This window comes from Leucopleurus acutus (genome assembly GCF_964270905.1).
Source record: "Leucopleurus acutus genome assembly, chromosome: 5".
Taxonomy (NCBI): domain Eukaryota; kingdom Metazoa; phylum Chordata; class Mammalia; order Artiodactyla; family Delphinidae; genus Leucopleurus; species Leucopleurus acutus.
Genome location: NC_139147.1, coordinates 72,286,103 through 72,530,288, shown reverse-complemented (window position 1 = coordinate 72,530,288; position 244,186 = coordinate 72,286,103). Strand labels below are relative to the sequence as shown.

Here is a 244,186-nt window from a genome sequence, read left to right as displayed (position 1 = left end):
TTGCAATATAATTTCCTTAAGATATATTATGCATACATTTTTTGAAAGATGAGGTAGGGGAAAGGGCAAATAGCTCTGTGCAGCATTCTCAGTTCATTAGCCCCCCTATCTGCTACTGCATTGTCATAAAAGGCTGTCCAATGAATATGGTTAAAAAAAGTGATAGGTGGGGACTCTCCTGGCAGTTCAGTGGTTAAGGCTCCATACTTCCAATGCAGGGGGTGCTCAGGTTCAATCCCTGGTCAGGGAACTAAGATTCTGCATGCCACACAGCGTGGCCAAAAAAAAAAAAAGTGATAGATCACACTCATCGAGTGCTAAGTATGTGTTAGGCACATTCCAAGCATTTTATGTGAAATTAACTCATCTGACCCTAAAAAAAAAATCCCTATAATGTAGGCACTTTTATTATCACCCAAAACAAACAGAAAACCACCAATTCACAGCAACAATTTTCAGTGCACAGTGTACTAGAGTAATACTGTTACTAACTAAAAGCATAACTGGTTCTCCCATTGGCAGCAAAATTTAAAATTATACACTCCAATTTTATTTCTATTTAGAAGAAACTCCTAAGCACAAATAACTATATGATGAAACCAAGTTACAAAAAAAAAAAGCTTTAATAAAGCTCTGCTTTACAATGCTTAGTGATGAAGAAATGTGCAGCGAGAAATACTCAAGTACTTAGACTTCTTGTGTCAAGACCATGGTCACCTGTGCACAGTCATTAAAATAAATACTGAAACAGGACACACAGTGGCACACAGTGGAGAGTATCAGCAGTAAAACATGCATAGATGAAAGGAAGTGGAAAAGTATTTGCTTGGCTGACAATGCAAGTTATATGAAAGTGGCTGATCCATGTATTGAACAGCCTATGGCCTAAACTTATTTTTCAGTGAATCCTTGGTCTTAGAACATACTCCAAAAGATCTACAGATGAACAAAAGAAAAGGCAAAACATTTAAATACTTCTTGTATCACCAAGAAGAGTGTGATCAAAATAGTGGCAATGTCTGTAGTAAAACGTCAAATGGTTAAAGTTTTTTTTTTTTTTTTTAGTTTATTGAAAAACAAAGCTCTTCAACAAAGTTACTAGAAGCAAAACTTATAGTATCCTGAAGTGTAAGGAATACTGAATGTGATTAAGAGGTCTCCTAGCTTCAACCACAAAACTCTTTAAATATTTTAAAGACAATATATTAAAGTAATCAGAATCAGATTGTACTGTTAGACATTCCTTAATCTTATGGCCCAGATCAAATAGTTTTTGAAAATGGTGCATTTCTGTTTTTAAATATAGGAGAAGTCAAGGTAAAGTAATTCATTAAGAAATAGAGAAAAACATTTTTTGGCAGTGCATTCATGGCAATACTGTATATACCTACAGATCTAAAAATGAAAGACAAGAATGTATGTGGGGGGGCTTCCATGGTGGCGCAGTGGTTGAGAGTCCGCCTGCCGATGCAGGGGACACGGGTTCGTGCCCCGGTCCGGGAGGATCCCACATGCCGCGGAGCGGCTGGGCCCGTGAGCCATGGCCGCTGAGCCTGCGCGTCCGGAGCCTGTACTCCGCAACGGGAGAGGCCACAACGGTGAGAAGCCCGCGTACCGCAAAAAAAAAAAAAAAAAAAAAAAAAGAAAAAAGAATGTATGTGGCACTGTTACTCCATTTTGATTGCTTAAAAAGAAAAAGGGCAGCACAACTAGGATGAATGTTTTCATCTGCTACAGAACACAAACTGGTATCTGTTGATAAAAAGTAATGAGTATACCAGAAGTTATATATCCACATGAGTGTTGTTCATTTCAAAATAATCAACCTTATGGGTTACAAATTTATACAAAGGCTGTCATTATATACTGAACATATTTTGTTTTCTAGAAAGGCAATATTTTTAGTCTTTTCCCCTAAACAAAACTAAGATGCCTAGGTTAAAAAGTTATAATCAGGACTACACAGGCTATAAAAATCTCTTTATACTCATCAACTCTTAATTTCTGACCAAGAATCTATGACTGGTTTTTAAGGCTGGGCTGGCTTTCCTCCATCACTCTGCACGTTCTTAGGTAAGCCTTTCTCCTTTGGGTGCCCACATTAATATGCTCAAAGAACACACGTTTTAAGACTACTCAAATAATGTACAGTACAAATTACGTTCTGAAGAGATTTTTAAGAATTTGCTCTTTTTTTATCCTTACCACTCTTCCTTCCCGATTGCTAAGTTTACCAAGAGCTACTTGTATATTTTATATTCAGTGGTGAAAACAGAACCCTACTGATTAAAAGCTTACCAAATCCATACCTGCATCACATTCTGGACCTTAGCCCCAAATAAATATCTGGTCACAGCACTTTTAAAAAGCTAGGAATAAAAGTCCTCTATTTTGCATAAAGGAAGACTGATAACGAGTAGAATCTTAGAAATTCTCAAATACACCGGTGAGCACGCTAGTTAACAGTCAAGGGAAGTCACTTTTTTGTTTTTTTGCTTTATTTATTTATTTATTTGGATGCACTGGGTCTTAGTTGCGGGCATGCGGAACCTTAGTTGCAGCATGCTTGTGGGATCTAGTTTCCTGAGCAGGGATCGAACCCAGGCCCCCTGCATTGGGAGCACAGTGTTAACCACTGGACAACCAGGGAAGTCCCTAGGGAAGTCATCTTTTTGATGTTTTGAGAATCTCTTGGAAATTCAGTGATTTGGAGATGTTTGTAGGGATAGTTTCAAAGACATGTTGACAGTAGATGCAATATGATGAGAAAAACAGCAAGTATGGTCTCCTCTTTCCACAAGTTTACCTGAGGAAAGTCAAAGGAAACTGTTTTAAAAGGAAGATAGGTGAGCATGCTTGTTTTGCTGAGGGCTGGAAAGAACAGAGGCATAGGTAAAAGGAGAGTTAGGATCAGTCAAAGTGGCCTGGAGACCTAGGAGGTGGTGGAATACTGAGAACGGGTCCCCGCTGAGTCTGGCCACTGAGAGGAAGAACATCTTTCACTGAGACCAAAAGGAAGAAGGCAAAGTCAAAAACCCAGAGAATTCTGGCAGTAGGGGAGAAGAAAGTGTTGAGATGGTGGGATAAAGGGGTTGGAAGTCATGAGATAGTTTGGAAAAAATGAGAAAGGAAAAAAAAGACCTAGGAGCGAAATGAATGAGCAGTGGGCCCCGCTGAGAACTGAGAAAAAACAATGTGAAACGTTTAGTGCAGTTGCAGACAGTGTTATACTTTTAAAAAGAACCCAGAAAAAATAAACAAACCTGGAGATAACTAAAAAACTCTTTTAAAAAAATGACCTATTATGGCTTGAATGTCTGTGCCTGCCCCCGATTCATATATCGAAGCCCTACCCCTCACTGTATTAGAATCTGGAGATGGGGTCTTTGGGAGGTAACTAAAGTTAGATGAGGTCATGAGGGTGGGATCTTTTGATGGGATTAGTGTCCTTGTAAGAAGAGACTCCAGAGAGATTGCTCTTTCCAAGTGTACATATACAGAAGAGGGTCCAGTGAGCACACAGCTAGATGGTGACCACCCACAAGCCAAAAGGCCTCAGAATGAAACCTACTTTGCCGGCATCTTGATCTTGGACTTTTAAGACTCTGCAGCTGTGAGAAATAAATTTCTGTTGTTGAAACCACTCAGTGTATGGTATTTTGTTATGGCAACTTGAGCTAAGGAAAAACTTTAATACACCAGGGAAGATATTGAATTTATGAAATAAGAACAGAAGGCTGTAAAAAGATCAGAAAACGAGAATGATCTTAAAAACGTGAGGGAGTTCCCTGGTGGTCCAGTGGTTAGGACTTGGCACTTTCACTGCCGCGGCCCCGGGTTCAATCCCTGGTTGGGTAACTAAGATCCCACAAGCTGCACGGCGAGGCCAAAAAAAAAAAAAAAAAAATAATAATAATAAGTAAATAAGTAAAACAACAAAAAAAGTGATAGTTGATATATGTTCAAAAAAGGGTCAGAGATAAAATCAAGGAAATTCTCCCAGAAAGTTAAAAACAAAAGGCAAAGAGATGGAAAGCAGGGAAGATAAGAAAAACAGGAGATTAATGCTGGAATTCCAGAAAGAAATAACAGGGGAAAAAAGTGGCAATTATTAAAGAAATAATACAAGAATTTACCAGAACTGAAGGAAATTAGTCTGTTATCATGAAGGCCTGCCGAAAGCTAAACATATAGACCCTCTCCAAGGCATTTCATGGTAAATTTTCAGAACAGAAGCTCCAGAGAGGCAGAAAAATGGGTTACATATAAAGATGTTACCAGAAATGGCAGGTTTTTAAGATAATGAAGCAGGGACTTCAAAATTCTCAAGGAAGATTATTTCCAGTTTAAATCCTGTACTATCAATTAAATGTTGAGACATTTTCAGACATGCAAGCTCTTAAAAATCTTAACCTATATGCACCCTTCTTCAGGACACTAATGAAAGATGTACTTCTCCAAAATGAGGAATAAACCAAGCAAAAGGAAACAAAGGATCTAAAGTCAGAAGAAAAGTGAAACTGAGTTTCAGATGCCTGAGGGCAGAAGGCATGTAGAGAAAGAGCCCAAACTGGAGCCCTAATCAAGTTCCCGGAAAGAAAAAGGAACTGTCCTTATCCAAGACATTTAATTCTACAGAAAATTGTCTTCAGAGGGCTTTTGCGGTGAGTTTGGAAAAACTTAGCGATAGGAACATAGAAACTTTCAAAGGAAACAAAAAGACAAAATTAACAATAAGAAAAGCAAAGAGTTGCACAAGAAATGACATGTGATAATAAATTACTCAACTCAAGTGAGCAACAGTCCTACATAGTCATAAGGTAAAAACTGACTGCTAATCAAATAAAACTTTGCCACCTTTCTTAATTGGGAGACTAGAGGGAGTAGAAATGGGAAAATGGGATGGTATAATAGTAACTAAATTCTCAACTGTCATAACAGGAAGTTTCCAGAAAAAGAAAAATACAGAAATGTCAAGAAATACCTGTAGGACTTCACTGGTGGCGCAGTGGTTAAGAATCCGCCTGCCAATGCAGGGGACACAGGTTTGAGCCCCGGTCCGGGAAGATCCCACATGCTGTGTGTGCCACAACTACTGAGCCCGTGTGCTGCAACTACTGAAGCCTGCACGCCTAGAGCCCGTGCTCCGCAACAAGAGAAGCCACCGCAATGAGAAGCCCACGTACTGCAACAAAGAGTAGCCCCCGCTCGCCGCAACTAGAGAAAGCCCGTGTTGCAACAACTAAGACCAAACACAGCCAAAATAAATAAAATTAATTAAAAATAAAAAAAGTAAAAAAAAAAAAAGAAATACCTGTATAAGTATATAATATAGAAATCTGAAAACTAATGCATGCTAAAACCAGCTCAAAGTCAAAAGCAGATGCCTCTGTGGAGGACTCTGCAGTGAGAAAGTCTGCAGCTGGGGACTGGCACTATTTATAATGACTCCTTTAAGATTATCTGACTTTTTAATCTGTGCATATTACTTTATTAAAAACCTAAAATAAAGGTCAAAAAAGACCTTTCCCTTCATTGTTCTACTCTTCCTCCTCTTCAAAAGATAAAAACTTGTTAAATGATTTGAATAAAAAATAATTCCCTAATTTAAAAAAAGTCACAAATGTCAAAGTAGTAGTAAAGCATGTGTTAAGCTCCTACAAACAGTGCTTTTCAATAAAATCAATCATCTAGGCATTTTTGAACTTTTCTTAGGCAAATGTTTTGGGCATTTGCTATAGTTTAAGAAATACAAATGTCAGAATAGCAAAAAGCAGTTTTATAGTGTAACAAATATATTTTATGCAGTCATTGCCTACACTCCCCACTCCAGGCTAAAAAATGTATAATTTTGTTTTTTCATAGTGAACTCTCTATAATGCACCCGTTCTCCATGTCAGCATATCCAACATTCAAATTAAATGCGTATAATGAAGTGAAGCCTCAATGTATGGCACTTTTTAAAGATTTCTTGGTGCATTTAACACAAAAATTCTAGTAAGATTCTTATTACTTCACCTAGGTAAGCATTAGAATTTCAGGCCAAATTATTGAAGGTATTTCAACAGATCAGAAGTGCTTCCCTGGGTCTGATAGCCAAAACATTTTGAACAAATTTATTCTGAAACTGATTTAGAAGAGCGAAGGCTCACGCTTATTACTCATTAATTTTTGAAAACCTTTCTAATTTGGAGCTCTGTAATACATTCATGGTGCCATGACATGCTTAAAAAATATTCATCCTTAAAAATACTAGAACATTCTTTGAAAACCTATTACACTTATTCTTTTAAGCTATTCTGATCTAAAGAAAGAATTAAAGTTTAGGAAAAGGGAAAATGAACATTTAAAAAAGTTTATTTCTAGCCCTGAAAGAACAAAATTATTGAACAAGGTCATCAAATACAGCAGTTAATGTCAATGTAACAATTAAATAATTGAATGGGATTAAATTAAAAATAAAAGTCAATATAAAATTTGAAGACAAAACAGAAAAGACAAGTTACTTTCACTTAGTTCCATTTCTATCTAACAAAAACAAAAAAATCCAAAACAAACAAACAAAAAACACACAAGACATTCCTACCAAAGATGTTTGACAGAATTATCATACATTTCTTTCTCTCTCATTTGGCAACATTCTAGAATGGTGAATGAGAAAGACTTCAGTTCTCTCAAGGCCAGGCCAGTGCTTGGTTCTCCTTTGTAATTCCCACAATATCTACCACAGTGTCTTTGTCAAAGTGGTCAATAAATGTGTTAGTGAGAAATAAAATCTGTGTGTGTGTGTGTGTGTGTGTGTATTTTTTCCCCTTCTTACACATACTCATATACACACACTGTGGAAAAACTGATTTTAGTTGTTTATTGTGGGAGCAGTTGAGACAAGGAAGACAATCTGCTTTTTATATTACTATAATTTCACTAAAAAAAACCCCAAAAGAATCTTAATCTGGATTTTAGCTATATTCCATAATGATTTTTTGACATTTCACTGGATATGGATCTCAGTATATTTTAAAACTTTTAGATTAAAAAACTGATGCAAATTTAAGCACCCATTTTTTTTTTTCTAACTATAGCTACTGCCTGATCAGATCTAAAATTATTCTGGCTAGAATACAGTATACATAAACAAACATGTATTTATGTGAGCCCTACAAAGAAATCCTCATAGGTAGTTTTAAATTGCTTATTAAAGGCACAGGTCATTTAGGACTGGTGGTAACTAGATACATTTTAAGCAGCTTAATATTTATATGTTGAGGAGAAGAGAATTTGTACTGTGTGCCAGGCATTCAACACATGAAAACAGAGTTGTGTTAGCCTTAGTTTCTTATGCTAGCACAATCACTCTACTTGTTTACTATTCTATGTAGGATGAAATATTCAATATTTTCATGGTTTCTCAGTTTTAACTGTCCCTTTCAAAGCAGCAAAAGGAACAAGAGGAGAAGGAAACTTTTAGACTGCCAGAGAGTCTGAAATATAATAAATACTACAGTAATATTGTCTTAATAACAAAAGAGGACTACTAAAGTAATTTTTAGATTTAAATGGGAATTTTCATTCTAAAGTAATGACAAAAAGGTAAATACAAAAGGCAGTTATAAAAAAAAAAACCATGAATCTTGATTCAGATATAATTTTTCTTGCAACAACGTGTGAACATTTTAATTTAAAATTAATAAATCACAATTCTGTATTGCTTTTAAGATTAAGATTATTCAAAAATTGACACATTTCAGAATTAACCAAAGTACATTTCTATTACAAGTTAGTTTATCCAAGTAAGTAAAGAATAAACCACAGCGTAGCTCCCGTAACCTAGGAGTCAGGTTTTAATGACAAAGTCCGTTGCCAGCAATGGACATGCAGGTAACCATCAAGGAAGTTGTAAATACAAACCCCAAACTGCTTCTATAAACTGAAAAGACCTTTGTTGAGTCACAGGCATAAAAATGGGGCATTGGCACTGCATTCAGTGAATATGGCCTTTATGACTTACGTATGGAAGTGCCTTCTAGAGTGGTCATGAGGATCACAGTCTTATACCATCTAGTTGGTTTTCTATTTCATTGGTAGCATCTTCTTTATCATAACCCATCCAGACAACTATTTACAAAGAATGTTCAAATCTGGAACTCTGAACAGACGCTGTAGCTTTCCACCAGAAATAAACCAGCTTATTTCTGTAAAGTAATTTAGTAATAGCTGTAGAAGGCCAATATAATCCAGAGAAAAAGGAAATCAAGAATCAAATTGAAAACAGAGACTATTAAGTGCTCTAGATACAAGTTTCACTAATTATCTTACTTATTTTTGTGAAAACCTTCCTGTATTACCAATTTAAAAAAAAAAAACCCCACCAGCCATTTCTATCCTTATACCTGTATCTTAACAGAGATATGATGGGAATGATAGGCAATAAAACTCATATTAAGTTCTCCTAATGTACTCCAAAACGTCAGAATTATTTTTATTCATGATTTGTACTATTGCAGGATGGCAAGTAGGTGCGAAGTCAATTAGGAGCGAATGGTGGGAACAAAAAGCCAGAACCAAAGCACGTATTTTTCCCTTTCATGTGGCTCTTGGCATGTCAGAAGGGACAGCACTGCCTCCAAAAGCCAAACAATTAAAATGAGGAGAGGAGAAGGGAGGAGGGGAAGGGAGAAGAGAGGGCACTCTAATAATTAATGTTACAGGTCACAGACCTTTTTTAAATCTTTAAAATAAAAAATGTATTGCTATCAACAAGCACATTTCATTACTCTTTCTTTCTCCAGTTTTTTACAAGAATATTATTTACTTATTTGAAAAAAATCTAAAGTAACTCAACATCTCAAATGACCCATGAATTTACCAAGAAGTACTTTGTCACCTAAGTTCTCACAGACAGTAAAAATGTTGGTAGTGGGCTGGGAACAATGTTTATAACAAATCTCTACAGTTTACTGGTCAGAAGCTGCATCTCTAAGTAACTGACATTTCTCTTTCATGAATATAATCTTATCTATTTTAGAGCTCACCAAGGTTCAAGCCTCTCACTTTGTCTCTGCTAGCTCCAAATATTTTTTACCTTTAAATGGAAAAAAAAAAGGTTAACTTTTAAATTCTGAAAATTCAATGGTTATTATATTATTTACCATGGGAAGGGGGGGAGGAGTAGGGTGAGAAAGGGTTAATTAAAAAACGAACTAGCTAAAATTACAACATATACAGAAACTTATTTCCAAAATGAAGGGAAAAAAAGAGGGAAGGGGAAACTAGCGGCACAAACCAAAGTCCTGAAGCCAAATCTGAAGAGGACATAGAAAGAAAAACAAAGTGTAAGAAAGTAGAGTCAATGGGATTCTTTTTCTGTTTCAATGATTTAGTTATAAATATAGATTATTAGTCTTCTCTCTATACATGTTAACAAATGCCAAACAACTCACTATTATGAAACTTTTAAAACTGATTCTTTCACATTTGTTTAAAAAGGTAAAAATCACATTCTTTTCTTCCCTTCCTTCAGTTCAAACTCTGAACTGAAATATTACATGTAACAATAGCTGGTTCTAACTTCTATACAAAGTTAAATGATATTGAACTCCTTTGCCAATATAAGGGGCTACATAATTTCTATCACACTTGCCTCCAATTTAGGCATAAGAAACATTTCTCAAAGCAACTCAAAAGGAGCAAGTCAAGGAAAAGAAAGTTATGGAGAGAAAAGAAGACTAGCAGATAAAACACATACTCTGAAAAACCCAAATCTGCCATTCAAGTACTGAAACTACCTCAAAAGGGACAATGAATGGGATCTATTATAATGAAGTCAGCAAAATAAAATGCAAATCTCAAGCATGATAAATGGCCCTGATGGGCTTTCTGCTGAAAGATGTAAGGCTAGTGATTCAGTCCACAATTCCTTTTGGACCCTAAAGAAGGGATTCAATAAGAAAGTTGTCATTCAGTTCTGCAATTTTTTCTTGGTTGTCTTCAGGAAATAGTAGCTTGTTTTTTTCCTCCTTGTTATGTAGACCATTTCTTTAAACCCCAAAAGAATAATAATTTTCATATATTAAAAGACTTCTTTTAGAAAATGGAGAAAAGAATATGAGGCCACGGCAATGATGTTAACGGTTACTCTTCATTGCTTCTTTAGCTGCCATGATCAGTGGTGTCAAGCTGGATAATGGTTTGGCCAGTTTCAGGAAGGGATGCTGTCAGAAAGAGTGGGGGAAAATAAATGTAAATGTCACCAGTTTAGAAGCCAAATATTTCAATTAAGCCCCTAAGACTACTTTATGGATCATAATTTATTTAACAAACACATATTTCAGTACTTATATAAAATCAACATAATCACTACATCACTTTTATGGTTGAAAGTGTAGTCTTTTTAGTTTTTCTCATATTATAAAATCTCAGTTAAATGACCCAGATACCCATGCCTGCAATGAACTGGTGTAAGAACTGGTAATATGAAAAACTTATACATTTATCCCAGTATTATGGGTATTTTATTCTCAGCAGATAAAATCCTGAACTGCAGCAGCTGCCATGCTGCTGGTAATGAATGAATAGTGAAATGTAATTATGAACTCTATGTAAACTTTCTGCCGGTTACTCAAAAAAGTCAACTTTTTCCCAAAATAGAATTATTTCCAAATTCACCTGTAACAGTTCTCTGGCTGAACCCCTTTTCTCCACATCCATCTCCAAACATCGATTTAAGAAATCCCGAAATATGGGGGAAAGTTTCTCTGGGTTTTGAAGTTCTGGAGTTCCATTAGTCGCTATCAGGTACAAGGCCTAAGAATAGAAGAACAACTCTGACATACTTAAGACAGCTCAACAAGTTAGAGAGTACTTTAAACTTTATGGATCTCTTACGTATTTAAAGACAATTGTCATACACACTAAAGTGTGGTTATTATTTCTACCCATTTCGATTAGATATTTTTCACTTTATTTTTAGATGTTACATTTCCCTGACTTCTTTTTCAAAATTATCTTCACCTTTTTCTTTTTTTGGATTATAAATACATACTGACAAATAAAACTACCACTATAATAAAATGGTATAAAGAAAAATGACCACAATCCCACCATCCACATATAGTATCCCATTTATCTTTCTTAAGATTTTTTTTCCAAGTCATACCACATTTCAAAACAATGGGATTTGTTGAAACTGCTTTAAGAAATTTTAAATTAGCTATATCTATATAGCTATAGATGAACAGGTGGAACACGTAGGATTTTTAAGGCAATGAAGATACTCTTTAAGATACTTTTATAATGGACACGTTATTCAGTATACATTTGTCCAAACCCACGACATATGACATCAAGAGTGAACCCTAATGTAAACTATAGACTCTGGATGATAATGATGTGTCAGTGTAGGTTCAATGATGGTAAGAAATGTACCCTCTGTGAGGGATGGTGATAATGGGGGAGGTTATGCATGTGTAGGGGGAGAGGGCATATGGGAAATCTCTGTACTTTTCTCTCAATATTGCTGTGAACATGAAACTGCTCTAAAAAAACAAAGTCTTAAAAAAAAAAAAAGAAACAAAACTAGCTATACCCCACCCTCATCATCACTATCAATAATAACAGATTAGATCTACAAAATTATTTTAATGGCTGAATTGAATAGTGTCTTATTATATGGGTGCTTCATAATTTAGTCAATCCCCTTTGGAAAATCCTTGTATTCTTTATGTAATTCTCTGACTATTTTCTTTGAATTCCTAGAAATGGAATTTAAAAAAAAAAACGCTCAATAGACTTTTTAAAAGAAGTTTTAGATGTACAGAAAATTGAGCAGATAGTACACAGCTCCCATATACCACCCCTACACACATACACACACACACACACACACACACACACACACACACACACACAGAATTCCCCCATTATTAAAATCATACATTAGTACGGTACACTTTGTTACAAGTGATGAACCAATACTGACACACTTTCACTAAACAGAAGTCTGTAGTTTACACTGGGGTTCACTCTTTGTATTGCACAGTTCTATGGGTTTTGACACACGTACACTGTCATGCAACTACCATTATAGTATCACACAGAATACTTTCACTGCCCTAAAAATTCCCTGTGTTCCACCTATTGGTTATTATGAATAATGCTGCCATGAACATTTGTGTACAAGTTCTTGGGTGGATGAATGCTTTTAATTCTCTTTGTTATTTACCTAGCAGTGGAACTGCCAAGTCACATGGTAACTCAAAGTTAATTTTTACAGGAACTGTCAAACTGTTTTCCAAAGTGCTGTACCATTTTACATTTCCACTAGCAGTGTATGAGAGTTCCAATTTCTTCACATTCTCACCAACACTTATCATTGTCTGCCTTTTTGATTACAGTCATTCTAGTAAGGGTGAAGTGATCTTGTTGAGGCTTTGATTTGCATTTCCTTATTAACTACTGATATTGAGTCATATATGATAATTTAAAAGAAGTAAAAGATAAAAGAGAAAGAAAGAAAGATGGAACTCTCCACCTCAGCTGCTGGAATATGTACATAACTGTTTAAAATCTACTGACTTCATCTGTTTCTCAGAACCCTCACTCTTTTGTTTGAATATGGGCTTTAACATTGCCATCTACACAGGCTTCTCATAGATGTGATCCTGCTTTCCTCTTTGTACCTGGGGGTACAGAGGCCAAGGTTCAAAGTCAAAAACCTGAAGGATATATCTAGAGCCCCTTAATTCTGCAGAAAAGTGACCGAATTCTTACTTATGTGCAAATTTAGAAACCACACAGCTTACCAAAAATTTACAAACTCTTTACCTAACACAGTCAACTCAATAAGCCAGAAGCAAATCATTTTTAGACGTAGAGTGAGGGCAGAGACTAGGTTTTATCAACTTCGTATCCTAAATTCTTGGCCAGTGCCTGGCAAAAGCAAGGTCTAAATAAATGATTTAAAGAAAATTATTTTTCTTAAAACAAGGCTGATGCTTAATTGGTCTTACCCTCAAAGGATTTTCATTGAGATATGGAGGCTCTCCTTCTACCATCTCAATAGCCATAATACCCAGAGACCAGATGTCAACCTTAGGGCCATAAGCTTTCCGTGTAACCACCTCTGGTGCCATCCAGTATGGCGTTCCAACCATAGTACTTCGCTTGCTCTGCTCAGGGGTGATCTGGGCACAGAAACCAAAGTCAGCTATAAAACAAAACAAAACACCTTGAGTTAATGGTGTCCGTGGGTTGTTTAAGAGTTTACTTAATATGATTTAACTAATTACATTTGAGTATTCAGACTCTTAATTTTTAAGAAAGTATTAATAAAGAAAACCAGAATGGGCTTACAAATATTTTGATGATGTTATATACTCTCACTTTTTAACTTTTACTTCCCACAAGTAGAGGGTAAATTATCAGGAAGCCTTTTTTTTTTTTGGCGGTACGCAGGCCTCTCACTGTTGTGGCCTCTCCCGTTGTGGAGCACATGCTCCGGACGTGCAGGCTCAGCCGCCATGGCTCACGGGCCTAGCCGCTCCGCGGCATGTGGGATCTTCCTGGACCGGGGCACAAAGCCGTGTCCCCTGCATCAGCAGGCGGACTCTCAACCACTGCGCCACCAGGGAAGCCCTATCAGGAAGCCTTTTATTCTAAATAATTCTATCCTAAAAATTTTAATAAAGTTGAAAAAGGTCTAAAAGAAAAAGTCACCAAAGCTGGACACCAAAACTATGTCCACTGTGAATCAGGCAAAGGTCAGGAAGTGGAAATTACTTTTGAAGAAAATAAAAAGAAGCTAGAATTAATAATAATAAGCATCCGACTCAGCAGAGAGCCTAGGAAAAGAACATGTTTAACTGCAACTGTACCTACAAGGTCTTCACCAGCATTACTCTATTCCAAGCACCTCATTTTATAACTGAAGAGCAGAATGCCTAATTTAGTACCCAGTATTAATTTAGTGGAAAAGTCAAGATGAGAATCCAGAATTTTTTCCTTCCTTCTACTGTTAAACCCATTCTACTCCATTTGTAAACACTGTTAACATTTAGGTTTGTAAGCTTTAGACTCTTCGTTATGCATTTCCAAATGTACAAATAATACCCGTGAACTAACTGATTTATTTTACCTAGTTAGGATATTTTGTAAACTGCTTTTTAAAACCTAATTTTTTAGATATCTTTCCATATTAGTACATTAACCCACCTCACTATTATAACTACACAACTTCACGGAACATAAAAATACCATAATGTATTTAACCATTTCTGTACTACGAGACATTTAAGATATTGTTGGACTTTATTTACAAGGTTGCAGAGAACATTTTTGTACTTATTGCTGTACATATGTTCAGTAATTCTATAGGAGAGAATCCTAAAAGAGCAATTGTTAGGTCAAATCATAACATTTACAGCTAAAATGAGTGCTTGTAACTGTTCCAAGTATAATACCTCATAAGAATTAACATACCTCATGATAATTTTATGAGACAGGCATATTTACTACTGTTATGATTTCCATTTTACAAATGGAGAAACTGAGGCATACATATTTTTAGATAACTTATCCAAGATCATTCATCTAGTAAGTGGCAGAGCCATGGTAACATATTAACCAAAAAAGTCAAATTTAGTTACCTGTGTATCCACCAAAAGTGTATGAGAATGTCAATTTCTAGTTTTCCCACTAAAATTACAATTATTAACTATATATTCTGACTATCTGACAGAACCTGGGTCCCCTTTTCTTGTGGTTGAATAACCTTTGGAGTATCTATCTTAAAAAAGGAGATGTTGAAAAAGGAGCCAAACTCTCTAGGCAAACAGAAGAAAAAGTTTTTGGTCTCCTGATCTAAGAAATGCCTTGAATTTTGCATAGTTGGAGAAACCTCAGTAGAAGGTCTTCTTGAATCCTCCAGAGGACATGGTTGGAACTGAGATTATAGCCAGCAGAGGAAAGGAGTTTTTGGGTTTTTTTTCCATGACTCTACCATGTCTGATACAGAAGTTAATTAGGGAAAGAGGTTTACACATGGTTTTTTTCAGACCTTGTCATCTCTGACATAACGGTCATACAGCCCTCCCCCAATTAGGCCACCATCTACCAAATCCAGAGAAAGATGAACAGCATAATGACAAAAACCTACCCCAACAGGTAGCAGAGATAAATCCAAGTTTATGTTTGGAAGACAGCACCAACATTATAATAGTCCCAGACACTGTTCCTCAATGCTTTACATTTTTACTACTCAGAAGAATTCTCTGAGATAGGTACTGTTATTTTCCTTATCATACAAATGAGAAAATGGACACAAAAAGAGATTACGTAACTCACCCAAAATTATTCAGCAAGTAGTAGCAGATCCGCTATTTAAACTCAAGCTGTCCAGCTGACAGTCCATATCTTTTTACTACTATTCTCCCCCACTGCATGTATTGTCATAAAAATGTTAATAGCAGAAGAGGGTTTTTACTTAAACAAAAGGCAGAAAATTATAAGTAACATATAAATGTTATTTATTCACTTGTTACTCACTAAGTTTAACAGATCCTTCCATGCCCAAAAGCACATTGTCACTTTTGATGTCTCTGTGGATCACTTGATTAGCATGTAAAAACTCCAATGCCTGTAAACACTGAACAGGAGAAAAACACCTATCAATGAAACAGTCCCTGAAAAGTCTAAGGGAAGTTCACATACACTATTTATGACCTGAGCACCACCTCTAGTAACCAGCAGAAGATACTCTAATAATACATTTATGAAGAAAAAAATCCTGTCACATGCAGTTGTGAAAATAAGACACCTAAAATAATTAGATCCCCCTCTTCCCACTCTCTGCTCTTATCCAGAGACAATTATTATATAATGTCTTATCTAGGCCTATTTCTGCCACAGATTATTTAATACCATAGAATATCACTTAGTCTTCAATATTCTCATTTATGAAATGGTGGGTGGGTCTACATGATTTCTAGGCCTGCTCAGGTTTAAATGCCTAAAGGTATGCAGCACTTGGTAAATATGCACAAGGCTTTTTAGAAATCATTTCAACAGTAAAGGATAAACTTATCATTTCCATTTGAATCTGAAATATGCCAAAGTCTAATCAATGTAAGCCACTGCGGGTCTGGTTCTCTCCAGCCGTTCAATGCTATGTAAAATGTTTTCTTCATTTCTTCTATGGTAGGTTTTACATAAAGCTATACCCACACCCTAGACACCAGTGATGATCCTGGACACCACTTCCGTCTTATGCCATATTTCAGAAAGCACTGAGTCAAAAGAGCAGAAGAACTACTCTTACTTCCTTAAAAACAAGAATGAAATTCAATTTAAAAAATCTGCTTGCTGTGTTTTTTTAATGTAAACTGAGTATAAATTGTAACTTGGAAAAAGTTGTTTTTATTTCTTAACCCCACTAAAGTAGAACAACAAGTAAAGTCTGTACATCATTAATAACAAAAATCTCACTCAAAATAATCTACTATTCAAAGAAAAAAACCAGATTAACTGTGTATTACTGCAATACATTTACCAAGCATTTAAGCAGATTCCTGAAAAGAACAAATCCCCAGAAAAATACTTGTGTAAACAAATAGAAACAAATGTTATCACAATTAGAGGAACTACTAAAATAATCTTATATTGATTATGAAAAAATTATTAGAAAAACAAGTATAAATAGATAAATCCTTAAGTTTTTATCAGCTTTTAAGTGATCAAACATTCTTTGTTAAGGGATATATTATTGTTTCCCTCCTGAAAGAGTCAAGAGGGCTCCCCTTAGGTGAAGCATAATTACATTAGAATTAAAAGTTTCAAAGAATAGTTTTTAAAAAACACCTAATAAAAGCTGAAAAAGGAAAAACATCACATATACTGTTCTTACATGAACAAAGTTTATAATTTACTTATAATTCACTGTAAAAATGCTGAAAGCCAAACCACAGGAAACGTAATAGTCGTAAGAACTTTTACAATTTTGTCCTTTGTGACAATGATTCCTAGGGTACTCGAAGAAAGTACTGTTGCAGTTTTAATGACAATAAGCAAATCATTAACCTAAGTCTCATCTGTAGGAAAAGATTACATGGAAGAAAGAAAGGCTCATTTTTGGCTTAGGTCTAGGCAATGTGGCAGAATTCTACTAGCCTAAGCAAACAGTATGTCTCAAATTCATTAATGAATATCATCTCATTGGTCACCTTTAAAGAGATCGATAAGGCCACAAGTAAACTTATTAATTAATACTTAGGGTGAAGATGTGTACCACTTTGTCCTTGTTTCCACTGTTGAGTGGTGTATTTTTAATGGCACTCCCTCTCACCCTTAAAAGTATCCTGCTTGGATAATAACTAAAAATTTGCTTCTTTTCACATCCTGTTAACCACATTGTTACTGTAACTTTTCAAAAAGGGAGCAAACTCACCTCTCTGCATACAGCAGCAATCTGTGCTTCATCCATGCAGGTCTCTGTTACAACATCAGTAAGTGATCCCCCAGCGAGGTACTCCATTACCACAAACAATTCGTCTCCCACCAGGTAACTAAAAAAAAGAACATACAAAATACATTCACACTTTCACTTTTTCTAAACACGTGGCACTCTATATTGAAGAATTCAAATGTTAGGAATCCTAATTAAAAAAACTAGAAAGCTGGTAGCTTTGATAGCTGGGAAGAAAACTGAAGAGTTGCTATGGAACAGCACACAAAAAAAAATACCTGAGGGTCATTATGATTTTCCCAAATCACTTTAAAATTTTGCCTACAATTCTAACTTGAGTGTTTATTCCAATTCAAATAACCTTGTATGGCAGGAATGATTTGTCCTTTTTTACAGATGAAGAGATGGAGGCTTGGAAAGGCTAAGTAACTCATCCAAGGTCACACAGCCAGTAAGTGCCAGAACAAGAACCTGAAGCCAAGCACAACTGATTCCAAAGCTTATGACTTATTTTAACCACCATGCTTTACTGACTTGAAATACTATTTTAAAAAGCAGAGAAATGTACCTGGAAAGTTTTTTTCTATGAACATGGTCCCCAGAGCTAGCCCTAAAGTCTAAAAATGTGTTTTCTTTTAACCCATTCAAAACAAATTTAAATATGGAAATTAAAAAAAAATCACCTATGATTCCCTATCTCCAATATAATCACTACTATAATTTTCATTTGTTTTTCTACAATTCTTCTTTCATTCACATATATGTAACTGCTTTAAAAAAAAAACAGATGTAAGGTAATTCCCTGGCGGTCCACTGGTTAGGACTCTGAGCTCTCACTGCCTAGGGCTCGGGTTCAAGCCCTGGTTGGGGAACTAAAATCCCATATGCCACATGGTGCGGCCAAATATAAAAAAATTTAAAAATTAAAAAAATAAAAAATGTAAGATACATAATTTTCTCTTCTACTTTTTGTTCTCCTATTTAACATCAATTCCTAAATTAAGTGAGGTTTTGATAAACATGCTATTTGCCCATGAAAGACAAAATTTGAAATCAAAATTGACTTGAAAGTTTAAAAACTGTGTGGCTGGTCACCTCTGTCAGTCAAGACATGAATCATAGCCAACGTTTCCTTAATGTTTCTGCTTCTGATCATTTGTAATTCATATGAGCACCAGCAGCAATGTCCTTCATTTAACTGCCTTCTCTCACTTGCCAAGTGACAGCTATGTAGAAAAAGGACCTTCTAAACTGTAATATGCTATTTTTACCTCTCCTCCTCCTTCAAGTTTATTTTTCAGTGTTGACACTCAACCTTAGTCTAACTAAACTGGCTAGCCCCCAAAACCATGAGACTTAAAATTTCAACATTTTTCTCCCAATGTTTAAGAAATATTTATATTTACCTGTCTAAGAAGTTAACTATGTTGGGATTCTTTAATTCTTTCATCACCAGAATCTCATTAATGATCAATTCCTTCTTTGGCTGTTTCTGTAAGTTAATCTGCTTAATAGCAACCTATGATGGAAACAGGAAAAAAAAAAGTCAGAACAAGTTTCCTAATACTCTTAGAAAATTACAAACACAGATCAGTTAATAATCTAATTTATTACATACATACTATACGATGAGATTATAATTTACTCATAGGCAGTACTTTAACTTCCACACTGCCTATGCACAATTCTTTGTAATACACAGAGCTTAAATATTTTTAGATTTCTCTTGAAATCTAAATGCAAGGTCAGCCCAGTGCCAGGAATTAATCCTTTTTTCATCCCAAGCTGGGAAAATAATTTTTAAAATATTTATTTATGAAACCAAACACATAATTACTTCTTTTTTCCCCTCAATAAGGAAAGTGCTATAAAATTACCTAGAGTAATTCTTTCAACATATTCAACTGCAAGAAATTCCTTACTGATTATTCACAGGCAGATCTAGTTTCTTCCCATATTAAAAGCTAATGGTAACACCCAGAAGTATGAAAAAGTAGCTACCTCTTGTCCCAATGCCACATCAGTAGCAGTGAAAACTGTGCCAGAAGCCCTAGGGAAAAAAAGACATAACCAGATTTAAGGTTTCGAAATCATTCTCATTTATAACATCCAAAGACTTTATACTCAGAACAACTAAAAAGAGGTTAAAGAACGTTTAAGACTAAACATCTTTAAAAGAAGTAAAAGCAAAAACAAAGGGGGAAAAAATAAGAAAAAGAGGCAATTCTTGAGGCCAAAACTTATGTTAGAAATTTGTCATAAATTTCAGATCTACAAAAATACAGAAAAAAGATAAAGAAAAGAAAGAAAAAAGTCACATATACTCATGGATCCACTGCCCTGTTTAAGAAACAAAGAACTACAAATAAATTTGAAGGTTCTTATGTGCCCTTTCCAAAGGCATCCTACCTCCTCCCTAAAGTAATCTATATTGGGTATTTATTCTGTATTTGATGTGCATCATTTACATGTATTTCTCTATACTTTATACTCTATACTTTCAATAGCGGTGTGTACCGCTATAGAAAATGTTTCACATAATTTTTTTTTTTTTTTTTTTTTGTGGCACGCGGGCCTCTCACTGTTGTGGCCTCTCCCGTTGCGGAGCACAGGCTCTGGACGCGCAGGCTCAGCCACTCCGCAGCATGTGGGATGTTCCCAGACCAGGGCACGAACCCGTGTCCCCTGTATCGGCAAGCGGACTCTCAACCACTGCGCCACCAGGGAAGCCCCAATTTTTTAACTTCATATAAATGATTTCATTTTATGTATTTTCCTATAATTTGCTTTTTTAATTCAACACTGGATTGGGGATGGTCATCCATATGGATAGGTGTTATCCTTGTTCACTTGTAATTATTACATATATTATCCAGTATACTATTTACAATTTATCCATTCTCAGGCAGAAGAATATTAACATGATTTTCAATTTCTTGTTATTAAAACCAGTGCCGTAAGTGAATTTGGTTTTTAAAAAGAAATTCATAAGGAAGTTTTCAAAAAGACTCAAGCTCACTTTCTAAACTGACAGAACACTTTCCAGAGATTAATAACATTAAAAATTCAAGATGTTCATTTGCTCCCAAGCAACAGAAAAAAAGATTTCAGTTAGCATAGTTTAAAAATACAAATTATTGGGAATTCCCTGGAGGTGCAGTGGTTAGGACTCCACGTTTCCACTGCAGGAGGCCTGGGTTCAGTCTCTGCTCAGGGAACTAAGATCCCATGAGCCATGTGGCACAGCCAAAAAATAATAATAATAATTTTTTAAAAAATACAAATGATTGAACACAATCAGAAGATCAGTAGAATTAAATATCCATACTTAATGATGTGATTAAAATGCAGGTTTTTAAAACTATAATCCTGTAGTAAATTTTCTTACTGTCTTTTAAATATTTGCCAGGCAATTTTCCCACCCATCTAATTTCTTATCACCAACGCAAAATAACACTTAAGAAGAAACAATGCACAATCACTGCTAAGTAGTACAGTATTTTAATAGCATCTAGAAATAAACGCATTACTTATTTACACAAATCCAAGGATACTACTCATAGAATACCAGAAGTGCTCAATGTCAGCAGGCAAAAGAGATATCATGCTGGGCACCCAGGAAATAATGAATATTCTGGTAATACAGTCACAAATACTTACCCTTGCCCAATTTTTTCATATCTTGTGTATTTTTTCTTAGGGTCACCTATGCTTACAATAGTTCCTATTTTAAACAAAAACAACAAGAAGTTGGAAACTCAGTCAAGCATTTAAAAATTGTAAACTAATTCTGGTAACATTATTTCTTTTAATAACCTCCACTGATTTTAGAAGTTTTCAAACATAACACTAAGTTTCAAAAATAATGTCTGTTTCAAACACTGAAGAAACAATTAACAAAAATAAAAAAGTATCAGAAGCAAGAAGACACATTATTTCCACTAGGTTAGACCTCCTAACTAATGTCTTGATTATCCCACCTCCTCAAAATGACCACGTTTTAGAATGACCAACCGTACTAGTTTTCTTGAGACTAAGGGGGTTTTAGGATTGTGGCATGTTCAGTCTTAAAACTGGTAAATTCCCGGGGAAAGGAAAAGTTGGTCATCCTACTTATCATACTCCACTGAAATGTACTAAACTAATGATAAGTTATAAAACTACTTACTATGAGAAAAAATATTTATATATATATATAAAATACCCAAATGAAAAACCCTAAATGGCTTTTCTGACTCTTCTCGTATATCTTATATCTTTCAATATATTTAGGAAATCACTTATTACTATAAACATTACTCTAATGTGAACTAATCATACATCTGTTTTAGGAAAGTTCACTATGTCACAACTAAGAAACAGGTTTTATTTTACTTTATTTAACTTTTAATTTTACATTGGAGTATAGCTGATTAACAATGTTGTGATAGTTTCAGGTGCACAGCAAAGGGACTCAGCCATACATATACATGTATCCACTCTCCCCCAAACTCCCCTTCCATCCAGGCTGCCACGTAACATTGGGCAGAGTTCCCTGTGCTATACAGTAGGTCTTTGTTGGTTATACTTTTTTTTTTTTAATTAAAAAAAATTTTTTTAATTTTGCTTGTGTTGGGTCTTCGTTGCTACGCGAGGGCTTTCTCTAGTTGTGGTGAGCGGGGGCTACTCTTTGTTGCGGTGCACAGACTTCTCATTGCTGTGGCTTCTCTTGTTGTGGAGCACGGGCTCTAGGAGTGCAGGCTTCAGTAGTTGTGGCACGCAGGCTCAGTAGTTGTGGCACATGGGCTTAGTTGCTCCGTGGCATGTGGGATCTTCCCGGACAACTGATCGAATCCATGTCCCCTGAATTGGCAGGCGGATTCTAAACCACTGTACTACCAGGGAAGTCCCTGGTTATCCATTTTAAATATAGCAATGCCTACATGACAATTCCAAACTCCCTAACTATCCTTTCCCCCATTCTTCCCCCCTGGTAACCGAAAGTTCATTCTCTAAGTCTGTGAGTCTGTTTCTGTTTTGTAAATAAGTTCATTTGTATCATTTCTTTTTAGATTGCCCATATAAGGGATATCATATGATATTTCTCTTACTTACTTCACTCAATATAACAATCTCTAGGTCCATCCGTGGTGCTGCAAATGGCATTATTTCATTCTTTTTAATGGCTGAGTAATATTCCATTGTATGTACGTACCACATCTTCTTTATCCATTCCTCTGTCGATGGACATTTAGGTTGCTTCCATGTCTTGGCTATCATAAACAGTGTTCCAATGAACACTGGGGTGAATGCACCCTTTCGGACCATGTTTTTCTCCAGGTATACGCCCAGGAGTGGGACTGTAGTGTCATGTGGTAGCTCTACTTCCAGGTTTTTAAGGAACTTCTATACTGTTCTCCATAGTGTTGTTCCAATTCACATTCCCACCAACAGTGTAGGAGGGTTCCCATCTCTCCGCACCCTCTCCAGCATTTATTGTTTGTGGATTTTTTGATGAAAGCCATTTTTGACTGGTGTGAGGTGATATCTCATTGTAGTTTTAACTTGCATTTCTCTAATAATTAGTGATGTTGAACATCTTTTCATGTGTCTCTCGGCCACCTGTGTCTTCTTGGAGAAATACCTATTTAGGTCTTCTGCCCATTTTTTGATTGGGTTGTTTGTTCTAATATTAAGCCTCACGAACTGTTTGTAAATTTTGGAGACTAATCCCTTGTTAGTCACATCATTTGCAAATATTTTCTCCCAATCTGTGGGTTGTCTTTTCGTTTTGTTTATGGTTTCCTTTGCTGGGCAAAAGCTTTTGAGTTTAATTAGGTCCCGTTTATTTTTGTTTTTATTTACATTATTCTGGGAGACAGATCGAAAAAGATATTGTTGCAATTTATGTCAGAGAGTGTTCTGCTTATGTTTTCCTCTAGGAATTTTAGAGTGTCCAGTCTCACATTTAGGTCTTTAATCCATTTTTGAGCTTATTTTTGTATATGGCGCTAAAGAATGATCTAATTTCATTTTTTTACACGTAGCTGTCCAGTTTTCCTGCAACCATTTGTTTAAGAGACTGTCTTTCCACCATTGTGTAGTCTTGCCTCCTTTGTTGTAGATTAATTGATCACAGGTGCATGGGTTTATTTCTGGGCTTTCTATCCTGTTCCACTGATCTATATTTCTATTTGTGTGCCAGTACCATACTGTTTTGATGACTGTAGCTTTGTAGTATAGTCTGAAGTCAGGGAGCCTGATTCCTCCAGTTCCGTTTTTCCTTCTCCAGATTGCCTTGGCTATTTGGGGTCTTTTGTGTCTCCATACAAATTTTATGATTTTCTTGTTCTAGTTCTGTGAAAAATGCCATTGGTAATCTGATAGGGATTGCAATGAATCTGTAGATTGCCTTGGGTAGTATAGTCATTTTGACAATATTGATTCTTCCAATCCACGAACATGGTGTATCTTTCCATCTGTTTGTCTTCTTTGATTTCTTTCATCAGCGTTGTATAGTTTTCGGAGTACAGGTCTTTTGTCTCCTTAGGTAGGTTTACTCCTAGGTATTTTATTCTTTTGATGCAATGGTATATGGGATTGTTTCTTGAACTTCTCTTTCTGATCTTTCGTTGTCAGTGTATAGAAATGCAACAGATTTCTGTGTATTAATTTTGTAACCTGCAACTTTACCAAATTCATTGATTAGCTCTAGTAGTTTTCTGGTAGCATCTTTAGGATCTACTATGCATACTATCATGTCATCTGCAAACAGTGACAGTTTAACTTCTTGTTTTCCAGTCTGAATACCTTTTATTTCTTTTTCTTCTCTGACTGCTGTAGCTAGGACTTCCAAAACTATGCTGAATAATAGTGGTGAGAGTGGACATCCTTGTCTTGTTCCTGATCTTAGAGGAAATGCTTTCAGCTTTTCACCATTGAGTGTGATATTAGCTCTAGGTTTGTAGTATATGCCCTTTATTATGTTGAGCTATGTTCCCTCTATGCCCACTTTCTGGAGAGTTTTTTATCATATATGTGTGCCGAATTTTGTCAAAAGCTTTTTCTGCATCTGTTGAGATGATCATATGGTTTTTATTCTTCAATTTGTGGGTGTGGTGTATCACACTGCTTGATTTGTGGATATTGAAAAATCCTTGCATCCCTGGGATAAATACCAATTGATCATGGTGTATGATACTTTTACAGTATTATTGGATCTGGACTGCTACTATTTTGTTGATTATTTTTGCATCAGTGATATGTTCATCAGTGATACTGGCTGTAATTTTCTTCTTTTGTGGTATCTTTCTCTGGTTTTGGTGTCAGGGTGATGGTGGCCTCACAGAATGAGTTTAAGAGTTTTCCTTCCTCTGCAATTTTTTGGAACAGTTTCAGAAGGACAGGAGTTAGCTCTTCTGTAAATGTCTGATGGAATTCGCCTGTGAAGCCATCAGGTCTTGGACTTTTGTTTGTTGGGAGTTTTTAAATCACAGTTTCAATTTCAGTGCTTGTGATTGGTCTGTTCATATTTTCTATTTCTTCCTGGTTTAGCCTTGGAAGGTTGTATTTTTCTAAGAATTTGTCCATTTCTTCCAGGTTGTCCATTTTATTGGCATACAGTTGCTTGTAGTAGTCTCTTATGATCCTTTGTATTTCTGTGGTGTCCGTTGTAACTTCCCCTTTTTCTTTTCTAATTTTATTGATTTGAGTCCAGTCCCTTTTTTTCTTGATGAGTCTGGCTAAAGTTTATCAATTTTGTTTATCTTTTCAAAGAACCAGCCTTTAGTTTTATTGATCTTTGCTACTGTCTTCTTTGTCTCTATTTCATTTATTTCTGCTCTGATCTTTATGATTTCTTTCCTTCTACTAACTTTAGGTTTTGTTTGTTCTTCTTTCTCTAGTTGCTTTAGGTGTAAGGTTAGGTTGTTTGTTTGAGATTTTTCTTGAGAAACAGATTTTAAAATTAGGATATCGTACATAAAACTCTAACTTATATTCGTATTAACAGTAAGTCAAAACATGAGAAAACCACACTAAATTTTCACTTAAACTTTCACTAGGTAAAAAGAGAGAGGGGCATATCAAAGAAATTCACAGATATAATCCAGTTTTACATAGGTACCCAACCTCAAGCCTACTGCCAATACATAATATTTTTCCTTGATCCCTCTAGGTCAGTATCCTTTATTACTAAAGTTGCTATAGACTTGTAGTGAGAATGTTATTGCTACCCTCTCTGGCACTGTGTGTATTATTTCCAGTGCTTGATCCAGGCCAATGATAGCTGATGGATGAAAAAGGAGAAGAGAAAAAAATATATTTTATGCTTACACATATTAACTATATAGGCCATTTTGTTTAGTTATTTAGGGGCATATTTTATTCTACAGGTGTGCATAAATATATACAAACTTCCTTTGATAAAGTTTCCAACTAGGACCCATAGATTTGGCCCTTTGAGAAGTATTGCTCCCCAAGGTACTGACTATTTTGCAAAGATGCTGCTCACTAGCCAGCACATAATAATAAGAAAGCAAAGAACAGTATTATTTTGGCTTTACTACATTAATTGAAGCTGTTGTTCCTAAAAGAAAACAATTTATTTTTTATGTCTTAAGCCAACATATAAGACATAAATCAAGATCCACCTGGGCCAAATGTTTCAGGGGCTGTTAACAATTTAAGAATAATGTAAAATGTAGTTAACATACTTAATTTCTCCATAATCTCTTCATCTGTCATTTTGGCCTTCTTTTTCTGTTTGTCTGAAGTCTTGGCACCACTATCAACATTAGAATCACCAACTGGTGCAGGAATAGGATCAATTACAGACCGTGTATAAATCTGCAGAGAAACAGTTAATTACCGAGACTTGAGGAAAAATATTTTTAGGTATTCTTACTGGCACACTGTTCAGTTCTTTGATTTTTGACAAAAACTAAGTTGTCCTCAGTGTTCTAAAGAATGAGAATAGTATTTTCAGACTTGTCTTATGAAAGACTGGTAACTAAGATGCAATGTGAAACATTTTTCTTTGGCACGTCATGTATATATTTTAAAAGTCTGTCTAGCAAAACAGCAGATCTGTGTATGAAATTTAAGTGTAACCAGATTGAAAATAATATGCCAGAAATGAAGCAAAAAGAAGTACAAGTTAAAAGTCATATTTTTTCTACAAGAGAGAAATAAGGAGCAAAGAAACCCTGATGTTGAAATAACTATTATTAATTTCCACAAAATTTTTTTATACAAATATAATATCTACCATTTCATTTCAAACAGCCAGTTCTAAGTGGTAAAGAAAATAGAGCTCTCTACCATTAGATGAGGATCCATTGGCAGTCCTTGGAGCCTTACCCGCCTATTGTGCCAACACTTCATCATGCTCCCTGGACTTTATTTGTATTAGTACAGGGAGAGGGACAGGACTCTTTCTGTCTCTATCTAAGGTTTTTATTATTAAAATTCTCCCATATCTGTTAGAAACTTCACTCTCGGCAGCCTCTTGAATGATACCAAGGCTTTAAGAGAAATGTTAAATGGGAGTTAAATACGTACTTTGGATAAAAGGTAAGATCCAAGTTTTAGATACAGTACTTTTCTGCACTGAGATAAACAGAAAGAGGCAGAGAAACAGATGAGTTCTCTGGAACAGATGGTGTAATACAGAAAGAAAACAAAATGAGAAAAGTATTTTAACTTTTAAAGAATCCATTCGGTTTTAATTTTCAAAAAACTAGTTTTTTGATGAGTGGTGTTTAGGTAAAGATCTCCTAGTCAAATATCTGATATTAAAACATTTTAAGCCTGAGGACTTTTAAAAAATTAATCACTGGAAGTTAAATACAGACTGCTTTTTAAAACACACAGACACACACAACCCAATTCACTAATCAGAAACTCACTGATTTTGTATGATCTGGTCGTGGGGCAATAACAGGAGGAGGAGTCTCTTCATCATCATCGTCTTCTTCTGTTACTACTGCTGTTTCCGAACCCTTGGTATTCAGCTGCATTTATCACAGGAGCGAAGTGAGGAAGACAAGTCAAATATGGCTATCTCTCTTTTTCACCATACTTGAAAAAATATTTAATAGCTCATTTCAAAGCAATAAAACCTCACTGGTTCTAATCTAATCATTTAAAAAGTAAAGGTAGGGGCTTCCCTGGTAGCGCAGTGGTTTAGAGTCCACCTGCCAATGCAGGGGACACAGGTTCGTGCCCCGGTCCGGGAAGATCCCACATGCCGCAGAGCGGCTAGGACCATGAGCCATGGCCGCTGAGCCTGCACGTCTGGAGCCTGTGCTCCACAATGGGAGAGGCCACAACAGTGAGAGGCCCACATACCACAAAAAAAAAAAAAAAAAGTAAAGGTAATTCTATATGTTACAGAAAAGTTTATGAAACAAATGTATACAGTAAATACCAAGTATTCTTAAGAGGGAATTCATACCTTTTATAGAGAATTTTATACCGTTTTAACAAGCCCAAAAAGTAAACAATCATTTCATTTGTTACGACCAAAAACAAAAATCCTCTGGACTTTGTATAAGTCAGAGATTTCTGGCTATTTAAAACAGCTAGATTCACCAGAAGTTGTGACTAACAAAGCAAAAGAGGAAGGCATTATCCTTTATACAGAGCTTATTATATGCTAGGTGTATGCTAAGTAGGTACTTTACATGTTATTACATATAGTCTTCAAATAACTCCAGGAGACTGTGTCCTCCTAACTGAGGAATTGAAAATAAAATAGCTACTGTTTGCAAGAGGTATTTGTGCTTACATGATAACTTAGATAAAGTTTCAGACAACTCTGAAGAGTCTGACAGGCTTCTATTGTTCAGTATATTTCCATAGTCTATATTCAGTAGGATGATGCCAGAGGAAAATGCTGGCAAGTTCTTTGTGTTCATGTTTATATATGGAAACATTAACAAAAGTAGCTAAACTGCTCTAAAGATCATAAGCTTTAGTTACTTTAAGCATCACCTGAGGAAATTCTATTTGCTTAATATGGCTTCCTCAAATAATCAAGTGGCTAGCTAAAAACATATGTCAATATTAAGTAGCTATTTCTGGAGGCTGTAATTGATTTCAGAAAGTAAAATAAAAACTGAGACTTGTTTGGGGTAACTTAAATTAGAACAAGAGCTATAAGAAATAACATATTAACTTACTGCTGGTGTTCCAGACGGGAAGCCATCTTTCTCTGAACACAAAACAGAAAATAATGCTAAGTTAACAATTCAAAAAATAAAACAATTTTATACAATACAAGGAAAAAAAGATAAAGCAGAGCAAGTAAAAAGTTCTTAGACTGATTTCATTTTAAGTTGAATTAAGTCTTGAGAAAAACAATATCAGTATTCAAACAAGAATTTACACATTATAAACCTCAAATTTAATGGAACTCTGTAAATTTGCTAAAAATCATTGAATTGTATACTTCAAGTGGGTGATTTTTGCAGCATGAAATTATACCTTAATAAAAAAATTTTATTTGAAACTATACCTGCATTTCTTAAAATAAGACAGAAGTCTATTCATAATGATATTTTTCTCCAGCAAACTGCCTATCAAGGAACTTAAAGAAACCAACAGTAACTCTGCAAAGGAAAATTACTGACATAAATTTTGATCAGTATGAAAGCAAATCCCTGAAGACAAAACACAGTTCATGAAGACTAAATACCACAATATTCATTCTGGAGTTTAGAAGAGCAAGTTTTGTTTTACCTTTTAAAATGACCAGACACACACACACATGAATATACCATCTCTGTTCAAACACTGATTAAAAAAAAGGTTATTCATTTACACAGACTTAGAAGTTGACAAGAAGACGCAACAGGGAAGACATATGGGAACATATGTTTATGTATGACTGATTCACTTTGTTATAAAGCAGAAACTAATACACCATTGTAAAGCAATTATACCCCAATAAAGATGTTAAAAAAAAAAATAAATTAAAAAAAAAAAAAAAAAGAAGTTGACAAGAAAGTTGGGGACAAATCTGACCTTTTGCTAACGTTGTACTAGACTATGTAAAAAAGGTCAAGATTTACCAAGTGGGCTCTATTTCTTCCTTCAACACAGCCCTTATTTCTATGAGAATGCAATCAAATAAGTACAATTAATTAAAACTAAATGTATGATTTTTAGCTCAATCATATTGTTTTTTACAACTACATGTATGACTTGAGAGGACAGAGAAACATATTAAATAATAACCTGTGATGTAATTAGCAAAATCTACACTGAGGTAAACAGGACAAATGATTCTGTTTCTTTAACAAATAAACTGCAAGAAAAGGAGAGCACGAGAGCAACCAACGTGAGGGAGGGGAAGCCTAAATAATAAGAGATGCAAGAGATACCACAATCAACTGTAATGTATGGGTTTTATTCTAATCCTTATTTGAACAAATAAACTTAAAAAAAACCCCACTATTCTCCAATTCTTACCTGATGATACTCCAATTCTGAGAAAAAATACTTTTAGTTCTAACGCTCATTTTATGTTTATATATGTGATGAGTTTCAATTTTTGAGCAAGCATTTTTTACTTCAAAGTCTGTGCGTTTATATATAGTAAAACCACCTGTCCCACTGACAATAAATATATTTCTAGTACAAACATGCCTATAACTCAGCCTCTTTCCCTTCTATTGCTGAACTCATTCAAAAACAGTAAAGAGAAAAAAACAAACAAAAGGCCCAAACACCCACTTTTGGCAAAACTAAGAGATTAATATAATCCCCAGACTCCAAATTATACATAAGAACTGCCACAATGAGTTTACAAAAGGCAGGATGTATGCAGGGAAAAAAGTAGTTTAGCTTTTTAATTTTTTCAGAAGCAATCTTTTTATCCAGAAGTGCTCCACAACTCTACAATCCCATTTAAGTCAGCCTTTTACCATGGTCTGATGTCTTACCAGGAGGAGTAAAGCTCAGATATTTCTGCTTCACTGTGTTGGAGTCATAGAACTTTAAGACATCCAGCACAGCCTGAGGATTCTTCTTTTGCTCTAGTTTGGTGATATTGGAGGTCTGTAATAATCGAGCCCACTGTTCTGGCATGCCCTAACAAAAAGATATTCAGAAATTAGTTGTTTTGAATTGCTCTAATTAGATCAATTTCCAGAGGAAAGTTAGAAAATATATAAAACAAATCAATCTACATAATTGTAGGTATGACTAAATTCTAAAAAATGTCTGGTTTTCTAAATCTATTTTGCAAATTATAATCAATAGGCTCAGCTCCCTAGGAAAAGAACACATCTAAACACAAACACTTTTGTAAGAAGAGAAAAGCACTAAGAATTCACAGTTAACGTGTGGATGGAAAAGTTAATTTCAAATTTAATACTGAAAGGAAAGGTTTGAGTACTGCTTTATAAATGAGTCTCAACTTGGTAAACTTACAGTGAATTCTCCAGTAACAGCATCAAAGCCAACATGGATGGTGTGCTCAAAATCCGATGGAGGAGAAATTTCTGGCCTTTCCTTCTCTTTCTTCTTACTTCCTAGAGGGCATTAAAAAAAGAACCTCTTTAAATTAAACAAGATTAATAAAGGTACTTATAATCATGTTTATAGTTTTCCCAAAACAGACTAGGAATAAAATTATTCTAAAAAAGAAATTTTCCCTAAAAACATTGGCTGATAGGAAATTGATAAATCAAGTACAGAAACCTATTCTGTCATCAAGGGCCAGGGTTGGGGGAGGGGGGAGGAGGGGGAGGGTGTCAACCTGTGTTCTGCTTAAAGAGGCGCACAGACTGACCCAGCACCAGGCCTGAATAAAAGCCCTCAGGGCAGAAGAGAGAGAGCCCCTTAGATTATCAGTTCTCTCATAAATAAAGAACTACACCTCAGATGCCGAACAATCTGGAAAACAAAGTCTATCAAGTCCTATTTCCAGTGAGCTATACTCATCTAGAAAGAGCAATTTACATTACTATGACTATGGATAATATACACCATATAAACAGTTTACAAGGACCACATCACCTTTCTTGTGCAGCAACTCTTAACTCTTCCTTTTTATTGACATTAATAACTGTTACATTTTAAGATTTCCCAGTTCTTCTGTGGTTCTGCCAATTATTTTTACAACATTGCTGCCACACACCTATCAATAATATTCTCTGTAAATTCAAACACATCAGTTCCTTTTTTTTCCCCACCTAGACACCTTGCTCTCAGATCCTCTTGCTCTAATCTGCAGTAGTTTATCATGCGGAGGCTTCTGGCACAGCTATTGGTCCTAGGTCATTCCTTCACTTCTATGCTGTGCTAGAATCTATTTTCTGTATCCTGTGTTCTCCTCTTCTGGTATACACCTTTGTTTTAATTTATAGTTCTTGACTAACTGTATATGATAGTTCTTGACTAACTATATATGTATTTAGGTTGAAAATACCATCCCCCTTTGAATTTCTTCTAATTTCCAGTGTTGCTATTTAGAAGGCCAAAGCCATTTTCTCATTCTGAACCACTGTTGAAAATCAGCTGACCATATATATATGCACAGGTCTATTTCTGGATGTTCAACTCTCTTGCAATAATCTCTTTATCTTATGCCAATAGTATAAGACTGCCTGGATTACTGTAGTTTTATAATAAGCATTGAAACTACACAGTATAAGCCTTGTGACCTTTTCTTTCTTTTTTTTATTTATTTTTTAAAAAGAATTCAGAAGTTTTTCTTGTTTTATACATATATTTTTTATTTTTATTTATTTCTTAAAATTTATTTTCTTTATTTTTTTCAGCTGCATCGGGTCTTAGTTGCAGCATGCGGGATCTTTCGATGCGGTGTACAGGCTTCTCCCCAGCTGTGGCACTCGGGCTTCTCTATAGTTGTGGTGTGCGGGTTTTTTCTCTCTAGTTGTGGCGTGCAGGCTCCAGGGCATGCGGGCTCCAGAGTGCGTGGGCTCTGTAGTTTGCAGCACGTGGGCTCTCTGGTTGAGGTGCACGAGCTCAGCAGTTGTGGTGCACAGGCTTAGTTGCCCTGTGGCATGTGGGATCTTAGTTCCCCAACCAGGGATCAAACCCACGTCCCTGCATCGGAAGGCAGATTCTTTACCACTGGACCACCAGGGAAGTCCCCGACCTTTTCTTTTTTAAAAAATTGTTTGGCTGTATTCTAGGTCTTTTGCATTTCCATGTGAATTTTAGAATAATCTTGATAATTTTCAAAAAAAATCCTGCTGGGGTTTTGATTTAGACTGCACTGAATCGATAGATCATTTTAGGGAGAACTGATTTATTAACAATATTGTGCCTTCTAATCCATGAAAATAATGACTCTCTCCACTTATTTAGGTCTTCTTTCATTTCTCTCAGCAATGTTTTATAAGTTATCATTGTACAGATCTGTTACTGCTTTTGTCTGATTTCTGCCACAGTATTTCAAAAGGTCTGATGCTACTGCAAACGGTACATATAGCTTTTTAAATTTCAATTGTTCATTGATGGCATAGAGAAACACAATTGATTCTTAAATACTGATCTTATATCCTGAAACCTTACTATTAATATTAAGCCTTACTTTTTCTTCCAGTAGCATTTTGTAGCTATCACAGAATTTCCTATAAAATTTCGGGCTTCCCTGGTGGCGCAGTGGTTGAGAGTCCACCTGCCGATGCAGGGGACACAGTTCATGTCCCGGTCCAGGAAGATCCCACATGCCGTGGAGTGGCTGGGCCCGTGAGCCATGGCCGCTGAGCCTGCGTATCCGGAGCCTGTGCTCCGCAACGGTAGAGGCCACAACAGTGAGAGGCCCGCGTACCACAAAAAAAAAAAAAAAATTTCAATTATGTTGCTGGTGAATAAAGACAGCTTTACTTCTTCCTTCCCGCTCTGGATTCCTTTCATTTATTTTTCTTGCCTTGTTGCACTGGCTAGAACCTCTAGCACACTGTTGAATAAAAGTGGTGAAAGGGAAATCTTTGTACTTTTCCTAATCTAAGTAGCAAAAGCCATTTTTTTCTCCACCAAGTTTGATACCAGAGGTAAGTTTTTCAAAGAAGTTAAAGGTATTTCCTTCTATTTCAAATTTGCTGAATGCTTTGATCAGAAATGAATATTGGATTTCGTCAAATGCTTTTTCTACATCTATTGAGATGAATGTGTGGTTCACCTTTTAAATTTTGTTAATATAGTAAATTACACTGATTGATTTCCAAATGTTACACCAACCCTGCATTACTGAAATGAAATCCACTTGGTCATGATGTATTACTCTTTTTGTATACTGTTGGGTTGTAATTACTAAAATCTTGCTAAGATTTTGCATCTATGTTAATGAAGGATATTGGTGTGTAGCTTTCTTCTCTTGTAATGTCTTTGGTTGGGGTATGAGTAATGCTGGTCTCATAAAATGATTTCGGAAGTATTCCTTCCTATTCAATTTTCTAGAAGTTTGTGTAGAATTGGTAATGTTTCTACCTCAAATGCTTGGTAAAATTCACCAATGGAGCCATTTGAGTCTTTGTGGGAAGGCTAGTAACTATAAACTAAATTTTCCTAAGAAATATAGGGTTTTCAGGTTATGTATTTTTTTTTTGAGTGAGCTTTGAAAAACTTGTGTCTTTCAAGAAATTTTTTCACTTTAATGTGTTGAATTTATCTGTATATTTGTTCATAATACTACCTTCTTTTTAATATCTGTAAAATGTATAGAGATACCATCTCTGTCATTCTAAATATTGATAATTTGTGTCTTTTCTGCCTCCCGACTACCCTGTCAGTCTTGCTAAAGGTTCACCTATTTTATTGGTATTTTCAACGAATTAACTTTTTATTTCATTGATTTTTCTGTATTTTTTTTTATTTCACTGATTTCTGCTTTGACGTTTATTATTTCTTTTCATCTACTTACTCTGGATCTCACCTGTTCTTCCCTTCTAGTTTATTAAAATGGCTTAGCTGAAATCACTGATTTGAAATCTTTCTTTTCTTTTCTAATATGGATGTTTTAAATACTATAAATGTCCTCTAAGTACTGCTTTAGCAGCATCATGCAGATATAGATGTCTTGAATTTTCATTTTCATTCAGTTTAATGTATTTCCTAAATATTCTTTTAATTTCTTCATTTATTTGGAAGTGCTTTTATTTACTTTCCAAATATTTCCAGGGATCTTTCTGCTACTGATTTCTAACTTAATTACACTGTGGTCACAGAATATACTTTGTGATCTGAATCTTCCTAAATTTATAAAGACTTTAAAAAATGGCCACAGAATACATCTTTGTAAATGTTCCACGTTCACTTATAAAGAATGGAATATTCTATAAAGGTCAATTGGTCAAGTTGGCTGATAGTTTTAGCAATTTTCTGTCTACTTGTTCTACCAATTATTGTGAAAGTGTACTGGAATTTCCAACTATAACTGTACTTGTCTATTTCTTCTTGAAATCTGTTTTTTGTTTCATGTATTTTGAAGCTCTGCTATTAAGTGCATAAATGTTTAGCTCTATTACACCATATTGATGAATAGACCCTATTATCATTATAAAATGAATTATTCCTTATCCCTTAACTAGAGGACTATTTCTTGCTCTAAAATCTACTTTGTCTGATACTAACAAAGCCCATCCAGCTTTTTTTCATTGTTAGCATACTTTATTTTTTTTTAAAAAGCACCAGTGCTCTTTTTTTTTTTTTGAAGCTGTTCACAGTCTTTAAAAAAATTATTTATTTATTTGGTTGCACCGGGTCTTAGTTGCGGCTTAGTTGCCGGCTCCTTAGATGCGGCATGTGGCCTCCTTAGTTGTGGCATGTGAACTCTTAGTTGCAGCATGCATGTGGGATCTAGTTCCCTGACCAGGGATCAAACCCTGGCCCCCTGCATTGGGAGTGTGGAGTCTTATCCACTGCGCCACCAGGGAAGTCCCATTGTTAGCATACTTTTAAAAAAATTTTTTTTTTTTTTTTTTACGGTACGCGGGCCTCTCACTGCTGTGGCCTCTCCCGTTGCGGGGCACAGGCTCCGGACGTGCAGGCTCAGCGGCCATGGCTCACGGGCCCAGCCGCTCCGCAGCATGTGGGATCCTCCCGGATGGGGGCACAATCCCATGTCCCCTGCATCGGCAGGTGGACTCTCAACCACTGCGCCACCAGGGAAGCCCTAAAAAATTATTTTATTTTAACCTATTTTGGTGGCTTTATATTTTTAAAGTGGGTTTCTTATAGGTTGCATATAAATTTAGGTCTGCTTTAGCAATCTGTTAATCTCTGTCTTTTAAACAGGGTGTCTAGATCAGTAACATTTAATGGGATTGCTATAATTAGGTTTAAACCCACCATTCTTTCATTTGTTTTATAATCATCTCTATCTATCCTTTGTTCCCACTTCCTTTTTTTCTTCTTTTGGATTAACTACGTATTTTTTTTATAATTACCTTTTTTCCCCCTTCTATATGTGTCTTTTCTTTCTGACAGCGTTGTTTTTTAAACAGACTTTTTTAGAGCAGTTTTAGGTTCACAGAAAATTGAGCCTATGGACTTCCCTGATGGCGCAATGGTTAAGAATCCACCTGCCAATGTAGGGGACATGGGTTCGATCCCTGGTACGGGAAGATCCCACATGCTGCAGAGCAACTAAACCTGTGCGCCACAACTACTGACCCTGGGCTCTAGAGCCCACAAGCCACAACTACTGAGCCTGCATGCTGCAACTACTTAATACTGAAGCTCATGGGCCTAGCCCATGCTCCACAAGAGAAGCCACCGCAATGAGAAGCCCGCACACCACAACGAGTAGCTCTTGCTCGCAACTATAGAAAGCCCGTGCACAGCAGCAAAGACCCAACACAGACAAAAATAAATAAATAAAATAAAATAAAAATAAAATTATTTAAAAAAAAAGAAAATTGAGCCTAAGGTCTGGATGCTTTTAAGATTTTTCTATCACTGGTTTTAAACAATGATTATGTGCTTTTGTGCAGTTTTCATCATGTTTCCTGTGCTCAGAATCTACTGAACTTCTTGAATCTGTGGGTTTATAGTGTCCAATAAATTTTGGGGGAAAAAAATCAGCCATTGTTTAAAGTTTTCTTTTTAAGTTTTTTTTAAAATAATTTTTATTGGAGTATAGCTGATTTACAATGTTATGTTAGTTACAGGTGTACAGCAAAGTGAATCAGTTATACATATACATGTATCCGCTCTTTTTTAGATTCTTTTCCCATATAGGTCATTACAGAGTACTGAGTAGAGTTCCCTGTGCTATACAGTAGGTCCTTATTGTAAGTATTGTTTTCTAAATGTCTCTCCTTCCCTCCTTTAGAGACTTCAGTTATACTTACATTAGTCTGCATGAAGTTGTCCCATGGTTGTTCACTTTTTCAGTCTCTTTTCTCCAAGTTTTATTTTGATGGTTTCTATTGCCATGGTCTTCAAATTCACTAATCTTTTAAATCCGCGATGTCTAGTCTACTGTTAGTTTTGTCCAGTGTATTTTCCAACTCTAGAATTTTGATTTGTTCTTTTTTCTCTCTTCCTTTGCTTTCCCTTAATATGCTGAATCCTTCCTTTGGGTTCTTCAACATATAGGATACAGTTATTTAAATATTTTAATGTACATGCCTACTAATTCTATCACCTGTGTTACTCTGGTATTGATTCCAATTGATGGATTTTACTTATTTACTCATATTTATTTACAAATATTGACTGGATTTTACTCATATTTATTTACAAATATTGATTGGATACCAAGCTGACATTTTTTCCTTGTTAGGTGCAGATATTTTTGCATTCCTATAAATATTTGTGAACTTTGTTCTGGGACATAGATAGGTGATTCTTAGCTGTCTACTCATATAGGAAAGAAACAAATTTAGAAGCAGTTGATCCTTTTAGATATTATTTTTAAAGTTTTGTTAGGCAGGGCTAGAGCAGCATTTTATCTAGGGCTAATTCTGTCCTGCTACTGAGGCAAGACCTCTATCCAATATTTTGTACTCTGAATAGCGGGAACAGGAAATATTCTGGGCCCTGTGTGAGCTTTAAAGGCTGTTCCCTTTTATAATTTCTAGTGGTTTTTTCCCTCCAGTTTTGGGTAGTTTCCTCACATGCATGTGCTACTGAAGACTCAAAGGGAACCCTCTGCAGATCTCTTTTTCTCTCTCTCTGTTCAGCTGTTTACTCTCTGATACTCTGACTACAAACTAGCAGCCTTGGCACCCACAAATTCCCAGTTCTGTTTTTCAACTTTTTGAGACCACTTAATTGTCCCTCCCTATTGCTGTAAACTCTTCAGGCAATAAGCTGCATCAATTATAGGACTCAACTCATTTGTTTCCCATCTCTTTGGGATCACTTTCCTTTACTATTTGATGTCCAATGTCTTGAAAACTGTTGTTTTGTACATTTTTTCCCAGTGTTTTAGTTTTTTTAGATGGGGAGATAAATCTGGTCCCTGTTACTCCATCTTGAGTGGAAGTATAACAGGTTTTGCCGTCTTATCTGTGGTATAATGAAACTTCAGGATGATGTGATTTGATATGGTCTTCATTCTTTCACTGTGTTGAGCACTCAGTGAGCTGCCTCCACCTAGAAATCATATTCTTTGGATCTGGACATTTTTTTCTATTATTTAATTATTTTCTTCTATTTTCTTTGTCATTATTAGTTAGATAAGTCCATCCTGGTCTGACCTTATAACTGTTACCTTTTCTCTCATATTTTCCATCTTTGTACTTTCAACAATCTGGGAAAATTTTCTTGACTATCTTCCAATGCTTTGCCTATTGATATCTTTTGTTTGTGTTGATAATCTTAACTGTTGGTATTCCAATAATTATTTCTCATTGTTCTCTGATCATTTTTTCTCTGAGAATACTTTTCCTGTTTCATGGATGCACTTTATCTTCTCTCTTTGAAGATTATATAGTTTATGTGTGTGTATATACTGGGGTTTTTTCCCTCCCTGTTTCTTCTACATTCACATTTTGCCCCCTGTTGTTTTGGACTCTCTTATGTTAAGGGTTTTACTCAAATGTCTGGTGATGCTTTGCTGTCTACTCATACAGAAAAGTATTAAAAAGTTAACTGGGAGATAAGTCAGGCTTTTCATTATAGGTAAGGATGGTATGGAGTATCTGAAATATTTCTCCCCAGGACATTCTGTTTATCCAGAAAAAAATCGTTCATTCTCTTGTCTGAGGGCTTTGACTCAAGGTACAAGTGCTCTAAAAGCAGGGCAGAAGAAAGAAGTTCAGTATGTTAACTTTCCTGAATCTGCCTTTTTCATTTTGGTTCTATACCTTTTTCTGACTCCTCTACAAGAATAAGGAGACTCTCAGACTTAATTCTCCTCAAATAAATATAAATATCTTTTTGTTCTTTTGTTCTCCCAGAGGATGGAGTTATATTTGCATGCCTACGGGATAAAGGAGGGGCCCTGAGGGCCTTCAACACATCCTATACAGATATTCAACTAATTCCCCCTTTTCAGCCTATGTATTACACACACACACACACACACACACACACACACACACAAAATTGTGTACCTCTAAATCCTGAGCCTCTGAGGTTTTTACAAGGGAAACTGGTCACTTCTCATAAACATTCCCCTCTGCAAACACTTAGGATATGTCTTCCTCTGTTCTGCTTAGTCAGTTACCATTCTCCACCACTTCACTCTTCCAAATATGTATTGAAATCTCTTGTATACTACTGTCTCCTCTCCCATTCTCTTTGTCCTTGTGATAGAAAAAATAATTCTTTTTTTACTGTTATTTTAGTTGTGTCTGGGGAGGGAGAGTAAATAGAGGCATGTTTAACCATTAGATTCTCCTAATAGGCTATGGTAGGAGGGCAGCACACATTGGTCATGGAAAGGAGCAGAGGGAAATGCAACTGTTAAGCCTAATATAAACTTTGCTACTTTTACTGAAATGCACATTTACATCTCTCATAAACAATCTTTCATATTCCATTAGACCGTGAATAACCTGAAGTCATGCGTTCTACTTTCTCTATTATGTCCCTTGACTTCTAACTTGGTATCCTGCATACAGGAGGAAATATTTATTAACCAACTATAAACTAATAGTTGACAACTCTTTATACGGCTCTGAACTGCTGACAGAAAAATATACAATTTCATGCACTATATAAAAGTATTTGTTTCTTCTTTTTATAAAATCTGCTCAGTATCCACTTCTGATATGTACATAGTTGGGAAAGATGCCATTTTCTTTCTTTTTTTTTTTTTTTTTTTTGCGGTACGCAGGCCTCTCACTGTTGTGGCCTCTCCCGTTGTGGAGCACAGGCTCCGGACGCGCAGGCTCAGCGACCATGGCTCACGGGCCCAGCCGCTCCACGGCATGTGGGATCTTCCCGGACCGGGGCACGAACCCATGTCCCCTGCATCGGCAGGCGGACTCTCAACCACTGCGCCACCAGGGAAGCCCGCCATTTTCTTATATGACCCTGATTACAGATGACTGGTCCAAGGTAGGCATCTAATTCAAGCCATGTCAGCCACAGTTGCCCACACACTCCCAGACAGTTTGATTGGTTCAGGGGTGAATACATAAACTAAGCCAGACTTAGGACCCTTAGAATCAGTCTCTCACCAGTGAATGTAAGAAATAAAGCCCAGGAACTGTTGAGGGCTGTATTTCCCAACACACAGAGAAAAAAAATCAGTCTGATATAGGAAAGAAATATGACCAGATACACAGAAAGCAGAAAAACTAGACATATAGCAGGAGAATTCCCGGTTCCTGTTGTATCTAAGGCCCAGCCATATTTTTCAACTTGGGAATTTTGAAAAATTTACAGATATTTAATAGAAAGTTTCATATATGTTAGGAGTATAGAATAAAGAGTTAAAGAAAAGAAGTGAAAATGATTAAGCAGAACTTGAAGCACAATACCCTAAAAATCTGTTTAATTTCACTTGTTTTTATATAACACACACACAAATACTCCTTGCATTTTAGTAGTCCTAGTAGGAGGGGAAAGGGATATTAAAAACAGTATCTAAAACAAAAAGATACTGAGACATGTCTCAAATCAAACAATGTGCTGGAAGGATATTGCTATGTAAACAGAATCACTGCTTTGTAACTCTGGAATCCAAGAGCTATATGGACAAACAACAACAAAAAAACCCCACAATCATCTACCTACAGGATGTCCACCCAGCAACTGGATCACCTGATGGGAAGTAATGGAACAGGGAAAGAAACTTCTTTTAATAAAAATGCACAATTTTTTAGTGGACTGGGGGAAAAAAGGATTCTTAGCATCATTTTTCAACTTCATGAGACAACAAAACAAGCAGTCAGGCAGCAACCTTCAGCTAAGAGGTGGGTACCCTGAGTGATGTGCTGCACAAAAGGTACTTGAAAGAATCCTAAATATGCCACTACCATATCCTTAAAAGCCACCACTACTTAGGCTACATTTGAGCTAGAGTCTAAGGCTAAAAAAGCCCCCATTTCTTTAAAAGGAAGACTTTTCTGTTCAACAGCATCAGTGATTACTGATTACTTTGTTCTTTTGATCCAAAACAGCTTCAAACTGGTGACCTAAACTTGTTGCATCACACAGAAGGGTATTCTCTAGGAAATAGTGGAATATGGACTACTATTATTAATCTTAGAACTAGATTTTTAGACCAGAAAGAATATTTACAGTTCTTAGTCATCTTCATAACCAACTAGAGGTGAAGGTACATATAGGTTGAATAATTAGATACAAAAATTGCTTTAGTTTATAAATACACACCATTCAACACTAGCTAACTGAATAGAGCTTTTAAAAATAAGCCAAGACAATGGCTCACGGACATTTTCGTTATCAAAACTACTATACTTGTTAAGCCCATTTCTCACCTGGACTACTGCAAAATCCTCCTAACTAGTTTCCGACTTCAGTCTTAGATCTCCAACAAAACCTATTTTCTAGACAGCTACTAGTCTCGCCTCTTTAAGACAGAAATGTGACCAGGTCTTCCCACTGTTTAAAATCCTGTAATGGTTCCCCAGGAAACAGGATAAAATCTGAGTTCTGTAGCAGGAATACAAGGGCCCTTTGTGAACTACTCCCTGCCTACCTCTTTAGCCTCTTCTGCTACCTGTAGTTTCCTACATACATCATGCTATTATTCTCTCTTCTTCTCCGCTTTCACACCACACTTGACCATACTCAGCTCCACGAATGTGCTATGATCCGCCCCCTGTACCTGGGCCACTGAAACTCTTTTCTAGGCACAGAACATAGTTTTTAACTGTCAAAATCCTCCTATTTTCACTTACTCATCCTTCAGTCTTCAGCTCTAATATCCCTTCTTTAGGAAGCCTTCCCAGATATTAAGGACATCTTACTCTATCCCTATTATCACTTTTCACAGTTTGTAATTATATGTTGCAGTCTTTTACTAGTGCATGAGGGCAGGGATATCATCTGCCTTGCTGATCATGGAATCTCTGATGACTCAGAGTGCAAAAGATACATAATTAGCAAGGATATTAAAAAGATTTATTCAGGCAAGTTGTTATAAAAGGTACAATTTCTAATTTTCTTAATTTTTACAGTGACATGAAAACCAATAATGAATAACTGAAGATAACTCTAGAGTCTTTTTTTTAAATGAAAATATTAGCTGTCTGTTTAGTAATAAGGACAGCAATAAGGGATGTAAATTTGAGAACAAAATTAATATCTCTAGATGAGGCTTTACATTAGAGTTGGCAAAGATCTTAGGGTCACTGTAATTTTTTAAAATAAAAATACAATTTTTCCCCTTTTATCCTTCTGTTTAAAGGTGATAGACCAAGCACATATTGTGGCTTTCCCCTTCTACACCAAACCTCTTTATTCACCGTGGAACAAAATCTGTGAGGAATGCCCAAAGATGAAAAGCAATTAGGATAAAACTAGAGAGAGAAACAGCAGCTCAGGATGTAGAAAGGAAAAAGAAATTGCAGATGGATTTCTGTATTCATACAAGCATGAACGTGCATACATATTCACATTCCTAACCCTGATTCCTAACCCTCAAGGTTCAGGCCCTGTCAGAGGTGTTAGCTCCCAGAAAGGAACTGTAAGTGTGGGAGGTTGGGTTGGAAAGGGAGAAGAGCCCCAGGAATAGGAGGAATCAAAGAGCACCCCACCCTCCAAACATCTTTTTCTCTCTCAGTCTAAGTGAAAATTATGCAGTCCTAAATATCTCCCTCCAAGTAGACGACACAGAGACTCTGCAGATGTTCTGCTCTCAACTACAAAGCTGAATGCAATTCTCCCCAACTTGCCCTACAAATTCAAGGCAATTCTAATCAAAGCATCAACAGGTTTTTTAAAAAAGTACATGATAAGCAAAGTCCAAAATTTATACAAAAGAGCAAAGGGTCAAAAGATCCTGAAGAACCACATGGTACCAGATTTGCTCTATCAATATTAAGAATTATAAGCTATAACAATTAAGGCAGTCCGGTATTAGTGTAGGTACAGAGAAATGAGCCAATGCAATAAAACAGAAAACACAGAAACAGATTCTGGCATACATGGAAACCTGACAGATAATGGCTAATACTGTAGGTTAGTGGAGAAATGATAAAAGTTTCAATAAATGGTCTGGGACACTGGCTTAAAAAAAAAAAGTGAAAATGAATCTCTCTTTACAAATACACAGAAACCAAATCCAGATAGTTTAAAGGTTTAAATTGTAAAAGCCAAATTATAAAACTTTTAGAAAAACCTAAGAAAATATCACCTCTAGTTTGGCAAAAATTTCTTAAAACACAAAAAGCTCAAACTTTACATAAAGGAAAGGAACTGATCAATTCAACTACACCAAAATTAATAACTTCTATTCATCAAAAGATACCACTGAAAGGGTGAAAAGGCACACTGCAACCTGGAAATCTATATTTAATAACACATAGCTGACAAAGGATTAGTATATAGACTATAAGGAATGTTTAAGGAAAAAGAACTCAACAGAAAACTGGACTAAAAAACAGGTATGTCACAGAAAACACAAATGAATAGTAAATTAATATATGGAAAGACACTCAATTTCCCAAGTCATCAGGGAAATCCAAATTAAAACCACAATGAGATACCATTTCACACCTCCCAAATTGGCAAAAATTAAAATCCCATAATACAAGAATTGGCAAGGATGTTCAGCAATAGAACATTTGTGTTCTGTGGGTGAGAATGAACATTAAAAAAAAAGAACTTTAGAAAGTAATTTGATAAACCTAGTCAAGTCAAACATGGGAATACCTTGTAACTCCAGCAATTTTACGACTAAGTATATACCTGAGAGCAACCTTTTAATCTTTGGCCAGGACCCACATCAATACATTTTACATCCTGACACACACACAACTGAAACAAAAGTTTCATGAAACTTTTGCAATAACTCTACTTATACTGTGTGCAATAACTCTATACTCCATTTCATTTAGTGTCATCCACTATATAGATTTCATAACTCACTATTGCAGTGGTTCTTAATATCAGATGCACATTAGAATCCCCTGAGGTATTAAAAAAATTAAAAGCAAAACCAAAACTGATGCCCAGGTAAGCTCCTGAAGACTGATTCAATTGGCCTGCGATGGAGCTTGGACACAGGTTTATTTAATTAAGCTTCCCAAGAGATTCTAATAAGCAATTCGAATCAAAACGACCTGATGTCTGAAAAGCACTGCCCTAGAAAAATATTTCCACATGTCCACCGAGAGATATGTTCAAGATTACCCATAGCAGCGTTGTTCATGAAAATAATCCAAAGGTCTATAGATAGGAGACCAGGTAAATAAACTGCCATCTATTTATACAGTGTACAGCAATAAAAATGTACTACAGCTTCATATATCAACATTAGCGGTAAAAAAGAACTACAGCTATATACATCAACATAAATCTCAAAAACATGAGGTTGAGTGAAAATATACATCCTGAAAATATGCATATACTGTAGTATGATTCCATTTATAAAATGTTCCCAAATAGGCAAACCCAAACCATATATTATTTGGGGATATTATGTCATAAGATCATAATAAAAAGCAAGAAATAAAAAATTGTTGGGGGAGGAGAAGGAGGAAGAGGAGGGGTAGGATGGGGTGTGGCCGATGGGGACTTCAGGGCATACTGGTAAAATTCTATGTTGGGTGGTGCGTACAAGGGTGTTGATTAAAATATATACATTATGTATATTATACTCTTTTGTGGATGATGTCACCACAAAACTAAAAACTTAAAGCAAAATTCTATTTATGGAAAGTTCTAAAACAGGCTGAACTGATCAAAGGTGAAAAATCAGACAGAAGGTTCCCAAAGGTGGGGGAGGAGTAGACTGTTTGGGACACAATGTGAAAGAGTCTTCCAGGGAGATGGAAGTGGTGCATAATGTGATAGGGGGATAATGATTATGGCTTAAACAGGTCTGTCTATTTGTCAAAACCGTAGTTAATTTTCATGCATTTCAATATATGTAATTTTAACCAAAAAAGTAAGTGGAGAAAGAATGATAATTGTTGAAGCTGGGTTACAAGGTTCATTACACTGTTACACTTTGTATAGTTTGACATTTTCTATTTTTTAGAGAAAGAAAAAAAGGAATTGGATAAGAAAGGCAAAGCTTTTTTTTTTTAAAGAGCTTGTAAAGTTTTAAGATTAGCACTAAAAAGTTATTAAATCTTGAATATAATAAGCACAAGAAAACAAAAGACTTCAGAAATCACCAAAAAAAATTTAATGGATGTTAATTACAGACCTCAAAAGCTGATAAACCTGAAGGCAATCAGAGCCTTCCCTGGGACCCCCCAGGTACCCTCACCCTCCCTTTGTTAGCAGGGGACCTTGAATTAGTTACCACTGGTAAGTATTAATATTTCTAGGAGAAAAGAAAAGAAAGGGGAGTTAATGAAGGAGGGTAAAACTGGAAGATTCTCAGTATGATCAGAGAGACAGGCATGCTCTGCTACATTTATGTAAATGCGTGTTCAATTTGCTCACAAACCCGACCACCCTACCATTTACCCAAAGTGCGGGACTGTCCACACTTCTCCTTCAGTTAGTGCTCTTCTCTTCCCCTTTCCAAGGCTGTCCCCAAGTATATGCTGTTATCCTATCTTGAGCATTCTCCTACCCCAGTTTTGCATTCTGCTCTCCAACAGGCAAGTAACATCAACCCTTTCATCAACTTCTTCTGGTACTAACCACCATAAATTTTTTTCTAACCTCCGCAATTATAAATACTGTGTTTACACTGCGATTTTTAGGTTTTCTTACTTTAAATACACTGATTTACAACTATGGAAGATTACAATTTAGTGCTCTCCAACACATCCACTTTTTCTGCCTTCTTCCCACGCATACTTTTTGGTTCATTTCCTGATTTCCCCCCTTTATCTTTTATTTAATCCAGTCTAAGTAGATACACTTTTCATTCTCAAACATGTCAAATACACATGCTACCACTTCTGTTAAATAAACTTAAAAAACATATGTTCATGAGGCTTTTCAGTTACAACCTCATATGAAATCTTAAAAATAAGAGGAAAATTAGAAATAAGAGATATACACTAAAATGAACAGTTTTTCAACTGCTCAATGATTATATCCTGCTGGCATATCTAAATTCTCTAAGACTTGATTCTCTATTAACTATATTACCTCATTCAAATTTTCATTGATTATGTATTTTCAACTCTCAAATTAAATGTGTATTTATTATTATATACAAAGCACTGTTTTCTTCCACTAGGGTTTACCTCTCCATGTAAACTTAGACATGTACAAGTGGAAAAATATCTTTACCTCTACTTATATCTATTACTAGCTGTCAGAGCCATACTGTCATGTTTAATATAATAGAACAAACTAATCCCTAACTTTTATTCTAAAATCCATTACAGTCCATAATCCCTTATCCAATTCTAAAATCCATAAAGCTCTGAAAACCAAAAGTTCTTTCTTTAGGTTTGGCACCAAAACAAATTTAGTGAATTCAACTTACGTGAGACTATTTATAGTCTTTATTCTACTTTGTGTGACTAGACCAGTGGTTCTTAACTGGAGGCAATTTTGCCCCACAGGGGAATCTGGCAATGTCTGGAGACATTTTTAGTTGTCACAACTGGGTAGGAGGTGCTACTTACTAACATCTAGCAGGTAAAAGCTAGAAATGATGCTTAACATCCTACAGTGCACAAGACAGATCCCTGCAACAAGGCATTATTTGGCCCCCAAACGTCTATCTTACTGAGGATGAGAAACACTGGACTAGACTCTTGTTTATGGAAGATCCATTTATGTGTTGACTACTGAGTGTTGCCTCAGATGAATCTGAGGGTATTACAGAATACATGACAAAAAGACAGCATTACTACTACTCAAAAGTCAGAAAAACTCTTAATTCCAAGCCACAGTTGGTTCCTGAGATTTCAGACAGGAGATTGTAGACTTTATATTTCCATTCTTCTAATGGCAAGTCTTTCTCAAATATCACAAATCTCATTAATGTTAGGAAGCCATGAACTGTGGCCCAAGCCTTAGAAAATGAAGGAGGGGAGTACAGAAATTCACTGGACGTAACAAATAGAATGACCAACAGCTTTTGTTTTATTCTTTTCCATTACAGTTTAAAATAAACTAGCCTTCCTATTTTTTTCTTTTTTTGGCTGCACCGCGCGGCTTGCAGGATCTTAGTTCCCGCCAGGGATTGAATCCGCACCCTCAGCAGTGAAAGCACAGAGTCCTAACCACTGGACCACAGGGAATTTCCAAACTAGCCTTTCTAATAGTGCCTATATACCACCATCAATTGTATGTTTACTGTTCTCACCATAAAAGATATCAGCTTATTATACTTTAATTAAAAAGATATCAAAACCAATAACATAAAATAATAACTGTGACTCTTGAAATCACAGTAGCTATTTACCTTTCTCTGTGCTTGAGAATATAGAGATGATTTTGTTCCTGGGCTTTTTTTCCTCTGGAACAGAGGGCAAAGGTTTTAAACTGTGATTGGCTGACAAAGGGTCTTTGCCTCCAGTGCTAAAAATGGTACTGCTCATTCGCACAGGGGGTGCTGGAGGCTTGTCTTCCAGTTCTCCGTTATCAGACATGATTCAGAATTATGATATGGCCTGAAACAGAAAGGCAAAAACATACAGTTAACAACAAGGTAAAAAATAGTATGGTCAGGCACAAAACAGTATTAATTACCTCCCCAACTTCAAATTAGAAAATGTTACCCATTTAAAGCTGTAAAACTTAAGAGATGAAATTAGTTGCAATATAGGCAATCTCCCCTAACAAAGTTGGTAAATGGCTAGCTGAGGGAACCTTTGAAAAGTCATATCCCATTAAGAGGACTATGACAATTTGGGGGAAGCAAGATGACACTAACATATCAGAGTATATCACCTATTCAACTGGTTCTAAGAGTAAATGTTCCAATGAACAGACAACATAGAGTCTTAAAAAAATAATAATTTGAAGAGGAAGACTATGTCCTGACCAGCCAATAATAGGATATATGTCTCTGATAGGTCTACTTCTAGAGCAGAGATAGGATGCTTGCTACTAAAAATATCAACCAATAGCCTCCAAACTGATTCCATGCTTGCTAGCTTTGTCATTACAACTTAACCTCAATATAAACTTTCGTAAAGGATAGGAACGTGCCACTGATACAATATTTGGTTTCTCTGAAAATCTGACCATCTAACTACATATGTTAGTCCCTTCAAGTCTGGGAACACTGACAAAAGTAAATCCAGAATTTGGCCAAATCCCAAGGTTCTGTCATCCTGTGATGCCCTGTCCAGGCCATCAAGTTACCCTCCTTATCCACATGGCTAATTCAGCAGAAATGTCAACCTTGTTTACATATATGTATACACATCTATTTTATGTCTTTAAAACAAAGTAGATTACACACATTTAAAATCAGCAGTGAAGGAGAGGGGATGCCTAACTTATAGATGAGCTCTGATACAAAAGTATATATGTTAGGAAATAATACCTCACTAAACAAGATTTTGATTGATAATTAGATCCTGATTTGATTTTAACATTATTTAATACATGTAAGTGAACAAAATTTTGTATATGTAAAATGAAAAGAATGCAACTGTTTTTAGATAAAATTAATAATAATTTAAAAGATTTTTATTTAGTCTGAATGCTAGTACCTGAAGAACAGTAGGTATAATTTGAAAAAAACTGAGGGATGAAGAATTATACCTAATTCCATGTCAAATCTTACAGCTTTTGTTTCCCTTGATAGAGGTATGTCAAAGCACTACTGTATAATTTATATGTCATATGACAGTTATTTTTCAGCCTACAGGAGGAAGCATGAAAGAAGGTAAAGAGAAAAATAAACATTTCTGGAGGTAACGAGCTGGAGAAGAGAGAAAGAAAAGATCTATAACTGTGTATGAGAAAGACTGCCTGAAGTGAAATTAAACTACTGGTGCTCAAAAAAGAAATGGGGGTGGGATCTAAGAAGGTGGTGTGAACAACATACAGTCAGATGATTCTTCCAAACCAGCTGGTCACATCATGTGGATTACTTGATGAACTGATAAAATCAAGACAGATATTTAGCTTTTATGTGACCAAACATTAAGGCAAAACAGATTAACCCTAGAGTAGCTTTTATCTTTTTTTTTTAATTTTTATTTTTTGCTCACTTTTATCTTAATCACCAGTTACAATATAGAAACTACACGTTTAGATTTTGATTATACTGCGAATTGCTCCTATTTAAAAATCAGGGTAACAAAATTCCAAAATACATTTGCATGCATTTATAGAAGGAAATGCACCAAAACATTAACAGTGGTTATCTGTGATTAATAAGTAATTTTTAAACTTGATTATAATCAGCATAGCTGTGGTTAAAAAAAGATCAATATAAAACAGGGCACAATAATTATTTAGTGTCAACTGACTACAAATTCTATCCTTAAGGCTGGCTCATAAATGGAACATAACTAGAAATTGGCAATGCACCTTCAGCTGCATGTTGTCCAGTACTGGGTTGTGGAATCAGATGGCTTTGGTTGGAATCCTAGTTCCATCATTTACTTAAGTGTGTGACCTCAGGACTAAACTGTGCCTCAGAGTTTCTTAGAGAAATGGCTGGTTCTAGGCCTGGACAGGGAAAATACAAGATGAGTCTATAGTGTCTTATAGTGTCAGAAGATAAGGAAGTACTTATAAAGGATAAGAGCATGTCAAAAGGACACAAGAAAGAGTTCCCAAAAGCCAATACTGGAATGATTTGAACAATAAAATTAATAAAGTAGTATATAATCCAAAGTATAAAATAAATATACATAATTCATATCGATACAAAAAAACTGAATAAATAAAATGGGGCGGGGGGACTAATCTTCCTTACAAAAGAATTCCAAATAATATATATGTAGATACATTCCCTTCTAGGAGCTGGAACTTAACTTCCCTCCCCATTTGATTGTAGGCTAGACTTCGTGACTCATTTCCAAAGAAAAGAGTATGGAAAGGGGAAAATAACACCACAATGGAAAAATCTGGCATTAACCAAGTGATCAAGGTTAACATCACTAGTGATAAGTCACAATGACATCATTAATCCTGACGTAATGTGTTGAGGAGCACAGTCCACCTCTGTGGTATTCTTCCCCAAACCCATATCTAGTCATGGGGGGAAAAATCAGATAAACCCAAACTGAGGGACATCCTACAAAATTCCTGACCAAAACTTCTCAAAACCGTCAAGGACATGAAAAACAAAGACAGATTGAGAAATTATTATAGAACAGAGGAGGCTAAGGAGACCTGACAATGTGGTATCCTGGAATTGAAAAAAAGACATTAGTGGAAAAACAGGTGAAATCCAAATAAAATCTAGAATTTAGTTAATAATAATGTACTAGTGTTGGCGTCTTTGCCTTGAGATACATTTTATGGTTTATGTAATGTTAATATTAGGGGAAGATGGGTGATAGTTATACAGGAAATCTACTATCTTTGTAACTTCTCTGTAAGTCTAAAATTATTCAAAAATAAGAACTCTAGGGGCTTCCCTGGTGGCGCAGTGGTTGAGAGTCCGCCTGCCGATGCTGGGGACACGGGTTCGTGCCCCGGTCCAGGAAGATCCCACATGCCATGGAGCGGCTGGGCCCATGAGCCATGGCCGCTGAGCCTGTGAGTCCGGAGCCTGTGCTCCGCAACGGGAGAGGCCACAACAGTGAGAGGCCCGCGTACCGAAAAAAAAAAAAAAAAAGAACTCTATTAAAAAAGGAATAAATTCCTCAAAAAGTTAAATATAGAGTAACCTACCATATGACCTAGCAACTTCACTTCCAGTATATGCCTAAGAGAGTTGAAAACACATGTCCGCACAAAAAACTTGCATATGAATGTTCACAGCAGCATTATTCGTGATAGCCGAAAGAGGAAAACAACCAAAATATCAACGGATGGACAAAATGTGTCATATCTATACAATGGAATACTGTTTGGCCACAAAAAGGAGTCAAGTACTGATACATGCTACAACATGAAATAAACCTTGAAAACATAAGTGAAAAAAGCCTGACACAAAAAGACCACAAATTATAAGATGCCATTTACATGAAATGTCTAGAACAGGCAAATCCACAGAGACAGAGAGTAGATGAGTGGTTGCTAGACAGTGAGGGGAATGGGACGTGACTTTGGGGGAATGAAAATATTCTGGTATTAGACATTGGTAACAGTTGCACAACCTTGTGAATATATTAAAACCACTGAACTGTACACTTTAAAATGGTAAATTTCAGCTATGTGAATTACATCTCAATTTAAAATAGGAATTAATAATATTTACCTCATAAAGATTAAATGAGTTAATAACTGAAGGCTGCTACTGTTACTATCATGATATTATTATTTATAAGATTCTATGCTAGAAGTTGGAGAAAGAAAAGAGGACTTAATTCTTCTCCAAGAGTTCATAATCTACTGGGAAAGACCAGCACATACATATTTAAGTTAGGTTATGCCCTTTATCAACATTTGTTCTCAACACATGCATATTAAAAGCCACTTTTGTTTCTTCAAAGCAGCAGTTCTCAAAACATTTTGGCCTCAAGACCACTTCACACTCTTAAAAATTACTGAGCATCTCAATTTTTGTTTATGTGCGTTCTATCTATATTCACTGTAAGAAATTAAAATGAGCTACTTAAAGTATTTACTTCATTAAACCCATTACATTACAATGTTATTCATAAATAACATTTTTATGAAAAATAAAATTTTCCAAAACAGAATATAGTGACAAGAGTGGCATTAGTTTACTTTTCTGCAAATCTTTTAAATGTCTGGCTTAGTAGAAGACAGTTGGATTCTCATATCTGCTTCTGCATTCAATTTATTGTGTTATGTTTTGGTTGAAGTATATGAAGAAAATCTGGTCTTACACAGATATGTAGCTGAAAAAGGGAGTATTTTAATAGCTTTCAGATAATTGTGGATATTCTTCTTTGATACTACAGCAAACTCAACCTTCATAAGGTTAGCTATGGACTCTGAAACCACAGCAATAAATTTTTTGTACTCTGTTACATTAAAGCCATTGAATTCTCTTGCACTTTGAATGGATCTTTTACCCATGAATGAATTTTGTAATGTCATGAATTGATTATCTGGAAAGTACTGGCTCACTCAATTATTAAGATATTCCAATGTTGACACTTCATTATACAATAAAAATAAAATCACATTCATTAATATCACCACTGATCTCATCAGAAAAGTCCAGGTATTGGGAACCTGTCAAACTCAAGAAAGTGAATACAAGTTTTCTAAAACTCTGATTTTCATTTGAAAATTTAAATTTTATCAATTAACAACAAATTCTGTCACTTCATTCATTTTCGAGAAAATGTCTGCCAAATACCTAAGTCTGAACAACCAGAGTTGTTCAGTGGGCCAGTCGTTCTTTCAAATAAAAATGGTGTTCCAGGAAATGGGGCCTTTTTAAGCTCAATCATATAAGTGGTTTTCTGTAAGACAACCATTTCGTACTTGATAAGTACCTTATGAGTACTTCCCATTTTGCTATACAAAATATTTTAAAAGTAAACTCAAAAGTAGAGATATAATAAGATTAGTAATTTCATTGTTTCAAGTACATTCTTTTTTTTTTTTTTTTTTTTTTTTTTGGCAGTACGCGGGCCTCTCACTGCTGTGGCCTCTCCCGTCGCGGAGCACAGGCCCCGGACGCGCAGGCTCAGCGGCCATGGCCCACGGGCCCAGCCGCTCCGCGGCACGTGGGATCCTCCCGGACCGGGGTACGAACCCGCGTCCCCCGCATTCGCAGGCGGACCCCCAACCACTGCGCCACCAGGGAAGCCCTCAAGTACATTCTTAAGTGAAACTGACTTTTAAAAAAAAAATTACAAGCACATAGCTATTGCCTTGAATGAGTTGTATTAAAGTACAGTCAGTTTTACCCACCACTGCTTTTGCATCATCAATGCAAATGTCAACACAGTGTAAAAAGGCAAAGAACACCTTAGTATTATTATGAAAAATAGGTTTTGACTCACAGACACCAAGGGTACCACAGATCACTCTTTGAGAACTGCTGCTTTAGAGTTTACCCCAGTTCCATACTTCACCCTCATAGTCCCAATTCTTTCTGATGTGCTACTAGGCAGCAGAAGACCCATATTTATTTCCTCCTATACTCTACAGAACACATTTTTGACATAGGAAAAGGTAAAAGGTAATCAATGGCTAGATTTCCAAGCTGGGGCACAAAAACCTAATCAAATCTTGAAAATGGTTCAAAATCTATACATATGTCATAATAATTACTACAGTGTTTTTTGCAACAAAACCCAGAAAGATGTCAGCCAGAGAGACTGTCATTTATATGAAAAATACCACCACCAAATTCTAAAGCAAACAACACTAACAAGGCAACTTTCAGAACACAGCCTTTCCTTATACTCTGGTTATTCAAAAAATTTTCTTTACTGCTTTATTTTAATATACTGTGCAGTAATTTTTAAAGTTTTCTGCACAAATTCAGTCCAATAAAACTAAAGAGGAGCTAATACGTTATTTGTTTCAGAACTTTCTTCTTTATCTACATTATAAAGCTAAACCAGCTATGTCTCAAGGAAATCCCAATTAACACGACGTACCCTATTAGGCAACACATGTCTAAACAAAATCTAAATTTTATAGGTCACAGATGTCCCTAATGAAATTACTCAAAATGACAAATATGACGGCAATAATTCTAAGTAATATGCCTCATAAGTGATTAGATGGTAGTAAATAAAAGCATGACCCTTGATAAAACATTGATGACTCTGCCACTAGCTAAGCTGAGGACTTGATCCCTTCATCTCATGATTTCTCTAATGAATCCGTCTTCAGCTGCTATTCAGAGGAAGAGGTTAGAAGAAGCCCTAACTAGCTTCCCAAAGAGTTTCTATACATTCAGCTTTTGTTTAGAGAAAGAAGTTAAAATTGGTTGACTAAAAATAACACGTGATAACACTCTCCCTGGCTATACGTTCCTCAGCAGCTACTGCCATTTAGGGCCATTTACTACCAAATCAATCTGATCTCACATGAGTGCACATAAATACTATACTTCATGTTCCCCAATATACCAAAGACTTTCCTGGCCTAAATCATCTTTGGGTATACATTTCTCCATTCTTAAATTTTCTTTATCCTTTTCTCTACCCAACCAAATGCTCAGTAAAAATTGTTTCCTATGTAAGGTCATACCTGTCTGTCCCTGTTCAAAAAGACCCCTCACATCCTCTGAATGCAAGTTACACAGGAATATAAATCCAGAGAGTATTGAAGATGGAATGGAATTCATTTGGTCCATCTTCCTTATTTTATTTGTGAAGAATCTGACTCACCAAAATGTAAGCAGTTTGCCTGAAGTCACACAAATCTAATTATTAACAGAACTAAGACCAGAATCCAAGTTTACTAACAACCCTTCATCTCATATTTTTCTAATTATATTAACATATCAGACCATTCTTTGGCAATGAATTACAACTGTGTATCATTAATTATTATTTTAAGTGTGTTCCTGCCCAAGACTTCAAGCAATTCAAAAGCAGGGATTATACAGTCTCTTCAATAAGTGGTGCTGGGAAAACTGGACAGCTACATGTAAAAGAATGAAATTAGAACATTCTCAAACACAATACACAAAAATACACTCAAAATGGATTAAGACCTAAATGTAAGACCAGGTACTATAGAACTCTTAGAGGAAAACATAGGCAGAACACTCTTTCACATAAATTGCAGTAGTATCTTTTGGATCCACCTCCTAGAGTAATGAAAATAAAAGCAAAAATAAACAAATGGGACCTAATTAAATTTAAAAGCTTTTGCACAGCAAAGGAAACCATAAACAAAACACAAAGACAACCTACAGATGGGAGAAAATATTTGCAAATGACGCAACTGACAAGGGTTTCATCTCCTAAATGTATAAACAGCCCATGCAGCTCAATATCTAAAAAAACAAACAACCCAATCAAAAAATGGGCAGAGGAATTCCCTGGCAGTCCTGTGGTTAGGACTCTGCACTTCCATTGCAGGGGGCACAGGTTTGATCCCTGGCTGGGGAACTAAGATCCTGCAAGCCGCATGGCACTGCCAAAAGAAAAAGAAAAAAAAAAGGCAGATCTAAATAGACAGTTCTCCAAAGAAGATGTACAGATGACCAAGAGGCACATGAAAAGATGCTCAAGGGACTTCCCTGGTGGTCCAGTGGCTAAGACTCCAAGCTCCCAATGCAGGGGGCCCGGTTCTATCCCAGTTTGGGGAACTAGATCCCACATGCCTCAACTAAAGATCCCAGAAGTGGCAACGAAGATCCCATGTGCCTCAAATAAGACCCAATGCAGTCAAATAAATAAATAAATATTAAAAAAGAAAAAAAGATGCTCAACATGGCTAATTATTAGAAAAATGCAAATCAAAATTACAATGAAGTATCACCTCACACCAGTCAGAATGGCCATGATCAAAAAGCCTACAAGCAATAAGTGCTGGAGACGGTGTGGAGAAAAGGGAATCCTCATACTCTGTTAGTGGGAATGTAAATGGTACAGCCAGTATGGAGAACAGTATGGAGGTCCCTTAAACAACTAAAAATAGAACTACCATATGATCCAGCAATCCCACTCCTGGGCATATATCTGGAGAAAACCATGGTTCAAAAGGATACATATACCCCAATGTTCACTGCAGCACTGTTTACTGTAGCCAAGAAAGGGAAGCAACCGGGCTTCCCTGGTGGCGCAGTGGTTGAGAGTCCACCTGCTGATGCAGGGGACATGGGTTTGTGCCCCGGTCCGGGAAGATCCCACATGCTGCGGAGCGGCTGGGCCCGTGAGCCATGGCCGCTGGGCCTGCACGTCCAGAGACTGTGCTCCACAACTGGAGAGGCCACAACAGTGAGAGGCCCGCGTACCGCAAAAAAAAAAAAAAAAAGAAAGGGAAGCAACCTAAATGTCCATCAACAGGTAAATAAAGAAAATGTGGTGTATGTATACAATGGAATATTACTCAGCCATTGAAAGGAATGAAATAATGCCATTTGCAGCAACATGGGTGGACCTGGAGATTATCATTACTAAGTGAAGTAAGTCAGACAGAGAAAGACAAATATCATATGATATCACTTATATTTGAATCTAAAAAATAATACAAATGAACTTTTTTACAAAACAGAAACAGACTCACAGAAATAGAAAACAAACTTATGGTTACCAATGGGGAAAGGTGAGGAAGAGGGATAAATTAAGAGTTTAGGATTAACATATACACACTATATAAAAATAGATAATGAACGAAGATCTAATGTATAGCACAGGGAACTTTACTCAATAGTCTGTAATAACTCATATGGTTAAAGAATCTGAAAAAGAATGGATACACGTATACATATAACTGTATCACTTTGCTATACACCTGAAATTAACACAACACTGTAAATCAACTATACTCCAATATAAAATAAAAATTTTTTTAAAAAGCAGGGATTATACTACTACTGCTGCTGCTACTACTACTATTATACCAATTACTATTTCCTTTAACACAAATCCTTCCATGTATCAGACAATAATGTGTACTGACTTACAGTAGTACACTCTGTACTGTTTTTCCTCAACTTTCTTGTATCAAACAGCATTTCACTAGACAACATATAAACTACCCTATATTAACAAAAATATCTTTGGAAAGATTTATACTTTTCCCCTAATAGCCAATTCATAGCCTTAGTCTTCAACTTTTCCATAAGGCAGTGTATTTTTTTCTTTATTGCTTCTACTGACAGTGTCAAATGGCTAAGAAGCACCAAGTGAAGATGTGATAAGGTTCTTTACATCTTATATTTTAGCAGAAACAACAAAGAATATAAAAACAATTCATTATAAAATACTGATTTACCAATGTTTTGCTCCACCATTACACAAAAATGTTTTATAAAAAAGGGCAAAATGATAAGGAATGCCTCTCTCCAAATCCTTTCACTTTTTGCTACTTTTCAGTGAAAAACAAGTAGGCGAAACAAAAAGCATGCCCAAAACACACTGTACTCTTCTAACAGGACCATTGTTTAATTGTGACACAACTCAAAAACAAACAATTCCTCAATTGTCTACTGAAGAAGATGAGGGGAAGCTAAATACACAACAGAAATGAAAAAAGGAGTGGTGTCTGGAACCAGTCAGTCCAACTAGGAAAAATTACTAAATTTATTATAATTCACTCATATCATCTATGGTACTCCAAGTACAAACCACATACTACTGAAAAACATGATTTTAAAAGCACAATTTTGCTTTATATTTTTTACTTACATTTTATATAAATACCAAACAAACCTTAATTTTTTAGTACCTTATGAATATAGTAATACAACACTATAAGACATCAAACAATCTCTCAATAAGCTCTAAGATTCCCAACATCACTGACCCTGAGTCTCTCCAAAAAAGCCTCAAATGCCTTTGAGAGCAAAAGCATTAATGAAAATATCCCAAATCACCCTAAGTGGATGGACAACACACACTATGAAAGGGAAGTTCACAAATCAGTAAGAAAGGAGTGTTTTCATTTGGTGGCAATGGCCGTAACATCAGGTCTATCAGTAGCAAAGCCTATCAGTAGCAAAGTCTATCAACAGCAAAGTAGAAAACAACTGGGGCACTGGTAAAGAATAAAGGAAAATAAAAAGAAACTCTGCTTCAAACTCAAATAAATAAAGGATTGGATAATGGAACAAATCTTTAAATATGCATGGATAAGCTAGTTAAGATGAAAGGGATGTTTCCATATGGTGCAAAGCAAAGTGAAATCAGGAACAAGAGAGTAAGCAATTTACTAATCCAGGTATTCTCAAGGGACTTCTGACTAAAGTTCTACTATGATGGCTGCCACAGGGGACAGGTGATAAAACCCAGAGTCTGCCAAAATTGGAGTCCCTCCCACAGAAGGCTAGCTATAATCTATATAAGAGTAAATCAGGAATAAATCCCTTTGCACAGAAGGGAATGAGAAAACCTTAAGCATTTTGAGCCCAGTAATAACAACAGAAGTGCAGGCAATGGGGAATCCCTGAGAAATCCTAACAACAAAATGCACGCTTGTGGTCTGAATTCATGCCACCCATGAGGTCCCCCCACATCCCAAACAGGTTTAATTGAATGTGGCTGTGTTGGTAGCACTCCCTAGTGAATGACAGAATCAAACATAAAGCCTCCTTGGGAGAAAACAACTTCAACACAGGTCTCAAAAAATACCCAAAGATCAAATTCTAACGAAAAGGAGCAGCTCATGGGGAAAATTCAAAAAACAAACAACACACTGTGACTGAGAACTAACCAAAACAGACTGGTGAAACAGATGTGAAATAATCTGACACAGAACATGTACAAGAAGCTCAAATATAAAAGCAGAAAAAAAGCAAATGTGAAAAACAACCATACAGAACTTTCAGTAAGAAAAAACATAATACCTGAAAATTAAAAATTGACATTTGAAGTAAAGAGCAGCATGGACTCAGTAGAAGAGAGAGTTAGTGAACTGGAAGATATATAGGAAGAAAGTACCTAGAATGCAGCACAAAAGACAAAGAGATAGAAAATATAAAAGAAAAGTAAAATGAGTAGGCTAGATGATCTAAGATACATCTATTTGGAGTTCCAGAAGGAGATGACAGAATGAATGAGGGACTCACTCACCAGATAAATTCGGGCTGAGAAATTTCTAAGGCCGATGAAGGACACAAATCTGTAAGTTGAAGAAACCTAATGAATCAAAAGCAGGATAAAATGTAATCTATGCACATCAAAGTGAAGACAAAACATAGTGAAATTAAGATAAAGTTCTTAATATCAGTCAAAGGAGAAAAAAGGATGAACCTCACAGAAGTGGCAGTTGGACTGTCAGCTTACTTTTTGATAATAGCAATGAAAGCAGCAAGACATTGGAATATCCTCAATGTATTGAGAGAAAAAGCGGCCAACACAAATTGCAGATTTAATAAAACTATCTTTCAAGAATACGGTTAAAATAAATACATTTTGAGAGAAAGAAAATTCCCAAAAGATTGGAATCACTATATACTTTTAACCAAAATCAATTAAGTTGGAAATCAATAACAAAAAGGTAACTAGGAAAAAACTCTATGAGTTTGTAAATATAAAACACCTCTTAAAAACTTATGGTTAAAAAAAAGGATATCATAATGGAAATGAGAAAATACTTAGAATTGAATGAGAATGAAAAACTATGTATCAAAATTTGCAGGATTAGGATAAACAAAATGTGGTGTATATATACTGCAGAGTATTATTTACCTTTAAAAGGAGATGAAATTTGATACATGCTCTAACAAGGATGAACTATGAAAACATTAAGTAAAATAAGCCAAACAAAAGGACAAATACTGTATAATTTCACGTATATGAGGTATCCAGAGTGGTCAAATTCAACAGAGACATAAAGTAGAATAGAGGTCACCAGGGCCTGGGGTGGGGGGTTTGTGAAATAGGGAGTTATTGTTTAATTGGTAGAGTTTGTATTCGGGATGATGAAAAAGTGTTGGAAATGGATAATGGTAGGAGTTGCTCAACACTGTGAGTGCACTTAATGCCAATGAACTACACACCTAAAAGAATGGTAAATTTTATGTTATGTATATTTTACCGCACACACAAAACAACCTTGCAAGATGTGATTAAAGCACTTAATGACACCTACAGTTCTGAATTTTACTTTAAAAAAGAACCAAAAATTAATGACTTAAGCATCCAACCTAAGAAGCAAAACAAAAAAAACCAAAAATAGCAAAATAAACCCAAAGAAAGTAGGAAGAAAAATAATAATTTAAGATAAAAGCAGAAACTGCTGAATGTAAGGCTATCATACAATAAAGAAGATCAATAAAGCTAAAAAGTTGAGTCTTAGACAAAACTAATGATACCTCTGGCAAAATTAACCAAGGAACAAAGAAATCACAAATAAACACTAACAGGAATGAAAAGGGGTTTTATCAGTAGTGAGCAGAGGTCACTAATACCAATATTCTGCAATGTGCCAACAAGTCTTCACAACTCTTGAACGTTCCACCATGCTCTGATTTATAATTAAAAAGACATATATATATAAAATTACCCGAACCTAGAGCACAGTTCTATTTTATACATAAAAGATACTTTTTACACAGTTTTAACACACACTGAGTTTTCCAGGTATGTAAACCACTATGAAATCAAGAAGAGCTTACACTTTGTTTTGCTCAGTTCTACCAAGAAGTTTATTCATCATTTGGAATATCATGTCACTGAAAGCAATGCACTCATGCTTGTTGAATCATCAAAGCAGTACACCTGCATGAGATTGCACTGTGACTGAACCTATGAGTATTAGATACAGGCCTATGATCACTTCATACTTTTGAAGTTGCTGTGATCAAGTATTTACAAATGGAAATATTATTTTATTAAAGTTTTCATGTTAGTTCTATTTTTTCCATTATATATTAATTTTCCTCCCAAAATTGATTTAGGGAAGTAGAGTAAGGCATTATATTGATTTTTCCCTGAAAAAAGGATAAAGTAAATAATCTGTGACTTTTAGTTTCATAGGAGAGCAGTAAAACATAGTGTCTAAAAAGAACAGACCCATGGCAGGGGGCGGGTGTTTCCCTGGTGGCCCAGTGGTTAGGATTCTGGGCTTCACTGCCGTGGCCTGGGTTCACCCCCTGGTTGGGGAACTAAGATCCTGCAAGCTGTGTAGCGGGAAAAAAAAAAAAAAAAAGTACAGACCCAGACACCCCATTGCTAGCAACCTATCCCAAAGACACACCAACAAAAATACAATACAAATAAACATATACACTAGACTGTTATTGTTGTATTATCTATAACAGCAAAAGACAGGAAGCATCTCAAATGGCCAAAAATAGGGGACTGCTTGAATTAACTATGGTGTATCACACACTAAAGTATTATGAAGCTGTAAAAATGAAGGAGGAAACCACTGTATGCATTGCCATGGAGTAATCTCAGGATATACTACTGATGAAAATGCAAGATGAGGGAAAAATGTATGTCTGGTATGCTACCACTTACCTAAGGGGAGAAAAAAAGGTGTATCAATACAAACACACACACACACACACACACACACGGTTATTATTACTTTTTTTAATGGAAGGATAAACCATAATTTTTTTTATGGTTGCTTTGGGGGGAGGGAAGAATAAAATGGAAGGGACTGAGTTAAAAGTTAGACTTCTCTGAACATATCTTGTTTTGTACATTTGTAAATTAACAATTTATTACCCTTTATTCCTTTTCCTGCAGCATTTTGCTAAACAAGAAGAAACAAGTGTCATTAATTGCAAATAATAAGACTGTCTACAAAATGCAAACAAAACTATGATGAATTATTAGGATAAACACAAATTTAGCAAAGTTGCAGGATAAAGAGGAATACACAAAATTCAACTGCATTTGTGCACACTAAACAGAAAATGAAATGGGGGGAGGGGGAAGATACCACTTATAATACCATTAAAAAGTCTGAAGTTCCTAGGACAGAAATTTCCAAACCTGCTTAGTTCATGGTGCCCATACTATTCTCAGTAATCATTTCATAGCACCTCTAAGCCAAAAGACATTCCTAACAGTTTCATTTAGTATTTAGTAGTTAGGTCCAAACAACTTCATTAGTATTTATCATTCACTCATCCTAAAAACGTAGTAACTACTGGAAAAAGCAATTGAATTTAAAAAAAAAACAACTTTTCTTTCTTTCTCTTCCAGGTACATTAGGTAAGCATGCACAACCTCTGAAACCTCGGACCCCACACACCCTCATTTCCTGTTCCACATTGATTTTCATACTTCTAATCTCAGCAACCATTTCACAAAGATAGACTTTACCAAATGTATCACAATCTAATGTTGAAACGTGGAACTTCCTAGAGCTAGAAGTTCACATTGTGTCCAATGGACATCCATCCATTCCCTGGTGGCGCAGTGGTTAAGAATCCACCTGCCAGTGCAGGGGACACAGGTTCGATCCCTGGTCCAGGAAGATCCCACTTGCCACAGAGCAACTAAGCCCGTGCGCCACAACTACTGAGCCTGCACTCTAGAGCCCATGAGCCACAACTACTGAGTCCGCATGCCACAACTAGTGAAGTCTGCATGCCTAGAGTCCGTGCACCACAAGAGAAGCCACCGCCATGAGAAGACCGCGCATCGCAACGAACAGTGGCCCCCACTCGCTGCAACTAGAGAAAGGCCATGGCAAGAAGACCCAACACAGCCAAATAAATAAAGTTCAAAAATAAATAAATAAATGAACATCCCATGGTGCTTTTAAGCTCAGTGGGGGTACTCCAGGACACCATGGCACAGTTTGGGAACTGTGGACCTAGAATCTTTATAGAGAGGAAAAATGAACTGAAAGACATTAAGACCTAAATAAACGGTGAGATACTAATGGTCACTAATTTAAAAACTCAATAATGTACAAATGCCACATTTCCTCAAACTAATCTATAGATTCAAAGCAATCCTAATCAAAGATCCAAGAGAGTTTTGTGAAAAATTGGACAGTTAATTCTAAAATCTATATGGAAGAGCAAGAGCATAGCAAAGATATTCCTGAAGAATAATGAAGAAATACTGTGAAATGAAAAGTCTTTATTAAAAAAAAAACTGGATCCTATACCAGATACCATGCCACTTATGCAACTTTTCCAATCTTTTTATTTCGCTTTACCTGTCTTTTCAAGCTACTATCCCAACAACCTGCTCTATACTGGGTGTGACCAACTTTTTCATTCAGGCACAACATGACAACACCCCTCTTCATTCTGAGCTGCACAATGCCATGGGATAGTGTGGCACCCACACACATGCAACCTGGTAGTGCAGGGGAGTTAACTGTGGAGTGAACCTATAACGAATGGTGATGAAACAGATAGAGCCCATCTCCTTAGATCATTTTTCTCATCCTGTTGGATGATCCCGTGAATGACTTTATAGTGTAACTTCCTGGGGGACAATACACTGGGATTGAGCAATCAGTTGCACTGCCATTCTGGCTACCACTTCACTCCCCTTTTCCTACACTGGGGAAATACTTTCTAATAATGTAAAGATATGTAAGCCTTCAGCCTCAAGCTCTGTTTTCTGGGGAATCCAGGTGAAGAAAGATTCCTACCTTGCCTCATACCAAAAAAATTTTAGATGAATTAAAGATTTAATGTGAAAGGCAAAATTCTAACTTTTAGAAGATTATATACGAGAATATCTGTATACAGAAGAATATCTTTATACAACACATGACTCTAAAGGAAAAGATTGATAAATATGACTACATTGTACACCACAGAATAAAAAGACAAGCCACAAACCAGGGTATAACTGCAACAAAAGTAACTGACAAAAACTGTATCAACAATAAATAAAGAATTCCTACAAAGAAATATGCAAAAGGCAAACAATCCAGTAAAAAAATGAGCAAATGACAAGAACAGGCATTTCATAGAAGACAACAAACAGTGAATAAACACATGAGAACAAGCCCAGTCTCATATGGAAATGTAAATTAAGGCCATTTGTAGATACCATCTAACACCTAGATTGGCAAAAATTAAGATACTTGACTGAAAACAAGGATGCAGAGCAAAGATAATTCTTATACACTGCTAGCAGGAGTATAAACCAGTAAAACTACTTCAGAAACAACTTGGTATTAGCTTATACAGTTGACTGACTGTACATTGTGCAACTCAGCAATTTTACTCCTGGATATAAATCCAAGAAACTCTTGCACATGTACAAATTATAAGAATATTCATAATAGCACTGTCATAACAGCAAAAGACTAAAAACAACCCTGTATTAGCCTGGGCTAGGCTATGCACTGGTAACAAACATATTCCCAAATCTCAATTGTTTAACACAACAAAAATTTCTAATGAACACTAAGCTTGAGGAAGTTTGTTCTTCTTAAGGTGATTTATGGATCTAGGTTGCTGCCATATTAAAGTTCCACTCCCTCAGCAAGCCACCACCAAAATGAGAGACTGAGGGTGCATATGGGCTCATAACTGTCTCAGTCCACGAGTGACATGCCTCACTTCCCCACTCATGGTTCAACAGAACCCAGCACATGCAATGCAATGCAATCGATAAATACCTGTTGAACAAATGCATGAGTACAGAGGGGTAAGAAATTATTTCTACCATTTCAAAATGATCTGTGAAAGAGCGTGACTGTGACTTGATAAATGACATAGGACAGATAGTTTCCATACATAAAAAGTGGGTGAATGATACTCCAGGTACTATCTATAGGTCACAAACGGCAAGCAGGCTTTACCTCACAGAGCTACTCTGAATGACCCAGAGCGGCTGCCTGTCATGTCATCCGTATGCTGTGACAGGAAGAATTCTGAGGCTGCATTCCACTTATGGGAGGATATGAAATAAAATAATCCAGTGAAGACAGGGAGACAAAAACCTCTCTCTTTGATTTAAAAAAAAATGGTTTTTAAAAGGAGAGGCAAGTTTTTAAAGAAAGAATATTCTTAAGCAGTATCAAACTGCATACAGGGCTTCCCTGGTGGCACAGTGGTTGAGAGTCCGCCTGCCGATGCAGGGGACATGGGTTCGTGTCCCGGTCCGGGAAGATCCCACATGCCGCGGAGCAGCTGGGCCCGTGAGCCACGGCCGCTGACCCTGCGCGTCCAGAGCCTGTGCTCCGCAACGGGAGAGGCCACAACAATGAGAGGCCCGCGTACCGCAAAAAAAAAACAAAAACAAAACCAAAAACTGCATACAGAGATTTTTTTTTTAAAAAAGGGAACACTTAAAAGTTTCCCTTTACCCCTACCTCCCTCTCCCTTAATCCCAACTTGACTAAACTGCTAATGACAGCAATTATGCCTTATTAGCTTTTATACTCCCAGCACATAGTACAGAGCTTGGCACATAGTATGTGCTCAACAAATGCTTACTATAACGAGCTGAGAGTAGTTGAATAAGTTATAGAAACAGATGTCGCCAAGGGATATGCATTTTAAAAAATGCCTTAAAAGAAGAAATGGATCTTGACCCAATTTTAGTAATCACATGAGTGATTGTAAAAAATTCAGTGATGTAAAAAAATTCTTCAAAAAGTATCAAGTTAAGATAGTTTGAGAAAATGAAGTGCTAGAATGTAGACAGACCAACCCTGAATGGAAATTTTTTTCAATGAAATTTATATATTTTATTTTAAAATAAATCATCTCTATTAACCCATTTTTCTTATTTTGAGGCTCTTATAGATGGTTACCTAGGAGCTCATGTTTGTTTCTTCGCATCGATATACTCTTTAATACACTTGTTCTAGTTCATTAATCTAGCTGTATGAGAAGTTTTGTGGAGAAACAAAATGGAAGCCGGGATTACGGGGAAGCTTTGTTACCATTTCCTAGGGAACCAGGGAGCAGTAGCTTGGGTGGTCCAGAAGTGAGAACAGATTTTTCAGAGAGCTCCTTGAAAGATGAACAAGTATTTGACAGGTAGAGAAAAAAGAGTTCATTTATTTTACCCTCTAGGCTCCTATGGGATTTTTTTAAGTTGCACACTTTGGTCTACAAATTAAAGGATAATCCTCAGACTGAGGTCAGCATCCTGTCTAAAATTATGCCTTGCGAGGCTCTGCTAAGTTCTGCTGCTTCTTGCTTTCACCTGAATGGGAATTTGCTCTTAAAGTCATCTTCAAATTATTTATCTTTAAAACTTTTTTCCTTATGAACACACCATTCTGTAAGCTGTGCTATCCAACACGGGTAGGCCATACTAAGCCACATATGGCTATTGAAATATAAATGAATTTAAATAAAATAAAATTGTTTCTTCGTCACACTAGCCATATTGGATAGCACAGATATAGAACATTTCCATCACTGCAACAAGTTCAAATTGGACAGTTCTAAACTGTTCATATACGGTCAGAGGATGAGTGCTTACTGTATCTAAAAGGCATAAAAACTAAACTTACACTAAAGTTTTAATGTTTTCCTAATTTTATCAAAACCAGGAATGCAAACAATTCACCTTTGTACCAACTTGGTTAAAAGGCAACAAGTCAACAGGAACTAGTCTGAATTTAGCAGTATAGGATATTTCTCTGAAAACATGCCTAACATTATATGTCCTAATCATTCATGAGCCAGTTATTGGTTAATACACAAGAACTTTGTTTCATTCTCTACAATTACTGTCTAACTTTTAAAAAATAAATGCCAATAAACACTGATATGGTATTATAAAGTCTTTCTCTTTCAGAATGGATATACTATGTATAACTGAATCACTTTGCTGTACACCCAAAACTAACACAACATTGTGAATCAACTATACTCCAATATAAAATAGAAATTAAATTAAAAAAATAAAGTCTTCCTCTTTCATGAGAATCCTGCAGCCTTTGCTATCTGGGGGGAATTAATCCCCATATCTCAAAAAGGGCAAGATTCAGTTTTCAATTTGTTTTCTCAGATTAAGTCTGCTAGAACCCTATTCCTAAGAGGAGGATTCATATGGAAATCTTTGAGCAAAGAGGAGACAAGCACAATGGACTTCTACGATACAACATTCCATCAGTGTGATTACAACAGAAAATACCTTCCTAATGGTCACTTAAAGAGCACGAAAGTGATGTCTAGTAATTATCTATTTGACAAACTTGTCTCTTTCACAAACGTGAAGTTACATAAATAAATCTCATTAACGCCAAAGACAGAAAGTTCCTCAAAATGCTAGTTTATATAATTTAGCATTATTATATTTCAAAGCCAACTTTTTTTCCTGTTAACGAAGATACAAAAGCAGCAGCAAGCGCCATCATGAAAAGCTTTTCCTCCCTACTATACCCACTATCTAGCCAGATTCTGTCAAACAATTAACAATGGTGCTCTTCATGGGTAATAGAACTGACTGCTTTTCCCTTCTTTATCTAGAGACTATAGACAAAAATACTTGTCTAATTTTTATAAAATGAACATGTACTATTTTTCTAATGAGGAAAAACAGTTAAGTCATTTTCTTTTTTTTTAATTTATTTATTTATTTTTGGTTGCATTGGGTCTTTGTTGCTGTGCGTGGGCTTTCTCTAGTTGCAGCAAGGGGGGACTACTTAACTCTTCGTTGCACTGCGCAGGCTTCTCATTGCGGTGGCTTCTCTTGTTGCAGAGCACAGGCTCTAAGCGCGTGGGCTTCAATGGTTGTGGCGCTCAGGCCTTGTTGCTCCGTGGCATATGGGATCTTCCTGGACCAGGGCTCAAACCCATGTCCCCTGCATTGGCAGGTGGGTTCTTAACCACTGTGCCACCAGGGAAGCCCTAAGTCATTTTCAATTAAAAAAAAAAACCCTAGTCATGTTACAAGGGCTCTTTCAAATAGTACTTCTTCCTTAACTGTCATAACCTGATAGGATCTCTGAGCTCCTGCAGCACTATTACCATTACCGTGCGGATTTCTGATTTAGTGTCTTTCAATTCCAAATTCATCCTTTTTGTCTACTGTGAAAACAGATCTGGGATCTTCAAGTATTTTTCTTTGGCCAGTTGGCATGATGCTAAACTTAATCAGTAGAGGGCACAGGAGAGACATTGTAGTAGAAAAGTTTTGTTTTGCTTCGTGGTTCTGGAGCCCTTGCTCACAGGCTCCTCTAGCACCAGGCTTCTATAGGGCAAGGTGGCCAGCAGCATACCCAGCAGCTTCCTCACACTTTCTTCTTGGGAGGTTTCGTAGTGGAGTTAACACCTCCCTGTGAACAACTTTACGAGCACCCTAGGGAGCAGATGTCCAGCACCATATCAACTTCTCTGTCATTCAGTCACCCACAGCCATGCTCTGTCCAACAAGGTCTGGACCTTCCCCTTCTCGGGGAAGAAGGACTCTTCCCTAGGTGCTGAGATATGAGCCCCAGGGGTAGTAGTTGCTCCTTATTTCTGTTATTCTTATGTTCTTTGGAGTTCTATGTACTTTTTACTACTAGCTAATCCTTCACTATTCCATTCTCCTGCTATAGTCAATAATTCTTTCCATGTTCAAATTATTGTGTGGTCTCTCTCGTGGTTGGACCCAGAGTGATACAGTCCTATCTATTAATTTGACACTTACACACTTCCTTGAACTTCAGTCGACCAACTTCTAACTTTTCTTCTTTCTACAAGATTATAAACTCCTGGCTGCCAAGGAACACTTTTCATACTTCTCTGTATCAATCTGACACTGTGTAACATAATGCTCTTTAACACAGAAGCACCAACGAATGTTTAAAATCACACTTCAAATGATTCATAAATACTCTATTACACCTTCATTAGTTTAAGGCCACTAGAAACATGTTCTAATAACCCACTTTTTTTTCCAGAATTTTCACCACCAAAAGCATAAGTAATTTGAATACTATAAGAATGTATTCCTCAGTATTCCTAGACTATAAGGTTTCAAAGTCAGAACAGCCTGTGGACTTAGACCTTCTAGACCTTGTAAGATAGGAGATAATGAATGCTCATGCTCACAGACTGTTCATGGCTACAGAGTCAAAAAGGGGCTGAGAATGACTAATGCTTATTTTTGTATAAATGTGAACAATAAGGTAAAAAATTATGTTCAGAATAAGGATATAACAGCCAAGTGACTATTTATTTACAAACAAATAAGTATATTGGGATTTCAGGGTGACATGGTTGGAAGTATAAGAGGCTTTGTGGTAAGCTTCTACTCTGTGCTTCTGAACACCTAGCAGAAACCCCTTCAACAAGAACAATATCATCAACACTGAGGGTCCTATGAGAAAAACTGGGAGGACAGAGGGCTACCTTCACTGGCCCCAAATCCAATTTGCCTTGTTATCTTTTGCTAAAAATGTACCCTCTAGCTTATCCCAATAAAATATAACCAGCTTATATGAAATCTGTATGCAGTGCTTATTTTCATCAAGCCTCAAAACCAGCCCTCTGTGGGATTAATTCAATAGCAAATTAGAATTGGTAGCCATACCCGGAAGTGAGAAAATACAAGAATCAAGCAACTGCCTTGAGTTCAAACATGGAAAAAGGTGAACTACTTTTCAAATGCCTTTTAGTAACTTAAAGCAGTACCTCTGGAAGAGTGTTATGTGGACTGGCTATCTATTACCCGTACTGAATGAAATACAAAAATTGAGAATAAGTGTTTAGAAACTTTCAGAGCAATTTGACAGAGTGATTTGCCATTGACTCTAACAACGATTGGGGCTTGTATTTTTGCCTGATTTTTCTTTCATTTCCATTTTATGGTATTGTACAAAAGTTATTAGCCCATTACAGAAAATTTCTAAGAAGCATTCATCTAAAATACTCAATTCTGAACATAAAATGCTTTCCCAAAGGAGATGAAGTTAAACAAATGGCCAATAAGCACGTGAAAAGATACTCAACTTCATCAGTGATCAGAGAAATGCAAATCAAAACCACAATGAGATACCATCTCACACCCATTAGGATGGCTATAATCAAAAGACAGAAAATAGCAAGTATTAGTGAGGATGTAGAGAAACTGGAATCCTCATATACTGCTGGCAGGATTGCAAAACGATGCAGTTGCTCTGTAAAACAGTCTGGCAGCTTCTCAAAAGCTTAAACATGGAGTTACTATATGACTCAGCAATTCCACTCCTATGTATATAAATGAAATGGAATATTATTCAGCCATATAAAGGAATGAAGTACTCATACATGCTACAATATGGATGAACCTTGAAAACCTTGTGCTAAATGAAACCAATCATAAAAGACTACATATTGTATGAATCTGCTTATATGTCCAGAATAGACAAACTTATAGACAGAAAATAGATCTGTGAAAATAGATCTTGCCTGGGGCAAGGGGGTACAATTCGGGGTAAAATGAGTGACTGTTGTTGGGTGTAAGATTTCCCCTTGCAGTAATGTAAATATTCTGGTATTAGACAGTGGTGATGGTTGTACAACCTTGTGAATACGACAGAAACAACAACAAAAACCCACTTAATTGTACATCTTTGGAAGGGTGGATTTTATCATATACAAATTATATCTCATGTTTTTAAATTTAAGGGAAAAGAAAGAAACCACGGTGGGGCAGATGTAGTGGAGAAAGCAACGGGGACTGATGGAAACAGGCAGAGGCAAAGATGGAAGGTCTGCCTCTGTTGAGGAAGATAGGAAAAATGTGGAAGTAAAAAGGTTTGTTTTCCCATTTTTAAGAAATTAGCATTCTTGGAGGAAAACAATTTTTGAAAATCATTTGCTTCAGGATTTCATAATACTATCGAAATAACCTAATTCTCAAAACTATCTATGCTTCCCAAGACAGCTTCCTCAACTTCTAAGTTGCTATAGCCTAATAATTGTTATTTACTGTCCCCAAATCCACTCTCGGTCTCTCCCAGTCTATTCTTTACAGCACAGGGAGCCACTTTAAAATACATAAAACTTTATCATTTCAGTCCCCTTCTTAAAGCCTTTAAGTAGGATACTTAAGATGAAGCCCAGTAGTGCATGCATGATCAGGCCCCTCATTTTCCAGACTCATCTCTCTGTAGACCTTCCCTCAACAGGCTTTAAGTTTTGTCTATTCTTTCAGTTTCTCTAATAGCCATCTCAGGCCTTCACACACGACCTTTCCGGAAAACTTTCTGTTCAGTGACCAATCATCCAGTTTCCCTGGAACTGGGGGAGTTATACTGGGACACAAGATTTTCAGTGCTAAACCCAGGAAAGCCCGGGGCAAACTGGGATTGAATGGGTCTCCCTACTTTCTGTTCACCACCCCTACCTGTCAAACACCTACTTCAAGTATTACTGGCCTAAACGTCACTTTCTCAGGAAACCTTCTCTAATACCTCCTCACTCCCATCCCAGGCACATTATTTTATTGTCTTAACATTCATCACACTGTATTTGCTTTTAAAAGTCTGTCTACCCTAACTACGTTATAAACTCCACAGGCATGGATCCAGGGAGCATTCTGTTGACCATTACATCATTAATACCTAACACTGTGTCTAGTTCATGTGTCTCAGAGATGAGTATTGTTGAATGAATAAATCAATCAATGAAAGGTGTATCTGTGATGGCATCGGAGCCAAGTAAAGTTTGTTTCCTTTTTTTTTTAGATGTTGGGGGTAGGAGTTTATTAATTAATTAATTTATTTTTGCTGTGTTGGGTCTTCATTTCCGTGCGAGGGCTTTCTCTAGTTGTGGTAAGCGGGGGCCACTCTTCATCGCTGTGCGCGGGCCTCTCGCTATTGTGGCCTCTCTTGTTGCGGAGCACAGGCTCCAGACGCGCAGACTCAGTAGTTGTGGCTCACGGGCCTAGTTGCTCCATGGCATGTGGGATCCTCCCACACCAGGGCTCGAACCCGTGTCCCCTGCATTAGCAGGCAGATTCTCAACCACTGCACCACCAGGGAAGCCCTGTTTCCTTTTTTAGGCTAGGGTAGACCCAGGAAATTTTGAAGATATTTTCACTATTCTATCTTCTTTAAGATCACTATTCTAGAAAGCTAAGATAATTAAATGCTCCATTTATCTCGATCCTCACAACTGATAAAACTCATCCAAGCACCTCACCTTAACTACTGTATATTCAAAATAAGACCAGCAGGACATTAGTCTAAATTCTCACTACTCAACCCCTATTACAAGCATTTCTCCATTTACAACAGATCATACTCCTACCCAGGAGATGGGATTCTAGGCAACAGGAACAATAAGAATGATCTAGTTCATAAGACAAAAGGGCACATAGGAGCAAGTAGAGGGAAATAAGACTGTTAAGTGGGACCAGAAAGTTGCAGGTGCTGGGCAATGGGGAACACCTGGAAGTTCGAGAGGTTTGGTTTTAAGTGTCTTTTATTCTCATAATAAAAGTAGTACAAGGTCATTACAAAGAAACCCAAACCAGAATAAAATTTAAAGAAAAACAGAATATCCATAATACACTTCCCAGAAAGAACTGGTTTTTACATTTCACACTAGAAGCAGGAAAACAACATGGTTGAAGAATGAAAAAATTCTTAGTATGTCCTTCCTAAGTCACTGAAATATTTATTTTGTGAATACAATGTGTCGGATGTTAGAGATCAAAGATAACTGAGATGTAGTCTCAGTTTTGCGCTCACCATCATTGGGAAAAGAGTAACAAATGACTACTCCGAAATGAGATAAGAGCTGACAAGGATGAGTGGAATGCAGTGGAAAAGAGGACCCAGAGCTCCTATGCATATTAAAGTAATTAGGCAAAGAAATCAGAACTGGCCTTTGAAGGATGAGAAAGAACTTGCCAAGCAAAAAGAGAGGAAGGTCTCAGGTAAACAGAGGAAGCAGTGTGTTAAAGAAACTTTGTAATCGAAATGTGATCCTCCTTTTATTCTTCTTCCCCTTGGCCTTCACCCAATCACTACACTAAAAAAGTGAAACTATGACTAACCATGAAAGAAGTAAAGGGGTGAGACTCAGAAAATGCTACAAAAGTGCCTACAAGGTAGTGAATGGTGAAGCAACGAACAACAAATTAAAAAGTTAAAAAAGAAGTAAGAAGAAATGTGTTCAACAGTGAAGTCTAGCTTTCCTCAAGTTTGGTCGCAAAACCCAAATGGTGATTCAAAATGAAAAAAGAGGAGAGAGGCAACAAACACAGATCTTCCTTAAGATGGGGCTACATAACGATACGTATGTTGAAAATACCGTTAAGTCGAAAATGCATTTAATACACCTAAACCTATCAAGGAACATCATAGCCCAGCCTACCTTAAACATGCTCAAAACACATTAGCTGACAGTTGAGCAAAATCATCTAACACAAGGCCTATTTTATAACAAAGAGTTGAATATCTCTTGTAGTTTATTGAATGCTGTACTTAAATTAAAGTGAACGAGAGAATGGTAGTATGGGTATAGAACGGTTGTTAAGTGTATCACAAGTGTATACCTTTGTGATTGCATGGCTGACTGGGAGCTACAGCTCGCTGCCTCTGCCCAGCACCACCAGAGTACTGAACCTTGTATAGCTGGCCTAGAAAAAGATCAAAATTCAAAGTATGGTTTCTACTGAATGCATAGCACTTCTACACCATAGTAAAGTCAAAAAATAGTAAGTAGGGGGACTGTATGTATATAAAAAGTGTTCAACTAGACATCAAAAAGATGCAAATTGTAACAAGATGCCATTTTTCTACAATCAAAGTGAAAACTTATCAATCTAAGACCTTATACTGAAAAATGAAGGTCAACTGCAGACTGATTATTTGATTACTTAGGTGGTTATCTAAGTTAAACAAAAACTGAAACCAGTTTATTGTAGTAAAAAATAGTATTGTATCAGAAGTCACCATGGAGTCTATCCCACACTTCCAGGAAGACAATTTATATAAAATCTTTGAAGGCTTTTCATTAGCTATAAGGTCACACAATCTCAACTAAGAAAAGATTCATGACCCATCTATGCTCTGTTTCATAAAAGAAAGTTTGACCATTTGCCTAAAAGAAGGCAATACTTCTATTTGGAGACCCGAAGTCTGCCTCAAAGAAACAAGCTAGTCAGTCATCCTTGCTAAGCCATTTCTTGCTATATAGAAGTGGGTTCTGTGACAGCTGGAGCTCCTTATCATCTCTTCTGATCTTTCTACATACATTTAGGAGACTGCCATGCAAGTTCCAGAAAACAAGTATCTTTCTATGTGCCTGTGTGTATGTAAGGTTCAAGTGGAGCTGTAAATGGGCAGAAAAACCTGCATTGGTACATGGCTTCCTGGGAGGTGTAGTCACACAAGCAAAGTGCTGTGTTGTGGGTACTTGGTTAGAATCAGGAAGAGCCCTAATAGTAGCACATGCTAGAAACCAGAGTACCATAAGATCCCACCATCCTAGCCCAGAACTACCCTATAAGATGAATGCCAATTTATCACTGGAACTCAGGCTAGGTGCTGTGTGTGTTTATCCTTTAGCAATACACCTAAGAAGAGGTTTCAACCAGAATCCCAGTCAACTGTAGAGGCAAGGACAATCAATCCCACAAATGTTTCTGACAAATGCATACCAGGTAACAGATAACTGTTACCATTCAAGGATGAATAAGCAGGAAAAAATCCAACATTGACCCCAACAAAAAATAATGCAGCACAAGAAAGAGACAAAATTACCTTTCACAGAAGCAGAATCTAACTTAGAAGGTGAATTAAAATTACTTCAGGACAGGGACTTCCCTGGTGGCTCAGTGGTTAAGAATCCGCCTGCCAATGCAGGAGACATGGGTTCGAGCCCTGGTCAGGGAAGATCCCACATGCCATGGAGCAACTAAGCCTGTGCACCACAACCACTAAGCATGCGCTCTAGAGCCCACGAGCCACAACTACTGAGTCCATGTGCCACAACTACTGAAACCCGCCTGCCTAGAACCCATGCTCCACAACAGGGGAAACCACCGCAATGAGAAGCCCGCGCACTGCAACAAAGAGTAGCTCCACTCACCGCAACTAGAGAAAGCCTGCATGTAGCAAGGAAGACCCAACACAGCCAAAAATAAATAATAAATAAATTTTTTAAAAAATGACTTCAAGACACAGAATTAAGTTCCAAACACTGTTTGGTAAAATCCATGAAACAGGCATATATGAAGAGAAAAGACCAAGATGAAATGAGAGTAATTTAAGAAGAAAATGGAGTGGAGTAAATTTTTAAAGGATGTAAAGAAACTAAAAAAACCCTACATTGGAGGTAATAAAGGAAAATCAAATGAGTGCTAAAGACAAACATTCAAGAAGCTCACACAAAAGACAGAAATGATAAGCCAACCTAATTACTATAAGTGTTTTCAAGGAAGAAAAAAGAACTAAAAATAACCAAAAATATTTCTGGAAATGAAAAAAAAGTATGAAGACCGTAAGGAGTTAATGTATCAGGCAACATTAATAAACAGGTACAAGACACAATCAGTCAAAATATCTCAATAAAAAGAAAAAGGAAGATTCCTAGCACCATCAGATATAGGAAGCTCTGAAACAAAATTAATGCGAGACCACATGGCATGAAAGTTTCTGTGGACATTAGTGACCTAATAATTATTATATGTGCCTTCCAGTTACTCCTATATTAAATGAAAATTTATGTTAGCTGACATACATGATGACTCAATTTAAATGTAAGATTGAGAAACTGACAATGAACATTAAAGTGAGGGCTGGTTAAGAGAATAAGCCAGTCTTCAGTTATGGGGAGTCAAAGTATAATTTTCTTTTTCAGACTGACAAATCAGAAATTGTTATTTTTTTAAATTTTAGATTTACAGTTGAATTCACTTCAAGTATAGATTAGTTGGCTTTAAGACACTGACAGACAACAGGATAAACACACACACTATGGAATATTATTCAGCCTCAAAAAGGAATTAAGTACTAATAAATGCTATAACATGGATGAACCTTGAAAACATGCTACATGAAATAAGCCAGACACAAAAGGACAAACATTGTATGATTCCACTTATATGAATCATCTAGAAACGGCAAAATCATAAGAGAAAGTAGATTAGAGACAGTCACCAGGGGTTGTGGGTAGGGAGGAACAGGGAGTCAGTGTTTAATGAGTGTAGATTCTGTTAGGGAAGATGAAAAATTCTGGAGATGGATGGTGATGATGGTTGCACAACAATGTAAGTGTACTTAATGCCAAAGAACTGTATACAGTTGACCCTGAACAGCTTGGGGGTTGGGGCGCGACCCTCCACACAGTCAAAAATCTGAGTATAACTTATAGTCTGGCTCTCCATATACATGGTTCCTCCAAATCCAAAGTTCCTTTGTATCTGCAGTTCTGCATCCTAGGATTCAACCATCCTTGGATAGTGCAGTACTATAGTATTTACTACTGAAAAAAATCCACGTATAAGTGGACCTGCACAGTTCAAACTCGTGTTGTTCAAGGGTTAACTTTACTTTAAAATGGTTAAGATGATAACTTTACATTATGTATATTTTACAAAAATGTAGAAGCAGTAGCAATGAATCATTAAAAAACAGAAGCATTAAATAACAGAAACACACCCAACAGAATTAACTATCACAATACACATAAATGTTTTAAGTATTCACTTTGGATTAAAACAAAAATAAACTATATGTAATTTAAAAGAGATACAACTAAAAATGGCATGGAAAGACAAGGTTGGATAATAATTTATTTAACAAAGAATAACAGGACAGATGGAAATTTAAGATAAGTAAAATACGAGACTTAGAAAGATTAAATATGACAATTATTTTTATTGATTAGGTGTAATACAGATCTTTAGCAGTATAGAACTTAAACATGCATCAATAATATTACACCAAAAACATGATAAAAATCATTAGGATAGAGAGAACATGAAGACAAGCCACAGAGTGGAAGAAAATATTTGCAAAAGAAGTATCTGATATAAAGATGCTCAGTCTCATACATCATTAGGGAATTGCAAATTAAAACAGTGAGATAGCACTACACACCTATTAGAATGGCTAAAATCCAAAGCACTAACATCAAATGCTCATGAGGATTTGAGCAACAGGAACTCTCATTCACTGTTGGTAGGAAAGCAAAATGGTTCAGCCACTTTGAAAGACAGTTTTAGCAGATTCTTAACAAAACTAAATATATTCTTACCATACAATCCAGCAATCATTATTCCATGCTATTTACTCATATCAGCTGAAAACTTATGTCCATGAAAAACCCAAACTTGGATGTTTATAGCAGCTTTATTCATAACTGCCAAATGTGGAAGCAACCAAGAAGTCCTTTAGTGGGTAAATGGGTAAACAAACTGTGGTATATCCCAACAATGGAGTATTATTCAGCATAAAAAAGCAATGAGCTATTAAGCCATGAAAAGATATGAAGGAAACTCAAATGCACACTGCTAAGTGAAAGAAGCTGAAAAGGTTACATATTGTATAATTCCAACAATATGACATTCTGGAGAAGGCGAGACTATGGAGACAGTTAAAGCTTCAGTGGTTATCAGGGATTAGCAAGAAGGGAGGGGTAAATAAGTGGAGCACAGAGAATTTTGGGAGTGAAGAAACTATTCTGTATGATACTGTAATGGTGAATACATGTCATTATCCACCATTCGTCCATACCCATACAATGTGTAACATCAAGAGTGAACCCTAATATAAACTATGAACTTTGATGGGTAATGATGTGTCAACGCTGGTTCATCAATCATAACAAACATACCAAACATTGCAGAATGTTGATGAAGCTGAGGAAGGAGGGAGATCAAAGTATATGGGAACTCTGTACTTTTGGCTCAACTTTTCTGTGAACCTAAAATTGTATAAAGTCTATTAATTAAAAAAAAAAAGTCATTAGAAATAAAAAAGGACACTCTTTACTTAACAAACACATACTGCATACATACTTGTTCTAAGTTCTGAACAGAATAATAGCAAAGAGATAAGTGAATGAAAAAATAATTTCAGGGCTTCCCTGGTGTCGCAGTGATTGAGAGTCTGACTGCCAGCCAATGCAGGGGACACAGGCTCATGCCCCGGTCCGGGAAGATTCCACATGCCGCGGAGTGGCTAGGTCCATGAGCCATGGCCGCTGAGCCTGCGCGTAAAGAGCCTGTGCTCCGCAACGGGAGAGGCCACAACAGTGAGAGGCCCGCATACCGCAAAAAAATAAATAAATAAAATAATAATAATTTCAGGTGGAAGTGCTATAAAGAAAAACACAGAGGGGAAAGAAGTTAGATACTGAGCAGGAGCAGGTGGAGGCTATTTTAGACAGCTGATCAAGTAAGGCCTCTTTAAAACAGTGACATATGAAAGGAACACAGTATTTGGGGGAAGGAACAAAAATGTAAAGGCCCCAATGTAAGCACAAGCTTTTCAGAAACAATGCTAACTCTTAGTCTTTGACAGATTAAGATTAAAAACTTAATAAAGGATGTCTTATAATTAATAAAAACTATTAAGGAATAATAAGATAATGTGAATAAAGTTTAACTGACAGATATATGTGTGTATGTAAAACGGTATGTGCAAACAGAAAATGTTCTTAAGTTTTCAAAGAACATTTAGCAAATTGGATTATGCTTTAAGTCACAAAAAAACCCTGAATAAACTTAAAAGATATTTTAAAAGAACATAGTCACTGACAATGAAAGAAAATACAGTGAATAGAACTATACCAAATAGTTCCTGAGTCAAAGAGGTAATCAAACTAGAACTAGCAACTATTTGGAAAGCAATGAATATAAGAATATCATTCACAGACATTTTAGAGTGCAGCCAAAGCAGTACTCAGAGGCAAATTAAGAGCATTAAAAATGTTTTCATTTAAGAAAAAAAAGAAAGAACTAAGAATTTACTAAGTTAGAAAAAGTACAGTAAGTCCCCTACATATGAACCTCCAAGTTGTGAACTTTCAAAGATGCAAACATGTGTTCACAGGTCCAACCACGTAAGTTAATTCACATGTCTGGCATACACTGTCACATGCAGGCATCCTCTACAAGTGGTTGTGCTTTTGTGTACTTTACTGTACAGTACTGTAGAGTACAGTAGCACAGTATCTTTATTTCAAGCCCAGGATGTCCAGAAGCAAGTGTAGAAGCAAGCGTAAAAGCAGCAGTGATGTAGCTGGTAGTGAACGTCAGGTGTGAGTGAAACTGCAGCTTGCCCTCCATCTCCTATTGCTGACGATCCTTCAGCTCTACCATCTCCCACCTCCTCTCCTTCCTTCAGTCAGTAACTCTTCTTGCCTGTTCACTCAATGCTAGCCCAGGTATGCCAGCCGTTGCACTGTACTACCATACTTTTCAAGGTACTGTACTGTAAGATTAAAAATATTTTCTTTATTTTTTGCATTTCTTTTTTATGTATTATTTGTGTGAAAAGTATTATAAACCTATTACAGTACAGTACCATATAGCCGATTGTGTTAATTGGGTACCTAGGCTAACTTTGTTGGACTTAGGAACAAACTGGATTTACGAATGTGCTCTCAGAATGGAATGTGTTTGTATGTAGGGGACTTACTGTATAACCAAAAAAAAAAAAAAAAAAAAAAAAAAACAGAAAAACCAGAGCAAAATAAAAAGTAGAAATTAGAAAATCAGAGAGCAGAATAAATCTCAAAGCTTCTTATTAAAAACCACTAAGTAGATAAACATTTGGCAAATCAAATTAAGAAAAATAATGAAATCACTAATAAAAGGTGAAGATGAACACCACAGATTTTAATTATAAAAAATATTACATACACCCATATAATAATAAATTTGAAAATCTTAAAAAATATAATCTGGGGAAATACAAATTTCTCAAAACTGACTCATGAGTAAGTAAGGATTTCTCCAGACTACAGAAGTTACCATATGGACTGTGTATTCTTATTAAACTAAAGTTCTATGAGACTCTCTTCTTTCAATAAATTCTGTACACTTGACTAACAAGAATGGGGTTTTGATTCCTCATGATATATGCCTTAGGATATATAACCTTTGGGAATGTTATTAGCAAATTTATTTATATACTTTTATCAGTAGTTAAAAGAAAAATCTTATCATCACCTAAATAAGTTACAAAAACATTTGATAAAATTTGGAAGACACTCCTCTTTTTTACAAGAACAGAATAAATAATAAAAAATTTCTCTCTAAAACCAACAGCTGCATTCATCCTTAAATCGTAAAAATACCAGAGACATTCCAAGACAATTATCACCTCTCTTATATAACTGCCTTGGAGATTCTGATCAACGTAATAAAGAGCTAAAATACTAATAAATTTTATAACTATTGGAAAGGAAGCAAAGGTTACTATTATTTTCAGGTAAGACAATGAACCTGAAAAACAAAAGTAAATAAAATTTTACTGAAGTCCAGCAAGATAATAAAAATAACCATGACCACAAAAATCTAGTTAGTTACTTCTAGAGGTACAAACTATTGGGTGTAAGATAGGCTCGAGGATATATTATACAACATGAAAAATACAGCCAATGCTTTATAACTGTAAATGGAAAGTAACTTTAAAAACTGTACACAAAAAAATTTTTAAGGAACAAGTGAACTTACTACTAAAAAAAAACCTAGATACTTCTGTATACTTATCAGAAATAACAAAACTAAATCAAATTCACAAAAACAAAATTATAATTTAAACAGGAAATGCAAATTAAACTGTATTTTTTATTTGCCTAGCAATAAGCAAATTTAACAATTTCATTAAGAATGATGGCTGTTTCAATGAGGATAGCAACAAAATGAGACTCACAATGTTAGTGATGGTATACACCAAACCTTTCTGAAGGGTAATTTAACACTTGTAAATGCTTATACCCTTTCATTCAGTAATTCCACTTCTAAGAAAATATTCTAAAGTAATACTCAGGGATGAATAAAAAGATATTCATCATAGCATTATTTATATAAAATATTAGAAATAAGTTATACATTCTCCAATAGGAGAATAATGAAACTAAGGCATAGGTGTGCAATGGAATGTTAGGCAAACATTAAAAAATCATTTTTAAATAGAATTTTTAAGGAGAAAGAGGGAAACTTGCAAGCTTTGAGGGTAAGTTAAAAAAAAGCAAGATAGCAAATTATATAGAATATGATTCCAATTTTAGAAGAGTAAACTATGTACACACACAAATATAAAGAAACATCAAAATATTAACAGCAGTTAACCACAGGTAATGAATTAAGGGTTTTTTTAAAACTTTATTCTTTATCAAACATCTGGTTATATTTTTACCATTATATCTGCCAATGTAACTTTTTATTCTTTAATAATCTGTTCTTTAGAGCACCTGAAATTGTGTTTAAAAGTTTTACTCCAGGGGCTTCCCTGGTGGCACAGTGGTTGAGGGTCCGCCTGCCGATGCAGGGAACACGGGCTCATGCCCCGGTCCGGGAAGATCCCACATGCCGCGGAGCAGCTGGGCCTGTGAGCCATGGCCGCTGAGCCTGCGCATCCGGAGCCTGTGCTCCGCAACGGGAGAGGCCACGACAGTGAGAGGCCCACGTACCACAAAAAAAAAAAAAGTTTTTCTCCAACTTTTGTTGTTCATGTGTTTATTATATAACATTATTGCTTCATAAGCCTATAAACTACTAATCTCAAATTAAAAGGAATAGGATTTTTTTTTTCTGGCTGCACCACGTGGCATCCAGGATCTTAGTTCCGCGACCAGCGATCAAACCCATGCCTCCTGCAGTGGAAGCACAGAGTCCTAACCACTGGACCACCAGGGAATTCCCGGAATAGGAATTAATTTTTTAAAAGCTGAGATTGGGCTTCCCTGGTGGCGCAGTGGTTGAGAATCTGCCTGCTAATGTAGGGGACACGGGTTCGAGTCCTGGTCTGGGAGGATCCCACATACCGCGGAGCAACTAGGCCCGTGAGCCACAACTACTGAGCCTGCACGTCTGGAGCCTGTGCTCCGCAACAAGAGAGGCCGTGATAGTGAGAGGCCCGCGCACCGCGATGAAGAGTGGCCCCCACTTGCCACAACTAGAGAAAGCCCTCGCACAGAAACGAAGACCCAACACAGCAAAAATAAATAAATAAAATTAATAAACTCCTACCCCCAACATCTTCTTTAAAAAAAAAAAAGCTGAGATTAAAATACACCTTGTTCTTATGAAATAAATGCAAGATTAAAATAAAACCTTGTATTTTTCCAGAACCTATTAAACATTTACATGAAAAAATATTACCTACAAGGTAATAGCTTGATCAGAAAGATGTTAGAAAGAACTCAGTAATGCAGGTTAAAAGGACCCTGTATGCATACATGTGTATGTGCATCACTTTTAACCAACACTACTGAGTTCTTTGCACCTCCCTTTTGATTAATTTCAATTGACAACAATTGAGAAATAACTCTCATTTCCAGATGAATAACTCATTCTCTCAGCACACTGCAAATAAAGATTATGGACATGTTAAGAAAACATATAAAAGCAATAAGAATATCTAAGTCATACTGGAAATCAGGAAAGAGTCCCAAAGAAAGCTATACTCAAAAGCTGAAATTTGAAGGATGACATGAATTAGGTAGATGACAAGAAACAGGGGCCAAAGGGGGCATTTTCCCCCCTTTTTGGATGTGATGCTTACATAAAATGATTAAAATATTCCTTTCTGAATCCCTATAATGTGACTAAATTTTACACCAACCTCAAACTCCTGAAATATTGTTACACCTGTGTTTTATTTCAGTAGCCAAACTCTTACCCCACCAAGCACCCCCCCGAAAAAAATCTGGAAGTATTAAGATTCAAATACAAGCTATTAAAGTACCAGAAGAAAATATAGAAGACTGTTTTTTGATAAAGATAAAATGTAAAAGATCGTCTTAAACAGAAGGCAAAGTATTAACATCTACTATGTGTAAAGAGCTTCTACAATTCAATTAGTATAGTCTTTTAGAAAGGCAATTTGCCATCTATCAAAACTTAAAATGCACACTTAAGAATGCTTTTAATGGAGATACTTGTATACATGTGCATGTGCACAAAGGTATAAGGAAATTCATTAGAGCTCCAGTTTTGTTTTTTGGGTTTTTTTTGCGGTACACGGGCCTGTCTCACTGCCGCGGCCTCTCCCGTTGCGGAGCACAGGCTCCGGACGCGCAGGCTCAGCGGCCATGGCTCACAGGCCCAGCCGCTCCGCGGCATGTGGGATCTTCCTGGACCGGGGCACGAACCCATGTCCCCTGCATCGGCAGGCGGACTCTCAACCACTGCGCCACCAGGGAAGCCCAAAGCTCCAGTTTTAGTTGCCCAAAAGTGGAAATAACAAATAACCACAAATAATTAAGTAAAGTACAACCATACAATGGAATATCTCATGACTATTAAAAACATGAGGTTTGGCTTCCCTGGTGGCGCAGTGGTTGAGTCCGCCTGCCGATGCAGGGGACATGGGTTCGTGCCCCGGTCCAGGAAGATCCCACATGCCGCGGAGCGGCTGGGCCTGTGAGCCATGGCCGCTGAGCCTGCGCGTCCGGAGCCTGTGCTCCGCAACGGGAGAGGCCGCGGCAGTGAGACAGGCCCGTGTACCACGCACATAAAAAAAAACAAAAACAAAAAAACATGAAGTTTAACTACAAGTACTGAGATGGAAACGAGTTCATAATGATTAGATTCTTTTAATTAAGAAAGAAAATCGGGCTTCCCTGGTGGCGCAGTGGTTGGGAGTCCGCCTGCCGATGCGGGGGAGACGGGTTCGTGCCCCGGTCCGGGAACATCCCACGTGCCGCGGAGCGGCTGGGCCTGTGGGCCATGGCCGCTGGGCCTGCGCGTCCGGAGCCTGTGCTCCGCAACGGGAGAGGCCACAACGGTGAGAGGCCCACGTACCGCAAAAAAAAAAAAAAAAAAAGAAAAGAAAATCAAGGTAAAACTACATACACACTGTGCTTATAGAAAACAAAATTGTTTACAGTGGGTACCTGTAAGGAATGGGACTAAAAAGTAAGGAAAGTAATTTTCACTTTCTACTCTAAATAATTGACTTGCTTGAACCTTCTGTAATAAGCATGTACTGACTACCTTTGGAATTTAATTTAAAAATAAGGAAAAAAGGCACTATTCTCATCTGTTATGATGGTTATCTCTGGGGGCTAAGTGATTTTTGTATAGTAATTTTTGTCCCATTTCTTAATAGCTTTCACCACTTTCTAAGTTTTCTACGAGAAGTATGCCTATTTTAAAATCTGAGAAACATGTATTCAAAAAACCTGTATTTTATTTCAGTGATGGAACTATTTTTTTTCCTGAAAAGTAATTTTTAACAGTTATGGTCTCAGAAACTTGGCCCTGAGATTCCAACCACTTTCAGAAAGCAGTCTTAAATCTACATTTGGAAGTATAATATTTGCTGTAGAAGCAATTAAATATAAAACCTATTTCAGAATGGAATATTAACTATTAATATTATTAGCATTAATATTAATAACATTTATTAAACACTTCATTTGCTAAGTACTTTTCCCTGCATTATCTCATCTGCTCTAAATAGCCCTATGAAATGTGTATTATATTATTATTAATCCTCATTTTACAGATGAAAAAAACAAGACTGAAAAGAATGTGTATCTTGCCCAGGGTGAAGTGGAAGAGCCAGCATTCAAACCCAGGTCTCCAGCTCCTCACCACTTGTGATACATGGAATGACAAGTACTACTGTACCTCAAAGATAAGAGGCTAGACCTCTGAAATCCAGCATGAATGTTCAGACTGACTACTCTTATTCAGGTTAGTGATCCTAAAACGAAGAAGTAGTGAAACTCAATTCTGGTCACAGAAGAAAATAATCAGTATTTCTTCAAGGCAACAGGGGCTATTTTTTTCCATCTCTTTCTGCTTCTACCAAGGTACAAAAAGGATACCAGGGACAACTCAGATTCGCAAGTAACTTAACACCCTCTCTGATTAGTCTGGAATTACCCCTCTAACTAACTGGAAGGGCTTTTGAAAACAAATTGATCAGAACCCCAAAGCCTTAAAGACTTGAAAAAGGTGCAGTTTCACACTTTAATCATAAGTAGAAAATTCAGAAAGCCAAAAGAAATGTTATACTCAAATATTAGAATAATCAATATTGACAGATTAAACATAGGAAGAATTTAACAATACCTACCTATTTATTTCATCCCTAGCTATTTGAACAAGATCTCTCTCTCTTCTAAAAAGAAAAACTGAAAGTTTATCTTTAGCTACCTGAACAAGTTCTAAGTTTTCTCTTTAGAAAAGTACAATTGAAAAGATACACCACTGTTAACCATGTCTACTTGGAAATCGCCCTTTCATAAAGATCAGAGAATCATAGGAACCCCTATTCATTTGTTTAGTAGATAGACTCCAACCACAAACTTACTTTATGAATTTGGGTTTTCAAGGCTAGTATTTAATGTCACAAAGTCCAGAAGAATAACTCTCTCTCTGAATAACTGTAAACCAGAATCGAGGTCCTAAGAGAAGCAGAATACCCAGAACTCTTCCTCAGTAAAACTGTCTGTTTGTAGAAAGAACTGGCAGAGAAGCTGACATCAACAGACCTAGTTTCACACTCCAACATTTCTAGACCTTAACCCCTTAGGCCAAGAAGACCTCTCATTGAATTAAGGACAACTGACACTACCTAAATGACACTATTGAAGTGAAAACACAGAATTCACTGAATTTAGGTCAACCTCTTTCACCAAAACATGAAAGTGGGTTTAAGACCTACATACATTACAGGTCAGAAACATTTTAAGGTTCATTTTTCATAATGTAAATCACTGTTTCTGGTTAATTAATTACTAGAAAGATTTAAAAGCTAAGGATGAAAGAGTTAACTTAAATCAACACCCTTAATAGGATAACATGAACAAAGCTTTTCATTTATATATATATTTTTTCATACATATATACAAAATATATATAAGTGATTATGAGTGTGTTTTACAAATGCCACAGAGCTCCAAGCAAAGTTGACAAGTTCTAACCTGCTTTAAAAATTACCGTTCACTGCCTTCATCCCAATCTAACTTTATTTAATGTTACTGTTTTGAATAAACCTACAAAAACAAAACCCCCAGAGCAAATTCTTCTACATTTCAATATCCTGCCTACTTACAAGAGCGGAAGAGTCAAACAGAGCAGGGGAAAAAACGTGACGTGCACAACCTTGATCCAAAACACTGCTCGTCGTAGTCTAATTTTAGGCCTAACCATTTTGATTGTCTTTTTACAGAGGTTTAAAAAGAAAACAAAGAACTATAGATCACTTGTAAAATAAAACTGAGATAATTATACCAATGGGAGTTAGCATTATTTATCAAGGAGAAAGAAATCACGCTCGCACTGCCCAGAGAACTCCCATTAAAGATAAGATACAAGGACTGGCAGTACAACTCCACAACGTCTGACGACAATGGCAATTACTTTCTACTCTTCAGTTCTTGGATGACTCTATCTTTAAAGAATTAGTCAAAAGGTTGAGTCCACTGAGGAATATTCGGCAACATATTGTGTATGTTGTTTGAAAGAAAGCCGAACATGGGGAAAGCCAACCTTCACCTAAGTTACCTAAAGAAGCAAATATTCACCTCCTGGCTGAAGATCAAACAGGAATCACGAGAAGATCCGAAAGTTCTGTTCTTAAGCGGAGGCCCTCAAACCCTCGGAAAACTATTCGTTTCTACTAACGCGGAATATGGAAAGATCACAGATTGCAGTTTAGAAAACAGTAAAGGGACCCTAGACAATATGCCTAAGCAAAGAAACTGGGATGACCAAAGAGACAGCAAGGAGGAGCTAGGATTCTGTAAGAGACGAAAAAATCGAGGAATAAAACCCGCAACGTTTTGTACAACACAAAAGTAAATGAAGAAAAGGAGGGTGGAAACGCGATGGAAGGGAGATCAACAGAGGGCAGACTGTGGCGCGACAGGGTTCAGGGCAGGGCCGGGTCCAGGAAGAGTTAGACCTCACCAACCCAGCAAGCTTCCCATTTCAGACTACAGTCGGGGAAGAAAACAGCCGGAGGGCGCAGACAATGAGCCACCGCCCCAAGAGTTGCGGCTCTAGGCAGGCAGGTGGCGGCTTCCCAGCCCCGCGCGGGGCAGGTTAGCTGCCCCGGGCCGCTCGCGCCGGCCAGGCCGCGGAGAAAGAAGGAAGGAGAGCGACGGCCCGCGTCCCGGCCTGTCTGCACACTTACCCCAGGCGAGGAAAGATCCCCGCCCCAGCGAGGAGCCTCCGGCCGAGCTCCCAGCGGGCTCAGGAGCCGCCCCGAGCAAGCGCGCGACACGGGGCGGGGAGGGGAGGGAAAGGGAAGCGGGGCGGGAAGAGGAACCGCGCTGGAGCGCAGCTGCTGTTGTTGCTAGGCCGGGCGGCAGCCGAGCCCCGCGGGCACCGGGAAGGGAGTGTAGGGAGCCTTCGGCAATGGCGACGGCCCAGGCCAGAGGGGAAGCGGAACAACCGCCGCCGCTGCGCGTGGCCACAACCCTGGGGGAGGGCTACGGCGCGGAACGGGGAGGGGTGGGGCCGAAGCCAGGAGCTCCACGGGGTGGAGAGGGGCACCGCCTCCCAGTGGGCGTGTTCACGCGGGGCCTGCTGGGAGTTGTAGTTTGGAGATGTGTACCACTTATCTCCGCCACCCCCCACCCCCCCGCCTTTTTTGGGTATTCTTCATATTGAGAGACACCGCCACTTCCTCATGTAATTCAGCATTGCCTCCAGTCAGGTCTGTGGCCAACCAAAGATGCTGAAAGACGATTCCTGTTATATGAACCTGCTCTAGGATACGTGTTCCTGGGAATTCATCCTCTATCCATTTTGCTTTTTACCTACAGCTCTTAATATACTTTGGTGCTAAATTAAGCCCCACCTCCTTGCAAATTAAGGCCTCTATGTTTTATCCATGGAGGAGTACATTAATGTATTCACTAATTCTACAAGTATTTCAGTGTCTAACATGTACCAGACACTGCTGGGTATCAGGGATACAAGGGTGAATACAAGTCACTTTGTCTTTGTGGAACCTACAAATATGAAAACACAATAATTAAAATAGTGATATCTGGTATGAGGGAAAAACTAGGATGATTACTTTGGATAAGGTGGCCAGGGAAGGCATCTTTAATGAGGTGACATTTAAGCTGAGAACAGAAAGAGAGAGCCATGAGAAGCTCCCAGACAGAAGGAGGAAGAAAAGAACTTGCTAAGGTCAGTTAAGAAGGCCTGTGTAACTGCTGTTTAGTGCAAGAAGAGTAGCATAGTGGGAGAAAACAAGATTCAGGTCAGGAAGGATCTTAAATGACAGGTAAGGATGTTGGACTTTATTCCAAGAAGTTATTAAAGAGTTGTAAGTAAGGAAGTGATGTTACCTGGTTTACACTTTAAGATCACTAGAGGGCTTCCCTGGTGGCACAGTGGTTAAGAATCTGCCTGCCAATGCAAGGGACACAGGTTTGAGCCCTGGCCAGGGAAGATCCCACATGCCGTGGAGCAACTAAGCTCGTGCTCCACAACTACTGAGCCTGTGGTCTAGAGCCCACAAGCCACAACTACTGAGCCCACATGCCACAGCTACTGAAGCCTGCAAGCCTAGAGCCTGTGCTCTGCAACAAGAGAAGCCACGACAATGAAAAGCCCGCACACTGCAACAAAGAGTAGCCCCCACTCACCGCAACTAGAGAAAGCCCGCGCACAGCAACAAAGACCCAACACAGGCAAAAATAAATAAATAAATATATTAAAAAAATAAAAAAATAAAAAAAAATAAAAAAGATCTCTAGATTGCTACATGGAGAATGGAGTACTGAGATGCAAGAATAGAACGGAATGAACTAGGGAGGCATTAATCATGACTGATGCTAGAGCAATAGCTGTGGAAGTGGAGATAGGTAGTAGCCAGATTGTTCTTATTGATAGATGTAGAGCGAAAAACTCAATTGATATGGAGAGTACGAGAGAAGGGATTCAAGGAGCAATATGGCACACTATTAGATAAATTGAAAAACAGTCCCACTATTAAACACACAAAATGCTGGATAAAATAGAACATCCTTTCAAAGGCATAACTAAGCTTTCAAGGAAGAAAGAAGAATACATCTGATAGTCTTCCAAACTCCACATTCAACCCAAAGCGGGGAGCAAGAAACCAGAGTAGTAACCAGGTCAGTGAAGCCTATTGTGTTATGTTGAAAGAACCTACTTATCTCAGAAAAATCTATGGTTTTACTGGCTGCACAGGAGACAAGAGACCAAAGACAAGGCCTTGGGCCTGTAGAAGGTGTTGGGATTATAATCCTGCACAAGGCTGGAAAACTCAAAGGGCTATTCCCTCTAAGAATAGACTGGAAAAAAAAAAATCCCCTGGACCAACCCAGGGCGATATGCAGATACTTGTAAGTTTTAGCCTGGACTTTGGCATCGAGGGGATAAAAACTTTCCCTTTAGAATTCGTAACCACAAACTTTCCCTCACATGGGTTTGAAAGTTCAAATTTATAGTACCTACACTGCCCAGGAAACTTGAAGTCAAGAAAATGTCCCAGGCTGGTAATGCTTGGAGGCCTGGAAGAAACAAACACAAATCTTCACTGTACAGGTTCACTCTCAACACAGGACTGAAAGGATTTCCAAAAACAGGCTATCAAAAGTTAAACATGAACATCCAAAATATAATACATCTGAGAAAATAAGCCAGGAGTGAATCAACAGAAACCATAAACAGAATAATGAAGCCCATGAACTTTAGATACTGGAATTATTGATTACAGAATATAAAATAAGTTTATTATAATGATTAAGCAGAGTAAGACAGGATACTATTTTTAAACAAGAAACAAGATACTATTTTTAAAAAATGACCAAGAAGCTTTGAGAAGGAGCCACGTAGAACTTCTAGAAATAAAGAATATAATAATTGAAACCAAAGCCAATGTTTGGGTTAAATAGATTACACACAGTTGAGGAGAAAATTAATAAACTGGAAGACAGATCTAAAGAAATTACTGACAGCAGCCCAAAGACACAGGAAATATGAAAGAAAGACTGAGAGACATGGGGATAGATTATGAAGGTATACCATTTGCCTAATAAGAAGTTCAGGAGAGTAAAAAGAGAAAACAAAAGAGGCAGTATATGATGAGATAATGGCTAAGAATTTTCCAGAATTGATTAAAGACAACCTTCAGATTCAGGAAGCAAGTGAATCCCAAACAGGATAAGTAAAGGAAATCTTCTCAAACACATCAAAGTGAAACTGCAGAATACCAAAGATAAAGAAACCAGAAAAAAAAGACACCCCCTACAAAGAAACAACTATTAAATTTAGAATAGATTTCTCAACTGCAACAATGTGTGCCATCTGACAATGGAAAAATATTTTCAAACTACCAAGAGAAAATAACTAAACTTAGAAGCATATATCTTGCTAAATTATCAGTAAAAAGAGTGAGGGTGAAATAAAGATATCATCAGGCAAGAAACAGAGATGTTACCAACCACAGAGACCTACTAAAGGAACATCTTAAAAAGATATACTTCAGGAGGAAGGTAATCCCGGAAGTAAGGTCTGAGGTGCAAGAAATCAGATAGGCAGTTAAACCTACCATCCTATCACTGACTAGGACAATTCTCTATATTATTTCATTCTCTCACAGCCTACCAAACCCTATATTCAACTACCTAGATCTCCATGAGATCTAGCTAAATAATCTAAGTTCCTAGTAGAGTGGCTGAGATACACATACACACACACACACACACACACACACACACACACACACACACACACCAATCTCTACCCCACCACCACCCTTAGTTGAGTCTCTGTTATTTTCATCCAAAGAACATTACATGATACTTTTAAGAAAAATAAACCATAGAAGTGGAACAAATACTGGAATACAATGACCAGGAGAACAATACCCATTTTCTTGGCTATAAACAAAAAAGACCATACACAGAATTACAAAACTGATTTAAAAAATAAAGTGCTTATTCATTTCTTAAGTATCCAAAGAAGATAATACAAAGAGTTCAAAACCAGAAATGCTCTGTTATGTTAAAAGTGATGTCATCTGCAAGCATTTATCAGGCAAGAAAAGTCATATCAAAGTATCTTCACTCACATTCACATTTTTATTACATTTCTGAATACCTGTATAAATGAGAAAAATGGCTGAATCATGTTCCAAGCCACAATCTCAAATATTAACTTGAAAACATTTAAATACTGAGGAACTTGGCTTCGATGTGCAAAAGAAAATACACACACACACACACACACACACACACACACACACACTTAAGAGGTTAAATATAGTACTGTGTTCCCCCACCTGACTAACCATATTCCAAAATGTTGTTGATGTTACTGAATTTTTACTGATATATAATTCTATTTCAAGCCACTATATTAATCCCACTGTGAAAAAAAAATGCCTGGAAAACATGGAATTCTGTCTTATAAGAAAATACTAAACAGCTATGAAGCAAGACTGGGTTGAAATTTTCATCATTTTAAAGATCTCTAATATTTCTGCTTTATGGCATTGGGTTGCCTTTCTCAATACATAAGTTCTCAAACACATCTTAAAAAAGAACTGTTATTAGTAGGTCAAGCTATACGTGGCAAATTATAAAAGATTTATTCCAGAAAAACACCAGAATGTTTTAGGAAATTAACCAGTGATAGCATATATAAAGTACATCATATCCCATTATGCCACAGAAAATAAACAATGCCAACATACCCCAGTTTTTTGGCTTCTGTTTCGGAACATGCTTGCCCTTCTATTTTTTAATTAGCTTATGGCATTTACTTTATTTTCTAATTTTTACAAAGAAAAACAGTAAATCAAGACCTTTTGTTTTTTAAAAAATCACCCAAAGATTCAAAAAAGTTTTGTAACTGTACAACTTAATAAAATATACTTTAATCTTAATTTCATCAAGCCCTTTGCCAATTCATATATTCAAAAGCAGTATTATAAAATAGAAAAGGAGAATGGAAATGCTTTAAGGAAAAATCAATTTTGATATTAATAATTTCTTAGCTGTCCTAGTTTAATGATTTTCTTTGAAACACTAGATAAATTAATATTCTCATAAAATTAATATTCAAATAAACTCTGATACATCCAAATTAATTTTATTCATAACAATTTTCTCAATTTTTAGCGACAATTTGTCTCTAATACATAAAGTACTCATTTATAACACAAATGAAGATAAAGTCACTTCTCACAAGATAAATATTAATTTAACAGAATTAAGTTTCCTCTATTGGCACTTGATGCTTGAGGATTATGAGAGGTCGACACAACAGAGCACTGAATTTTGAAATTAGCGGAGAATCATCCAGAAATTCCTCTAGTAAACATAATATTAGCCATAAATGAAGATGAAAGAAAAAAGTAATGACAATTCTAGAACACTTCTAGTCACAAATGAATAGGTCTTAGTTAGGTTTATGGAAAGCGTTTAACTACATAATACTCATAGGGAAAAACGGCCATATTTGAAAACAGCCACAAGGATTAAAGTAGAACACAAGATGGTAATAAACAGAGTCACAGAACATACTAAAGAGGTATGTATGGTCAGTCCCACTGGAACCTGTAGATTCGCATTCTTATATACCTAGGGAGAGAGATGGATAGAGAAGTTAAAGACATTTAAGATCAATGTCCTAAGGTGAAACCACTGCTTCTTTGATTTTTAATTTTAACTTTTTCTTTTTTCTTTTAAATATCTTTCAGCCATTGCTATACTACATATAACATTATTATTTGAATGATTCTTTTAAATTCAACATTTCAGTTAATTTAACAGAATCAGACTCAATTCCCATAATAATTCTTAAATTCTCATTAGTTTTGACTTTTTCTGCTTTTTACATAGACTTGAGTATATTGTTAAAAAATACTAGCTATATCCTAATGTCACCTCTGTAATCAATATAAACATTTACTTCCTCTTACTATGTTTCATATTAGAATACAGAATAATCTAGAAGTTAAAGCCCTAAAGGAAAAACATTAAAACAACAATAAAACTAAAGGATCCATTCTTTCCTGTTTTGCTGTTTCTCTCCTCAAATAGCTTTTAAAAGTTTGTTAGGACTTCCCTCGTGGCTCAGTGATTAAGAATCCACCTGCCAATGCAGCGGACACGGGTTCTATCCCTGGTGCGGGAAGATCCCACGTGTCGCCGAGCAACTAAGCCCATGTGCCACAACTACAGAGCCTGCACTCTAGAGCCCGCACACCACGACTACTGAACCCATGCACCGCAATTACTGAAGTCCACGTGCTCTAGGGCCCATGTGCTGCAACTACCGAGCCCGCATGCTGCAACTACTGAAGCCCGCACATCTAGAGCCTTGCTCCGCAACAAAAGAAGACACTGCAATGAGAAGCCTGTGCACCGCAACGAAGAGTAGTCCCTGCTCGCCGCAACTAGAGAAAGCCCACGTGCAGCAACGAAGACCCAATGCAGCCAAAAAAAAAATTTTTAAGTTTGTTATTCACAAATTACACAATTGAATGTGTCCTTTACTGTTTTTAAAACATCCAAGTAGTTGCAATACTGACTAGCAATACAAAAGTTCTCCTATGTTCAACTTGGTTTCTATATTCTATTTGGTTTTGAAGATAAAGGGGTTCAATTAGAAACTCTGGTAAGTTTTATGGTTTAAAAATAGGTTTGGGGCTTCCCTGCTGGCGCAGTGGTTGAGAGTCCGGCTGCCGATGCAGGGGACACGGGTTCGTGCCCCGGTCCGGGAAGATCCCACATTGCCACGGAGCGGCTGGGTCCGTGAGCCATGGCCGCTGAGCCTGCGCGTCCGGAACCTGTTGCTCCGCAATGGGAGAGGCCACAACAGTGAGAGGTCCGCGTACCGCAAAAAAAAAAAAAAAAAAAAAAAGTTTTAAAAAACATTAAAATTTAGGTAACTTGGGAATTCTTTTATTTTTGGTTTCTTTTTATAAATGCATGGATTACACTTTCACATGCAAAAAAAAAGTTACCAACACAGTCTGTAGCAAAGTGCCATCTAAAAGCATCTTTCAAATAATGGCATTTTCAAACAAGCCTTAGTACAGTTCACCATCTTAGTAATGGTCACCTATTTTTCTGGTATATATAAACAAGAAATGTAACAAAGAAAAAAATCAAAGTACTTAATTATGACCTCCTATTTCAAGTTACATGGTCTTAAAGAGAACTGAATTCAAAATGTTTTAATAGAGTGATTTTTTATTGTGTAGCAATGCACACCACCTATTTTTTAAACCAATACATCATAAATAGTATAAATACTAACCATACTCTTCATTCACATAAGAAAATCAAATGTAATTCTCCAGATGTACTTTAGAGTTTGAAAAAAATCCAGGTACTCTATGGCAATAGAAATCTCAAAAGCAAATTTATGTTGCATAACATATTAGCACAATCATACATCTTTCCAACTGTCTGATCAAAGAAGGTTCTCCAATACAAAATAATAGGCTTTGCAGTAGGGCTTCACTGTCAGTAGTGGTTTTCTGAGTTAGCTGGTAAACATACTTCTAAGCAACTACAAGGAAAACACTTCAAATCCAAATATCCACACATATGAACAAATCTGCTTTATGTTTATCTGATTGACAGTTATGTTGTCTGCTAGTTTAAATTTTTAATTTTTTTTTATTTTTGTTGCAAACTCATTTGACTCTTTGTAAAAATAAATTGTAAAAATAATGACACAGATTGTGGCATTCAACCAAAGAAAACAGGCCTTAAAGAGAATTAGGAACAAAGAGAAATTCAGATACTGCAAGCATCAGTTAAAAGGCAGCTCTTAAAAGAGTAACAAAAGAACAGAAAAAAAGAGGGAAAGAAAAGAGATATGTTGTACAAAGACTTACCACTCTGAAGAGAGGAAAGTAGACTATGTTAGCTCAAGAGGGTAAGTAGAAAACTACAGACTCCTTAGACAAAGCCAGTGTTAATGAAGTACTAATACTTACCTAATTTAATAACTGAAAACAAGTTGGGAGGCTAAAACACCAAAAATGGCCTGAAACAGCCTAGATTTAGATTTATAATAACAATATAACTGTCTAGAAACTTAACCACAGTTGAAATGATACAACTTTAGAGTTTTACTTTCCTTTTTTCACTTGTTCTGTGTAATATAATAAAGTCAACTAATTCATTTTGTTGCTCAAAAATTAATAAAAAGTTCTAAATAAAGTGAAGTTTTATTGATTAAAATCAGAGGGACACACCACTGTTTTTCTTTACCATTCCACACTTTTAAAAAGCCCATCAGCTATACTTAAGCTCTGGATCAATGAGGCATTGGGACTAACTCTAAATCCCCATCCCCCAAATTAAATGATTCTATGACTGTTGCTATTAGTAACAAAGAAACAACATTAAAAACAAAAAACAGCTTTCTATGATAGAATATAAAATGTTAATCCCTTAAACGTGGCAGAAACATTATAGAAAGAGTTTTATATGAGGCCGCATGACCTAAAACAACATAAAATATTAACTTACTGATTTATATTTCATATTGTTCCATTGACAGTTATCCTTACTGTTCAAAGCACAAGGAGCTGTCACTTCTGACTGAGACCAGCATTTCAAAATTGGAAACTCTGAGAAAAAGTGGTAGAACACCGTATCAGAAAACTGATCTGGACTAGAGGCTAGGCCAGTCTTTCATGTTGGGATATGAGTATTCAAATATTTTAATACACAATGTACATGATTTGGACCCAACTATCATGTGCTGTTCTATTTTAATAGCCTGTTCTAAGTGGATGGCTAGGAAATTATAAAATTACAAAGACTGCATAGAAGTTGATCATGACTTCTTAACAAATCCCACTACACCAGGGGCCATTTTTTTTTAACTTAAACTTTTTTTGAAGTATAACATATCTCAGAAGAATAAACAGATCCTAAACCTACAACTTGATAAATTTCCGTAGAGAAAACACACTCATGTAAAGAACTCTCAGACCAAAAAAATGAACAATTCCAGAACCCCAGGTGCTCTCTTGGGAGGGAGCACTTTTCCAAAGTTTATTTAGGGTAGGTAAAATGTACCATGAAAAGAAACAGAAAACTAGGTTGGATAAACAAAGCTAACACAGTTGAATACTTTTTAAGTTTTCTCATCATGAAATATATGATGACAGCAAATGTATGATTAAAAACTTTCTATCTGCCAATCTTTAGTAACAGTGCTACTGACTTCTGTTTGGAGACACGAAGAACCAAAATCTGAAAGGGGCTTCTTAAAGTCTTGATTGTAGGAAGACTGAAAATGATGAAGCATAGCTTTTAAATTTACTAAAATCCACACATAGGGACTTCCCTGGTGGTGCAGTGGTTAAGAATCCACCTGCCAAAGCAGGGGACACAGGTTCGAGCCCTGGCCCAGGAAGATCCCACATGCCGCGGAGCAACTAAGCCCACGCACCACAACTACTGAGCCTGAGCTCTAGAGCCCGTGAGCCACAACTACTGAAGCCCTCGTGCCTAGAGCCCGTGCTCTGCAACAAAGAGAAGCCACCGCAATGAGAAGCTCACGCACTGCAATGAAGAGTAGCCCCTGCTCGCCACAACTAGAGAAAGCCCGCATGCAGCAACAAAGACCCAACACAGCCAAAAAAAAAAAAAAAAATCCACACATAAAAACAGAAAGAACAATCACACACAAAACCAATAACTCATAGACAACTTTTACAACAAAACTAGGTGATAAAGTATCCCCCTTAAACACCAAAATACATGTGAGTGGACACAAAGCACTAACAGCTACAAATCCTGCAGTATCAGTATGAAGAAACAGAAAGCAGCAAAGGAGTAATAAGGATCAATGGCTGAATAAAGAAACAACCAGACATTATATGCCCACTCATAAAAGATCACATCACCACCAATAGTCTGGCCAAAAGAATCAAACCTGAATCTCATCACACCTCTCGAGCCAGCTGCCAATTTCCAAGTAATAAAGAAGTCAGATGAACTAATGAGTATAATCACCCAAACCCCAACAGTGATAGGGCCTCAAATGACCCCGGTTCTTCAACAGATAAATTTTTTTTTAAAGGAGATAGAGGGGAAATCTGTAAATTAAGAGACTTAATGGAAATAACATTTTTTTTAAATGGCAAGGCTAATCTACAGTGTCTAAGAACGCCCACTTGAGTGATAAAAGTATAAAAAAACATAAGGAAGTGAATAAAAGTCAGGAGAGTGTGTTACTCTTACAGGAAAGGAGATTGGGACAGGACACCCGGGGCTGCTGCTCGGGCAGCTGGCAAAGTTCTGTTTCTTGACCTGGGTGGTAGTTACCTGGGTATCTGCCTTCTAATAAGTCACTAAACTATATATTTGTGAAGTTTTTCTATATCTGTGCTTTATTTTACAATCAAAAAGTTTAAAAGAAAGAAAAAAGAAACATGATTTTGTTATCACCGTCCTTGACTTCAGACTTACCATTATACCTTTAATTTTATTTTCAACTCTCCAAAAAGACTTGCAATCCTTACCTTGGTCACAATACATCAATAAATCTGGGTTATTGAGCACAATAAAGGTTTCTCCATCTTTACTATGTGGCCGATGATAGCGATAATGCACAGGCAAAAAAGCTTGGAAACAGTCGATGCACTGTGAATCCTGTCTGGCATAAATGAGAACTTCAGACTCCTTGGACAAATAGTTGGGAGCCTCTATATTAAAATTTTCTGAAACCATCACTGCCTGTCAAAAAGAAAACAAATATTAGTCCAGAAGAAATGAATGAGGAAGATTAAAAAATAAATAAAACCAGAAGATTGTTATATAGATGAGCAAAAATGTCAAAACACCCCCCTTATAAACAATTTCCATTCCCCTTCCATCCCCAATTTTAAGTAGAAAACACAAGATATGATGTGTGTTTAATAACATTTACTAAAAGTAAACTGAGGAAATTATACTCTGGGGTGTGAAATTTCCCCATAATAAAAATTTCTATGTAATTTCCTTATCAACCTTTGTTTAGGTAACTACACAGGTACCAAGAAAAGAAATTTCATGAATAAATATAGCATTATTCAATAAGTATGAAAACTATGACAAAAACAGTTAACCCAGTATTGGGTTAAAATGATTGGTGTCATTCTGCTAATTTCCTGTTCTTCACAGAAGTAAGATGGTAGTGAGTAAGATAGAGCACTGTGGTCAGGAAGTCTAAGCAAAGGTCAGCACTCTTTCCATACTGGGCATAAAAAGTTAATGGAAAAAATGGTAAATGATTCTTTTAAAAAATAATATGGTAAAAAACATTTTAAAATAAGTATTCTACACCAAAAGTAAAACTGCACATGTGGCAGAAATTAGCCCTAACTTACAAACGTATCCATATACACTTACATACATATTTATGTATGAAACCACACATATATACATATGCACACACATACACATGTATATCAACAATGTATACATAATCTGTGTTCGTGTGTGTGTGTATGCATACACACATGCAAGTTTTCTCTAGATTCTTTATGGAAAGAGAAAAAAATAGCATTAACTTCTACCCACCACAGCGAGCATTCTAATTCTTCTATTTGACAGTGATACCAAGTGCTATATTTTCACATGTTGTTTCTTCTCTGTTCATCACAGGAGTAACAGAACTTATTGGTAAAGGTCAAGGAATTATATAATCTTGAGCCATAAGGAACCTAGAGGTAATCAAGTTAAACCACTGTTCCAATGAGAGTATTTATCAAGTATCCAGCCACTATTTTAATGCTTTCAATGACTGGAAGGGAGTTCATTACTTTGAGTCATCTCACTTTATGTACTGTTAAAATTATTCCTTTTTTATTAGTAGAAACTTGATGCTCTGACCCATAATAATTCACCAATTGTCGATGCTTACAATATCTGCAATAAATATGTCCTCTGTTTTACTAAGGGTCCCTTATACATCAGAAGGTAACCACACTGCCCCCACTAAGTCTTCTCCTCCCCAAAGAAATATGCAGTTTTCTTGGTTTCTCATGACATGGTGTCTAAACCATGCATCGTATCAGTTGCCTTTCAAAATACTCAGAGGAACTAGTAGCAACACTACCTTCTTTAGCAAAAATTGCATTAGCTTTTTTTTTTTTCAGTTTCTAGGTGTAAAAATTGCATTAGCTTTTTAGCAGCCTCATTTCAGTGTGACACATATCTATATACTATCTCTCTCTCTTTTTTTTAATTAATAGGTTTCATTTTTTAGAGCAGTTTTAGGTTTACAGAAAAACTGAGCAGAAAATAACAGCATTCCCACATACTCCCCACAGCTCCCACACACACTCAGAGTTTTTTCTATTATTAACAACAGTTTGGTACATTTGTTACAACTGATGAACATTATTATTAACTAAAGTCCATAGTTTAAGTTAGGGTTCACTCTTTACATTGTATATTCTATGGATTTTTCACAAATGTAAAGTGACACGTATTCATCATTACAGTATCATACAGAATAGTTTCACAGACCCTGTGCTCTGCCTATTCATCCCTATATTTTTCATTTGAACTTTTTGCACAAAACTTTAAATAACTCCCATCCTATTTTATCGAGTAATTGATGTTTTACTAATTAAATGCAGGGCTTTATATCTCTCTCTATTAAATTTATCTTTCTGGCTACAGTTCATTTTTTCTAGGCTATTGAGATTTAATTGAAATCCCAATCTGTCAACCAGCATTAATGTAACATTTATGAACTTGATAACTGTGTCTTTTGTATTTTTATCTAAGGATAAAAATGTTGACCAGGAGGATCATAAGAGCAAACCCCTAAGGAATTTTACTAGAGACCTCCTGCTAGAAATTTATTAATAAACTCTCTTTGGGTACAACTAGTTACAAATCAAAATAACACATAAGCCCAAATGTTCTATCTTGTCAACACAGATGACAAGATAATAAAGATAACTTTCTTTGAGTACTTACGTATTTCACCAAGTGGTTTATATATGTTATCTCCTTTAATTTTCACAAGAACCCTATCAGGTAGGAACTCTTAGCCCCATTATATAAATGAGCAAACAAAGTATCAGGGTGGATAAACAATATACTGTAGCTAGTAAGTAAAGGAGACAAGATTCAAAGCCAGGTCAAACTGACTCTCCTATTCAATTAGGTAAAATAATATAAAATAGCCCATGTTTATCTAGTTGAAAATTAAGTGTATTAAGTAGAACTAACATAAAGTATATTCCTGATTGTGCTATTTAGAATTTATGATGGTACTATGATCTTCAGCTTCTCTAATTATTGAGCTGTTTTGTTTATTTTTGTTTATTGCTTATTTTTCCATAGAAATAAAAATATGGTCACTTGCCAAAAATTGAGAATATTTTTAATATGAATTTAAGCTGGGATATAATGAAAATGAGGCAAATTGCTACACGGCATTCTGGTAGGGCCAGAACAACAGGTAGGGCCCTGTTGGTCAAAGGATTATTTGGTGACGGTTCAAAAAATTTTATTCTGGGTATCTGAATCTCAAAAATCAGCCTTATAGGGGTTTTCTTTTGCAAGTAATGAAAATATCTGGAATTAGATAGTGGTGATGGTTGCACAACTTTATGAATATACTAAAAACTACTAAATTACACATTTCCAAAGGGTGAATTTTATGTCATGTGAATTATGTCTCAAAATTTTAAATGGGGATAATTTCTTTTTAATGAACCTCAACAGAGACCCAAATCCATTTTAAACCAAGATCAACTAAGAACCAGCAGAAGCTAGTCCACAAACAACAGTCTGAGGTCCTGGAGCCGACTCAGGAGTTTAGGCTATGAATTTCTTGACACCTAGCTACAATAGGGAAGAGGGGGAAATGTACAAATAGGTATACCGATTGAGAGGTGATCAAAATCTCAAGAGAGTTACAGGTATGTGTATCACTTTAGATTCAAAATAATAGAGAAATATTTTTGAAAATCATAACCTGACAATCAAAAGTGATCTAGACAATAGCTAGATGCTGGTAAATCTCCCAAACATGTGCCAAACCATCAGTGCAACCCCAAAAAGTCCAGTGACTCTACGCTGATCCACAAAAGTCAGAATTCATTGTTCCACTTTCACCATGATAAAACAATAGCAATAGAATGTTATCAAGAAATTGAAATTATGTATCAAAAATTAATCCTAGAGCAACATGCACTGGTTAACAGACATGGACCTATACTTTTTCATGACAACACTCAACTACACGTGTCATAAACCACCAGAGCAAAGTTAAATGAATTAAGCTATAAAACTTTTGTACCATATCTGTAACATTCAACAGATCTTTCTCTCACAGGCTAGAGCTCTTTCAAAACAACCCCAAACATTCCCTAATTAAGACACAGTAATTGGTATCTTTGAATAACTTGTACAATCTAAAAATGTAAAACTTTATAAAAAATGAAATGTACAATACTTTTCTGACACAGGGATGTTAATTCTAACAGTACTTATTTTTTTTATAATCAGTCTGGCTAAGGGTCTATCTATTTTATCCCTCTTAAAGAACAAGTTTTTGGTTTCACTGGCTTTCCCTATTGTGTTTCTGTTTTCTAGTACATTAATTTCTGCTATGATCTTCACTATTTATATTCTTCTACTTTGGTTTCATGTGCTCTTCTTTTCATAGATTAAGGAGGCTTAGCTGAAAACACTGACTGAGACCTCTCCTTTCTAAAATAGGCATTTTAGTGCTACAAATTTCCCTCTAAACACAGCTTTAGCAGTACCCCACTAGTTCTGATATTTTGTATTTTCATTTCCATTCAGCTCAAAATTCTTTATTTCCCTTTTGATTTCTCGTTTGACCATGGATTTCTTAGAAGTATGCTAATTAGTTCCCAAATGTTTGAGGGTTTTCTAGAGAGCTTTCTTTTCTTTATTTATAACTGAATTCCTCTGTAGTCAGAGAATATTCTTGGCACATCTTGAATTCTTCTAAATTTATTGAGGCTTGTTTTATGGCCTAGAGTGATCTATCTTGGTAAATATTCCATGTACACCTAAAAAAAGAACGTGTATTCTATTGTTGTCAGGTGGAGTGTTCCATGAATGCTAATTAGGTCAAGTTGGTTGATAGTTTTGTTCAAATCTTCCATATCCTTATCAATTTTCTGTCTACTTATTATGTCAATTATTGAGAGAAGGGTACCGAAATCTCCAACTATAACTGTGGATTCATCTATTTCACCTTACAGTTCTACCAGTTTTTCTTTGTGCATTTTGAATCTCTGTTATTAGTGGCATAAATGTTTAGGATTATTATTTCCTTCTGATTAGTTGATCCCTTTATCAAAATGACCCTCCTTAGCACTGGTGATAGTCTTGGCTCTGAAATCCCTTTGCCTAATATTAATATAGCCACTTCAGCTTTCTTTTGATCAGTGTGAGCATGTTCTATCTTTTGTTTTAAAATTTAAAGTTCATTTCTTGTATGCAACATACAGTTGGGTCTTGCTTTCTTATCCAATCTGAAAATCTCTGACTTTCAATGGAGATATTTAGACATTTACACTTAATACGCTTATTGATATGGTTAAGTTTAATTCATCTTGTTCTCTATATCTTACGTCTATTTTTTGTTCCCTTTATCTTCTTTCTCTGCCTTCTTTCCGGGTAACTGAATGTTTTTCATAGTTCCATTTAATCTGCTTTGCTGGCATATTAACTACAACTCTATTTTGTCATTTTTGTGGTTACTTTAGGGTTTACAGTAAACATCTTTAATGTAGCAGAGTCTACCTTCAAGTGATATTAAACTGCCTTATATTTAGTATAACAACCTTACAAAAGTGTATTTCATTTTTCACTTCCCAGCTTTTGTGATAGCGCTATCATACATTTTATTCTTAGACATGGTTAAGAATGGCTACACTACATTGTTATTATTTTTTGTCAATTATCTTGGAAAAATTTAAATAATAAGAGAAAAAAGTCATATTTACCCAGTAGTTATATTTCAAGTGCTAGTCTTTCCTTGGTGTACATATAGATTTCATTTGGTATCATTTTCCTTCTGCCTGAAGGACCTCTTCTAACATTTCTTGTATTGGAGGTCTGACGGTAATGAATTCTTTCAGCCTGTACGTCTGAAAAAGTCTTCATTTCACCTTCACCTTGAAAGGTATTTTCACTGGCTACAGAATTCTAAATTCACAGGTTTTTTTCAATACTTTAAAGATGATGCTACTCCATTTTCTTGTTTGCATTATTTTTGACAAGAAATCTGCTGTTATTCTTATCTTTGGTCCTCTGTATTTTACATGTGGTTTTTTCATCTTGATGCTTTTAAGATTTTCTCATTATCATTGTTTTAAACAATTTGATTATCATGTACCTTGGTGTAGTTTCCTTCATATTTCTTATACTTGAGCATTGTAGATATGTGGATTTATAGTTTTCATCAAATTTGAAAATTTCTCAGCCATTATTTCTTTCTTTCTGGCTGCGTTGGGTCTTACTTGCGACACACCAGATCTTCACTGTGGCATGTAGGATCTTTCGTTATGGCACGCAGGCTCTGCATTGCAGCGCGCAGGCTTCTCGCTAGTTGCGGTACATGGGTTCCAGAGTGCATGGGCTCTTTAGTTGTGGCACGCAGGCTCTAGAGAGCGTGGGCTCTATAGTTTGTGGCACACGGGCTCTCTAGTTGAGGCATGCGGGCTCACCAGTTATGGTGCACAGGCTTAGTTGTCCCGTGGCATGTGGGATCTTAGTTCCCGGATCAGGGATTGAACCCGCATCCTCTGCATTGGAAGGATTCTTAACCACTGGGCCACCAGGGAAGTCCCTCAGCCATTATTTCTCCAAATATTTTTTCCATCTCCATCTCTTTCCTCTCTCCTTGCAGACTCCCATTACACCTCCCCCCCAGCTTTACTGAGATATAATTGACATACAACATTGTGTAGGTTTAAGGTGTACAACATGAAGATCTGATATATGTATATATTACAAAATGATTACCATAATAAGATTAGTTAACACATCCATCACCTCACATAATTACCTTTATGTGTGTGTGTGTGTGTGTGTGTGTGTGAGGTGAGTACTTTTAAAGTATACTCTCTTAGCAAGTTTCAAGTATACAATACAGTATCGTTAACTATAGTTACCATGCTGTACATTAGATTTTCAGAACTTACTCATCTTATAACTGGAAGTTTGTACTCTTTGACTACATTCATCCATTTTCCCCACATTCTCACCCCTGGCAACCAACAACCTACTCTCTGTTTCTGAGTTCAGTTTTTCTTAGATTCCACATATAAGTGAGATCATACAATATTTGTCTTTCTCTGACTTATTTTACCTAGCATAATGCCCTCACAGTTCATGTGTTCTGTTGCAAATGGCAGGATTTTCTTTTTTATGGTTGAATAACATTCCACTGTGTGTCTGTGTATACATATTTATGTGTATATACACATATATATACACACATACACACACATGTATATACACATTTATATATAGCTCTCATTTTTATACCTATATCTCTCTCTCAAACTTCTTTGTCTGTTTATCCATTGATGGATGCCTAGGTTGTTTCCATACCCTGGCTATTGTAAACAGTGCTGCAATGAATGCAGGGGTGCAGACGTCTCTTGGAAGCAGCCCAGTTACACTTACTGTGGGGGCCACTTGAAGTTGTCCCACAACTCACTAATGCTCTACTCACTTTTTACATTTCTTTTTTTATCTCTTTTACATTTTTGGTAGTTTCTATTGCTATGATTTCAAGTTCATTAATCTTTTCTTCTGCATTGATCTGCCATTAATTTCATCCAGAATATTTTCCATCTCACACTTTGTAGTCTTAATCTTTAAAAGGTCAACTGTCCTTTCATATATCTTCCATTTCTCTACTTACCTTTTTGAACATATGGAACGCAGTTATAATAACTATTTTCTTGGCCTGTCTGTTAATTCTAATACCTGGGTCAGTTCTGCATCAGTTTTGACTGATTCATTGATCTCCTCATTACAGGTCATATTTTCCCGCATCCTTGCATCCTTGCAAACTTTTTATCAGAGTCAAGACATTTTGATCTTTTTGGGTGCTAGATATTCCTGCATTCCTATAAATATTCTTGAGCTTTGTTTCAAATGCAGTAAATTTACTTACAACAGTTTGATTTTTGGAAGGTCCTGGTTTTGAAATTTGTTAAGCAGGACTGAAGCAATGTGCAGTCTAGGGCTTAGTATTCCCCACTACTGAGAAAAAGTTCTTCTGTTTAATCTATCCAATGCCCAGTGAATTACGAGGATTTTCCTAGTCTGGTTGGTGGGAACAGGCACTACAACTGAGCCAGTGTGCGACACCGTTACCTCTAATTTTTTCATATGGTTCTTTTCCCAGCATCAAGCAGTTTCCTCACATGCATGTACTAATTAATACTCAACTATGTGCTTGAGGGGAACCTCTAAGGATCTCTGCAGTTTGTCTCTTTGCAGTTCTCTCCTCTCTGGTACACTGTCTAGTGAATTCTAGTGACTTTGGTCTTTCCCAAATCTTACCTTTATCTCCTCAACTCAAGAAGTCCACCAGGCTCTGCTTGGGTTTACCCTCCCTGTACTACAGCCTGAAAACTCTCATGCAAAAAGCTAGGACAACTGAAGGGCTAACCTTATTTATTTCCCATCTCTAAGATATCACTGCCTTCACTGCCTGATATTCAATTATTTTTTCCATTATTTCATATATTTTGTCTGTTTCTTGGTTGTTTCAAGTGGGAAAGTAAATCTGGTCCCTGTTCTCCAACTTGGCCAAGGCAGAAGCCCTAACACATTTTGATTGAGTGAAACTTACGATTCCAAAAACACTGTATTTCCAGAGCACAGGAAGAAATGGTGACTGGGGGTTAAAAAACAGGTGGAAGCTTATCATGTATACATTTTTACACCCCCTGAATTTTGAATCATGAGAATGTAATTACCTACTCAAAAACAAACTTAAGTAAATAAAACAGGTGAAGAAATTGGCCTAAACCACAATTAGAAATGAACCGCCATCATAAATGACTCTAAGCGTATCCATTTTGTCTTTTAGAAATTCATATATAGATTATAATCCTATGAATTAAGACAGTGTTCCCCAAAAATTCTTAACAGGAATCACCTGAGTCATTAACAGATTTTGGGGTCCAATATGAACTGCTGAATTAAACGTTCCCAGGCAGACAATAACCTGCACAGGTGATTCTTATCAAAGTTAGCGAAACCCTTAACTAAGGAGTAAGATTTATTTCCCAAAAGAACGACAACTTTGCAATCAGACAATCCTGGATTCATTTTCTTGGCTTTTCCATTTGCCTATGTGATCCTGGATAAGTTATGTGGCCTCTCTGTGCCTGTTTCCTTAACTATAGAATGCAATCTTTCCAAGGTTGTTATAAGATTAATCTATGTAAAGGGTGTGGGACATAGTCTTTCTTATAATGCTTAATTTTACCTTGCTTCCTTTTAAAAAAAAAAGAAGATATTTGTAATACAGATATCCAATAAATATTTGTTTTGTTTCCTCCCATACCCAAATTATACAGGTGTTGGGGTATACGTCAATTTAACAAAGTTGTTGTTGAAGCAGTATTTATTAACTATTAATCTTCTCAAACAGAAGCTTTAACAACATCAGTTTAGTTGGCTTACTACTGACAAGTATGACAGGTATCACTCACTTTATAAAGAATACTCCCGTCCTATCTTTAAAAGGTTACTTTATACACTTTAAAAAAATCAATACAAAAGTACTACAGTGTTGTCTTACCTATTTTGCCTTAATCCAAATTATAGCATCCCTACAATAATTTCTCTCTCAAAAAAAATCCCTCTAACACTTGTACCTCTGTTATGTTTCTCTCTCGTAATGAAGCCAACTCATACGGATCCACAAAAAGTCCTGTCGGGATGTACTGTTTAATTAAGAGTCGGCAGGTCTGTAAGTCCTCAATGCTCTCTCCAAATTTCACTTTTATTAACAGGTCTCTGTAAGACAAGTATGTTTAAAGTAAATATCTTCATTCATTTTTTAAATGAGCTAGTATAACGTTATATTCAAGTTAGTAGAAATACTATATTTCAAATTAGTTTTTCAAAACAAGATTATATCAAGTCAAATGAAATATTTATATCACATCAGAACCACTCATTAGATCTTTCATAAATTCATGTCATAAGCCATAATATAGTATTAGTGTGAAAACAGACAAAGATCAATGGAAAGGGATGGAGTCCAGAAACAGACACACACTTTTTAAAATAAAGGTGCCAATATAATTTGATGGGGATAATATTGTCTTTTCAGCAAATGGTACTGAAACAACTGTGTATTTATATAGAAAAAACTGAATCTTGACCTCTACCTCATACCATCCTACAAATATTAATTTGAAATAGATTATAAACCTAAATGGATAATTGTCCTGGCATTCTGTCTGGAGGCCCATTCTGGACCAAGTGCAGGGAAGAAGATCCAAAGCACAGTGGTTTTGCTTAAGTGAGAAAACAGAGACAGAAGATAAGGGAGGCTTAAGTAGCTAGAAGTCACAGTGCTACGTTCCAGAAAGGAAGGAACTTCGTAGAAAGAGTTCTAGAAGTCTGAAATGGAGTCCCCTTGAGTTTTTGTTGAATACTAAAATAAGCGTGAGTAAGATGTAACTCCACAAGACTAGACAAAGAATTACAAGGGAAGTGAAAGATGAGAAATTCTGAAATTTCGCAGAGGGTGGGGAGACACTGCATTCCAACCAACCAAAGCATAGAGACCAAAGGGCTCAGCAGAGATTCCCACAGAGATAGAAATAGAATGGTGGTTGCCTGGGGCAGGGGGAAGGGAAGAATGGGGAGTTATTGTTAAGAGGCACAGAGTTTCAGTTTTGCAACATGAAGAGATTTATGGATGGATAGTAGTGATGGTAACACAACAATGTGAATGTCCTTAATATCACTGAAGTGTACAATTAAAAACAGTTAAGATGGCAAATTTTATGTTACGGACATTTTACCACAATTAAATAATAATGTAAAAAATATATGACTGGCTGTTCAGAGCAAAAGTAACAACAATATATGGTAGTGTTTATAACATAAGCAAAACATGTAAAGTTAATAAACGTATAGCAAGAATAGCATAAAGGGGAGGAGAAAGAAGTGAACTATTCTGATATAAGATTCATACATTATTCATGGTATACAATAATATTGTTTGAAGGTAGACTATGATAAGTTAAAATTGTAAACCCTAAAGCAATTTTTTAAAAAGAGAGAGGTATAGTTAATAAGCCAAAAATGGAGATAAAATGGAATGATTAAAAAATATTCCATTTATTCAAAATAAGGCAGAAAAAATAAAAAAGATTAGATGGGACAAATAGAAAAAAACACAGAAAAAAAGTAGCAAGATGGATAGATTTAAACCAAACCAACCAAATCTATATTTACATTAAAAGTAAATAGTCTAATCACTCCAATTAGAATGTAGAGATTGACAGACTGGATAAAATATCAACACTTAACTATATGCTGTCTACAAGAAAGGTTAAGTATAAACACAGATAAAAGTAGAAGGATGGGAAAATGTATGCAAATGTTAATAACAATAAATATGGAGTGGCTATATTAATACTTAAAAAGTGGACTTCAGGGGCTTCCCTGGTGGCGCAGTGATTGAGAGTCCGCCTGCCGATGCGGGGGCCGTGGGTTCGTGCCCCGGTCTGGGAGGATCCTGCGTGCCGCGGAGCGGCTGGGCCCGTGAACCGTGGCCGCTGGGCCTGCGCGTCCGGAGCCTGTGCTCCTCGGCAGGAGAGGCCGCGGCAGTGAGAGGCCCGCGTACCACAAAAAAAAAAAAAAGTGGACTTCAGGACAAGGAATATTGTCAGGGATAAAGAAGGACATTACACAAAAATAAAAGGGTCAATCATCAAGAAAATATGACAATCCTAAATGTACTTTATGCACCTAAAAACAGAGCTTCAAAGTATTCATGTATTTTACTTCTTAGCAAAAACTGGTTGAACTACAAGGATAAACAGACAAATCCACAATTAGAGAAAAAGATTTTGACGCCCTTCTCTCCGTAATGGATAGAACAAGTAGAGAGAAAATCAGTAAGGATACAGAAGGCATGGACAACCTTCAATTTAGTTGATCTAATTAACATTTACAGATCACACTCAGTGCATAAGAAAAACTATACGCTGGGCAATAAGTCTAGAAGTTTAAAAGAGCTGAAATCATGCAGAATATGGTCTCTAACCACATGGAATTAAATTGGAAATCAACAGAAGGAGGAGACACCGCCTCCACCAAAGCCACAGCTTCAGCTTCTCTCTTGTCCTTCGGGCTATGCCTGGGATCTGCTGCCAGGTAGCTTCAGCCCCACAGCCCTGCATGTGTGGTCTCAGGTTCCTTCAGTTCCAGAAAGAGAAAAATTGACACTTTGCATCCTGGAAACTGATCTAAGAGACTGAAATTAGGGACTTCTTTCAAATTTAAACATGGCTAATCAAGGAGCAACAAGACCCACCGGGCCAAACACTGGAAATAAAATACAGTACACTGGTACAAACTAGTACTTCTGGGAGAGCCTGCTGTTGGCATGTCAAACCTGGTGCTTCGTATTGTGAAGGACCACTTTCATGAATTTCAAGAGAGTACCACCTGGGCTGTTTTTGTTTTGTTTTGTTGTTTTTTTTGCGGTACGCGGACCTCTCACTGTTGTGGCCTCTCCCGTTGCATAGCACAGGCTCTGGACGCGCAGCCTCAGCGGCCATGGCTCACGGGCCCAGCCGCTCCGCGGCATGTGGGATCTTCCTGGACCGGAGCACGGACCCGTGTCCCCTGCATCGGCAGGCGGACTCTCAACCACTGCGCCACCAGGGAAGCCCCAAGAATTCTAATTTTGATGGAGTATAGTTTATCAAACTTTTTCTTTTGTGGTTCATGGTTTTTGTGTCCTGTGTAAGAAATCCTTGTCTATTCCAGGATCATGGAAATTTTCTTTTAGAACTGTTATATGGAGTATGATCCATTTTGAATTAATTTTTTTGTATACTGTTAGGTAGGGGTTGAGGTTAATTTTCCATATGGATATCCAGTTGATCCAGCATCATTTGGTGAAAGGACTATTCTTTCCTCATCAAATTACCTTGACACATTTGTTGAAAATTAATTACCTTATATGTGAGGATCTATTTGTGTACTGTATTCAAACTATGGCCCATAGGCCAAATCCTGCTCATTTTGTACACCCTTGAGCTAAAAATGATTTTTACACTTTTAAAGGTTGTTTTAAAAAAAGGCAAAGAAAAATATTCAACAGAAGCCTTATATGACTCACAAAGCCTAAATAATTTTACTGTTAGGACCTTTACAGAAAATGTTTGCCAACCCCTGATCTGTATGTTCCGTAATGTACTATTTTGATAATAGTTGTAGCTTGATGCTACATCTTCAAGTCAGGAAGTCTGAGTCCTTCACCTTTTTTTTTTGAAAGTTGTTTTGGTTATTCTAGACCCTTTGCATTTTCATATAACTTTTGAAATCAACTTGTAGATTTCTTCAAAAAAGCTTCATAAAATTTTGGTTGGGATTCTGTTGAAACTCTAGATCAATCTGTACAGAACTGATATGTTAATATTAATGAATATTCCAATGCATGAATATAGTATTTCCATCTATTTAGCTTTTATCAGTTTATCTTTTTTTTTTTTTTTTTTCTTTTTTGCGGTACGCGGGCCTCTCACTGTTGTGGCCTCTCCCGTTATGGAGCACAGGCTCATTTTTAGCTCAAGGGTGTACAAAATGAGCAGGATTTGGCCTATGGGCCATAGTTTGAATACAGTACACAAATAGATCCTCACATATAAGGTAATTAATTTTCAACAAATGTGTCAAGGTAATTTGATGAGGAAAGAATAGTCCTTTCACCAAATGATGCTGGATCAACTGGATATCCATATGGAAAATTAACCTCAACCCCTACCTAACAGTATATAAAAAAATTAATTCAAAATGGATCATACTCCATATAACAGTTCTAAAAGAAAATTTCCATGATCCTGGAATAGACAAGGATTTCTTACACAGGACACAAAAACCATGAACCACAAAAGAAAAAGTTTGATAAACTATACTCCATCAAAATTAGAATTCTTGGGGCTTCCCTGGTGGCGCAGTGGTTGAGAGTCCGCCTGCCGATGCAGGGGACACGGGTTCGTGCCCCGGTCCGGGAAGATCCCACATGCCGCGGAGCAGCTGGGCCCGTGAGCCATGGCCACTGAGCCTGCGTGTCCGGAGCCTGTGCTCCACAACAGGAAAGGCCTCAACAGTGAGAGGCCCGTGTACCGCAAAAAAAAAAAAAATTAGAATTCTTAAAACTTGATAATAAAATAACAAACAACCCAGTTTAAAAATGGACAAAAGACTGACACTTCACAAGTCAGAAAGAGAAAGACAAATACAATATGATATCACTTATATGTGGAATCTAAAATATGACATAAATGAACCTACCTACAAAACAGAAACAGACTCACAGACATAGAGAACAGATTTGTAGTTGCCAAGGGGAAGGGATGGACTGGGAGTTTGGAGTTAGCAGATGCAAACTATTACATATAGAATAGATAAACAACAAGGTCCTACTGTATAGCACAGGGAACTATATTCAATATCCTCAGATAAACATAATGGAAAAGAACATAAAAAAGAATGTATACGTATGTATAACTGAATCACTTTCCTGTACAGCAGAAATTAACACAACACTGCAAATCAGCTATACTTCAATTAAAAGAAAAAGACTAAAACACTTCACAAAGGAAGATATACTAGTGGACAATAAGCACACAAAAAGATGCTCAATATCATTACTCATCAGGGAAATACAAATTAAAATTACAATGAGATACCACTACACATGCACCAGAAAGTCTAAAATTAAAAAGACTGACCAAGTGCTGGCAAGGACGTGGCTGGCAAGTTCTGTTTCATAATGTATGAAACAGAACTCTCATACGTTACTGATGAGAATGTAAAACAGCATAACCACTTTGGAAAACAGCTTGGCAGTTTCTTAAAAAGTTCAACATTTATCTATCATATATCCAGCAATTCTGTTTATTGATATTTACCCAAAATTAATGAAAACATGTCCATGCCAAGACTTGTACACAACTGCTCATTATAGCTTTATTTACCATAGCCCCAAACTAGGAACAACTCCGATGCCATAGATATGTGAATGAATAAACAAATTTCAGTACTCTGCAACAAAAAGAACAAATTACTACCATACAGAACATCATTAAATCTCATTGACATAATGCTGAGTGAAAGAAGCCAGATATCAAAAAGTACATACTGTATGATTTCAGTTATACAAAATTCCAGAAAATCTATCTAGTAACAGAATTAGATCAGTGATTGTCTGAGTGTGGGTATGGGTGAGGGAGAATAACTGCAAGTAGCACATGAGTATTTCTGGAGATGATGAAAATGTTCTATATTTTGACTGGTTACATGGGTGTATATAGTTGTCAAACTCAATGAAGTTTATTAAAAAAAACCACTATGGGGTCTTTCCTGGTGGTGCAGTGGTTAAGAATCCACCTGTCAATGCAGAGGACACGGGTTCAATCCCTGGTGGGGGAAGATCCCACATGCCACGGAGCAACTAAGCCCGTGTACCACAACTACCAAGCCTGCACTCTACAGCCCGCGAGCCACAACTACTGAGCCCATGTGCCACAACTACTGAAGCCCACGCGCCTAGGGCCTGTGCTTCGCAACAAGAGAAGCCACTGCAATGAGAAGCCGGCACACCGCCAACGAAGAGTAGCCCCTGCTCGCCACAACTAAAGAAATTAACCCGCGTGCAGCAACGAAGACCCAATGCAGTCAAAAATAAATTAATTAATTTTAAAAAAACACTATGAAATAGTACTATTATAATTCCTATTTTACCTGTAAGAAAACAAAGCACTAGGATAAAATACCCATGTAACTCTCTTCATAGAAAAATTATCATCTCCAACTTAAAAAGTATGGGGAAACGTTTTCAGGCTTTGTGTATGATATTAGTTTCTGGTTCTCAGATAATCAATAAATTTAAATGAACTCATTGCTCTAGGAACACAGCAGAAATTCCAAGAATTAAATATCAAGAGCAGCTATCTCTATAGATACTTTTTGCTTTTATTCTTTAAAGTAGTCTGAGGTAATTTTACATATAGCAGTTTATTTTCCTAATAATTTGCATTCACTGAAAGAATTCTGAATAGTTTCTATGGCATTGTTATATTCTATTTTTGCCCCAAAATATCATTTCTAGTGATGCAAAAGCTAATCACAGAATATAAAAATCAATTAAATCCAAAAGTTGTGTATATACATGTGAGTAAACAAAAATATTTTCCCTCTTTCAAGAAAAGAAAGAGGGAAAGGAAAGCAAAGCACAGAGAGACTAAGTAACTCAGCCAAGAGCTAAGATTCAAACTCCAATAGTTATACCCTAGAGCCCAAATTGTTAGCCACTATTTCATTCTGCCTCTATATCAAGAGCAGCTATCTATCTACCTATCTATCTATATATATATATTGCTTTACTTCTTCTAAATATATTCTAAAGTAGACTATATCTATTATCTCTTTTCTTCTGGATACTATATATGTATTTGTGAACATGTAATATCTTATCATCAGAAAAAACACATATATTTAGAAAGACAGAGACTCTTCAGGACCTCCCTCCAAGATGAATTCAACCAATTAACCAAAACATGTCGGATGTATTTGTTAATCTTTCTGAAGTTATTCACCTGTGTTACCTTTCAGTTCACATTCTTCACCTTGTTCTCAAATATAACACGTAAATTTCATCAAAAGACTTACAGAAAATCAGATATACTATAGCTGTAGCATTCCTCTGATCCACCTGTCCAGTAACTCTATAAAAGAAATAAGCTTGTAATAAAGCTTATTCATGCAAGTCCCCAGAAACCAACAGTTTCTATTCTGTGTTCACAAACCATCGTTTTAGTAATCTGGCCTAGAATTTTGCCCAGAAGACAAACAGAAGTTCAGCAATGGTTTAAGCAAGTTCTCCTACTGCAATGAGATATAATTCATCAGAGAGGGGAGACTCTAAACTCATTTATATTCATTAAGGCCCTTTTGTGTAATTAATTCCCTTACATTTTCTGCACTTCAGTTTCCTACTACCAATAACCACTTGGCCCTTTCCAGAGTGGGATTAATTCTTCTTGACCAAGAAGACAGAAATAAGAGTGGCTAACAAATTCTACTTTCTATGATATGTTAATATTTCTTCAACTACCCTCTCAAGACTATACCTGCTCTAAACATAACTAAAAAAGCCTTTTTAAAAAATGATTGTCGGCATTTTCTGAAGGTCTCAAATAACTCTGAGATTTCTAGTTTCTGAAGCTATTCTTATGGGTTCTGTCACTCTTCACTGTTGTCACTGTTCACTGTTTTATATCCTGCTTTTTATCCTCAGTACTTAGAGTTGGACAGCTACTTTTGTTGTCACGATAGTCTCTTCAGTTACTTCTTTCTTCCTTATTGGAATCAGTTATCTCCCATTCCTCTTGGAAATACGTTCCAATTATGTTAAAGAGAGAAGCTATATAATTGGCATAATTACCCTGATATTGCTTAAAATGTGTCTGGAACTCTGTCAAAAACTCCTTTCAGAAGTGAATTCCCTCCCAAAATCAGTTTTATACTTTATAGTCACACCTCCTCTTTGAAATTGTACTGCCCAGATTGATCACCTATCTCATTATTAATAATAATAGCTGGGCTTCCCTGGTGGCGCAGTGGTTGAGAGTCCACCTGCTGATGTAGGGGACACGGGTTCATGCCCCGGTCCGTGAAGATCCCACATGCCACGGAGCAGTTGGGCTCATGAGCCATGGCCGCTGAGCCTGCGCGTCCAGAGCCTGTGCTCCGCAACGGGAGAGGCCACAACAGTGAGAGGTCCGCGTACCGCAAAAAAAAAAAAAAAAAAAGTAATAATAATAGCTAACATTTCCTGGGTATGTGCTATGTGACAAGCACTACATTAAGGAGCTTTCCATATATTCTCCGATCTAATCATCACAACCCTAATAAGGAAATACTATCATTGTCCACCTTTATCAGTAAGGTAGCAATGACTTAAGTAACTTGACTAAGGCCACACAGATACTAAATAATAGAGCTACATTTTGAGCCCAAATTTATCTGAATTAAAAACAAACAAACAGAAAAAACAAGTTCTTTCTACTACACCTTCTAGCCATTCACTTGTAGGCTAACGTTGAAGAGTGAGGAGAGTGAGTTGTTTTAGTTTAAGGTGACTTATAAAATGAAGGGATTTAAAAAATATATGTATCAGAATTTATAAGTCAAATATCTGATAATAATTTCAAAGTGACCACCTTGAGAAGCTTTAAAGTTTGGGAATTTCTTATGGAACAGTTTCCACAACATTTTACCAGTCTTTTAAATATCTTTAATACTGGCAAATATTCATTTTTGAGAATAGTTTCTTTTTTGGAAATAGTTTGGTCTTTGGAACCAAGTCTTGTAAATTAGAAATAGTGATTTTGGGTGGTATAATATCTTAGTACTTGAGAGTGTGGCTTGGAGTATGATAGTTATAAATTTGAATCAGAGCTCTACCACCCTAACCTCTACACAATTATTTAAATTCCCTGAGCGCTAGTCCCTCATCTGAAATACAAGAAAGGTATCATCTATCTTATAACCATTGTGAAGATTAAACGGAATACTGTATATATAGCTTCTGGCTATATAAATATATAATAGATATGTGTAGTAAATAATAAATGTTTGTTTTCTCCTTCTCTTCTCCACTGTTATTTTAATCATTATTTCAAACTATGAATCACATTATCTGTCACTTACAACTTTAAGAAGGCAAGTAATTTTTTTTAGTATATCCATTTTTCAACTATTGATTTTTTGCTTTAAATTACATTGAAACAGTATTTTGATGTAAGTGTAAGTCAATGGGCAACTTACCTGTGGAAACCATCTTTCAAAACTTCTTGCCTCAAAATAATTTCAGAACAAGTGGCCCTTATGCCTATAAGCATGAAAAGATTTTTTTAAACAAAATAAGCACTCAATGAAAGAATATTTAAATAATCAGAAAATAATAGTTTGAATAGGCTTTAATTGCCTAGAAAATCTAACCAACCTAAAAACAAAACAAAAACTTTTAAAACTTAAGCAATTTGAGCTACATATAAATCTATTTCTAGTATAGCATAGGGGTTAAAAGTCTTGACTTTGGAGTTAGATTGGCTAGTTTCAAACCCCAGTCTGTCTATTAACAGCTGTGTGACTTTGGGCAATATAGTTTCTCTCTCTACTAGTTGTCATGAGAATTTAATATATGTAGAAGCACTTAGAACAGGGTCAACCATATAGCAAGCACTCTATATAAGTGTTCGCTATTTATATTACTTTATTCAGGCGATCCCAGGACACCAAAAACAACAGAATGGCCAAAGAGCCAGGAAACCTCAATTTTAATCCTAGCTAACTGAAACTGAGTATCACATACAAACTGGCAACTTCTATATTCTACCATCCACACATAGAAAAAACTGAGAGGATGGTACACTATGCCTTGTGGAGACACTGAAAGAGTTTAAAGAAACAACAAAAACTGGAGGCTTTTGAAAGGTTCAAAGGGCTCCTTTATAAACTTAGAATAACCAGAAATCTCACTATACTGACTCCATGCAGAATTCAGACATTAAAACTGTTACTCAGTGTCAGTTTCATAAAGTTAAAAATTCAGCTACTAATGACCACCAACTCTGCCCAGGCACTTTGCTATGGAATTTTACTCCATTTTCAAAAGCTGGAAGTGTGTGGGAAGAATATTAAAACAAACATACAGAAAAACCATACACTACTGTATGTTGCTAAGTCCATTAGATGTATTCCTGAGAAGATCCAAAACATGACAGGGAGATGGAAACATTTGGAATATACTAGGGAAGGAAGGAAAAAAGTATGAAAGACAACATTTATTAAATAATACCTATATGACAGATTCTCTGCTTGGGGCTTTCACATGTATTTTAACTTTCACAGTCTAGCTAAACAGGCAGGCAATATTATTGCCTTTTGTACACAGGAGGAAACTCTGACTTATAAACAGCTACTGTTTAGGCCACACAACTAGGTAAGTAACTGATTAGAAGCAAGATCTGCCCAACTTCTAAAGCTTAAGGCATTTCCACTCTCCTAGCTATTTAAAGAAATCCTTAATTGCTTTGGAGAAGCACATATCATCTTTTCCCAAGCAACTTACATAATATCTCTTGCATAAATCAAGATATTTCTTCAATGTTTAACTTTAATAGAGGTGGGGGTAAGGGTTTATATCTGCCTATAAATTAATTAGAAAAAAAGGTCAGATTAATAGGCTTAAAGTCTATCAGGATATACACTAGAGAATAGTAAATTTCATTCATCTTGGGATAGTAGAAAAGCTAATTTACAAACAGTATTGCAAATACTAGATTATTTATGATTTTTAAGTCAAAGGTACCATTTTCTTTCTTTTTTTTGTAATATTTATTTATTTAGCTGTGTCAGGTCTTAGTTATGGCACACGGGACCTTCGTTGCGGCATGCAGGAACTCGCCTCGCGTCGCGCGGGCTTCTCTCTAGTTGTGGTGCGCGGGCTCAGTAGTTGCAGCATGGGGGATTAGTTGCCCCGGGGCATGTGGGATCTTAGTTCCCTAACCAGGGATCCAACCCAAGTCCCCTGCATTGGAAGGTGGATTCTTAACCACCGGACCACCAGGGAAGTCCTCAAAGTACCATTTTCAAAGTGAATTTGTTGCATCTGAATGCACCTTCAAGATTTTTCCTCTTAAATATTACCTTAGTTGGTTATTGTGGCCTGAACTGGCTCTGGAAATTGACCCCTTTTTAATCACAAAATGCCAGTGCTGGAAGTCTTCAGATACAAGTCCAGTTGTTTAAAAATTCTTTTTGGCCTAGTAATCCTTTCTTCAAATAAATTTGGGAACTTAATATGTAAACACAAAAGCAGAACTGCACTGACTGACAGATACTAGTCTAATATCCTCGTTTTAAAGACAGAGAAACTCACCTGATTTGTACTGACTTTCCTTTCCCTATCAAACGTTGTCACTTTATTGTAATTACTACTGCACTGTATACATCTCCCCCTACTGCAATGCAAGCTCCACGAGGGCTGGATCCACAGCGCCTAGCACAGCACTTCTGCCCACGGACTCGGGCCCAAAGAAGTGAATCAACTCGCTTGCCCAGCCCTGAGTCATAAAGAAACCCTAGCCCAATCTAGTCCATTATCAAAAATGTTTGTAAAACGAAACTAGTCTTCCTCCCCTTTCCACGTCCCCCGAGGACAACACACACTATGCATTCTAGATTGGGGTTCTCACACCTCATAGGGCACTTAGACTTTGCTGGCCCCGTAGTGGTCAGAAGCTTCACGCATTCCAAGAGCATCCCAAGACGCTTCACGTCTGTACTTTACAATTTTTTTTTTTTTTTTTTTTTTTTGCGGTTTGCGGGCCTCTCACTGTTGTGGCTTCTGCCGTTGGGGAGCACAGGCTCCGGACGCGCAAGCCCAGCGGCCATGGCTCACGGGCCCAGCCGCTCCGCGGCATGTGGGATCCTCCCAGACCGGGGCACGAACAAAGTCCGACTCTCCAGAGAACCAGGAGCAGCCACAAAGCAATGAAGACGGGGGGCGGGGCGGGGGGAGTAGCAGGAAGCTTGCGGCCTTTGTTTTTAACCTCCTGCAGCTCTCCCTACAGCTCTAGGGTCGCGAGAAGTACCTTTGTTAAGCGCGGAAGGGAGCGTACTGGGGAGCCTGGAGTGCTCCCCACCCTCTCGGCCCTAAACCCCGCCCTCACCCCTGAAGCCCCGCCCTTCCCCTTACCCGCGTCGGTGGGTGTGGTGTTGAAGGCTATGGCTGGCGAGCAGGTGAGTCCAGCCACCTCCCAGAGGAGTAGCCAGGCCACCGCCCGGACGGCCACGGCCGGGGTAGCCAGGACGCCGGAGAACGCGCGCCCCAGAAGAGCGCGCGGGGACAAACTGCGGTCGAAGGAACTTGCACACGCCTCACACCACTCCTAGAGCGCGCTGTCACGGAGTTAGAGACCGGGACGGAAGACTCAATGCGCGCACGCCAGCGGTCCAGCCGTTACCCTGCTCCCCGCATCCCCGGCCCCCGAAAGTTCCGGCGTTAAGGAGGCCGCGGTCCCGCCCCCTCGTCGCCCCGCCCCTCGCACTCCCGGTCGGGGGCGGAGCGAGGAGCGGCGGAAGCGCCGTGACGTGTGCCAGGGCAGTTGCTCTAGGGACCGCTCCGCGGGACCCCAGCGTGACTCTGAGCTCCGCGCGGTGTCCTGGGGATAGCCTAGCCCAGCTCCCGGCGTCCACCTCCACTTCCAGGTATTTGCCGATGTGGGCCTCCTGCCGGGGTATTCACCCCATGGTGCGGAGCTGTGGCTGTCGCCTCTTTCTGCTGCGCCAGGCTGGGCCTGGCCTCAAAGTCGAGTGCTCCTAGGTGTCCTACGGTTAGTGGAAACACCCCCTCACGGAGATTTTAGACGTTGACCTGCAGCAGATGCATTTTATGTACTTCTCTATGGGTAAGAAAGTCAGTCTTGCACTAGTGGGGGCGTGGATAGGGAGAGCATCATCTACCTGATGGCAAAATCCGTACACTTTAGGTGCTGTGGGGATGCTTGGCAAGATTATGCAGGTCACTGATCCTTGAGGAGAAAAGTATTAATGTCTAGGAAGAAGTGCTGGGTAAATGTGTCGTCTGTCTTCATGAATTGAATATGTAAGCAGAGCTGGAGAGTATCCAATGCAGATTGGAACAGAGCGGAGGGCTCTAGCATGGATGTCTTAAAGAGGAAAGATGTCAGAAGATACTACCTAAAACTGAAGATAGCAGTATAAGCATACTGTTAAGAAATATGAAGATAAATTTTGGAAGAAACATTTAAAAGAAACTCGTTACCTATGGAGAGGGGAAGGGGAGAGGACAACAGTTTTTTGTTATAAACCTCATAGAATTATGTTACATTTTAAACAGCATACAAACATTACTTTAATAAAAATAAAAGTTTAGTTTTAAAAAGAAAGAAAAGAGTGTAGTCAAACTACATTATTGAGCATCACTTGCATATATCATTTATTAATACAGCCATTTGCTTGAGTGTATGGAATTTGTATTGTGCTCAGTAGGATCTTCTAGAAAGTTTACTAACAACAAATTTTAGTGAGGTGAACTGGGAGTAGTATTTGTTTTAAAAAAAAAAAAAAGAAGAGGTGGAGTGGGATCATGGCATCAGATCAGAGGCAGAGCACAGTAATTTGATAACAGTTTTTTATATATTAGGTTGGCCAAAAAGTTCCCTTGGTTTTTAAGTAAAAATAAAAGACACATTTTTCAAAAAAATATTTATTTATTTCGGCTGCACCAGGTCTTCATTGAGGCACGTAGGCGCTCTCAGTTGCTGCATGCGGACTCCTAGTTACGGCATGCATGCAGGATCTAGTTCCCCAACCGGGGAACAAACCCAGGCCTCCTGCATCAGGAGCGCAGAGTCTTACCCACTGGACCACAAGGGAAATCCCACATTTTTCATTTTTCATTTCTACCAAGAACTTTATTGAACAACGTATTCACCATTTTGTTCCACCACTTTCTGCCATTTTTCAGGCAACTCAATAATTCCATCTTCCCAAAACTTTTTATCCTTTTGAGCAAAGAACTGTTCTAGGTGCCTTTTACAGTCTTCCAGAGATTGAAATTTTTTCCATTAAGAGAATTTTGTAAAGACCGAAATAAATGGAAATCCAAAGGTGCAATGTCTAGTGAATATATTGGATGAATCAGAACTTCCCAGCCAAGCTGTAACAGTTTTTGCCTGGTCATCAAAGAAACATGCAGTCTTGCTTTATCCTGATGGAATATTATGCATTTTCTGTTGACTAATTCCGGATGCTTTTTGTCAAGTGCTGCTTTGAGTTGGTCTAACTGGGAGCAGTACTTGTTGGAATTAATCGTTTGGTTTTGCAGAAGGAGCTCATAATAGAGGATTCCCTTCCAATCCCACCATATACACAACATCACCTTCTTTGGATGAAGATCAGCCTTTGGTGTGGTTGGTGGTGGTTCATTTCGCTTGCCTCACCATCTCTTCTGTTCCACATTATTGTACAGTATCCACTTTTCATCACCCGTCACAATTTGTTTTAAAAACGGAACGTTTTCATTACGTTTAAGTAGAGAATCGCATTCGGAAATACGGTCAAGAAGGTTTTTTTCTCTTAACTTACGTGGAACTCAAACATCAAAGCGATGAACATAACCAAGCTGGTGCAAATGATTTTCAATGCTTGATTTGGATATTTTGAGTATGTCGGCTATCTCCCACATGGTATAATGTTGATTGTTCTCAATTAATGTCTCGATTTGATGGCTATCAACTTCAACTTGTGTACCCGACCGTGGAGCATCATCCAGCGAGGAATCTCCAGCACGAAACTTGGCAAACCAGTTTTGACACGTTCAATCAGTCATAGCACCTTCTCCATACAATGCACAAGTCTTTTTTTGCGTTTCAGTTGTGTTTTTACCTTTCTTGAAATAATAAAGCGTAATATGCCGAAAATGTTGTTTTTTCCCCCTATTTTCTATACTAAAACGGCTACACAAAAATTCACCAATTTTAATGTACACTGATATGACAGCTGTCACAATACAGTCTAACAAAACTATTTCAAGTGAAGTTAAAGACAACTAAGCGCTACTAGAGCCAGCTTATGGAACGAACGAACTTTTTAACCAACACAGTATGATCTATTTCCTAAGAGTAAAAATTCTCACATCCAATAGGAAGGGGTGAATAATATAGATTATGGTATATGCATAGGACAAAACATTTGCAGTCATAAAAATTTGCATTTTAGAAAGACATTTAATGGCAAAATTACATAGGTTGTTAAATTTAAAAGGCAGGACTTAAAAAAGAATGAAATAATGCCATTTGCAGCTACATGATGAACCTAGAGAGTATCATACTACGTGAAGTAAGTCAGAAAGAGAAAGACAAATACCATATGATATCACTTATATGTGGAATCTAAAATATGACACAAATGAACTTATCTACAAAACAGAAGCAGACTCACAGACATAGAGAATGGACTTGTGGTTGCCATGGGGGAGGGGGCATAGGAGAGGGATGGATTGGGAGTTTGGGATCAGCAGATGTAAACTATCATATATAGAATGGATAAACAAGGTCCTACTATATAGCACAGGGAACTATATTCAGTATCCTGTGATAAACCATAATGGAAAAGCATATGAAAAAGAATATATGTATTTATATTTATTACTGAATCACTTTGCTGTGTAGCAGAAATTAACACAACATTGTAAGTCAACTATACGTCCGTAAAATAAAATTTTGTAAAAATTTAAAAGGTAGGAAATAGTATGTATGATATAAAAACATACTATAGCTAAAAAACAAACCAAAAAACAAAAAGAAACCAAACACAAACAAACAAAAAACTACGCCTAGAAAGACTGGAAGGAATCAGGGATGATTATTTTGTATGTCTCTTCCTCCCCCTTCCCCACTCCCATCTCAGTTTTCTACAATGAACATGTATTAAGTAACCATGTTCCTAGTGATTCTCTAACAGAACTGAATTTATGAAGATATCCTTATGCTGCTTTACCTCCAGGTTCTTTGACATTTGCAAATCTTTCTGAGAATATTATAGTCACATCTAAAGCAGTCCCTACAATTAAGTATATTTTGGCATTGAGAGCAGGGAAGGGAAGAGGGAATGGAAAGTATTAACCTTTAAAATGGTTGTTTCACCAAAAAAAAAAAAAAATGGTTGTTTCAAATACTGTATGCTAACACACATATATGGAATCTTAATAAACGGTACTGATGAACCTAGTGGCAGGGCAGGAATAAAGACGCAGACGTAGAGAACAGACTTGAGGGCACAGCAGGGGAAGGGGAAGCTGGGATGAAGTGAGAGAGTAGCACTGACCTATGTACACTACCAAATGTAAAATGGATGGCTAGTGGGAAGCTGCTGCATAGCACAGGGAGATCAGCTTCATGCTTTGTGACTACCTAGAGGGGTGGGATAGGGAGGGTGGGAAGGAGGCTCCAGAGGGAGGGGATATGGGGATATATGTATACATATAGCTGATTCACTTTGTGGTACAGCAGAAACTAATACATTGTAAAACAATTATACTCCAATAAAGATTTAAAAATAATAAATAAATAAATAAAATGTTTCTTGTAACTGAAAAAAAATCATGTAGTGAGACAAATAAGTTGAAATAAAAGCCATGTAAGCTTTATTGCCTCAAATATGTGGAGGCTGATTATTGCCTTGTTTGATCAGACTTCTAAACTGTGAACACTTCGAGGATGTACAGGGGCTGTGTCTTCTATTAACACATTGAATTAAACAATGGAATACCTACTACAGTCCAGGTATTGTGCTGGGGATATTGTGGTGAACAGTGGATATGTTCCCTGCCCTCATGGAGCATGTAGAATAGAAGGAAAAGAAAAGTGATAAAGTAAGTAGTTACAAAAAACTCAATGAGTAGAATGATTGGGGAAGTACAAAGGAGAGAGGTCTGGTCTAGTGAACCCCTCAGGACATAATGTGTAAGATTAAAAAACTCTTAGTACCTTGACATAGAGGGTGCTTGTACATACTTGTTTAACTGGTAAACAAAAAAGGTCCTGTAAGTTGATTCTTGGGCTGACTCAGAGGTTCATATACAGTCTTTGGTTAAGAGTACAGTACACGAAGAGATCCAAACTGAACTGCATTTCTAGGTTCATGTGTGAACAAATCTATACCCCTCAATGAACCAGGGATTCTATAGACTATAACCTGGGGCCAAACTGAACTTTCCAGGTAGCTCTTGAAATACTGAGCTTGAGCTGACTATGCATCTCCAGAACTGGAGTAGATTCAGATCTGCTGGGGAGGAAAAGTAGAGGAGAATGTGATTTATCCAACACTTAATTTTTTTCCCCTTTAGCAGGAAGTCATTATGTGACTAACACATTTTCATCAGATTTCCTCTGATTTACCGTGAAGTGTATGTGAGAATGATGTGCACTGCCAAGAAATGTGGAATTAGGTTCCAGCCTCCGGCTGTTATCTTAATCTATGAGAATGAAATGAAGGGGAAGAGTCGCCAGCGCATCATGCCTGTCCGAAACTTTTCAAAGTATTCAGGTATCTTATGTTTTATCTTGCCTCCTATCTTAAATATTCGCTGAGTCAGTTTATAAGAACGATTTGAGTCTCATGTAATGGAATGACATGGCCTTCAGAGTTAGACCGACCAAGGTTCAAGTCGTGACTGTCAGGGTAGGTATGAGATCTTGGCTAAATTACTTAATCTTGGTGAGCATCAGTTTCCTAATCTGTAAAAGGAAATTGATAATCCCACCCTTTGAGATCTGCAGTGTGGGTTAAATGAGATAGCATTATTCAGTAATATTAATTCCCTTCTCTCCCTCCAAATGTGTTTTTTAGTTGTAATCTTGATATTTTCTTGGTACCAGTACTAATATCTAAAGCTGTAATACTACTTTTTCTTCTCAGATGTTTTCTCCAGTTGAAAGTATTTAACATCTCCTCAAAGTGATTTTAAGTTACAGAAATAAAAAATATATCCCTCCTTCCCCCATCACACTCAAAGCTGTATGTAAAGAAATAGTTCATTCCCAAAAGCCAGTTAGCTGCTTGACTATAATGACAGGTAATGGTTTCAGTAACTTGTGGTACCTGAATAGTCTGTGGTGTTGCGTGTGGTATAATAGTTTTGTTTCTCCCCCCTAGATTGCAGCAGAGCTGCTGAACAATTAAAGAATAATCCACGACACAAGGGTTACCTGGAACAGGTATCCCTGAAGCAACTGGAGAAGTTATTCAGTTTTTTACGAGGTTACTTGTGGGGGCAGAGTTTGGCAGAAACAATGGAACAAATTCAGCGGGAAACAACCATTGATCCTGAGGAAGACCTGAACAAACTAGATGACAAGGAACTTGCCAAAAGGAAGAGCATCATGGATGAACTTTTTGAGAAAAATCAGAAGAAGAAGGATGATCCAAATTTTGTTTATGACATTGAAGTGGAGTTCCCACAGGATGAACAACTACAGTCCTGTGGCTGGGACACAGAGTCAGCTGACGAGTCCTGATAACCAAAAACTAAAAAAAAAAAATTATTGGGTAGCAGAAAATCCATGTTTATACAAGACGATAGATTGGTTGTAGAAAAATCTGTAAAGAACACTATGCATATTGGGTCACGTTTGGATTGACCATGTTACTTTTGAAAACCAAGATATGTAGAGCATCTACTATGTAGGTGCATATGGAATATAGGGAAAACAGAATATAGGAATCTGCCTTTAAGGAGCTTACAGTCTAATTGGAAGATAAGTCAAAAGCTTATGAAAAACTAGTTTAATGGTATTAGGAAGCATTAGATCCAAATGCTTGATAAAGGCTAGAGAGGATCAGAACCTAGATTACGGTAGGGTAGAATAGTCAGGGAGGACTTTGTCCATCAGTGGCAAGATGGTACTTTGCCTGGCCCTTGAAATGGTAGTATTTGGATAGAAGCTTATATAGGATTCCAGATTAAACTGGGAGGAAAAAAAGGGGGATGTTGCAGGGGATTGGTAAAGAGAGAGGAATTAGAACGTTTTATTTGAGGAACAGTAAGCAAATTATAGTTTGATAAGATCAGAGGGCATATGTGGTTGCCAGGGGATTCTTCTTTTTTTTTTTTAATTTTATTTATTTATTTATTTTTGGCTGTGTTGGGTCTTCGTTTCTGTGCGAGGGCTTTCTCTACTTGTGGCAAGCGGCGGCCACTCTTCATCGCGGTGCGCAGGCCTCTAACTGTCGCGGCCTCTCTTGTTGCCGAGCACAGGCTCCAGACGCGCAGGCTCAGTAGTTGTGGCTCACGGGCCTAGTTGCTCCGCGGCATGTGGGATCTTCCCAGACCAGGGCTCGAACCCGTGTCCCCTGAATTAGCAGGCAGATTCTCAACCACTGCGCCACCAGGGAAGCCCCAGGGGATTATTGTTTATGCATTGTTTTTATATCTATTTAACTCTGGAGTAGAAGAGTACCCCTGCAGAATGCCCTGCAGCTTCAAGTGGATGTAATCTGATGGATAGCAGGGGAATTCTGCCCCATCCCCCTGCCCCAGTATCAGGAAATATGTACTAAAGACATTCTGAAACCCTGAACCTCTTCCCATAAATAAGAGGTTTGTTTGTAAAATGGGAAATCTACCCATAATAAATGAACATATGTACAGCCAGTTTAGGCCTATTCATGAGTTTTATCTCCAAAGAGAAGATCTTTGTTGAACAAGGTTATATATGTACAGATATATCTTTCTTCATATTAGAATATCATTTAATTGGTAGAAATCCTGTTTTCTGCAAGGAAATTAATACCCATTAAATAAAGCTATAAAAGTTACTCATTCTTTCCACCTGTCCATCCCTACTCTCCTTACCATTAAAAGCCTCATTAAAGAGGTCATTCTTGGGCTTCCCTGGTGGTGCAGTGGTTGAGAGTCCGCCTGCCGATGCAGGGGACACGGGTCCGTGCTCCGGTCCAGGAAGATCCCACATGCCGCGGAGCGGCTGGGCCCGTGAGCCATGGCCGCTAAGTCTGCGCATCCGGAGCCTGTGCTCCACAACGGGAGAGGCCACAGCAGTGAGAGGCCCGCGAACCGCAAAAAAAAACCAAAAACACTGCAATGAGGTATCACCTCACACCAGTCAGAATGGCCGTCATCAAAAAGTCTACAAATAGGGACTTCCCTGGTGGTACAGTGGTTAGGAATCCGCCTGCCAATGCAGGGGATACGGGTTCGAGCCCTGGTCCGGAAGATCCCACATACTGCGGAGCAACTAAGCCTGTGCGCCACAACTACTGAGCCTGTGCTCTAGAGCCCGTGAGCCACAACTACTGAGCCCATGCGCCACAACTACTGAAGCCCGTGCGCCTAGAGCCCGTGCTCCCCAACAAGAGAAGCCACTGCAACGAGAAGCCCCCACACCACAATGAAGAGTAGACCCCACTCGCCGCAACTAGAGAAAGCCTGCGCACAGCAACGGAGACCCAACACAGCCAAAATTAAATTAATTAATTAATTTTTTAAAAAAGTCTACAAATAATAAAGGCTGGAGAGGGTGTGGAGCAAAGGGAACCCTCCTACGCTGCTGGTGGGAATATAAATTGGTGCAGCCACTATGGAGAACAGTATGGCGATTCCTTAAAAAAACTGAAAATAGAACTACCATATGACCCAGCAATCCCACTACTGGGCATATACCCAGAGAAAACCATAATTCAAAAAGACACATGCACCCCAATGTTCATTGCAGCACTATTTACAATAGACAGGACATGGAAGCAACCTAAATGTCCATCACAGAGGAATGGATAAAGAAGATGTGGTACATGTATACCATAGAGTATTAACCATAAAAAAGAACAAAATATTGCCATTTGCAGCAACATGGATGGACCTAGAGATTGTCATACTGAGTGAAGTAAGTCAGACAGAGAAAGACAAACATCGTATGATACCACTCATATGTGGAATCCTAAAAAATGGTACAAATGAACTTATCTACAAAACAGAAATAGAGTCACAGATGTAGAAAACAAGCTTATGATGGTTACCAGGGGGGAAAGCAGGGTGGCTGGGGAGGGATAAATTGTGAGGTTGGGATTGACATATACACACTACTATATATAAAATAGATAACTAATAAGGACCTACTGTATAGCACAGGGAACTCTACTCAGTACTCTGTAATGACCTATATGGGACAAGAATCTAAAAAACAGTGGATATATGTATATGTATAACTGATTCACTTTGCTGTACACCTAAAACTAACACATAACTGTAAATCAACTATAATCCAATAAAATTTTATAAAAAAATAAAGGAAAGGGAAGAATAAGAGAGAAGACTGATGATAGTCCAGTTATGATGTCAGGGGCAGGTTCATGATTTCAGTCTTCTTTTTTTTGTTTTAATTAATTAATTATTTTTTGGCTGTGTTGGGTCTTCGTTGCTGCACGCGGGCTTTCTCTAGTTGTGGCGAGCTGTGGAGGCTACTCTTCATTGCGGTGTGCGGGCTTCTCATTGCAGTGGCTTCTCTTGTCATGGAGCATGGGCTCTAGGCACGCATGTTTCAGTAGTTGCAGCACATGGGCTCAGTAGTTGTGGCACACGGGCTTAGTTGTTCTGCGGCATGTGGGATCTTCCCGGACCAGGGCTTGAACCCATGTCCCCTGCATTGGTAGGCAGATTCTTAACCACTGCGCCACCAGGGAAGTCCAGTCTTCTTCTTAATGAGCCAGGCAGAGCCATCAGATTATAGTGAGACTGAGGAGAAGCCGGGGTAAGAGTGAGTAGTTAAGGTGAAAATGAAGGGCGAGCATGTCGATGAAAAAAATTAATCCATAGCCCATCTAAGAAAGAAATGGAAAATTTTGTTCGAATGAAACTGAGTATTATAACCCGGGAGGAAGTCTCTCAGAGAGCTCTGAGAACTGTTCGAAAGAGGTAAGGCGATTTTGTGCAACCAAGCACACATCTCAGTAGAAGGTTGCTACTAGCCATGGGGAATAGACAGCTTTTCTAAGTATGGGAAGATGCAAGAATCCGGGTTTATAAAAAATTTCTGAAAATATCTATCTGAGGGCCAGTTCTGTCAGTTTTCCTAGAGCACAGAGTGCCTCATCCTGATCTTTCGCCCTGAATTCATTTCAGGGTGTATTGTAGGTCAGTGACTGCAGCAGTTAAGGACTTGATTCTTGAACTCAATGGTGGGCAACGTTTTCTTTCTTTCTTTCTTACTTTCTTTCTTTCTTTCTTTCTTTCTTTCTTTCTTTCTTTCTTTCTTTCTTTCTTTCTTTCTTTCTTCCTTCCTTCCTTTCTTCCTTCCTTCCTTCCTTCCCTCCTTCCTTCCTTCCTTTCTTTCTTCTTTCTTTCTTTCTTTCTTTTTTTTATTTTGGCTGCACTGGGTCTTCCTGGCAGCATGGAGGTTCTCTAGTTGTGGCACACAGAGAGTGGGCTCAGTAGTTGCAGGGCAAAGGCTTAGTTGCAGTATGTGGGATCTGATTTCCCCGACCAGGGATCGAAGCCAGACCCTCTGCATTGGGAGCATGGAGTCCTAACCAGTGGACCACCAGGGAGGTCTCAACATTCTTTGTTTATCGATCACTTCCCTTTCGGTCTTAATTTCGACCAAGGTTTGGGAGGCATTTGGTGACCAATTTGTTCCAGAGCACTAGGAATGCTCATTCCCAGGTCAGCAAGGATTTCACTGATAGGCCACTCAGTGCTATTGCTGGACTAGGCCCTGTTAACAGCAGCCAAAAGTCTGTGGATTGCCTGTCTTACTAGCCTGTTATGGTCCAGGAAATGGCTCCCTCTTGTTGCTTCTTCCCGTATCTAGAGTTAAACTATTACAATCATTGGTCTTATAGGACTATATATTTGGTCAATCATCTCAGGTCACTTAGGCATCATTAATTTTACCTGAGGCTCAGTCACATATTTGGTAATGCAAGAAATAATAATCTTGTAAAATAGGCAGAATACAAGAATACAGCCAGTAACATTAATAAGGTCATAAGTATTTAAGCTAAGGACCTCCATGAAGTGTGGCCCAGTATCTCCCCAGGTTGTCTGACCAGTCTGTTCTGCACCAATCACTGTCTTTTTTTAAAATATTTATTTATTTATATTTATTGAAGTATGGTTGATTTATAATGTGTTAATTTCAGGTTTACAGCAAAGTGATTCAGTTACAAACACACACACACACACATATATATATATTCTTTTGTAGATTCTTTTCACATATAGGTTATTATAAAATATTGAGTATAGGTCCCTGACCAATCACTATGTTTTTTTAAATTAATTAATTAATTTTATTTTTGGCTGCGTTGGGTCTTTGTTGCCGCTCTCAGGCTTTCTCTAGTTGCAGCGAGCAAGGGCTACCCTTTGTTGTGGTGCATGGGCTTCTCATTGCGGTGGCGTCTCCTGTTGTGGAGCATGGGCTCTAGGTGCACAGGTTTCAGTAGTTGTGGCATGCAGGCTCCGTAGTTGTGGCTCGCAGGCTCTAGAGCACAGGCTCAGTAGTTGTGATACACAGACTTAGTTGCTCCGTGGCATGTGGGATCTTCCTGGACCAGGGCTCGAACCCATGTCCCCTGCATTGGCAGGCGGATTCTTAACCTCTGCACCACCAGGGAAGTCCCTGAAAATTTTTATGTTTTTCTTGTCTTGCCTTAAAATGTGATTTTTTTATTTCATTAAGAAGAAGGAGAGGACTTCCCTGGTAGTCCAGCAGTAAAGAATCCACCTTCCAATGCAGGGGACGTGGGTTCGAGCCCTGGTTGGGGAACTAAAATCCCACATGCCACGGAAGAACTAAGCCCACACATGGCAACTAGTGAGCCTGCGCGCCTCAACTAGGGAGGCTGTGTGCCACAAACTACAGAGCCCATGTGCTCTGGAGCCTGCAGGCCACAACTAGAGAGAAGTCTGTAGGCCACAACTAGAGAGAAGTCTGTGCACCACAACAAAGAGCCTGAGTGCCACAGTGAGAGATCCCACCTGCCAAAATGAAGATCCCACATGCCGCAACTAAGACCCGACACAGCCAAAAATAGAAAGAAAGAAGGAAAGAAGGAAAGAAGGAAGGAAGGAAGGAAGGAAGGAAGGAAAGAAAGAAAGAAAGAAAGAAAGAAAGAAAGAAAGAAAGAAAGAAAGAAAGAAAGAAAGAAAGAAAGAAAGAAAGAAAGAAAGAGAAAGAAAGGAAGAAAGAAAGAAAGGAGGAGCTTTGTTCAGATGGAAGGGTGAGGTTGGATGTGTTCAACATAGATGGAGAAAGTAGACTGTGGGGGGTCAAATGAAAACCTACAACCCAGGGGTCACAAACCGAAAAGGATCTCCCCTATCCTCACCTCCTCTCTTCTAGAAACAAACTAACAAAAGAACTTCCCCTGGCCAAGTTTACAAGAGCGTTAACGGCTGAATGAACAATCAACCTTCAAGCTCAAAATTTTTAGCTTTTATGGCTATAAAATCCTCTCAGTGGTTCACCATTTCACGCTGTAGCAGATACTGTTATATAGCAGATTACCTACTCAACATCCTTTCACTTCCTTCACTGCCTGCAGAGGCCCAATACTGTTTGTTCAGGTATAACCCCTCCCACATAAGTCTCAGATCTAGAGGCAAAGACCGTTTGGTCTCAATAAATCCCAGTAGTTCCATTTCATTGTCTATGATTGGTTTAGAGATGGGCATGTTACCCAGTTCTAGCCAATGAGATGTGAAGGGGGATCTACAAGGAGCTGTGAAATAGGTGTTCACTATTTTTTGGAGAAAAGGAGTCTCCTCTATTTCTCTGGACATGGTTGTATCTGAATGTGACACCTGGAAATACTGCAGTCATTTTGTGGCCAGTCTGAGGATGACGCTGATCATTAATGAGGGCAGAACAAGGAGAATCACAGAAAGATGGAGCCAGAGCCCTGGAATACTGCACCTGGAGCCTGCCCTACCTTTGGATATTATGTTACATGAAATAAATTTCCCCATTTTTAAGCCAATTTAAGTGGATGTTTTTCTCTTTTTTGCATCCAAAAAACTCCTGTTAACAAAGGAACAAACCTCTTCCATTGGCCTCTTTCATTTCTGGACCCAGTATGGACAATGTGTGTTTTAAGGATAGACCCAGAGACCTCTGGGAAGAGATTGATACAGTGGACAGAGCAAAGCACAAGAGAGTGAGGAAGGCTAGGCAACTGGCAAGGGCAGTACAAAGCCGTGGACCTTGGACTCTAAGGCTGGGTGGAGTCCTGTGGAGCCAGGAGGAGCTGAGTCAAATGGGAGGGGCTGAGCAATGAAAAGTACTAGAAAGGGGGGCATCAGAGGGCAGGTCTGGCAAGTTGTGACAGGTGAGCTTGGGAGAAAACAATAAAGCAATTGGGATAGAGAACGGAGATTCTGAGTTAAGAGATCTCAGGAGTTTAGTAAGTCCTAGTGGTGATGAGATCCAGCATCTGAATTTGACAGACCAAGACTGATAGAGAGGGAAAGCCATAAAATCAAAAAAGTTAGGGAGCCTTGTGAAATTAAGGAGTCTGGAGGAGCAGTAGCCCAGATGCTGAAAGATCCTGGGAATACTGATCGATGAAGGGCAAATGGAAGAAGAAACTCAGCCAGCTCCTAAAGTCATTTGGGTAGGTATGAAATGCTTACTATGGTTTTGGGCAACTGCATCAATAATATGAAGAAGAAAATGTAAAAGGATGGAATTAATATTACATGTTTAGGAAGAGGGAGAGAAAAGGTACAGAGGAGAAAATGATAAAAGATTAGAGGGTTGTTTTTTTTTTTAAGTCAGAAAAAAGTTCCTATATGTGTTCCACCAGAAGCAAAAAACAAACAAACAAAATTGGCAGTACCTGTTCAAGACAGGATTTTCTTTAAACTGAATGAATGATCCTTGCTCTTAACCTAGATATGGACACCCTAATGCATGATTATGGATCCAGGAACTTTGAGTTTCTGGTAAGAACTCTTAGGTTAGCAAATTCCATTAAGGTTGCCATCTTGACCTTGTTAATAGTAGCATTACATAGTTGGGACAGCAAAATTACCATGTGCCTCTACACTTAAAAGGAAATCTTAACCAGAGCCAAGCAACTGTCATCACTATCATTAAATACTTGTTGATTCCACTGTTCCTCTTCCCTGTTATTAGATACTGGGTACTACATAATTTTCATGTTTTGGGTCTGATGGATTCTCCACCAACAAGAAACTTAGAGGTATCCATTATGTCTGATAATGAACCATAATAAAATGGATAAATTAAAATCCTAATGTAATCCTCAAAGTGCATTTTAGCCAAAACCTTTAAACTCTTCTCTCACTTTCCCTCTTTCCCTCCACTCTACGCCAAACACTTTCACCCTGAAATTAGAGTTATCAACTAGTAACAAAAGCAGTTTTGTGAGATTTATGTTTTCTCTCTCATTATCCACTGTTCAACATTTGAAAAATACTAACATGGTCCAAAACAGGGAAAAGACTAACAGGAGAAATACATATAAACTTTATATTAATATATATATGAAAAAAACTTGTGTTATGAAAAATTATCCCAAACTTAAAATAAGGCAAAACATGAGGGCCACATGTCTTTTCGATATTATACTATAGCATTGTGTAGAAGCTTTTCCAAAGATTGCTTAATTTTCTAGGACAATGTATCTGTGTTTGATTTTGAGGTTTACTATTTGATTGGAACCCAGACACTGTTAACATGAAATTTTCTGTCCAGTAAAGGAGATAACCTATAGGTTTACTTGCCTATAGGACATTAACCACTTTTGTATCTAACCTAGCAGTCTTATTCTAACATTCCTTTGTGAAAACGTATAAACACTTAGTCCTTCAAAATACTTTTGGAACCAGCTTTACCATCTTATTGGTCCCCTTCATCAATGAGTTAATGAATCTTAGCATGTGTTCATTTTATATTGGTTAGGAGAATTACATTTTTAAAATTTTGAAAATTATGCTTTGACACCTGATAGCCCTTATGATAAAAGGATTAACATCTTTTTAGACTTTGGAAGCATGCTTTTGATATAATATGCTGACATTTTTTTAACTTTCAAATATGACATTTCCACCTATGAGAGGAGCTAGGAACAGGAGGCAGGAAAGAGCTGAAAGCTTGGGGCAAAAGACAAAGAGGCCAAGTTGAGAAGTTAGACAAATAAAGGACAATTGCCATATGAGGGCTCACACCTCTTAGGGTCCCCGCAGGCCCAAGCAAGCAAGAGGTGTCACCATCTTTCTGACACCACCTCTGAGCAGGCCCACCCTAGCACTGCCAAGCTGACCATTGGGACCCCAGAATGAGAGGGCTGGAGACAGCAACCTGGTTGGAAAGTTTGGGGGTAAGTAGGAGCAGTAGCTAGGGGAATTGTCTTGAATATGCATAGCAAACACATTGTGTCCCAGGCCACACCTTGGTTCTGCCATTACCCAAAGCCATGGTTTGGTCTTAGGGAACTGGGATGTCCAACTACTGATGCTAAAATTAAAATTAACCCCCCCACTACCATCAGAGGGCAGTACATTTTAAAAAATTTATCAGAAAGTAGCTTTGACCTGGCCCTGGAAGGATGTTAGTAGTGTTTTCTTAAAATTTAAACAATGTGCCTACATCTACATCCAGAGTGAGTTCGGAGTGAGTCTTGCTCAGCCTTGTATGTTGTTTTTAAATACTCTTTTTAAAATGCTAAGTTTTCTGTGTCATACTTAGATTCATTCATTTTAAACACTTAATATGTGCCGAGCACTATTCTAGGTAATAGGGATGCAGAGGAGAATAAGGCAGAGAGGACCCTGCTTTTACGGAGCTCACATTTCAGTGGGGAGAAATAAGTAAATAAGAAAAGTATCATGTGATCATAAACGCTGTGAAGATAAATTAAAGTAGGGTAATATGGGGAAAATCCTTCACTTAATCATCGCTTCCTCCTGCAGCATCTAAAAAGACAAGGGAAAAAATTCTATCAGCCTGATAAAGCCACAAATGCAAATTCCAAGACCATGTAACTAAAACACCTGTAAGAGCAAGTCATATTTTATGGCACTGTATGCTCAATAAGCTTTACTTTTAAAATCCAACTTCATCTTTTCCTAGCTGTTTCCAATTTTCATCCACTCCTATGCCTGACTTCATTTTCTTCAAAAGGCAAATGAGATGTCACTCTAAGAAGAAGGACACAGGAGTTAGTTTTTCTTGTTTCCACCCTTTGGAAATAAGCCTGTTAGTCACAGCTGAACCCAAACCTTCCTTTAAGACTACGGGGTGGAGCTTACGTAACTTGCATGTGTGAGTGCATGCGTAGAAGCAGCTGCATGCCCAGTAGTCACTGAGGCTGGTAACTGAGGAAGATCTTCATCTTCCTCCCTTCCCCTTAGTTTCCTCCTTTATAAAATGCAATATTAGGGCTTCTCTGGTGGCGCAGTGGTTGAGAGTCTGCCTGCCGATGCAGGGGACACGGGTGCATGCCCCGGTCCGGGAAGATCCCACATGCCGTGGAGCGGCTTGGTCCGTGAGCCATGGCCACTGAGCCTGCGCGTCCGGAGCCTGTGCTCCGCAACGGGAGAGGCCACAGCAATGAGAGGCCCGCGTACAGCAAAAAAAAAAAAAAAAAAAAAAGCAATATTAGTATCTGTTTTCACTGGGCCAGTGTAAAGATGAAAGATTAAATAAGAGTGTACTCAATAAGTGGAAGTTTAAAAAAGTGTTTCTCGCCTCCACCTCCCCTAAGCTCCAGATATACGTTAGCAGTCTTCCAGATGTACAAAAGTAACACTAAAATTCAAGGCAACTAAGGCTGGGAAGTAATAGCCATTGAAAAACAGAATCAAGATTTAAAAAAATTTTTCATGACTGGACTAAAACCAACAGGATGAGATTTTATGGAGCTAAAAGTAACGTCCAGCTCTTACATTAAGAAATGTCAACTGCAGGAGCACAGGATGGGAAAGAATTCACTTAAAAGCAATTAATGTGAAACAGAGGAGGTTTTGTAGACAGCAGATTCAGTATGAACAGACTGGAGAGTGGCTGCCAAGGAAGCTAATGTAATCCCACAATGCACTAATTGAGGCTTAATGTCCAGATCGAGGGGAGGAATGGCCCCGATGCACAGCGCCCTGGCCAGATCCTGTCTGGAGCCAAATTCTCCTTCAGGAGCCTTATCTTAAAAGGGACATGGACCAACTGGAGTATGTTCCGCAGGGAGTGACCACGTCACACGAGAATCTATTGGAAGACGTGATGAGGCTTTTGCCTGGAAAAGAGAAGATGGTCTTTATGAACATTTATTTAAAGACCTTTCATGTGGAAGAATGTAGCAGTACTTCCGGAGGGAAAAATTAGGCACAGTGGGTGGAAGTTTAGGGAGCAGTTCTTACCTCAGTAAAAGGAAGAAGTCTCTGAGGATGAAAGCTTCCAGCAGTAGGAAGGATGACTTTGTGCAGTAGTGATCTGGCTGTCCCTGAAAGCAATCTCTCAAGGCTCTGGATGGGAGGTCAACCAGATCAGTCTTTTTCAAACCGCTCTCTACGGAGTGTCATCCCAGGGAGCCAGGGTAGGGGAGGGGTGGGGAATGGTAATTGTTCCCGAGTGATAGGAAGGAAGGAGACCAAGGACGTGGGAACTGGACCCCCAACTTAACCACAGCAGCTCAGTCCTTATGTTTCTAAGTTTAACCCATTTCAGAGTTCCACCTGAGATATTTCTTAAAGCTCTGCTTATAAAATCAACTTTTGCAGACCATTGGAGATGATGGCTTTATCACCAACTCAGGTGGTGACCCCACACCCCCTCTCTTAGGACTGTGACTGTCAGAGAGCAGTCTAGAGCAGGGACTAGATAAATCTTAGCTTTGCCTGAGCTCAATCACTTCTGGAGCTTTCTAAATCGTCCCTCCCGCCCCCACTCCCTTAAGAAAAAAAAGCAGTCTCAGTCTTTTGGTTAGTAGCTCTTGAGAAGGTCTGACAATTTGCTGGATAATTAACATTAACCTTTAAGCCTTCCTCCTGTCGTGTCTCCTCCATCAGTCTCCACATCTGGCACAGAGAAGAGAAATCCTGGGGCCAAGTTTCAGGCAGAACTTTAGCCCCAGATGGCGGTAATTCTCCTGTCCCTGCAGGCCCTCCAGGAAATATGTGACAGGCACAGGCCCTTGGAGGGGAGCTTATCCCTTCCTACTAGGTGGAGTTTCCCTCCCACCACAGGCTTGAATTCTCCCCTCCCTACTCAGAACCTCCTCGTTACCACTATTTATAACAAGGCTTCCCAAACCAGGCTTCTCTTTACAGTTGTCATAAAAATTTGAGCAGCTTTTAAAAGTATAGACTCAGTCACTCCTCAGATGCGAATCAGGATCTCTCAGGGTGGGATCTAGGAATCTGTATTTGTAACAGACTGGCTTCCCCAAGGCACATCAGTTGGGAACCACTGGTCTCAACCATCACTTTGGCACAGAGTCCATCTCACTCTGTAGGACTGCTGTCTTATTTATGCATCCCATCTTGAAGGGAAGGACCATGTGTCACTTGGATTTGTTCCTCCACTTCCTACCACCAGATCCACATTGCAGCAGCTGACAATGGGTGAAGCATGAGCAGCGCCTGGAGTCCCTCTAGCTGCTCTACTTCTCTCGAGATTTTCAGTTGCAAAAGTCTCTTCTTTGCTATCACTGGTTCGCAAACTTCCCAATGAATCAGACTCACCTGGAGGGCTTGTTAAAACAGATTGATGGGCCCCACCCTTAGAGTTTCTGACTTAGTAGGTCTGCAGAGGGGTCTAAGAATTTGCATTTCTAACAAATTCCCCAGACTGCATTTTGAGGAATACTGCACTAGACTCTTGCTTTCCTTCTTTCTTGTCGTGGGTATACATGCTTCTAATCTACACTTCCCTTTCGTACATATTAACTCCAGTATATCCCATAGTGTCTCTCTGCTTATAGGCCTCTCCTCTCATAACTACATTATTTCTATGAGATTTAGGTATACGATAGGCTTCTATCTCAAACCTCCCCACAATCCCTGGTTCTGTGGCCCAGGGGTTCACCCTTACAAGGTGTTCTGCACTTAGAAGCATTCTTGCTGAAGAAATTCAGAAAAGGGAAGTACTATTATAGGCCGGAGCAATTGGGAAAGCTTCAAAAAAAGGGGGTCAGATTTCAGTTCATCCTCAAAGGGAGAGGAAAGAGCATTTATGACAGGGAAGCATATCGCCAGTGACCCCTGAAAGCAGGAGCGTATATTGGAATGACACGGAGGAAACAGACTCACCCTGGAACACACCTCTCTTCCATGAGGTGGTATATGTCATGGGAAGGCATCCTGTCTGTTTCCACATCTATTACAGCTTACCAACCACACTGGAGGCAAAGTGACGTTGATTTTGTTGTTTCAGGTTATTAGCTGTTCAGGAGCCCCAGGGGCAGCAGTGCTGCGTGGGCCAAGCAGCATGGGCATCACCGTCAAGAGAATGAGCATGTTTGCTCCTAAGGCCCAGGATAGCTAATTCTACTTCTTCTTTCTGTGGAAAAAGCCCCCCACCCTTAGGGGTGTGGCAAGAGCTGACCTGAGGAAGAAGCTTTGCTCAATAGGAAATGAGCTATGATTGTGAAATGAGGAAGCCCTGCTAAGGTTCAGCTTGATGGTTTTGAATTACAAAAAGAAAAGAATGAGTGAAAAGGGAACATAATAGTGGACAATTGGAAAAACCCCAAATATCCATCAATAAGACATGGGTTAAGTGCATTGTGCTGTGGGCATATTGGGAAGCCCATAGGGACAAAGAGGTAGACTAGGGACCTGGAAATACCTCCTAGCTGCACTGTTGAGAGAAACCGGTTGCCAAATAACGGGTAACTTATATTCCCATGATTTTTTAAAAAATCAGTTAAAAACTCTTGAAGGATCATCACAAGTTAACTTTAATCATGGCCTGTGGAGAGGGGAGTGAAGTTTAAGTGAGAGGGGAGGAACTTAAGTGAGATTTTTTAGTTTTTAAAAATAAATTTCTAAATGGTTTCAATTTTTACATGTAATTTTTTATTTTTATTTTTTGGCCACGCCACCCACGGGATCTTAGTTTCCCGACCCGGACCCTGGGCAGTGGAAGCGTCAAGTCCCAACCCCTGGACCACTAGGGAACTCTCATATTCTACACGTTTTAGACCTATTATTAACTTATTTAATCCGCCCAATAAGCCTATTTTATAGATAAGGAAACTGAGGCACAGAGCACTTAAATAGCCCACCCAAGGACATGCAGGTAATACATGGGAGAGCCAGGATTTGAGCTGAGGTCACCTGGCTCCAGAATTTGTGCACTAAACCACCTCACTATTATGTCTCTCAGTGGACCATGTTGGGCCATTGGATGTTAACCATAAATGTAATATGATCCCAGTTAAAAAACAAACCATATGTATAGAAAAAAATGGAATTCAAGTCTCTAAAGCTATCCTTTTAAAACACTGATCCAAATATTCACTGTGAATTCCAGCTCAGATGGGATAATTCAGGCACGAATTAAGTGATTTCAGAGCTCAAGGAAAGCCTCGCTTCTCTCCCCTACTCCAAACTGTTGGTTAACATTTCTTAAACAAGGATTAAATGTTTTTACTACCCTATTTGGTTTAACATGCAAATATCTCTGGGCAAGGTATAACTATCTTGGATTTAATTGTCCAAATCTCTGCTTTAATACTATTAAGGTGTAAGTAGCAACTATACACAAAGATTAGGTTGTGATAGGGAAAGGGAAAAAACAGGCAGGAAGGAGACAGCTTGAGAGCACCAGAGTTCTTATGTGGAAGGCTGGAGGAGGCAGGTTATCATAAACTAGCTATTGATGACACTGCTTTACATGATACAAGCCTTACCTTTTATAAGCACTTGCCCATGTATTTTACACATTCGATCCTTCCTAGGGCTAGGGAAGATAGATATACCCATTTTACAGAAAAGGAAATCAAGTTTTCAGGACATTGTGGCTTGGTTAATTACCAAGTTGGAGCTGGAACCCAAAACTCATAATTCTCCTTTCAGGACTCTTGAATCACACCTAAATGCCTCAGCTACATCACTACCTTGCTCAGGGATAGGCTGGAGCCAGCAGATGAAAGTGAAAAAGTGTAGCAGACAAAAGATCCACGTGTTAAGGGTAGCAATGGGGTCCTGGCCAAGACCCACTGAGGGATGTCCAGGTGGGAAGACAGAGCAGGAGCCCTGGTCAACTAAGAAGCAACATGAGGGTGCCAGGTCACAAGGTGGGGGAAAAGCCTGGGGACTGGCACCACGTCAGCTGTGGAGCAGGGCAAGGGTTGACTTTGGCATCCATCTGCCAGGACTTTGCTCCCACTCCATCCCCATTTCTAGATCTTCCTCCAACTCCTTTCACTTCTTCTGTTGCTTCCCTCTCCCACTCCAACTCCAAACTCATATTTGACAGTATTGAAAAATGGGGAAATTCATGATATTTTTTAAAAAGAAAATTGTTCTATCGATGGAGTTGGATTAGTATTCCTATTCATTTGGGTTCCAATTACAAGTCCTACTAATTATTTGAGCTTCTTTCCATTTTATCAGCTAATTAGGATGGGTGAAGCTCTATAAATCAGTTGCTTCACTTCTTACTTAAATCCAATTAATCTATTTACTGCTGCATTCAATCTTGAATTCTTTTCATATTCTCTCTACCTGCTAGTACTACAAGTTTTAATGTTTAAATGATCTCCAGCAGGATTTTGTGTGACTCCCACAGCTTTGAGTCTGTGGACACATCTCCTAAAAAGGCCATTCTAAGGACATAAAGACATGGATATGCTCCCTAAATCCTTGTGATCTGGAGGAGAAGGAAAAATACAAATGAAAATAAATATACTACAGTTCCTCCCGGGTAATTGGATGACTCCTGAAACTTCCTGCAGTGTGTGTACTACTGATAGTAGGAGGAGGGGAAAGGCACTGAGAAGGTAAGAAAATTAGCAATTAAAAAGCTATTGTGAGAGTCGCCCCCGCTCGCCGCAACTGGAGAAAGCCCTCGCACAGAAACGAAGACCCAACACAGCCAAAAATAAATAAATTAATTAATTAAAAAAAAAAGCTATTGTGCATTACAAGGAAGGCATCTCATGATTTTTGTTTTACAGTTTCCACCTTTAGTTTTTGCCCTTACTACGGCCCACAGAGTTCTAAAAATCGCCACCAGGGGGCAGGAGTGTGCCAATGTCAGGCCTTTGAAACCGCTAGGTTTGGGTTTCCTTGCAGAGAATTTCCTTAGGAAGGAATTACTGTTCCTACTACACAGGTTAAGGAGCTAAGGGAGAGAGAAGTAAAAAGTAGGCAACCCAGCATCATGTGCGTGGCAGAGGTAGGATTTGAACACTGGTTTTGGTAATCCATCCAGCTTTTTTTTTTTAAATAAAATTTATTTATTTATTTTTGGCTGCGTTGGGTCTTCGTTGCTGCGCGCAGGCTTTCTCTAGTTGCGGCGAGTGGGGGCTACTCCTTGTTGTGGTGTGCGGGCTTCTCATTGCAGTGGCTTCTCTTGTTGCGGAGCACGGGCTCTAGGCATGCAGGCTTCAGTAGTTGTGGCTCCTGGGATCAGTAGTTGTGGCTCGTGGGCTCTAGAGCACAGGCTCAGTAGTTGTGGTGCACAGGCTTAGTTGCTCTGTGGCATGTGGGATCTTCCCGGACCAGGGCTCGAATCTCTGTCCCCTGCATTGGCAGGCGGATTCTTAACCGCTGTGCTACCAAGGAAGCCCCCAGCAGGCTCTTTTAGTGCTCACCTGAGTCTGTGGCTTTGATTTCCACATTGTTTTTCCAAAGGTTTACAACCCCCTTTTATTAAAGGCAATAAATTAAGAAAAGCTTAAACAATGTTACTGTAACTGCTTCTTTTTTCCTATTTTCTCTCACTTATTCCTAATTTTTGTCATTCACAATTGTTCTTTCATCCCTGGACCTAATGTCAAAGAGAGAGCCTCGTTCCCTTCCACCAACCTTGACTTTTATGTCCCTCAGTTAAGAAATCAGTTCTGTGACAGCTTCTGTCCTGTTGTCTATAATTTACTTTGACGGCTTCAGCAGAACCACAGCGATATAAACATGTGTGAAGTACACTGGATTTACAAGCCTGAGACAGCCAGATGTCCTAGGCAGGAGTGTTTTCTCCAGAGGTGGTGAGCAAAGCTTGTCATGAAATACCTCCCACATTCCTGGTCCAGTTCACACCAGAGGCTTTGTTAACTAGCAAAATGGATGTTAGACATGTTTCCCTTGGTGACATTAGTAGTGACCCAAGAGGTGTGGATTCCCTGGAAATATTGAAGAGCACCCCTGCCATTGCATGGTCAGAGTCACAGGCTGGTGGCCCAAACCCTGTAGAATGGTGTTCTGGGCTTGTCTCCTAAATGGTCCTGTAATCCAGCCACTGACTCAGAAGAGTCTTGGCCCTTTGAGTTTGACAAGATGGCAGTTGAATCCTCACAGGAGACTCATGTTTTATTTGTTTCAAGTGAGATGGAGTTCTTAAAACAACACCCACCTGGGGCTTCATCAAGTCCACAGAACAAGTTTTAAGACGGGTTTCTAAGCCTGCCTGATAATAACCATTATGTGTGTGTGGCCAAATTTGGGCTGAGACTTGCTTTCATTGTAGCGGCAACACTGTGGGTTGGGAGACTTATGGACCTCATGTGTTATCTACCAGATAGACCCTCATAATTATAAACAGCCCAATTGCCTTGGGTTGGTTCACTATGTTTTGCTTACACCTTGCTTTGGAGAAAATCCCCTCAGGAAATATATCTGCATCTCTTTCCTTCTTGCATGAGGGAAAAGTACAGGGAGGAAGGATTGTCACCTACATCCCTTCTCCACACATTCACCACTCACTGGAGGAAATAGCTTTCCTTCCCTTCTGTTATTCAGAGGCCTGTTTCCCACAGCTCCTTTTTTTTTTTTTAAACTTTCTCACAGGCAATAGCATGTGTGTTAATAAGCCCCTTGGCAAGTTTTCCTAAGCAGGGTTGTATCACTGGCAATTCACTTTTTGAAAAAACGTTTATCTCAAATGTTTAAAGCAACAATCTCCATTGAAATACGAGATAATATTGAAAAGAAAATAAATGTATTTAATCATTATGGGGTGGCTATTTTTACACTTTTTTTCTTGGTAAGGAGATGTCTTTGGATTCTAATGGAGTCCTGAAGAGTCAACTCAGGAATTACGACACTGCCCCCTCAACATCTGTCTCCAAATTCACTTCTTTGCTCCAGACTTTCATTATCTATTGTCTACTGTTATTATTGTCTCGATTGGTTACTATTTTTGTTCCATTGTTCTTTTATTTTATAGAAGTGTAGCAAAGTGCATCAATTTAAAATGTACAGTTCAATGAATATTTACATATGTATACATCTCTGGTGCCCCAGAAGGCTCCCTATGCCCCTTCCTTGTCAATACCAGCCCCCCAAAGGTTACAACTACTCTGACTTCTATTTATACTACCATAGAGTGTTTCCATCTTGTCTTGAACATAATTGAGTGAAAGAGTATGTACTCTTTGGCATCCAGCTTCTTTGCTTGACACAGGGCAGTGAGATTAATCCACTGTGGCATGTAACAGTAATTCACTCTTTTATATTGCTGTGTGGTATTCCATTATATGAATATATCACAATTTGGTTATCCATCCCTCTGAAGTTGTTGCTAGTGTTTGGCTATTATGAATAAAACTGCTAGAAACGTTCTTGCACTTGTCTTTTGGTGGACTCATTTTCCTTGGAGGTATACTATGAATGGGATTACTTGGTTGTAGGATAGGCATGCAATTAGCTTTAGCACACACTATCCTACAATTTCCCAAAGTTGCATAACTATACATTCCCACCAGCAATGGAGAGAGTTCAATTGTTCCATATATTCATCAATGACTGTTGTCAGCCTTTTAAATTTGAACCACTGTAGTGAATGGGTATTAGTAAATGATTGTAGATTTAACTGTATTTTGCTTATTTGAACATCTTTTTATGTGCTTATTTGTCCATTTGGATAACCTCTTTTGTGTAATCTTGCTTGTGTCTCTTGCCCATTTTTAAAAAATTAGGTTGTCTTTTTCTTACTTGTTTTTAGAAATACTTTATATATTCTTATAATGGGGCTTTTGTTGACTATATACATTGTGAAAATCTTCTCCAGTACAAGGCTTGATTTTCATTCTCAATAACATCTTTGATAAGCACTCTTAATTTTAATCAATCTGAAGCATAATTTTTTTTCTTTTGTGTATTGCTTTGTGTGTCCTGCCTAAAAAAATCTTGCCTACCCCAAAGTCATGAAGATATGCTCTTATTTTCTTACATAAATTCTATCGTTTCAGTTCTAATGCTCAGGTCTATAATCCATTTCAAATGAAATGTTGCTTATGGTGTCAAATAGAGGATCAAGGTTCTCCTTTTTCTTTTTCTGTAAGAATATCCAGTTGCTGTAGTCCCATTTGTTGACAAGACCATCCTTTCCCCATTGAATTTCAGTGGTGACTTTGTTGTATATCAAGTGACTCTATATGTGTTGAGTTTATTTCTTAACTTTCTATTCTCTTCTGTGAGTGTATTTCTTTGTCTTTATCCCCATACAATGCTGTCTTGTTAATTGTAGCTTTATATTAAGTCTTGAAATCTGGTAGTGTAACTCCTCCAACTTTGATCTTCTTGAATACACCTTGACTCTTCTAGGTCCTTTGCATTTCCATATACATTTTAGAATCTTCCCATCCATTTCTACAAAAAATCTTCCTGGGATTTTGATTGGGATTGAACTGAATCTATAGATCAATTTAGTGAGATTTGACTTCTTAGTAATATGAGCCTTCTAATCCATGAACATTGTATATTTTTCCATTGATACGTTTTCTTTAATTTCTCTGAATATTTTGTAGTTTTCAGTGTAGGGCTTTTGCATATCTTTCATTATATTTATTCCTAAATATTTAGTGTTTTTAAGTTATTATAAATTATATTTTTAAGATTTTCATTTTCTAATTGATCATAAAACATGATCAGTTGTTTTTTGTATATTGATTTTCTATCCTATAACCTTACTTAATTTATTTTTGAATTCTAATAGTATATTTGCAGATTCTTTCAGATTTTCTATGTATATTATCTTGTCATCGGTAAATAATGCCATTTTTATTTCTGATTTTTATGCCTTTTTCCCTTTGCTTTATAGTAATTGCTAGAACCTCTGGTACAATATTGAATTCTGGTGGTAACAGAACCACCAATCAGTCATGTTTCTGATGTTAGGGGGAAGTGCTCAGTAAGTGTGATGATACCTATAGGCTTTTTGGACATAGATACCATTTATTAGATTAATAAGGGTTTCTCTCAATTATTGGTTTGCTTAGTGTTTTATCATTAGCTGTTTATAATTTTGTCAAATGCTTTTTCTACATATTGAGGTGATTCTCCTTTAATCTTTTTTTTTGTGGGGGAGGGGAGGCCATGCCATGCAGCATGTGGGATCTTAGTTCTCAGACCAGGGATCAAATCTGTGCCTCCTGCATTAGGAGCTTGGAGTCTTAACCACTGGAACGCCAGGGAAGTCCCTCCTTTAATCTTTAATGCAAAATGTATACTGATTGATTTTAAAATGTTATACTATTCTTGCATTACTGAAACAAATCTGGCATTACTGATCAAGATGTGATATACTTTTTGGATATTGCTGGATTTGGTTTGCTAATATTTTGGTTAGGATATTTATATCTAGGTTCATAAAAGATATTGTCTAATAATTTTCTTTTTTGTAATGTAATTTTTCTTTTTTGACATCAGGATTATCTTAGCATTGTAAAACAGGTTGAAAGTATTCCCTTTTCCCCAACTCTTTGAAAGTATTTGAACAATATTGATATTGTTTCTTTCTTAAATATTTTGAGTAGCTCACTGGGGAAGCCATCTGGACATGAAATTTTCTTTGTGAGAAGTTTTTATTTTTAAATTTAATTTAATTAATTAATTTTTAATAAATTTATTTATTTATTTTTGGCTGCGTTGGGTGTTTGTTGCTGCACACTGGCTTTCCCTAGTCGCGGTGAGCAGGGGCTACTCTTCATTGCTGTGCGGGGCTTCTCATTGCAGTGGCTTCTTTTGTTGCAGAGCACAGGCTCTAGAGCGCAGGCTCAGTAGTTGTGGCGCAGGGGCTTAGTTGCTCCGTGGCATGTGGGATCTTCTCAGACCAGGGCTCAAACCCATGCCTCCTGCATTGGCAGGCGGATTCTTAACCACTATACCACCAGGGAAGTCCCTGTGATAAGTTTTTAATTACAGATTCAATTTATAGAACTATTCAGATTTTTTCTTTCTTCTTATATCAGTTTTACCTGTATTTTTCAAGGAATTTGCTAATTTCATCTAAATTGTTCAATTTATTGCACAAAGATAGTTATACCGTCTTATTATCTTTTTAATGTTGTAGGGTCTGCAGCAATATTCTTATTTTCATTCCTGATATTGATAATTTGTGTTTTTTCCTCTTTATCAGTCTTGCTAGGAATTTTTTAAAATAAGCTTTTTACTTTGGAATAATGTTAGATTTACAGAAAAGTTACAAAAATAGTACAGAACGTGCCCATACCCCTCTCAGCCAATTTGTTTCCCCTTGTCAAAACTACGGAACCAACATTGGTATGTTACTACTAGCCAAACTCCAGATTCACATTTTACTAGATTTTTTTCATTAATTTATGACCTTTGTTCCAGTATCTGTCCTAGGTTACTACATTGTGTTTAGTTATTAGTTTCTTAGTCTTTCCTTGTTTTTCATGACCTTCACGGTTTTGAGGAGTACTGGTCAAGTATTTTGTAGAAAGTTCCTCAAATTGGGTTTGTCTTACGTTTTTCTTATGATTAGACTGAGATTATGGGTTTGTGGAAAGAATTCCATGAGGCGACGTACCTATCTCATCACATCATATCAGGGGGGCATAATATCCACATGACATCCCTGGTGATGTCAACTTTGATTGCCTGGTTAAAGTAATATCTGCCAGGTCTCTCCACTGTAAAGCTGCTATTTTCCCCTCTTCACACTCTATCCCTTGGAAGCCAGTCACTAAGTCCAGCCCACACCCAAAAGCAAGGGGGATGGGAGGAGCCTCAGCTTCACCTCCTAGAGTGAGGAGCATCTACATGCATTATTTGGACCATTGTGTTGACACAGGAACAGAAACTGCTCTCTCAGAAGCACATTAAATTAAGAAAACTGAAAACACGGAAAAGAGCTTCTATGACACATGTGCCACACCCTTTTGGTAAGTGCCCAAATATAGCAAGGAGTACCTCAGGCCTATTTTTTTTTTTTTTTTTTTTTTTTTTTTGCGGTACGCGGGCCTCTCACTGTTGTGGCCTCTCCCGTTGCGGAGCAACAGGCTCCGGACGTGCAGGCTCAGCGGCCATGGGTCACGGGCGCAGCTGCTCCGCGGCGTGTGGGATCTTCCCGGACCAGGGCACGAACCCGTGTCCCCTGCATCGGCAGGCGGACTCTCAAAGACTGCGCCACCAGGGAAGGGAAGCCCCCTCAGGCCTATTTTAATTAGAGTGGTTCAGTACTCAGCTCTCAAGTATACTGAGGAGAGTCAGGAACAGTGGAGCGTCTGGGAAATGGAAGTGAAGAAAAGTAACTACAAGTGAAACCAATGAGAAGAAAAATAGCTTTATCTGTATTTCCAAGGCTAAGTATTGCTTGGCCCATGGCAGGGACTCAATAAATATTTGCTGGATGAATGAATGTCTTAGGGTTGTGTGCCCGTTCCCTCATTATAGAATACTGGAGGGCATGGGGAAAAAAAGTAAGGTATTTCTGTGCATTTGGGCTTGAAATAAACCCCAAGCAAATGAATGAATATTCTTAAAAGTTAACAAACCTGAAAGGTCTGCAATGTTGAAATCACAAGGAAGACACTGAGCTGTAATTCCGCGATTAGGATGTCAGATTTGAGGATGTAGGGGTAGGATGATGAAGATGGGGTTTTTTTAAGCTCCAGTTGACTGATACCAAGAAACCCGTGGGCAGTTCACCAGCAGAGCACCCCTTGTCATGCTCAGTAACTTCTAACCTTCCTCTTGCCCTGTCCTCCTCAGTTACTGTCAGTTGGTTTGTGGCAGAGGGGAATTCCAGCCCATTTTAGGGGCACTAAGCGGGAGGTTCCTGCCCTCTATCCCTTAGATGCATCCTGGAACCCTGATGAGAAGGGTAGATCTGAAACACACCAGTCTCAGAGGGCTACTGGATCAAGAATGGATATGTGTTGGCTAAGACCTTTGCAGACAACAAAAAAAGATCCGTGTATGTGTTCTCACAAATCTGGAAGCTCCCAGTTATACACAATAAGATAAAAGGGGGTAACAGAGGGTAAGCCTGCTCCATCATCATCTTTTGCCGTCAGCAAACCAGGCACCTCCGGATTGCGCTGTTTCTTAACGAGGCTGACCGCGCATTCTTCAGAATTTTATTTTCAATTAATATTTTATTTATAAATATTTATAATACTTGCCTACTTCACACAGAGAGATGAACAGAAAGCTCCTGAGAATCATGGAATGTTAGATTTGTAAGTCACTGAAGAAATGATCTAGTTCGGCCTCCTTATTTTGTAAGTGGGGAAGGTGAAGTCCAGGAGGAAAACGCGTGCCTTAAGGGTCACGTCGAGATAGAAGTCAGGTATAAGCTCACAGTTTAAGGCTCTTTGTTACTCCAGTGCTGCTCTTCTACCTTGGGTAACCTCAGAGTAGATTCTATACCCAGACCTAAGACCGTCCTACCTTCCTACCTAACAGAGCTCAGGAACTGACAGTGGAAAGACTTATCATCAAATAGTTGGTTAAAAAAATTTATCTATGTAGAAAAGAGCAGCTTGGGATTGGGAAAATGCAGATGTCCCATGAAAGATAGAATCTGTTAGCCATTGAGAACTCAAAGGAGGAGGGCCATTCAACTAGCAACCCTCCCTCATTTGATACAAGCCTCCAAACGAAGCTCTACTCAGTTATCACAAAGGAGGTGCTGAGCACTGTCATCCAGCACCAGAAATTAAGGAGAATCTAGAATGTAATACTGAAACCCAGTAATATGAGAACCTAGTAGTTTCGGCTAGCAACTCAAACTTAAATTGTCCTCTGAAAATGAGCAAACCTCATGGACATGAAAGTTCAGGTACCAGCTAAGTCTTAACAAACAAGCCATGCACCATCTTGGTTACCATGCAACAGGATCACAACTCCCTAAATGATTCAGTGATTAGAACTATGAACAAAGTACAAAAATAAACAGTTCAACATTTTGCAACGGCACAGAGATTTACATTCATGAGGCAAAGAAATCAACATTGGAAAGCTAAGCCCCCCAAAAGAAGTAAAATTTGGTCATGAACTCACAAAAATACATCCAAGAAAAGCACCTGAAAATGAAAGAAAAGGGGAAGGGGGATGAGTGGGTGCCAACTGGGGAGAAAAAGATGAAATAAATCAGGAAGGGAAAAGATGATAAATTCAGTGATGACCCAACTAGAATTCAATGCCAGCCACCAGAGGCTGAGCTTCTCACATAATTAAAGAAGTATCAGCAATATTCTTCCTTTGAAGCCTGAGAGACAAATTGTATCTGTTTACAAGATCTTAAATGCCAAAAGGGGGAGAGTACTCAAGTTAACAGCTATCAAAAAGAAAAAACAAAATCCAGTTGTTAAAAGATTTCACCAATGGTCTGAATAAACTAAAAAAGTACAAGGAAAGATGTTCTGCCTCCTGCGGGAAGTGGGAGAGTTAAAATACCAAGAGAAAACTCAGTAGTCGTAGAAACCCTCCCCACCTCGAAAACCTTAGTAAAATTACCTGTAGCCAAAAGTAAATAAAGCACATTTTTAAAATATTTTGGGGCTCCCTTGGTGACGCAGTGGTTAAGAATCTGCTTGCCAATTCAGGGGACACGGGTTGGAGCCCTGATCCGGGAAGATCTCTCATGCCGCGGAGCAACTAAGCCCGTGCACCACAACTACTGAGCCTGTGCTCTAGAGCCCGCAAGCCACAACTACTGAGCCCATGCACCACAACTACAGAGCCTGTGCTCTATACCCGCAAGCCACACTACTGAGCCCGTGTGCTGCAACTACTGAAGCCTGCGCACCTAGAGCCCATGCTCCGCAACAAGAGAAGCCACTGCAATGAGACGCCCGTGCACCGCAACGAAGAGTAGCCCCCGCTCGCCACAACTAGAGAAAGCGCATGTGCAGCAACGAAGACCCAACGCAGCCAAAAATAAAATAAATTAATTTAAAAAAATTTTGTACTTTCATTCTCCTCAAAACATAGGACCATATTCCAGGGACTGACTTCATAGTACCAATTTCTTGTTTGTAAACACATTCTTTGTGGCAACAGTTCTTTCACCTGGAAATGCAACTGTTTTTACAAATTCAAATATTTTATTCTTCCCCCTTCTAATCTTTTTTTTTCTGTAATTAATTTGCCCTATTGAAAATATTTCCACTGAACTATTTCATACTTTTGTACATTTTGAATTTTTACTGTTGTACTAAGCTTTTTTAATTCCTTTAATATTTATGAAATTGTGATATATCATACTTTTTTCCATTTTTGGACTCTCTTTTTTTATGTGTAATTTCTTCATTCATTTATCCCCATACACATGCCAAATGGTATTAAAGTTCATGTGAAACTGGAACTTACATAAAGACCTATGTCTCTTTGTCTTAGCGTCGGCAATTCGTTTCTCTAGATCCATTGAACAGATCCATTCTCTAGATCCTTTAAATAGATTGATTTTCAAAACTACAATGAGGTATCATCTCACACCAGTCAGAATGGCCACCATCAAAAAGTCTACAAATAATAAATGCTGGAGAGGTTGTGGACAAAATGGAACCCTCCTACACTGTAGGTGGGAATGTAAATTGGTACAGCCAGTATGGAGAACAGTACGGAGGTTCCTTAAAAAAGTGAAAATAGAGCTATCATATGATCCAGCAATCCCAATACTGGGCATATGTCCAGAAAAAAACATAATTCAAAAAGATACATGCACCCCAATATTCACTGCAGCACTATTTACAATAGCCAGGTCATGGAAGCAACCTAAATGTCCATCAACAGATGAATGGATAAAGAAGATGTGGTACATATATACAATGAAATATCACTCAGCCATAAAAAAGAATGAAATAATGAGATTTGCAGCAACATGCATGGATTTAGAGATTATCATATTCAGTGAAGTAAGTCGGACAGAGAAAGACAAATATCATAGGATATCACTTATACATGGAATCTAAAAAAATGATACAAATGAACTTATTTACAAAACAGAAACAGACTCACAGACTTAGAAAACAAACTTATGGTTACCAAAGGAGAAAAGTTGCAGGGGAGGGATAAATTAGAAGGTTGGGATTAACATATGCACACTACTATATATAAAATAGATAATCAGCAAGGACCTACTATATAGCACAGGGAACTCTACTCAGTACTCTGTAATAACCTGTATGGAAAAAGAATCTGAAAAAGAATGGATATATGTATATGTATAACTGAATCACTTTGCTGTACGCCTGAAACTAACACAACATTGTAAATCAACTATACTCCAATATAAAATAAAATTTTTTAAAAATAAAAAGATTGGGGCTTCCCTGGTGGCACAGTGGTTGAGAGTCCGCCTGCCGATGCAGAGGACACGGGTTCGTGCCCCGGTCCGGGAGGATCCCACATGCCGCGGAGCGGCTGGGCCCGTGAGCCATGGCCGCTGGGCCTGCGCGTCCGGAGCCTGTGCTCCGCGACGGGAGAGGCCACAACAGTGAGGGGCCCGCATACCGCAAAAAAAATAAATAAATAAATAAAAAATAAAAAGATTGATTTTGCTCAACAATTTGTCGTGTCTCACTGTATTTTCATTTTCACCCAATCCACATAATATTAAATCGCTTTTCATCATGATCATTTAAACTATCAATTCCCAGGTTATATTTGTTCCGTTTTCCCATTCATAATGTATTTATTTATTTATCGTATTTATTCGGATGAATGCTTCAGTAAAATTTGTAGCCATTTTTGCAATTAATGACAGTTTTTATTTCAAAACTGAAAAAAGAAAAAAAAGCTTAATCCAATCTATGTCACAATGCTCCCCACTCCCCAGCAGATCCAGCTGACAGAGCCGAGCCGAGCACCTCCTTCTGCAAACCTACTGCACTGTAGGTTGGTACTTAACACATGCGTAAGGTCTTTTCTCTGGGATATGATACATATTGCAGAATATCTGATAGTCTTCCATAAATATCATTCCAGAAGATAATTTAAATACTGTTGGAACTTCTGGTAAAGAAGAGTGAGGTAACAAAACATCACCTTTAGAAACACAGCTGGATGTAACAAAAAAAAGAACTGAGGGTGATGCTAGCAACAAAGATGTCTGTGCCTCTTTCCCTTTGTCTCCACCTACCAGGCAGTCCTTTAGGAAAACAGTAGGAAATGGAGCTGGGGATGCAAAACTCACGTTTCTTTCAAGGGGAAAGCATAGCATGTTTGAAAAGTTAGAAAACTGGAGGGAGTTTCCCTTTCTAATCGACTGTTACGATCAAAGTGGAATTTTTGTTGTTGTTATCTCTCTTTCAAAGGAAGGATGTACTGTGATGTGAAACACAGGCAACAGAGGAAGATAATATTGTTAAAGAGATCTAGTTCAAGAGAGTCAGGGTTGGCTTGAAAAGTTTAAGAGAATTTTCTTGCAGATTCTCAGAATCTTAGGAGAGGTGACAGATTGCAGCTTGACCACAGTCTTTCCCACAGATGTCCAAAAAATATTATCTATGAGGAGGGTGTGGGGAAGGTACACGGCCAAACCAAATTTCAAAGGGGATAAAATTGGCCTTTTGAAGAACAGTAGAAAAAAATTGGCCACTGAAAAGCAAGGCGAGGGCAGGCTATTTTATTAAGTGGTAAGTTATGTGGTGATATAAATAAGTATTTATATTGATTATGGTGCTATAAATAGGTAAATATGTAAATATGTGGCAACCTGTTGGCACTGCCTGTGTGCTTCACCCCAGGGGCCAGGATGTTATTTCAGCTAAATCTCATCAAGCATCTCATAGATAGCTAAGAGCGCATAGCAGCAAAAGAAAACAGAATCTGATATTTAAATGATTCTTTCTAACACTGCAAAACTTTGGGGTAGAGCCCCACAAATAGAAGTATTTTAAGGGCATTAAGCAGGGGAGAAGTATATTTCTTTGGCAGTATCCCTCCATACATATTACCTTATCCTTCCTTTTAAGGTCTCCAACCTTCTTATCTATTCTGTTGTTGCTTAAAAATGTCCTTTTTCTGGAGAGAGATTATTTTCTGGATCCTGATTGATTTGAGAAGCAGCTGAGGATGTGCCCTTGCTGCAACATCTCAAGGAAAAGGTGAGTTGGGTTCCCTCATGGAGGCTGGCGTCCCTGACCTACCCAGAGGAGCTTCCCACTCCCCCCTGCCCTTTTCCCTTTTTTCTTTATTTCTAACTTGCATTTTGCAGCACTGGTAAGACAACAGGAAGCCCTGGGCTTCCTCTCCAGGGCATTCAACTGAAGGGATGTACTCACCACATTGATAACAGTAGCCGGAAAAGAAAGAAAACACACCCACCCTCCAGAAGGCATGACCCTCCCCCTCACTCTCCGTGCCCTCCCCGCGTGGCCCCCCTTCTCCTCGGAGCCTCACAGGCTCTATCAGGGTTGCACTATGGAGGCCACTCCAGTGTTCAAGCCAATTTTATCCGCATTAAAATTTGGATTGGCCCTGTACCTTCCCCATGCCCACCTCTCTGACAACGTGTTTTGGAGCTCTGTGGGAAAGACTGTTGTCAAACTGCGTTCTGCTAATGCCACTTCTCCAAAGATTTTGAGACTTTGAAACTTCTTCTCTCAGTTTCAGAAACACGTGTGATACGGTTGTCTAAAGTTATTAAGCGTGAATCATTGTGACACGGACTCCACTGGTATCAGTATTGCTATGCATGTTCTTAAATGAAAAATGGTTTGTTGGGTTGCCCTTTATAAGCCAAACACCCTTGAAATCAGCAGGGGAGGGGCAGATTATTTGTTACAAACTCAGTGTGTCCAGTGATAAGAGTTAAATATAACCGAAGTTTGGATTCTAGTTTCCATATTTTTCATATGAAGGGTTCTGGAGGTGGGGCGAGTACAAGACTGAGTGCCTGAGGAATGACCACAGGACCAAGAACAGCCAAAATGCCACCGAGAATGGTCATTGCACTGGCATGACGATGGGACAAATTAAAACGAGAGCCGTGGCTAGCCTGTGTGTGAAAGACGCAAGCACCTCTTGGGAGCAGTCACTGAAGACAGTTTTTAAGGACCACTGAGAAGTGTAATTTGAGAGAGGCTCCATCTGGAATGTCGAGGCCCGTGCATTGCAGCCTTTCCTGGGGCTTAGCTGGCCCTGGTCTACTACCCCTGGTAACTAACGCTAAGACCGAGAACTGCCTGAGCTCTCAGATGTCCTAGAGTGAATGGGTCAGTGTCTTAAGAACTCCTAAGTTTCTGAGGGAGTACCATGTCCACTGATGTTTCACCTAACCTTTCTTCCCAGAGAAAATGCATCTATAAAAGTTGGGTTCTGCATTTGAAAAACTTGGTTATCCCAGAAATGGTCTCCTCCCTGGCAAAGATAGTTTCCTGGTCAGTCCCTTCCCCTACAATGAACCTTTAAAATCATGGTGAAAACTAGAATCCTTTTGCCTCAGCCTTTTGTCTTGATGGTTGAGTGGGAAGATGCTGCATGACTGACTGAAGGAGGAAGGAACTGAGTGAGATTCCTCTGTTGTAAATTACCTGCAAGGTCTCACCAAACCCTGCTGCTGCCTTCAGAACAGCCTCAGAAGGATGGGTGACCTTCAACTACTCTGGACTTCCTCACCTCTGCACCATATGAACCCTTGCACTTTTGCCATTTTACCAGCAAATGTGTGCTGTTCAGTAACAACCAGCTGCCTACGGATTGCTCTAGATTGACAGTTTGTTAGACTTGATAGAGATGATCAAGTTGTTGAAGCTGCTGTCTCTTCTCCAGCCTAATGCTAAATGTCGTTATCACAGTTCTCTGTGACCATGGGCAAATCTGAACTGCTCTCAGCCTAGGGTTTTCCCAATTTAAGTGAAATATTCCACATAAAGCACTTAGCACAAAATAAAGGCTTGGTAATTGTTGATGAGGATGGAGTAGAAGACGCTGGTTAGTGGGGAGTATTTTTCTTTTTTTTTTAATGTCTGAAACATTTATATTAACATATTTCCATACAAATAACCCAAAGAAAGTTTAGTATTAGTTGGTTTTTGGTTTGTTTGTTTGTTTTTTTATACTGCAGGTTATTAGTCATCAATCTTATACACATCAGTGTATACATGTCAATCCCAATCTCCCAATTCATCACACCCCCACCACCACCCCCCACCGCGGTTTTGCCCCCTTGGTGTCCATACGTTTGTTCTCTACATCTGTGTCTCAAATTCTGCCCTGCAAACCAGTTTCATCTGTACCATTTTTCTAGGTTCTACATACATGCGTTAATATATGATATTTGTTTTTCTCTTTCTGACTTACTTCACTCTGTATGACAGTCTCTAGATGCATTCACGTCCCTACAAATGACCCAATTTCATTCCTTTCTATGGCTGAGTAATATTCCATTGTATATATGTACCACAACTTCTTTATCCATTCATCTGTCGATGGGCATTTAGGTTGCTTCCATGACCTGGCTATTGTAAATAGTTCTGCAATGAACATTGGGGTGCATGTGTCTTTTTGAATTATGGTTTCCTCTGGGTATATGCCCAGTAGTGGGATTGCTGGATCATATGGTAATTCTATTTTTAGTTTTTTAAGGAACCTCCGTACTGTTCTCTATAGTGGCTATATCAATTTACATTCCCACCAATCTTTTTCTTTTCTTTATAACACTTTTTCTCTACCTGTTGTGTTTCCTTTGGCCCCATGCCATCGCAACCACAACATTATTTTAGAGACAGTCCAAGGCTGGAATCTCCTCCCTCTCCAATTTGGGTTACATTTAAATATACTACTTGTAATATGATGAGATGCCCATCCATAGGAATCAGAGGGACAACCATCTCTGGGCGATTTGCCTTTATACCTCCAGTTGCATTCGTAGCTGTCTGTGGCACCCGGATACAAGTACCAGCATTTCTCTGGCTCAGTATTACTGAATAAACAACCAACTCACCCAGGGCCCCAGAAGGAACCAGATAGGTGAACGTAAGAATTGCATTTAAACAAGGATAAGTCTAGGAGGATTTATAAAGGGACTGTTTACAAAGGGGTGGGCAGAGAAAGGCAAACCACAAGGGATAATGCAATCACACAGGGCTGGTGATGCCAGAGTTGTTCCCCATCCCTAGGCCCAGAAAGAAAGAACCCGTGAAGTAAGTGGTTCCTAGAAGCCCAAGGCAGAGGTGTGTGTGGAAAGGGCCACCTTGAGAGGCATGTGAGCTTTGGTTGTGAGTGCAGCTGGTTTGAGACAAATCCAGATGGAGGGGTCAGGAGAATGAAGACTCTGGCCTCACTTTCTTCCTTCTCTCCGATCTACCAAGGCTCCTTCTCAACTAAATACAATAGGAAGCCAGAGGGAGCCCACTGAGGTCAGCCTCCTGGAGCAGGATAGAGAAGGGTAGAGAATGGATCTAGAGAAGCAAATGGAAGAAATTTGGCACATCACATACATAAAAGTGGGCCATGCATGGACCAGCAGTGCCCAAAGACGACCAGTGATACAAACCAAGGATTATAGTTGATCCAATTTCTCGCAACTAGGGTCCTTGAAAAAATCAGTGGACCCCTAATAACTTATTTTGGGCTTCTAGAAAAGCCTTAAGATTTTGTTTTGTGATGGGATTTTCAAAATCAACACTATTGTTACTTATGCTAACAGTCCAAACTCTGACATTATTTATCTTTGATTCTGAATATTCTCCTGTCTGAATACTCTGGCTTGTGGCATCCGGGGGTGGCCCCCACTTCCCACCCACTGAGGAAGAACCGCTTGGTGCTCCATCTGGCTGTATGGGAGAACTTAGGCAGACACCATGCTGGTCTCCCCAGGGAACTCTGGGGACAGGCTCTGTGGGTCCTCCCCCTCTGGCACCCGCAGAGTGGACATCAGAGTGTACTCTTCTCCTGCAGGTGGAGGTAGAGGTGGGAAAAGCAGAACAAAGGTACAGAATTTGCTGGAGAAACCACAGCTCAGGACTGGAGGCAGAAATCCCCCTGCTCTTACCTTTCTTCTTACTACACGGAAATAAACTTGGAAAACAGCCTTTGGACCCTAGTGATGAACTAGCAGACTAAGAAAAGCTTACAGCCTTCTGAAGTTCCTGCCACAGGCAGGGGTAGGGTTCTGTCCTAATGTCTTCTCAGTTTGCTCCATCCTGCAAGGCTGGCGCCTGAAAACAGGTACAATGGGTGGCGAGCTACATGGTATGACTGGAGGGGCTTCAAAAGGCCTGCCTGACCCCAAACTATCTCCCTTGCTGGCCTGAGGATCTGTCTGAAGTTTTCATCACTTGAGTCACTTTTTTATGCAAAGAATTTGCTTCAAGAAGTCCTCTGCTAAAATGTACACGCTACTTAAAAGGGTGTGGTGCACATTTGTCTTTCTCTTTTGTCTTCTCAACATCTAACTTCCCTTCCTGTTTTGAGAACTTCACCCCTTATGAGTATTTATAGGAAGCAGAGCCCATTTTCTATTGCCAGGGCAGGGGCACAGGAGCTGAGGTCAACCAGCCGGGTCCACTTGCTCCAGACTGTGCATGTGGAGCTGATGACACAGGAGAGCAGAATCTGGGAGAGCACTTACTCGGCAGTGGCTGACAGCAGTGGCGGTGAGCCTTGTGCCAGGGGCCCTGTCCCGAGTTGTCAGTGGCAGCAGTGCAGACCGTGGTGTCCAGCAGTAGGGAGAGGCTGCAGTCCTGTTCCCACAATTATTGTTTATGGTGTGATTTGGGCTGAGGTCCCCGCTGCTGTGTAGCATCTCCTGTTCCTGCCCATTTTTAAAGTCTTTTCCTCAGCCTTCCCAGAGAGTCTAGAGCTTCCCAGTATCCTTTTACTAAATCCCCATGCTGCTTAAATCACACAGAGTCATCCTTAGTTGCAAGAAGCTAAGAACACTGGCTGACACAGGGGGTGAAACATTAACTCAAGAGAAGCCTTCCATGTACCAGCCACAGATAGATTCATTTGTCTAATTAGCTAATTGGCACCTTGGGAAACAGCAGGCTCCCATTTTTGTTGATGGCGGAGGAGAGTCTGTTCTTACGGGCATTAGCTGATGGGCTTGCCCAGAAGGACGATGGGCTTGCCCAGAAGGACACTGGGCAGACGCTTCGAGGGACAGATATCCAAGGGACTAGGCTGGGGCAGTGCATGATGGAGAGAGATACGATGACAGGAAAGATGATGCCACAATAAGAGCAATAGCTAACACGGGCTGACATTAATGCTATTGACTGTGGAAGCTGGCTGAAAGGGCCTTGTTTACACTTGTAGAGCATTCCAGGGAAGTTACTGCTTTGCCAAAGTGAGACCACTGATTTTATCACTTTGGTTTGCCTAAACGTTTCTGTTGACACTTAGCCTTCAGGGTAACAGTAATCAGCCTGTGGGATTTCTATCCCCTCCCCATCCCCACACCACCCCTGCATTAGGCCCTTTATGATTTAGTAAGCAGGGATAAAAAGGCAAGGACAGAGTAAATTCTCAACTACCAAAAGGGCTGTGTCTTTATGATCTTTTCCTCAGAGAGGAGCATAGAAATCGTTCACTGAGGGGAGGGAAGGAGAAAGGAAACTAGGAATGTAGTGAGTACAGATAATGAATATCTGCTAAGAAGTTGTTTGTGGGTTTTGTGGACAGCAGGGGCAGTTCACAAGTTAGTAGAATTCCCTCCTTTCTGCAGTCCTCTTTACTTTCCCTTAGAACAAGGACTGTGCCCAGCGTTCAGTGACTGCCTGAATAAACTCAGGGCCCTCAGTTATTGTTCTCTTAACTTTTCCACGGAAGGGTCAGGTTTGCCTGCTGGAGTCTCCAGGCGGGGACCAGGGTCCCCAGAGAGGACTCTGCCGCAGGCCCACTCTGGCCGCAGCGGTGATGCAAGCCAAGGCAGGAGGCGAGAGGTCCCATCTCAGACTACCCAGCTTGGCTCTGAAAGACTTGTCCTTGGGAACCCTGAGAACACTGGCTCTCGCCATCCGTAGGATGTGCTCTTGGAGTGGTTTTTGCCGTAGGGTAGCACTGAACGACTTCCCTTTCTCACCTGTTCCATGGATGTCACCAAGGGAAGGGCACAAAAATAATCTAAGTGAAACGACCAAAAAGAAAAAAGTAAGGAAAGAAAAAAACACAAGCTGCATTTGATTTAAAAAATATTTATAAGACACATTTTTTATTTTCATAGGATGTCGCTTAATAAATATTTTACCAGGATGATTGAGGATGCATCACAATGATAGAGGAAGAACTTGGGACAACTAAGGGATGGAAACATTTTAAACCTTAATTTAAACCTCAGTTCTTCAGACTTGTCCTCGGCACCAGATCTTGAAACCTGGCAGAGAAAGTGTCCTTACGTGTACAGACCAAGTTTCTAATGTTGGCACGTAGCCAGGTCAGTATATGGAGGACCAGTGGCAGCGGTTCTTGATTACCTGAAGCAGAGGCTTCCTGAAAGTGAGGAAGATGACAGTGCAGGCCACCAGCAGGGTGAGGCAGCTGGGAAGAATGAGCACGAGGTACAGCAGGCCCATGTCTACCCGCTCCCACTTACAGACCTGAGGAACGCCTCCGGGCAGCTCCGTCAGGCGAATGATCCTGGAAGAGAGGTTGCAAGTGACCATGGCCAAGTCGGCGACAGTGTGCAGGCGCTGCAGGGCCCCCCAGTCCTCCACCCCACAGCAGTCATATGGATTCTGACTGAGGTAGATGGTCCGCAGACTTCCCATGAGCTGCTCAGACACAGCCCTCTGAGGAAGGGCCGTGAGGAAGTTTCTGCGGAGATCCAGGGTCTGCAGGGCCAGGCTGCCCCTGAACCTTGGGAAACTGGTCAAGGCATTTCCTGACAGATCCAAGTCCCTCAGATTCCCAAACCCAGAGAAGTCCAACTCCTTGAAGCCGGAACTGAGGCCCACGTTCCTGAGAGACAGGACCTGTAACGTGGGGGCAATGTCCCAGAGAGGGGCGATGCTCCCATTCAGAAGCCCCCAGTTACCAGACAGGTCTAAGTGGGTGAGGGCCATGCCCTGGAACGAGCAGTCTTGTAGTGCCCCCAGCCCACAGCCCTCCAGAGACAGGCTCCTCAAAGATGCCACATTTCTGAAGTCCACACAGCCGGGGGTGTCCCCGGGGTCTAAGTCCCCCGGCCGGGGACAAAGTGAGATCTGATTGTGGCTCATGTCGATTGTAGCGAGGTTACTGGCATCAGCAAAAAGGCCAGTGGGGACACCCAGGAGCTGGTTGGAGCTCAGGTTGAAGGACCGGAGGCTCCTCAGGCAGCCAGGGAGCCCCGGAGCCAAGTGCACCTCCGACAGCTGGTTCTGGCTCAGGTCCAGCTCGGTGAGCGCTCCTGGCAGCTCGTGCTCCCGGATGTGGAGCGTCATCAGGCAATTCTGGTTGAGGTTCAGGTGGGAGAGGGAAGGCATTTTCTTCAGGAAACCGTCTGGCAGATACTGGAACTGGTTCTGGCTCATATCCAGGAAGCGGAGATCAGAGAGGTCACTGGAAGAGAACTCTTCCCAGAGGTTGACGGTGCTGATGTTGGTCACGTTGCCGTCCATGAAGAGGAACTGGGCCACCATCTCCTGCGGGGACGAGGTGTTGTACAGGTCCCTGTAGAAGCCCATGTTGTTGTCCCGCAGCAGGAGGGTGTGCAACTTGCTGCACTGAGGCAGGAGGGGGAAAAACAGCAGCTGATTGTGAGAGAGGTCCAGCGTCTCTAGCTCAAAGGTGGCCTCTCCCCCCGATGCCAGGAACCACTCCAGGACGTTGTAGCTGACGTTGAGGGACCGCAGCTGGGTGAGGGCGAAGTCCACAATGCAAGGAAGGTTGTTATAGGCCAGGTTGAGGTGTCTCAGCTCAGGCAAGCCGTCGAAAGCACCACCCTCAATCTCAAAGATGTAGTTCCTCTGCAAATCCAGCTCCCTGAGGCGGCCCAGGCCCTCAAAGACAGAGTCATCCAGCCTCATGATGGTGTTCCTGGCCAGGGACACGGACTCCAGCGAAGAGAGGTTCTGTAGCATGAGGGCCGCCATGTCTTCCGTCAGGGAGTTCCCTGACAAGTCCAGCCTGCGCAGACCCCGTAGGCCGTGGAGGGCAGCTGCCGTCTCCTTGTAGCTCTCGGAGAGTGAGTTGTCAGGCAGTGCCAGGCTGCACAGGCGAGCCTGCTCCTGGAAGGCGCCACGGCTGATGTGCTCCAGGTGGCAGCTGTGCAGACTGAGGCTCTCCAGGAGAGGGTAACGCTGCAGCGAGTGGTTCCACAGGGTCTTGAGAGGGTTGGCATCCAGCAGGAGTGTCTGGGAGGATGGCGGGAGATTGCTGGGCACTGAAGCAAGGTTCTGCCCTCGACAGTCAGCGACTCCATCCAGCTAGGTCCAAAAACACACGTCAGCAGGGCGGGGGCCTCTGAGGTGAGGGTTTGTGTAAAGAAACTTAGTTCACTCATCAGACTGTTCACTAAGGCTCCAGGCCTCACTCAACACACACAGCATATTAGAGAAGATCTGAGAATCTGTCCATCGGGTGCTGAGTGCTGACCATGGTATTGCAGTTTGGTGTTAACTACAGAGAGGAACTGAGGATCAGGTCTCTACTTGGGTTTGAATCCCACCTCTGCCATTTATTCCCTATGTGACCTTGAGCAAATAATTTAGTCTAAATCTATTGTTTCCTCAGAAAAATGGAGACAAAGTTAGCACCTACTTCAGAGGATTGTAGTGAGATTAGGCAAGAGGCTGCACAGTGCCTGGCACACAGTGGACGCTATTAATGCAAATGGTCACTATTGCATTGTTATCGCTATGATCATAACACTGTGTGTTTAACAGGGACGCTGCCCAAGAACCAGCAGCACTGTGGCATCTTCATTTTACCTGAAGGAATTTTGCCTGGGAGGCTCCTCTGCGCTCTCCATTGATAAATATTACAGCTCAAGAGGACGTGAGAGTTCATCACCAGCCTGAATCATACGGAGAAGTAAAAGGGTCTGGAGAGGACAGGTGAAGAGCCAGTGACAGAGCTGGGACCGGAGCCCAGAGGTCTTATTGCCCAATCCAGTGCTTTTCCTGAACGCCATTCTACCGCGACTGTGTGGCAAAGCTGCCAGGACGGATGGGTCTGGTCTCACTGCAGGAATCACACAAGCCTCAGGATACTTTCCTTCAGCCCACTTTCTACGAGATTGGGAAAAGCAATCATCCACAGGGTATCCCTTCGGTGTCCAGGAAAAAAGTTTTAAGTGATGAGATGGAAGGGCAATGGCATTTCTTTCCACAGATTGGTCAGTACAACAAGTCAGTGATTGCCTAAAATTGTGGGCCCAGTCCCACGGGGCAAGCAGAGTAGTGGAACAGGGAAGAAAACTCCTGAGAGAGAGGAAGAAGCACAGCTTTGGAAAAGATGACAGACTCAAGTCTGAATCTTGGCTCTGACACTTATTAGCTTTGGTCTCTGGGCAAGGAATTAACCTCTTGGAACCCCAAGTTCTTTATCTGATTATTAAAATAAAACTTCTCATAATTAAAAATTGATCCACTATAGAAATAATGAAAATTAAACTATTCAGTAACCTCAGCCTCTCCTTCAAAGAAACGTTGTTAACCTTTTGTTACATCTCCTCTGGACTCTTTTCCAAAGACATTCTCTAACTTAAAAAAATTTTTCTTTGCAATATGGGTGGACCTAGAGATTATCATACTAAGTGAAGTAAGCCAGACAGAGAAAGACAAATATCATATGATATCGCTTATATGTGGAATCTTTAAAAAAAAAAAAAAAGGATACAAATGAATTTATATACAAAACATAAATAGACCCGCAGACATAGAAAACGAACTTATGGTTACCATTAGGGAGGGATAAATCAGCAGTTTGGGATTAACATATACACACTACTGTATATAAAATAGATAACCAACAAGGACCTACTGTATAGCACAGGGAACTGTACTCAATATTTTGTAATAACCCATACAGGAAAATAATCTGAAAAAGAATATATATATATATATACACACACACACACATGAATCATTTTGCTGTATACCTGAAACTAACACAACATTGTAAATCAACTATACTTCAATTTTAAAAATAAAATAAAAACATTTTAAAATGAGACTGTGCTCTACAAACCATTCAGTAAGCGACTTCCTCCCCTCCCCCATTAATAATATGTGATAGATATATTGCCTTGGTAATAAAAGTAAATTTGATCACATTCTTTTAGGCAACTGTATATTAGTTCATTGCATGAATAGCACAGTGGCTAAGAGCCAGATCTCTACGATCAGCCCATCTTGATTCTGCTTTTTATCAAATGGGTGAGCTTGGGCTGGTACCTAACCAGTTGGGACCTTCATTACACCACCTGTAAAATGTAAATTATACTTGTAATTTTCCCTTGGGTTTTTATTTTTTTTTTTAGGATTCAGTGTGATTGTTTATGTAAAGCACTTAACATAGAACCTGTCACATAAATGCTTAATAAATGTTTGCTGGAACAATTATTAGCATGCTCTAATTAGTTAATCTCCTATCGTTGAGCATTTGAGTTATATCTAATTTCCAGATGAATGTTAGAATGAATTTTTCTAGTTCTTTCTACACCTCCCCTCCCCCCCAAAAAAGTCTTTGGAGTTTTGATTGGGATTGCATTATAATCACAGAGTAATTTGGGGGAGAACTGACATCTTTACAAAATTGAATCTCCCCATACAGAAACAAGATGTATTTCTTTATTTGAGTAAGTGTTGGTCTTCCCCCCGTGGGGACTGGAGAGTGCTGTGGTTAGGGGCTTTCCTCAAGCTGTAAGACCCTGTTTCACCAGAGTTGCTGCAGTTGCTGGGGACATGTCTCTGCAATTCCTGCAGCCCCACTGACGTGTTGCAAAAAGTCCATGTGGCCATCAGAGCCCAAGAAAGCTTACCACATATACTTCGTGATAATGTTGCATGGCTAATGCAAGGAGGGGCTTTGGAGAGTAGCTGGACTTTCAAACTCTCAACCCTCAATTCAAAAGAGCACTGGAAACCCACTCTTTGATCTCACTGGTAGCCGAGTCCCTACTCCTGCCCACCAGGCCGCAGAGGGTCAGGCAGGGAGTCTAGCCTGAACCCTGCAAGCTGTCAAAGAACTTGTGCTTTATTCCCTCCTCTTCTTATGCCTGGTAACTCCTGAATTAGCTACTGTGAAGTTAATCTTCCATTGTCTCTGTAAGGGAATAATGGACGTCTGTATGACAGAGACTAACAACAATAATAACAGTAGGGCTTCCCTGGTGGTGCAGTGATTGAGAGTCCGCCTGCTGATGCAGGGGACGTGGGTTCGTGCCCCGGTCCAGGAAGATCCCACATGCCGCCGAGCAGCTGGGCCCGTGAGCCATGGCCGCTGAGCCTGCGCGTCCGGAGCCTGTGCTCCGCAACGGGACAGGCCACAACAGTGAGAGGCCCGCGTACCGCAAAAAAGAATAATAACAGTAGATAAAACACATAGCACTTACTACACACAAGGCACTGTTCTGAGTGCTTTACACACATTAACTCATTTAGTCGTCATTGCAGCCCAGTGTTATGGTATTATTGGTTGGTACTATTATTACCTACATATTTTACAGATGAGGAAACTGAAGCACAGATTGGCCCAATGTCACCAGCTAGTAAGTGGTGGGGCTGGGATTTAAACCTGGTCTGGCTCACAATCCCTACCCCCTACCGGAGTCGACTTCAGCGCAGTGGTTAGAGGTTACTAAAAGTGGTCAAGAACCACGACCAGCTGGGTTTTTAAGATTCATCAGCTTTAAGAACACATTTTTGAATGTTATTAACCCTGACATCCATTTTGTCTTCCCAGTGCCCAGTATATAACACGGCTCAAGGAATATTCATTAAATGTATGTTGCTCAACTTTTAATACCACTAAGTTATAGGCAAAGGAGAAAATTTCTAGAGAGTGCTCAGTTATTAGGAGCCAAGTCTGCTTCCACATATAGGCTGAAAGCCCTGGAGAGGGTGAACCGTGAAAGCTCAGGCATCTCTCCCCGGATTGCTGTAAGCCTGAGCGTGGTCAAGGACGTTGCTGTGCAGGGCAGCCTGGGCAGCGTGCTCTTCAGTACAGCTGGTTAAGCATTTGCCATGGGCTCACACACAGACTCTGAGTCAGGGCTTCTTCAACTTTAATATTTCCCCCCCACCAAGAGATTCTGATACCATTTGTGGAGCTCCATCATCCAGATTCTTAACAAGGTGTTCTTGTTCCAGGTGGCTGACCTTGGCCTGTCTCTGGGATCACCTGTCCTTAGCAGGTATGAGAAAGGTGGGGCAGGGCCTTTCCCAGGCATCATCTTTACCTTTGATTAAAGAGCAGCTTGCACATGGCATCGTGGTAAGTAGGTACAGAGTGATTCAGACTCATCCATTCCCTTCCCTCCTTGACTGACAATCCATCAGCTTTCCAAATGGACCCAACCTCGTCAGGACAGGAGCAACAGACAACTTGGAGTGCCCAGGAAAACTCACCAACTCACAGCCCCCTTGGGAAGTGGCCATGACATTTCCACTTGGATTCCTCCATTCCACTGTCAAGAAGTGAAAACCCAGGCAGAGCCAGAGGGGCAGTAACTCCATCTCAAGTGCAGCACTGTGGACAGAGGGCAAGGAAGAAGCGGGTAAGAGAAGGATATCCCAGAGGGATGCTATGCGCTCCTGGGAGAAAGAGCCAGTTCTCAGTATGTCCGCTGTTGGAGGCCCATGGCTACAGGGAGGTGGAAACCCACAGATTATTCAAATACCTCAACTTAGCCAACACATTTAACCTCTCACTCAACTGTCAACAAGAACTCATTTTCATTTTGCTTCTACCGTTTGATGGGCAGGTGGCTGAACCTGAAACTCCCAAGAGTCCAGCAACAGAAGAGAGAAGCAAATCATTTGAGGAACTGGGTCTCAGGTCACCTAGAGTTTGCCATGTTTCATAGTTCTCTTGAAATGTTCCTCTCAAAGCTCAAATCTGCCACGCATCACCTGAGCTCAATAAATATCTGCTGAAAGAATGAATAGTGAACTGGGATTGAAACATTAATTGTAGCCTCTGGTCTCATAGAGTTACTAATTGCTGTGTCAACACGAGGCTTTTAGAAAAGAGTAGACCTCACTGATTAACTCATTTGAATAGAGACCTTAGAAAAAAGGATTTTGATATTTTGCCTGCATGAGGGAAAATGCTGAGGGAAAAATGAAAAAGCAATCTTCAGATATAATAAGGGTTATTGATGAAGTGTGGTTACTGGCTCTCTTACCTGGCCGGTGAGCACACAACTGGAGTCATGAGAAGGCATAAAATTATACATAGACCAATAGAATTTTAGAACTAAGAGAAACCATAATGGAAATGTAATATAACCTCCACTGCCACATTTTTACAGGGCCAAAGATAAAAAGGCCACAGGTAGTGAGGGCTTATTCAAGGTTCCAGATCGACTTAGTGGCAGGGCTGGAAGTAGCCCCCAGAACCCCCACCCCCAAGCCAGGGTAATTTCTCTCCCAGTAGGCGCTGTTGAATTGACTACCTTCTTGTTGGGAGAGTTTATAGCCCAGTGGCATCCCCTCCTAGCTCTGCATTCCTCAGAATCAGAGGCAAGAGCCTGGTCCCAGCATTTTGCCTGCCCTGTCCTCTCCTTGACATCCCCCCAGGAAGGACCACAGGAAGGACCACAGGGTCTGCCCTTGAATTGTCTCCTGGGCCAGCGGTTCCAGTGCTAACATGAACTCCTCACCTATTCCACAGATATTTCTGCCTGACGCATCTAGCCATCTTGGGCCCCTTCCTCTTTCCCTTTCTTTGAATAAGTTTACACATCTCTAAGGCTAATTTTAACTTTCTGGTCAGATTTGAATACTCACCAGTGAAAGACTAACAGAAAAGCTAAGTGAATCCAGGTAAGTCAGCTTTAACTTTCACTTCAGGTCAGGCCAGCTTTCCTTACCACAGAGGGAACCTCCAATTCAGAATTCAGCCATATTTGCCAGACACTGGGAGTCCCCTTCCCAGGCTCTCCTCCTACTTCTGCACCTGTGCAGGAATTATTACCTCATGGCACGTACAGGGCACAGATGGCAAAAACAGGGCCATATGGGCTCCTGTCCTCAGTGAACTCCCAATACACACACACACACACACACACACGGTAGGATCACTGCCCACCTTGAGATAGGTTGCCAGACTTAGCAAATTACAAGATGCTGTTGGAATGCCAGATAAACAAAAAACAACTTCTTAGTGTAAATATGTCCCATGCAATATTTGGGACATACTTATACTAAAAAAAATTCATTATTTGTCCAACATTCAAATTTCACTGGGTTTGAATTGAGGAGAGACAGAAAGATGGGAACCATGGACTTACTCCCTTCATCCTTCATCTCCTCTGTCAGGCTTGGGATGGTACATGCTGCTGTGACACTGAGCCTTTTAGAACAGTCAACCCTGTATATTGATATTGAGTTTAGATGTGTTCAGGTCTAGAGTGCAGACTGGAATGCTCAATGGGTCTGGTGTCCGTTATGCCCAGAGTGTAATTTTAATTTCTGGGTCAACAAGAAAAGTTTTGCAAATTTAAAGCATATTTTCTCCTTTCTCCTAAACTCAGTCAACCAGCCCAGAAAAACTCTTGCTGTGCCCTCTTAGCACTCCGTCTCTCATGAGACAGCCTGAGAAAATTATGGGATTTGGAACCAGACAGACTAGGATTTGAATTCTGGCTCCAGTATTTGTTATTTGTCCTTGAGCAATTCACATAAATTCTCCGAGACTCAGATAATCCTGTTATAAAACAGAGATAATAATAACTACTCAGAATTTTTATGAGAATCAAATAGTATATACATAAGTGCTTCAACTATGAAGGTACTTAATAACAATTATTATTTATGAGTTCTTAACACCAGTGAGCTGGACGAGTGATTGTTACTCCTATGTGTAATCTCCAAGGTAATTGAACAGCCACAGAAAAAAGGGAAAAGAATGAATAATTTGGTGGAAGAATGAGTAAATCATTCTACCAACTAAATGTGTGAAAGTTACGTGGGAAGGTTGGACTACAAATTCTGCGTTAATAAATTCCAGAAAAAACTTATTTGAATAGAAAAAAAAAAAGGCTAATCCCAGTAACAGATGACTGTGCTGGTTGAGAGCAGTTTGTCCTCAGAGCCGTAGTTTACCCCGCCCCACCCAGCTCTGGTTTGCAGGGACTGATTTCTGAAGGCTCTGGGTGTCAGCTGGCCTCCGGCTGGTTTGGTCAATGGGGAGCACTACTGGGAGGTTAGGGAAGTCCTTGAGTTTCTTCTGGTGACTCCCAGGCTCTGGTAGTCCTCCCAGTATCCTCCCCCTACCTAGGGGAGGTGGCAGCTTCCCAAAGTTGCTAATCTCTGGATTAACTGTCTGTACTCCGGTTGGCTTCTCAGCCTCTTTCATCACGTGTAGCCAATTTCCTGCATTAAATTTCCTCTGTTTTAAATCATCTGTGTGTTCCTGTTTCCTGGTTGGAGCCTGACGGATACAATGATGTAAGTGAGAATGGGCTTGGAACAATACAAAACAAAAAGGTATGTAATGACTCTGAAAAGCAATAAGAGACTTTCAAAATAATAACCGTTTAGGTTGAGAAACACTCTTCCTGGGGTGTGTGGCTGCAGGAGCCTTCCTCAGAGCCACGGCATGGTGAGGAGTACAAGATAAACAGTTGGGATGCCAAGTCTCATTGGAAAATCCCATGAGCCCCCTCCTGTGTGCACAGGACTGCTTCCCTCCACCCACACTTACCCTCAGCTGGGCGAGGACCACTCAACAGTGTCTCCAGATGTATGAGAGCGTCTACGCTTGAGTGTGCTTTTTAAAAAGTAACCATCCCACTTTACTCCTATCTGTCTGATATCTTCCGAAAAATACATCCATTTTTTAAGCCAAATGTTTCTCATCTTAGATACATTTTTGGCGGAGAAACGGAAGTGAATGAAGAACAATTATGATGGAGAGCACACATGACAGTATGACATTAACAATTTAAATGGGGTCACCCGGAACCTCCCCTTGTTATAATTAAAAGGGCTTGGACCAAGGGTGCCTATTTCATGGGCTGTGAACCACTGTGGGAGCCACAGAGTAATACAAAAGAACTGCAAATCAACCCATTTTCCAAGTAGGGTCTGAAAAAGTACCATGTTTCCTCCTGGTCTAGGTGACCACTGGGAAAATAACCCATAGAAGACCTGAGATCCTGACATGAGAAGCAGATGGCACTAACAGAATCTGCTTGTATCTGTTCTTCTTAAACCAGATAAAGAGGTTGAAGAGTTCTTTCCAAGTGTGGAAGCAGAAAATAGTAAGTCCCATTTTTTTTTTTGCAGTACGCGGGCCTCTCAGTGTTGTGGCCTCTCCCGTTGCGGAGCACAGGCTCCGGATGCACAGGCTCAGCGGCCATGGCTCACGGGCCCAGCCGCTCCGCGGCACGTGGGATCTTCCCGGGCCGGGGCACGAACCCGTGTCCCCTGCATCGGCAGGTGGACTCTCAACCACTGCGCCACCAGGGAAGCCCTGACAAACACACATGTACACTATTTTTTTTCACATGGATGTAGGTTTTCCTGTATTAATATTCCTTATTAATATTTTTTAAAAAATATTAATATCCCTTATTCTTTTAAGGGTTATTAATTCCAAATAGCTTTCTGTTGTCATGGAATGTCTTTATCAGCGCATAGTAAAACACAACCATCAGGGAAGGGCTGATCTACAGGTATTTTTGTCCATAAAAAGGTATCCTCACACTCAACGTTTGGGAATACTAAGGAGTAACTCTGACCTGAGTTTTGGTTTTGCTTTGTTGGTATTTTCTGATTCATTTTCAGGAAAGGATGCTGGATTTCTAGTATGCGGGGGCACCCTGAACATCACCTCCTCACTCCCTCTCACCTCCCCACCTCCTCCAGCTGCTGCTACTACTACAGCAGCTGCCTCCAGAGCTGGGACTGCAACCTCTTCGCTGATGCCACTATTAGCAAGTGCTAAGAGTGTTATCCATACTTTAGCATGTAACTGAGAATTTTCTCTGCAAAATAATCAGATAAGCTTAAAAAGCTTTAAAGAAAGAGGTCTTGCAGGTGAAAGTGGGGAACTCTCAGTGTTAGAAACAAATATTTATAGACTGGTTATGGGTGGGGCAGGGGGGAGGGGATGAGGGGCAGAATCTCTAGAAGCAGAATTTGCCCAAGTATGGAGTGTAAACGTGTGATGGTGACATCACTGAACACAAAAGGCATGGGTGCTAGGTAGAGGACTCCACAGAAAGAGAGTCCGCCTTTGTTTAAAAATAAAAGAGCAGATCCCACTTGGGACTCTGGGAGAAAGGGAAGGGCAGCTGGTCACAGACCACAGAAAACAGATAATAAAGAACAGAAACCCCAGTCTATGACCACTTCAAATAATTCCTGCTACCAAGAGGTATTTGAATGCCTCAGGCAAGCAGCCCTGGTCTCTGATTCTTAGCAAAAAAAAAAAAAAGAGTGATCTCAACTGTCACCAAATGGTTATACTTAGCATCTCCCATGATGCGACCACCTGCATCCTGAGTCTCCAGGAGTGGGGCCTTGGGAAACACAAAGTCCCATATTGGTAGCACCCTTGCCAAAAATTGTTTGCCCTGAACCAGTCATAACGAAAGATTCAGACTGTAAGATGTCCTACAAGACAACTGGCTTGGACTCTTCAAAATAAAGTCAGTCTTGAAAAACAAAGAAAGGCAGGGGAGGGGAGAGGTCTGATTACAAGTGACTAAGAAACATAATAACCAAATCCCATGCATGTACCTTGAGTTGATTTTGGAATTTAAAAAATCTCTAAAAGAAAAATTTGAGACAATTGGGGAAATTTACATGTGTACTAAGTGATGTCTTTTTAGGTGATATTATGTACAAATGATATTACCAGATTATTGCTAATTTTCTTAGGTATGATAATGATGTTGTGGTTATGCAGATAAATGCCTTATTGTTAGGAAATGCATGCTGAAGTATTTAGGGGTGAAATTTCATGATGTCTACAATTTATGTAACCTTCTTTCAAATGGCTCAACAAAGATAGAGAGAGAGTGAGAAGGACAGAGAGAGGGAGAGAGAGAGAGAGAGAATTAAAGCTAATTATTACCAACTGAAAAATTTAGCACTGTACTTTCTTTTAACTTTCCTGTAAATTTGAAATTTTTCAAAATTAAAAAATAACGGGAAAAATAAAATAAATGTTGGAGTTCCTAAAGGGAGAGGGATTATGGTAATCTTTTATCCCCAAATTTCCAGGAATGTACATCTTTCAAACTTTCTTCTCAGAAAGGTACTCAGGAAACAGTTGTTAAATTTAAAATGCATTACACATAAACCTTTAAAATATCCTGAAAATTCTAACATTTTGACATTCAAACTAGAGCTTCCAGACAGCATCTCTCACACCTGAAAGGGGCACAGAAGTGTTAGATCACGTGGCCTGACTGTGGTTCAGGAAACACAGTTGATGTACTACTGTAATTTCCACTGTCCAGGTCAACTGCTCTGTCCACCAGACCCACAGTCCCTCTGGAGGGGCAGCCTTCAGGAGAAGCTTATGACCTCACCACTACCTGGACCTCCACCAAGCTGACAGAACCTTCAGGAAGCACCTGACCAGGGGAGGTCACTCCCTACTTGTGGCCGTCACCCCATGAGTGATCTCAGCGCAGAGAGACAAGGGAGAGAATTAGGGAATTAGCAGTGGAAATTGGAGCCAAGAGGCACAGAGAGAGGAGGTGGAGTTGAATTTTTGAGGGATTTGCCACGAGGAAGCAAAAGCAGAAGCTAGACGACAAGGCATATGGAAAGAAAGGAATGAGATAGTCAACAGAGGGCAAAGATCAGAGAAGATGGACTAGGAAGAATGACGAGAGGGTGGACTGCGAAGGCTGGGAGAGAGGGTGGGGAGATGGGCTCAAGCCTGCCTCTCTGGTTCCTGGTGGTTCTTGGAAAATGGCTGGGCTCATTTCCAAGCTCCATGGTTTTTCATGATAGCACCTCACCACCATCACCACCCCCATAGGCTGGCCCAAAAGTTGCATCTTAGCAACAAAAAGAACCTAACTGAAACAGGACGTGCGCTCTTTGATAAGCTTGAACACAAAGACAAAACAGAACGTAATATTTCAAAGGAGCACATTCAAGCATTATGATACTACCTGAAAATTAGAAAGTAGCTGAAATCTGAATGCAAGAATGTATTTTTCAAAGTGCACCCTACAGGCAAGAATCACAAGGGATGGTAAAACTAAAGAGTGAAAATTTGTTGGGAAACAAGATATTAATATAGTCTTAAAGTATCTTATTAATATAAGTTACTTGTTAATTTTTTTTTTTCTTTTTTTTTTTGTGGTATGCGGGCCTCTCACTGTTGTGGCCTCTCCCGTTGCGGAGCACAGGCTCCGGACGGGCAGGCTCAGCGGCCATGGCTCATGGGCCCAGCCGCCCCGCAGCATGTGGGATCTTCCCGGACCGGGGCACAAACCCATGTCCCCTGCATCGGCAGGTGGACTCTCAACCACTGCGCCACCAGGGAAGCCCTATCCTTGTTCTTATAAAATACACACTGAATTATTTAGCGGTAAAGGGTGTGATGTCTGCAACATTACTAAAGTTCCAATTTCTCCTCATCCTCACCAACACTTGTCATTTTCTGTCGTTTTTATTATAGCCATCCTAGCAGGTGTGAAGTGCTACCTCTTTGTTGCTTTGATTTGCATTTCCCTGATGACTAGTAATGTTGCACATTTTTCATGTGTTTATTGGCCATTTCTATATCTTCTTTGGAGAAATGTACAAAATGTACTTTCGCAACCAAAGATTTTTAAATTTTGATTTTGGAATTACATGTAAAAGAAAATGCAGAATAGTTATAAAAGTAAAGAACCAGTTGTATTTTTGGTCAAACATTCCTATATTTTGCAAAGAATATTGACTCATTAAAAAAGAACTTGCAGGGCTTCCCTGGTGGTGCAGTGGTTGGGAGTCTGCCTGCCGGTGCAGGACACACGGGTTCATGCCCCGGTCTGGGAGGATCCCGCATGCAGCGGAGCGGCTGGGCCTGTGAGCCATGGCCGCTGGGCCTGCACGTCCGGAGCCTGTGCTCCGCAACGGGAGAGGCCTCAGCAGTGAGAGGCCCGCATACCGCAAAAAAAAAAAAAGAACTTGCAAATTGAGGATTGGAACAAGAGAGCATTTAGAACTGAGATGTGTGAAGTCAGACCTCGTAATTTGCTTCTCTGGCTTCCTCTCTTAATAATGAATTTGTTAACAGAAATAGACTCACATAGAAAATAAACGTATGGTTACCATAAGAGGAAAAGGGTGGGGGAGGGATACATTAGGAGTTTAGGATTAACAAACACACACTACTATATATAAAATAGATAGCCAACAAGGACCTACTGTGTAGCACAGGGAACTGTATTCAGTATCTTGTAATAACCTATAATGGAAAAGAACATGAAAAAGAATAGATAGGTATGTGTATAACTGAACCACTTTGCTGTACACCTGAAACTAACACAACAGAGTTAATCAACTATACTTCAAGTTTTAAAAAATAATGAATTTGTTAAAATATAGGCAATACAATGGCTTTTGAGTGCCCCCCGAAATTGTCTCATATCCTGCAGATAGGAGAGAGCAAATTGGCACACTTTTTCTGAAGGACAATTTAACACGATTTATCAAAGACCTTGAAAACATTATTTTATACAATAATTCCACTTCTAAGGATTTATACTTAGGAATTACAGTGTAGGTAAAAATATTTTTACAGAAATATTCATTGCTGTATTCAGTGATAATACTGCAAATATTCAGTGATAAAAATAAAAAGGTGGAAATCATCTAAAAGTCCAACAATGAAAGGATTGGCTAAATACATTATGATACAGCTATACAATAGGTATAATGTGTAGCAATTAAAAATGCTTCAGTAGCAATATATTCAACACAGAAAGATGTCAGGAACCTGCTCACTAAACAGGCAGCTGCCACCCCAGGTGTGTTAAAGCACAGGCAGGTGGACAGCCTCCCAGGGATGAGGATACTATAATGATGACAAAAACTATTTTTTGAACTTTGTTATAAAAGTTGTCTTAATACAGTAATAACCTTGCAACACAGGCATTATGATTCCCATTTTACTGGGGAGGATATTGAGGCCAAGAAGTTGGTGATGTACTCAAGATAAGAGCCAGGCTTTGAACCTGTTCCATGTGTCCCCTTACCCTGGGCTCTTCCTTTACCTTTGCAGCCACCTTTCCAGGGGCTGGGCTAAGAATATGTAACCCCAGATCTAAAACCCCTGGACTCTGAAAAGTAAAAGTAGTGTGTATAATAAAACTTATTTTAGTTATTAGTCAGTGATATTTTTTCTTCCATTGACTCCAAACATAATCCTTTTAAGCACACTCACAATCAACTCAATTCTAAGTAATTATAAGAAATTCTCTATTTCAGTGATATTTATTAGGCTCTGATTATGACGTATATTTTAATTTTTAACTAATAATAGATTGTTTCTATTCTTTAAAAGCTTATCTTAATATAGTAATTGAAGTTGATGGCTGGCAAATTAGAAAATACAAAGAAGCAAAGATACAGATGTGGACAAAGTAAATATCAGGTGCAATTCTCCCCACTGTTGAGATGCTGACATGTATGTACCCTTTCAAGTATTTTCTACACACATGCAGATGCATGCATATTTTTTTAACAAATATACTACACATTCTGTTTTGTATTTTCCCTATTGTACTATTGGGGCCCCTTTGCATTTGCTTCCAGGACTTGGATCCCCCTTTAAATCTGGACAAAGAAATGAGGAGTTGCATCATTTGAATTTGTTGGAATGCTCCTTGAATATGTGGTCCTAAGAATTTATGTGAGGAAGGACAGTTCTGTGGCACGTGACTTTTAGCAACTGCACTTTCATTCAAATTTTGTAACTGACCACCCTTTTGAGAAGAACTGCAGCATTCTGAAGGGACTATCCACCAGTATTTCGGAGGTGAGAACACTCAGGCCAGAGAAATGAAGTGACACGGACAAGGTGCCACAGAGAATGCAATGCCATGGTTTCCAAGCACCAGTTTAAAATCCAGATCTCTTTTTCCTACTCGGAGCCTAGCACACCTGGTCAGCCAGGCTCCACAAAGGCTCTTGTGAGAAAAGTCTTCGTCTGGGAAAGGTTGAGCCTCTGCCTCCACCTGGAGGGAGGCTGGAGGCCACAGCGGCTCTTCTTCCTTTGGGCTCTTCCTATAGCAAAGCCAGGCAGCCAGGGTGTGGAGCGCTGCCTGAGTGCTACCCTGCTGACTTTGTCTCCTCGGGGCTACAAATGACTCAACCAGCTTCCCTGTGTGGTCAAGGTCAGCCCTTTAGAACCAACAGAAGTCAAGTCACTCTGTCCCGTTCCATAGACACAGGCTGCATCTGGCCACAGGTCTTAAAAGATGCAAATCTGCTCCCACGGGGGTGATAACACCTTGTTCTTATGCGGCTGTATGTTTCTCTATACATACTCTCTGTGGATAGGCACCCAACCAATAACGCATTCGTTTCAAACTTGTTGTTTCTGTTCAGTATATAGGTTTGTTCTCTCTGATCATTTCACTCCTGTGGTGGCTCTGGTTGACAACAGCTGCCTTGCTGACCTCACAGGGTTGTGTCAAGACTGAATTAGAGGGCTTCCCTGGTGGTGCTGTGGTTAAGAACCCGCCTGCCAATGCAGGGGACACGGGCTCGAGCCCTGGTCCGGGAATATCCCACATGCCGCGGAGCAACTAAGCCCGCGTGCCACAACTTCGAGCTTGCGCTCTAGAGCCCGCCAGCCACAACTACTGAGCCCGTGTGCCTAGAGCCCCTGCTCTGCAACAAGAGAAGCCACCGCAATGAAGAGTAACCCTCACTCGCCACAACTAGAAAAAGCCCACGCACAGCAACAAAGACCCAATTCAGCCAAAAATAAAATAAATAAGAAAATGAATTTTAAAAAAAAAAGAATGAGAGAATGTGTGTGAAAAGGCTTTGTCAATAAGGAAATGTTGTGGATTACACTAGTAAGATAAGGTAGTGTCAGGCTAAAGGCAAGGCAGAGTTCCTCTGTGCAAACAGGGAGCTGGTGTTAACTAAGAGAGAGGAACCGCAGTACCTTCTCCCTTCCATGTGTGAGCCTTGGGATATTCAGAGGAGACAACACCCAGAGTCTGTGGGAGATTATGGATGGAAGGAGTTATAGGTGATAACCGAGATTTATTGCCCAGACTGGAAATGTATCACTCCCACCCAACCAGCTGACCCTGGTTCCCTTGAGAAAGAGGGCAACTGAGGAATGAAATGATACAGATTCCTGATAACTGATCAGCTCAACTGGGATAGTACTCAAGCTCCCAGATTGTCTTCTAGGCTCTTAACTGTAGTATCTAATGTTTATTGAGTGCTCACCTTGGGATAAGTGCTAGGCCAGGTGCTCTACATACAATAATCCTCACAAAATCCTAGCAAGTAAATGTTATCATCCTCATCTTACACTTGGTAAATTGAGGCTCACAAAGGTTTGGGCCACATAGCTAGAGATGTTAGAGCTGCAATTCAAACTTAGTCTGTGAAGCCAGCAAAACTCAGTGTCAATTCCACAAGCCCCAGCCATCCTGGGATACTGGCTATCCCTGACTAAATCACACACTGTTTCCTCTGTGGGAAAGGTCCTTTTTCTGGTATTCTCCAACTGCTGAACTCTTTTTCATCCTTCAAGGCCCAGGACATGTGTCACCTCCTCATCATATCCTCATAGTTCAGATGCGCAATAATTCAATAATCCAAATAACATGCTACTATAGTATATAATGCCTATGGAAGTCTTACATTTAAAAAAATTTTTTATTTTTATGTTTATGAAAAGAATATGAGTGGTAATTGGGTATTAATAGTAATCTGACTTTTCCCCCAATTTTTATTATGAAAATTTTTAACATACAGAAAAGTTGAAAAAATTTAACAGTGATCACTGGTATACCCACTACCTAGATTCTACTATTAATAGTTTACTATATTTGTTTTTAATCTCATATCTATCCATCTACCTATCCTTCTATCCATCCTTCAAGCCATCTTATTTTTTGATGCATTTCAGAACAGATTAGAGTCATACGTACACCTCCCCCTAAATACTTCAGAATGCATATCAACTGATTTTTAAAATCAATTAATTAATTTATTTATTTTTGGCTGCTTTGGGTCCTCGTTGCTGTGTGTTCTTTCTCTAGTTGTGGCGACTGGGGGCTACTCTTTGTTGCGGTGCGCGGGCTTCTCATTGCAGTGGCTTCTCTTGTTGCAGGGCATGGGCTCTAGGTGCACGGGCTTCCATAGTTGTGACACACGGACTCAGTGGCTCGTGGGCTCAGTGGCTCGCAGGCTAGAGTGCAGGCTCGGTAGTTGTGGCGCACGGGCTTAGTTGCTCCGCAGCATGTAGGATCTTCCCGGACCAGGGCTCAAACCCATGTCCCCTGCACTGGCAGGTGGATTCTTAACCACTGTGCCACCAGGGAAGCCCCTGCATATCAAGTGATTTAACCTTAAAAAAAAAAGTTCCTACTTTTTCAATCTTCTGCATCAATTTAATTAATTTAATCTTAATTTAATTGAGATTGCAAAGTCAGCTATTTTATTTGGGAAAAAAAAAGTTTCTGTCTTGTAAGAAGAAAAAAAAAAGATTTGATAATCACTGCCTTAGTGTTCTCAGCCAGAATTAGCAGGAAAGCAGCTCATACTAAAGAGTGAATGATACCCTCTTTAATGAACTGCTCTTTAATAGGTATTTATATAGGTAATAATGAAAAATAATAAAACGTTCATGGTGTAGTTTCAGGACAGTAGGAGAGATAATTTTACGCTTTTAAAAATCCTCAAATTATACTAGCAAGGTGGGTTACCTGTTGTAAGGCCAATTCTTTTTCTCTCTCTAACATTTATTTATTTTGCGGTATGGGGGCCTCTCACTGTTGTGGCCTCTCCCGTTGCAGAGCACAGGCTCCGGACACGCAGGCTCGGCGGCCATGGCTCACGGGCCCAGCCACTCCGCGGCATGTGGGATCTTCCCGGACCAGGGCACGAACCCGTGTCCCCTGCATCGGCAGGCGGACTCTCAACCACTGCGCCACCAGGGAAGCCCTTCTCTAACACTTATTTGAGTTCACAGAGGAATGGGAGTAATGTGATATTTTTAACGCCCTCCCCCAAATAAAGATTTTTAGGGAGTTGTTGGATAAAGCCAAAACAACTGGATTATAATTTAGTGCTACTGGTTAATAATAATAATAATAATAATAGCACTTGAGGTTGCAAAGGCTTCTTATAGATATTTGATCTCATGTAATACTTGCAACAGTTCTACATAGTAGGAATTATTACCTCCATTTATTATTGTGGTAAAATATACATATAATTTACCATTTTAACCCTTTTTGAGAGTACAATTCAGTAGAATTAAATACATTCACACTGTTGTGCAATCTCACCATTATCCTTCTCTAGAAGTTTTCCTTTATCCCAAACTGAAATTCTTTCCCATCAAACAATAATTTCCCATTCTTCCCTCCCCTCAGCCCCTGATAACCACTATTCCCTTTCTATACATTTGCCTATTCTAGGTACCACATATAAGTGGAATCATATAATATCTGTCCTTTCCTGCCTGGATTATTTCATTTAGGATAATGGTTTCAAGGTCCCTCTATGTTATAGCATGCATCCGAAATTCATTCCTTTTTATGACTGAATAATATATAGACCACATTTTGTTTCTCCATTCATCCATCAATGGACATTTGGGTTGTTTCTACCTTTTGGTCATTGTGAATAATACTGTTATGAACATTTGTGCACAAATATCTATGTTAGAGTCCTTGCTTATTGTCCCCATTTTACAGATAAGAAATCCAAAATTCAAAAAGGCCAAAATGAATATCTTAAGTCTCATGGCTTACAGAAAGTGAAGCCAAAACCAGAGCTGAGTTCTGGCCCAGGTAGGAGGTGCTGGATGCGCACCTGTATGGGAGGAATATATGTTGGATGAATGTTCAGCTGGGTTGCACAGGTAAGTAGTTGTTGGTAAACAGGTATCCCATGAGCCCCACCCCAGCTGCCTGGCCCCTCTCTTGTAACTCCCAGTTCCCTCTCCCCCATGATCCAGCAACCAAGGAGGTAACATCTGACCCAGCAGGGGCCCCCAGGACCCTGCTTCTAAGGACAATGTCCATTCTGTTTGGTCAGTGCCCGTTCCATGTGGTGTTTGATATCCTGAATAGCACCCCTGAGTGTTCAGAGGGCTATGGTCTTCTCTGGGGATGAGGTACCCTGTCAATGCCATGGGGTGTACCTATGACAGAGATGAGGGCCTTTGGAGGTTCTGTAAAAAGAGCTAGAAAGCCTACAAAAAACTGGGGATTTAGAAGGAAATAAGAAGACAGTAACATTAGTGAAAATGGAAACTTCAGTTTAGGGACCCGAGGAAGGGTACAAGAACCTAGAAAAAGAAAAAGGCCATCAGGAGAGTCCCACGAGGAAGTCTCAGGGTGTCAGGCTGGGCAGTGATAGGGAGACCATTAACATGTCTGAGGGTGAAGGAGGTGGCCCAGGGCCAGGCATGGAAACACCCACTTGCCATGGACCCTACAGGCTGAGGAAGAGAGCTCAGCCTTTCCCTTTGGTGGGACCACTGAGGGGAGGCACTGGAAAGGCAGGAGAGACCTGGGGGATCATGGCTGGGCCTAATAAGGAGCAAAAGTAGAGACGATCAGGAGGGGCCAGTGTCCAGCCTGACATCTAAAATAGAATGATATGAAGTTATTGGGGAGTATGATGTGCACCCCAAGATGAGCCCCTGAGCAACATTGTGGGTGCTGGGTTGCCTCAGACACTTAGGTCCTGCTTAAGAGAGCCAGGGTGGAAAGACAGAGAGCCCCAAGTGCTACCTTGTGAAGAAAAATCCCCTCCCGATTCTTTTCTTTCTTGGAGGGGCCAACAGAAAGTTTCTTGGGGCACACAGCACAGCACTTGAGCAAGGTGACCTTGTGGGCTGAGGTTGGAGGTGGGGAGTCCCTGTGTCCTCACAGCGTTTTGTGGCCACGTTTAGCACCAGCCCTGCTCCTCATGCCCACCTCGCTAGTGAGAACCACTACAGGGTTCTACTTCCTCTTTTATGCCCTTTCTTCAGCCTGAAATCACTCACGCATCAAAATGAGAAGACACGTGTGGTTTGGTCTCAGCCGCTGACTCCACGCCCTCTGGAAATCAGTTGGTTTTGCCTACCCACGTTCCTTTCTCCTTCTGGTAACAGCTCCTCAATTCCCCTTTGAGGAGACCACCACTTCCTTTCTTTTCTCTCTTCCTTTTATTTTAAAAAATGTTTTACTTGTGGTAAAATACACTAACATAAAATTTACCACCTTAACCATTTTTAAGTGTAGAAATCATTAGCGTTAAGTATATTTACACTGTTGTGCGACCAACCCCCTACCTTTCTTCAAAAGTCTGTGTTCTTTCGGGTCTAGCCTCAACTCATGCTCCAAGAGGAGCCCTATGATCAAGGCTGGGCCCATCAGAGCCTCCTAATTCCTTAACCACGTGATTGGTTTATAACAGGTACAGCACAGATGCCAAGCCCATGAGAATCAATCTAAACATTTTTGCTAGGACTGTTAGAAAAGAGGCTTTCCTCTCCCTGCTTCAGATGCCAAACTGGTGGGAATTAAGCTGAGAGCTGCAGGCAGCCATCTTTGTCAACAGCTTTAGGATCTGCCTGATAATGAAGCCTACACAAAGGAAAGCAAAGGTGAGGAATGGAGATAGATGGATGCCTGGCAATGTTTGAGCACCCAGATCCAGCCACGCCTGAAGCTATTCCCCATAGACTTTTTGGTCATTTGAAACAATAAATCCTCTTTTTTTTCCCCCCTGAAACCAAGCTCAGTTAGGTTTTTGTCATGTGAAACTAAACGACCCCTAAACTCAAGTTGACAGTTGCTTGTGACGCTTGATAAGATCAGTAGCCTTTTTCCCTCTCCTCACCTCTCTGAGCTTTCAGAGACCAGCATCTAACGTAGCCCAGAACCCCCCACATATTGAACACATAACATTCGTTTGATGATGAGGTTGAGAAGAATAATTTTGGGGGAAATGAGAATAATAGAGAAAAATATTTGTCACTAATGTGCAGATACATCAGTGAGCATCCCTGACCATACATGCATGTCCTAGAAAGATAATGTTTTTCAGTCATGGGTGAAAGCCCACCCTCCCCTAATGTATGTGGTTACAGTGTGGATCTGAGCATGATGTGAGGTACACCTAGTGTTCCATCCAAGAATCTAGCTCACACTCTGTGATGTGGATGCACGCTACAGCCAGAACACAAATTACAATCAGTACTAGCATCACTCTTTCGAAAGAATCAAAAAGACTAGAGACAGACAGGTCAATGTATCCCTAACACAGGCCCCGGGACAATTACCAGGAGCCTGCTCTGTGTTTGGGAGCCTCCTGTTCTTGGATGATGGGTTTAAGGACTCTATGGGATCAGGTTCACATGGGTTTTCATGACGTTCCCATGAGGGCACCCATTAGATGAGATCACCCTCTTTGTGAAAGAGGTTTTGATTTTTGTTGAACCTAAAGACGGGAGTTGAGGTTACCCCCCACCCCCGGGGCCCATGATTCTATAATCCCCTCTAGGAACTCTCAAACATACAGGTACAAACCTATGTGGTATGTGAGGAAAATAAATAAGTCTCAGGGCTATAAAACCCAGTAAACCATCAACCTCCACAGAAAGAGTCTGTGCAGCACAGCCAGTAGGTGATGGGGACACAGGAGACCTCAGAAGGCCAACTCTACAAACTCTGAATGATTCTGCTGTCCAGACTCCTAATAGGCTGTTCCCGTCATGGAAGAAACCTCCCGTGGAGTCCCTTCACTCCCACCTGGAAGTGCGCCACCCTGGACCAGCCCTATCCAGGGGCTCCATTCCTAGGACCTTGCCTCAGCCTCCTGGAGTCCCAGCCACCGTTGGACACGTGGTCGCCTCCCCTCAGGGATGCGGTGAGCTGGCAGCCCATTCTGTGGGCGGCGCACAGCCCGCTCGGTGGCTCCTTACTTCTGTCAGCTCCTGAGGGCAGGGGGATATATGCTGAATCCTCCACAATCTAGCCCACATGGAGAAGCTGCGTGGGCTACAGAAGAACACTGTACAAGGGGATCAGAGGCCTGGACTCTAGTCAGGCTGTGGGTTCAAGTAACAGAACCTGGGGAATCTCCCAAGGACACACACTTTGTCTTCTTCACAGCTCTAGCCCCACCCAACACCTTGAACTCCAACTCGCCCGCACATGGAAGATATCCATAAATATGTTGTTGTTAATGAGTTGCAGGGTCTTCATCTATGAAATCGTGGTTCTCAGTCCACGTTGTTGGGCAGGAAAGGCAGGCTGAGTGTTCACAGAGCAGTCTCACTACATCCAGTCATCCAGCCCAGGGAGGGAGCATTACTGTTCCGTTTCGCAGACAAAGAAACCGAGGCTCAGGAATTCCCCCCACAGAGTCAGGAATCAAACCGAGGTCTGACTCTGAAGCCCTCACTGTTTCCACTACACCACGCCACCTCTAAGTCTCCCAGAGGGAGGTATTTCCACCTCCACCCAGAGCTGTAGCCCCCAAACAGAACTGGTGGAGCTTGGATGCAGCAAGCCACAACTTCCCCGTCAGCCCCGAGCTGTGGGCCACGGACGCTGACCTCCTGCCTTCCCACTCTTCCGAGCCGCCCGCCTCTGGAGGGACCGCGGCTGCCCCTCAGGAAATACTCACGGCTCCCGCAGGCCCAGGCGGCTCCGCGGGGCGCATCCTCTCCCGGGGCTCTGGCCTCCTCCTCGACAGCAGCCGAACGCGGGGTTGAACTGCCTGCTCTCTCTGGGGCATCAGGTTATTTTAGCACTTGCGGAAGGAACTGACGGAAACTGAAGTCACATGGAGAACGAGCAGCTCAGCAACTCAGCACTCACAGAGAGCACGCATCTTAGAACTGCCGCCGCGGGTGGGTGGCAGGGGGGATGGGAGAGGGCGGGCGGGAGGGCGGGAGGCAGTGGCCCCCGGACTACCTACTGGATTAGTCGCGAAAGAGGCCACATATTTTTATGGTCTCCCAGCAGTGCTAACCAAGGCTCCCCAGGGCTTCTGGCCTTCGAGATTTTGAGGGGGTAGGGAACTGGGGGCCCCGCCTACGAGCTCTGCTGACCCAGAAACTCCTCTTCAAGGTTATGTCCAAGGGTCAAGCTAGGGCAAACTTTGAGAATGGGTAGGATACACGTTTCCCAATTGGGAGAGAGTCATCCGCTCAGCTAGTCTTTACTTGACTCCAGCAAATCAAAAAAAGAAAAAGAAATGGAAATTGCTTTGTGGTGCCATGAACTGCTTGATCGTAGGCAGCATGGATGAATTTTTTTGTACCCGATGTGTACAAAATTCCCTGCTAGCTCTTGCCAAGAATGCAAAAGGTTAATTGAATTCATAGTAGCCGCCATCAAAGAGGTGTGCCAGGCACTACACTAAGCGCTTTCTATGCATTATCTCATAGCTCCTCTTCTCCAAAAACTTACCATGTAGGACTTCCCTGGTGGCGCAGTGGTTAAGAGTCAGCCTGCCAATGCAGGGGACACGGGTTCAAGCCCTGGTCGGGGAAGATCCTACATGCCTAGGAGCAACGAAGCTCAAGGGCCACAACCCTGAGCCTGCGTGCCACAACTACTGAAGCCCACATGCCTAGAGCCCGTGCTCCTCAACAAGAGAAGCCACCTCAATGAGAAGCCTGCACACGGCAACAAAGGGTAGACCCTGCTTGCTGCAATTAGAGAAAGCCCGGGCGCAGCAACGACAACTCAACGCAGCCAAAAATAAAAAAAATAATAAATAAATTTAATTTAAAAAATTAAAACAAACAAAAAACCCAAAAGCTTACCATCTAGTGGAGAAGGCAAAATATTTACAGTGTCTGCTGCATTCGGAAAGAGTAATACAAACAAGCATACTCCGTGAGTCAGAGCTAGGATCTCCAGTTCTGCTCTTTCCCATCAGATCTGGAGAGTTGAAGCATCCTCGAGGGCTCGCTCGCATCTCTTGTAGCCTGTAGATTTGTGATTCTGTATTGCATTATTATCATCAGCGTGTTCATCCTAAGAGAACAGGAGCAAGTCCTTCCTGCCCCAAACATCCAGTAAATTGTCTCTGCTCCCTAAAGTATTCGTTCGTAACGGTAATAATGATAACACCAATGGAAAAAAACTAAACAAAAGTCAAATTGTCACAAACCAAGGTTATCTTTTAGGCCTTTTCTTCTCATGGTATACACATTTTCTACTCTCATGTCTTTTGTGTCTACTAATTTGTTGATTATTCCCAAACTGTAATTTCTAGCTCCAACATTCTCTCCCAAGAGAGAAGATCCAAACATATTTTTAACTGTCCACTGGTCAATGACAGAGCGGCCAGAACACAATGTGTCCTGAACTGAACTCATCCTTTGGCCTAGATGGTCTCTCCCGGTATTTGGCTGTCACTATTTTTGACATGCCTCCAGCCCTCCCAGACTCCACCTCTCATATTCCCTGCTGATTCTAACTCAGAAACGTTTCTTGAATCCGAACCTACTGTTAATCCCTGATGCCACTGCCCTGGATCTAGACCTCATCAACTCATGTCTGGATCATTTCAGTAGCCTCCTTAAACTGGGCTCCCTGCCTCCAAAGATTCCACCCAGCAGCCATGGGCAGCCTTCTAAACTATATATTGAGTCATCTCACTCCCTGCTACAGCCCTTTCATGGCTTGCCACTGCCTCTTACATGGATCAGCAGTTTAAAACCAGGTTCAGCAGGTTCAGGGTTCCTAAGGACTGTCTGGTGGGACTCCGGGCATTACATCCCCTCCTTATCCCAAGCAATTCCACTTGTAAATGTTTTATTTTATTATTATTATTATTTTAACATTTGTTTATTTATTTGGATGTGTCAGGTCTTAGTTGGGGCTCGCAGACTCTTTAGTTGTGGCATGCGAACTCTTAGCTGTGGCATGCATGTGGGACCTAGTTCCTGGACCAGGGATCGAACCCAGACCCCCTGCATTGGGAGCAGAAGTCTTAGCCACTGCACCACCAGGGAAGTTCCCACTTTTAAATGTCTTATACATTAAGGTTCTCCTACGGAATTTTTTTTTTAACATCTTTATTGGAGTATAATTGCTTTACAATGGTGTGTTAGTTTCTGCTGTATAACAAAGTGAGTCAGCTATACCTATACATATATCTCCCCTCTCTCGTATCTCCCTCCCACCCTCCCTATCCCACTCCTCTAGGTGGACACAAAACATCAAGCTGATCTCCCTGTGCTATGTGGCTGCTTCCTACTAGCTATCGATTTTACATGTGGTAGTGTACATATGTCCATACCACTCTCTCACTTTGTCACAGCTTACCATTCCCCCTCCCCATATCCTCAAGTCCATTCTCTAGTAGGTCTGTGTCTTTATTCCTGTCTTACCCCTAGGTTCTTCATGATATTTTTTTCCTTAAATTCCATGTATATGTGTTAGCATACGGTATTTGTCTTTCTCTTTCTGACTTACTTCACAATGTATGACAGACTCTAGGTCTATCCACCTCATTACAAATAGCTCAATTTCATTTCTTTTTATGGCTGAGTAATATTCCATTGTATATATGTGCCACATCTTCTTTATCCATTCATCCGATGATGGACACTTAGGCTGTTTCCATCTCCGGGCTATTGTAAATAGAGCTGCAATGAACATTTTGGTACATGACTCTTTTTGAATTATGGTTTTCTCAGGGTATATGCCCAGTAGTGGGATTGCTGGGTCATATGGTAGTTCTATTTGTAGTTATTTAAGGAACCTCCATACTGTTCTCCACAGTGGCTGTATCAATTTACATTCCCACCAACAGTGCAAGAGGGTTCCCTTTTCTCCACACCCTCTCCAGCATTTATTGTTTCTAGATTTTTTGATGATGGCCATCCTGACCGGTGTGAGGTGATACCTCATTGTAGTTTTGATTTGCATCTCTCTAATGATTAATGATGTTGAGCATCCTTTCATGTGTTTGTTGGCAATCTGTATATCTTCTTTGGAGAAATGTCTATTTAGGTCTTCTGCCCAGTTTTTGATTGGGTTGTTTGGTTTTTTTTGATACTGAGCTGCATGAGCTGCCTGTATATTTTGGAGATTAATCCTTTGTCAGTTGCTTCGTTTGCAAATATTTTATCCCATTCTGAGGGTTGTCTTTCGTCTTGTTTATGGTTTCCTTTCGTGTGGAAAAGCTTTTAAGTTTCATTAGATCCCATTGTTTATTTTTGTTTCCATTACTCTAGGAGGTGGATCCAAAAATATCTTGCTGTGATTTATGTCAAAGAGTGTTCTTCCTATGATTTCCTCTAAGAGTTTTATAGTGTCCAGTCTTACATTTAGGTCTCTAATCCATTTTGAGTTTATTTTTGTGTATGGTGTTAGGGAGTGTTCTAATTTCATTCTTTTACATGTAGCTGTCCAGTTTTCCCAGCACCACTTATTGAAGAGGATGGCTTTTCTCCATTGTATATTCTTGCCTCCTTTACCAAAGATAAGGTGACCATATGTGTGTGGGTTTATGTCTGGGCTTTCTATCCTTTTCCACTGATCTGTATTTCTGTTTTTGTGCCAGTACCATACTGTCTTGATTATGGTGGCTTTGTAGTATAGTTTGAAGGCAGGGAGCCTGATTCCTCCAGCTCCGTTTTTCTATCTCAAGCTTGCTTTGGCTCTTTGGGGTCTTTTGTGTTTCCATACAAATTGTGAGATTTTTTGTTCTAGTTCTGTGAAAAATGCCATTGGTAGTTTGAAAGGGATTGCAATGAATCTGTAGATTGCTTTTGGTAGTATAGTCATTTTCACAGTGTTGATTCTTCCAATCCAAGAACATGGTATATCTCTCCATCTGTTGGTATCATCTTTAATTTCTTTCATCAGTGTCTTATAGTTTTCTGCATACAGGTCTTTTGTCTCCCTAGATAGGTTTATTCCTAGGTATTTTATTCTTTTGTTGTAATGGTAAATGGGAGTGTCTCCTTAATTTCTCTTTCAGAGTTTTCATCATTAGTATATAGGAATGCAAGAGATTTCTGTGCATTAATTTTGTATCCTGCTACTTTACCAAATTCACTGATTAGCTCTAGTAGTTTTCTGGTAGCATCTTTAGGATTCTCTATGTATAGTATCATGTCATCTGCAAACAGTGACAGTTTTACTTCTTCTTTTCCGATTTGGATTCCTTTTGTTTCTTTTTCTTCTCTGATTGCTATGGCTAAAACTGCCAAAACTATGCTGAATAACAGTGGTGAGAGTGGGCAGCCTTGTCTTGTTCATGATCTTAGTGGAAATGGTTTCAGTTTTTCACCACTGAGGATGATGTTGGCTGTCCGTTTGTCATATATGTCCTTTATTATGTTAAGGTAAGTTCCCCCTTTGCCTACTTTCTGGAGGGTTTTTATCATAAATGGGTGTTGAATTTTGTTGAAAGCTTTCTCTGCATCTATTGAGACGATCATATGGTTTTTCTCCTTCAATTTGTTAATATGGTTTATCACATTGATTGATTTGCATATATTGAAGAATCCTTTCATTCCTGGGATAAACCCCACTTGATCATGGTGTATGATCCTTTTAATGTGCTGTTGGATTCTGTTTGCTAATATTTTGTTGAGGATTTTTGCATCTATGTTCATCAGTGATATTGGCCTGTAGTTTTCTTTTGTTGTGACATCTTTGTCTGGTTTTGGTATCAGGGTGATGGTGGCCTCGTAGAATGAGTTTGGGAGTGTTCCTCCCTCTGCTATATTTTGGAAGAGTTTGAGAAGGACAGGTGTTAGCTCTTCTCTAAATGTTTGATAGAAGTCGCCTGTGAAGCCATCTGGTCCTGGGCTTTTGTTTTTTGGAAGATTTGTAATCACAGTTTCAATTTCAGTGCTTGTGATTGGTCTGTTTATATTTTCTATTTCTTCCTGGTCCAGTCTCGGAAGGTTGTGCTTTTCTAAGAATTTGTCCATTTCTTCCAGGTTGTCCATTTTATTGGCATATAGTTGCTTGTAGTAGTCTCTCATGATCCTTTGTATTTCTGCAGTGTCAGTGGTTACTTCTTTTTATTTCTAATTGTATTGATTTGAGTCTTCTCCCTTCTTTTCTTGATGAGTCTGGCTAATGGTTTATCAATTTTGTTTATCTTCTCAAAGAACCAGCTTTCAGTTTTATTGATCTTTGCTATTGTTTCCTTCATTCCTTTTTCATTTATTTCTGATCTGATCTTTATGATTTCTTTCCTTCTGCTAACTTTGGGGGGGTTTTTTGGTTCTTATTTCTCTAATTGCTTTAGGTGTAAAGTTGGCTTGTCTATTTGAGATGTTTCTTGTTTCTTGAGGTAGGATTGTATTGTTATAAACTTCCCTCTTAGAACTGATATGCTGCATCCCACAGGTTTTGGGTCATCGTGTTTTCATTGTCATTTGTTTCTAGGTATTTTTGGATTTCCTCTTTGATTTCTTCAGTGGTCTCTTGGTTATTTAGTAGTGTACTGTTTAGCATCCATGTGTTTGTATTTTTTACAGATTTTGTCCTGTAATTGGTATTTAGTCTCATACCTTTGTGGTTGGAAAAGATACTTGATGCAATTTCAGTTTTCCTAAATTTACCGAGGCTTGATTTGTGACCCAAGATATGATCTATCCTTAGAATTTCTTTTGAGAGAAGCAGCTGCTACCTCTCAAAAGAACGTAGAAAACCAATGATCCTGATGGTGTTAAAGACAAGCCAGTTTGTTCAGATAACACCGCTGCTCTCCCTCTAGTTCAGCAGCAAGCTGGCTCAACAGGGAGGACCTGTAAGACTTCCAGGTGAAACCAATGCTGATTTGCAGCTGGAAACAGAACGATTTACATGCCAGCAAGGCTGTAACCCTGACTGCACAGCTCAGGATTCTCCAACGTGTATGGGTGCTCTGGGCCACCCCCCAACCATGCTGTTTCCTCCAGAACACAGCCCATTGTGCACCCAGCCCTGCCCTGGCCAAGCACATACCTCCATGGGATGGTGAAAGTCTGGGGGACCCTGTACCTTTTTCTTTGAGCCTGCTCCACTTGCTGTGAGTTTGTACCCATTCCCTGCTCAACCACAACAAAGACAAGTTCAGTGTCTAGCAGCACACAGGTTCTCGAGGAGATCTGAGGTGAAAGCAAGGAGCTAGGCATTTCCCAGCTGGAGGAGAAAGTCCAGATGCCTCATTCAGCCCAATCTTGTCTCCAGCTTCTCTTCACTGTTACCTCCCATACTTCAACACATGTTCCACAGTGGGTTTCAACCCTAAACATAGAGCAAATTCTCCCCACTCTGTGCTCCCTCCATCAGAGGGTTCTCTTGCTTGGAACGACCTCCCAGACGCCCCCCCAACCCTCCCCATCTCAAAGGCACAGTTTGAGCTCCCCTCCTCTGTGAAGCCTCCATCTCTTCCTCTGAACACACGATTCCAAGTGTCTACAGTATCCACTGGCCTCATGATATCTCTTGTATTGTGGTCTAACTTAGGATTTCTGTCTTGTTTCCTGAACTACACTATAAGCTTCTTGAGAGAAGGGGTCATGGTTATTCCAAAAAGTATACTGCCCAAAGCACGGAAAGGGGTTCAGTAAATATTTGCTTAAAGAAGGAAAGAGGGAAGAGAAGGAAAGAAGAAAGGAAGGCAATACACCTACCTTGTCGATGATTCTCTAGGCACTGCCTTCTGACGGTTTTTTTTTCCCCTTTCTTTCTTAAACTAAGCTTTATAATAGTTTGTCACTGGTAGAACTTCTCAGTCTCCCAAAGAGATCAAAGGAACTCTGGCTTCTTCTCTCCCCTCCCACTGGTTTTTCAGATGATAACCAGATACTATTCAAGACTTGGGGGTGGAGAGACCTACAGCAGAAACTGGGAAGAGAGACACATCCGAGTCGGGGCAAAGTGTGCAAAGGACTCAGTGGGAGAAATGGGGACCAGCTTCCTTCCTGCAGATGGGTCTGTGGGAGAAGAGTACAATCCATTGTACCCAGCAATGGAGTTGCAGGGTCTCCCTCTGAAACTGGCAGCTCACCCAGGCCCAAGATTTTGGTCACCTCACTCTCACACGTGGTGTTTCCCACTCTGCCTTGGGTTCTCCACTCCTGGCCACAGACAGCGCAGCCCCTCCATCCTGGCCCTTCACCTTGGTGGCTGGGCCTGGCCAAGCAGTGAACTAGTGCCTCCCCCACTTCTCCTGGCCTCGGCACATGACAAGGAGGGGATTTCCTTTGGGGCCTTAACTGGAGATTATTCTCTTGCCCCATGTCAGCTGGCTGCTGGGGGAGAGTCTTCAGTAGTTTCATTTCCCTCATTTGGAATGTAGTTTTTAAGAACCAAAAACCAAAAACGGAAAGAGGAGAGGGCACCACCCACACTGGTACCACTCAAACCCTCATGACGCCAGTCCTGGTAAAGCTTAGGGGTCAATGCAAAGACTGAGGGCAAGTGAGGCTGGATTGGCTGAAGGTCCTTCCTGGCATGTTTACTCCTCTTCTCTACCTATCTGAGTGAGGGGGTGGATCTCCAATCCTGAGGTCACTTCCTCTTGCTCCTTGTTGCCCAAGCAGGTGGGGACTTAAGCAGTTCACAAAGCTCTCCCAGGATAATGAGTCCATAGCCTCCCTCAGCCACTAATTCCAGTGACTGATGTCTGGGGGACACTGCCTCTTCCTTTTCTGGAAACACTGACCATATCAACATTTGATAAAGATTTCACGTTGTACAAAGATAACAAAATGCTTACGGAAGTATAATGTCAGTGTCAGGGCAGAGGCGGCAGTAGGATATCAAGGGAGAGGGGCACCCACAACTAACCATGGTTCAGTTCAGGGCAGAATGGAAGGAAATCATGGAAAAACAGGAATGAGGTGCTGGGAGAGTCATGGGAGGAAGAGAGCTCAACTGGTGGAGACTTCCAGGAAAGCTTTCGGGAAGAGGTGGCCTCTGAACTGGATCCTCATGCGACGGGACTGGGCATGAGGTCAGACTGAAGAAGAGATAAAGATGATGATGATTTAGAGGATGAGATAAAGCCAGGTCAAGGAGGAGACACTGTAGGAGTGATGATGGTATCTGCATCTTGCACCTTGTTCATGGTTCTGTCCAGTGCTGCCCAAGGGGCTTCATCATTTACAAGTCACAGTTCTGCCCTTCCCCTGGGGCAGTGAGTCCTGGCTGGCTGGGACTATAGTTTATTCACATTTGTATGTATCCCCAGCAATACCTAGTCTAGCATCTAGTATGTGCTCAGTGAAGGTTTCTTAAATGAATGAAGGTTAGAGCAGTCGGAGAGGTGGAGGACTTGGGAAAAGTCACTTGCTGGTCATCGAGAAATCGTTTTTCATGATTGACAAATCTAAATCCCATTCCTTACCATGGGCTCATGGCCTGCATGATCTGGTCTCCTCTCTGCTCTCTTGGATTTCATACCCTACCACTTTCCTCATCACTTCCTCCACTCAAAGCATGAAGTCATCTTTGCAGCCCATTTAAACCAAGCAGGCTTCTGTCTCAGGGCTGTTGCCATTTTCTCTTTCCTAGGTCCAGAATGCTCTCCTCCTCACCCAGATATCCACACAGTTCACTCCCTAACTTCCCTGAGGCCTCTGCTCAAATGTCACCTCCTCCAAGAGGCTTTCCCTGATCGCACCATCTAAAGTGGCACACACATACCCCCCCGTCGCTTTTCCTTTACTTTACATTTTCTTCACAACATTTTTTTATTCATGTCACTGCCTGATATCTATTATATATTTACTTGCTAATTGTCTGCCACCCCAACTAGACTGTGTGCCCCTAAGGAAAATAAATTTGTTTATTAGCTGTTGTATCCCAGTGGCTGTAACTGACACATACAGGGGCTTATAAATTTATGTGGACTACATGAATGAGTGAATGAATGATTTTTTTTAAAAAAACAGCTGCAGCAGAGTCATGGGGTCAGGAGCCAGGTTGCCACGTGTTGGTTAGTTAGTGACTGGGGGTATGAAAATAAACCCAAGGAGGGACAAATGCTCTTTCAAGAATTAACGTCATGATGTAAAATAGATAGCTAGTGGGACGCAGCCACATAGCACAGGGAGATCAGCTCAGTGTTTTGTGACCACCTAGAGGGGTGGAATAGGGAGGGTGGGAGGGAGACGCAAGAGGGGAGGGGATATGAGGATATATGTATATGTATAGCTGATTCACTTTGTTATACAGCAGAAACTAACACACCATTGTAAAGCAATTATACTCCAATAAAGATGTTAAAAAAAAAAGAAAAAGAATTAACATCACGTGTAGAAAATAAACTTGTTACCAAAGGGGAAAGGATGCAGGAGGGATAAATTAGGAGTTTGGGATCAACATATATGCACGGCTACATATAAAGTAGATAAACCACAAGAGCACAGGGAACTATATTCAATATCTTGTAATAATCTATAATGGAAAAGAATAGGTAGATATAATGTGGCAATTAAAAAATGATATAAATGAACTATTTACAAAACAGAAACAGACTCACAGACATAGAAAACAAACTTATAGTTACCAAAGGGGATCCAGGGGTTGGGGGCAGGTGTGGAGTGAGATAAATTAGGAGTCTGAGATTCACATATACAAACTACTATATATAAAATAGGTGAACAACAAGGACCTAATGTATAGCACAGGGAACTATACTCGATATCTTGTAATAACCTGTAATGGAAAAGAATCTGGAAAAGAAGATATATATAAAACTGAAGCACTGTGCTGTACACCTGAGAATACCATGACATTGTAAATCAACTATATTTCAATAAAAATAAATTAAATTTAATTTAAAAAGAATTAAGGTCATGAAGGGAAGGATCAGTATGTGAACACCTTTTGTAAAATGAGATGTGCCATATAAATACATCTCTTTCCTTGGCAGAACAGGCCAGGGGGAGATGAGTGAAGATGGGATCAAGTCTCTAAGTGGGGGTTAGCCTTGGCACAGTGGCAAGCCCTCTGCACGTGGCAGATATCAGGGCAATGTGACAGGGAGAAGGAAAGACTGACCCGAAAGGACTGTTGATCATTTTTTTTTTTTTTTTAGCTTTTCAATGAAAAGTTTATTAGAAGAGCACTTACGGGGGAGAGAGAAGGAGAGAGAGGACACAGTTCTTTAACAATACGGGTACATAAAATGTTCATTGCAGCTCTATTTACAATAACCAGGACATGGAAGCAACCTAAGTATCCATCAACAGATGAATGGATAAAGAAGATGTGGCACATATATACAATGGAATATTACTCAGCCATAAAAAGGAATGAAACTGAGTTATTTGTAGTGAGGTGGATGGACCTAGAGACTGTCATACAGAGTGAAATAAGTCAGAAAGAGAAAAACAAATACCGTATGCTAACATATATATATGGAATCTAAAAAAAAAGAAAAAGAAAGAAAGAAAAAATAATGATCAGAAGAACCTAGGGGCAAGATGGGAATAAAGATGCAGACCTACTAGAGAATGGACTTGAGGATACGGGGAGGGGGAAGGGTAAGCTGGGACAAAGTGAGATAGTGGCAAGGACATATGTACACTACCAAACATAAAATAGATAGCTAGTGGGAAGCAGCCGCATAGCACAGGGAGATCAGCTCGGTGCTTTGTGACCACCTAGAGGGGTGGGATAGGGAGGGTGGGAGGGAGGGAGATGCAAGAGGGAAGAGATATGGGGACATATGTGTATGTATAACTGATTCACCTTGTTTTAAAGCAGAAACTAACACACCATTGTAAAGCAATTAGACTCCAATAAAGATGTTAAAAACAACAACAACAACAATAGAGGTACAATGCTTATTAAACAGGTGCTCTGCCCTTAAGATAAAAGTTAGAAAAATCTAAAACACTATAAATACATACATGCTTTTTACAAAGGTATTAAAAGGTCAGGCTGGCTGAGAAGGGAAGGGAATCAACATCCTCCGCGTTCTTTTTCCCCACCCAAACAGGAGTCCTGCCCAGAACAGCCTAGTTGCAACAGCAGCACTGAGGATGAATGAAGGCTTCCTGGAGGAAGATGACTCCATCCCTCTGTACAGTTCTCACCCCTAGGAAGGGAGAGAGGCTTGGTTCAGAGGCCCCCGCGTAAGGGCCTGTATTCGACTCCAAGCTGCCTGTGATCACATGCTGCCACGTGGGGAGCCAGCCTGGGTCGGTGGTTCCAGGTGCTGAGCCCAAAAGCCACTAGACCCTTTACCAGTATTCGAAACTGGCTGTGCCGCATCTCCTCCCAGCCACTGTCCTTGGGAGGTTTTCCAACTTTCTTTAAAAAATTAAATAGTTATCTGTCTTGAATGGTTTTAAGAAATTATTACACAAATATAAAAACACCAGAAAGCTCGAGCATACGTTACTTTAGCATAAAAAAAAAAATTACAGGATCACCTGAGAGAATTTCTCAATCCAGTTTACACAACAGGTGAGTTTTTCCATGTGATAGCTGTGCTTCTGAAAGGCTGCCTGTTGATCATCGTTAGATGTTGATCATCCTCATTTGTAAGGACCCACTTGTAAAACAGCGGGCAATGTGTGAGGGACCTGGTCTGCACTATTGCATAACAGCAGTGGGCAGTCCAGGCCTGGTGGAGGAGAGAAGTATCTTGACACAAGACCTACAGTCATAGCTACCTTCCACCCAGGCACATACATTGTCCCTCAACAACTCCATTTAAGTAGGTACTAATGGCCTCAACTTACAGAAGAGAAAATTGGGCTCAGATTGATCACGTCCTGTGGGCCTTTTGCCCAAGGCCACATAGTGGAAGCTTGTTTTTAGTAACAGTTACTGGTTTTTTTAAAAAAAGTTTCTGGGGCTTCCCTGGTGGCGCAGTGGTTGAGAGTCTGCCTGCCGATGCAGGGGACATGGGTTCGTGTCCCGATCCGGGAAGATCCCACATGCCGTGGAGTGGCTGGGCCTGTGAGCCATGGCCGCTGAGACTGCGCGTCCGGAGCCTGCGCTCCGCAACGGGAGAGGCCACAACAGTGAGAGACCTGCGTACCGCAAATAAATAAATAAATAAAATAAAACGTTTCTGATTATAAAAGTATTACCCAGATGCTGGAAGCCTAAAAAGAAGAAAATCCGCCACAGAGACAACTCACTGTTAACATTATGGTGTATTGCAGGCCCAGCTTTTTTTTATGCATGTGCTATATGCTTTTTAAAAAACAATGTTGAGATCAGATTCCACATGCTCTTTTGTAAGTTTACATACATAATCTGTAACATTGGAATCCTACGTCCCTAAATGTCCATGGACATGATTTTGATTCGTTCTATGCTATTCTGCCACTTAGATGTGAATAGTTAATTATCCAGGTCTTTTTTTTTTTTTTTTTTTTGTGGTACGCGGGCCTCTCACTGCTATGGCCTCTCCCGTTGCGGACCGCAGGCTCCGGACACGCAGGCTCAGCAGCCATGGCTCACGGGCCCAGCCGCTCCACGGCATGTGGGATCTTCCCGGACCTGGGACACGAACCCGTGTCCCCTGCATCAGCAGGCGGACTCTCAACCACTGCACCACCAGGGAAGCCCCAATCCAGGTCGATTTTGTGTGGCATTACAGTACAGGTCCAAAATTCCTTATCATAAAATGTTGGGACCAGAAGTGTTTCAAAAATCACAATTTTTCATGGTTACATGGTACATATACCATATATTACATAATTCCTCCAACAGGATCTAGAACTATACCCTAAGTCAACACATTAATATTTTGGCAACCAACATAAATATTCACATTAAATGGGGAAAAGATAAAGTGAACAAAATAGGCTTTTGTCAGTTCACAGGTTTTGCAACCAAATGAGTTTGTGTCAAACTCACCAAAAAAGCCTTTAGTTTTCAGAGTTTTTTGGGGTTCAGAATTGTGGACTTCAAATCAGGATTTGAAGCGGGCCGGTCCCACATCCTGGCCATGCTTCCCAACAGCTGTGGCATGCTAGAGTGGCAGCAGAATGAAAAGCATAACCGCAAGGCAAGGTGCTGGCTGCTCAGGAGACAAAAGAAGCCAACAGGTGGCGGTGAGATTCCTGGAACAGAGAGGGGCTGCAGGCCTGGAGGTCAGCTGTAGAAGCAGGGTCCTCAGGAGTGAGGGAGTGCCTGGGGGAGGAGGAGGTGTCAGTGACTGAGACCGGAGAGGCCCTGGCAGTAGGGCAAGGTGCAAACTGCCACAAAGCAGAGGTCAAAAGCCCCTCAATTCATTCCGCATCACCTACCCCCAGAAGTTCTACACATCCAGGATAAGACCTCCAAAGTGTCCTTCTGGGCCTCCTGAGACCCTGGGAGGGAGGGGAAAAGGGTGGAAGGCTTGGAAGCGGCAGCTGTGGGAGAAGGAGCACAACCTTGTTGATTTCATAGAGGCCGAGGGCAGTGGGCCCGTTTCTCTTTCCTGTTCCCTGTCAAGTGTGGTTTGCTGTCAGGTGGTAGCAGACTCAGCCACAGTCAAGGGAGGCGGGGGGGAGAGGCCCCTGGAGAGCGAGAGGCCCTGAATCTGGAAGGTTATTTGCTCGAGCTGCTTTCAGCGGGCGAGCAGAATGAATGGTGGGGACTGGGGTTCTGGGTGGTGCAAGGCACGCAGGGAAGTGTGGGTTTTAATTGGCAGTTGGGTAATTTAGCCACAAGCTGGGGGCAGGGCGGGGTCGACAGGGTCAGGGGAGGCTGATAAGATGGAAACAGGGAGGAGTGATCTTTTTTTTTTCCTCACACCATCAGACCAGAGGAAGATTGACCTATCAGACCAATTATCATCAGCCTGGCAATGAGATCAAGTCTGAATTTAGACCCTTCACCACTCTGAAGGAGACTCTTCCTATTTATTGCTTCCTGTCTTAACTATCAACATTGGTCACACCAATGATGCAATTCCCATAGACGTCCGGCAAATTCCCTAGAACAGGAGTCTATTCTTCTCTGCCAGGTTATCATCACCACCTTATTGGGGATTTCACTAAAGACTCACCTCCTCAAAATCTGCCCCAATTAATCCTCCCCTATTAATGTACTACCTCTACTTAGGTAAAGTGCCACTAATTCTCCCAGAAATCAGATTCCTGATAACTAAATTACCCAAAACACAGCAGAAAGCTGTCTCAAAACCCAGGCACCTCATCCATGGGATAAGCTGATATTATCATAAATCATAAATATTTAGAGCCATGAGAACAAGGGGTGATAGCAGAGAGAGTAAGAAAAAAAGATGCACATAGGGCTTCCCTGGTGGCGCAGTGGTTGAGAGTCTGCCTGCTGATGCAGGGGACACGGGTTCGTGCCCCGGTCCGGGAAGATCCCACATGCCGCGGAGCGGCTAGGTCCGTGAGCCATGGCCACTGAGCCTGCGCGTCCTGTGCTCCGCAACGGGAGAGGCCACAACAGTGAGAGGCCCGCGTACCGCAAAAAAAAAAAAAAAAAAAAAGATGCACATAAGGACATGCTCTTATAACTGCTTTTTAGTGCTCTCTGATAGCATCACCTTGCCTTTTAATATAGAGCAGACAGCCCTGCATGGGTCTATAACCCATGAGAGCTCCTCTGTATCACAGTGAACCCCAGCCATTGATGCCCATAAGAAGGCTCTAAGTCATCAAGAACAGACTTATATAAAGAATTCTTACAGCTCAATAATAAAAAGACAATAATCCAATTTAAAAATAGGCAAAGGATATGAACATACATTTCTCCAGAAGATAAACAAATGCCCAATAAGCAAATGAGAAGATGCTCAACAGCTCTTGTCATCAGGGAAATGTAGCTCATAATCACAATCAGATACCACTTCACACCCACAAAGATGGCTAAAATAAAAAAGACAGATGACAAGTACTGGGGAAGTTGGAGAGAAATTGGCACCCTCACACACCACTGATAGGAATGTAAACTGGTGCAGAAACTTTGGAAAACAGCTTGGCAGTTCCTCATGGCGTTTCCATACAAATCAGCTATTTCATTCCTAGGTACCTGCCACCCCACCCCGCAAATGCAAACATATGTCCACAAAAAAACCTCTAAACAAATGTTCATAGCAGCGGTATTCATGATAGCCAACAAGTGGGAATAACCAAACATCCATTGAGGGAATAAATGAATAAACAAAATGCGGTATATCCATAGGATGGAATGCTACTCAGCCATAAAAAAGAATGAAGTACCAATTCATGCTACAACACGAATGAACCTTGAAATCATTACACTAAGTGAAAGAAGCCAATCACAAAACACCACATAATAGAACCAATTATATGGTTCTATTTATACGAAATGACAAGAATAGGCAAATCTGTAGAAATAGAAAGGTAAGTGGTTACCTAGGTCTGGGGATTTGGGGAAAGTTGGGGAGAGAATGCTAATGGGTATGGAGTTTCCTTTTGAAGTGATGATAATGCCCTAAAATTGACTGTGGTGATGGTTGCACAACTCTGTTAATATGTTTTTAAAAAGACATTGAATCATACACTTAATATGTGTTTAGTGTATGAGTTGTATCTCAACAAAGCTTTTATATAAAAAATAAAACTAGAAAAAAACCCCAGAATCTGTAGACTTAGATTCTTTTACAAGAATCTTGTATGATTTAAGAATTTTTTTAGAGAATTCCCTGGCAGTACCATGGTTAGCCTCGGCGCTTTCGTTGCCGTGGCCCAGATTCAGTCCCTGATTGGGGAACTGAGATCCCGCAAGCTGTGCAGTGTGGCCAAAAAATAAAAAATAAAAAAAATCAGAATTAAAAAAATTAATGCTTACATTGATACTGTCCAGTTATCTGGAAAATACATTTATGTAAAACATCTTGTTTCCTAACCACTGCACTCTAAAGCAGATGGGATATAGGAGCAACTATCAACATCTTAATGCTTGAAAAGATTATACTAAGTGACAGAGGGACATAAAATTTTGACCATACTCTCCTGAATTTGTGCAGAGTTTCTCTTTGTAGATGTTGAATGTTTCACATGTATATTTAGCTTTTCAAAGTAAAAAGATTTCAGTGTTATTGAACTCTCCCTTTAACACCTGTTTAAATGTTTTTAAATGTTTTGAAGATTTTGAAGTTATTGATTTTTTTTTTTTTTTTTTTTTTGTGGTACGCGGGCCTCTCACTGTTGTGGCCTCTCCCACCGTGGAGCACAGGCTCTGGACGCGCAGGCCCAGCGGCCACGGCTCACGGGCCCAGACGCTCCGCAGCACGCGGGATCCTCCTGGACCAGGGCACAAACCCGCGTTCCCCCGCATCGGCAAGCGGACCCTCAACCACTGCGCCACCAGGGAAGCCCTAGATTTCTTATTTAAAATACAATCATCTAGGAATTCCCTGGTTATCCAGTGGTTAGGACTCTGCGTTTCCACTGCCAGGGTCCAGGTTTAATCCCTGGTTGGGGAACTAAGATCCCACAAGCCACATGGTCAAAAAAAAAGATAACAAATATATTAAGTATATTACTGTTGTATGTTAAACAGTTATTATATTATAAGTATAATATAAATATAAGTATATAAATACTAATACATTTATATAATTTAAATATACAAATTAATTGTATAATATTATATTTCAGAAAACTCTGGGCAGCTGGTATTCTTTGTTAAAGAGAAAGGGGTCCTCATCCTTTTGAGAGCAGAAATGGCTCCCTTCTTCTGTTTGGGGAAAAGAGGATTACGTACCTAGGACTTGGTTCTGTAATAGTCAATATTTGCTGGGCTGTTTTTGAGGGGTGCTTAGTTTCCAAACCCCCTTCCTGTTAGGGGAGCCTTTTCTTGCATGGTCTTGGTAGGAAACAGAGCCCTATCCCTAGGAAATTAGAATACGATTGCACAATCCAGGCTCCACCATCTGAATCTGTGCCAAGAACCATGGGTCTGGAGCAAGCGATGCAAAGAAGCTGACTGCTCCAGAGGTGGCGGCAGCAGCTCCTGATGTCTGGAGCAGTAGTGGCAACAGTGCCAGGGACAGGGTTTTGCAGCCACAGTGATGAAGCCTTCCAACCAGGCTGTCCCCATGGCATGACCATGGCAGTGGTTACAGCTGCCCACCTCCCCCTGGTGCTGCCCACTTGCTCATCTGGATCTCCAGCCACATTCACATCCACCTACAATCATTCCAAGAACTCCTTTCCTGCTCAAGTGAGACAGAATCAGCTTCTGTTGCTTGCAGTCAAGAACCCCGACTCATTCTCCAAATGGGAAAAAGAAAATACAAAAAAACTCCTGAAGTTGAAAAAGGTGATGGGCAAAGGAGGAGAAGCAGGGGGATAAAGGAGGTATTGGGATTTGGAAAGGTAAATAAGCTTTTTCCCGGAATTAGCATAAAGCAGTGACAGCAACAAGCCTTATTAGAGTAAGACAGTACCTGCAACTGTGAGCAAAGCTGCTGGACTCGCAGGAAACCAGAATTGCAATTCAGTTGGCACAAGTCAGAAATTATAGTCCACTACCCTAGGAGGATTTCACTCAAGTGATAGAGTGACAGAATTATTTTCAGAGACAGTAGTTCTGATATTCTGAGATGATATTTTTTGGTTGATGTACTTTAGTATAAGTTAGACCCAGAAACACGTAAAAGAACAGGAGTTAAATGTTAGCCCCAAACTTGATAATAACATAGGAAGAACTGAAATATTTGAAGCAAGTCAAAACTATTAGTGAAAAAATTAATAAGCAATAAATTTTTCTAGGTGAAATAATGTCAGACCAAACATAAAAATAAGAATTGGTTTATGATTATGTGTGATAGAAATGCTTATAGTTTGGGTTATAATTACTACTTAAGCTATCCTGAAATTACAATTCTATATAACTTTAATAACAAATATTATAATTGGCATTATTAATAAGAAAGTAATACTTTCTAAGTACATAGTGGTTTATAGATTAAATTTAGTAACACGGAATTTAAGGTAGTTTCAATGAAATGATACTTTTTCCATCTTAGGATCCCTTCAATCATACGGATTGGCTGAATATAATTAATAGAAAGTTTGTAAAATAAACAGATTCGTATAGGCTTTGTTCTATGCTAGGCTCAAACTGGATGATCATCAACAGAAATGAGCTGCTCAGTAGTTGTGTGGTCTCTCTGTGCCTCAGTTTCCCCATTCTATGAAGTAGCTACTTCGTAGAATTGTTCTGAAAGGACTAAATAAGTTAATACCGTAAGCTCTTAGAACAGGGTCTGAGTATATTAAGAACTCAGTAAGCGTTAGTTGTTTTTATTGTGATTATTGGTTTTTTTATTACTTGGGGTAAAGTCAGATGTATTCTCAATGGCTATGGAAAGGAAAGCAGGCTTGGGCAGCAATTTAGTTGAAACAAGATGACTTAAAAAACCCAAAAGGCAAGGCATTCCCACAACTGACCTAAATTTAGAAAAAATAAAAACAAAAATAAAAAGAACAGAACTGTTTAAAGGAGGATCCACAGGAAATAACCTTTCTGCTCGGAAACCCATCACCAACCTCAAGTGGCCCCCAGAGGTGTGCCACCCTTATCCTTCTGCCAGCCAAGTCTGTAATGAGTGCAAAGTGGTCCACAGGCGGGGGGAAACAAAGGTGTTTAAGAAAAGCCTCTCTGTGTGACTTGTGAGGGGAGAGGATGAAGACGTCCTGGGAGGTAACCAAGGAACCCTGTTAGGTAACCCTAGGAAGGGCTTTAGTAAGGAAAACTCCACAACCAAGAGGGTGTCGCGTGGTAGGTCACAAGGATCAAAAGATGAGGGTGGAAGAAGAGGAGAGATGCAGGAAGCCTGCTGCGGTGTGAATTATCACAGCTCCTACAACCAGATGCAGGAAGTGGCGCACAGCCTCTCCACATCACAAAAGCGGCATGGAGATGGGAAGATGCTGGTGGGAAGAGCGCTTCCTCAGGCCGGCTGGAAGTCTACACAGCTCAAACCAGCCCGGCTGATAAGCTCTTTTAACCCAACCCAGAACGTGGCCTCTGGAGTCTGACTCTGGCACCGGTGTCCATGCTCTACCACCTGCCAGGTGGGTGAACTTGAACAAGATATTACCTTCCCTGGGCCTCAGCTTCCTCATAGGAAAGATGCTTTCACACAGCAAGAGCTCAATAGACATTAGCTAGTATTATTGCTTGCTGACAATTTCATCTTCCAAAGAGTAGAGGAAGTAATAAGGGGAACTGCCACTCTAAACCTAAATTTGGCCAAAAGGAGGAATTGGTTGGCAGAGTGGAAGTGACAGGAACCTTGGGAGAGAGCAACTGTGTCTTCTTGAAGTTTGTGATAGTGAGAGAAATGGTAGGACAGAAATGGTTAGATGTGTTCCCCAGATTTTAACAATTAGAAGAAGATATCACGTCTTGAAACTTTAGAAAGATGCTCAAGAATCTGGTATCTTCTTAAGAACATCTTCCTTACCTGTGAAATTTCAAGTCAGTGAAAAAAGGGGAAGGGACTTAAAGAAATCATACAGTTACAAATAGATTTGTTTATTTGATTGTAAGAGAAAGTAAGCCTAAGATGGACATGGTGGAGCAGAGCCACTGATGAACCCAAGAAGGTGGAACAAATGCCTAACGTGCTTTTGAGAAGGTGAAAGCCTCACATGCATTGAGAGCTGTAAAGGGCTTCATGAGTTATATTCAAAGCAAAAAAGGGATACACTACTTGTGGTCAATGTCCTGTTGGTGGGTGACAAAGAGAAAGCAGAACTCAATTTGTATTTTGCTTCTGTTTTCTCTGTCACAGGGAATGTACTTAGAACAGAAAAGCCCAGAGGAAAGTTAACCCGAGGTGGGAGGGAAAATTGCAAAAGACAACCCCAGTGTTTCTATATGAATTCCAAGAATCTGACAAGAGAAATTATTTTCCAGAGCTTCCCTGGTGGCGCAGTGGTTGAGAGTCCGCCTGCCGATGCAGGGGACACGGGTTCGTGCCCCGGTCCGGGAAGATCCCACATGCCGCGGAGCGGCTGGGCCCATGAGCCATGGCCGCTGAGCCTGTGCGTAGGGAGCCTGTGCTCCGCGATGGGAGAGGCCGCAACAGTGAGAGGCCCGTGTACCGCAAAAAAAAAAAAAAAAAAAAGAGAGAGAAATTATTTTCCAGACTGCGGGGAGACTTGCAGGTAAATTATCCTTGAGGCATTGTCTAAATGACAGACCTCTGGAGACAGACACATTACAATTTTCAAAACAGTGAGAAAATTCACTTCTACACATCACAAGCCATTGTATTTATTGCCAGTCCCAGGATCAAAATGGATTATTAATGAGATGGCTTACGGGCACCTCAAAGAGGCAGTCGTCACTAGGGGGCCAGAGAATATTTCCATCCCTGCCATTTTGTCCCCAAGGAGGTTTTCAATGCCAACATTTCAAATGAATGATACTAACATTGATGAATTTTCATCAGGAATGTGTTTTCTGGAACAAACACCATGAAATCAATTTAATTCCTTGATCATCTTTCTATGACACTCATTTGAAACATTTCCATTTTTCTCTTTATTCAACTGAAATGTTTTTCACTAGGATCAATTCTTTTTCATTTAGATTTTTAAATTTAGTTTTGTCTCATTTCTTGGTTTCCTTATCTGTATCAGATCTGTATCAAATTTTACTAAAGTTTCTGCCATGTTCAGTGACACTGTGATTGTCCCATCATCTCCCATCCATTTCCTTATTCCTGGTGAGTACCCCAACTTTGGTCCGGTAGCCGTATATCCACTAGGCAACCCAGGGGATTTGAGGAAAGCTAACTCCACCCCCAGCTTAAAAAGGACCATGGCTCAAGCCAGGGCTCATCATCAAAATCCCAAATCCAGTGAACTGTTATTATTGCAGGGGTAGGATGTGACCTAATTCAGGCTAGTGAGGCTGGAAAATAACTTTTGGTGGGGTGTTCTGGGAAAGCAGTTCTCTTCTCTTCCGTTGACTAGTGTGATATGAAGCTGTGAAGCTGGGAAGCACTGCAGCCATTTCATTGCCATGAGGGAAGCCTGGCTGAGGGCTAAGCCACCACATAGAGGAGGACAGGACCTATAGGTCTCCATGGAAACAACTGAAGCCCTGATCAAACTACATCTGAAAGAGCTATTTATGGACTTCACAGTTATACAAGCCATTAAATCTCCCCCACTCCCCCTTTTTAGCCAATTTAGTTGAACTTTCTGTTCCTTGCAACTGAAAATGCCTTAGCTGATACACCCACTGTGGATTTTCTCTCGTTTCTATCAAGTCCAGATTTTCTGACTCAAATTTTACAGGCCTTAATTTTATCTAGAAGATTTTTATTTTTTAATTTTTAGCTAAAACAAATTTTTAAATGTTTCGGTATAAGCGTTTTTTTCGGTTTTATTTTCTGTTGATTGTGTCTACCAGTGATATTCATTATGAATTAGATAAAAGATTAAAGATAGTTTATATTTATTTCTTGACTAATCCATGAGGTTACTGCAAACAATGAGTTAGTACAAAGGAGAGAGAGAGAGATTGCTGCAGGCATAATGTAAGAACCTAAATGTATGCTTTATTCAAAGGGGATTTGGATATGGTATTTGGGGTTGGGGTTAGAAGACTAAGTAGCTATTCAGAACTTTAGCACCCCCTAAGCCTGAGACCATGATTTTACGAAGGTTAAACTACACAGTGAAACATCTGGGGAAGGATTTGTTACTAGGTGGGCAGTACCACTGGTAGTTCTGGTTCAGGACTTCTGCTGGACAATGTCTTTGTGTGATTAGAGAGATACACAGCCCACATGTAAAACAGAGGCGAGATTTCTGCCTCCACTCCTCCCCTCTGCTCAGTGTTCTTTTGCAGGGATCCAGCACAACTATATGGTGTGGTCCTCAGCTTGTCAGAGGCTTTGGTCCCTGGGCCACATGATTAGGAGCACCAGCTGAGGGATCCAAAGTCTCAGAGTCATCAGTCTGCTCCTCAAAGGGTTATACACTGAGGACAAAGCAATGACTGGCTGAGTAAGCTGGCTCAGGACTGTGTCGCCTCTAAAGAGCTGGGCAAAGATGAAGAGACCTAAGCATTGGTCTGACAGTCCTAAAAGTGAGTCCAGAGCTGCAGGATGAGATCAGCCAAGGAGAGAGTCTATGTTAGCAGCAACCAAGGAAGGCATGTGTCCACTGCTGCTCTGCCTGGAAGATGACTCCTATCATCCCAGGCCCCTTATCTGCAAGTTTCTTATCAGTCTCTGCCCCAACTCAGTCCTCTGTGCCCTCTGCATCTAGATCAAAATGAAAACATTCCCTGCCTCTACAAGAGCTGGGAAGTGCCCTGGTAACCAGGATCCTTGCAAGAGTTGTGAAGCAAGGCAATGTCATTCTCTGTAACACCATGGGAACCCCAGATGGCTGGTGGGTCCACAAGGGAATCTTAATCTTCTTTATGCTACACACCCCTCTTATTGTCTGGAAAAGCCTGTGGACTCCTCAGAATCACGTGTGCCTGTGTGTGTGTGTTTAACATTTTTAAAAATTGAGGTATAGTTGACTTACAATGTTGTGTTAGTTTCTGGAATACAGCAAAGTGATTCAGTTTTATATACATATATATATGTATATGTATATATACATACATTCTTTTTTATATTCTTTTCCATTGTGGTTTATCACAGGATGCTGAATATAGTTCCCTGTGCTACACAGTAGGACCTTGTTGCTTATCCATCCTATATATAATAGTTTGCATCTGTCAACCCCAAACTCCCAATCCATCCCCCCCCCACCTCCCCTCCCCCTTGGCAATCACAGGTCTGTTCTCTACGTCTGTGAGTCTATCTCTGTTTCACAGGTAGGTCATTTGTGTAATATTTTAGCTCAGAATCATGTTTTTAAATGTAGGAAATAAAATAAATAGTGTTATAAAGGAAATAAATATATCGAAATAGAATCCTATTTACAGACCGCTTGGGTCCATGGACCCTAGTTTGGAATCCAAAAAAAAAAAAAGAGGTAATAATACTATTGAAGGTATTTGTTTTCAGAAGGGTTAACTGAAGTGGAAAATAGAAAGCTAATTTAAGTTTTATTTATGTTCAAATTTTATTTTATTGTTAAACATTAAGAATTTCCTGGTCAGCTCTATTTCAGCCAGCCCATTTTCATCTCTCATATGCCAATATTAACCTCAAAATTGAAGTTTCCCTTAGTGACTTAAAATTCCTTAATTTCTGTATTTAAGTCATTTTTGGAACTGATCTTTACTTTCAAATTATACCACCTCTTAGGGTAATGAACTTCACAAGTGTACAATCCTCTCCATGAAGTAATACTTCATTTTATTTATTTAATATATCTCCAGGTCAGGATGTGCTCCCAGTACTAATATCCTGTTCTGTAATCTAATGTATAAGTTATTCATTTAAGGATTTTATGCCCAAGCATCAGGTTGTGATTTGTCCCCACGTGACTCTTCTAACTCTCATTCCTAGCCCCTTGATCACATTGGTTCCACTCCCTCAGACTTTTCCTGCTTTGCTTGTATTTCTCTTGAGGCGTAGCGATCACAAACAAATGTAATTTTCCAAGTGTGAACATATTATGAGTATCAGACAGGATCCCAGAAGCGAAGGCTTGGCACATGCAAATCAGGCAATTCGAGGAGGGTTTAATAGAAGGACTAGTACAAAGATGTGGTAGTACAGGAACCCAGGACTTGCCACAAAGGGCTGTTAACATCCCTAGGACTGAGGGGAGGCCACAATGATCAGAATCCAGAAGGCGAGAAGGTCCAAAAGTGACATGGAGAGGACATTTGACCTAGGGAAGCAGCCACCCTGAAGAAACCCTGATAGGAGGGAACCAGGGAAATAAATACCCCAACTGCTCTCTCCTCTCTGCCTCTAATCTCTTGTCAGGGCTCCCAGTTAGGGATCCCACCTAGAAGACAAAGGACACAGAAACGGTTGATGTAGTCAATACAGGTCCACTGCCCTGAGCATAGAGCAGGATGGATAAAGTGTGGAGGGTGGATCCAGAAAGTCAAGCGGAATGAATCCGGCACACTGTAGTTCTACACAAGGGTGGAATGAATCATTTTAACTGGTTTTTTTTTCCTTTTATACTTTTCCAATATGTTGGGGCAACAGTAGCATCTCCGCACAATACCTTCTTAAAGAACCTTTAATGCCTCTCATTCTTTGTCTTGCAACTTGTCATACTATAAACAGAATTTACGTTATTGTTTCCTAAATATGTTACCAGCCACTTGCTTACACTGAAACCTAAACCTAACAGTCAATTTTCTTATCGATAACGTGGTTTCACACAATTTCCCTACAGAATTATTCCCATCAATTTGACTTTTTATTCTAAAAAAATTAATATCAGTCTCACTCTTTGCCCATTATTTTTATACCCTCCTCCAGATAGTTTACACAAGCATTTTAAAGTACAATCTGGAATAATTGGGATTCTTTTAATTATTAATGATAAAAACCTAACTCAAACTGGCTTAAGCAAAAAGGGGAACTTATTGATTCATATACTCAAAAAGTCTGATTTAAGGCAAACCTGAATCCAAGTGCTCAAATAGTGCTTTCAAAAATCTGTCTCTCCAGGTCTCACCCCCATCTTCCTCCATGTGGCCACCCCTCTTTCAAAATAGCCCAGCAAAAGTCCCAGGACTGAGTCTCCTTGGTATGACCTGGGTCAAGTGCTTCTCCCCTCACCATTCACTGTGGCTGGGTGATAGAACGTACTGATGTTTGTGGACTGGGACATATGCTTACTCTTGAAGTTCCACCCAAACTATATGAATTAAATGTGGAGAAGGAGTGGCATCCTAAAGAAAATCAGTGCTTTTATCAGAAGCAGAGGGATGGAGCCTGGGCAGATGAGAAATAATGACCATCCTCTTTACAGGTTTAATGTTGATTCCTTGGAAATACTGCAAGTTACACGTCACCCAGAGAAGCCCACTGATCTCCACCCCTTATTCCTGGTCCCTAAGCCAGCTTGCAACCTACCAGAAAACAGCACTCACATGATCCCAGGTATATGTAATTGCTTTTAGAATGTAAATAGATTACATATAACAAACACATGCATATTTCCCCATGGCAGAGCTTTGGTAGAATAAAATTCCCTCTTAACAGCCTGGTTGTCTTTTCCTGTAGTTGATTCTGTTTCTTGAGTTTACTAAAATAACCAGTAGACTTGTGGAGTTGAATCACAGTGTTGGTGAAATAGAAAGAGGCCCGGATAGAGAGGGATAAGACCCACATTTCAGATCCAGCTCTGTTGCTAACAATGGGCCCCAGTCTGTTCATTAGTGAAATGAGGTTGGGCGAGACCTCTAAGGTCTACTCTAGTCATTAAGAACATAGAATTCTATTCTGAGATCTGAATCATCAGAGAAGCAGTGAGATAGGAATGCCACTTATTTAGGGAAGAGAAGTTAAGGTCCTCAGGCTGCAGCTATGGGCCAAAGATGAGAGGAAGAATTGTGGTTCAAGTTTTATAGATTTAAGTTTATGTGCATGAAAAGACACAGTCAACAGTACAAAAAGGAAAACCATTGAATGGTAGAACATATTTGCAAATCATGTATCTGATAAGGATACTATCGAAAATACACAAAGAACTCCTACAACTGTACAACAAAAAACCAAATAGCCCGACTTAAAAATGGGCAAAGGACTTGAATAGACATTCCTCCAAAGGAGACATACAAATGACCAAGAAGAATATGAAAAAAGTGCTCTACATCACTAATCATCAGGGAAATGCAAATCAAAACCATGTAACGTCTCACATCCATTAAGATGGCTTTATCAAAAAATAAACAGAAAACAAGTGTTGGCGAGGGTATGAAGATACTGAAACCCTTGTACTCTGTAGGTGGGAATGTAAAATGGTACAGTCATTATGGAAAACAGGCAGTTTGTCAAAAAATTAAAAATAGAATTACCTTATGATCCAGCAATACCACTCTGGATATACAGGAAAAATAATTGAAAGCACGGTCTCTAAGAGATATCTGTACACCTTTGTTCTTAACAGCATTATTCACAATAGCCAAAAGTGGTAGCATCCCAAGTGTCCATGGGGACAGCTGAATGGATAAGCAAAACGTGGTATAGACATACAATGGAATATTATTCAACCTTAAAAAGGAAGGAAATTCTGACACATGCTACAATATAGATGAACCTAGAAGACATTATGCTAAGTGAGATAAGCCAGCCACAGGAAGACAAATACTATATGATTTCACTTATATGAGGTATTTAAAGTAGTCAAACTCATAGAAACAGAAAGTAGAATGGTGGTTACCAGGGACTGAGGGGAGGGGAAAAAGTGGAGTTGTTTACCGGGTACTAAGTTTCATATTTGCATGATGAAAAAGTTCTGGTAATGGATGGTGGTGATGGCTGCACAAAAGTGTGAATATACATAACTACTGAACTGTACACTTTAAAATGGTTAAGATGGTAAATTTTATGTTATGTGTATTTTACTACAATTGAACCTTTTTTAAAAAGAAGTTTGAAGCTAGAAGGAACCTTAGAGATCTTCTAGTTCAAACCCTTTATTTTACAGATAGGAAAACTGAGGCGCCTTGAGTGTTAAATGATTTATACAAGAACAGAACACAGTAACAGAGATGGAACCTCCATCCATCCCGGCCCTGCCTTCTCTTTTTCTGATCAATTGCGACTTTAAAATACACATCACTTGACATTTGTATAGTGCTATAATACAGCAACCACACAGATTTCTTTCTGGTCACAAAATGGAAAAAAACACAATGAAGGGGTCAACATCTAATCCATGGGGTAATCTTAGCATCACCAATAGTAGGACAACCAGACATGTCTCCCAATGTGAGGCAACGTGAAGTCCCAACATCATTGAGGGTATATCCTTGTTAAAAATGTTTAACTTGAATATAATCAAGCCCTAAAATCTAACTTACCATTTATAGGAAATAAAGGGCATAGAAGAACCAGCTAGAAGAACACTACAACAAAGAAGCAGTCAGATAAATCCAGAAGATGGGATGCTCCCTTCCACTTCTCAGCTTGGATTGAGTATTAGACAATATCAGGAAATTATAATTAATTTTGTTGGGTATTATATTTTGATTTCAGCTCTGCAGGAAAGTATCTTTTGTGCTTTAAAAAATTTGGGGCTTCCCTGGTGGCGAGTGGTTGAAAGTCCGCCTGCCGATTCAGGGGACACGGGTTCGTGCCCCGGTCCGGGAAGATCCCACATGACGCGGAGCGGCTGGGCCCGTGAGCCATGGCCGCTGAACCTGCGCGTCCCAAGCCTGTTGCTTCGCAACGGGAGAGGCCACAACAGTGAGAGGCCACAACAGTGAGAGGCCTGCGTACCGCAAAAAAAAAAAAAAAAGATACAAATGAACCTATATACAAAACAGAAATAGACCCACAGACATAGAAAACAAACTTATGGTTAGCAAAGAGGAAACTGGGGGGAAGGATAAATTAGGCCTTTGGAATTAACATATACACAGTACTATATATAAAATAGATAACCAGCAAGGTCCTACCGTATAGCACAGAGAACTATACTCAATACTTTGTAATAACCAATAAGGGAAGAGAATCTGAAAAAGAATATGCATATGTGAAACTGAATCACTTTGCTGTACATCTAAAACTAACGCAACATTGTAAATCAACTTGACTTCAATCTTGAAAAATTATTTTAAAATAAAATAAAGATATTGTTCCACTGTTTTATTTTAGTTTATTATCTATTTGGTTGCACCAGGTCTTAGTTGCTGCAGGCGGGCTCCTTAGTTGGGAGCAGTTGCAGTTGCAGCATGCATGTGGGATCTAGTTCCCTGACCAGGGATGGAACCCGGGCCCCCTGCGTTGGAAGCGTGACGTCTTATCCACTGCGCCACCAGCGAAGTCCCTGTTCCATTGTTTTAAAAAGAGATATATACTGAAGTACTTAGGGGCAGAATGTCATGATGTCTTTAAATATACTTCGAAATATTTTAGCAAAAATTAATAAAGTGAGCTGGATGGGAAAACAAATTCTTCTAGAAGACACTGGACACACAGTGGCGGGGGTGGGGTGTGGGCAAAAGCAGTATGTCAAGGCCATACAAAACATCAGGGTAAACCACACAGGTCTCCTTGGCAAGGAAAGGGATGATCAATGGCATTGTCCTCAGCATTTCCTTCCCGCTTAGATTCTAATTCAGATGCCCTTAGGGTTTGTACGTTTCTGAGAAACTGATGCTTTTATTAGGATCTCTCCTGGGGGTGTCAGACTAAGGCATCTGAAGGGCTGTCCCATGGAGGAAGGAGAGAGGCCCAGGTGAGCAGGAGGGGGTTGTTGGAGGAGGCAGATTTCATCTGGATAAAAGGCAAAAATGGAGCTGATTCCTTGGGGAAGCAGCAAAATTCCCATCTCTGGAAGCATCCAGCACAGGCTGGAAGACTTGGGAGTACTGGCCTTGATGATAACTACAGTCCCTTTCAGCCTCACATGCCAGGACCCAGGAAAAGGAAAGGAGGGGCTGGAGGTTGTGAGAACAGGACAGAGCTGTAGGGAAGGAGGCCAGGGCCAGGCACTGACTGGGCTGGGCCTGGAGCTAATTCTCTGGCTTCCCTCCCAGGACATTGCTTCTCAATGCTGCTTCCTGTCTCTCGCAATCTGGAGAAACCAATTTCCTTCAGTGGCTGATTTCATTTGATAAGAAAGGGAGGGGAGCCCAAGCCAAGCCAACACAGGGCGTTTCTTGAGCAGAAACAGGGAGCTCAGTCTTGACATTTCCTACCCCCATCCTGGTTAGTCCCCAAAGGAGGGAGGATTAGGAGAGAAGCTGCAAGCCAAATTACTGCAATGTTTGTTTTGAACTTTGCAAATACTACATGTAAAACTGTCAAAGAACAGTGACCAGCATATTTCCTAGTTCTGGTGAGGATAGAACAATGCAGTTCAGACACACACACTGGACCCCAGGGCCATTCTGTGCTGGGCTTAGATGGGATACGAAAATGAACGCACGCTTTTCCTGCTCTCGAAGCATTCAAAACCTTCAACTGCAGAAAAAGGCGAAAAATGAAATACAAATGACAGCTCACTGTAAAATATACTTGATTCTGAATTGCCAGGAGAGGATATGGAATCTCCCCAGAAACAGCTTAACAGACTATATACCATATTCTTTCTTATCTATCCGAGGTAGTTTAGATGCAGCCTTAGGTGAGAGACAGAGAAATGGCCTAAGACTTTGGTGATCTTGTCCAGACCCAGAATTCTAGAGGTAGATCACTCTATTAGTCTCCCTTGGCCCAAGGGAAAGAAAGAAACCCCTCCTCTCACAGAGGGCTAGGAGCCAAGTCCCTAGAAATAGTCCCACTCTGTTCTATCCTGACTTGTCTCCCAATAGCCCTGGAACCCACGAGAATCCAGTTTGTCCCAATACCTGATTCTGTGCCCATGAAACAGAAGCCAAACTGCTCTTCAAAAAGAAGTAGTCATGGACTTCCCTGGTGGCTCAGTGGTTAAGAATCAACCTGCCAGTTCAGGGGACACAGGTTCGATCCCTGGTCCAGGAAGATCCCACATGCCACGGAACAACTAAGCCTGTGCACCACAACTATTGAGCCTGTGCTCTAGAGCCCATGAGCCACAACTACTGAGCCCACGTGCCACAACTACTGAAGCCCGTGTGCCGACAGCCTATGCTCCGCAACAAGAGAAGGCACCACAATGAGAAGCCCACACACCACAATGAAGAGTAGCCCCTGCTCACCACAACTAGAAAAAGCCCGTGCGCAGCAATGAAGACCCAACACAGCCAAAAATAAATAAATTAAGTAAAAAAAAAAAAAAGTTGTGACAAATGATAGTTTTGAAGCATTCTATTGTTTATAAAACCTTTTCATATCATTATCTTACTTGGCTATCTCCACTCTGTAAGGTGGTTATAGACAGTATTATCAATATCCATTTGCAGGAGAGTAAACTGAGGCTTTAAGGTAAGTGACTTGCCCCAAACCACACAGCAGTAAAGTCAAGCATATGGCTTGTGTCCTGGTCCCATGTGCTTTCTACTACTACCACACCGCCTCTACTGTAATATGCCAGGCTGGCCATGCTGCGTAGGGCATCGTAACAGCAGATTTGGGGGAAAGCAGTGAGAAAGTACTAGGATCACATTCTTTTGGGATCTTTGAAAAACTATCTCCCACCACTGTGCTTTGATCCCCAACCCCACGTGTTCTGCCTCCAGGAATTCCTTCTCCACATGGCATGCAGGTGTAGACCAAGTTACAGGCCAGATTGTAGGGGTGGTGCCCATGTTCTCATCCTGTCCAGGCAGAGGATTCAGCAAGTGAGTGGGAACAGGACGATGTGCAAGAGATTGCCAGGTGCCTTTGATTAGAGGTGATTCCAGTCTCTAATCTAATCTAAAAATGATGCCTCTAGGGAGGCAAGGAGCTCAGGAAGCCAGCCAGCTTGCCCCTCCCTCACGCTGCATCTCTTCTTCCCAGTGTGACCCAGTGTCAAGGAGGTGATTATTTGGATGGACCCACAACCATGGTGGTGGGAAACTGGAGGAAATGAAAGAATGGAAAAGGAAAGCTGGAGGAACTAGAACTTTAATGGGCAAAAGCAGAGGATAAAGAATTAGGAGAAAGGAAAAAACAAAAAAACCAGGTCCTCTAAAGTATTGAGAGCATCCTCCTCCCTCCATAAGAGAAGACTGTCAGCTTTACAGAAAACAGTGTTTGTGGCTCAACCCACCGCAGGGTGTGGGTTTGGCTCTGAAGTGGGTCGAGGAACTAGTTAACTTTTTGCACTCAATGGGTTTCCTTCTGTGAGCTCCTCCCCACTGGGCACCCCACAACACCCCACCCTCCCCTGAGACTCTGAAGTGTGCCGCTGCTGCCCCCTGCTGGGAGAATGCTGCAGGACCCGGGGAGCCAGGTGCCTCTGGAGGGTGGCCCCTTTCCGCACCCAGAGTGGAAGTGGGAACTCTAAGGAGCAGTCAACAAAACAGAGTATTTCACTACAGACTGACACGAAAATCAAGCCTTGCAGGAAATATCTGAAACATCTGGCTTAGAATCAGCATATAGACCTGTTAAAAGAGGTTAAAAAAAAAACTATGTAGATCATTGCTTTCATAAAAATTAAAATCAATACATGACATTTTATTTTTATTTTTTTAAAAGGAGGTCAAGCAGAGCAAGGGGGAGAGTACTCACTTGAGACAGAAAGCTTTTGATGAGGCCTAGACTACCAATCTTCTCTCTTTGGCCTATTTAAAACATATTAATCTTCCTAAAGCACAGTATTCGTTGTGTGGTGAAAAACATCTTCAAAGACTACATTGCTAAGAGAATAATGTTCAAATTTTTCAACTAACCTTTTCTCACTTTTTATTCCAAAGTCCACAGACTGACCCCAACCCATCTTTCCAGCCTTGCCTCCCACTAGACTTCATTGCACAAGCTTTTCTCCTATCAAACTCAACTCTTCACTGTTCCCAAACCCTCCCTCTTTCCTTCCCATTGTCATTTCACCATCAGGGCTTCTCTCCTATCCGTCCCGCTGCTCATCTAGCTCTGTGGATAATATGCATTACACAGATACAAAATTATGAAACAAAAACTGGCAAAAATGAAACAAGAACAGATGTGTTTTTAAAAAGCCACTAACCTCTTCATTATGTTTTATATCTTTTGAATTTTGTACAATGTGCCTATATTACATATTCAAAACTAATAAATTAATTAAATGGGTTTTTCCTTAATCAGAAAAAATAGTTTAGAAATATTGTAAATATAATCTTTATTCAATGATTTAAAAAATTTAGCAAACCGGAACACAAAGAGAAAGTTTGTGAATTAAAATATGACAGAGGAGTAAACACTATGAAAAATACTCTTATGTAAAAAATGTAACAGCAGTCAAGTGACATAGAGAATAGGTTGAGTCTCCATTCCAATCTGTTTTAAAAGTCTCATAAGAAAAGAATGGAGAGAATTGTGAGGAAGAAATTTTTGAAAATTAATAGTTCATGTATTATATACGGAATCCAAAAAAAAATGGTTCTGAAGAACCTAGGGGCAGGACAGGAATAAAGACGCAGACGTAGAGAAAGGATTTGAGGACACGGGGAGGGGGAAGGGTAAGCTGGGAGGAAGTGAGAGTGGCATGGACATATATACACTACCAAATATAAAATAGATAGCTAGTGGGAAGCAGCCACATAGCACAGGGAGATCATCTTCGTGCTTTGTGACCACCTAGAGGGGTGGGATAGGGAGGACAGGAGGGAGATGCAAGAGGGAGGAGATATGGGAATATATGTATATGTATACCTGATTCACTTATTTATAAAGCAGAAACTAACACACCATTGTAAAGCAATTATACTCCAATAAAGATGTTTAAAAAAAAGTTCATATGTATATCTGCTTGCAAAAGAATGAAGTTGGACCCCTACCTCACACCGTAAACAAAAATTAACTCCAAATGACCATAGACCTAAATGTAAAACTAAAATGTAAAACTAAAACTATTAGACTCTTAGAAAAAAACAAAGGAATAAATCTTTATGTCCTTGGATTAGGCAATGGTTTCTCAGGTATGATACCAAAAATCCAACTGACAAAAGAAGAAACAGATAAATTTGACTTCATCAAATTAAGTTTGTGTACTTCAAGAGGGCACCATCATGCTAGGGTATATAAAGAACCTCCGCAATTCAACAATAAAAAGACAAGTTTTTCAATTTAAAAATGGCAAGAAATTTGAATAGACATTTTTCTAAAGAACTTATGTAAATGCTAATAAGTACATAAGAAGATATTCAAAATTATTTAAAAACCACAAGTTACCACTACCACTAGGATGGCTAGAATTTTTTTTAAAAAGAAGAAAAAAAAAAGAACAAGTGTGTGAGGTTTTGGAGAAGTTGTAATCTTCATACACTGCTAGTAGGAATGTAAAATGGTGCAGTCACTGTGGAAAACAGTTTAGCCATTCCTCAAAACTTTAAAGTTAGAGTTACTATATTATCCAGCAATTCTACTCCTATGGAATTCCACTGATGGGAATTGAAATCATATTTTTATGCACATGTTTGTCTAAAAATATGGACACAAATGTTCATAGCAGCATTATTCTTAGTAGCCAAAAAGTGGAAATTACAATGTCCTTCAACTGGTGAATGGACCAAACAATGCAGTGTATACATATGGAATATTATACAGCCATAAAAAGGAAAGAAATATTGACACATGCTACAACATGGACGAACCTTGAAAAAATTATGCTAAGCGAAAGAAGCCAGATACAAAAGGTCACACATGATTTAATTTATATGTAATGTCCAGAATAGGGAAATTTATTGAGAGAGAAAGTAGGTTAGTGATTGCCAGGGAATCAGGGAAGGGAGGAATGGGGAATGACTGCTGATGGGTATGGAGTTTCTTTTTGCTGTATTGAAAATGTTCTTGACTTAGTGGTGATGGTTGTACAGCTTTGTGAATATACTAAAAACCACTGAATTTTATACTTTATAAAGGTGAATTTTATCATATGTGAATTATGTCTCAATAAAGCTATAAAAATAGTTGAAAAATTTTTAGGATTGAAGAAAAACATGAGTTCTCATATAAAAAGTACATGCTGAGTATCAAGCAAGATAAATAAAAATAAATTCACATCTGGTTACATTGAAGTGAAATTGTGGAATAATAAGTTTATAGAAAAAATCTTAATAGCCATTATAGAAAAAAGATTAACTGTGGAGAAGTGATAATTAGACTGACAGCAAACTTCTTATCATGCCAGAAAATAATGGAGTAATGTTTTCAAAGTGCTAAGGAAAAGGAATTGTTAACTTAGACTTTGTTCCCCTAGTCAAACTTATTCAAGAGTGAGGGCAAAATGAAGATATTTTCTAGACATTTAAAGATTAAGAGAGTCTCAGTAAAAGATACGTGTCGAAAGCCCAGATATTGGTTTCTAATTACTATTCCCCACTAAAAGTAACCAGGCTCCTTGATAGAACAATTGATTCCAGGTCTGGGGCAGGAAAAGTGCAAGATGAACCTAGGACATCTTGTTATGCTAGAAATTTATTTCATGTCATGTGTTTAAAATGACATATGTACAAGGTTACTTGTTGCAGTGTATCTGTAATAAGGAAAGACTGGAAATAAACTGAATGTTCATCAATAGGGATTGAGTAAATAAATGATGGGTCATCCATACAACGGATACTATGCGTTCATGTGAAAGAAGTTTACATGGGGATTTAGAGTGAAAGCTCTGGAATCAGACTGCCTAGGCAAGAGCCAGGCTCTACCACATCCTACGTCTGTGACCCTGAGCAAGTTACTTAAACTCTCCGTTGCCTCAGTTTACGTAAAAGAGAATAATAACATTACTTATCTCATGAGGTGGTTCTTAGGTTGCTGAAAATGAGGTCATCATAGATAAATCAATAGAATTCCTATATACCCATGATAATCAATGAAAAAGTGTAATGGGAAACAAATTCCATTCTCAATTTAAAAAGACTAAAACCTAATATAAGGTATATAATATAAAGAAAGAATATTTTTTCCTACTTGTAAGATTTCTATCCATTTGAAAGGAGCTCTACTGGTATGACAAACCCTCTCAGTCTCTCTGCCCCTTTACTCATTTTGCTCCCTGGAGGACAGAGTGATATTAAATAGTAAATTTAGGAAGAATAATGTGGGCATGCTAGGCTCAGTTCTGTTTTTCTTCTTCTTGGGGTGCAAACCCCTGACAGGGTCCTATATATAGTTCTATCTTTGAGATTGTTTGTATAAATCTTTTGAATGCTTACTGATATTTAGTACCAAGAACTTGACTATCTGACCCAAAGCCATATCCTCTAACCTGGTCTCTATCAGCAAAAGGTAATATCTTTGTCTCCTAAGTACTACTCCTTTATTTCTCAATTTGTTCCAAATCCAAGTGGAGAACCCTATCTAATTATCGTACCCTTAAAGATAACATTGAAAGACATAAAAGATAATGAGATATACCATGATCATGGATGAGAATATACTTTATCATAAAGATATAAGCTCTTTTAAAAAAATCAGTTCTTCCCAAATCTATTAATTCAATATGTATATTGATTTATGTTTTCTATTTTTAATACTTATCACAACAGAATTTTCAGGTAACTTGACAAGTTAGATCTAACATTCTATGGAAGAACAAATGGCCAAGAAAAACCAAAACAATTTTTTAAAATCACAAGGTTGAGGAACTTACTCTTTCAAAAATGAAAACTGATTATAAAGTAAGAATAACTAAGAGTGTATGGTGTTAGCCTATGTGTAGAGGATAGACCAGAGGAATAGAACAGGGAGCCCTCAAACTGACCATGTATGTATGAAAACTTGATTAGTGACAGAGGGGGCATTGTAAATCAATGGAATAAAGTATAAGCTGTTTAATAAACAGGACAAGGATAATATGTTAATCATATTTTTTAATAATGAAATTTCCACTTTCTCCAAAACAAAACATTCTAAATAGATTAAAGACCTATATTAAAAAATTTAGAACACCCTTTCTTCCTTTGCATTACAGATGTGGACAAGCAGTCCCAAAATACCTTTTTGCCTTTCATAGCCCATGATGCACATTTGTCACAATGTTGTCGACTAATACATTCCCTACGTCAGAAGGCCTATGTTTAATAAGCCTCCAGGGCCAGAGGTGTAATGTAGAGAGATAAACCAGTTGTCTGCTGGACGACTGTTGTGAGCCTTGTTCAGGGAGCCTATCAATGAGCTGACTCTTCGGGGAGGGCTGCAGAACCTCCGGTCTATAAATTCTCTAAATTATTGGGCTGTTTCCGACACATTTCTCATGCCAGAAAGGCTAAAATCTTAATCACAAAGCCAGCTTGCTCAGATGATCCTGATTCCTCCATACACCTCTATAAACATGTGAGGTCACAGGAAATGTGTAGTCCTTCTCCTGTACACAATACATAGTGTGTCCAGCTGTGCCTGGCCTGAGCACACTTCCTCATGAAATGGTCAGAATCTGAGGCACCACATACTTTCCCTTATACCTGCAGGTTGAAACATGCATGTACCACGTGTTATCTGTGGGGTTTGCCCTTGCCCCTTGCTCGATAAACAGAAATATTGCTAGTGAGAGTAAATTGGTCCAAATGTTTTGATAATCAATTAGGCAATACCTAACAAAGGTGAAGATGAGCATAACCTATAGAATGCCATTTCTAGTAATATATTCTAGAGAGACTATAGTGTATGTACAGAATGCATTCCAGCTTTGTTTGTAATAATAAAGAATTGGTAATAACCTAAACATCCATCAACAGAAGAATGAATAGATTGTAGTATATTTGTAAAATGGAATGCTATACAGTAATTTAAAATGAATTAACAGCTCTATGCTTAGGTATGGATAAATCATAAGGACATAACTTTAAAGAAGGACATAAACGGTATTATGATATATATGTACATACATAAATAGTTTTTAGATACGCAAAACAATGCTAAACCTTTAAGGAATCATGCATATGTAGAAAAGTATAAAAATAAACATGGGAAAGAGAAGTCTCAGATTCTGGAAAGGAAAGGAATCAAATCACAGGCAAGGGTATATAGGGGCTTCAACTGTATCTGTAATATTTGTTTCTAGTGAAAAATTATCTGAAGCAAATATTGAAAGATGTTAAGATTTGCTAAAGCTGAACAGTTGGTGTTTGTTGTTATTGTCTTTATTATTCTGCTTATTTCAAAAAAGTCAAAATTACATAGGAATAGTCATGCGATAGAGAAAGCTTCAAGCATGTGTCTGCAGAAAATTGTACCCGTGGGAATCAAGTCAGTGGAGTCACAGAAGCCCAAGTACACAGAGAAATGAGTTTAAAGTTGGTTGGAAGAGATTCATCAGGAAAGAGAAGGTTCAAGACAGTGTTGTAGCAAGATCCTGAACTCACCTCCTCCCGTGGACACAGGAGATCTACAACTATGTATGGAATAATCCCCTCGGAAGGGGACCTGAAAACTGGAGGAACAGAGCTTCCACAACAAAAGGTAGAAGGACAGCATTGACATGGGTAAGAGAAGCAGAGAGACGGGCTCCTCAAAGAAAAACTCACACCCTAGCCACAGTGATCCACACGCAGAGGGATCACAAAGGTATGAATCTCTTCCCTGAGGAACAAGGGATTTGAGCTCCACATCAGGCACCCCAGCCCCTTGATCCTGCATGGGAGACACAGGCCAGTCAAGCATCCCAAGCTCTTGGCTTTGAAAAACCAATGGGGAATATGCTCAGGAAGACTATAGAAATGCAGGGAATGGAAAACCCACTTTTTTTCCCTTTTTTTCTTTAAGTTGAAGTATAGTTGACTTACAATGTTGTGTTAATTACTGCTATACGGCAAATTGATTCAGTTATACATATATATACAATATACATTATTTTAAAAAGTATTCTATTACGGTATATCATCGGATATTGAATATGTTTCTCTGTGCTATAGAGTAGGACCTTGTTGTTAACCCATTCTATATATAAAAGCTTACATCTGCTAACCCCAACCTCCCACTCCGTCCCTCCCGCAACCCCCTTCCCCTCAGCAACCACCAGTCTGGAAAACCCACTTTTAAAGTGCTCATGAGCAGACTCTACCCAAAAACCAGGGTAAAACCACCAGATTGAAAATCACATGGACTATAGGTGATGGGGATCCACTTACTAATCTGTAAATTGGTGGAGCCAATATGGAAAACAGTATGGAGAGTCCTCAAAAAATTAAGAATAAAACTACTGTATGACCCAGCTATTCCACTTCTGGGTATTTATCTGAAGAACATGAAAACACAAACTTGAAAAGATATATGCACCAAGTTCATTGCAGCATTATTTACAATAGCCAAGATATGGAAACAACTTACGTGTTCATCAATGAATGAATGGATAAAGAAGATGTGGTGTATATATACAATGGCACGCTACTCGGCCATAAAAAAGAATGAAATTTTGCCATTTGCGACAACTTGGATGGACCTTGAAAGTATTATTCTAAGTGAACTAGTCAGGTGGAGAAAGACAAATACCATATGATTTCACCAATATGTGGAATCTAAAAAAAAACCCAAAACGGATGAACAAACAGGATGAAACAAGAACAGATGCACAGATACAGGTATACAGATACAGAGAAGAGATCGGTGGTTACCAGAGGAGAAGGGGTTAAGGGGTAGACAAAATGAGTGAAGCAGATCAACTCTATGGTGATGGATGGCAGCTAGACTTGTAATGGTGATCACTTTGTAGTGAATACAGATGTCAAATTATAATGCTGTACACCTGAAACTTATACAATTTTTAGACATTAAAAAATAAAATTGGGTGGAAGAGAGAAATAAACCTTATGATATTTTTGATATTTGGGACATGAACATTGCCTGAGATTTTAAAAAACAATAATAAACAATATTTGGAAGTTTTGGTAAAAAACAAATTGCTATAAAGTCTATAAATAGTTAAGAGAAACAAGGTTTTAGTGAACTGGTCATTTGACAAATTATAAATTGCTGTTAATGAATCAGTGTTCAACAGTTTGTTATTTAGCAAAATGAGAATGTTTAAATACTATTTATCCTTTGAGGGTCTGCTCAAAAGACACCTCCTTCACGAAGGAGCTTGGATTGACCCTCTCCCTCACCTTCTTCTTCGTCTTCTGAAGTCCCATAGCTTTCTCTCTGCACTTCCCTCAGGTGTTAACTTTCTACTGTATGTTACAGCTATTTAGGCAGATCTTGGTTTCCTTGCTGGGCCATGAGATCCTTGAGGGAGAAGTTTTCCTCATCTCTGCCTGTCTGATAGTATGGTGTTCATGGTAGGTCCTTAGTAAACATCTGAACAGGGAAGAGGAGGAGAGGGACCAGGAGCCCTAACTGAGGAAAGAATCGAGTAACTAAAAATGTCTGCTTCTTCCAACCTGCAAAGTGAAAGATATTTATTAACAGTCTGTGCTTTGAGTTTAGGCCACAGACTTCTACTGTTTCAACATTTTCCTCTCTTGGGCCATTTCCTTTGAGATGAAGCTCTGCCAATTTCTACCTGCATGCTCTGCTGACTGTGCCAGCCTGCCAGTGTGGTGCCAGGGAGGTGCTATCAGAGAAAGCAGAGCAAGAAAATATGATGAAAGCTTTTCTCTGCAGCAGCAGCAGAGCCCGCTCCCATGCTGGGGCATGTACAGCAGCAAGTGAGAGTGCTTGGGTGGAGCCCAGGAGCCCAGGGCCAGGCTGCTATCAGGATGCTACACAGAAAAGCCAAGGGCTAAGAAAGGTATGGCTTCTGGCTGTGAGGATCAAACAAGAGGTCTCTGGCTGGGTTTAGAGTTGCCAGATTTAGCAAATAAAAATACAGGACACCCAGTGAAATTTGAATTTCAGATAAACAATGAATAATTCTTTTTTTTTCTAACATCTTTATTGGAGTATAATTGCCTTACAGTGGTGTGTTAGTTTCTGCTGTATAACAAAGTGACTCAGCTATACATATACATATATCCCCATATCCCCTCCCTCTTGTGTCTCCCTCCCTCCCACCCCTCTAGGTGGTCACAAAGCACCGAGCTGATCTCCCTGTGCTATGCGGCTGCTTCCCACTAGCTACCTATTTTACATTTGGTAGTGTGTATATGTCCATGCCACTCTCTCACTTCGTCCCAGCTTACCCTTCCCCCTCCCCATGTCCTCAAGTCCATTCTCTAGTAGGTCTGCATCTTTATTCCTGTCCTGCCCCTAGGTTCTTCAGAACCATTTTTTTTTTAGATTTCATATATATGTGTTAGCCTATGGTATTTGTTTTTCTCTTTCTGACTTACTTCACTCTGTATGACAGACCCTAGATCCATCCACCTCACTACAAATAACTCAATTTTGTTTCTTTTTATGGCTGAGTAATATTCCATTGTATATATGTGCCACATCTTCCTTACCCATTCATCTGTTGATAGACAGGCTGCTTCCATGTCCTAGCTATTGTAAATAGTGCTGCAATGAGCATTGTGGTACATGTCTCTTTTTGAATTATGTAAACAATGAATAATTCTTTAGCATAAGTACATATTATGCAACACTGGGAACATATTTACACTGAAAAAGTATTCATTTATCTGAAATTCAAATCTCATTGGCCATCCTATATTTTATCTGGCCACCCAGACAAAGGCCAGGGGTTGTGTAGTTACTGCTGATCATAATTAATAGGCAGGACGAAAGGGGACAGTTCACAGAGGTGAGAGACGAAGCAAAGAGGAGCTAGCACAGACCCTGAATGTGGCTTGAGGGCAGGGAACATGTGTTGTGCCCATTTGTCTTCCCAGTCCTGATGAATAAAGCAACTGTCACAGCGTCTCTGCTGACTTTCCAGGCAAGTCGGCCACCACCACTACTTGTGTCTGCCTCTTCAAGAACACCCACTTTGTTATGGGTTGTTTGTCTATTGACGTGTCTGCCTCCCCCTTGAATGGAAAGTGATCAAGCTTTTGAGTCATAGATCTGGGTCCAAATCCCAACTCCGAAACTTAGCAAGTCACTTATCCTCTGAGAGCCTCAGGTCTCTCCTATAAAAAGTGAATACAAAATATTGAATATAGTTCCCTGTGCTATCTTATGTACAACTGAATCACTTTGCTCTACAACTAAAACTAACACAACATTGTAAATCAACTCACATCCCCAAAAAAGTGAATACCATTAAGATGTTGTGATAAATAAATGAGATAATGTAGGCAAAGCACACAGCAGGTGCTCAGAAATATTAAGCACGCCATCTACGAAGATCAGGAGTGCAGGGACCTGGTCCTAACACAGCACCGTACATGCTATGAAGAAGGTGCTCAATAGATGTATGAGAGATGAATGAACATCCAAGTGAGGAGAGTGAGCTCTACATTGATTCCCTACACTAGAGGCTCTTAGTATTTTATTCATGCCACTAGTCATGATGCTGATGGGAAAAGAGATAAGAAAGGGTCAATCATAATTTTCCACGAGCCACCTCTGACAAGGCCCTGGGTGAGAGATGCACAGAGGACAAACCTTGTAATACCCTTGTTCTTTACTGTATCTTGTGCTTCCTCATGGGAGGGGCAGCTGCACAGAAGAGACTTCAACTCCTCGTGAGGGTCCCTAGGTCAGGGACATGGGTGCAAGTGTGGCAGGCCACAACAGGTCATGGAATCAGGAGACACATACACGCTTGGGCAGGGAGGAGGGTGCGCACAGTGCAGTAGGTCCTCTTGAGCTCCCTCTGGGAGGATGCCTGGCTCCATCTTCCTATAAGAGCTCCTTTTCTACCTCAAAACCTGCAGCTCTTAAGTTTCACCCCATGCGAAGCAGGAACATTTCACTTGGTTGAAGCAGTAGAGGATTTGAACATATGATTCCTTTGCTGTTATGGACTGAATGTTTGTGTCCCCTCAAAATTTATATGTTGAAACTCCACCCCCAAAGTGATGGTATTAGGAGGTGGGGTTGGGCCTTAGGAGGTAATTAGGATAGATGAAGTCATAAGGGTAAAGCTCTCATGAATGGGATTAGTGGCCTTAAAAGAGTCACAAGAGAGCTTGCTTTTTCTACTCTGCTGTGAGCCATGTGAGGATACAACTAGAAAGGTGTGCAACCTGGAAGAGAATTTCTCACCAGAAACCAAATATCCTGGCACGCTGATCTCATACTTCTAGCCTCCAAATGTGAGAAATAAATTTCTGTTTTTTATAAGCCACTCCGTTTATAATATTTCACTATAGCATCCTGAGCTGACTGAGATCTGTCCTTTCCCTAAAATATTTCCTCAGTTCACCACATCACCAAACTCCCCTCCAGGCTGTGACCCTAAGTTCACTTCAGGACCCCCAAAACAACCGAAATTAAACTTGGGGTCCTCCAGGAAAGGAATCCAATGTACTATGTAAGCATGATTCCCACAAGAGAGGGAGCAACTTCTTAACAATGCAATTACCCCCATTTTTCACATTCACAGAGGGCAACACATTGGCTGTTCAGAACGAGCAGCCAATGAGTAGCTGGGTGCTCATGATGCAAGATCAGCCAAACAAAAAGCAGACCATGGAGCTGGCTTTCCTTTGAATTTCAAATCTCACCATCCTGTAGTCTCTGTCTTAAAGCAGGGAACAGAAGTAGGAGGCAAGAAGCATAGTTTCTTTTTTCAAGATCCACAGGACCTGAGCTTTTTATTCTTGCCCTCTATTTAGCAAACCAGCTCCTGCTAAGGTGCAGCAGCCCCTGCTGCCCAGGCGGTGTCTGCTGCCTCTCAGGACTGGGTCTGGCATGGAGTCGCTGGTCCTCTCCCTCGGGTGCTATCATGCTGTGAGCCTCCATCCCTCTATGGGGTTGCCCTGCTCTCCTCTCTGTATCCTTTTCTCCTCTACGCTTTCAGCCTCCTGGTTTTGTCCCCCCTCTCAGAGTCCCTAAACGTGCTACTCTTTATATGGCCAAACTTTGAAATAAAAGCATGGTCGATGGCCAAAAAGCACGTGAAAAGCTCAACATCACTAATTATTAGAGAAACGCGAATCAAAACTACGAGGTATCACCTCACACTAGTCAGAATGGGCATCATCAAAAAGTCTACAAATAATAAATGCTGGAGAGGGTGTGGAGATAAGGGAACCCTCCTACATGTTGCTGGGCATGTAAATTGGTAGAGCCACTATGGAGAACAGTATGAAGGTTACCTAAAAAACTAAAAATAGAACTACCATATGACCCAGCAATCCCACTCCTGGGCGTATACCTGGAGAAAACCTTAATTCAAAAAGATACATGCACCCCAATGTTCATTGCAGCACTATTTACAATAGCCAAGACACGGAAGCAACCTAAATGTCCATCAACAGAGGAATGGATAAAGAAGATGTGGTACATATATACAGTGGAATACTACTCAGCCATAAAAAAGGAACGAAATATTGCCATTTGCAGCAACGTGAATGGACTTAGAGACTGTCATACCGAGTGAAGTAAGCCAGACACAGAAAGACAAGTATCATATCACATGTGGAATCTAAACAAAAGGGTACAAATGAACTTATTTACAAAAGAGAAGTAGAGTCACAGATGTAGAAAACAAACTTATGGTTACCAGGGGATAAGGCGGGGAGGGATAAATTGGGAGATTGGGATTGACATATACACACTACAATATATAAAATAGATAACTGATAAGAACGTGCTGTATAGCACAGGGAACTCTGCTCAATACTCCATAATGGCCTATATGGGAAAATAATCTGGAAAAAAAAAAGAGTGGATATACGTATATGTGTAACTGATTCACTTTGCTGTACACCTGAAACTAACACAACATTGTAAATCAACTATACTCCAATAAAGTTTTTTTTTTTTAAAAGCACGTTTGGGAGCTTCCCTGGTGGCACAGTGGTTGAGAGTCCGCCTGCCGGTGCAGGGGACGCAGGTTCGTTCCCCGGTCCGGGGGGATCCCACATGCCGCGGAGCGGCTAGGCCCGTGAGCCATGGCCGCTGAGCCTGTGCGTCCGGGGCCTGTGCTCCGCAACGGGAGAGGCCACAGCAGTGAGAGGCCCGCGTACCGCAAAACAAAACAAAACAAAACAAAACAAAAAGCACGTTTGTTGGTGTTTGTGTGGTATCCAGCCTCTCTTCTCTGTGACTGCCTCCCAACTACCGTCCTCTCCCCTCCCAACCATTGGGTACAGACTTGGGACCCTAGCAGCTTCGGTACGAGTGACCCTGCTCCCCACCCTATGACATGACCACAGCTGACTGGAGTGGGAAGTGGAGTCCCTATCTTTCGAATTTGGTATTAGGACTAGGGGTCCAATCTCATCCTGGGTTGATATCTGAACGAAGAGGTACAAGGCAGCCATTTTCCACAAAGTGAACTATGTAGAAGAGAAAGGGTGAAGAGATGTCTCAGAGACGAGGAAGAAGCGATACTCCCAGGCTCCTGATGCCTTTCCCTTGCCTTGTGCAAGTCCCTTGTGAAGTCCAACTGCATTCTTGCCATGGTCCTCTGTGAAATACCCCTTAATCTGTCTCTTTTGCTTAAACTACCTAAAGTTTCTCTTGCTTTGAATACTTTTTTTTAATGTTTCCTATTCCTAATTTTAGGACCAAATGTGTTAAAATTTTTTTTACACACACACACACAATTGCTTTTTTCTCAAGGTCGGTTCTTAATGATATTTACCTATTATAATGAGAAATGTACTGAATGCTTACTATGTTCCTGGCGCTGTTCTAAAGCAGCTCAATGTGCCTTTCATTTCAACCTCACCATATCCTATAAACGATTTAGCACTCCCCTCGCCGTTCCCCTTTTACAGAGAACTGAGGTACAGAGAAATCAAACGTCTTCTCCAAAGTTACGCAGCCATTAAGTGTAGAACTGGGGTTGAATCCAGGCAGTCTTGACTCCAGAATCCATGCCCTTAACCACTACACTACGTATTGTACTTTACAAACTCTGGGTTACCAATCCAACCTGACAAAAGACCTTCCAACAAATCTATAACACCCTTGAAAATATTTCCTGGCCTTACTCTTGATTCCGTGAACAACACAGTACAGCATCGAAGTTGCCCCCAGAGAGAAATAGGAAAATTGGTAGAGCAAAAACTTACCAGGTATATTGATTTCCTAGGGCTGCCATAGCAAAATACCACACACTGGGTGACTTAAAAACAGAAATTTGGGGCTTCCCTGGTGGCGCAGTGGTTGAGATTACGCCTGCCGATGCAGGGGACACGGGTTCGTGCCCCGGTCTGGGAAGATCCCACGTGCCGTGGAGTGGCTGGGCCCGTGCGCCATGGTCGCTGAGCCTGCGCGTCCGGAGCCTGTGCTCTGCAACAGGAGAGGCCACACCAGTGAGAGGCCCGCGTACCGCAAAAAAAAAAAAAAAAAAAAAAAAAAAAACCAGAAATTTATCTTCTCACTGTTCTGGAGGCCAGAAGTCCAAGATTAAAGTGTGGGCAGAACTGGTTCCTTCTAAGAGCTGTGAGGGAGGAATCTGTTCCATGCCTCCTCTGTCCTAGCACCTGGTAGTTTTGCTGGCAATCTTTGATATTCCGTGGCTTCTGCTCAATCTTTGCTTTTATCTTCACGTGGTATCCTCCCTCTGCGCATGTCTGGGTCCAAATATACCCTTTTTATAAGGACACCAATCACACTGTATTGGAGACCCACCCTATTCCAGTATGATCTTAACTAATTACACCTGCAACAACGCTATTTCCAAATAAGGTCACATTATGAGGCACCTGGGACTTTGACATGAATTTGGGGGTGGGGGTGGGACACAACTCAACCCATAACACCAGCTTTTACTATTTCTCTCCTGCAGCAATTTTCAATGATTCTATCTCCCTTTTTTTCGAAGAGGTCAAAAGTTTGATTCTAACATGTGACAAACCACAGGTGCAGCTTCTCAGCTTTGGTTTAGCACTCAAATTTCATAACCACCCTGATTCAGGAAGGATACTAAATCCACTGTCCCTGAAAGAATCCTAATAAGGACACTGACCTCTTTTATTTTTTTAACATCTTTATTGGAGTATAATTGCTTTACAATGGTGTGTTAGTTTCTGCTTTATAACAAAGTGAATCAGCTATACCTATACATATATCCTCATATCCCCTCTCTCTTGCGTCTCCCTCCCACCCTCCCTATCCCAGCCCTCTAGGTGGTCACAAAGCACCGAGCTGATCTCCCTGTGCTATGCGGCTGCTTCCCCCTAGCTATCTATTTTACATTTGGGAGTGTATATATGTCCATGCTACTCTCTCACTTCGCCCCAGCTTATCCTTCCCCCTCTCCGTGTCCTCAAGTCCATTCTCTTTTAAATGACTGCATATATTTAGCTAAGGATGACAGAAGGACAAACAGAAGAGGTAGGTATTAGATGCCTTAGCTACTAGCTCTGGCTCTGCCATTGACTTGTTCTCAGTAAAGGGCTAGAGTTTTATATATGAATATATATATATAAAACAAATTATATAAACTATATATATATATTTTGTTGTTGTTGTTGTTTTGTTTTGTTTTTCCTGGTCATAAAAGAGATTTTGCCTCCACTCTCAGTCTCTTCAAAAGTCAGTCCTGAATGGTGATTTCTAGTCAGAGGAGAATTACTGGGAACTTTAAAAAAAAATAGTGTTACTGATGCCTGAGTGCATCCCCCCTACCCCATCTAATTTAATTTGCCTGGAAATCTTATCTTTTAAAAGCTTCCCAGGTATATATTAACTTGATTGTGATGGGTGTATACCTATGTCAAAACTTATCAAAGTGCACACTTGAAATAAGTGTAGCTTACTATATGTTGATTATATCTCAATAAAGATGTTTAAAAAATTAAAAGCTTCCCAGGTGATTCTAGTGAGCAGCCCAAAATGAGAACCACTGAGCTGGGTCAATCTCCTCATTTAAGCACATAAAGAAACAGCCCTAAAAGGGAAGAAATCTGCTCAGGAACCATGTCATGGCTACCAGGACTGCCAGGCCTTAGAGCTTGTGACTCCTGAACTATTACTCCAGTGTTCTTACCTTAAAACCAAAATGCTAGAACATTACTGAGCTCCTCAAAACATTTTAAAAGAGGCATCTGAAAAAATCTGAAGTGCAGGGATTGTTACACAGATGTAGGCCATGAGAGTTAAAACAAAACCAAAAAACCCCACCAGCCTTTACCTGGTAGAGTCACTACTTAAAAGAGCAGTTGGTTGTCCTTTCAATGTACTCCAGGCGTACCTTCCCCTCACTCTGTCCACTGGGTTGTGGAGTCTAGTGAGGCTGGTAGAGCTCTGGGCAATTTAGTTGTGAACTACATATATCACTCTCTGGACTGTTGAAGCGGGGAGAGAAGTCATTGACCCCTCCCATTTGAACCTTAAGTATCCTTTCTTTCGAAAGTAAAGGTAATCAACAAAGGGCACAGCTGAATAAAAAACCTTTTAAACATTGCTGGAAAACATGAATACATTAGCTACATTAGAATAAAGATATCTGGCCTACTCCCATTACAATATGCCTCTAATTAATCTAAATGGATATTAGCATTTTAATAAATCATTTCAGGAGCCTTCTCAAAGGAGATAGGACCTCTACACCATTCCCATTACTCAATTTCATCCTCCATTTCATTTATAGAGAAAAAGAGGGAGAAGAAAGACAATCCCTAATCTTTCTCTTATATGTTTTCCCCCCCTCTCAGAAAAGAAACAGAAATTAAGGACTGTCAACAGAGTGACCTAAGGAAAACTCTCTAAATGATTCTTACTTCTTGAGTCACTCATTCATCATGAAATCCTATACACAGAAGCGGAACAATGACAATCTTAAATCTTGAGGGGCTACTTCTTTCAACAAACTATATTCTGAAAAGTAGAGAACATGTTGCTCTCAAAAATATTTTAATGACTACATTAAATAAAAAGCAAATGGCTTGGGGGAGGATTCAAAAAAGAAATTAGGACAACAGACTGGTAAAGCTGTCCCTGGTATCTCTTCCCACTAAACAAAAGGATACAGAAATTTTACACCTACTTAATTTTCCTTTAGAAAATTAAAACTTTGTATAAATTTTAACATATTAATACATCAAGCAACTTTCAGCAACATGATCAACTGATTCTTTTAAGCTTTTAGATCACAGGAGCCATTTGTTCAGCCATGCCTGATTCTCATAACTCTTGGCAAACAACTGCATTATCAAACAACTGTTAGCTGGGGGTGGAGGCGATAGCGAAACAGGATTCTAGTGAATTATTATTCCCTGGCCATGGTCCATTCTAAACATGGAAAATGTGGATTCCATTATTAAAAGGCATGGAATTTATAGGTAAATTCCATCAACACATTTGGTTACTAAGGTATTACCATTTTTCTTCCTGACCAATATATAAAAAAATTCCTTGTTTTAAATGTAAGCAATCACAGGGGATTAATGTTTGTCTTAATTTTTTAAGAAACTAAAGCAAAAAAGAATTTAAAAAAATTAATATACAGAATTCTAATTTTAATTCTAAACAAATACGAAATCTATACCAAGAACTAAGTATCAGAGTTTACCAATATTTAAGAATAAAGGGGAATGGCTAAAATGCATTCACAGTCACTATTTCTTCCTTACAAGCCTCAGATTTGCTTCACTCGGATAGGATACAAAAAGAATTTTTCTCATCTATCTTTAGTTACTATCGTCTGTAAATTCAGAGCTTTTTTTCTTCCTACATTGGGTTTGATAACATGAGCATAAAGATGAGTCCATCAGAGATTCTTTCTTAAGATGTTTAGGGGAGCTAAGACATAAACAAATAATAAATATAAATAAATTTATAGAAGGTACAAAGTAATACAGCATGAGCTATGTATAGATAAATATAAAGACAAGGAAATTTCAAGGAAGGAGAGATTACATTCAGCTGGAGAAACTGAGGAATGCTTTATTAGAATAGCATTTGGGTTAGGTATGAACTGTTCCTTTCAGGAAGGCTTTAAAGTGGTGGTCTTGATTTCTAGAATGTAATCTCAATACTCATCTTTAAAATTCAAGTTTCTATCTTATCAAACTGTTCATTTTTTTAGACGATCAAAAATATAAATATTACAGTCTATATAAACAGCAGTTTGGAGACATAAATGAAAAGTTAATTGTAATACCTACTATGTGGGTTAGGGCTCTGTTCTTTTCAAAACTCTCTCTCCCAGGTCAAATCGTATCTAAAAGATGGAAGATGCCTAATCACGGAACCATGAGTTGAAGTATTCAACTGAGCAACACCTACTTGCTTTAGGTGCCTTATCAAATCTATATCCAAACTTACAGGAATAAGAATGAAGGAGGTGAAATAAATGGTTCAATATTCAAAAGTCAGATAATGAAAAAATAACGGCAACTAAGAAATGACATATATTAACCACAGAATTCTTTGTATGAAAAGTTTTAATGAATTGTGAGCCATTGACCATTACAGACTTTAAAACTTAATATTTCTTCTTTCCTGTGTAAAACCAGATAATTAAACCAGCCTATCCCAAGTATGACAGAAGACCATAGAATGAATAAGAGTAATAGTAATGTTTTCTTACCCATCTGCACGCTTTGCTAAATTTAAGAACCAAAGAGAGTGCTCCTGGTTTCCAAAGTCAACAGAGCAAATTCAATTACACATTTCTTCCTGATCATAGTTTCAGCTGAAATACAACAAATATAACTTTGCCTTTCAATAGCACTTTTTATCCATAGCACAAGCACTTTCCCATTATTTTCTTCTTTACCCCCAATATCCTTATGAGGTAGTGAAGGGAGGGAGCAAGGATTTTTTTTTTTTTTTTTTTGCAGATGAGAAAACTTAAGGTGAATTTAGATCAGTGGTTCTCAACCTTGGCAACATATTGAAATCACCTAAGAAGTTTTTAAAAATCCTTATGGTCATGTCATAGCCCAGACCAACATCAGAATATTAGGGTATGGGACCCAAGCATCAATATTTTTCAAAATGCCTGTGACTCCAAACTATAGCCAAGTTTGAGAACCACTGGTTTAGATGATTTATATTCAATATTCAGAGGCAACTGGCTTCTACCTAAGTGCTCTCTCAGCACCAATGAAAAAGAGATTCAATTTCCTCAAACATTATAACAGTTTGTCTTAGTATTCTGTACAACTACTATTGGTCTCCAGTAACAAATTAATTTACCAGGTTATAAATGAAGGCTCTTCATTCCCCTGATGCTCATGCTAAATATGAACCTCCATTTTATAAAATTTGCAAATTGGATATTAAAGAATTTAAGTCTTTGAGACAAGAATGGCTTGTTATTAAATATTTAGGCAATCATTTGATTCTAGGTTCAATATGCAATAACCACGTGTTTCCGTTTTCCATTCAGCACCTTCAAAACTTTGTTACAAATGAATGTTTACTAATAAGACAAAACAGAAGATATAAACAAAACTCTGAGCAAAAGCTCTTGAATTGACCATATCACAATCTGAAAAAGAAACAAGTGCTTAAAAGACCTTATAGCTTTCTAACTAGTTCAATCTTTATCCTGAACCAGATCTCTTCTTTAATTAAATTTTAAACTTTGCCAAATTGAGTTGTTCTACACCAAGAAAAATCAATTTCTGTAGCAGCTATGTTCTCTAATACATTTAACATATAATTTCACTCTGTAGTATTAAATATGGTTTCTAGGAGGTTTCTTTCTTGATGTGGGTATCAAAAAGGGTCTTTAACAGATTACACCTTTAAGCAACACACCAAATACACAACAAATACTTGTAAACCTTTCAGGTGGCAAAAATGAAATCTTTGTTCATGACTGAAATCCCTTGTTTCACAGGAGTACTGATAATATTAACTCGCAAGGAGCAACCCAAGAACCACAGCCAGATGCTTGCTGTCCCTAATTTTTTTAGATTCAAAAGAAAATATGCATACAGCAAAACCTAAAAACTACAAAGATTCCACTTGCCTTAGTCACTTCTTATCACAAAGATGTATCTGAAACCATACAATTTATACTTTCATACAGAAAGATGTTTGTTTCCTTTCTAACAAAAGAAAATCTCAGCTCATGTACGTTGAATTATTAATTTGAAAGAGTATTAGTGAAATCAGGTTTCTTAGTCAAAAATTCTGAATAGGAATTAACGTTAAACTCTTCTACAATAAAACCTTCAAAATATCACCAACCTGAAGTTTCCAGCATAAGGTATTTTATTTCAAGTCCCATGGGGGCAATTATTTATAATGAGATAAAGAACATTCTTAAGCTGGGTTCAGGTTGGCACTGTTTCAGATGGATGAGTAAACATTTTCTTGACAACCCCAATAAAGAGTTTGAGGCTTAGATTGTTGCATGATGTAAACAATATGAAATTAAAAAATTATAATATCTACAGCATTATAAAGTTACAAAATAAAAGGACCATTGATCAATTATTTTCTTAAGGTCTGTGACTAACAGCTTTCATATTTGAGGCCTATAAGAACAAATGGCAATGCTCTCTGTTCTTATGAGACACTTTCTTGCAAGGTCAAAAAATAAAACCAGATTCTATAAGATGCACATTATTATTATTATTGATATACGAATGATTAGAAATAGATTTGCCTTCCCTCAATCTTAGCCTGGAGATTTGAGGGACCTGTATAATAATTTTGATGGTTAAAAAAATAAATCAGACTGTAATAGGCATGGAAACTGTAAGCCAAATATAATACAAAATGAGCCAATACAACACATCTCCTCTTAAAATTTTCTTCTTTGTAGTTACCAAACTGTCCCTAAATGTTATTCTAATTTTGTACCATGTAGTGGTTTTTAAGAAACTGAACTAGAACAAAGCAACTCCTTTGTCCTGTTTTTTTTTTACAGTTTTTTTTTTTACACACATATTGTATATACAACTTTTAAAATAGCTGCACAATTTTATATCTCACCGTTAGAGAAGTGCAGTCCAGGCAGACCATGCTTCTCAATATATTAAAAATATTAAATAAAATCCAACCAGTTTCATACTTTTCTAATAGTCAAGCTGGCTGGAAAAAAGGGTCTGGAGAAAAAACAGGCAGTTGTAAAACAGGATCAGTCTTTCTTCACAAACACACTACTTAAAACTCTTGCTAGTTCCCTATCTTATCCCTTTTACACCATCTCTAAGATCTCACCTTAAAAGTTGAAAATATCACATCGCTAACTTAGAGACAAAATCTGTTGAAACATGCATATGTCAACTGCCCACTCAACCAACTGCAACCCTGAGGATTTTTCTGGCCCAGTAGAAAAGAGGAAACACTAAGATAATCTCTGCTGTAGAGTTGCTTCTCCAGTTAACAATATCATGTGTTTTTTCAGGATGTTTCTTGGGCATGCATGTATGACACTGTCACTTCATGATTCTACTTTCCATAAGCAGGTATCTCCTCCACTCTGTCTTTCATCCCAAGAAAGCCACTGTCATCCATCCAAAGGTTTTCCAAGGTAAACCAAAGTCACTTCTGTGTTACCATATACAGCAGAAACTGCTGGATATAAGCAGACCTTTGGAAGTCCTCTAAAGGCAACCCCCAGGAATTCATATCCACGTTCAAAAGCTAAAGTCTTATCTTCCATGTCCAAGATGACTCGAATTCTTTCTCCTATCTGCAAACAGACATCAAAAGAAGGTAAGAAGAAAACCCATCAAAGGCACAGCTAGATGTAATCAAGTTGAAAATATTATTAAGAATATGTATATCTCAAAAGTTATCTAGAAAAACCAAAAAAGTTATTTGGTCAGGGAGAAACATCTAGAAAAAGAACATACATCAATTTCATCATAAATGTTTGTTTTGATAGTTTTTTTAAAAAAAACTTAAGACTTGTGTGGGATTTATATTTAATACTGAAAATTTAAATATTCTTCCTGAACAGTCCCCAGATTTTATTTATTCTTTTTAAAGACTTTTCTTAAGAAGGTTACCACTAAAATCTATAACTTGGCATATTTTACCAAAAAAGGCTACCTAAATTTTCTCAAATTACTATAGTACATACATACAATGGAATGTTATTCAACCTTAAAAAGAAATGAAATTTTAGTATGTGCTACAACATGAATGGACCTTGAAAGCATTATGCTAAGAGAAATAAGCCAGACACAAAAATACAAATATTATATGATACCACTTGTATCAAGCACCTGGAATATTCAAATTCATATAGATTGAAAATTGAATAGAGGTTACCAGAGGCTTGGGGGAGGAAGAAATGTGGAGTTATTGTTCAGTGGGCACAGAGTTTATGCTGGGGATGATGAAAAAGTTTTGGGTATATATAGTGATGATGGTTATACAACATTGTGAATGTATTTAATGCCACTGAATTAAACACTTACAAATAGTTAAAAGAATAAAGATTGTTGTGTATATTTTACCACAATAAAAAAAATTACTATAATAAAACACTTCCACAACCTTTAAAATTTACAAAGCAGTTCTACATACAACATGGAACTTACATAATCATGAATAGCCAAATCTGACTATAGGTTCTAAAGATGCAGAATAGGTTTATTAAACAATCACTTTGTGGTCCACTACTCTGAAACACCCGTTTGTTGTAAGAATAGCAGTACTGATTGTTAAACTAAACTGGAAGCACAATTACCCATTTCTTTTCCCATTTGGAAAAGTAAACAAAGAAAGAGCATGTTTATCCTTATAATTTGCATGTATTAAAGGCTGTTGCATCTATATACTTGGAGGCAGAAAGTCCTAACATTTGCAATCAAAACACCATAATTTAATACTTCCAAATTATGATACCCCCTGCTGCTATCATTACTTTCCTTCATTGTATTTCCTATCACAAATAACTACCAACATCTACTTTTTCTCTCCCTCTGCCCAACTCACAGATTAACCCCATTTTAAGAACCTCCAAATCACCATCATCACTACTGTTACAAACAAAACACGAACAACAGCAAAAATCAGAAATAAAAGCTAGGGGCTTCCCTGGTGGCGCAGTGGTTGAGGGTCCGCCTGCCGATGCGGGGGACGCGGGTTTGTGCCCCAGTCCGGGAGGATCCCGCATGCCGCGGAGCGGCTGGGCCCGTGAGCCATGGCCGCTGGGGCTGCGCGTCCGGAGCCTGTGCTCCACGGCGGGAGGGGCCGCAGCGGTGAGAGGCCCATGTACCGCAAAAAAAAAAAAAAGGAAATAAAAGCTAATATTTTCATGAGTATTGTTGAGTGATTTTATATTATCTCATTTAATTCTCATATCAATCCTAGGAGTTATCCCTGTTTTACAGAAGATGAAAATAACAAAATAGAACCACTCCAAGTGAAATCTTCAAGTTTGCTTTACGTTTGAGCATACAGCATACATACACATAGCACAGAGAGCAGAAAGACAGTCTTACAGTTTTAGGTGTCAGAGGACAAAATTTGGAGACAGCAGAGCAACTGGAAACTTAGAGGAACTCTGCAAGCAAAAAACCACAAAGAGGATGAGCCCCAAAATCTGAAAATAAACTCTGCCCAAATCCTCATGTGATGACTGTATTACACAAACACAGGGGAAACCCCCAGGGAAACAGGCAGAAAAAGTAGCAGCTAGAGGCCAAAAAAACTGAATAAAGACATAAGCTGCTGTATAGTTTCAGTGCAGGCAAGTTAACTGCCTACTAGAACAAGAAAACCTACAGTTTTCAGAAGTACAAAGTAGCTTCTAAAGAAACAAAACATTCCAGAGTCACTACTATATATTATCTACCATGTCCAATTTTCATTTAAAAAATGACTGGATACGAAAAGAAACAGGAAAGTGTAACTCATACTCATGGAGAAAAAAGCAGTCAGTAGAAACAGACTCCAAGTGGGCCTTAGATGCTGGATTTGGCAAAGACTTAAAGTAGTTATAAAATATACCCAAAGAATTAAAGAAAAATATAGTATTAATAAATGAACAAATAGAGATCTCAGTAGAGAAATGGAAACTATAAAAATGAAAATTTTAGAACTGAGGGGCACAATACCCAAAATTCACTAGTCTGGCTCAATAGCAGAGTTCAAATGACAAGAAGAAAAAAATCTATGAACTTGAAGACAGAACAACAGAAAGTAATGAATCCAAAAAACAGAGAGAAAAAAAGAACACAGCTTCAGAGGCACAGAAACAAGGATGATATCAAGCAGTCCAACAATTACATTAAATATAAATGGACTAACTACTCAAATCAAGAGACTGGGTTAGATAAAAAGCAAGATCCAATTACATGCTGTCTGGGGGACCCACTTTAAATACAAAGACAGTCTAAAAGGATGAGGGAAAAGAGGTACTTTGCGATAGTAAGCATAAGAAAGTTGGATTGGCTTTATTGATATCAGACAAAATAGACGTAAAGACAAGGAATATTACTAGAGTCAAAGAAGGTCATTTCATAATGATAAAAGAGTTAACCAGGTAGGTAGATATAACAATTTTAAATGTATATGCACCTAATAACAGTTCCAAAACACATGAAGCAAAAAGTGACAAAACTGGAAGAAGAGATAGATAAATCAGCACCTATAGTTGGAGATTTTAATACTCCTTAGTAAATGAAAGAACAGGTAGAAAGAAAATACAGAAAGCAGATAGAAGACTTATACACTACCAACCAATTTGACCTAGCTGTCCTTAATAGACTATTCCATCCAACAGAATATATATTCAAGCATACATAGACATTTATCAAGGTAAACCATATGCTGGGAATAAAACATGCTGCAATAAATTTAAAGGGACTGAAATCATACAGAGTATGTTCTCTGAAAAATAAAGAATAAAGGACTTTCACTACAAAGTCACAAGGTTAGTCATAGGTCTTTATCTTCAATGATTATTAAGTCCGTTCTCCTTAGGGCATTTGCAGAGCCTGAAAGGACGTTAAGGAAAGGATTCTATGAAAGAAAATCCTTCCAGGCTTTTATACATCAGGAAATGAGATATATTTTAGTTCTTCTACTTTATTATGTCTCACTTGAGGTCATTACTGAGGCTAGAGCTTTCAAACCACATGTTCCTCTGAAATGTACTATCTATAATTCCTTAAAATTTCCAAGTTCTTATCAGATTATTATTTTTTACACTCTGCTGAATCTATGGTAATCATATAGCTTTTACAAATAGGAACTATAATTATGACCCTAGAATCAAGTGAGTATGGCTTAAGGCTAAGAATTTTTAGGGACTTTGCTGGTGGTCCAGTGGTTAAGAATCTGCCTTCCAATGCTGGGGACCCGGGTTTGATCCCTGGTCAGGGAACTAAGATCTCACATATGCCGTGGGACCACGAAGCCCGCACGCCACGACGAAAAATTTGCGTGCCGCAACTAACACCTGATGCAGTCAAATAAATAAATAAATATTTTTTTAAAAAAGAATTTTTAAATGTAGTAGTTTGGGACTTCCCTGGCGGTCCAGTGGTAAGACTCCGTGCTTCCACTGCAGGGGGCACAGGTTCGATCCCTGATCAGAGACCTAAGATCCCGCATGCCGCGCGGGGTGGCCAAATAAATAAATAGGCAGTAGTGTGCCTGAACTCACCTATGTTTATGGAAATTGCTGACACCTCCAGACGCTTTAAATACAATCCAGATTAATAAGTAGCAGAGGGTAAGTATGTATGCACATGCACACAGGTGCATTTGTGGGGGTGAGGGGGTGAGGTATCCAGAAAAAGTAAATTTGGATGTGCCTGATATAAAAAAGATTACAATCCAAAGCACAAGTTGGCAAACTATGGCCCCTGGGCCAAATCTGGCTTGCAGTCTATAAATAAGGTTTTACTGGAATACAGCTATGCTCATTCATTTACATAATTCACGGCTGCTTTTGTGCTATAACAACATAGTTGCACAGTTGTGAGAGACAGTATGGGACAACAAAGCCTAAAATATTTACTATCTGGCCCTGTATAGAAAAAGTTTGCCAACCTGATTTAAAGACAGATTGCTCAGATTGAATACGTATTAGGAAACAAATACTGAGATACTAAAGATTATTGTCAGAGTAGCCAAAAAAGGCCAGTTACACTATTTATTTAAAAGTTACCAAAAAGACAAATAATGCTGCTATATAAAATTTTGTAAATTTAAAACAAATTAAGCCAGTTCCTCACCTGATATTTTGGTGCATTGTTGCATTGTGGAAAACTGCCATTGACTTCTCCATTATGTAGTAGATTATTGTCCACTAGATTCCAGCCCCAGCTCTGGTCATCACTGCCCAGCAATGCCACATAACCTTGGCATTGCATGGGGGCCCGTTTTGTGGCAATTCCAATCACTGCCACAGTGCCCAGAGGGCCCTCCCACCACACTTCCCATGCATGGCGGCCCTCACTGAAACCAATCTTGGTCCTTGCACCATCAGTGCTCTGAGCGATGGGGTTTCGATGTAAAGTAAAGCCATTCTTCTTAATGTAGACATTCCTGGAGCAGTCGTTAGTGCTGAAAGCATGTTGGAAAGCACGTATCTGAAAAGATGGAAAGCACACAAAAGAAATAGAAATTTAATTTTTCTTAAACATTAAAAAGTACCCAAACTTTAGGCTACATGTTTTTAAACAATAAAGTTATATATTGTAAGTAATACAATAATTATTTCTCAAAAATGGCTCACGTTTCAGCATGGGATCCTAACATAATAAATTATGCAACATTAAAAATAAAACTGCCAGCTGTTTCATTATTGACTAAAATTCTAAACCACAGTATAATTTCTCCAAATAGACTTCTTAACACATCAAAAGATATACACAAGAATTCTTATATTTTAGAGATAGTACTGAAATGTTTATGGGTGACATATCTGGGAATTGCTTTGAAATATCCAGGAATGGAATGGGAGAGTGGGCAGGGTAGACATGAAAGTAGACTGCCCATGAATTAATCACTGGTAAAGCTTCGTGATGGGTATAGGGAGGTTATTTTCTATACTCTTGTTTATATTCGATATTTTTACATTAAAAAGTTAAGATATGCACAGTTTTCGTGTTGGCAATGCTGCCACCAAAAAGAACTGTATTTTAAGTAAAATAGAGAACTTAGGCATATCAGCTCTAGAGTTTATGAAAAATTTTAATAACCACAAACTATCTTAGATCCTCAGCCTCCTTGCTAGGTATTACTCATACACTGAGACATCACCACTCTCATTCTACCAAATCAAATAATCCCCTAGATAGCATAAATTCAATCACTAAAATTTATAAAGAGATAGTCATTAACAGCAGCTACCACTGCCAGGACAGGATAGTTGACCTTCAGTAATCACCAGTTTTTTAAGTTTCCAAAATAAAGACAATATGAAAATTGCTACTCTGTACAAATAATAACATTCTCTCATGTTTTAATAATTTATAGGTTTTAGTTTGTACGTTTTTTAGAAAATCCCTTCTTTATTCAAACAACCCAAAAGCAGCTGAAGGCTGGGACCTATTGCTTTAGTTAACCTGAGAAATCAACTCCAGAATCACAGAATTTCAGGAAAGACGTTAAAGTTCACCTACTTCAACTCAGGGATGGGGACACAGGCGTAAAGTCAACAGGTACTTAGCACAAGAGCCCCAAAGAGAAGTCAAGCATCCAGTCCCCTCATCCAGTTCTCATTTACCATTAGCAAGTACTTCACTGTTTAATTGTTGTACTCCAGAGGACAGATTAAAACAAAAACAAAAAACCTCCTTGGTTCAGGTATCCCATATTTTCATAAACAGGATGTAAACCTGAAGTATACCTAAATTTTTTCCGATCTGTTCTTATTATAACACACTTTTAAGCACCTAAAAGTGCTGTACACACCTCAACCACTTGACTCTAGTAAAACATATCTTGAAAAAAATCTAATCTAACCTAAATTCATCAAACTTCTATAGGAAATACAGAGGACAGAAAGCATGTTAAGCAACACCATGGGAATGAAATCAGCAAAATCCAGATTGAGGGAACCTCTCTACAGGGTAAACAACCTGGTTTCTTCAACAAATAAACTGCCGGGGTAAGAGGTGAGAGAGATGGAGGGTGTATCTGGAGACTAAAATAGCCTTAAAAGACATATCAACTGTTTGTCATGGGAACTTTATATAGATCTTGCTTAAATAAACTGAAAAGTAAAGATATAACATTTGACATTTATGAGACAATTGGAAATTTGAACACCAAACTTTTTATATAAAGGAATTATCATTAATTTCTTTATACTTTAGATGTACTAATGGTATTGTGATTAAGTGTCCTTATCTTTTAGAGATAATGTGAAAAATCAGATAAAATGGAAAAATAAATACACAAATAAATAAAAACAATCTATAGTTCTTGCTACACAGTCTCATGCGTAACCTGGATTTTGCATTATAGCAAACAGCTTTAAGACCTAGTTTAGGATGTACGTCTGAAATTTAGACAATTATAGCTAGATGCCAAGTATGACTGGAATAACTGATGTTACTTGGTAATATGTAAAACATGAACTTTTAAAAAGAAGACAAATCCTAGGGGCTTCACTGGTGGTGCAGTTGTTGAGAGTCTGCCTGCCGATGCACGGGACACGGGTTCGTGCCCTGGTCTGGGAAGATCCCACATGCGGCGGAGCGGCTGGGCCCGTGAGCCATGCCGCTGAGCCTGCGCGTCTGGAGCCTGTGCTCTGCAGCGGGAGAGGCCGCAGCAGTGAGGGGCCCGCATACCGCAAAAAGAAAAAAAGAAGACAAACCCTAATTAGATTGACAACTCCAAATACTTTCCAGTTTTATGCTATCCCAAGCCTGTTCTCATCATTTTCTCAGTTACCCAGGCTCCCTGGAAATCCTATTTGACCCTTCCTTCTTCTTCATCCCACCTCACCCAGTCAGCTGTCCACCTATGTGGACTTGTTTTCTTGCAATTCCTCTCCCAGCCACCCCCTTCTCTGCTCTATAAACTTGTTCTGGTCTTAAGTACCTCTGGTATAGGCACCAACCCCTGCCTTCCTGAATTCACCTTATGGACTGGTTTCTCTAAAGCACAGCTCTTACTTCGTCCCTCCTTTGTTCAAATTTCTGTGTTTTCCAGCTGTAAGACAAAGCCCAAACTACAGACTGAAGGCTGTATGTCAAGGACCTCCATGATATATCTAGTTTCAGCTTAACTATACAATCATATTTCCTATCACAATTCAATCTAACTAAACTATTTTATATCTTTAGCCTTTCCTCCAAGCTACAAATTGTAACAGATGCCTATCTGAAAGCTCTTGGATGTCTTAAAAACACTGTAAACTCTGTTCTACCAAAACTGAACTCATTGTTATTCATCCAAAATCTAGCCCAGGTAATCCCTATCTCATATAAGCCAGATACCTAGGAGTCATCCTGAGCACCTCCCTCTTCCTCCCCCCTATTTCAAATCTATTGCCAAGTCCTGTAGATTTTATTTCCTAAATTTATTCTAAATTTCTCCCCATCTCTTTTACTACATACTTCCTAATACTCATATTTCTAAGGTCCCCCTCCAACCTGTTCTCCATTCTTAAGTTTGAATAACCTCTAAAAAATGGAATAATATCACATCACCAATCCCCACACTCCTAACCCCCTTTTGCTTACAATTTAAAATGGCTTCCTTTTGTTTGGCCCCAGTCCACCTCTTCCATCTTTCTCAAACGTGCCTCACTTTTGCTGTCTATGCTCCAGCCACATTGATTATTTTCTGTCCCTCATACTCATCAGGTTCCTTCCTGGAAGGCTCTTCTCTCTCTCTGGCCTATTTATCCTTATCATTCAGGTCTCAGTTCATGCATTATTTCCTCAGAGAAAGCCTTCCCTGACCTCCCTACTTAGTTCAAATTCTCCATTACTGACATTCAGAGCATCATGTATCCATCCTTCGTAGGACTTAACACAAATGCAATTTTACAACTGTGTGACTATCTGATTAATACCCACTTCCCCGCACTAGATTGTAAGTGCCATATGGCAAGGCATCCATAAGAGTATGTATCTGTTTTTATTCACCATTGCATCTGCAAAACTGAGCATAGTGCCTAACATTCATATTTTTTTAAATAAAAATATATGCTGTACAAACCCTCTGCTTTCCATTGCCTTGATTTTGTTCAGGGTACTTCCTCTTAGTAAAATGTTCACATTCTCCCCATCTTTAAAGTTCAGCTCAAATACAATCTCAACCCCAAACCTTCTACAATCATCCACTCAACTTGTAAATCTCTTTCAGTAAACTTCTAGTATATATATATATTTATATCTCTAACAGTTAGCAACAATTTCTACCATTTCTAACTAATAACCACTAGTTATTTCTATATATTTTTTTCTCCTCTACTAGACTGAGGACGTCCCTACTAGGCTATATGACTCCTTCTGAATTAATCTTTTATCTTCAAGATATTCAAGAAAAGTCCTGCAATATCTGAATGTACATGTGATTAGTACAGGTCTATAATACCTATAGTGCAAGTAGTACAAAGG

The 244,186-nt window shown here is 39.3% G+C and overlaps 5 protein-coding genes across 8 annotated transcripts in view; 1 reads left to right on the top strand and 4 right to left on the bottom strand.

The window, feature by feature from the left end:
• Positions 1-5,008: 5,008 nt before the first annotated feature.
• On the bottom strand, positions 5,009-87,069 carry PAK2 (p21 (RAC1) activated kinase 2). Of its 3 annotated transcripts, XR_014326221.1 has the most exons (16): positions 86,807-87,069; positions 47,385-47,592; positions 30,872-30,972; positions 30,382-30,529; positions 28,618-28,649; positions 27,343-27,447; positions 26,149-26,281; positions 21,116-21,179; positions 19,457-19,505; positions 18,862-18,974; positions 17,438-17,555; positions 15,541-15,640; positions 13,008-13,204; positions 10,666-10,803; positions 9,033-10,211; positions 5,009-8,192 (listed from the first exon to the last, which is right to left on the bottom strand). XR_014326221.1 is itself a non-coding variant. In XM_082839789.1 (15 exons), the coding sequence occupies exons 2-15, from the start codon at positions 47,569-47,571 to the stop codon at positions 10,125-10,127; spliced, it is 1,572 nt and encodes a 523-aa protein (XP_082695915.1). In that variant the 5' UTR covers positions 47,572-47,592; positions 86,807-87,069; the 3' UTR covers positions 5,009-10,124. The 3 variants fall into 3 exon arrangements, 2 of the variants coding, with proteins under 2 accessions (XP_082695915.1, XP_082695916.1); XM_082839789.1 differs by having other exon boundaries at positions 5,009-10,211; XM_082839790.1 differs by lacking the exon at positions 86,807-87,069 and adding an exon at positions 58,735-58,753 and having other exon boundaries at positions 5,009-10,211.
• A 4,593-nt stretch (positions 87,070-91,662) lies between these two features.
• PIGX (phosphatidylinositol glycan anchor biosynthesis class X) lies at positions 91,663-123,748 on the bottom strand (the record flags this gene model as incomplete). The annotated part of the gene is made up of 8 exons (XM_082840392.1): positions 91,663-92,240; positions 95,151-95,251; positions 97,157-97,370; positions 106,520-106,661; positions 115,728-115,791; positions 118,663-118,855; positions 118,931-119,195; positions 123,687-123,748. The coding sequence occupies 8 exons, from the start codon at positions 123,746-123,748 to the stop codon at positions 92,097-92,099; spliced, it is 1,185 nt and encodes a 394-aa protein (XP_082696518.1). The 3' UTR covers positions 91,663-92,096.
• CEP19 (centrosomal protein 19) lies at positions 119,298-125,892 on the top strand. The gene is made up of 3 exons (XM_082839091.1): positions 119,298-119,374; positions 123,838-124,037; positions 124,647-125,892. Exons 2-3 carry the CDS (start codon positions 123,908-123,910, stop codon positions 125,006-125,008), a joined length of 492 nt encoding a protein of 163 aa, XP_082695217.1. The 5' UTR covers positions 119,298-119,374; positions 123,838-123,907; the 3' UTR covers positions 125,009-125,892.
• A 33,371-nt stretch (positions 125,893-159,263) lies between these two features.
• Positions 159,264-182,870, bottom strand: NRROS (negative regulator of reactive oxygen species; the record flags this gene model as incomplete). Of its 2 annotated transcripts, none has more annotated exons than XM_082839787.1 (2): positions 182,820-182,870; positions 159,264-161,234 (listed from the first exon to the last, which is right to left on the bottom strand). In XM_082839787.1, the coding sequence occupies exons 1-2, from the start codon at positions 182,853-182,855 to the stop codon at positions 159,264-159,266; spliced, it is 2,007 nt and encodes a 668-aa protein (XP_082695913.1). In that variant the 5' UTR covers positions 182,856-182,870. The 2 variants fall into 2 exon arrangements, with proteins under 2 accessions (XP_082695913.1, XP_082695914.1); XM_082839788.1 differs by lacking the exon at positions 182,820-182,870 and adding an exon at positions 165,381-165,503.
• Positions 182,871-232,101: 49,231 nt separating this feature from the next.
• Positions 232,102-244,186, bottom strand: part of FBXO45 (F-box protein 45) — a 14,061-nt gene continuing 1,976 nt past the window's right edge. The window contains exons 2-3 of the mRNA XM_082839186.1: positions 239,843-240,199; positions 232,102-235,338 (exon numbers count right to left, since the gene is read on the bottom strand). Of these exons, the coding sequence (XP_082695312.1) occupies positions 235,153-235,338; positions 239,843-240,199 (543 nt within the window). The 3' untranslated portion in view covers positions 232,102-235,152. The remainder of the gene's footprint in view (positions 235,339-239,842; positions 240,200-244,186) is intronic.

Bases quoted from the DNA above. Each gene is read 5' to 3' on its own strand.
- PAK2 (XM_082839789.1), bottom strand. From the start codon at position 47,571: ATGTCTGATAACGGAGAACTGGAAGACAAGCCTCCAGCACCCCCTGTG. The intron at 19,506-21,115 runs GTAAGTATTTGT...TTTTTTCCCTAG, and splicing joins TATGAAAAAATTGGGCAAGG to GGCTTCTGGCACAGTTTTCA. The intron at 13,205-15,540 runs GTGAGTAACAAG...TTTGTTTTATAG, and splicing joins GGAAGGATCTGTTAAACTTA to CTGACTTTGGTTTCTGTGCC.
- CEP19 (XM_082839091.1), top strand. From the start codon at position 123,908: ATGATGTGCACTGCCAAGAAATGTGGAATTAGGTTCCAGCCTCCGGCT. The intron at 124,038-124,646 runs GTATCTTATGTT...TCTCCCCCCTAG, and splicing joins AAACTTTTCAAAGTATTCAG to ATTGCAGCAGAGCTGCTGAA.